Here is a 248,770-nt window from a genome sequence, read left to right as displayed (position 1 = left end):
TGAACTCCACCTGCCTCGGCCTCCCAGAGTGCTGGGATTACAAATATAAGCCACCGCACTTGGCCTTAAACCTCCACTTTTAAATGATATTTTTCACTGTCATGCCTAAAGATGTGTGGCTAGCCATCATCTTTCTCTAACTGTGTGTTCATATTGTATTTAGGAAGGAATCTGCGTTTTTCTTACACTTTATGGATTTTCACATATTGGGTGCATTTTACATGCTATTTACTTAAGTAGCATGTAAATTTACTTCCAAATAGCTGGCTGGGTCTGATCAAATGTGAAAGGAAAAATGTCCCCACACATCAAGCAAACCTATTTCCCATGCCTTGCCAGCCCACGTCAGTCCCTGAGACCCGCACCCCACTGTCCTCATCTCCCCCTTCCCATTGATGCCTGGTGTCCAGCAGCCTCCTCCTCCTACACCTTTTCCTGGCCCTGGGATGAAGAAATAACCGGTCATGGCTTGGCCAGGACAGATGGAGAACATCATCACTGTCCCCCATAGCCCAGTTTTCTGAGAACCTGCTGGCTGTGATCCAGAACAGGGGAGGAGAAATGAGGCCCCCACTTGGGTAGTGGGGTTGGGTTTTTTTTTTTTCCTAATTTCAATTGAAATGTTTAGCTCTGAGTAATGCTTCCCTTGTGCCAGGGAAGGAGGCACCTGTGAATACTGATGAAGCTGAGACGGCCAGAGGCTGGGTGTCAGGAGCAGCTCTGAGTAGCCGGGATGTGAAAAGGAATCATCCAACTCCTGGAAGAAGCGAGTCCAAGTCGCATCAAGCAACCAGCCAGGGTCAACCCCAGAAGGCTCCGACCAGATACAACGAGAGCCCGTGGCTCTACCAGGAGTTGCTGCTGCAATCGATTTCCAAGAACTGATTCCCAAAGAGAAGCCAGGCAGAGCTCCCAGCCCTTGTGCTGGGAACGCACAGCCTGGGAGTGCTGGACTCATTGGGCATCACAGCTTCATGGAGGGGCCTGTCCCTGTTAGTTCATTGCACTCGAACGTTTGGGCTTTTTACATTAGGCAGAATGAAAACGTGTGGGATCTCATTATGGGGCTTCCTAAGACTTCTCCTGGCACGGTCAAGTTGTAGAGTTGACTCTTCCCTGTGCGGACAAAACCCGGCTGTCACCCAAGTCAGAGCACAGAGAGGATTATGAGTAGTGAAGGGCCAGGGTGGCACAGGAGAGGGGCCAAAGGCCACCCTGGAGTCAGTGGGCAGTATTCTTGCCCTCACTGTGAGTGGGGGATGGGGGGAGAGACTGTCCACACGTAATACCATCTGTGTGTCTCATTCTCCTCAAGGAGCAGCCGCTGCCCAGTTGAGGGGCCATAGCCGTGCTTTGCCCAATGCTCTTGGCTGCTTTGGGCCAAGCACTGCTAAGTGCACTCAGAGTGCACTGATTCCTTCCTCCGGTGCTTGTGAGATGCCTCCCTGTGACCCAGCCCACCCTGCAGTCTCTTTGGACCAGGCCAGGAAGTGTTCAGATCGCCCATGCTGGACCTGGTTCACATCGATCTCGTGAGAGTCTACAAGGGAAGAACCAGGGCAGACAGGATCTGGGGAGAAGACAAGCCTTAAACAAGTAATGTCTTTCATTACACAGTGAGACGCGTCCCATGGGACGAGGATGGGCGTGAGGAGAGCTGATGACAGCCGTGAACCATGCTGTTGGGGCAGAGTGTGGGCATGCTCGCTCTGTGGACAGCCACGAGGGAGGGAAGAAGAGCCACCTCCCCACCCCCGAAGCCACATCCTGACGAACCCACGCAGCAGCCTGAGTAGTCGCCCAGCAGCCTGGAGACCCTCCCCCTTCCCACTGAGCAGACAGGTCTGGGAGGCTTGAGGTGTCCCTGCCTAAAAGAGACACAAGATCCTTAAGCCATCCTAAGATGTTTGTCCAAGCACCCTGATCACTAAGTAAATTCTAGCATTTTCCTAGATGTAGAGGGTGAATAGTGGTCCCCCAGAAGATGTCCATGTCCCAACCTCTGGTACCTGCAAATATGACCTTCTTCAGAATAGGGACTTTTCCAGTATAATTAAGAAGGTCAGGGAGAAACCTTTGAGATTTAGGGTGGGCCCTAAATAGAATGTCTGTGTCCTTATAAGAAAAGGAGTGGATGCAGAGACACACAGGGCAAAGGCCACGTGAAGACTCAGCAGGAACTGGAGCAATGTGGTCATAAGCCAGGGGACGCCAGGGATTGCTGGCAAGCACTGGAAGCTGGAGAGAGGCCTGGAACAGACTCTGCCTCGGTACCTGCAGAGAAGCGCACCTGGCGGACGCCTTGATCTCAGACTTCCAGCACCCAGAACAGCGAGAGCATAAATTTCTGTTGCTTAAGCCACCCAGTCTGTGGTCACTTGTCATGGCAACCCCAGGAAGCCAGCGCACTCTAATAGACATGCATACGTGTGTGTTTGCACGTTGAGCACGGGCACTCCACCCGTGTGTCATCCACACCATGAAACAATAAAGCAAGAGGAGCATAGGGCAAGGGAAGGACACGAGCAAAACTCAGAGCCCCGGGTGCCTGTGGGCGGCTGGCAGGGAAGTGGTCGGTCAGGAGAAACAGGAGAGATGGTTGGTCCTGGTATGTTCTATTTCCTAAGCGGGTGATGGTGTGTGGGTGTCCATTTTACATGATCATCATTTTCACCTTGCAAAACATCACCTCTATTCCTTTGGGTGAAAGGAATATTTCCTAATAAGAGGGTTTTTTAAAGGGCACAGGATTTGGGGTCAGGCACTGAGTTTGTCTTCTGCATGAGCCGGGAAGAGGGTCTCCAAAACTCTCTTAGCCTCGGTATCCCCCCTGGTCAAATGGGAGCCATGAGGGAGCACTGGAGGGGCGCTGGGTGGGGAAAGGGGGGCTGGGTGGGGGGTACACCCCATTAGGCCTGAGTATCCAGACATGTGGCTGGTCCCTACAGCAGCCCCGTTCCTTCCAATAAGAGAGAAAAAGAATGACCCCTTTGGCATATAATCACAAACCCTCTACAACATGCCTTATACCTTCGTGTAAATAACCCAAACCCAGAAAGGGCTAGAACGCTCCTGTGCACTGTGTCCACCCCAGGGAGGCTGCCAGACAGGTTCTCTTTGCCCCTGCCCTATTTCTCACCATCTGACTGGAAGGGGAGGGTGGTCTGCCACCCCCAGACACTGGACACTCCCCTGGCTGTGCCTGCTGGGAATATTTCCAAATGAGAGCCAGCACATGCAGGATGGTGCAAGTGGTGGAGGAGGCTGTGACTTGCGTCTCTCGGCCTCAGTTCATTAAGCCATCCTGGCATCCAGACCACTTCCCCACTGCAACACTGGCTTAGGTTGTTTTCTTCCCTAGCTTCTGACACACTTGAATAAAACCTGTAACTCACTCAGCTGTGTTCACACTGGCCTTGTGGCCCTCCAACCTGCCAGGCTAGTTCCTGCCCCAGGACCTTTGCACATGTTGCTCTTCCTGCCCAGAACACTCTCACCCAGCCCTTCGTATCACTGACATCTTCCAGTCACTGAGTTCTCAGGCCAAAGGTCACTTCTTCCAGGAAGTTGCCCTGCCAAGAAGCCCCCTTCATCTGGTTTGTCTCTATTTTTTTTTTTCAGACAGATAAAGTGTCACTGTGGGTAGAGTGCAGTGGCATCAGCCTAGCTGACAGCAAACTCAAACTCTTGGGCTCAAATGATTCTCTTACCTCAGCCTCCCAAGTAGCTAGGAGTATAAGTGCCCACCACAATGCCCAGCTAATTTTTCTATTTTCTGTTTTTAGAAGAAATGGGGTCTTACTCTTGTTTAGGCTGGTCTCGAACTCCTAGCTGAAGCAGTCCACCTGCCCTGGCCTCCCAGAGCGCTAGGATTACAGGCGTGAGCCCCCGCACCCGGCCTGGTTTGTCTCTTTTCCCACTGCCTATGCCCTTTGCTTACTCCTGGCTGCCTTTGGTTCTGTGGGGAAGGGAGAAGCCAGGACCTCAGGCAGTGAGCTGGGAAGAGAAAGAGCAAAAGGGAACCAGGCCAACTTCCGTTCAATTCCTGTTTCAAGCCTGTGATGTTCTGAGAGGCCAGATGCTGAGGACACAGGTGGGCACAAAGACACAGCTTCACCCTTGAGGAAGGGGTTAGGGTATTCTAGAAACATGGGGGATGGAAGGAGGCGCCACCTCAGGCCTGGGGGAACAGGGAGGTCTTCTGGAAAAGGCGACTTTGAAGGTGAGACAGGAGTAATGGGTAAGGGTCAGCACATGGGCAGAGGAGGGCAGAGCGTTCCAGGCCGAGGGACAAAATGGCACAAAGCTCGAGGGAAGGTGTCCACTGAGGCCTGACAACCCCCTTCCCTTCTTCCCAAAGATGGTGTGGGTGCTCAGATTTACTCTGCCTCGGGGACAAGAAGTTTTGCAAGAGGGAAGAAGGAAGTTCCTTCTCCTCACCTTCTCCTTGGGAGCAGCCTGGGGCCTCTGCGACACCAGAAGAATAGTAAGGAAGAGCCCCCGGGCTGGGCTGGCCCAGCCTGGCAGTGACTCCCTCAGCATGGATAATTGAGGTGCCCCTCCTCCCTCTTTCCCACGGCCACAGCTTGCATTAGCTCAGGCTCCAGGGGTGTGTGGGAGAAAAAGCTGCAGGCCCCCACCCACTAGCCAGGCAGGAACTGGCCAAGGGCTAACAGGCTGCAGTCATCCGTGAGAAAGACAACGAGGACCTCTAATAACAACTAAAAGGAAATAAATCAGAAGACCTCACCGCTATGGGGCAGGAGAGCGGGGAAGGGCCAGGCACGGCCTCGCCAGGCCTTTGGCCGAGTGAAGGGGGCCTGAGACTCAGAAGGTGGACAGCGGCTCACATGCAGGCCAAGGTCCCGAGTCTGGCAGCAACTCTCCAGGGAGGTCAGTGTCTTCTCAACACACCAACAGTCCCTGCCACACTGAGGTTCGAAGCAAGCCCCCAGCTTCAGTTCTGCACCTGCTGGGCTGACTCACGGTGCTCAGGCGCTGCATTCTCTCTAGGTCTCAACAAGCAAAGAACAGAGAGTAAAGCCAGGGCCCAGGTGAGGCCAGACCCGGGAAAGCTGCAGCGAGCTTCAGGCCTGGCCTTGAATTCCACTGATGACACTGGAGTCTATTTGGTGACAAGTGTCAGTGGTCATTCTGGAGCCGGGCACACCGCAGGGCACTGAGGTTTCTGGGGCCCGATCTCTGAGTCTGAAGCCTGGCTCATCTGCTTCCGGTGCTATTTGACTTCCCTGTGCCTTGGTTTCCTCGTCTGCTGTTGTGTCGTAATGATGGCACACTGCAGTGCTATCCACGCCGCAGTACCCTAGTACTCTGAGGGGCTGCTGTAGGATTCCATGTGTGAGTCCATACACGTGCAGGGAAGCATCTATCACCAAGGACGGGGTTGACTGGTGCCAACTGAAATCAGCACCTTCCCACCCTATAAGGGACCCTGGCACCACACAGTGGAGGCCATCCTGGGATAGGATGTGCCAAGGCTGTTTGGATTGTGACTGCAGATGTTCTTGGGAGGCCTGATGGCCCAAGAGTCATGGGGTGCACAGTGGGCCCCTGGTCTGGAGGGACTTGCAGTGTGATGGGAAGAACTGACAATGGGCAGCAAAAGTCATATGTAAGAAGAGCCACTTGTTCCCTGTGCTGTTCAGAGGTCTATAAAGCCAGTGGAATGTGGAAACAAAATTCTACACAGTCTGGGTTTTTCCCAGAGTCCCCTGACACCACTCTCACTGGAGTTCCCCACCAACTTGCCCTGGAATCCAGAGGGTGCAGCTCAGCCATGTCCTCCTGGAACTCCCACACCACTTGATCCTGTCGACCAGCCCTGACAAGTTCTCTGGTTCCTTTGTAGGGCCCCGAGTCTCCTGGTGACCCTTCCAACACTGGGGTTGCTTGAGGATCTGTCCTGCGCCAGCCCTTCTCTCCCTGGGCCATTGCATCCTCTCCTGAAGTTTCAGTCCCTTTTTAGATGCTGATGACATCTGTTGGGTTGAATAGTGCATCTACCCTTTCCTCAAATTTGAGGTCCGCCAGGAACATCACCATGTGAGCTTGTCTGGAAATAGGGCCTTTGCTGACGTAAGTAGTTAAATGAATATGAGGTCACACTGCAGCAGGTTGCGCCCTAAATCCAATGACTGTGTCCTTAGAATGTGAATGCACTCAGGGAAGACCAGTGCATGCAGCATCCAGGCAGACATCCCGGGTTACGGCTGTAAGCCAAGGATGCCAAGAGCTGCCGAAACCCACTAGCAGCTGAAGGAGACAAGGAAGAACTCCCCTCTTCCCGAGCCTTTGGAGAAGGCTGATTTTGGACTTCCAGCTAGGAGACTCCCATGCAGTACATTTCTGTTGTTTTAAGCCACCCTGCCTGTGGTCATTTGTTATGGCGGCCCCAGGAAGCTAAATGCAACCCTCACTCTGTGTCTCACCATGGTCCCTGGAGCTCCCCACCTGAGTCTCCCGCACAGCTCTTCCAAACAGACTCTCTCCCCTGAAACTGTTCCCTGTCCAGAATTCCTCATCTGGGGGATTGCACCACTGGCTGCCCAAACCAGATCCTTCTTGCCCTCCACCTCAGACAGAGATTAGTGACTCATCAACCCTTCACATTCTACTCCTGAATCTCTCCTGAAGACTAAAGTGACATAACCAAGTGGAATGCTAGAACGCTTGATGATACCCTGGCTTTCAAAACTAACAACCCAACCATAAAAGGCAGTCTTGGGACGACTGGGAAAATCTGAACGCAGACTGGATAGTAGGTGCTGCTCTTGATTTTCCTAGGGGCGATACTGTGGCTAAGGAGGAAACTATTGGCAGAGGCTCACATCTATAATCCTAGTGCTTTGGGAGGCTGAGGCAGGAGGATCACCTGAGCTCAGTTCAAGACCAGCCTGAGAAGACCTTGTCTCTATCAAAAATAGAAAAAATTAGCCGGGCATTGTGGCAGACACTTGTAGTCCCAGCTACTTGGGAGGCTGAAGCAGGAGGATCACTTGAGCCCAGGAGTGTGAATTTGCTGTGAGCTATGATGCCATAGCACTTCAACCTGGGTGACAGAGCAAGAAAAAAGAAGAAGAAGAAGAAAATAATGTCCTCCTCAGGAGATGCAGCTGAGACGCTCAGGAGTCAAGTGTCATCCTGTCAGCGACTGACTTCCCAGTGGTTCAGAAAAAGAAAATCCCCCATCTTGCTATCTCTTGAGAGATAGCAATCAGTTAATGATTATTTGGTCTAAGTGGAGAAAGGGTGTTGGGGCACTGCTCTTTCAACTTTTCATTAGGATGAGGATTTTTATAGTAAAGAGGGGGAAATCTTTTGATCGCCATTCTCTGCCCTTCGCTGCCTGCACTCTGCTGCAGACGCTCCCCAACCTCACCTGGCTTGTCTCTGCTCCAGCTTGCCAGCTGGGTCCCATGTGCCATCACTGCCAAGGTCCAGCCCAGAGTTTTTTCTCCCAAAACACAGCTTCATCATGTCCCCGCCACCCTCCCTTGAAGCTGAAGCCTGCGAATGGGACTAAAGTCAGCTGCCTTGGTGACCTGTGACGTCCTTGGTTACCTTTGCAGCCCCTCACTCCTCTCAGCATCAGACCCAATGTTCCAGCTGCTCCCATCTGCTTTACTCACCTGCCTGTGCCCTGCCCTGTGCGTGGAATGTGCTGTCCTCTACTTCACCTGCCCATTCCAGCTTCAGGGCTCAGCTCAGAGGCCCCTTTTCTGCAAGGAGCACGTGTGCTCTGTATATGACCTGTCAAAGCTTGTACATATGTGGCAAATGCCTCTGTAGGGGGCAACTTTCCCCTGATTCTCACGAGGGAAGGATTGGAACTATTTTACCACCATCTCCCACTCACCTGGGAGAGGATTTGGTACCTTGCAGGCACGTGCTCTGGTTTAAATGGGTGTTTCCCCCAAAGTTCACGTGTTGGCAACTTGATTCCTAAGGGGCAGTGTTGGGAGGAGGGTCCTGGGGCCGTCACCTTGCTGAGTAGACTAATGCCATTATTGGGGAGTGTGTTCCTTATAAAAGGACGAGTTTGGCTCCTCTTGTCCCCTCCCCTGGCCCCCATGTGCCCTCTGCCATGGGATGATGCAGCAGAAAAGTCCTCTCCAGACGCGGCCCCTTGATCTTAGACTTCCCAGCCTCCAGAACTGTGTCAATAAATTTGTGCTCATTATCAATCACAGCACAAAATGGCCCAAGGCAGAATGCACAAGTCTGTGACTCGGCACGGCGGTGGATAGGTGGGTAGATGGGCAGTTAAATGGGCAGATGGAGGCTGAGTTGGTGGACAGGTGCATGGGGGGAGGGGTGGAACGGTATAAACAGAGGTGCTGTAACTCTCCAGAAGAGGTGAGGGTCAGGTTTAACTGCAGGTGGCTTGTTAGAGGAGCTGAGCGGGTAGCATTTTAATGACAGCTACAATTAAATGAGCACTTCCTCCTTGCGGGGCCTCAGACCCAGCGCTTCACTGCGTGACCTCCCTTCGTCCTCATGGAAACCCCGGAGAGAGATATTTTCCCTCTTCCTAAGTCTCATTTCGTTGGCAAACATTATTTTAATGGCGTTTAACATTAAGTTCCACGTGCTTATGGTGCAGCATATATTAGGTACAAAAGGATAATAGTAAAAAACAACCTATCTCCACTGCTGAGGCCCCAAACTGTTGTGGACTCAGAAGGAACTCAGTAAAAATGGGATGAAGCAAATGGCACTGTACGGGGTGGAAGCTGAAGCCTAGAGAGGCTCAGGAAGTTGCTCAATGCCCCATGGCTTGATAAGTCAGCAAGGTTAGGGGTTGCAATTTGGTTCCTCTGATCCCAAACTTATGCAGTTAGCTTGGTAGGAGAAATGTGGTGAGGAGGGCAGTCATGGTGGGGTGAGAGTCACAGACTCAGGAAAGTCCCAGCATGTTCTGTGGGCAGAGTGGAGGGTTTGCATCAGGAAATTGGGATGAAGCTGAAGTTGGCATTGAGACTTGGAGTGCTGACCATAGGGGCAGGCACTGAGTGGCTGCAAAGAGCAGGGCTGAAAACTGTGGCCTGAATCTTCTCGCAGCTGGGAAGGTGGGCAGCCTGGGCGAGACCCTGGGGAGCTGATGCTTCAGAGTGGAATGGAGATCACACACTGCAGAGAAGCGAGTTGAACATGCTCTTGCAGCCTCGGCTGGGACTTTTGGACCTTTTTCTACCTCCTCGTCCTCACCAAGTGTTCATGAATCACCTCCTGGCTCCTGGAAGGAGCATCCATCCGGCCCATGTAGGTGGCCCAGTGGGTCCCGGCTATCCCAGGGTTACCACCCACCCTCTGAGTGCTGACTCTAATTGTCCAGGTGCAGGGTCCAGCTGCTGCAGGGGCAGTGGGTGTCTCGGCCCCTCCATCCTTCACCTTGAAGGCAGGGCGGGGGTAGGGACTCAGCACTAGGAGTCCCACCTCCTGGCTCTGTTTTTGCTGCTAAGTAGGTCTGTGACCCAGAGCAAAGATCCTTGCTGCTCTGAGCCTCAGTCTTTACCTCTAAAAGTGGGTTGATGCCTTCTCTTTTCAGGATGCTGAGGGTAGTAAAGATGCACTGTGTGGCACGCCTAGAAGGCATGCAGTGAGCGCTAGTCCAGTCTCTCCTTCTCTCCCTTAGCTTGATTATTTTTATATCTTTGAAATGAGGGTGATTGCTAAGGATAGTGGCAAATTGTGGGAAACTCCCAGCTAAGCCAAAGCTGAGTTTGGGCATAGGGCTGGTGGCTGTCCTTGGCAGCTTTTGCACCTGTGACTTGGAAGACAGCCTTGCTTTCTACTGTACCAACACAACACTTGAGATTTGCTTGTAAGGGGGAATCTTTCTGGAGTGCCGGGGGCCTACGACCTGGCGAGGGAAATGAGGAACAAAGAGCCCGGGCTCCTTAGGACACAAACTTCATCTGGAATAGTGGTTTTCAAGGTGGTTTGAGGGGCACCTGCCAGTAGGGGAGCATGTTAGAAACACAGGATGGTGGCATGCTTGTCCTGGTGATCACGAGTTCTACTGGACGTTTAATGGCAGTGGGGAGGGCAGGATGTGAGACCACTGTAGACATCTCATTTCGGGAGAGTGGAGAGGGCTGTAAAAGATGTGTGCTATACTGTACAAGTGGGACATCAGAACTGTGACACACACCCATGGATGAACCTGGAGGACATTATGCTCAGCGAAATACACCAGACACAATCAGACAAATACTGCTGTTCCTCAGTGTGGGTGGAGGGTTGGTTCTAGGACCTGCTTCCCTCCCCACTCCCCGAGGATATCAAAATCCTCAATGCTCAAGTCCCTAATATAAAAGGTTGTGCTATTTGCATACAACCCAAGCACATGCTCTGGACACTTCAAATCATCCCTAGATGACTCACAATACCTATACAATGCCTATATGTCACCTCATTTGTGTTCATTTTACAGAGTACTTGGCCCTTGGAAAATTCAAGTTTTGCTTTTTGGAACAAGTGGAACGTTTTCCCCGAATTATCTTCCAGCCTTGTTGAGTCCAGGGATGCAGAGCCCATGGATTTGGAGGGCTGGCAGTACTGCATGAGTCAACCTGTTTGAGGTCTCTAGGGAGTCAAATTCACAGAGACAGGAGGTAGAATGGAGGGTGCCGGGGGTTTTGGAGAAGGGGGTTAGGACGGAGTTTCCATTTCATAACATGAAAAGTGTTCTGGAGATGCATGGTGGGGTTGGGTGCACAGAAATGTGGGTGGAGTTAGTGCCCATGAAAGATGCACTTGAAAATGGTTAAAAGAGTTAATTTCATGCGTATTTTACCACAATTTTAAATAGAGGTGGATAGGGCATCAGGTTCAGAACTGCTGGTCCCAGTCCGAAAGGTAGGGGGGCATAGGCAAGGCCTGCGGAACATCTGGTGAAACCAGGGCCCGCTCCCTCCAGATGGCTGACGGAGGGAGGAGGCAGAGGCCTGGGGGTCGGGCCCACTTTCCCTCTGCCCCCACTCAGGGAAAGAGGTATTTTCATGATTTTTTTTTTTTTTTTGAGAAAGAGTCTCACTCTGTCACCCTGGATAGAGTGCAATGGCGTCATAGCTCACAGCAACCTCAAACTCGTGGGTGTAAGATATCCTCTTGCCTCAGCCTCTTAAGTAGCTGGGACTACAAGTGCCCATCACAATGCTTGGCTAGTTTTTCTATTTTTAGTAGAGACAGGGGTCTCACTGTTGCCCAGGCTGGTCTCAAACTCCTGAGCTCAGACGATCCACCCGCCTGGGCCTCCCAGAGTGCTGGGATTACCACCACCTTGCCTTTTCCATGACTCTTATTTCCTGAGAAGTGACAGCAGACCAGGCGCCCTGGGGTGCAGGAGGAAGTCCATGCAGGTAGTGAGTCCATCTCAGCATCTGTCCTGCAAAGGCCCCACTTTGTAGACCAAGGAAACCACGGATTTCTGGTTCTCATGTTACTGAAGAAGAGGACTGGCTGGATGTGACAGCTTGTGCGTGTCATCAGGAGACTAAGGCAGGAGCCCTGGGAGGAAACCGGTGCTTGTTCTGGGAGAGAGACAGCCAGGGCCTGGGCCAGGCAGGAGGCGGGGTGAGGTGGGGTCAGGGGCACGTTCCTTCTCAGAGGACACAGTGGAAAGCTCACTGGCCTCAGAGGGGCGTGATGAGGGGCCCTGCTTGCTGCCTCTGTTGGCTTTGGACGTCGGAGCCAAGGCCACAGGCTGGGCTCTTGGGTCTGCAGGGGGTTTCACAAGAACGAGGAGGGTTTGTAGCATGATGGTGGGGGTATGAAAGGAGGGATGTCAGGAGTCAGAGGCTCTGGGGAGGAGCCCACACTGTCTGCTAGGCTAAGCCCACAGCTGAGACCATACAAGTAAGTGGCAGATAATGACTGATTAGGGTGACAATTGGCTGAGGGCTCAGCACAATCATTCTGTTCCCACTTTATTGAGGGAAAGTGGTTCCCTGAGCTCTCACATCATGTCAACAGCACACTTGAGCAGAGCAGAGGCCGCCTGCCCTGATGCCAGGAACAGCCTGGCACAGGCAGGGAGATCAGGCACACCTGCCGGCGAATGAATGAGTGAATGGGAGGGCCACCTCCTGCTGTGCCCAAACGGTCTCCAGCCAAAGTCCCAAGGCAAGCCAGGGCTGGGGAAGAGTTTGATTTTCCTGAAATGAAAGGGTGTGGAGGGTGGCGCCTGTGGCTCAGTCGGTAGGGCACCGGCCCCATATACCAAGGGTGGCGGGTTCAAACCCGGCCCCGGCCAAACTGCAACCAAAAGATAGCCAGGCGTTGTGGAGGGTGCCTGTAGTCCCAGCTACTCGGGAGGCTGAGGCAAGAGAATCGCTTAAGCCCAGGAGTTGGAGGTTGCTGTGAGCTATGTGAGGCCACAGCACTCTACAGAGGGCCATAAAGTCTGTCTCTACAAAAAAAAAAAGAAAGGGTGTGGAGACCTCAAGTGTGGCTCTCTGGTCCCACCCTGTCTCCCCTGGGCAGGAAACCAGCAGTCAGGTTTATTTTCAGCGTCAACTGATGCTTTCAGTGGAGTATTTCTGGAGTGTACACAAGCCTCATTTTAGCTCTCTAGGTTGCTCCTGTGCTGTGTGAAGTCACCTGGTCACTCCCGGGCTCCCCGGGCAGTGCCTGCTGAGATGAGGATGGTGATGGGCAACCTTCCCAGGGAGTATGGACTGGGATGTGCCAGTTTCCAGGCCTGTCGCACCTGTCTGGGATCTAGAAGTCTGTGCAGGCTGGATCCATCCATCTGGCAGAATGTCCAGATGATCTGGACCTATACCCCCCACTCCTTCACTTCCTACGGGGACCACGCTGCTAATCACAGACCCCCACATTTCCTTATCTGTCGGATGGGACAAACTCCATAATTATAGTTTAAGGTTTCTATGAGACTAAAACAAGATGCTAGCCCTCAGTGAACTCTGGGGGCAAATCAAACCAAACCAAAGCTACTCTACAGCCTGATCTAACACAGCTGTTAGTGTTACCTAGGTGGTAATATGAATTATTATGCCCTACCCCCCAGGCAAACGCAAGCAGAAAACTGAAATACTACTCTAAGGAGTCTAGTCGTTTTCTTGTTTTCTAACACACACACACTGGGTCTCTAATTCAGTGGGGCACACATTTAATCATGCTGTTGTCCAGCTTAAAATGTTTTGCTGACTCCTTTTTGTCTAGAAGACAAAATCCAAAACAGTCTCCTTAATTTGCCTGGAACCAGCCTCACTCAACCACTTGTCGCCTCCTGAATGTGCCCTCCAACGCCATGCCTCCTGGCTCAACTGCTTGCCACTGAGGTCTCCCGCTTACCCCATAAAACCAACGTGAACAGCCCCTTCCTGGGGATTATACAGTCTTTGGCATCAGGAGCCTCGGGTTGAAGTCCTAGCTCTGCTTTCTGACGAGGCAAATCATTTCAGTTCTCACTAGGGGGAATCATGCCAGTTTGTTTGCAAATGGGATGGCAGAGCCTGTCAGATTAAAGACAAAACCAAAAAGCCAAATCCACCACTTGACTCCCACTGACATCATCACTGGCCTGAAGCAGGACAGGTTTTCAGTCTGGAGCTCAGCATTCCTGGGCACTCCATCCATGATCCACACACCTCCGCAGAAACATACCTGTAAGCCCTCTGGGCTACAGCTCTCCAGGGTGGGAGCTGTCATCTGGGAGCCCAACAGTCACTAAGCGTCTCTGCTGGAGTCCAGACCACCCCTTCTGGCCCTGGGCTGTAGAACCTGCTTGTCACCAGCGCTGACTCGTTCTGAGATCAAAGTTGGGTGCCTAAGCAATTTGGTTGCGCAGGTGAGATGGATAGAGCAGATAGATGGGGTAGAGGACAATTAGGAGCACTTACAGCTGATGACTAAATTGTTCTTCGGGGCTGTCCTGGAGTTGGTGCCAGTTGTACCCAGCCCTGAAACTCAGGAGGAGGGACCTGGGCATCTGCAGTCTGGACACTTTTCCAGGAGGCATCAGCGAGAAGGGGGGGGCGCGAAGTGGGCAGCCCTTGGCTAAGAATCTATGGGGGAATGGACGAACAAGTGAGTGAAGTGTACAGTTCAGAGTGCTGGGAGCCCAGCGGTGGGGTATACAGGGGCATCGGCCCTGCCTGGGTGGCCTGTGGTGATTGGGAGTCTGGGACCGCATGGACGGCACCAAGGGGTGCACGGGTTGTGGGTGGGGAGCAGTGGACCCAGGGGCACACCTGGTCCCCTGTGAGGACAGGACATCTCTGGCTCTGCCCAAGTGCACGCCAGCCCAGCCCTTTCATGCCCTTGACCTCCTCACCCATAAGGGAATGTGAAACCCGTGGGCATAGGAATCATTTACTCTTCCTGCCTGCAGGGAGCTTGGGCCTCTGTGGGACTTGTGAGCCTTTTATCATTTATTTATTCACTCACTCAGCAAGCAAACAAGCCTCTACCTGGAAGCCACTGGACAGCTCTAAGGGCGCCAAGCAGGGTGTGGGCAGGACCAGGTACAGGCGGCCTGCTGCTGGAGTGGGCGGGTGAGGGAGTGAGGCTATCTGCTGGGCTGGGGGGAGAGCCCTGCTGTGGTGGGAACAGGGGCTCAATGTGCATCCTGTTCTGGGACCTATGCTGGAACCAGGATTTCATCCTGAGGGGCATGGGCACTTGATAGCTGGATTTCTTCAGCCAGAAACCTCTTTGGAAGGAGTAACATTGTCCCAGACTTCCAGGGATAACTAGATTTGAATTTTTTTTTTTTGTAGAGACAGAGTCTCACTTTATGGCCCTCGGTAGAGTGCCATGGCCTCACACAGCTCACAGCAACCTCCAACTCCTGGGCTTAAGCGATTCTCTTGCCTCAGCCTCCCGAGTAGCTGGGACTACAGGCGCCTGCCACAACGCCCGGCTATTTTTTGGTTGCAGTTTGGCAGGGGCCGGGTTTGAACCCGCCACCCTCGGTATATGGGGCCGGCGCCTTACTGACTGAGCCACAGGCGCCGCCCCTAGATTTGAATTTTTAATAATGTAACTTTAGGCGGTGCCCGTAGCAGTGGTTACAGCGCTAGACGCATACACCGAGGCTGGCAGGTTCGAACCTGGCCTGGGGTCAGCTAAACAACTGCAACAAAAAATAGCTGGGCATTGTGGTGGGTCCCTATAGTCCCAGCTAATTGTGAGGCTGAGGCAAGAGAATCACTTAAGCCCAAGAGTTAGAGGTTGTTGTGAGTTGTGACACCAGGGCACTCTACCCAGGGTGACATAGTGAGACTGTCTCAAAAAAAAAAAATTAAACACATTACAGATAATGTGGAAAATACAGAAAGAGCTTGTTACCCAGAAAATCACCACCCACTCTCAAATACTTGTCAAAGTTATCTTTCCACTTTTAGTGATTATAAAGGCATTTAGGCTTTTTCCATACACTTGCGCACGTATTATTTACTTTTCCCCTTGTTTTATGAAGTTGGGAAAATTCTGTTTCCTGAGGACAGAATCTTGTTCCGTTGTAGCCACAGCCTCTGGCACAGTGCCCAGCAATGATGGCTGCTTCATGAACCAATTGATGGACAGGTTGAACAAAGGGACGTCTGTTTGTGGAGTCCCATCTTCCCTGGGGCAGTCTCCTGTGCTTGACAACACTGACTTTATGGGGCAAATTTGCCACATATCACATGTTCTATGGCTTTGCTGCCGGAGGCTGCCACCTCCTATGTGGGGCTTGACCAGGCTGGGAGCAGGGCCCAGGTTTGCTCTGAAGCAGCTCCTTCTCCTCCCCACTCAGTATAGGGAGATCCTGGGATTGCCTGCTGTGAGCAGCTACAGGAGTTAAGCCAGCCTTAGACTGGGGACCAAAGCCCTGCCCAGTGTTTTTGCTTCCAGAAATGGAAAATTTGAGGTGCACTTACTTCACACCCCCCAGCTCCTATCAGAACACCTGGTGTGATGGAGGATCAGGATTCCTGTTGGGGTGAGAAGCATGCAGAGAGACGTAGGCCATTTCCATGTTATATGTACAGCAGTTTATGCCATAAACTTTTATGGGAATGCAGAACCTGTAATATCTGCCTCTGCTCAAGAACATGGATACTTTTTCCCATCCGGAAAACTTATTCCCCAAAGCCAAGCTGCTCACATTCAGAGTCCATGACAAGATTGTTTTTCTCTGCAGAACTAGCCCTGAGCTGAAGCTTCAAGAGGTAGGCAGGTGTTGCTGGGGTGGGTGGGGTGTACAGGGCTAACAGTGTCAGTCCACACCTGACAGCTTAGCTTCCTGGCAGCACCCACTCTAGTGATGAACTTGTGCTCCTGGTCAGGCTTTCAGGGCCAGCAGGGCAGGGCCACTTGTCTCATTCACTGCCATGGCTCTGACTCCCAGCATGGTGGCTAGTATCCAGAATTACCTGGGAAGGTGTGGAGGGGTCAAAGGCTAAGGTTCACAGTTTAGTGCAGTGTTCCCAGGACTGTGGCTAAGATTTCAGCAGGCAGTTGAGATGGCACAGTATGGCATGACATTTACCCAAGGTCACAGCTGCAGAGTTGAAACAAAGAATGATCACTTGACTTTGATTTTGATGCCAGCAAAATCAGGGGCAAGCAGATCCCTGAAGCGACAAAATCCACCACCAGCAGGCCACCGCTTGCTCAGGGAAGGCACTGTGCTCACTCGGAGTTAGTGAGCTGTCGGATGATCCAGCTGCCCTGTTCCAGAGCATGCCCAGGACAAGGCACAAAGGACACTCAATCAGTTTTTGGGACTCTCTAGTGTATCAAAAGGATTGAAAAATTCTTTGTAATATGGAGACTTCCATCGTAGAAGCATTTGCTTTAATAGGATTACCTCGGAACCAAGAGGATTAAAAGATCCTACCTCCTTGCCAATTTTGCTATCAGAAAGATAGTGATTTTGATACAAAATAGGAACAAACTGCAGAATCACAGGAGTTATAATCCGTATAAGACCCCACGTGAGTACTGAGTGCTACAGACATCTCAGCTCATCCCTGTGGTGCCACATCCCCACTCTTCAGCCTCGGGAGACTTGGGTCCTTCAGGGGCTGAGCACTGGGCTCAACCAGGTCCCCAGACTCCTGACCAGGACGAGCCAGTCCTTCACACCACCCGACCCTCATGTCCAGGTCTACCCTGACAGCCCCCAAGGAAACGGGATCGAATATTCCTTTTGCCAACTGAGGGGGCAGCAAAATGACAGCGGCTAAAGGCCTCTGGGAGCAGACGGTGTGGGTTCGGACCCCAGCTGTCCTGCTGCTGTGTGTGGACTCTGCTCCAGTTCCTCACCCTGAGGTCACCTGCTCACCTGCAGAGTAACAGCAGTTAATTTATACAGATTCCTTCTACATGCCACACACTTCCAACTTTCTCCTGCAGGAACTTGTTTAATCAAGATGACAGGCTCTCACTCTGGGAGTGATGGAGATGAATAAATGGAAATATCTGTGCAGTGGGCAGGCACAAAGCACAGCCTGAACTCAGAAGCAGCCAGTGTATGTAAGAGCGGGACTCGCTCAGCCTGGCTCCCTGCTGTGTCTTCATGGCACTGGGCAATAGCTGGGCACCAGCTACCCCTGTGGAGAAGACCAAAGTCCAGCCTGTGCAGATGCCTGTGCTCCACGGGGGCAGAGCAGCATCCAGTCAGGGGACTTCGGAGGCAGAGGTCTCTGAGTCCCATGGTATTGGGGACACAGCCCCACCTCCATTCTGGAGACTCCGGGCCTGCTGGTCCTCCTCCACTAGGTCGGCCACCAGGTTCATGCGGCAGGCTCTGAGCGCCTCCACCAGGCAGGCCACCGTCGCCGCCTCCTTCTCTGCATTCTTCCAGACTCTCAGGGACTCCCTCACCCGTTCCATTAGGTTGCGGGGATATCTCTCCTCAATGCCATCCATCTTGGTGTCGGAGACTTTAAGCTGACGAGCCAGCCTTTTCCAGTCCTTCCCTACATTGTCACATATGATGTCAAATGCTGCACGCAGGTCTGGGGTTGGGAAAGAAAGAAAAAAACAGCTTACTGGAAGTTTGGGGAGCTCTTTAGATGAAAAGAAACCCCAGAACCCCTTACAGACTTTTCAGTGCTGACTTGAGTATTGGTAGATGGAAGTGCCCCATGAGGTCCCCTGCAAAGGCTAGTCAGCCACCAGCAAAGGGAATGTCACAGAGTGGCCTCCAATCCTGCCCCAGCCAGGCCTTCAATTCAAGAAGTGTAGCCCACTTAAGACTCTATTGAGGGGTGGCTCGGCACCTGTACCTCAAGTGGCTAAGGCACCAGCCACATACACCAGAGCTGGTGGGTTTGAATCTGGCCCTGGCCTGCCAAACAACTACAACCAAGAACTGGCTGGACATTGTGGCGGGCACCTGTAGTCCCAGTTACTTGGGAGGCTGAGGCAAGAGAATCGCTTAAGCCCAGGAGTTGGAGGTTGCTATGAACTATAATGTCAACACACTCTACCCAGGGCGACTGCTTCAGGCTGTCTCAAAAAAACAAACAAACAAAAAAGCTATTGAGGGGAACCTGTGGGATGGGCCAGTTGTTGTCAAAAGAAGGAAATGGGGTCACTCCCACATCTCACCCCCCTACTGAAAGATGGTCCCCTCCCCTGCAAGATCCATTCACATCAATTTTGGAAAAAGGGTCTTTACAGATGTTAATCAAGTTACAGATCTTGAGAGGAGCTCCTGGACCACCTGGGTGTCTTTATGAAGACAAGAGGCCCAAGTCCAGGAATGCCTGGAGCCACCACAAACTGGAAAACCAACTGGCACTCTGCTTTTCCAGATTCCTGGTTTCTAGACTGTGAGAGTAACTTTCCGTTGGTTTAAGCCACCAAATCTATAGTAACTTGTTATGGCAGCCACAGAAAACTAGTACACACCCCAATTTTTGCTTTTAAAGCTGCCCTGACCACCAGTCTTTGATTCCTGACTAACTCACTTACTGAAGTCACTGCTGAGATCAGGTAGCTAGGCACCAGAGACCATAATAGGCTGTTTCTGGAATGTGGGAGTGGAAAGGAAAGAGGCATGATCACATGCTGTCTGGAGGGCCCAGCGGTTCTGAGACACTACAGCCTGCATGTACTAATTCCTGCAACCCTGGGAACTGGGCATTGGTGTTACTATGACCATTTGTATCGATGAGGAAACAAAGGCACAGGGAAGTCAAATGACTTTCCCAAGGCCATTCAGCTAGGCAATGGCAGAGCCGTGATCTGAAACCTGAAGTATGGTGCCAGAGTCCATCTGTACTAAACTGCCTTCATAAAAATACACCATCAGCCTTTACCGACCTACCCTTATTTGCCATTAACCCTTTGGTGCACTTTTCTCCAACATACAGCAAATATTTACCTCTTTTGGTCACTAAATATACTTGAAAGCCCAATTTTTCTTTTACTTTTTGAGAGTATAGTGAAGTGATCATAGCTTACAGCAGCCTTCCACTCTGGGGCTCAAAGTGATCCTTCTACCTCAGCTCCTCAAGAAGCTGGGACTACAGGTGTGTGCCACTGTTCCATGAAGGGCTGATATTTTTTAATTTTAACTTTTTGTGGAGACAGGAGGATCTCACAATGTTGTTCAGGCTGGTCATGAATTGCCTCAGCTTCAGAAAGTGCTGGGATTACAAGTATGAGCCACTGAGTCCAGCCCCAGTTTTCCTATGTTGTTTGTTCAGTGCTATTTATGTATTTTTAAAATCTAGACTTAAATGCTTTCAAGCAGAGCTGAATAGCTGATTTGGTTAGAACTCTGCCCGGCCAAACTGCAACAACCAAAAAAAAAAAAATAAATAGCCCGGAGGCAAGAGAATCGCCTAAGCCCAGGAGTTGGAGGTTGCTGTGCGCTGTGAAGCCAGGGCACTCTACCCAGGGTGATAAAGTAAAACTCTGTCTCTAATAGAGTTACTGAACTGATATTATTCTTCAGACAGTGGTGGAAGGTGTATTTGGTGAAAGGCATATTGGAGACAGAAGAGAGATGGCACAGCAAGCTCTCGAGGCAGGTTCACCTAACTTCTGACTCAACTTCTCTGACTCTGCTCCACTGAAAGTTAGCAACACCCCCCCCCTTTTTTTTTTTCTGTCGCCCAGGCTACCGTGCCGTGGTGTTAGCTCACACCAACCTCAAGCTCAAGCGATCCTCCCGCCTCGGCCTCCCAGAGTGCTAGGATTACAGGCGTGAGCCACCACGCCCAGCCTGCAACACTCTTCTTCAGTAATCTTTGTAACTGCCTGGAAACAATGGCGTGGTGGAGAAAATCCGGAGGTTTGGGGTTAGGTGTCCAGGCTCTGCAACCTTGGGTAAGTCAATTTTTCTAAATTTTGGTTCTCCCATCCGTAAAGTGGACATATCACGCGTGTCCCCTCAGGGCTGATGGGGAAAACTCATGCAAATCAAACCTGGCAAAGGTTAGACGCCCAGCAGGCTCGCAACAAACTGTTAATGGGCCAACGGCTCCCACCTCCTCGGCCCTGGTCCCGGCCCCCGCCCGACTCCGACGCCCACCTTCCTCCCTGGGCGCGGCCCCGCCCGCGGCCCCGGCTTCGAAGTCGTCCAGGCGCCGCAACAGGTCATGGCGGCGCAGGGAGGCCAGCAGCTCGCGCAGCAGCTCGGTGCGATCGGGTTCCAGGTCGTTCTGTTCCAAAAGCACCGAGAAGAGGTCGAGGCCGCTCTGCACGCGCTCCAGCTTCTTCTTGCCCACACGTCTGGAGCATAGAAACTTGAGCTCGGTTAGCTCGCCGCTCGACAGGCTGGCCGACACCGAGTGCAGCAGCACCAGGAACGGGTCCATGGCGGTGACCGCGGCCTGCGGGCCCCCAACCTGGTGCTCTTCGCGCGCCCGCCACTCTCGGCTCGCCGCCACCAGTCGGGTCTTGCCACTAGGTCCCCGGCCGCAGTCCAGCGGTCCCCAAGTCTTGTCGCTTCCGTCCCGTATCGGAGGTCCTACTGCCGGAAGTCCCCTAACGAATTTTCTCGTTCTTAATCGCGCGACAGCTCCGGGATCTGCGCATGCGTCCAGAGCGCACTCGTAGCCATTTCCCCCCCGGGCTGGCGGCGCTGCTCGGGGGCCGCCTCTGCGCCTGCGCCTGCTCTTCTGTTAGGTGGGATCGTGGTAGTCTTGGGGGTCCTGAGAACCCGGCGACGGTTCTCTGCAGCTAGGGCGGGCCCCGCCTCTACCGAGCTTGCTCTCCTGCAAAGCGCGGTGCTGCCCTGCTGTGTGCAGGGTCAGTGCAGGGCTGGGAGGGCAGCGGCGGCGCCTGCAGTTCCCAGATCCCATTAAATCGCATATGCTAATAGCGGGTGTTATTTATACATTAATATTTACCAAAAAACACGTGTTCCTTAGTGCCCCCTTTGTGCAGAAAACAGGTTTATTTTGGGTTTAAAGTATATTTTAAACCCAACCGTCGTATGTTCAAGAAACGTTTATTGACCGGCTACAGTGTGCCAGGTCTTAGATGCTGGGGACGATTAGTGAAACTGACCCGCAGTTTACATGCTAAGTGTGTAAGGTCACCTGCTGCAAACAGGAAAAGCGCGTGGTATGCTGGAAGTTCAGAGAGCCAGGGATAAGTACCACCCAGGTCGGGGAGCAAAGGGTGGAGCCAGAAACTGCAGCGGTGCCAGGTGTGAGGGGGAGGTGTGTGGGTAAGAATCTGCCGGGCAGAGGGGACAGAGAGCGCAGGCGGGGCTGGGGGGGTGGAGGTTGAGGCTCCAGGAGCAGTGAGACCGGTGGTGGGGGGTCGGGAGGGGGTCAGAGGGTGCAGACAAGGAGGACCTCGCAGGCAGCAAAGGATCCGGGTTTACTGCAGTGTGGGGTGACGCCAGCTAAGTTACTTTAAAATTTTTAAAAATTGTTGTATAGTCCACATATCATACAGCTTATCCTTTTAAGGTGTACAATTCAGTGGTTTTTAGAATAGTCACAAAGTCTTGCAACCTTCACCACTATATAATTTTAGAACATTTTCATTAATCCAAGAATTTGCTCCCATCCCCTACTAATCTGCTTTCTGTCTCTATGGATTTGCCTCTTCTGGGCACTTCCTATTAATGGAAGTGCACCCTATTTGTCCTTTTGTGTCTGGCTTCTTTCATTCAGCCAAATGTTTCAGCTGTCCATCCATGTAGTAACATATTTAAGTATTTCATTACTTTTCCTGATGGAGTAACATTCCATTGTATGGATAGGCCACAATTTGCCTATCCATTCTTCAGCGGAGGGACATTTCCTTTGCTTCCTCTTTTCGGTTATTATGAATAACCACCTACTGTTATGAACACTAAGTTAGACTTTTAAGGCATCACTCTGGCTGCTAGTTAGACTCCAGGAGATTGCAAGGGGAGCATTCGGACCACAGGGCAGGCAGTGTGGGAGAAGGGTGAAGCCTTCTTTAGATTTGGAGCTGTGCATAAATGAGGGAATTGAGGATGCTTTGTAAGGTTTGAAGGGTGGAGTGTCTATTGACTGAGCCAGGGGAGGTGTGGGTGGGTGTGTTTGGGGGAGAGGGAGGGGCCTAGTGGGGATGTGTTGAGTGTGAGATGCTTGTTAGATGCATGGGGTGAGGGACTAGGTCAGAAGATGTGAATTTGAGCGTGACCTGTGGGTAGCTGGTGTTTAAATCACCCATAGAATGAGGTCACCTATGGAGGAGACAGAAAAGATGACAAATGGGTGAGCTTGGGGGTGTCCAAATTTAAGGGGCTGGGGAGATGTGGAAGAGCCTCCAGGAAGTGGGAGATGAATCAAGGAGCATTAACCGACACTCTCCATCCACCTTACCTCACTGAAGGTTTTCTCTTTTGTCACTTGCACATGACACCTGAGGTGCAGTGTGTCATTCTCCTATATTACTTGGTTTTTTGTCTGTGTTTCTTGCCAGAAGGTAAGTTCTTTGAGGGCAGGAGCTCCAAGCACCCTGAACAGTGGCTTGCACTTAACAGGTGCTCAAAAATAATCTTGAATGAATTTTATGCAAGGGATGATTAATTTACATCTGTTACCGCAGTTATACCTATGTCTAACCCACTACCTCTGAGTCTGTCACTTGTATTTTCATCCTTTTTTTTTTTTTTTTAAGCCTGTAATCCCAGCACTCTGGGAGTCCAAGGTGGGTGGATTGCCTGAGCTCAGGAGTTCGAGACCATCCTGAGTCAGAGCAAGACCTTGTTTCAAGTTGGGTGTTGTGGTGGGCGCCTGTAGTCCCAGCTCCTTGGGAAGCTGAGGCAAGAGAATTGAGCCCAAGCATTTGAAGTGGCTGTGAGTGTGACTCCACGGCACTCTACCAAGGGTGAAAAAGTGAGACTCTGTCTCAAAAAACAAGTAAATAAAGAAAGAAACAGGGTCTCAGGCTGGAGTACAGTGGCACAATTATAGCTCACTATAGTCTCAGCCTTGAACTTCTGGGCTCTAATGATCCTCCCACTTCAGCCTCCTGAGTATCTGGGACTATAGGTGCCATACCATCATGCCTAATTTTTTTTTTTTTTAGAGACAGAGTCTCACTTTGTCACCCTGGGCAGAGTGCCGTGGCGTCACAGCTCACAGCTCATAGCAACCTTCAGCTCTTGGGCTTCGGTGATTCTCTTGCCTCAGCCTCCCAAGTAGCTGGGACTACAGGTGCCCTCCACAACGCCCGGCTATTTTTTGTTGCAGTTTGTCCAGGGCCGGGTTTGAACCATCACCCTGGGTATATGGGGTCAGCGCCCTACTCATTGAGCCACAGGCGCTGCCCCCTGGCTAATTTTTTTATGCCCAGTGTTCACAGGGTCTATTCATGATGACAGGGTGGCCAGTCAGGTTCTTGTGTCCCTGCACTGGTTCCCTGAGTGACCCTCTGTGGGAGCATAGGATTCTAGTCAGGCCCTCCCCAAGGGCCTCTTGGTGGGGGTAGATATGGAATAGGGTGTGAGAAAGTGGCTCCAGCCCTCACATGACACCTCACTGGTGCAGGACACTGGAAGCTGAGCCCAGCTGTGGCCTCACAGCTGCTGAGGAAGCCTGGAGTCCCCTCACGCCCCTTCTCATCCCATCAGAGCCCCCATCTCCCACCTCCTGGAGCACACAGGGACCAAATCTCTATCTTGTGTTGAGTCACAGCAGAAGTCCTTTTCTCCCTGGTACTAAATGGATAAAAAGTCACCTCAGCTTCCTCTTCACTCTTGATGGCCCTGAGGTCCCTGTCTCTGGAGTGGCAGAGTTGAGTGGTGAGTTCCTACCTCATTGTGAAGCCCAAGGGCTGAGGCCCCTCCTCAACTGGGCCAGACCTCCACCATGGCTCTTTGGACTCTCCCCTGTTATGGGGAGAAACCTCCATCTTGCATCTTCTGGAAGATTCTTCTTGAGACAAGATGGTGTCTGGGCTCAGAGGTTACAGCCTTGAGTAGCGCTACGGCTTTGATTCTTGGGAGCCCTCATCCCCCCAGGGCAGCCTGCTGAGTGCTGGGTAGGAGTCAAGCCCAGCCACCTTCACTTGGAAGCTGTGACCACCCTAGTGCAGGCCAGGAGAGGGGCTGGGCTGCTGAGGTGTGTGGACCCTGCATCCGGCCCGGTGTGTTGGCTGAGCCCCAGGAAAGAGGGCGTGGGAGTGATGATAAGGGTCATCTGGTCCCCGAGTTAACCTACCTGGACTTTGATAGTTCATTTTTTTTTTTTTTAATTGTGGCAAAATGCCATAACATTCACCATTTTCATTGTTTTAAGTGAACGGTTTAGTACCACTGAGTACTTTCACGTTGTTTTACAACCATTACCACTGTCTGTCTCCAAACCCTTTTCATCTTGCAAAATGGAATCTCTACCCAAGAACTTTCAGTCCCCTCTCCCCTTCCCCACCCCTGGCAACCACCATTCTGTGCCTCTGAACCTCACAAGGCTGGGGACCTCACTTAAGTGGGATCATGCTGCCAGTGGCTGTTCACTATCCCATCCTCCTCGCCACTTGTCCAGGCCCAGGACTGGCCAGGTCTCCGCCCTGGAGCGGATGCTGTGCTATCTTGCTCGGGATCAATTACCCTTAGGTGCCTAAGGGCTATTCATGTTAGCAGAAGGGAGAGAGGAAGACAGTCTTGGAGGGAGAGAACCAGTCTTAATAGGATAGTAAATCTCAGCAGCTTCTTGGAGAGATGGTGGACAGATGTCCTGCAGGCAGGAGAAGTGAAAGAGTCAGAGTGAGTGAATCTGTGAAAGAATAGCATGAATATTCCCACTGACCCCTCCTGCAGTTTCTTATAGACGTGATCCTGGCGTGAGTGTTCCCACTGACCCTACCGCAGCTTCTTATAGACGTGATCCTGGCGTGAGTGTTCCCGCTCACTGACCCTCCTGCAGCTTCTTATAGACGTGATCCTGGCGTGAGTGTTCCCACTGACCCTACCGCAGCTTCTTATAGACGTGATCCTGGCGTGAGTGTTCCCACTGACCCCTCCCGCAGCTTCTTATAGACGTGATCCTGGCGTGAGTGTTCCCACTGACCCTACCGCAGCTTCTTATAGACGTGATCCTGGCGTGAGTGTTCCCACTGACCCCTCACGCAGCTTCTTATAGACGTGATCCTGGCGTGAGTGTTCCCACTGACCCTACCGCAGCTTCTTATAGACGTGATCCTGGCGTGAGTGTTCCCGCTCACTGACCCTCCTGCAGCTTCTTATAGACGTGATCCTGGCGTGAGTGTTCCCACTGACCCTACCGCAGCTTCTTATAGACGTGATCCTGGCGTGAGTGTTCCCACTGACCCCTCCTGCAGCTTCTTATAGACGTGATCCTGGCGTGAGTGTTCCCACTGACCCCTCCTGCAGCTTCTTATAGACGTGATCCTGGCGTGAGTGTTCCCACTGACCCTACCGCAGCTTCTTATAGACGTGATCCTGGCGTGAGTGTTCCCGCTCACTGACCCTCCTGCAGCTTCTTATAGACGTGATCCTGGCGTGAATGTTCCCACTGACCCCTCCCGCAGCTTCTTACAGATGTGATCCTGGTGTGAGTGTTCCCACTGACCCTCCCGCAGCTTCTTACAGACGTGATCCCGTGGTTGTTTGCACCAGAGGTGTAGAGACTGCCAAGCACTGATGTTCTCGTCTTGCGGGCTCTTGTGTTAAGGAGAGCAGAATCCCTTCCCCATGCCGTCCAAAGTGTTATATTACGGAGATGTTACCAGTGTTTCTTATCATTACAGAGTGTTCTGAGCTTAACTCTCACTTCTCCTTCCCATGAGCTATATGGTCTGCTACATCATGCAGTATTTGACCTTGTGTGACTGGCTTATTTACTCAGCTTAATGTCCTCAAATGTTCATCCATATTGTGGCAAATGTCAGAGTTTCCTGCCTTCTAAAGGGTGAATTATATTCCATGGTATGACTGGGTCAGATTGTGTTTATCTGTTTGTCTGGTGGTGGGCACTTGGTTGCTTCCATTTTTAGCTAAATGTAAATGATGTTGCTGTGAACATGAGTGTACAAATATTTGAATTCCCACTTTCACCTCTCTTAGGTATATCCCCAGAAGTGCAATTGCTGGATCATGTGGTCATTCTGTGTTTAAGTTTGAGAAACCGCCAAACTATTTCCACAGTGGCTGCACCATTTTCCATGCTGACCGGCAGTGCACAGGGTTCCATTTTCCCACATCCTGCCAACTCTTACCACTTTATGTTTTTTTTAAATAGTAGCCATTCAAATGGGTGTGAGCTGATGTGTCCTCGTGGTTCTGAATTGCATTTCCCTCGAGACTAATTACGTGGAGCCTCTTTATATGTGCTTATCAGCCATTCATACCTTTTCTCTGGAGAAGTGTCTATTCAAGCCCTTGGCCCATTTTTTTTTTTTTTACAAATCACATAAGGAAGCACTTAGTTGAGGTTTAATGTGAAATCATACAAATAAAACGTATAGAAACACAAGTCCACACTGAGATATAACACAGACGGTAAAAACACAGGAAATGAACTGGCAGCCATAGATGGTTGGACACAGCCATGTCCTGTACACTGGAAAGTCTTTTACAAAATAACCATCTTAGATCAACAGAAGACCAATCCTTGCTGTCCTCCTGCAAGATGGGTTCTGTTAGCATTCCCTGCACAGGACGGCGTTTTCTGGTGTATGCCTTGCGCGCGGCTCACAACGTGTGACCCCCAGAGATGGATGTGGTCGGGGTGACCCATGGTGAGCACAGGAAGTTCACATGGTCAGGATGAACTTCGTGGGTGGCAATGAAGTTCCCGCTGTTGTCTCCAGGGTCCCCTTTAGCATGGCTGGTCATTGTTTTGGTGATTGCCACCCCCGGAGATGCCATAGAGCTCTGTTGACCACTGCAGCCTACACATCCCTGTCCAGATCCACAGTTCCCAGTTATACCCAGTATAATCACACCCACCATAACCCCTGTAGTTTTGATCACCACCCTAGGGACTATTGTAATTTCCATATCCTTGGGTCATAATAGTTATTAAATCCTTGGTTCCTGTTTTGGCCCTGACCGTGGCCTCCACCCCTAACTCCCCCTCGTCCCCTGGCTGCAGAACCTCTTCCTCCTTCCTGTCCTTGCTGCCGCCAACTGTGTACTTCTTTGGGCCGTGCTTTTGATGTCACACTTCCCAGAACTAATTTGATGATATCTGCTTTCCAACAATTTCTTTACTGGCTCTTTATCTGTGTCTGTGATACAACAAAATCCTTTTCTTTCATATGTTTTTGTATCCATAGGAAGTTCAATATTTTCAGTCCTCCAAAGGCTCCAAAATATTCTTTAATTTGTTCTTCAGAAGTATCTGGACTCAATCCTCCCACAAAAACCATTTTAGGGGCTCTTTCCCTTTTAAAGCTTTGGCTCTTTTGTGGTCTGTCAATTTGCCATCCAGTTTGTGTTCTTTCAGAACCTTATCTATACTAGCAGCATCTTTGAAAAGCGCAAATCCAAATCCTCTGGATCTTCCAGTGACTGGATCAGTTTTACTTGTGCAGGCCGTCATCCTGCTGTTGAACTTGGACCCCTCCGGGAATGCTCTACGTTGCTGTACTGTTCATGTTCTCCCTGGTGGGGGAGCTGCCGACTGGGGGTTGCTGGTGCGCAGTCCAGGTCACGGCAGCTGGGTGGCCCCTTTGCCCATTTATGCTCTTTTGTTGGTGTGTTGTAGGAATTTTTATGTGTTCTGTATAGTAATATCCCATCAGATACATAATTTGTAAATATTGTCTCCTGTTTTTTTTTTTTTTGAGCTGCCCTTTTCACTCTGTTAACGGTATGCTGTGATAGCCAAAATTTCTAAATTTTGACAAAGTCTAGTTTATGTATTTTTATTTCATTTAGCATTGTGCCTTAAAAAAAGAAAAAATATCTTGTACAGGTTTGATGGAAGTAAACTCATGTTTTATTTGTGAGGACGATGATCAGAATTCCTTTGTTTTCCTTTTTCTCCTGTAGTTTCTTAGTGTCATCCACCTTTTTCTCTTTTTCTGCTTGTTTTGGTCTTTTTCATTAATATCAAAGTCTTTACTCAATTATGTGAGGATCCTTGGCTTTCTTTGGGGATAGTTTTTCCCAAAGAGAGAGACTCCTTCCTGAGAGGCAGGGGTATTTACTAGACAGATCAACATCCCCCAAGATGGCCAGGTCCTAATCCTCAGACCTGTGACCATGTTCATTTACAAGGTAGAAGAGTGGGCAGAGGTGGTGAAGAATAGCTACCCTCAGATGGAGAGATTATCTTGGTTTATCTCGGCAGACCCCATCTAGTCATGAGTCCTCATAATCAGAAGACAAGAGAGATGGCCCAGAAAGGGACCCAGCAGCCACTTGGAAGAAGGGCCTAGGAAGGTGATGAATAGATTCTTCCCTGGAGTTTCCAGAAGGACTCAGCTTCACCGACACCTTACTTTTAGCTTGTGTCAGCTCTCTGACCGGTAGAACCATGAGGTAGTAGATTTGTGTGGATTTAAGCCACTGAATTTGTGGTCCTTTGCCACACCAGGTGTAGGCCCAAGTGCGGCTCCCAGAGGACAGCCAGCAGGGGGCAGAAGCCACCAACAAGCCAACCCTGGGGGACCGAGTTCTACGCAGAAGTCAGGGTGTTGGTTTGGGGTGGCCCCCTGGGATAGCAGGACTCTTTTAAGGTACAGGTGGTAAGTGTTCCTGAGTCTTGGATTTAGGGGTGTATAGTTTTTGTTGAAGTTGTCTGTGTGCTTATGATAGGTGCAATTTTTCGTATGTTAGATGTTAATAAAAATGTGTGTGGGCTTGGCGCCTGTGGTTTAAGCGGCTAGGGCGCCAGCCACATACACCTGAGCTGGCAGGTTCGAATCCAGCCTGGACCCGCCAAACAATGACGGCTGCAACCAAAAAATAGCCAGGCGTGTGGTGGGTGCCTGTGGTCCCAGCTACTTGGGAGGCCGAGGCAGGAGAATCACATCAGCCCAGAAGTTGGAGGTTGCTGTGAGCTGTGATGCCATGGCACTCTACCCAGGGTGACAGCCTGAGGCTCTGTTTAAAAAAAAAAAAGTGTGTGTGTGTCTGTATATAAGGGGAGGAGGAGTGGGGGGAGGGAGGAGAGAAAGGGGGAAGGAGAATGGGATAACAAAGCTGAGCAAACCAGCCCTCAATCTCTGCAAGGTTACAGAGCCTTGCCCCGTGGCTATGTCCCAGCAGGCCCCGGGCAGGGGCAGCACACACCATGCCAGGCAGAGAAGCCCAGGCTGGTTCCAAGTCAGTATTTCCAGGAATAAGCTGCATGTTTGCTAGGAGCCAGAAGACCATGTGAGCGAGCTGGGTACGCAGCTGTACCTTCCATGACCTCCTGACCGCTCATTAACACCCCTGCTGGGCCAACCTGAGGTCCACTCAGCTCACAGACAGAAACGCCCAGCTGTCAGTCCATCCATCCACCCACTCATCTGAATATCCTGCTAGCCACCCATCCATGTATCCATCCAAACATCCACTTTCATCCCCCTGTCACCCATTTCTCCCTTGCTAATTCATTTACTCAGCACTCTCAGGCCTCCTCTGTGCCTGGCTCTGTGCCCTGTACTCCTGACCAGCCTGTTTACTGGTGCTGTGTAAGTGCTTTTCTGTAGCCTTTAAAAACTTGACAGATAAGTGAGCGTCACCTGATGTGTGATGACACATATCACCTGTGGTAGGGGGTAGGGGGACATTTTAGGGGGCACAAGAGTGGGGACCTGTAGATGAATGTATGTGGGTGTTGAGGATGTGGGTGCCCTGGAGCAGGGGTGCTGAGCCCAGCCTTAGGGTGGGGACAACCCTGTCCCAAGTGTGTACCATGGCCAAGCTCTGTCCCAGGGAATCTCATAGTTGGACCTCGGTCTGAGTACAGGAACCTTGGCCTGAGGCTTGTCTTGCAATGCCAGTGACTGCAGGGCCCTGGGCTCAGCTGCCCCACAGCCAGTGGGTGGCTGTTTGGGAGGCTGGGGCTGGGTTGTGTGTGTGGGGACATGTGCGCCAGAGAGCACAACAGCTGCCACCTGGCTCCAGCTGATGGGAAGGTGGGATTCAGCCAAATGGCTGTGCATTGGATGTTGGGATTTCGTAAGACAATGTGCAAACTCAGACTTTTAGATGTGGACATATCTGGTTTTTAATAAACACTGAAGCTAGCAGAGGTGGTCTTGGGCTGCATGCTAACTGTGCCACCACAGTCAGAGAACAGCAGAGTCCCACGGCTGGCTGCCAGAATTGACTGCAGGTCTCAGTGGTGCAGCTGGCGTGAGTGCTCACAGCTCAGGGCCACCTGTGTGCGGTGGTCTGTGCTCAGAGGCCCCCTTTCCCTTCCACATTACACTGGAGGCCAGAAACCTTCCAGCCCAGAGGCCACGGGCTGAGGGCTGGTGAATGGCCATGATGGCATCCTGAGCCTTCCTGAGCCTCCCATGCCCATCTGTGAAATAGCAGCACTCTGGGGTCAGGTCTTTGTGACAATACGAGTTTTTCTCCACCCACCACTAACACCTTCAGACAAAGGCGCTTGTCTGAGCTCCACTATCATGTGCCTGGATTTCTGCAGCATCCTCTTCTCTGATGTCCCATTCTGCTTCAATCCCCCCTTCCTCAGGCACACACATCTGCTGGGACTTCCAATGTAAGTCAGATCCCATCACTGGCGTGGCTGGCACCGTCCAGGCCGTCCATGATGCTGCCCACCAAGTTTAGTCTCCATGTAGCTCTGCAACCTCTGTCCTGCTGTCTCTTCAGCCTCCACTGCTAGCCCCACCCAGCACAACACATCCATCTCTTGGGTCTCAAGGGCCGCCCTGACCAAGGTGGCCACTCCCAGCTAGTCATACCCCTTGTTCCCTCTGAGGTCATCTGATTTTGGAGTGCATTTTCTGGTTCAGCATTTGACTTCCTTTGCAAGAACATCATCCCTGCGGAAAGGGGCTGTGTCTGTTTTGTTCACCGCTGTCTTCCTGGTGCCTGATGTGTAGTAGTTCAACAAATGCTTCTTGAATGTTCTGTGAATAAGTATGTCTGAGGTCTGGGTTCCAGACTCAGCTTAGGTGCTAAAGAGCACTGTGATCTTGGTTAAGAGCCTGTTCCTCGCCTGTCAATGTGAATGAAGATCCCCACTTTGTGCTCTCCTGGGCTCTGCAAGGGCCCATGGAGACAGGAGGGCAGAAGGGAGGGAGTTCAGAGGTGCAGACGGGGTGCTGGCCCCGGCTCCGCCCTCGCCGGCCCTCCTTACAGGGCGTCGCTGCCGAGCGGCAGCACGAGGGGGCGTCCGAGGCCTGCCGCTGGTCGGGCGAGCGCCCCGGTCGTGGAGGTGTAAGGAAGTGACAGTCCCTCTTAAAGGGCTAGAACGGCTTACTGCTTTGCTGACGTTTTGGTATTAAAAATATCCTTTCTTTTACACTGTGGATAGTGATTATAAGTGGTGTTTTTTTTTTAATTTTAATGATCCTACTTGCTCAAATGAAAACACTGGCAACCCAATGTTGGTCCTTAAAAGGTTCTGAGAAATTTTAGGTCCTTGACATCCCCAATACTAGTCTGTTGGGTTGGGGACCGGGGGTCAGGACTTGGGGGTTGTGGAAGATGCTGAGTAGAAAGTGTGAGCATGACCCCCCATCCCAACACACCTCAGAGTACATAGCACACAGGTGCGTGTACACACACACGTGAAGGCAAACACGCTGTGTGAACATAGACCATGCAAACACTGAAACCCGTGCCCACACAGGCACACACCATGTGCACACGTGCACACTCAGGCATGTACAAACATATGCACCTGCACATAAGCAAATGCAAACACATGCGTGTACACAGGTGTGCTGTACACAGACACATGTAAGACACGTGTGCACACAGCAAATGTAATACACACAATGCAAAGTACACAAACACACAAATGTGAACGCACAAACGCACGCGTGTGTGTGCGTGTTCTTGCACACACTCACAGAAAGATGAAGTCCCATAAACATCTAGAATAGTTCACACGTCTAGCACCAAAGAAATGGATGCCTGTCAGTCACTCTTGAATTTGCAGTGTCAACCGTGGGACTTTGGGGTCAGCTTCTGAGTTCCTTAAGGCAAAGGTCACACAGGCAGCATTCAATTGAGAAAAGCGTCATGTATTCAAATTTATTTAGATGAATGTTCAACCACAGTCCCCTGTGGATTTGTGCACATTCCCTTCTTAAAAAATGTTTCCATAAAAGGATTTTTGGTAATCACCTAATTTTAATACAATATTTATATACAAAACCCCATTTCAAACTACTTCCTATACAAGAGAAAATAGAAGCATCAGCTTGTATGATTTTAGCAGATAATGGAAACCTATGACTCTTACGGACTCGGAGCATAGCCGATTATGGGAATGTCAACATCACACCCAGGATATGTTCAAGACAAAAATATTTGTTTTTTCTTCCCACCTTTGATGAAACATTTCTCTTTATGTTTCTCTTGGTGCTTGAGAAATTTCAGATAATTGGTTAGTATAATTGCTGCAAATTTAGATTGCTCATATCATTTATGAGACTTGTTTTTACAAGCTTTTGGAATGATAATTGTCCAACAGTGACATTCCTGTGAGTAAAAATATAGAGAAGTATTATCAAAATAGAAGCTTTTATTCATAAAAATCTTTGGTAGTAACAGTATTTTAAATTCGTCTCAATAATATTTGGTTAACTAATAAACCCCTTCCACCTTTGAGCTACAGAAAAAAAGGTCCTCAAATCTACCAAATAATTGATTAAACAAAAACCCAATAAATATTCTAAAGCTTTGAATGACCCCCCCCCGCCCCAAGCCTTAAGACATCTTAAAACCCTTCAGCCATCTTTAGAGATGTTTCCGAGGTAACCTCTCCCTGCCCATTTTTCCGTTGACCTGCTTTTATCACACAACAAAGATGAACAACTCTGAGGTCAGCTCGGTGTGGCAGGGGAGCAGGTGTGTGGCTAACAGTAGGGCCTGCAAGGGACACATGCCAAGGGTGCTGTTACATATGGGATCAGAGACATCTGCACCCATCTAGTACTCCAAGAATAAACCGGACACCCCCACATACCTCATGTGGACAGGGATGGGGTACCTCTCTCTGACCAAGGTGTCTCAGCTTCTGAAATTACCAAGGAAAAGATGATTCAAAGTCATCCAGCTTTTCTGACATACAGGCAGATGACCCCTTTGGGAATCGATGTCAACACTGTTATTCCTCCTCAATTTCTCCATTCTTCCTGAAAAATCACCCTAGCTTTTGCCCATTGCCATGGCATACCACTTTGCACCTATCTTAAGGCATCAGAAGAACTAAAAAAGATGATTTCTGGGGCCCCTGTTCACCTTCTACTGTGAAGGAGACTCATGGTTTCCAAGAATTGTTTCTGCAAAGCACCTGCCTTTACTAAATGTAATTATTGCCCAATCACCAGCCATAATTTTGATTCATCTTGAATACTAAAGATAAAAAAAAAATTCCCTGCATACTGGTTTTGTGCAAAAACAAAGGGAAAAAAAAAACAGAACGAAGGAAGAAAAATATTTTCCTATCAGAAAGTGGTCCTCCATGTTTGCAGAAAACATAGGCGCCACCGGGCTCTGGTGGGGTCAAGAAGCTGCCTGCCCAGGGAGAGGGTGCCTGTTGGTCGGATGCCCGCTGGCCTGCCCAGCCCTACCAGTGGCAGCTACAGGACGCTGCCGTGGTGTGCATGGTCAGGGGCCAGGCCGCCGCCGCCCAGGCTGTCAGGGCAGGCTCTGGGGCTGTGGTTGTTGCATGGCTCATCCTTTTTGCGCTCCTTGTCCATCCAGGTGTCCAGCAGCTGCAGCTTGCCCTGCTCCTCCCGCATAAACAGCTCCACCATAAGCACCTTCTCCTTGTGGATTTGCTGGCTGATGTCCTTGGGGATGTCAGGGATGACCCAGTCCACGAAGTCGCTCATGAACATGACCAGGTTCTGGAAGAAGAGTCAGGAGATGGGGTGGGAAGGAGGACGCTGGCACGGATGGTCCTGACGTCCCCGCCTGTCCTGCGCCCTGGGGAGCCCGACCCAGACACTTTCCCGGCCCTGTGCGCTCAGTGATGCCCTGTGACCTCCCTGAGTTGCGATTTCCCAGAAGGGATAAACAAGGCACTGAGCCATCCTGGCAGGTCCTTGGAAAGTGTCTGCCGACTTTCTTGAACAAATGTGAAGTTGGTCATTAGAAAAATTATCTGATTAATTCTGAATTCCTTGGCCAGGAGGCTTCAGAAATGATCCAATGAGTGACATGTCACCAAATACAACAAGAAGGATTGAGACTTCGAGGAAAAGAATTAAACTGGAAATAGCACCAATATGGACCAAACATCAACTGTTCCTGCACTCGGCAGACCCCTTCTGCCATCAGCAAAGCCTCCCAGGGCCACTCCGAACATCTTCCACCTCAGTGGAGACATTTCTGGTGGATAGGATGCAAGAGAAGTCAGTTTTTATGGAAAAATAAAAATCTTATTGTGTGTTGTTAAACTTCTGTCCAGTGAGCGTGGGTGAGTACCCCTGTCTGGGTCAGTGGCCTCCCTCCCATTGTGGATGACACTGGTGTCCACCCAGACGGATCTCTCCCGGCCCCAAGCTGTGGTGGCAGTTGGCCATTCATGTTCACAGCTGTGGAATTTCTTCCCCCTCCGTTCCCTCTTCCTGTCTTGGGAAGTCCCTGGCTAATGACTGACGGATCTAGGCAGACAAAAGGGGCTGTGCGGTCTCCAGGGGGCCCAAGGCTGGGGTGCCATTCATGGTTCAGGACGAGGTTGAAGCTCTCTCTGACCAAGACCCTTCTAGGCTCTGCTTCTGGGGAACCCAGCACGCCAGGCTGAGTGAGGCAGCCGAGCTCAGTGAAGTAGAAGGATTTGCCCGATGCCACGTGATATAAGGGGCAGAGCTGGGACTTGAAGCCACTCCTGGGGTTCCAGATTCTGAGCTCTTGGCCTGCTGCCTTCCTTGCAGGTATTTAACTTGGTGCCAGAGGACACACGTGGGTGGAACTTCTGCAGTGCCCACGTGGCTCTGGGTGCTTCCTCTCCCTGGGACCTTAGCTGCTGCTGCACCAGCCGGCTCCCTGGTCTGGGGCCTGCCCCCTGGAGTCCCTCTGGCTTCCCCAGTGACTGGCCAGGTGGAGCAGGTCTCTGGAGGCATCCGAGAGCCCACCACCCCACTGTCGGGACCCACCTGCTGCACAGAAAGCCTAAGACATTGAGACCAGGACTGAGGCAGGTCTCTCCTTCCTCCACGTCCCTTTCAATCCAGACACTTCTATTGAATTAAACCCACCCTCCCCAAGAATGCAAACCCTTCCGCCTGTGCGCACTGGGCCTGGCCTTTGCCTTCCTTTGTTCATGAGGCTCTCCTGGGTCCCGTCATGGCACAGGGCCTCTGGGGGGCAGTCTGCCTTCCTGACTGTGGGCACAGGGGCTCCCCTTGTGCCCCATTTCTCAAACCTTCTGGAAACTAGAGGGACCCACTGCACCTGGAAGACGATGACAAACGCCAGCCGGGCTGCCAGGACGGCCCAGAAGTCCTTGGAGATGTCGTACTTGTGTTCGGACCAAGGGGGTTCTCGGTAATCTTTGTACCTGCAGAAGATGGCCTGGGAGTCAAGGGCAGGTCTATGGTAAAACCCAAGGTTCTGGCCAGTGCCAGGCAGCTCCAGAGAAGCAGTGGAGAACCCCAGCCTGGCTCCGAGGCTGCCTCCGGGGAAGCCCCTGGCTCGGCCTGCTCACATAGCCCAGTCCAGGGGAGTGTTTGGGCCACACCACAGGCTGTGTGGGCCTGAGGGGGTTTACATAAAATACAGACACCGGGGAGGGGTCCATAGGCCTGACTGTAAGCTCACAGAATTGAGCGCTTGGGACCTTCTGGTCTACGAGGGCTTAACTTTTATTATTATTATTTATTTAGTTTTTTTTTTAGACAGAGTTTCACTCAGGTAGAGTACAGTGATGACATAGCTCACAGCAATCTCAAACTACTCTTGGGCTCAAGAGATGCTCTTGCCTCAGCCTGCCCAGTAGCTTGGACTATAGGCGCCACAATACCAGCTACTTTTTCTATTTTTAGTAGAGATGGGGGTCTCACTTTGCTCAGGCTGGTCTAAAACTCCTGAGCTCAGATGATATACCTAGCCTTCCAGAATACTAGGATTACAGGCATGAGCCACCTTGCCTGGCCAAGGAGGTCCCAAACTTTTTTTTTTTTTTTTTTCAGTTTTTGGCTGGGGCTGGGTTTGAACCTACCGCCTCCAGCATATGGGGCAGGTGCCCTACTCCTTTGAGCCACAGGCACCGCCCAGGTCCCAAACTTTAAAAGCAGTGGAACCTTTTTCCCAAAAAGAAATCTCACCTGAAATTCTCATGGGTCCCAGAGAGAGCAGGCCCAGTTGAAGTGGGATTGGGGGGGCTCTCTGAGCCGGAACCTGCCTGATCTCAACCCAACCCCCAGTCTCCACAGAATCCCAGGATGGGTTCCACAGAACACAGTCTGAAACCACTGCTCCAGTCCCTTTTGGGGGAAAATTATTAAAGGAAAAAAAAACTACACATCTCGTCAAAGAAGGAAAAAAAAAAGCCCTAAATATTTGATCAAAGCAAGTAAACAATCTATGAAAGATTTACCAAAGTACGTGGCTGAATATAGTTGGTGTAGGTGTGAGCCTGCCTGGCAGCCACCTGCCCGCTGACCCTTCCAGCTGCCTGCCTTATCTTGGTGTCACCTTACCTCTAAATAACATGAATTACCTTTAGTTCTTAAGTTATCAATTTTAGACGTGGCCTATTGATGTGGTGCTGAGAGAGACAAGTGCACTCACACCCCTCTTGAAGGGGACTCACCTGTCCACATGGTGATCCCTGTACCCACCAAGCCAGCAGGAGTGACAGGCACCTGCCTGTGCTTTAGTTGTCCCTGACTTCTTCCTCTTTTGACAGAGATGTAGAGATGCCCAGGTCTGTGGGGCAGGGCGAGATCTCCACCTAGGCCCTCTACCCACACTGCTCCCTGAATCAGGGCAAGGCCACATATCCACTGGGGCGTGGCTTTAATGGAGATGACACCCCACCCAACATTGGAAAAACTTCCCAAAGCCGGTCAGAAAAATCTCATGCCAGGGACAGGGTTTCCAGGGGCAGGATTTCCAGGTGCTAAGCTGCAGGTGGACGCCTGCTGGGCACCAGAAGCTGAGTCCACTGACCTGGCTCTGTAGGCACAGCTCAGCCTGGGCTGGACCCACAACCCTGGTACTCAGCCCACATGACCACCACCCTGCTGGGTACCCCCTGGGCAATCACTTGGCCTCTCTGGGTCATAGTCTGGGCAATCCCTCATTTCCTCACGTTGCAGGCATTTGGTGAGCAGCTACTACATGCCAGACCCCATTCCAGGGGTAAAGATTCAGGAGGTGACACAACATATAGGGCCCCTCATTTGTGGAGCTTTATTTCTACAGGGAGCTGGATGGGAATCTGAGTCAGGATGGGAACACAGGCTCTGGTGCCAGCTGCTGTGCCAAAGGTTGCATAACCCGCTTTCTGACGGGAACAAGCAGCCCCTGTTCTCTTAGTGTCAGAAGCTGCACGCCACCTGTTCTTCCTTTTCCCTTATTCTATACTCAAGGCCAATGGCACTGGGATGCTGGGAAATATGTTTGGGTCACCTGGAAAACTCATATGCATCCCTCAAAGCCCACTGGCACTGTGTCCAGACACCCCTGCCCAGTGCCTATACTAACTTCTATCAGAGATGATCTTTCCTTTTTTTCTTGATGAGCTTTGGCACACAGCTTCCCTCGGGAGGAACAGGATGCCCTCTCTAGGGGTGAACGTGAAGGTTAAGTGTGACAATGCTTGCTTCAGCACAGGAATAAAGGCAGCCAGCTGTGATCACAGCTCTTTGCTCTGTTAATGCCACCACTCCCACCCTGGGCTGGGCTGGGCTGGGCTGGGAGCTGTTCCTCTGGGAGGTGGCTTAACATGGGTGTGACTGGCAGAGGTGGGGAGCCCACAAGCACAAGGTCACAGCCAGCGGTTGGTGGTGGAGGCTAAAGCCTGGAGCAGGGAGTGAAGCGATGAGACCCCCGGCCTTCTGCCTCCGTGGGGATCAAAGTGACAAGAGGCTTAAAAGCACGGTCTCTGCCCTGTGCTCCTGGTCTCCTCTCTGTGTGGGCAGGACCCCCTGACATGCACTTCCTTAAGCCTCGCCTGGGGCCTCACCCGCAGCCTTCCTGGCAACCAAGGCCAATCTTCACCCTATACTTGGCAATATTCAAAGTTTTGAGGCAACTTTTAGTAAAATGAGCCATATATTTATCTATTTTTTTTTTTTAAAGACAAGGTCTAACTCTATTGCCTGGGCTGGAGTGCAGTGGCATCATCAGAGCTCACTGCAGCCTCAAACTCCAGGACCCAAATGATCCTCCTGCCTCAGCCTCTTGGGTAGCTGGGACACAGGCATGTGTTATCATGCCCAGCTAATTTCACTTTTTTGTAGAGATAGGTCTCACTCTGTCACCAAGGCTAGAGTACAGTGGCATCACTGTATCTCACCACAACCTCAAACTCGCAGGCTCAGGCGATCCTCCCATGTTGGCCTCCCAAAGTGTGAGGATTATAGGGGAGCACCACATCTGGCCTGCCTTCTTTTTGTCTCAATTATTCTTCATCTAAAATTCATTCTTCATCAAACATGTAAAGCTTCCGTGTGTTCTTCATGTGGAAAGTTTAGAAACCGCCAAAGGAGGCGTTGTGCTGTTGACAGGGGAACAGCCGGACCGGAAGCTCAGGAGGTCAGATTTTGCAGCCCCGCACCTGGAAGCGGGTGTGCGGCTCCTCTCCGAGGTGACCAGGTACAGGGCTGGAGGGAGTCATCCGCCAGTGAGCAGTTTTTAAAGCTGTAAACAGTCTTGTGCTGTGTGCCTTGTGTTGCCATTTGCCCTTGTGGTTGGGGAACCTGGCTTCAAGGTGTCCTTCTCTGTCCCCACTGTCCCCACCTTGACACATGACACTGCACTCTTCCTCTGGCCATTGCAGACACCTGCCCAGCATCTGTCACCCCTTCTTTGAGTCATAGTCCCCCAATTTTCCTCAGGGTCCCCCACTCTGACCATGACCTCACACCCCCGCTCACGACTCAGGATGAGCCAGTGAGAGTCCTCCACCTTTTGGCAACAGCAACGGGCATTGGGATATGACTGGGATACCCAGTCCTGGGATTTTTGTCAGCTATTGGCAAAGAGAAGGTTTCTATCCACAGGGGCTGCAGGGCAGAGAGGATGTGAGGCAGGGCTTTCTGGGGATCCTTTCTTTCTGCCAGAAAAAGGTGTTTGACATGGAGGAAAACAGAATTGAGAAGCAGTGCCAAAGTGGAGCCTGATGGCAAACTAGCTCCTGGATCCAGCCATGCCTGAAGCTATCCTGGATTTCTTAGTTACAGGAACTAGCAAATCTGGGGGAGATGCCTTCCCCCAGGCATCTTAAAAAAGAAATCTTTTTTTTTTTGAGACAGAGTCTCACTATGTCACCTCAGTAGAGTGCGGTGGCATCACAGCTCACAGCAACCTCAAACTCTTGGGCTTAAGCAATTCTCTTGCCTCAGCCTCCCAAGTAGCTGGGACTACAGACACCCACCACAATGCCTGGCTATTTTGTGGTTCTAGTTCTCTTTGTTGTTTGGCAGGCCCAGGCTGGATTTGAACCCACCAGCTCGGGTGTATGTGGTTGGCGCCCTAGCCACTGAGCTACAGGCGCCAAGCCAAGAAATCTTTTTTTAAGCAAGTTTGAGTTGTTCTCTGACTTGCCCCTGACTTGAGCCCAGCTCAAACCCAGGATTCCCAGGAAACCCAACCAATGTGGCTCTCCAGAGAGACGAGCGGAGAGTGGTACCTGCAGATCTGCACCTCGTAGCCCAGGTCCAGGGGGTCGTTGGGGGCTGTGCCATTCTGGAAGTCGCTGACGTTGAAGGAGGACAGGGTGTGGTTGACGAAGCCGTGCATGGTCCCGTCCTGGCTGTACATGTACAGGTACACCAGACGCGGGATGAAGTCGGACGTGAAGGAGATCACGAAGGCCTGGCGGGGGACAGTAGGGTGAGCGTGGACCCCAGGCTGGGAGGGGGAGAGTCTGGCCATGACAGGAGTGACCCATCCTCAGCCCCTGCACACTGAGTGAATGAATGAAAGTCCAGGTGCTCTGGCCAGCCCCTTTGGCAGCCTGAGGGGAGGGCCTGGGGCCAGGAACAGCATGCTTCTAGCTGTGTGGCCTTGGGCAAACCATCTAACCTCTCTGTGCAGCTGTTTCCTTCTTGTCAGACAGCGCTAACGACACATGCCCCATGTACAGGCTGTATCTTGTGGGCTTGTTGAAGAAGAGAACAAGGCAGGCAGAGGAAGTATCTTGTAAACCGTAAAGTACCCCCCAGCTCATTCTATTATGGAGCTGGCTCTGGGGCAGCATGGTCGGCATCCCTGCAGGAGCAGGGACCTGAAGCCATGGCCGCCTCGCACATGGCTGTGTGGCCTTAGGCAAGTCGACTGGCCTCTCTGTGCCTCGGGTGTCTCCCTGGTAAGATGGGGCTATAGTAGTCCTCACCTCCAAGGGCTGTGTGCAGACTAGTGGGCTGGCATGTGGAAAGAGCTTAGAAGGGCCTAGAAAGTTCTAGATTACTGTGGTTGTTGCTGTTTTTGTCCTCAGGAGACATCCAGTGTATCATAGCAGCCCCTTGCTCCAGACAGGCTATACACCCATGTTCCCAGGGCCCCCAGCTCAGGGCCTGTGCTCACCCCCTCAGTGTGCACACTGCCCTCAGTCTCCCTGTAGTCTATGGGGGGGTGCTGGCAGAAGGCGCTGTCAGCCGTGAAATGGAGTGTCCCAAGGCTTTGAGGGGCCTCTTCTCCTGGGCTGAGATAGGAGAGGCTAGGGTTGGGGGTGCACATTGTGGGGCATGGAGGTGAGGTCCACCCACTGGGGAGCAGGCTTGGGGGCCGGAAACACCAGCCCCCAGCAGAGCTATGGGGGTTGCGGGGCTGGGGAGGCTTCTCCTCTTTCCACCATGTTTCAATGTTTCCCCGACCTTCTCTAAAGAGCAGGTATGAATTTCATCTAAAGGTGAAAAACTGGGTGGCGCCTGTGGCTCAAAGGAGTAGGGTGCCGGCCTCATATGTCGGAGGTGGAGGGTTCAAACCCAACCCTGGCCAAAAACTGCAAATAAATAAATAAATAAATAAGTAAATAAAGGTGACAAATTGTCTTTTTTTTTTTTTAGACAGAGTCTCACTCTGTGCCCTAGGTAGAGTGCTGTGGCATTATACCTCACAGCCACCCCAGACTCCTGGGCTCAAGAGAACCTCCTGCCTCAGCCTTCCAAGTAGCTGGGACTACAGGTGCCTGCTACACGTCTGGCTATTTTTCTATTTTCAGTAGAGATGGAGTCTCATTCTTGTTCAGGCTAGTCTCGAACTCCTGAGCTCAGGCAATCCACCTCGACTTCCCAGAGTTCTGGGATTACAGGTGTGAGCCGCCACCTGGCTAACGGTGAAAAATCATCTTAAAAAAGAGAGCAGAAAGATCGCCCATGAGGAATCTCTGTCTGTCTCTCCCTGTCTCTGTCTTCTGTTTATTCTCAGGACTCCGGGGAGGGTGTGTCCAACATAGGCATGTTGATGTTTGCTCAAAGCTTCAACAAAAAGAATGGTTATCCCTACCCAGGGTTCACCCTCCCCACCTCACAGACTCATGGGACACTTGTGAACAGCAGTCCCACCAGCCCCAGCCACACCGTGCTTGGAGGTGGAAGACCCAGGCTCAGTTCCCTCAGAAGGGGCAGCCAGCTGCCCAGAAGCTCAGCCAGGACCTCCATTTGCCCAGGTCCCTGACATCACTTACGTTGATAATGACAGCAAGCTTCCCAACGCCTCTGAGAATATTGTACCAGATTCCTGGGGGAAGAAGAAGCCACAGTTTTAAAGATCCCTCTCCGAGTAGACTCAGCAATTCTAGCAACCAGGCAGCAGCCTGAGCCAGTGCCTGCCCTGCCGGGGCAGGTTTGTTCTTTTCCACAGTAGTCAGGGACTCATGGCAATGAGCAGCTATCTGTGGGGGGTCCGGGGGAGCCAGGAGAATGCCAGGGTGCTGGCTTATACCAGCTCATCAGCTGTTTGTGAACAAATTGGAGCTTCAAAAGAGGTGCTTTAAAGCAGCTGATCCCTAAGTGGTTCTGAACAATCCCGTGAACCTGTTAATACTACTAATTGGCTTAGATCAAGCTGTTTTTCTAGAGAGACAAAGATTTACTCTAGCACTGCAAACCTGTGCTCGGGGCAGGCCGGACATGGCAGTGCAGGGGAAGGGGGGCGGCCAGAAGCGCACCCTAGGCGTGTTTCTGTGTATCACTGTGTAAAACATTCCCCCTATGGATAACTTCTTGCTTCCCGTACCCCGAGGAACATCACAGATGAACAAGAGGATCTTGACACAGCGCTCCAGGCTGCGTGGGCAATTTGTTGGGTTTGCCTACGACTTAATAAGCGTGTACTGATGTTTAATAACCAGGATGATGTATTTTAGAAATCTTGACTCAATGCTTCAACAAGATCCTCAGCTCTGATCCATGATGAGCTCGTCTCCATGGCAACAGCGGCTGTGGCTGATGGTGGCATCCTCTGAGGAGGGGCTGCTCTGTCCTCTGAACTCAGGGACTCCCTGCTGTCTCCCATCACTGGCCACTGCGCCTGTCCTGCTGGCTCAGGCCTTTGTTTGAAGAGTAGAGACAAGCTCATCCAAACCCAGATCCCTGCTAAAGTGTGGGACAAAAAATTCAGAGAGGGCTGAAGGGTTCAAGAAACAAGGGGACAGGCACGCTGCCCATGGGAGGGGAGCATGCTGCTGGGGCTTCCTGTCCTTACGTTTGTGCAGCCCACCTGGCCTTTTGGGCTCCACATTTGAGACCTCTGACTTGAGGTGCTGGGGGTGTAGGTGAGCCCTGGGTGGGTGTGAAGTCTCCGGACATCGGTGTTCTGAGGGAGGGGTGCCTGGACTCAGCCCCATGGAAGGGCAGGACTCAGCAGGCCAGATGGACCATTGGGGAGGGCCTTCACCTGCTTCTGCAGCCCTGAGGCAGCTGTGCTGACAGGTCCTGCCGCACCTCCACATCCGGGCAGGTGGTGGGATGGGTTTAAGAAGACGGAGCTCTAATAAAATGGGATGACATTCTTTCAGAAAACTCTTTGGGCTCCTTTTATGAAAATCCCTTAATAGGGAAACTGCCTCCTTTTTTTTTGTTTTTTCACTTGGCTGCTTCTTCAAGGCATTCTTCTCATTCTAGGGGACTCTAATCCCCATTTCCAAGAACACAACAGGGAGGTATTTGGAAAAAGGCAGGTGCTGGGAGCCAGCCACAGGCTCTGAGGAGGGAGGGAGGGAGCAGGAAGTGGGGCTCAGGGCTGGGGGGCTGGGTCCAAGCTGTGACTCGATGCACCTCCCTTGGTGGCCACGGCAGGGGGACCAAGGCCCCTGTGCTCTGTGGCACAGCTGCAGGCAGCCACCCAGGGCGCAGGTCCTAGGGGCCACTGGGGCACACTGTCGCCTCGGGCATTCGCCGGAGGCCCTGCACGGATCACAGGAGGAAGACAAAGGCCTCTTCAAGGAAAGGTTACACGGTTAAGGAGCCCATAAACTCATGTGTGAAAGGAGGCCGATTATGCCCCCCCACCGTGCAGGAACCAGGAAGTGAGCAGCTGATCCGTGAGAACGGAGTGAAAAACAAGGGACAAAACGTGCAGTGTGAGCCCCGCTGTGCTGGGAAGCCTGCACGGCAGTGGGGCTGTGGGAAGCTGGGCTGCCATGCCGCTCTTTCACCACGGTGGGTTTGCAAACTTTTGGATGTCACCATCTGGGGACCTCCAGAGCTTCTCCAAGCCAAGGATGACAAAGCAAGCACTAGCCTCCTGGGACACTGTGGGATTAGGGGGGTAGGTGTGTGTGGGGGAGGGGGCTGTATGAGGAAGGCACCGCAGGGCCTCGCTCCTCTCTTCCTGCCACTGGGTAGACAGCCCCAGAGTGTTCAAGGAATGTCCAGGAAGCCCCTGGCAAGCTGTCCCAGCCCTGCCAGGGCCTTTGGTGTGAAATGTGAGGTTTTCCCATCTGTGTAGGGGCCCAGTGGGTCTGGCTCGGCTCTTGGCTCTCTTAACCACCTGGAAAGTGGAACTGAAAATTTGCCCCAGCTTCCTCCTGAGGTTCCTTGGAGGACCCAACAGGCTGATGTCCAGGAAAAGTGATGGCCCTCTGGGGTTGGTCTTCAAAGCAGCCATATTTCTGTGAGTGGCTGGGTGCCATCTCCCCTTCCTCTTGGGAGATTTGCGAATATGGCCTGAGGTCCAAGTTCAGTCCATAGCCTGCTTTCTTCCTGGCTTGCCAGCTGAAAATGAGTTTTTATGTTTTATGTGGGAAGTGAAAAATATGTGAAAGATTTAGCCTTTTGATGAGACACAATGCCTGAGCCTTGAGGGCATCACCTATTGGTCCACAAAGCCTAAAACGTTTACTCTTGGGCCCCGTACAGAACATGTGTGCTGCCCTCTGACCTAGGGTACCAGCAAATCCATGCTATAGGTTGCCATTTGCGAAGCCAGTCCCAACCTGTGGCCACTGGCCCTCCCAGTGTGAGGAGTAAGGGGCTCACCCGTGGCTGTGGGTGCCCTGGACACTGGTAGTTTGGAGGGATTTTGGAGGGTCAGTTACTTCAGGAGCTCTTGAAACTTTCTATATTTGTAACCAAAATCTTACAAGACCATTGAATAAAAAGAATGTCTGTTGAGTCTTCTGGGTCACCTAATAAGAGGTGACACAGGGAGGCAGAAGTGTCCAAACACAGGGTGACGATCTCTATTATATACTTTCCTGGCTGGGACAGCCCTGCTGTCCTATGGAGCACTCACATTCCAGGCCCCGCCACACCACAAACGTGAGGCTGCCAGGATAGCCACATGGAACTGCAGATATTTGATGATGTTTGACCTGTGAACATGGCCAGAGTTCAAGTTATCTCAGACTTGGACAGCGGAGAATTGGCAGATCTGGTCACCAGTGGTGGCTGGCGGCCTTGCCAAGGAGCTTCTAACCAAGGCAGAGCCACTAACAACGTACAGACAGAACACGGATGGTCTGAGGGGTGTTTCTAATAGAAATACCCAAACAGCTGGGACTAGAGAAGCCCTTGGGAGGACACTGAAGCTTCCACGTCTTTTGCAAGATTATGTTTGGCCTGCAAAAGCCCAACCCAAAGAGACCCTAGCTTGCCAGTATGTAATCATCATTTCATCAAAACGACAGCTGATAATCCCTAACACATAATTCAATCTTGTTGTGTTCCAATAATTAGCACAAAGGTGCTATTCTAACTAAAATCGAGTTAAATATAAGATAAAGAAAATGTATTTTTGCAATTTTATTTTCTCCCTGAAAATTGGATCTTGCTTGGTCTTGTCCTTGGTGGTGAGGGCTGGGCCCTGGAGCTCTGCCAACTGGGTATCTCCACCTCTTACTCCTCCCAGAGGGACAGTCACCCTGTCTCTGCTTAAATGCCCCTGGTGACAGGGAGCTCTCTACCCCTCAGGCACATCTACTCCATTTCGGACACTTCGGACTATTACAAAGTTATTCTTTACACTGGCCACAATGGTGCCCTCCCTTCACATGGATGAGGTGCGCCTTGGGCTTGGGGCTAAAAAGCATGAGTTGAGGTTCACCCTGTCCTTGACTCCAGGGGCAAGTCATGCCATGACTCAGACAGGAGGACGCTCTTTCCTCTTTTTCTTGTCCTTTACCGTATGTGACGTAGGAAGGGTGCTTGCCTTACTATTACTTTCCCGATGGTCTAGCACTGTGCACACAGAGCCACACAGCGAGGGGTTGCGCTGTTGGGCGCCATCAGAGAGGAAATGTGTCTCCTGGGCCTCCTAAAGCCACAGATTGACATTCAGATACGCCAGACTCACTCTTCCCAACTGTTCTCTGTGGGGTGGGATGAGCAAGCCGGAGGTCTGGCATCACCCACCCTGGGCTTCATCCAGAAAGGGAACACTTGTCCGGCCCTGGCTCTAGCTTCTGGAGTGTAGCAACCTGCACCCCAAACCCTTCATGAACTCAGAACCTGGTCCCACTGGCCTCCTGGGGTCAGGTCACTCACCAATGTCTTTGGCTCTGACGGCCACTGGCCTCCGGAGCTCAGTGACGAACTTTTTGGCATCCAGGCGGATCTCAATGATGTTGTTTAGCAGTGCAAAGAGTGGTGCCAGTGGGAAGGATGCGACGAACAAGGTGACAAAGCCAAACTGGATGACTGTGGAGAGAGCCCGGGTGCTGGTCAGCACTGCCTGGGATCCTCAGACCATTAGGCCGGGGGCCCCCACTGCCCTGGACACCAAGCTCAATGCAACATCCTGTGGGTCTGCTGCTCTGCCATCATCAAGCCCACCCGCGTGGACGCCTGCAGGTGCCTAAGAGGGGTCTGGGGGTGGACCCACTGCAACCCAGGTGACCTGGAGGCCAGGAGGAAGCATAATGGAGAAGTCTAGATTTTGTGCTGAATCTTCAGTGTTTGACTCTAAATAATGGGAATGTTCACTTATCATATGTCTAATCCTAAGAAAAATCATCACTAACAGGAATAAAGGCCCTTGAGAGCTGGATGGCCCAGCCTGTGGTCATCCCCATGCCTGGGCTAGGAAGGGACATGGGTGTGGCCCTATTATGTCCCTGGCCAGAGTTTTCTGGGGCCTGGGGGCCTCCCTGCATCTCTGCATCATCAAGCGCCCCAAATCTCCCCTTCCACCAGGCCTCTGGGTGGGAACCCCTGAGCAGGATGCCTCGTACCTCTGCCTCAGGCCCTCACTCTTGTAGCCCACTCTGGACTCGGGGCTTCTTTGGCCTCAACTAGCCCAGGGCTGGGCTCCGAGAAGGTCAGGAAAAGGTTGTTGAATGGAACTGAGTTGGGGAAGCTGGTTTAGGAATTGCACACAAGACCCAGTCCAAGGGTGCTCTGTGCCAGGTGGTAAACAAGGAAGCGGGCAGAATGTCACCCTGTGCCTGGCAGCTGAGTGTGGCCATTGTTAGCCCATGGGGAGGGTGGGCGGCTGGGGCATGCCCTTCTAGCTCTCCTCCAGGCCCTGTGTCTCGGGGGGCCTCTCCCTTGCCTGGCCTGTGGGCTGGGCAGGAGGCCTCTGGGCACTGGCCCTGTTTGAAGTCTGCAGGCCTCACAGAAGCCGGGCCATGTGGGCCGAGCCTTGGGCCTGGGCTCCCGAGGTCCTAGGCCAGAGGTCACTTGCGGGGTGGGTTTCCCCACTTCCAAGTGTCATTGCCTCTGGCACTAATGGGATAAGGGGGGAGCAGAGGGGAAATTAGAAAAGCCACAGGGGCTGGGGGTGACACATTCCCAGCTGGGCCTTTTCTTTCAATCTGTCCACATCTGTGTGCTCCAAGTGGCCAGCCTGGGCCTTCCCTCAAGGAGGAGATGTGCAGCCCTGGAAGGGGAGAAAGTCACGGCGAAGAGTGTGCCTTGGATGGTGGGGGTCATGCTGGAGCACCGGGTCGCTCCCCGTGTGTGTGGCGGGAGGAGTCTTTTCTGGGAATCCCCTTTCTCCAAACCCACAAGGAACACAGAATGACCTCCAGCTGCTAGGAAAATAAATCTGGGGAAGGGACCTTCAGGCTCTTGGCAGTCCCAGACTGTGCTATTTTCCTGGTATTTCTCCCTGCATTCTCCCATGAAAGGCATGACGTACAGGTAGGGGAGTCCCCGCCCAGACCCTGTCCTGCTGACTGCTTCCCATGCTGGGTCTACCAGCTGAGAAGGAGCTGCCCACCGGACAGGACAGCTGCACCTGCCTCTGTTCCAGCTTAGATTTGAGTCCAGGAAAAAGCAGAGACACTCAGGAGTGCCCTGCCTCTGAGTCAGCCACACCGATGGAGTGAATGCCTCCTGCACAGTCAGCTGGGCAGCGGGAGTGACTTTTTGGACAGATTAGGCCAACTGAAAGCACTGCTTGTGGTGTAATTAAACAGAACCGCTCACCACTCCTGAGGCGAGCCATGCAGTGCAACCCTCAGCTGCGCTCACTTCCAGGCATTTATTAAAAATGCAGAGTGCCAGGCCTCACCCAGCACAGACAGGGACGGGCCCAGGAACCAACATTCTGAGAAGCTGCCTAGGATGGCCAGGGTGCTGCACTCCGGGGTGCCCCTCTGCGTGCCTTCACTCACCCACTCAGTCAGCAGGCACACATTGAGCACCACTGTCTACCCAGACTTGCTGCAGGGGTGGGATCTGGGACAGAAGAGCAAGGAGGAAAGTGCCCACCTTCACAGACTTGGATCCTAACAGGGAAGGACAGGCAGACAGGCTGCCCCAGGACAGAGGGTGGCAGCTGGTGATCTGAGACTCCAGGTGGGGGGCAGAGGGGGGGCAGGGCTGTGTAGGGAAGGGGCTTCCTCTGTTGGGGGGCATTCTGAGTAGAGCCCAAGGGGGAGACAGTGCAGGTCTTTAGGGGAGAGCATGCCAGCAGGGCCCCGGGGGCAGACCTGCACTCTCGAGTTTAGGGAGCAGCAAGGAGGCCAGCGTGACCAGAGCGGAGGGAGGCAGGAGGGAGAGGTAGGAAGTGGGTAGGGTCGGGGAGACTCCGGGTGGCAGCACATGCCCCAACTCTCCTTTGCCCCAGCCCTGAGAGGCATGTGTAAGCTGGCAGCATCCTCTAGTCCAGAAACACGACGGGGGGGGGGGGGGGAGGGGCACAGCCTTAGGCCTGGGTGTCTGCGGAGAACCTGCTCTGTGCTGGTGGCTACACCAGCCCACATGGGAGTAAGCCCTGGCTTCTGACACTCTGCAGCTACTGCAGGAAGGTGAGATGAGCCTTGGGCTCAAGGAGGGTTCCTGATGGGTTCTAGGGTTCAGAGGGGCACCCTGGATTGCTAGGGTCCCAGAGCAAGGCAGGGTCTTGCAGCTCAGAAGGGCCAGCCCTCTGGCTTGCTGGTGGGAGGATGCTGAGGGAGAAAGAAGAGCTGCTTGGCCTGGGCTGTGTCCAGCCGGGCTGACCGGGATGTGCCTGGGGAACATGGACGCTTGGCCTGGGCCCTTCAGAGGACATGCACAGCCCTGGGGAGCACCTCTCTCTGTTCCTGCCCGCCACTGGGCACTGCTTGCTCAGGGTGTCCCTCCCACCCATGGTGCACTGGCCCTTTCTCTTCTGAAGCTTCCGCCTGCCCAGCTGCGCCTGCCCCGCCAGGGGGCGCACTCACTCATCTCCATGTACTCGGGCGTGAGGCCGGCGAAGGGCTCCAGGTTGTAGTCCACCTCGTGCCGCTGCCGCCTCTTCACGTGCTCCTCGTGCTCTGGCGGGCTCTTCCGCTTCAGCTTCATGTGACGGATGAACTTCTTCATTTTCCTGGGGACACGCCATCACTCAGGTGTGCGGGAGGTGGGTCTGGGGCCGTGCCTGCCATCTCTAAGTTGCATCTCTGACTTGTCTGCAATTGTTTCTCTATCACTCGCTTCCTCTGCCCTTTACCCAAAGTCAGGGCCCAGCAACAAGCCTTTGTCTGCTATATAAGGAAGGGCGAAGGCCGCTAAAGACCGCAGGAGGGCCTGCAGCCATCAGGGACATGAACGTGGGGGCTGGCCTTGCCCCAGCGGGGCCTTGGTGGAGGGACACAGATCAAGGTGCCTGATTCCTGAGAGCCGGTTGCCTCTGGGGAGGAGAGAATGGGGCAGGAATTTCCAAAGAGCACAAGGTGAGGGAACCACACCCCTGGCTGTTCATCTGTCAACTCTAGGGAGCCAGCAGGTGGGTTGGTACGCGACATCCTTAGACAGCTTGGAGAGTAGGGAGTCAGCCCAGCATCACTCCCTATCCAATGGAGTGATGCCCTGTCTCCCTTCTGTGCTCACCTGCTTCCTGAGTGGGGTCCTGCATCACCCGCCCTGTCCCGGCCACTACTCACGGGATGCCGATTTCAAATAGGTTGTTCTGGATCAGCTGCTTCCCCAGCATGATGATGCTGAGCTGGATGCAGAGCTCCATCAGGCAGCCCCCCGGGGCACACTGCAGGACGGAGAGCGGGTGTCAGCTCCGGGGTCCAGGGAGTAGACACTGCGCCCTGCAGGGCGGGAGGTCCACCCTCACATTGTGGGCCCACTGTCCTAATCTTGGGGATCTGTGAATGTGACCTTATTTGGAAAAAGGGTCTTTGTGGATGTAACCAATTCTGGGCGAGGCCACAATGGAGCAGGGTCAGGGCTTTAACCCAAAGACTAGTGTCCTCACAGTAAGACGAAACACACGACATGGGAGGAGGAAGCCATGTGGAGACTGGAGAGACACCTGCAGGAATGGCAAGGAGCCGGGAGAGGCAGGAAGGGTCCGAGGGGACAGCCCTGCTGACACCTTGGTTTTGGACTCTGACCTCCAGCACTGTGAGATAATGAGTTCCAGTTGTTTTGAGGTAGGAAGTCCATGGGGTTTACACACGCAGCCCCCCAACAGGCTGTTGGGCTGGAACTGAACATGGTGGAGGGGAGCATGCCAAGAGCAGATCTCGGGGCTCCCCTTCCTCCCCCAGGGCCAGTGCCCTGTCCCACACTGTGGCTGCCCGTGCACAGGCCCTGCAGGCAGCAAGCCACATGGGAGGCAGCTGTCACCCTTCTGCAGCCTAATGCCCGTGCCCCCAGCAGGCTCGCGCCACCTTAGGCCCGGGACTGAGCAGGCAGGTGATGGTCAGACACCTGCATGGGCAAGAAGCTTAACTTGTCCAAGCAAAGGAAACACGAGGGGTGCTCAGTGACCCCCGGGGCACAGTGAACCTCCCGAACAAAACTTTATAGACAGTTACTAAACAATTTGTCTTGGAGAGTCCTCTTTTCATGAAAAGCAATTATGTCCTTTTCTTTTTTCTATTCTACGAATGCATCTCCCCAACTTCTCTAACCATGGACAAGTTTGACAAGGTATCATCTCCATCGTGTGAAAAGTGAAGGAAGGGTACTTCATGGGCTTTCTGGAAACCCCACGACTGTGGGCGAGGCCTGTGTCTCGGGACCGCTGATGGCTGCCTTTGGGTGGGTGAACCCTTCAGCTGCCCTCCAGGTGGCTAGATCATCCTGGGACTGATATCCACTCCAACCCCCTCCACCTTGTTTCCTAAGGAGTCCAGGACTGCTGCCCTTATCATATTTTCTGATATGGTAAGTGGTGTTACTCTGTGAGTTGGAAATGCTAACTGGTTCCTCAGAGACTCTGACCAGTGACAGGCACTGAAGTTCCAGCATGGTCTCATAGAGCCACTGTTCATGGGACAAACACAGGGGAGGGAGTCCATAGGCCATGACTCAGCCACTGGGCCAGAACCTGGAGGTAGAAGTCAAACGTTACCAGCCTTGTGTTTGCGGGTAGAGGGGTGAGCATTTCAATAAAAATACATAGCTAAGTTCTGTCCTGTCCTCCTTCATTTATCTTAACCAGAGTAAGAAATATTCAAAGTCTCACCAAGAAAAAAAAAAAAAAAAAAAAAGGAAGAAGAAAAAAGAAAAGAAAGAAAACTGGGTGTGATTTTTTTCCTTTCAATAACTCTGAAGCGATTTTATCCTTTAAGGGTGAACACAGCAAATGAGTTCACAGTCCTATCACCCCAGGCGGAGAACAGGAAAGGTTCCAAGAAGAAGGAAAGAAACTGTTTGCTACTTGCTTAACAAATATGCATCGCCTGTGTCTATCAGGGTCACTGTGGAGACAGACCGGGAATGCAGAGCCAGAGGCTGTGGGAAGTGCACAGAGGCCCACCTACCTCCTCCATCCGGAAAGAATGGAAAATGTACACATAGTCGCCTGGGCGTCCCACAAACCTGCAGTGATTGAACGAGGATGTTAGGAGACGAGTCCCTGCTGGGCTTGGGGAGGGCCCCCCTGGCAGCTGGGTGAGTGGGCTTCACTGTGATTCCTGAAGCCTGAGCCCAAGGGTGTTCTAGGCTTTTCTCGAAGCAGGACTTTGTAGAAAACCACCATGTTGGTTTTCCATTGCTGGAAGGTCCGTCTGATCCTCAGACCCTCAGCGGGAAATGTGCAGCTGAGAGGAGAGGGAAGGCGACCTGGGAGGGAACTAGGGGAGGGCCACCTGGGCCTGGAAACGTGGGCTTCACTGGCTGCCAGCAATGTAGTATGTGCCACCCGCCACGGCCAGGTCAGGAGATGGCCAGCATAGGGTCACTCTGGGACCTGGGCAGACTGGGGCAGGTGGGGATCAAAGGCCACCCTGGGTGAGGACAGGTAGTGTCACAGCTTCTGGTGTGTGTGTTGGGGTGGGGGTGGGCTGGTGCACAGTGGGGGGCCTCTGAGAGTCTGCTCTATCCTGGGCCCTTGCTTGGGGCCCTTGGACCTGGGCTGGGTGTGCGAGGCCCTTGTTATCCACATGATGCTGAGGAAGGGGCCTGTGGGAGAGGTTCTGAGATCACACCTGCCAGTCCTTGGCTGAACAGGTGGGGTAGGGTGTCATAGTGGGTGGCCACAGACCCCTCCACACCCTGGGATGGTCCAGGTGTGGGGTTCACCCCAGCAGGAGTCTAAGACATGGCCGGCTGGCCAGTGGCTGCATTTCTTGTGCCTTTCTGGTCCCGTCTCTGTTGACTCATCCCTACCTGTTGTGTTGCTCACCGCTCGGGGTCCTGACTGCCTAGGATTCCCACTGCTCTGAACCTCAGCAGGAGCCGGGGCTTTTAGGGGACCTCGTCAGCTGCAGGAACTGCAGTGATGGCTCTACTCTGGACCTCCAGGTGTCCCCCACCCACACGGAGGGGACAGGCTTGTTCTTCCCTGGAGTGGGAGGAACAAGTTGGGGCCAGACTGAAGAAGTTCCTACCGGCCTTTGAAGAAAGCCACGTAAAAGATGGGGGTGTAGGAGTTCACAAACTTCAGCAGGAAAGCCTTGAAGATCAGCCTCTCCTCGAAGCTCTTCTCTGTCTTCGGGACCTCTAGAGGGAAGGGGAGGGGGTTGCTGAGGCTGTGGCTGAGACATCTCCACAGCCAGGTCCAGTCCCCAGTTGACCACTGGCACCATCAGGTGACCTGGTTTTCATGGGAGTGCTGGTCCAGCACTTAGGGTCCCCATTCACGGATAGGGCACCGGGCCCCAAAGAAGTTAAGCAACAAGCTTAAGGTTGCACAGCAAAAGGGAGGCGACTGGGCTGCCTTACACTAGGACTCAGCGCTGGATCACCAGTGAGGCTGTGTGGGGCACAGTCACCAAAATGTGGGCACTCACCGATTTTGGTGAGCCACCTGGCTATGCAGCCATAGACCTCATCCAGGAGGATGATCACCACCAGGTTGATGACGACTGCCGTGGCTGTGACCGTGACCCGGATGTTGGAGCGTACAGAGGGGGAGGAGTTCATGGCTAAGGCAGCAGCTGTGGAGATTCTGTATATGATGACGCCAAGGACGATGGCAAAGGTCACTGCAATCTGCAAAGGGGGAGGGGACATTCTTGGCTGGGGAACCCACCGCCCTCCCTGGACCTTCCCCATTTGTTTCCCCAGCCCAGTCCAGTTCTCCCCCCTTGAGCTCTTCTGCTTCAAAACAAAGATTAACATTTCATGGGCCCCCCTCCAACAGACAGAAAATGAGGGGCTAGTTTCTATCTCATGGACGAGGACAGAGGTTCAGAGAGGTTATGTAGACAGGCTGGTCACCCAGCTCTGGAGCCAGGATTTACCAGGTGGGTCCACCCAAGCCTGTAGTCCAGGAGGTCTTTCCAATACTGTCTGCTGTGGGCCCCGGCGCCATTCCCAAGCAGTGTGCAGGACACAGCACAGCCACAGCTACAGTGGCTGGGTCCTAGGACAGGCTGACCACTGGGTGGGGGCTTCTGTCCCCAACCTGGGGTGACCCTGAGCTTCTAGAAGCAGTGACATCCTCACATGGTGTGCTGAGCTCCCAGCCACCTTCCAGAGACCCTACACTGTTAAAGGAGAAGGGTGGGGCCCAGGGTGGGGCAGGTGACAGGTCTGGCTGGGAGATGGATCAGGTCCCTTCTCCCCGCCTACTCAGGAGCAGCAACACCCTTCTGGCTTATTCATGAGGGCGAGCCCCTCCTCTTGCCAAACCCACCGTGGGACAGAACATTCCATAAAACACGGGTTGGCGGTTGCCGGAGAGACGGGGTGGAGCTGGCCGCAATGACAATTTTGTTCCACACACAGCTGTCTGTCCGTCTGTCTGCCTGCCTGCCTGGGTTCCTTTTCCTTTTCCTTACAGGCCTAGCTCAACCAGGAAGACCCAGTCCTTGCCCCGTCCTGCCCAGGGGTGTGGACGCCCAATCCTCAGTGCTCACTGGGGCTGGACAGATGGATGGAGGGGTGGACAAGCTGGCATTTCAAATGTATGAGCCCACCTATCATCTGAGGCTCTGTCATGTCCTCCATGTCCCAGGACACTGCATGCCCACGGAGTACAGAGCTGTCCCTGATAGCACAGTCACACGTGGTACCCAGGACAGGCCCGGGAGGCCTGAGCTGTGCTATGTGTCTCCCAGCTACTGCTTGGGTGTTTGTTCACTCAGCATGCAGAAATCTCCCCCCCAAACCCTTACTTTACATCTTGGGCCATTAACTCTTGGCATGTGCCACGAACTCTGGCTTCTGCAGACTTTTGCTAGGGACTGTACCCTGCCCAGGGAAGCACCTGCTCACAGCACACCCAGACAGGGGGCAGCCCTGCTGCAGGGTGTGGGGACCATGCCCTGGGTAGCTCCAGGAACCAGGGCTTTCCATGGAAAACCCCTGCAGCCTGCCAAGAGGCCCCTCCCTGGGGAAGGCGTCACCTGCCTTGAAGGCATCTCTGTGCCAGTCTGCTGAGGTGCAAATGGGGCCAGGCCTGTGGAGACTCAGCAGAGGGGCCTCCACCCCAGCAGACATCCCCCACACCAGGCCTCCACAGCAGCCTTCCTTCCAGAGGCAATCTCCCCTCTGGACCACAAGTGCCTGAGGGCCTGGGTTTGCAGCTTGCTTACTTGCCCAGTTGCAAGGACCAGGGGTCTGGGGACACATCCCAGGTGCTCAATAACTGTTGTTCACTGCCCGAAGATCCTGAGTCAGGGACAAAGCCGTGTTCTCATCAACACCTTGAGTGCAATCTAGTTGTGACAGCAGTTTACCAGGCATTGAGGGCTGGGAGAGGAGAGCCAGCTAGCCCCCTGCCTAATACCCTCTGCCCTTCCTCTGTCATCAGCCTTGCTGAGAAGATAGCGGTCATCTCTCAGCCTTGCTGCACAGTGGGGAGGCTGTGAAAAACCGCCCTGACCAGTGCGATGCAAGCAGAGGTGCAGACAGGTCTTCCAGGAAAGCGCCTTTAAGGAGGGGTGGCTTCAGGGCCCATCTCCTCCCCCGGCCCTTCCCCTTCTTCCTGCCTGGAGAGCAGAGGTGATGTTGGAGGTGAAGCAGCTACATTGTGACCAAGAGCAACCCATGCAGAGGATGGGTGAAGGGAAGGTCACAGAAGCCAGTGGCTCTGATGGCACTGCAGAGCCACCAGACCAGCCCTGGACGGCCAGACCACCTCTGCTCCAGCCCTCACTGGCCCTTCTGTGAGGCTGCTTTTTCTTCGCCAGGAACAGCAGCATGTGGGGAGCCTCCTGTTCCTGAGCCGCATCTCCCACGCGGGGTGAGGGCTGGGGATGTTCTGAGGCAGGGATGGACCATGTCCTGCTCCAGTTATCCCCCAGCACACAGCCTGGTGCCTGACCAGAGGGGACACATCACCCTCAAAACAAGGCTGAGCCCACTCTCACCCAGAGTCTCCTGGAGAGCACAGCAGCTCTCCACTGCCACTGCATGGCCGCACTTCTCCAGGGTAAATTGGGATGGTCTTGGGGTCTCTGCCCTTGAGGCCCTCCTCTGGATTTGTCAGTTGAGATCCCTATCTCTGTGCCTGAGAGCATGAGGGGAAACTGAGTCCTCACACCACTTTCTATTACTCAGCTAGGGGGTCCTTGGCCCACCCCCCACTGAGCCAAGAAAACCAAGATGGCCCCTGCCTGCCTCCAAGTTTGCCCAGAACGCAGGGATCCTGGAGCAGCCCATCCGACTGGCCTCGTTCCATGGTCCCGTGCTGTTCAGGCGCTGTCTTAGAGCTCCTGGGCTGGCTGAGGGCACTGTCACTTCTGATGTGACCAGGTGGCCCTGACCACATGGGGCATGATGGGAGGACCACCAGTATGGGGCAAGGCAAAGTCAATTTGGGGTTGAAGTCCCCTGACAGCCACATGGTGTTTGTCCCCCGACCCAAGGCATAGCCCCACAGGTCCCCGAACGGCACCACCATGATTCCTCTCCAGTCTCTGTGCTATGGATTTAATGGATTTTCTTAAAAATGTCTGGGTTTTGTCTTAAGTAATAGCTGTGAAATCCTAGGTTTGCAATACTAGTTGCTTAAATAAATATGTCCTCAAAACGAAAGCCATGCGTCAGGGCCACCTGAAGTCATCTCAAATAGTCAGGATTGTGGGGAGCCCCTTGGGAGTCACTCTGGAACCCTGGCCCCTTCCTGTGTTAGGAATGTCCCCCACCCATGCGCTGCCCCAAAGAGACAGGACGCCCATGCCCTGGCTGACTGACTCCCCGGCATCCAAGGCTGAACGCAGTCCCACGGGCACAGACCACCAGCTCCTCTGGGTTTCCCTGATTTCCCCCACTTCAGCCTTCCACCAACTTACCATGAAGATGATGGACACCAAGTTAGTGAAGTAGGCTGGAAACCGGTCTCTCCAGGTCAGCTTCACTTTGTCTGTCTGTAACACAAACAATGCAGGTCGCTTGCTGGAACTATCACAGGGAACATGAGCCTGTGTGTGTGCGTGTGCGCACAAGTGCGTGTGTGTGTGCGTGTGCATGTGTGAGTGTATTCTGGACAACAGAAATACTCAGAAAACCTTAAAAATTGCCTGTGGGTGATGTGTCCATGTGAACGTGTACTGTTCAAGGAAGCACTGGGACCTTATCACCTATGAAACGTTACCCAATAATAGGAGTAACAGCTGTTTAAAGACGTGACCCCTTGGGGTCCGGGTATAATACTGTCGGATGCCTTTCTAAAGACTATTAGACCCTCATCTGGGAGAAGCCTGGAGTCCATTCCTTATGGCAATAGTGTCACTTTTAGGGCTGGAGGATCAAAGATGTTTTGCCATTTGCCACCCAGACCATAATAGTTATTTTTTCATTTGTGGAACAAGTCGAAACAAGCAACCGGCATTACAGGTTAAAATGCTGTTTGCTGCATGGCAACGGCGGTCTGCAGCGACACCGGCCCATGGGCTCTCAGGGCCCGAGCTCGGCTTGGTCTGGAGGAGCCTCAGGCAGAAGCTCATCCCTAACCTGGGCTCCCTCAGACAGGGGTGGGTTTTAAATAGGAAAATGCACGTATCACAATGTCACAGGAAGCTGACACAGACATCACACCGGAGGCCACTCATTCCAGGGGTGGGTCGCATGCGTGTTAACCACTTGCAGGCAAGTGCGACAAGCACATTTCACGAGCTCCGAGTACAGCCAGCGCCGCCCCGCACACGGACCCACCATAGCCATGCAGTGCCATCTCAGCACACGCCGGGGCTCACTGGGTGCGGAAGGAAGGCAAAGAAACACGGACGTGAATGTTAAAAATAAAATACAACAGTCAGAGTTTGCTGAGGAAAAACACGATCGACTTGGATTGTCTGCAAACAGTCAAGACTCGCGTTGCCCCCAAAATAGAAAAGTACCAATTTCACCCCCGCCATGGCCGTCTTAACCCTCTGCTTCCATTTGTTTGTTGACTCCTCTGGAATATGCCGGCGCTTCTGAGGGCGGGTGGGGGGGAGAGAGAGCACCGTGGGGTGAAGCATGAGGAGGTACAGACCCCCGGTCCTGGGGCCTGAGGCCCCCTTGGCAGCAGGCCTCCCCCTCCATGTGTGCTGGCCAGCTTGCTGCCAAGGCTGATTTGGGCTCTGGGTGTTTTAAACAAATAAGAGACGGCAGAGAACCACTGTCTAAAAGAAAGGCTGCAGCAGAAGTCACAGACACAGAAGATGCAGGTTTTCAAAATGGAGACTCCGTGTGAGCTGCTCACTGGGCTCCGTCGCGGCCCACCGCACGAGACGGCTGCTGAGATCTCAACAGGGCGCAGCGTGCAAAGACGCGGGTCACCATGAGCATTTTATGCCGGCAAGGAGGAAGCCACACCCAGAAGCCCAAAGTTAACAGGCCAATGAAGTGGTGGATTTTTGTTTCATAAACAAATATTTAGTGGCATAGCTGGTGGGGGGCGGGGAATCAAAACCAAAAAGCAGCCACTGGAACAAAATGAAATGAAGGAGAAAATAAAGGGTGTGGCCCAACAGAAGCAGACAGGGCCCGGGGCCACCACAAGAGCTCAGCAAAAATAACCCCACACCTTTGTTGTTCTGACGTTGATGGAAGAGGTGGGGTCAAAACCAAGCCACGCACGGGCCACAGAATCAGAGGGACCTGTGCCCAGAGGTGGTTTCCAGCACCCATTGTCCAGGTCCGTCGTTTCGGCTTGGCTAAGTCCCTGGGCATAGATGGGCATGGTGTGTGTCACACCTCCTTTTTTTCTCCTTAAGAATACATGAAATACCCAGCCATGCTTCCTCCAAGAGGTGCGACCCCAGAGGCACAGGGTGCAATCTCGGGGGCCCTACGCTGACTCCCGAGACACCCTGACCCCAGCCTAGAGCCAGGGATGCTGCCCTGAAAAACCAGGGAGGCTTGCAGGCCTCAGAAATGGTGGCGTCCAGGCCTTGTGCTTTCCCAGGAGGCAGTGAGGTCCGGAGGGGCTGAGGGCCAGTTCAAAGGCTCCAGGCAGCTGCTCAGAAAGCCACGTGTAGGAGATGCACTCGGGCTTGTTTGTTCCCTTGGTCAGATGGCTTCTTCACGTTCTGCTTTTGTGGGTGAATTTTTCATACCCTCCAATCCTGCCCAGACTCTAAGGGGTGTTTAGGAAGGAACTGAGCTGGGGGTTGGGAGCTTCCTGGAGTACCCATTTTGCCCTCCAGAGTGGCCTATGGTAATTGTGACCCCCTAGCCACTTTGAGCCACCGGGTTCTGTCCCCTGGAACATGTGACAAGGTGAGAGAAACTTAAGTGTTTGTCCTGATCAGTCCCAAAGTCTGAAAGTAAAAAGGTGACAGCAAAGTCTGGGAACCTGAAGGAGCATCCTTTCTAATCCCTTCAGAAGCCAGTGCCAACTTCTCCTGCCTCAGAGTCTGGCAGGGCTCAGGGGGCTCCCTGCTCGCCTAACCCCAGTCACATGAAAAGCACCATTAAAACAGTGGCTGAGCACCTGGAGAGGTCTGACAGCACTCAGGCTGCAAACACGATTGTCAATTGGTTTGTTTGTTTTTTTCTTTTTCTTTTTTTGAGACAGAGTCTTACTATGTCACCCTCGGTAGACTGCAGTGGCGTCACAGCTCACAGCAACCTCAAACCTGGGGCTTAAGTGATTCTTTGGTCTCAGCCTCCCAAGTAGCTGGGTCTACAGGCACCCACTACAACGCCTGGCTTTTTGGTTTCAGTTGTCATTGTTGTTTGGCAGGCCCAGGCTGGGTTTGAACCCACCAACTCCAGTGTATGTGGCTGGCACCCTAGCTGCTGAGCTACAGGTGCTGAGCCATGTCTGCCAATTTGAATGAGAGGTTTAAGGAAAAAGAAAGCATTTATTAGAACATGAGAGGGCCTCAAGAACATCACAAAAGCAACATTTCTCTCCCTCCTTCTCACAGTCTGTGAGTGAAACAAGGAATTGGCCCTTTGCTTAGGGACCCTGGCCTTGCAAACATTTCCATTTCATGGTTTAACACAGAGCACAGCAGGCCGGACAGGACCAAGGGTATGTGTGCCTCAAAAAATTTCAAAGCAAAATGTTTGCTGAAGTCTGAGATCATCGTCAGGACATGTCAAGGAGGTAGACTACAGCAGGTTTGATAAACCACAGCCTTCCCACCAAACCCGGCCCCCTGCCTGTTTTTGTAAATAAAGTTTTATCGCCACATAGACATGCCCATTTGTTCACCTATCTTCTCTGACTACTTCAAAGCAGCAATGGCAGGGGTGAGTAGCTGCAGCACAGACTTATAGAGACTAAAATATTTATTATTCCAGCTGACTCTGGTCTACAGAGCGTCACTGCAGGGAGAGACACTGGCAATAGCCATCATACCTCTTTGTTTTTGGACTCTTTCCTCAAAGACTTCTCCAAGACTCTGGCTTCGTACTCAGCGCGGGGGTGATCCTGTGGAAGAGACCAAGTCCAAATGGAGGCCCAGCTGACTGTGAGTCAGAGATCCTCGCCGTGAGAACACAAGGCTAATCAGGCTGCATATTTGCTGAGGGCACCTCTGGGGCCAGTTCATGGTTGGCTGCTAATAATCTTCACAATTTAAAATTCCCCATGTCTGGTCTAGATGGTGGGCACCCCAGCGCACTGGGAAGGAAATGGAATCGGGCCCCTGTGTCTTGGCTGCAGGGGACACCCGGCCGTGAACTGGCCCCTAAGATGTTCTGTTCAGAAGCCGTGGGGGTCAGAAGAGACGCAGTTAAGTGTCAGCAAGCAGGCCCAGAGCAGAGGTGCCAGGCCTCGGGGGAGCCCACAGCAGGTCAGCGCAGGGCACTGGAATGGAAGAACAGGTTAAGAGAGACCCAGGAGTGGGAGAGAAAGCAGAGACCCCGCCTGCGGTGGAAGAGCCGCGCGGAAAACAGACGGAGTAGGTGAGTGAGAAGGTCCCTCTCCCAGGGAGACAGGCTATGACAAGATAGAGGAGCAACAAAAATTTCCAAACCTTGACAGCCTCCTTCAGGGAACCAGAAGAGTAAAAACAAAGTAAAACAAAAAACACAAAGATTTCATTACTTATGTTGTTTTTAAAGAAATAGGACCCATCTGCTAAAGACGATTTTCTTAAGAACCAGGATGAAGGTAAAATGGAGGCAGGTGGACCAGGATGGGCCTGGGAGTGGGATGACAGACTCTCGGGTGACTGTCTGGGCTGTTAGTTTGGGAGCTGCTGTGTTTTTGGAAATTCCCAAGCCACTGCCAGACTGAAGTGTCTTGAACTTGGCTGAGGAGAACACAGGCTGAATGACTGGACACGAGCATCCTTCTGCGTTGAGTGCCCAAACCTGGGGTTTAGACCACATGGAAGGGCAGCCACTTCCACCAGAGGTTGCTATCCCAATGAGGTCCTGGGGACATGAGGGTGACTCACTTTGGGGAACTCACTCAGGCATCTTGGGCCTCATGCCAAGTGGTTTCTGTCACCTACTCCCCAAATCAAGCTCCCGAGAAGTCAGGATCAGATTATGGGATGGGTCCCCACGGAGTTGAACACAGGGGACTGGCCCCCAACTTCCCCCAGCCACAGGGACACTGTGGCAAGGACAGAAATCGACTTCTAAAATAAGGTGATGACTGTTTTTTGTTCTATATGGTCCTTTCTAATTGAAACAGAGAGACAGACAGCTGTCCCAAACTCTGCCCTGGGGACAAAGCCCTGGGTTCCATCCCTGGCTCTGCCCCTGAAAACTGTGTGCTGATTGACATTCTTGGTCTGGTCATTCGTGAAACAGAATAAAGAGCCTTGCCGTGGAAGAGGACTGAGGTTGTCACTGGGCAGGCACAGGTGTGGCCTAGTCGTGGCTGGCTGGGCAACCATCTACGGGTGCTTACTACACATAGGACCCTGTTCTCAGTGCCTTCTGTCTATCAACCCATACAGACTATCCAGTGAAGACGCTTTCTCAGTGCCAATTTGAGCGGTGAGGACGTGGAGGCACAGAGATGTTAAGCAACTGGCCTCAGGTCACATAGCGAGGGAGCTACCAAATCAGGATGGAACTTGGGTGGGTGTGCCCCAGAGAAAATGATGGAAGATATTTCCACTTTGCAATGACACTACATTAGAGGTTTCTCTTTTAAAAAGTGAGCATGTTTTATAAAATTAAATAGTGGTCAGCATGGCCACACCTTCCAGCAAGTATACGAGGTCACCTCTGCTCTGTGCCAAGGCTCATTGTAGGGACTGCTGTTCCTTTTCATGCCCACACAGCCCATAGGGAATTCCTGCAGGAATTGGCACTCAATCTTGGGGAGAGGGGTTCACCTAGCACTGCAGTGGCCACTGGACCTGGACTGTCCCCCTCTGTGGTGGATACTGGTCTTCCCTCTATGTGAGCAAGGGCTCATTCCCACTCCGCAGCCCTGCCTGGCTGCAGGCAGAGCCGGCTCTGAGGAGTGAGGATTCGGCACCCGAGCAGGCATAATGCTCACAGCTACCTTTGGGGACCTGTGGGCAGCGTTCATTCCCTCCCCACACCCACAGGGCTGCTGCACCACAGTCTGGGCAGCCCCCAGACACGATGAGGTCAGCGTGGTGAGCCTTGGCATGCGTCTGAGACCGCGGTGATGGGTGGTGTGTCCCTGTGAGCATGGAGATCAAAGACACTTTAGCAGACATAAAACTGTCGCCCTGGCAACTGAGGGTGTTTGTAATGTCAGGGATACAACTGAGAAGCAAGAGGGGAGTGACCTCACTCGCCTAGGCTCGGGCCAAGACCCTCACGTCTCCAAGCGCATGTGGGCAGGGGACAGGGCATGTGGGGAGGGAACAGCACGCACGGTACCAAACCCACTGACCTCCTCCTCCTCGAAGCCTGTGAGGTCCCAGAGGTAATTAAGCCGCATCTGTTTCCGCTTCCAGTGTTCCATGAAGGTGGCAGCTGTGGGCAGGGAGCGAAACTAGACAGTCAGGGGCTGAGAAGTTCTCCGTGACATAAAAGCATTCTGTCTTCAGCACCATTTGGTGAGCAACGACCACACTTGGGGCCAAGAACTGTACATGACTTAAGCTGTTTGGCCTTCCACCAACCTTGTCAGCCAGGGGCTGCTGTTCTTCCATTTTACGGATGAGGAAACAGAGGCATGGGGCCATCAAGTCCAGTCCCATGAGGGGCGAGCAGGCTAGCCCCAGAGCCAGACCCTTGACCATCCTGTGCCACTGCTCACAGATGGGGGTCTGGAGGTCAGAGAGGATAAGGGATGGACCGAGGCTGCTACCGCTACCTCCTGCTTCCTCTTCCCAACATACAGATTGCAGTTCAAATGCCACCTGATTGTGTCCCTCAGCGTGAGGAAGAAAACCAAGAAGGCTTGGGGCCCCTCCCACTGGTACTGCCCCCTTCTATCATGATCCCCGCACCATGATTTTTGATCCTTGTAGGGTAGGGGGCGGCCTTGTTCATCTGTGTCTCAGCAGCTGGCTGGAGCTCAGCTAAAGTGCTCACAGAATGAATGGAGGACTCTTATGAGCACACAGCCCGCAAACAAGATGCACCACTTTCCTCACAAAGGAAAAGCAGCCAAGGCGGATGGGGAGTAATGATAAGGATGAGAGTGAATCAGAGCTTGGATTCCTGAGCTGGTGGGTGCCAAGCACTTCTGAGAGCCACCACGCAGAGCAGCACTTCTATTCAAACTGCACAGTATTGTGGAGGGAGGGTAATCGGTGGGACCTCACCTACTGTGTATATTGCAAGCGTACAAGTCAAATATATTAACAGTAGAGTACACAAATGTCTAAACACAACAATTGCATAGTGTGGTGAATGATATGTTGACCAGTTTGATGTGAACGTTCTAGATGGTATATAGTTAGCACATTGTACCCTGCAAATGCAGTAATATACACAGTTATGATATAATAAAAAATTAAGAAAAACCCCAAAATTCAAAAAAATGCACAGTGATCACTGGAGGTAGATGCTTTTTACCCCTCCTCCCATTTCACAGAGGAAGAAACTGAGGCTCAGTGGGATCAAATGGCTTATCTGGTAAGCGACGGCACTGAGATGAAAATAACATGAGGTGTGCAACTGCGAATCTTCAGAGTTGATTTAAGAAAGCGGTCCTTAGCCGAAGGCTACATGTGGCAAGTTGTGGGTCTGAACCTCCTGGGGATTTACAGGGTCTTCCTCCACGCAGAACACTCCCCTTTCCATCAAGGTGAGCTGAAAACGGACCCAGGGTTGGCACGCGTTTGTGGAGGATGCTCCCACTTGGAGCATTAACTGCTGTATCAGTCAGGCCCAGCCGGGAAACAGGTATCCAGGTCTCCAAACTGGGGCAATTTATTGCCCGTTGATTTTTCTGCCACCCGCATACTCCCCAGCTCTTATTTATTTTGGGCAGGAAAGAGGTTGGTGGATTACTTCTAATTATCCTGCAGTTTAATAAGAGAGAAACATACATAAGAACTGGCCCGATGATTTTATTATCTATTTTAGGTTACATAAAATAATTAAAGTGTTTTTGTTCATTTTTGTTTGTAATTGATTTTGAGTGTGATACCCCCTGACGCCATGTCCAGGGTGAAGCCCAGGCTGCCTCTTTCCTGCATGTTTCACAGTAGAACGTGGTTTCTCTCCTTCCACCGTCCTCATTTCTTCTGCTGCAAACCCCGCGATCCTTTGCTGATGTTGTTCATTGCGTATTATAACACGCATCTTCCTCAGCGTCCGAAGATGATGGTCTTCCCTCTTTCTTGCATTTCTGTTCCTCGTGTTGCTCACAAGCTGAGAGATGAGATTTCTTCTGTAAGAATGTGCATCTGCACTTTTTCTCCACTCCCCTTATCTACTGAGTAAAGCATGTAGCTGTTCACAACTACGACTTCCATCAGCCAGAAGAATGAGATTTTCACCATCTGTAGGACCTCCTTGTAAATCTGTAACACCCATAGGATGGAGGAGCTCTGTCCACTCTTCCTGTAAATGTGGTGAATTCTAAAATAACAGTTGGTTTTTCAAATTGAACAGGCTGTTTCTTGCTGTAACTAGTGATCAACTGTGTTGGAGGACCAAAGAATATACTCAGCATTGTCGCGGACCTCTTGTCACGGAATGAAAGGCACGCCAGCAAACACAACTACAACAGAAAGTGCCAGATGTTCCAACATCAAAGAGGAACAGGAAAATTGCTGTGTTGGATGTTCAGAAAACGTCCTGGGAATTGGCCACACAGGCAACGGAAGAGCAGGGGAGCCAAGCAGGGGATGGTGAGACCACCCAGATTACCAGTGGCGGGAGGCTGGTATTGACGTAGGGATGGCGGGAGACGGGGAGGCACACAGAGCCCACACCAGAGCCAGTGGCAGCAGCTGCCCACTGGGATCACGGGGTGGGGGCTTCCAGCAGGAGTCAGCAGTCATGGAGAAGACACGGCCATTGACAAGGATGCCCCAGGCAGAGGAGGGGTATAAGGAGAAATACCCTGGCATCACCCTTCTTCCTACCTTCTGATTTCTACGGGGCTTCTCTCTGGATGAACCAGGAAGAGGGCAAGCCGGGGAGCCTAGGAAATGCAGTTTCCTGGCCACCGCTGAGCAGGGAAAGGAGCGAATGCTGCCTACAGCCTTGCCTGAAACCCAGGTGGTCAGCAGGTGCTTGGCAGGTGCACGGCAGGTACATGCTAAGCCCCCTGGCTGTGGCAGGTGAGGAGGGGCCGGCCCCTGACTCTGCGGTGGGCACTGCTTCTCCAGGAGGAAGATTCCGGGGGTCTCTGCTTCTTTCCAGATGTCCTTTGGCCACTGCAGCTGCTCTGGAGCAGTGGGAAAGGTTGGCCCGTTCTCACACTGTCACCTGCTCCTCTGTGGTGCGTTGACAGATGCCTGTCCCTGTCCCCCTCTGTCTCCCTTCCAGACCTCAGGCCCTGTGAGAGCAGAGGCTGAGCACCGTCCGTCCAGGAGCCTGTTCCACACACACCTGTGGACCCGGCCTGTTCCCCTTCCCTGTCCCAGCCTCCCTGGCTCCTCCTCTTTCTCGGAGGCAACCGGATGCCACACAGAAGGTCCCTCCATTGCCACACCCAGTCCACTGCCACCGGCCAGCTCAGATCTCCTCTCCCAGCTTGGGTCATGGCGGTGACAGGTACCCCTCACTGAGAACTTGGCTGGGGCTGCACACTACACTGATGTTTTACTGACATCTGTTAGCCTCCTCATGACTCTAGGCTGAAAAGATTATTTCTACTAGTAAACTTATGAACCAAGATGCTAAGGCCCAAAGGGTGAAGTGTAATGCCTAAAGTCATGGGCAGGCGAACAGCCATTGTTCACCTAATTCTGTTGACTCCAGAGTCATCACTGAACCATTTTGCTGGACTGACTTTGTGTAGATATTTGATTTTCCTCAAGGAAATAACAGTCACAATCACAGTAAGTCTGATTATTAGAGCATACCATTTTATGAATGAGGAGACAGGCACAGAGAAGTTAAGTAACTTGCCCACAGCTAGGTGGCTGGTATTGAACCCAGGTCATTTTGCTCCAGACTTTGTACTGTTACATGTCTTAAGATAGATACAAGGGCCCTGTCCCAGAGGTAACTGTAGGTTGACCAGGACCAAGCCTGGAGCCTAGAGCATAACCTGGTGGCTGGAGAGGGGGGCAGAGGGAGGCGGAGATGATGCTTAGACATGGCTCCTTTGGCTTGGGCATATTTAAAAAATAAAGATGTTTTTGTAAAGTTATGAAGTTCTTGCTTCTCCTTTAAAACCCAGAAGCACTGGCAGAGGAGGCTAGAGCTGAGCAGTGATCATCCCTTCGTCAAATCTGGGCATGCCTTCTCCACTTGGCCACAGACCGCAGCATGTCCTATCGCCTGGACTCTGTGATACCGAGCTTGTCATGCCTGCTTTGAGCCAAGGTGGTGGAGTTGTGGACTGCAGGCTTGGCCAACAGGAAGGGAGAAGTGAAGGCTCACACAGAGCCTGGGGGACAACCTTCAAAGCCAGACGTCACAGGCAGTGAGAAAGACCGCTCTACCAGGCTGAGCACACTGAACACCGTCCTGCTTGGGACACAGCCGGCCCGCCCTCCAGCGGCTGCATGGGGGGCGGTGAGCCCTGCAGGGTTTCAATCCCAGCCTCGCGGTTACCCAGTCATGGTTCTCTACGCTAATGTGCCGACCACATCGCACATGTTATACAACATCGAGCTGCCATCAGGGCTGGACTTGGTGCTTTCCCACACCTGATCCCCCTTGATCCTTCCCCGAACACATAGATAATTTGCTCCATTTTACAGATGCATAAACTGAGGTTCTGAGGAGTCAAGTGACTCACTAATACAGGGCAGAAACCTGGACCTGAGCCTTCTGATGATGAGATCAGCTGGGATGGAGGGTAGTGGCTTCCTACCCACACGAGGACAAGCTGTTCTATGAAGAAATGGCCTTGAGCTCAGTAGTTCTATAAGGTGACCAAAGAGACAAGACCTCTCCCCTGAAATCTGGAGCCCAGAAGACAGTGAAGCACAAAACACAGACAGCAGGAGAGAGAATCCAGGCAGGAGTGAAACAGGTGGTTGAGACATAAGCCTTCTTTTCAACATTCATTTTAGGACACACCATTATTCAAACACCCTCTTATAGAGGTGCCCAGAGGCAGCAGGTGAGTGAAGGACTCTGGACCTACAAGGAATAAAATCCAGGGCGAGTTTGGGCACCTGACCACACCTCTGAGAGCCTCAGTCTCCCCATCTGTCAAATGGGCTTTGTTTTTTGAACCAGTCTCAAGCTGTTGGCCTGGGTAGAGTCCCATGGTGTCATAGCTCACAGCAACCTCCAACTCTTGGGCTCAGGCCATCCTCTTGCCTCAGTTTTTCTATTTTTAGTAGAGATGGAGTCTCACTTTTGGTTATGCTGGTCTTGAACTCGCGAGCTCAAGCAATCCACCCGCCTCCGCCTCTCAGAATACTGGGATTACAGGGGTGAGCCACCGCACCTCAAATGGGCTTGTTAACAATGCCTGCCCGAGAGGCCCTCGGTGGGGTCTCCATGAGTTACTTCACAGGCAGCAATTAGAGCAGGGCCTGTGTGCTGGTAAGGGCAGGACAGAGGACTTTCTTAGACCTGGCTCCCTCACAAGGGTCTCCACCGTGTCTGCTTCAGAGGGTAATCACAAAAGGCCTCATTTTGCATAGCTCTCTTTATAGGACAATATTTCAGAATATTTCTAGGTAAATTCACAGAGTCAGAGGGTGGATAGGCGGCTGTCAGGACTGGGGTTTAGAGCTAACTGTTTAATAGGTATGGGGTTTCCTTCTGGGGTTGATGAAAATGTTTTGGAACCAGACAGAGGCAGTGAATATACTAAATACCACTGAACTTCCACATTAAATGGTTAATTTTATGTCTGTGAATCCCAGCACAATGTCAACAAAAGCTAATCACCGAGCCGTGGGCATAGACCGCCACGTGTTAATGTATACGTGCCAGATCTTGGAGGACGGGCAGGCACAACGGGTCAGAAGGACCCGCGTGTAGGGTCACCTATGAGGGGTGGGGCAGGCTGTGAGTGTGAGCCAGGGAATCTGGGTGTATCAGAATTCCCCAAGGGAGCCTGTTAAAAATGCAGATTTCTGGGCACCTTGCCGGACCTAAAGAGAAGGCCCTGGGGCCCTGGAACCTGGATTCTGAATAAGCCCTGCAGGTGTCCTTGTGCCCATCCTGCCCTCCGTCCTGTGTCCGTCCCTCCATCTGTCGGCTAAGGGGCTGTCTTAGGGCCTCTTCCTGCTCTTGTCCCAGGCTGTAGCCCACCGTGCCTACCTGACCTGACTTTACCTCTCAGGCCTAATTCTAAATCCCCAATTCTAGGATATCACCTTGGCTGGCTGCTGAAAGCCTTCCCGAGCTTTCTCCTGAAATGCTGTTGCCGAAACCATGGCTCAACCTTGGGTAGTTCATTAGATGCTCTTTTGGTTCAGTCTTCTATCTCATAAACAACTTGCAACATGCTTTGCCGCCTGCCGGAGAATGGTCTGTCTCCAGTGAGGTCCATGCCCCTCCCCATTTGGTGGGGGTCTTATCTTCACGCTGCTGCAACCCACTCCTGGCCCACTGGCCCTGGGATGCAAACACGGCTCAGTCACGTGTGCACAGAGCCATGGGCACGTCTTGCCTTGGACTGTGGGTACAGGGTCTCTAGCCATTCCCTTCCTTAAATTGTGACCTGCAGCTATAGACTGAATTGTGTCCCACCCAAAATTCACGTTAAAGCTCTAGCCCCAGTGGGATGGTATTTGGAGGTGAGGTCTTTGGGAGGTGATTAGGGTTAGATGAGGTCATAAGGGTGGTACCCCCGTGATGGCATTAGCGCCCTTGTAAGAAGAGACACCAATCAGCTGGCTCTGTCTGGCTCTCCTTGCCATGTGAAGACATAGCAAAAAGGTGGTGCCATGAAAGCTGAATCAGCTGGCACTTTGATGTTGGACCTCTCAGGATCCAGAACTATAAGAAACAAATATCTGTTGTTTAACCACCCAATCTGTGGTACTTTTTATAGTACTGTGAGCTAAGACAATGTGTAATGCTACATATTGTATTTAATTACCTTAGGCATTAGTTTCTTGTTGTTGCTTGTTAATAGATTGCACATTCATGTGCCCCTAAAATTAGTATGTTGAAATACTAACCCCAAAGCAATGGTATTAGGAGGCGGGGCTCTGGGAAGATGATTAGGTCATGGGGGCAGAGCCTTCATGAAAGGGATTAGTGACCTTCTAAAAGGGACCCCATGGAGAGCTCCCTCATCCCCTTCACCATGCAATGACACAGTGAGAAGAGACTGTCTATTAACCAGGACCTGGGCTTTCACCAGACACTGGATCACTGGATCTTGGACTTCCCAGCCTTGAGAACTATAAGAAATACACGTCTGTTGCTGCAGCCACCCAGACTGTGGCGTTTGGTTATGGCATCCCAGGCTGACTAAGACACCCCCTAAGAATAGAGGCCAGCCTGCACTTGCCCCTGGGTCCCAACACAGGGCACACTCCCTTTTCAAGACCTGGAGACCAGAGGTGGGTCTCTTGGGGAGTGGCAGGGGTGGGAGAAGAATTCTCATCCCACACATGAGTGTGCAGTGGACACAGGTGGGGGCGCAAAGGCCTCAGCCCTTCATTTGAGCCCTCTCTGAGTCACCAGGTACTTTATGTATTTTCCCCTAAACAAGTTTAATTCCATCAGACAATCATGGCATCTCGTGTCTACCTCCCCACCTAGCTGGGAGTGGCTCAGCTGGGTGATTGTCCATTCCATTCACAATCTCAGGCATAGCCCAGAGAGGGGTTCTAGCCACAGTACCGACATTTCATTACAGCTGGGACCATCCCCTTCTCTAGCTTTTTGTAACTGGGCTCATATCAGATAAACTCCTTTGTTCCATGTCGCACTGACAAGTGGTTAAAACCCCATTATTATGCTATAGTTTCAGAAAATTGATCCCAGTGAATAGCTAAAAAGGGCTCAAAGTTGCTTAGTGTGACATCTTATTTGAGGCTTTCAAATGTCATGAATCCCAGGCAGCAAGCAAACTGAAGTCTCTGGAACCAGCACTTGTGTTCAGGAGAGTGGGACTGCAGCGGACTAGAAGCAAAGATTAAAACAGCAAGCTGCAGGTGATTCATCTAGGGAGAATATGATTTCCTGAGCCCCTGCTGGCAAGTGTGGGGGTGAGGCGGGGTGGGTGGTGGGGCTGAGTGGTGACAACCAGGCTCCGGCTGCCAGGCAGTCACAGGTTTGAGCTGCTCTGCAAGTACAGGAGCAGAAATGTGAACAGCTGGAGGTGGAAACAGAAAGGACCCAAGGGGAGAAGAAACGCCAGAGAGAAAATAATCCCTTTGAGAGTAAAGAACAAATAATTGAATAAGGGATTAAAGAAAAAAAAAAACAACAAGTGATTTCTGCTAATTGCCCTTGACAGCTAGTGTGGGGCGGGGAATAGGGGCTTTGTCTTCTCACCTCCACTACCCTCCCCTCCCACCGTCCCCCGTGGAGGGGGAGACTCCAGGCCCAGCACCTTCTTTCCAGTTGTTTCTGCCTTAATTTGTAATAAACTCCTTCTCCGTAAAGTAAGTGCGTCAGGGGAGTGGTTTGGCTTTTTCAGGAACTGTCCCCTCCCCCACAAATGGGAGTGTGTAGACACAACTTGCACTTGATTCTGTGTTTTAGACAGAGTCTCCCTCTGTGCCCTGGGTAGGGTGCTATGGCATCACAGCTCACAGCCACCTCAGACTCCAGGGTTCAAGCGATCCTCCTGCCTCAGCCTCCTAAGTAGCTGGGACTTGATTCTCTATTCCAAAGTCAGGTGCACTTGTGTCTCCCACGTGGAAGCTGATGGAGAGTGAGACTAACAGCAGAAATGTCCTGCTGGGTCTCAAGGCCCAGATCTGCCCCTTTCCCAGCAGTGTCTGTCTGGGAGAACACAGCCACCTGGGGGGAAGGGCTGCCAGCTCCTCGGAGGGTGCAGAGTAGTAAATGCTCAAGAAAGAACCGCTAAGTGAGCAAGCTGGTTTTGTGGTAAGGGTGCAGGCAACCTAACAGATTTCATCACAGCCCTGTGGGGACAGGCTAACGCAGCAGCCTGCCACCCCTGTGTACCTCACTATTGGCTCATGGTAACTGCTGCCCCCTCCAGAGGGCACATACCAGGGGCTGAGGGTACAGAGTGTCAGGATGGGTAAGTACGACCGGGGCACTCGACTGGACTTTATTGGCAGGGCGTGGGGTCGTGCCATCTCAGGTCTCTTAGCTGCGTGACCTTGGGCAAGTCACTTAACCTCTCTATGCTTCAGCACCCTCATTAGAGAAACACACGACCTCCCTGTAGGGTTGCTGTGGGTAACTGAACAAGCCTATGCAGGGTGCCTAGCCCAGGGCCTAGAAAAGAGTCGGTCCTCAGGGCAGGGAAGGAGGGGAAGGAGGCCCATTTTTTTGGAGAGAGACAGGGAAAAAATAAATGTGAGGAAATCCCCTTAGGTGTAAGCAAGGCATGTGTTGAACTCCCGGGTTAGCCAGAGACAGTAACACAGGCAGGGAAGCAGAGCCCGGCACCAGTGTTTGGGGCTCAGGAACCAGCATGCTGAGGCTCTAGCCCTGCCTCGGCTTCTGATTAGCTGCTGTAAGCTTGGGTTAGTAGCCTTGATTTGCTCATCTGCCAAATGGGCGGAAGAGCTATCCACCTCCATTGTGGGGGGTTCATGAGTCACTCACTGCACACAGATGCTCACAGTAGCGCCTGGCATACAGTGGAGCTCTGAAGGGGATGAAGTCACTTAACTGACCAAGGTCCCTTGAGCACAAGATGGTAAGCTTCATTCTCCTAAGGCTTGAGCTGTGTTTTCAAATTCTCAAAAAGCAGGCTCTCACTCATAATAGCCCCTTCCACATAACAATAGGCCTAAGGCCAGGGCCGGCCATAGCCCCGATACCATCCCATGGAGATTCTCTCTACATTCCTTGCTCCCTTGTAGGGCAGGTACTGTTTACCACAGGGGCTGGCAGGTAACAGAGTAAGGATTTCAACCTAAGCCGGAAGCCGGCACAGTTACCCCTCACCTGTATCTAACCATCTTGCCACAGGGCCAATCCCACTGAGTTATCCAACTGGACCAAACTGCCAAGCCAACAGCCTGTGTCAGCTGACCCAGCTTGCGGGGAGGACCTTCCCAGCTCAGGGCAGGGAAATGGGTGTCCAGCCAGGTGTGTTCTAGCCTCAGAGCCTCCGGGCCAAGATCAGATGGAGGAAACTGGGAGGAGTCCAATTTGTGCTGAGGTCTCCAGGAGGCTGAGACTAAGGGTGGATGGGAGAGGGTGTCGGGGAGATGGCTCCCGATGGATGTGGGTGTCTGAGACACAGGGATGGGCAGGTCATGGAGGGAGCACAAGCCCAGGGAGACGTGGGTTCAGCTCTTGGCCTTGGCAGTAGAGCCTCACTTTCCTCATCTGTAAAATGGAAACAACTTCCCAGGTGTGGGGATGCCGTGGGCTAAAGGAAGGTGTGTCGGGCCACACACTTCAGCTCAGTGACTAACAGCTACTGACTCTAAATTTATAATACAACTGATCCCCAAATTAATAACCAGAACTGGAGTGTGGAGCTGGGAATCTGCCTATCAGAGTGACCTCAGACCACGCACAGACATCAGCTCTCAAAGCTCTTTGGTAGCCCCAGGAAGAACCCTCCAACCTCAGTTTGAATGCTTGTGGGCATGGGGCGATCACCCTCCTTGGCCAGCTCGGCCCAGCACAGAGCTTGCTGTAGGAAATCACTGCCTTATCTGAGTAAGGGCCTGCACTGCTCGCCCTCAGCCTTGTCAGGAAAGCAGAGTAAGAAATGACTGCGTTTCTCATGAGGCCAGAATCCCTGGGATGCAAGACCCACCTCCCTCACCCTGCTGTGTCCAGATCCTCCCACAGGTCCCTGACCAGTCGTCCTGGCAGGTCTGAGTGCAGTGTCTATGCAAGTGCCAGTGCGTGGTTAGTGTCACCTTGCTGCCTGCCAGGACCTCCCTCCTTTCTCTCTCCGGGGTCCTCACTTGTTAAGAATGCTGTGGGCTCAGACCTCAGCAGAGGGAACTCCTGTTTTCCTCCAAGGAATCCTGCACAGAAGCCCCAAATGTAAAATCAGTAAAGAACTGATGTCCCTTTAAATTAAGGCTGGGACCAGGGTGAGGCCACGGCGGCCTCCGTGCTGTAAGATTTCACAGCAGCTACTCTCAGGGTTGGTGAGTGTGCGTGGGTGTCAGAGCAGACGCCAACACCATGCTGTGCTCAGGCACCTCTCTCCCCTCCACCCCTGTCCTGGCTTAAACCTCTTATCTGACAGGGAACCCAGCAGAGGCCTGTGGGACCCAGTTTGAGAATCACAGGGCAACCACTGGGTCTTAAACTCTCAGGTTTAGAACCACTGCTTAGACAAGGGGGACTGACAGCCCAGAGGTGCTGCCACTGGGGGAGCAGGACCAGGCCCAGAGGCTCCAGTGGGAGGGCAGGGGTGTGGGCAGCCCAGTGCTGGGTGCTCTCCATTATCCAAGGGTTTGCAGGCCTGGGGGACTTGGGGCTGCTGCCAAACCCAGTGTGTGAGGGGCCAGATCCTCCCAGTCACTCCCCACACCACCAGGGTGCTGACTAACCTCACTTGGGACAGCCTGCATCTATCTGGGGGTGAGGGGTGACCCCACAGGAAGGAACTCCGAGAAGGCCTGGGCCAGGCTCTTGCAGTGACCAGACTGCAGTGGGGCTTTTTAGGCTCGCAAAGCAAGAGCCACAATGCCGACGACAAAGACCTCTCGTCATCAGGCATGATAATCACAGCCTGGGAGGTTTTATTTCTTCATCCAGGCCCGGGTGGCCTCTCTGACCCCTTCCCCTGGATCAAGCTGCCATGGGGCAGCTGGTGCTTCTAACAGGAGACAACAAAATTCCAGGTGCTTCTCTGCAGAGGAGCGAAGCCCAGCTCTGCGCACCTGAGAATTATCGCACAGCATTTGGGAGTCCTGGGACACTTTTGGAGGCTTGCCCTGGAGGAGGACGTTGGCCAGGACCCTTGGATGACCATGTCCTTCCAATCCTGAGAATGCCAAGGACGGGTAGACCTCGGGTAGGGGCCAGACTTAAAGGCTGGCTTCTCCAGGGCCCTTTAAAACCTGTTGTTCATGGTGGGGGTAGTAATTTCTACCCCTGTGTTTCAGATGAAACCTGCTCAGCCAAGCCCAACGGCATCTCCTTAACTCTATGGTGACAGCTAACGCAACATGCTGGAGTCCTTTGGAATTATCAAACACCTGTCCTTTGGAGGCTCTTTATTCGGAGAAGCACCAGCTGAGAGTTTAGGGCTGCATTCCTCCCAGAGATTTAAGCAGGGAGAGAAAGAATTGCTGGGTGCAAATGGGGACTCTCAGGGCCAAGGAAGCGGGGCATAATGGGGCTCCTGATGGCTTCTCTCTCGCTTTCTGATGGGCCCCCCTCCCAGAGTTCTGCCACTGCTGATGCTGACTCAACTCTACAACTATAGGTGTGGCAAAAAGCCACTTTATTTCCGAATCTTCAGAATGCAGCGCAAAGGCCTCACACCTCTTCCAGAAAGCCCCTCCTGATTTCCCTCCTGTGCCATCTCTGATGGGAGCCCCTGGAAGCAGCCCTGGGCTTGGGTGCCCAGCGTGACACTTGGGACAGCTCAGCACGTGGTTGCCCACAACATGAATCCCAAATCCTCAGCTACCAAAGGCTGTCACATGGGGCCACAGGGTACTGTTTGCTTGCCCAAAAATGTCTACAGAAATGCATTCAACCATCACTCACAGGAGTCGGGTCTGAGGTGGGCCGAGATCAGGGAGTCCTTCCTGGAGAAGGAGGTGTCTGCCTTAGGCTTGGGTGGCAGTGGAGCCCAGTAGCTAATGGCATGGGTTTTGGAATCGTAGGTTTAATTTCTGACATGGCTGCTCAGGAGCTGAGTGGCCCCAGGCAACAACTGTCGACTCCCTCCGGGCCATAGCTCTGCACCTGGATTTTGTAGAGCTGCGGAGAGGCTTTACCCGGCTCAGGGCCTGCCCAGCTCAGCTGTCCCCACAGGGCACAGTGTCAGGGAAGGTAGCCCAGCCTGCCGGCTTCCACCCATCCTAGATCAGCTGCCCTTCCTGGGCCAACGCCCTGGGCCCAGGATTTCTTGGGGAGAGCTTCCCTCCCAGGTTTTCCAGAAGGGTTCTTGGTTGGGTCAGAACCCCTCTGCATCTCTTGATCCTACACAGACCCTGGTCGCCTGACCACAAAAGGTGGGGTCATTTCCACTAGCCCCTGCCACCAACTTAGTTCCTGGCAAACCCTGCCTGCAGAGGATGTCACAAGGACAGACGGAGGAAGCACAGGAGCCTCTCAGAGTCACCGCTGCCCGCGGACCTGGTGCGCTGGAGGCTCTCCTTACCCCAGAGGGCCATGAAGACGGAAAAGAAGACAGTGGCTGGGTTGTCGAAGAGGTGGCTGGCGCGGGCTGTGGCGCAGGCTGAGCTCATCTTCCAGTAGCTGCAGGTCTTGTCGCAGAGCGGGCACATAGTGATGTTACGTCTCTGGTCGCACATCTCCATGCTGGAAGAGGGAGGGCAGGTTGGGAGTCTGGGGCCGCCGGGCCAGAGGAAGTGCTAAGCCTGAGGTGGGGGCTGGGAAGGACCTGTACGCCCTTGCTATGGTGGCTGTGGCAGGGCACATGGGGCAGCTTAAGCCATGCCCTGTCCCTCCTTGCTACTGGGGCCAGCTTCACAGGTGTGACTTGTGCTGTCACAGTGGGCTGAGCTCAGAAGGGCCCTGCACTTGGTTTAATGTGTTGCTGTCTTAAAACATGTAATAATTTCTTTTTTTAATTGCCCTGGGTAGAGTGCTGTGGCATCACAGCTCACAGAAACCTCAAACTCTTGGGCTTAAGTGATTCTCTTGCCTCAGCCTCCCAAGTAGCTGGGACTACAGGCGCCCGCCACAATGCCTGGCTATTTTTAGAGATGGGGGGGGGTCTCACTCTTGCTCAGGTTGGTCTTGAACCTGGGAGTTCAGGCAATCCACCTGCCTCGGCCTCCCAGAGTGCTAGGATTACAACCACTGCGCCCTACCTGAGTAATGATTTTTGAACAAGGGTCTTGCATTCTCATTTTGCATGGGGTCCTTTAACCTCTGTGGCTAGCTCTGGATGGACCCATCTGGGCTTGCTTTGTGGCAGGAGAGGGGCCTGAGAGTGTTTACCTCTGGGCATGACACCCAGGCAGCAACACCCCCAGCCTGTCCTCAAGCCGCCTCTAGGAGAAGCTGAGGCCCTGGCCGCCCCTCCCATAATGTCTAGTGAGTCCTGCTCAGTGGGTAGACAGGCAAGGCTGGGAACAGAGCCCAACGGCTGCAGAAGAGATGGGGGAGCTCCATGTGTGACAGCTCCCACACCTGTCTCCACTAATTCTAAAACACAATAATGTCAAGGTCACTACTGGCAGAAGAAGCTGCCTCATACTGGCCTGCATGGATCTCCCTTCTGGCCTGCACTGGCTCTGGGAACCGTGAAATCTCATCTTCACAGATGTGGACATGAGTCCAGAGAGGGACAGTAACTTCCTCAGAGCCACACAGCAGAGTGGGAATTGAACCCTGGTCTCTGTATCAAAGCTCATGCACAGAATGGCTCTCATCTGCTGCCCAGAGGCCATGGCTGGCCTGGACAGGGTCTTTGCTCGCCACTCCTCCTCTCTGTGACCCTGGCCCTGTCCTTTAAAAGCCTTTCTGGAAAATGAGGAGAGGGGTCAGAAGAAGGTCCTTCCAGCTCTGTCCTATCCTGAACTTTCTTCCTGCTTCCTAGGAAGGGGCTCATCTGAGGGCTCTCTTCTGAGGGCTCATCCCCAGAGCTTACACGGTTATCTGGGAGAGAGCTGAAGTGGATGTTTGTTTGTTGTTGTTTGTTTTATTTTTTAAATTTCTGTTTACACATGAACTTAGGCACAGAATCATGCCTGGCTCACGGCAGTCGGTGTTTGATAAATACCTGCTACAAGCCACTCCGGGGCCCTCCTCTGCCCAGCGCAGTGGGCATTCTGGTGCAATTCCATTCTTTCAGTATCAGTCACTAAACATTTACTTAAAAATTGTGTATGTTCTGTACATACCAGACACTGTGGGGGCATCAGAGCTGGAAAGATGGAGACTGATCACAGCTAAGGCCACCGCATCAGGGGAAGAGTGTGCTTGTGTGTGTATGTGTGAGTGTGAGCTGGAGAGGCGAGAGGCACTCACAGGCTGCAGGGGAGCATATGCTCTGTGGGTTTGAATCTCAGCTCTAGCATCTATGATCTGCGTGGCCCTGGGCAAGTTACTCAAACTCCTTGTGCCTTAGTTTTCTCATCTGTAGAATGGGGGTAAGATGATTAGGGGTAGGAGGATTAAAGAGACCAACGTGTGTGGAGCCCTCAGAACAGTGCTTGGCACACTTTACACATGCACGTGGTCACTGCTGTAATTATTATGTGAGGAATAACCAAGTGCCTGGTGACAGCAGTGCATTTTAAACAGAAGCCCAGGAGCCAGACTTGTGGGATCTGCCCCTCGCTACGTCTTGTCTCTCCTGAGGGCCTCTCTAGGGAGACAGACGGGGACGGGAGGTATGGACGAGGAAGTCCCCAGCTGGATGTGACCTGCAGCCCTCTCTCAGGGAACCTGCAGGTGGAGTGCCACCATTGCCATGGTCAGCATGTGATCCAGGGCCACAGTGATCACCTGACCTGCAAGGACTGGGGACAGGGAGGGTCCAGGCATACTCCTGCCTGTGTGCCCCTGAGCCCCGTGACCCCTGAGCCCTGTGGCCCCTGGTCCTGGCTCCCTGTCAGTCTCAGCTTCCAGAGCAAACACCATCAGCCAGCCACAAGCTTTTTTCTGCCAGTTTGAAATCCTTCGCCTCTCACTTCATGACCTTCAGCCACAGTAACGATAAGGGCAGGAAGGTCTGTTCCTTGGAAGACCAGAGGGGTGATGCGGGTGGCACCACGCTGGGCACTGGTCTCCCTGCAGCCTTGGTGGGGGGACGGACTCCGCATGGAGCACACTCTGGGCAGAGGCCAGGACGCTGGCCTTGTCTGTGCCCTACAGTGGCTGAATCCTGAGTGACTACTGTTGGCATGTCCAACCAGGTGGCCAAAGGCCGGTGGGCATGACCAAGGGAATCTTGTGCTCGCCCTTAGGGGGTCCACATTTAGGGCTGGCAGAGCCTTCCCAAGGCAGCCCTCCACTAGATGAAAAAAGGAAGGAAGCTGGAGACTCCCCAGGCCTCCCCCAGGGGACAGGGGATGCCCTACCTTTCACTGCCATTTCCCTCTTGCTTTGAGCTCTTTTAGCCAAAGCCAGTCTCAAAGTCCCCACAATCAAGTGGGGTCTGGGCTACTCTGATCTTTCCCACAATCAAGCCCAAGTGCGTGACATCATGTCATGCTGGCAAACAAAGGGACGAGCTTTCTTCTGCAAGGACCAAAACACAGAAGGAGGGGCGGGTAAGCCAGATTCCTTTAAAGCTTTGGTTCCAGGTGGGTGGAATACTTTAGCTGTTATTCATGTATGAAAACATCATTTCAACAAAAATCGACTGGGTATGATTTTTCCGTGCTGAGAGCCAGTTCCCTGCCTGGTGGAGACTGGTGGCTCTGCACTCCCAGGCACTGTGGGCAGATCTCCCAAACTCCAGCTCAGCTTTAGAGACTCCTGGCAGAGTCATCAGGGAAATGACTAACTGATGCACCAGGGCTTTTCAGGGCCAGCTGGAATTCACTTTTAGGGTCTCAATTCCCTGATGGAGCAATTTGCACACCGAGAACAGCATGGCATCCCTGACCGAGGTTGTGGGCCTGGAGTCTTGGGTTGGCATTAGGAAATTGAGCAAACACCTCCTGAAGGACAGGAGATGCTACGTACTCTGAGGATGAAGACCTCAAAACCTGTGCCCTCAATGCTTGCTCTGGCTGCCATTTGGGGAGAACTGTCCCAGGTCTTAGCCTTCTTCCATGAGCTCCCCTACAAGTGATGTGACATGTGGTGACCAGCAGAAGGCACACCAGATCCATACTCAGAGACCTGGGTCTGTCGCGTGATGCTGTCCTTTTTTATGCCCTCTTCCTGCAACATGTCCCCCAGCCATGAGGATGACAGGAGCAGGCCCCACTGAGAAGATGGGGCAGGTGGAGTTGCCACATGGCTCCAGAGTGCCAGCCCGCACAGGGACCAGAAACAGCTCACTTCCTGACTACACCATGAAGTCATGAATTTTATGGTCACATAACGACCAAAAATGAAAAGGAACAAGCAAACCCAAAAAACCTTCTAAAGAGCTGGGCGTGGTGGTTCATGCCTGTAATCCCAGCACTCTGGGAGGCAAAAGTGCAAGGATCATTTGAGCTCAGGAGTTCGAGACCAGCCTGAGCAAGAGCAAGGCCCTGTCTCTACTAAAAATAGAAAAATTAGCCAGGATTCATGGCTGATGGCTGTAATCTCAGCTACTTGGGAGGCTGAGGCAGGTAGATTGCTTGAGCCCAGGGATTTGAGGTTGCTATGAGCTACCCAGGGCGACAGAGGGAGATTCTGTCTTAAAAAAACCTTCTAAAGAATGAAAATGGGTTGGATGTTTTCTTCTTGAAATAAAACATATCCTATGGTGATCATGCCCCAAAAGAACACCATACATTTAGATGGTGAGTTCACTGTGCCTTTTGTCCTGACAGCCTGGGGCTTGGCATGAGATTTCTAGGCGTAGGGGGCTGAGTGTGTGTATAGGAGTTACTGCGAGAGGCTAGAGTTTCTAGATCTCTGCAGCTGGGGCTGCAGGACAGGGACACCGTCCCAGGAAGGGAGCTTGTGCAATGGGGGTGTGAGGGAATTTGCCTACCTGGGGATGTTCTCATCGACGGTGGCACATCCGTAAAGGAAAACTATGATTCCCACGACAGAGGCGGGGATGAGCATTTGGGTGTACACGCCCAGCCAGGCAAAGTATAGGCCAATCTTCTCCCCAAAGTATTTCCTGCATGACAGGGGCAGAGCCAAACAGAGACCAGTTAACTGTCACCCACTACCACATCAGGTCCCCTCCCTAGCAAGACACAGTTCAAACTGGAGTCATCATTGGTTTTCTTATCCAGGTAGCAGAGAGGCTCGGGGCCACTTTGTCAGTTCTGGGGTGCCCTCTGCTTTTCCTATGCTTGCCCCCTTCTCCTTTGGGGAGAGGTGGGTGGGTTTCTGATTTGCAGGTGGATACAAGTGTTTTCTCCAGGGCTGCCGGCTCCATTCTGAGTCCTGTTCAGCGTAAGGACTGGAAGGAAGCTCCGTGTGGAGGCACCAAGAAAACCAGTCATTTCTCATACTAAGCGTTGCTGGCACCTCGATGGCTTAAATGAATTTCCACGGGCTAAACTAGAGGCTCCCAGTCCCTGCAAGTCCCCACAGGACACATTGCCCAACCTGGTTGCCCCTCCTTTCTGCCCAGTGGGGACGGAGTTCCTCTCCGGAGAGGCCAAATTCTTATAAATGTTGAGGCAGCTCTTTTCCTCCCCTCAACACTGTAAAGCAGGAACCCCACCACCACCACTGCCACCTGCCGGCTGGGCCAGCCAGGTGGGAGTTTAGGAGGAGCCATGAATGTGAGGGGAAAGAGCCAGGGAATTTGAACAAACTGCTTCACTAAGGCTGGCCCAGGCTGCCATTCTGGTCCTGCGAGGAGGCCTTGGTTCTCCCAACACAAGCTCTTCAAGTTCAACAGGTTCCCAGGTACTAAATATTCAGAGGAGTTGAAAAGCACTGGGACCTTTATCAGATTGATGTTGAACTAGGGCCTGGATGCCATAAACTGACAACCGATGCCCAGTGACTTTGGCTGAGGAGCCTGCCTGCCTGGGCCCCTCTTACCTGATCAGGTCGATGGGCTGGTACTTATAGAAGACGCCATATCTTGCCCATTCTTCGTACAGGAGCTGGGGGAGAGGCAGTAGTGAGAGCGAGGTGACATGGCAAGGGGGCTTCCCTCTACATGGAGCTTGCAGGGACTTAGCCCATAACTACAGCATTCATTCATTCGGCAAACCCTTGTCAAGAATTGGCTGTGTGCCAGCAGGAGGAAGCCTGCTGTTTTTTAGGTGAAGGCAAGGATGAAAAAGAAGCTTCTGGTAGATTATTGAATCCTGACTCTTCATGACTTGATTTGGAATCAATCTAAAGCAGCCAGACAGTACAACTTTTCCATTTAGGTTTTTTGATCATCCTAGTTGGACACTAAACCAATCTAAAGGGCACAAACCCACCAGGGTTTTCAGCAAGGAGATAACAATGGCAAAATTAAAAAAGAAGAAAACTCCCTCACGGGATATGAAGATGGTGCTAGGTCTGTCTCCTGAGATAGGCTATCTGATTAGCAGCGCTCCATGAAATAAATGGAATTGACACGCATCCTGCTACCCCCAGGCTTCGGGCAGCCATAGTAATGATTTTGATGGATTGGAAGCCTTGTATGAACATGCAGGAGTGTCCCGAGGAAGCTGCTGGTTATAAAAAAAAAAAAAAATCCCATGCACAAGTAGTTAATGGTCTAGTAACCTCACTCAAGGCCCGAGGTCACCAGCACATCCCAACCCCAGCCCACGGCAGGACAACCCAGACGGACTGGAGCAGCTACTCATCAGGAGCCAGAGGCCAGGCTGGCTGCCTGTCCCCTCAGCTCAGAGCCTGTTCCCTGCCAAACTGGAGTCCAAGGTCATGGCAATGGACAGCCGGGGCTGTGAATGCCTTAGGTTATCCAGCTGGTTGGAGGGGAGCCAGGTCCCTGGGAAACCTCTGTGGCACCTGCTGGATTTGCCCCTAGAAATGAATGATAGGGCCCTGATCCAGAGGTTGAGTGTTCTTCTAAGAGGAGGAAAAAACCAGAGTTCACTCTCTGCCCCCATATGAGGGTACAGCAAGAAGGCAGCCGTCTGCAAGCCAGGAGGAGAGCCCTCACCAGGAACAGAGTGGCCAGTACCTTGGACCTCTGGCTTCCAGAACTGTGAGAAAATAAATTTATGTTGATGAAGCTGCCTGGTCTGTGGTATTTTGTTATGGCAGCCTGTGAGCTGCCTGGGACTCTCCCTCACTGACGGCAATGGGATAGCTCCCTACATAAAGATGCTTTCCCAAGCAAGTCTTTGAAAATTAAGAGGTTCACTGGCAGAGCTCAGCCTCCACAACCAGGCAGTCAGGGGCCCCTGGAGATTATCCTCTAGAGAATTTCTCCATTTCCTTGGGGCTCCAGAGAATGGAAGTGCTATATTTCATCAAAAGTCACTGCCCATTCCTCTAAAAAAAGGGGGGGAAATAACTCAAGCAAAATGCACTCTATATAAGTTAGAAGTGAACCTTGCTATCAAAACCCTGGGTTTCACCTGCTCTGATCAAAGGGTGGCTTTCTTTTGTTTTAAAGTTTTTCTGTAAGTAGCACAAACAGGATATTCCGTAGGATTCAGGTTTGAAAGAATACCCACAAGGCTAGCCGCTGGTGGGGGAGGTTTTGCAGCTTCTAGGTGAGGAACTGGAATGATCAGCACCCTCCCCCCCAATCCAGTCAACTGTCTCAGGTGGCAGGTGTCTAGGAATTAGAGTTCTGGGGTGGTCCTGGGCAGACCCTCTCCTCTCTGAGCCCCAAGTGGATGGTCCTAGGCAGGCTGCTCCCCCACCCACCTAGGTGGGCTCTTGTGGGTTAGAGATTTGCAAAAAATAGAATCCTTGTCATGTACCAGTGTACCTGGCTGAGCTGGTAATACTGAAAAGGCTACAGTTGTATGGGGTAAATAGGGAGGCTTCAGCCAGCAAACCTCAGTGCAGTTGAACCGCACCTTTGGAAAAGCAAAGCTGCAGTGCTGAGCTGGGCCACTTCCTCCCTGACCCTGGAATCAAGTCACCACAGACAGGTCGGGAGATGTGGGACTGAGAATGTGGAAGGGGTCAGGGAGACAGAGTGACAGAGAGAGAGGGAGGGAAAGGTGGAGAGGAAGAGGAGAGTCGGGGCTGGGAAGAGGAACAGAGACACAAACAGAGGAAGGAAGAGAGAGAAGGAGAGAGAGAGAGAGAGAAGGGAGAGAGAGAAGGAGGGAGAGACAGAGACAGATGATAGGGGGAGCCAGAGAGAGAGAGGAGGAGGGGGGAAAGAGAGAAAGGACAAAGGCTGACCCCAGGGGAGGGATGGGCCCTTGGCAAGCTCACCACCATCCTCTGACAGGTGTGGTGGATGGAGCCGCCCCCCCATCTTGGAGGACTTTTTTTCCTGCCAGGAGGAGAGCATCAGTCACCCTGCACTGTCAGGGCAGAGAATCAAGCTTCAGATGCCACTGTTACTGTTGGGAGAAGTCCAAGGGCACACCCTAGCCTCAGTGAGCATGGGGGAGTCATCGGGGTATCAGGTGGGTGGGCTTAACAGTGAGGCCAGTCAGGTGGCCCCAATCACAGAGACGGGGAGCCTTCCAGCACCTGGACCTCGGAGGGATCCCAACTCGACTTACAGGCTTCTATCCTGCTGGGACCTCCCACCAGGGCCCACGTGGCCAGGTCAGCCCCTGATGGCACTGGTAACAATCCTTCATTTGTGTGGGTACTGGCCCCGTGCCATCCTCTTAGAACAGAGGCACTGGGAAGACCAGTTTCGTCCTCTGTGCCTCGAATAGGGGCTGGGGCAGGTTACAGGGTTTCAGTAATTGTTGAATGAATGACAGGTCGGGCCCGGTGGGTCCCAGTCCAGCACAGTGATGGGGCAGACCTAAACCCAAACATGGGGTAAGTCCCCCTCTCAAGGGGTCTTGGCTGTCCCCTGCCCCATGGGGCCAAGTTGGCCACCTCATGCAGAGCCCTGGCAGGGGGAACCAGCAACCACCCTGCCCACCAGACTACCTCCCGGCATGTCCAAAGACAGTCCCAGGTGGGTCCCTTGCTCACCCAGGGTTTAGTTCTGTGTAGATCTGAAACCACCCTCAGCCCAGAGGGAAGCAGCACCTGCCCTGGCGGCCCCAGGCATTTGTGTCCCCCATTCAGGTGATGGTTCTGGCAGTGATTGCTGTGCTCAGCCTCAGCCCAGATCTGCCTCCTCCTTACATACACGTCCCTCAGGGCCCATGTCCGGACCCCATGCTCAGCACAGGGAAATGTCTTTGGCTGCACTTTCCCTACTGTCCTGTGAGGTGCCCAGAGGCAGGCGCTTGCCACTGACGGGAGCAATAATGAAACAGCTATGGGCTGTGTCACCTGAAAGGTAAGCCTTCAGTGCCGGGCCACTAGTATGGAGCCACCATGGGAGAAGACGTTTTCCAAAGTGCTGAGTTAGAACCCTATCTGACCCTCCTCTCTTCCCTTCCTTACATCTACTACCACTTATTACCCTGCTCACCCATTCATCTCACCCGTCATTCATTCATTCATCCACCATCTATCCACTCATCCATCCACCCATCCAGTCATTCATCTACCCATCCATTCATCCATCCATCCATCTACCCTCCAACCCATCCATTCATACACTCATCCATCCATCCATCTACCCACCCAACAACTACCCACCCACCCATCCATCCATACAGCCATCCATCTACCCATCCACCCATCCATCTATATAACACCTATCCATCCATGCCTCCATCACCCACACACTCACCCACTCATCCACCTAACACCTATCCATCCATTCATCCATCCATCCCTCCATCACACACCCACCCACCCATCCATCTATCTAACACCTATCTATCCATTCATCTATCCATCTCTCCATCACCCACTCATCCATTTAACACCTATCCATCCATTCATCCATCCATCCCTCCATCACCCACACACCCACCCACTCATCCACTTAACACCTATCCATCCATTCATCCATCCATCCCTCCATCACACACCCACCCACTCATCCATCTATCTAACACCTATCCATCCATTCATCCATCCATCCCTCCATCACCCACACACCCACTCATCCATCTAACACCTATCCATCCACTCATCCATCTAACACCTATCCATCCATTCATCCCTCCATCACCCACACACCCACTCATCCATCTAACACCTATCCATCCATTTATCCATCCACCCCTCCATCACCCACACATGTACCTATCCATCTAACACCTACCCATCCATTCATCCATCCATCCCTCCATCACCCACACATGCACCAATCCATCTAACACCTACCCATCCATTCATCCATCCGTCCCTCCATCAATCCACCACCCTCTATCTACTCATCCATATATCACTCATCCATCGTCCATTCCTTTATCACCCACCTACCCATCCACTATCCACCCATTCTTTCTTCACCCACCTATCCACAATCCATCCACCCACCCATCCATTCATCCATCCATCATCCAGCCATTCTCCATCACTCCGCCATCCATCTGTCATTACTCCCTGATTCCCTTCCATGGGCCAGGCCTTGTACCCATTGCTAGGGCATAAAATTAAAAGGGAAGGGGCAGAAATACAGATAGAAGAAATAGCTGGGCCTGAACAGACCTGGAGCTGTGTTTGCTGGGCCAGGCACACAGCATGCCCAGGACATATTTCTTGTATAAGTTACTGATGAGATAGTCCTGGCACTAATGTGGCATCAGCCAAACGGTCTTGAGGTCAGAAAGGCAGCCATTGTGGCTGGAGCATGATGGGGGTTTTAGGGCAGACTCGGAGAATCAACTTTAGCCACAAGGGGTTTGCTAGTGTCCATGGAAGAAGTATTTTCGGAGTGAGGAAGGGCATCAACCGAGGGGCACAGAGGGATGGGGAACACAGGGGACTGGACTGTGAGGTCAGGGCTGGTCAGGGCAGGCCCATGGAGGGGATGGTGCTTGTCCAACAAGATGGGATGGGGGAGTTCTGTAAGTCACAGGGTCTCAGATGAATGCCAGATGTTACACTAAAAATAACCAAATATGTAATTTTTGTGCTGAATCAGATAGCATCTTCAGCTGGATTCCCAGCAGCGGGCAAGTTGAATCAAGTACCAAAGACTTAAAAACATGTACAAGGGGCCGCAGGGAGGCTGAAATGAGGAACATTCCATGCACAGAGGTCCTGGCCCCTGGGATTGGAGACAAGGCCATCATTGTGAGGCTGTCAGGAGGTGACTCCACCTACCACCTGCAGAAGGGTGGGCAGTTGGGGCCATAGGCAGGATAGGGAGAGAGGCCCCCCCTCCAGCCGCTAATGTGGGAGCTGTAGGGGAGGAAGGCTGCTTACGGGTGTGGGCGTGTGGGGGAGGGAGAGCATGGTTTGGGGAGATGCTCAGGTGGGGCATGGAGGAGCGGCAAAGCTTCCTGGTGAGGCTGCTGGAAGGAAACCAGAGTCTCTCCCTGGAGCGAGGTGCGGTGGGTGGGGACTGAGGGTTTACAGAGTGTGGGGGAGCTAGCAACAGCTGCCAAAGGAGAACACTTATTGTTTCCCAAAGTGTGCTCACTGGCACATCAGCTCAAGAACATCTCCAGTAAGAAGGGTTCCATGTCAACTGAGTTTGAGAATCATTTCACTGCCCACCATCACCTAGGCTTCCCTAATGTGCTGCTCGGGGGCTGTGGGTCACTGTGCACCTGGCCACAGTGGCTCCCGTGTTTATTTGCCCGGGAGCTGTGTGGGATTCAGCCAAAGGCCAGTGAAGACTGCTGGAGGCACAGGGGTGGCCTGGGTTTCAGGCCAGGAAGGACAGCAAGGAAGGGGGCAGCTCCAGGCCTGACGTCCCTTCCTATCTCACGCTCAGAGCTAACTGCAGGGATGCTTCCGAGAATCAGAAAAAGGAAAACCAGCACCCAGAGTTTAATGACTTTTCTCCTAAAAACACAGAGGGACATGGTGCCAACCTAAACCCCCAGCACTCGGCCAGCCCTGAAGGTGAGTGAGCCTGAGGTGCCCCTGCACGACCACCTTCCCCAGGGCCCCTGCAGGCCCCAGCAGAGCCGCCTTCCACTCCTGTCTGAATCAACTTACTTTTCTGTCATTGAACTCGACGTTTTCACCTTCGTAGTCTCCCTGTTTAAAAAAGAGAAAAGGAAAATTTATATTGTCTAATGCGCCTGGGAGCAGCTCAAATGTGTAACGTTTCAAAAGATGAACTCCATCATCTCCCGTTGACACAAATTATGATAATTCTGGGACAAATTTTCACGCAGAGCACGAAAGTCCACCAGGCGTCCCTCCTCCTCTGATGAAAAGTGCTATGCACACCTCACTGGCCCTCTACCACCTGTCACCCATCCCTGGGGTGGCCTGAGCCACCTTCCCCTTGAGCACACAGGGCAGCTCCAGGAAAAGGCCCATGGTCAGGTCCTTGGAATTGGAAATAAATGAGAGGGAGCATTGGGGGGACCGAAAGAATTGTGTCTGTAAATTGTGAACAAACGTCCCCTCTGCCAGATGGTCCCAGTGTTGTACCCCCATTTCACTCTGGAGTACCCCAAGAGGGACAATGAGTTACATGGTCACTGTACATTGAGTTGGTGAGTCCAATGCTCCCACTTTGCAGGTGGAAACACTGAGGCTTAGAGAAACACCCTGACTTTCCTGAGGACATGCAGCTAAGTTTGGTCAGACCTGGGACCTGATGTAGACTTCCAAACCCAAAGGAAGAGAAGAAGGCTCTAAAAGTTGAAAGTTAGCTCAAAATATCAATGGTTTTGAGGAGTAGCAAGAGAGGGGCTCTGCCGAGGCCTGGGGTGTGGGGTCTTGGGACTCACCAGGCAGACAAAGCTCTGGGTCTCCTTGAGGTCTGCCTGGTGCCCTCTCCACTCCCTGTGGCTTCCAGGACCCTTTGCCAGCCCCTGGCTCCCCTGCCAGGCAGCCAATGCCTGGCCACCTCTGATAAATGTCCTCCAGTCTTCATCAGCCTGACTCCTTTCAGTAACTCTGCTGTTTCTTTCTACACAGTTCCAGCACCATCTCTTCAGAGAGTTCCATTTGCTGGCCATCTCAGGTGGGCACGTGTCAACCAAGAAAGAGGCCAAAAAGCCAAGAGCCAAGCAGCCAACATAAATGTCAAAGTCCTTTCTGCAGAGCCGCTGTGCCCTCATCACAGGAGGCTTCCTCGGGGTCCACCCGGAGCTTTCAGCTCTCACTCTGGGCATGATCCCATCAGGCTGCGCCCAGCACGTGGTCTGCCAGATATTCCTAATAGGAACCACGGGATGGGAAGGGGCTGGGGAGGCTAGGGCCACACACGGAAGGCGCCACAGTGACAAGACAACAGTGAGAAAGACGGATGGAGGAAGCACAAGGCCGCACACAGGCACGACCCAGTTTAGAACGCTGTCTCCCCAAATGTTTACACATCAACTTTGGTGCTTCACAGGGCGGGTGCCCTCCAGTTACATATTATGGATATAAAATTCCATGTTCCCTAAAGTCTGTCCTAAGCCCCAAGCGAGAGGCTCTGGGCTCCACACCTTCTTGGCTGGGTGCCCCTGTGCTAGTTGCCTGAGTACCTCAAGCCTCAGTTTCTCTAACCTTGAAAGTGGGGGCAGATCCCGCCAGTGCCACAGGCTTCCCTCTGGCTGTGTAAGGCACAAGGATGATCACAAATGGGGATTTTTCTGGGCAGACCTGGGACATGCAATGGATCAGGGAGTCTTGTACCAGTTTAAACTGTTGACAGAATCCACTCCCAAAACAAAGGTGGCTGTTTGAGGGACACATTTGGGCTCTGGGAGAGGAAGAGGCTCAGAGCAAGGGGCCAGAGCAGCAGAGTGTCAACCAGGGACGGGTTTGGCTCCAGCTCTGATCGCAGGCAAGTGCCTAAACCTCTCTGAGTCTCCAAGTCTATACTGGATTAAACAAGGCAAAATTCCTACTGAATACAGTGCACACAGAAGGTGCTCAGATATGTTGATTCCTTCCCTTTCCCTTTTGAGACCTGAGGGCTGACTCAAAACAGGCAGGGAGGCCTTGAAACATTTTGGCTTCTATGGTCCAACCCTTCTTGGCAGGGAGGGCCTGCTCAAGGCCAAGTGGGAGCTGGGATGTGGCCCCAGGCTGCCCCCCGAGGGTGCGGGGCAAGGGCACGGGCAGGGCTGAATTCCCAGCACCTAGCTGGGGCCAGTGCACAGTGTGGCTGAACGATGAGACCAGCCAGAACCACTACGGCCCTGTTTTTCAACCTTTTTTTATCTCATGACATACACGAACCACTAGTTAAACTTCTGCGGCACACTTAAATTATGTTGATAAAAAAAAAAAAAATTGAGAAAGAGTTAAAAAAAGAAGAACATACTTAACTGTGCTTTGCACTTCTTTTGAAAATAATTTAATAAAAATTTTCACGACACACTGGTTGAAAATCACTGGACTAGCAGAAAACCCAAGGGAGTGGACAAGTGAGGCCATGAGCGATGGCCAGGACCCGATGGCCTGAGCCCTGCTGTCCAAACGTTCCCCAAGAATAGGTCACTGGCCAAAGCAATCTTGACTAAATCCAAGCCAAATCTGCACCATGTTTACTAAGCACCTACTAAGCGCTCAGTGCCAGGGCTTCCAGGACACGACACACACAACAAAAGGTGGCCGGACGGTGGCGTCCTTGTAGGACAGAGGGCAGCAGGAGCCCAGAGGAGGAAGGAAGAAACCAACTGCACCCAGGGTGCAGGAAACAGGGAGGCTTGGTGTGGACGCTTCTGCCTGCCTGTGTGGAGGGGCAGTGAGGGAAGAGCATGGCGGGGAAGGAAGGGCAGGAGCGGAGGTGCCAAGTGAGACTGGGGTGGGTTGGCCCCAAGTCCGTGGCCCTACCAGGAGGAGGCTCTGCAGGGGAGGTGCGGGCATTGACGAGCGAGCATCATTCCTCTAGTGTCCTGGTTTGGAGGAGACACCCCGGACTATCCTCTGGCTGGGCCACCCCGTGCTACTTGGGTACCCTATGCTTGTCTAATCCAGCATCTCTTCCGCAAGGCCCTTCCTACCTACATTCCTTCTCACACACCTGCTAGCCTGGCAATTAGACAGGGCCACTGATTATTCCTGACCTACACATGGGCACACTGAGGCTCAGCAAGAAGACTGCCCAAGGCCAGCAAGAGAGAGTGGCCAGGACTGGAATGTGAGTGTCTGGACTCCCAGGCCCTTCCCTTCTCTCTCTTCTGCGTCTTGGCTCCTAGTCTTTGCAGTAATGCACATTTGGAAAGTTCTAGACATCCTCTGCCCAGGGTTCCCACACTGCTCAGGCCCCATGGCCCACTCTTGGTGCCCTGTTGAACTTGGGCCTCTGTTTCCATAGAGACAATCCAAAGACAATCATCTCTCCTCTGCCCCGAGCCAACACACAGCCACAGCCTCAGGCTATGTTTGTCAGGGAGATACCAGAGGGATTTGGAGATTCCGCTCAGGAAGCGGGCCACTCACTCACTCTGCAGAAATAGATGCATACAGAGGGCTGTCACCCCGCCAGGGCCTGGGGCGGCCGGGGGCAGGGAGCCCGAGCCAGGGAAAACATTCTGTGGACCAGCTGGCTGTGAGGTTCAGATAAAGCCAGAGCAGAGCGCCTGCCACAGATGCCCCGTCTTGGTGAGATTGTTCTGCAAGAAGAGATGGCCCTGTGTGAGATTCTCTGGCCCCATGAGAGGGAACAGGGAAGGCCTGTGTATGGTTGACATTTACAGTGAGAGCCAAGCAGGAAGCCGTGACCACAGGATAATTAGTGCTCCCTGGGATTTGGGGAACCAAATGACATGGAGATAAACTGTGTGTCAAGGTTACTTACATCGTGCAGCGGGTAAGCAGCAGAGTACACACCATTGGCCAGCAGGCTCGTGATGCCTTAAAAAACAGAGGCAGAGAGAGAGTTAGGGACCAGGAGGGTCTCCTGTCTCACCTCTTGAAGTCCGAGTGGTTTCAGCCACCAAGAGCTTCTCAGAGCCAAACGAACCTGGCTGCACGGAGCCCGGCCGCCTTTCTGGACTACCTCCCCAGGCGGGATGCAGCTGGGTTATTTATCTATGGACTAGGAGATGATAAAAACATGCTCGATTGGCAGAATTAGGAAGATACAGAGGAAACCCCAAGAGGAAGTTTCATCTCAGAGGAGGGAGGCGCAAGTGGCCTGTGATGTCACTCTGTCGTCACCCCCAAACCTCCGACTCTCCAGCTACCCCCACCTGCTCGAGGGCAAGCCTGCAGACCAGAAAGGTGGATTTTAAGTGGTTAGAAAAGCTGAATCATGAGAAAACATATGGATGGAAAAATTGATGGTGTCAGAGAACACACATACAATTTGGAATTAGATTTTAGGTTGATTGGGAGAGCCGAGGGAGGCCCACACTCACCGTACTGCCCACACTTCCGCCTTTTACTTAGAAGGGCGGAGTCCTTCTTCCTTCCCTCGCCTTGCCCTGTTTATACATCGGCTATTAGTTACCTGGAAGGGCCTGAAAGGATCAAAGCTACGTCGGGGGAGAAAGTGCTGTGGGCAGTGGGAGGCTCACAGCCGTCCAGCGCTCCTGGGGCAGGGGGATGATGGTGGCCCCTTTTCTGCTGGCCCCAGGGCCTGCACTGGGCACACGATAAATATGCCACATGTGCACCTCCTCACAGGTGCAAACGTGGGCACCCAGCCCCAGGAGGCTGCAAGAGAGGAAGGGAGGGCCGGGGCCGTGTATGGGGAAGGGGGCTCCTAAGATCTGATCTGGCTCCAAGCACATCCTGGGGACCCAGCACTGCTGCAGAAGTTCCATGAAACCCTCTGCTGCTCACGCAACATCCTGCCTGGCTAAAGAGGCTTCTAGCTGGTGAGGGGAACCGAGTTTTCAATGGCTGGGGTGGCCTACCTTCTGAGATCCCATTGACCCTCATGGGAAAATGACCTTCTAAAATCTCCTGAAAATGGACCATCAGTGATCTGGAGTGGTCAGGAGACCTGAGGGATGCTTAGACATCAAAGCCAGAGGAAATTGGGGTTGTGTGGCTGAAGCTACACACACAGAGGAAAAGTTCACATATGAGGGAAAGGTTGGCCTGTAATGCAAAATGGACTTGGAGGTGGATCCGGGCTGGCTGGCCTCCTGGCTGCTCCTGTAACATTCCCAACAGGGCTGCCACAGGGCCTTTGCTCAGGCGGCTGCATCTGTGAGGCTCCCCTCACTGTCTTCAAGTCTCTGCTCAGATGTCACCTCATCAGAAAGGCCTTCCCTCATTACGGTTCCTGAACCTCCAGCCTGCCCCTCCACTGTCATCCAGCATGGCTGGGTTTTGATTTATGTGTTTACTTATTATTTCTTCCCTTCCCCTAGAATATAAATCCCTGAGGGCAGGGAGCTCCAGGATGGGGACAGAGCCTACTTGCTGAGAGCTGAAGGAATGAATCTGGGTCAGGAGAGCTCTCAGATGAGGGGCCCGTGAGAGGTGGGGAGCAGGACCCCTGTCTGTCAGCTCCATCGCCAGATGCTGTGACCCAGCCTGGCCAGAAACTGGGGGAACACAGAGACCTCCCATCTCAAGGGGTGACCTGGAGCAGGAACTCGGCTCAGGCCAAACATCCCCCAGACCCTGGGCTCTGCGAACCCTCATGGCAACCACACAGGTTTCTACAGAAACTGTAGAAACTATTTCTGCCACAGGAACCCAGTGGGGAAACTGAGGCCTGGCACCCAGCCTGGGACTAGAACCCCGCTTCCTGTCTACGTCTAATGACCTTGTTGGGCTTTGCCCTGGCAACAGTGACCTAAAGAAGTACTTTCAAAACCCCAAACTCCTGACAACGACGACGATGTTACCTATTTTCCTGCCCAACCTCATTACAGTTATTCCGACTAGGGAGTGGCACTTCAGAAGTTCTCGGTCTGCTGGGGGCTGGGCAGGTTGGTGGGGGTGGCTGGCCTGTACTCCTCTTGACCCCTGGGTGGGGCCTCCCCCCAATGCTCCCTCTGATTTCGGATGTGGGCTTACAGACTTCAGGTGTCCCTGTGGCTGACCGTGAGCCATCCTGGTTAGGGGCCCAGTGGTCTGCCTTGTCTTTCTGCACCCTGGGCCTGTCCCCAGGAAATCAGGTGCTGGGCCCTGCTCTCTGCATTACTTCTCCTGGAGACACAGATTCCAGCTCTCACCCGGCCCCCGGCCCCCAGGACCACAGCCTGGTCATTGTAGAGGAACCTGCAGTGTGGCTGAGTGAGCAGTCCTCAGCAGGGCACGATGGCTCCAGAGGAAGGGGGGAGAACAGCGTTTTTTTCATGCCGCAGTGTTTTGACTTCAACAAACTCAGCCTGCAGTTGTGGGCAAGGGACCCAGTGGGGGTTGACTCCCACCTATACGAGTTAATCGGGAAAAGTTTGTATCTGTGGTGTAAGGTGTTGTGGGAGATGGTCCCCAAGGAGCCCTGTTGGGTGGTTTTGTGAGTCAGGCCATCAGTGCACTATGGTGCCTGGGCAGAGGCATGACATTCAGCAAGCCCTGGTTGGAGGAGGGGGTCCTGTATCTGCCACCAGGCACAGTGGCTCCTGTCTGTAATCCTAGCCCTCTGGGAGGATGAGACAGGAGGATCCCTTGAGCTCAGAGGTTCGAGACTAGCCTGAGCAAGAGTGAGACCCCATGTCTACTAAAAATAGAAAAAAAAAAATCAGGTGGGCACCGTGGCCGGCACGTGTAGTCCCAGCTACACTGGAGGCTGAGGCAGGAAGGTCACTTGAGCTCAGGAATTTGCGGTTGCTGTGAGCTAGGCTGATGTCACAGCACTCTAGCCTGGGGCAACAGAGTGAGTCTCTGCCTCAAAAAAAACAAAAAAAGCCCTGAGGAGGGCTGCATCGGCCCCTGGGTGGGGGGCCCCTTCCCCTCCAGCTGTGGGCACCTAGCCAGGGACAGCTGCTACTGAAGGTCTACAATAGCTGCTGCATGGGTATGCCCCTAGGACCCCTGGCTGCTTCCTGCTAGACTGTGAGGGTTGGGGATCCATTCCATCCTGGGCTTACCCACCGCCCCCCTGCCCCAGCAGCAGAAGCCCCTCTGGATGCTTGCAGACACCTCAAGGCAAAGTGAACGATACCTTTGTGTTCAAAGTGCTGGCCCATAAAACTGCCTGGTGCCCAGACCAGCCCTCCCCACAGCTCCCCACCCCTCCCGTCTGAAACTATTACACAGCCTTAAATCAAAGCCCTCTTAAAAGCCCCAAACTGGCCGCCCACCTCCCACAGAGACGATTTGGAGGCGAGATTCCCACTTGGAAACCAGTGCTGATCTCAAGCCCCAAAAATGTCCTTACCCATGCTGTACTTGGCTTTGGTACATGTCGTTCTTTTCAGAATTTCATAGACCTACGGCAGAGAGACAGGAAGGAGGGGTGAGCAGTCACTTTCGGCACCTCCTGCAAGCAGAGGATGCCTTGTGCCTGCCGGGAAGGAACTGGCCAAACGTTAGCAACGGCTACCTCCTTGGAACTGTTTTCCAAGGAAAGACAGTGAACTTTACTAGGTGTCAGCCAATTGTACCCAGGATTCTCAACCATGCCAGAGGACTGAGGTTCTGGGGGACAAATAAGTGTAACCTAGAGAGTTCCCATCATTTGCCCCCCGAAGCGGGAGTGATGATGGTCAGCCTTGGCAAAGCAAGGATGTGCCCCCAGGATCTGTGTTGGTGTTCAGAATAACAGTTGTCTCGTGTACTCTCACAGTGGATTTACTGTCCCTTTTTGCTGAGGGATAAGCTGGAACAGGACCACTCCTGGAAACCTCAGGAAGGGGTTGGGAGGCAGGTCTTGGGGTTCCATTTTGCACTGAGTCAGTCTGGTGCTAGGCTCTGCTTGCATAGTACTGGGACAGAGCCATCCTGAAGGGACCCCACCTCTGTCCTATGTTCCCTCAAGTAATGAAACATTTTGTTTGGTGGCTCCAGGAGCTCTGGCTCGAGAGTCTGGATCTGAGTGTTAGCTCTCCCATTTGTAGCTGCATGATTTTGAGCAAATTACCTCACTATCCGTGCCTCAGTTGCCTCATCTATAAACTGGGATGAGTTAACAAAGACATGCACCTCAGAACACACTGACTGCTCCCACTCTTTCCAGTAAGACTAGTATCATTCCGAGGACCCATGGTCCTGCCACTGTCTGATCTCATGCCTCTATCTCCACCTGACCCAGCTGTCCTCCAAAGTCCAGCCTCCTGGCTACTCATCTCACCTTCCAAACCAGCTCCTGCAGCCTCAGAGCCTCTGCCCTGGCTGTTCCCTCATTGGGAAGCAATTGTCCCCTTCACCTATGAACAGCTCCAGGGTCACCTTAACAAAGAGGCCCATGCTGCCGTGTTGCCCTGTCTCCTAACCCCGCTGGCTTCTCACTACCTGCCATGTTATAAAATGTGCTCCATGCCTTTCCTCTCCTGCCAGTCTCAGGCACACCAGGTGCCCAGTGAATGCACCACCCACTCTGCTGCTCTCGACAGGTCCCTCCCTGTCATCCCTCAAATGTAATAAGTCCTGACCTCACCCTGACCTTGATAATTCTGCTGCAACCATCTCTCCCTCTCCACAAGGGCAGTTTGCCCCCCATTCACAAGCACCCCTATGACCTCACATCCTTCATCTGGTCTCTGCCAACTCACCAGCAGTGATGGTTCCAGAACAGATCTGGCCATCCTAAACCTTGCTCCACAACCTTCTATGGCTCCCAAGTGCCTACATATTGAAGGCCTAAGACCCCAAATCAACACATTGGACCCTTTCCCAGGGGGATACTTCTGGTCTCCCCTCCTATCACTTACAGAATGTCCACCCCAATGCCAGGAGCAGAGTGGCTGGTGTGGAGGGGAGGTTAGGGAGGGGCTGTCCCTCCTCCACACTTTTGCCTACAAAGACCTAACCCAACCTTGAATGCTGTTGGGTTTGGAAGACCATTAGATCTGACTCACCAACAAAGCGTTTCTCTGGAGCTCATAAAACTGGCCTCCCAAGTCTCTGGAAGAGTGTCCCTCCCCCTCCCCAGAGGTAAATGGAGTCATGGGCCATTCAATTAACACTGACTGGCTGGGGTAGAATGTTTTCTGTGACTAGGTGGTATTGTAGCCATTACCCCAGGGATCAGAGACTACACTCAGTTTCATAGCAGCACTTTCATGAGAACATCATGAGAATTAGCACTTTCTACCTCAGCTGTGAGTCACCCTGTACCTGGGCTTCTGGGAGGATGTTGGCAGCCCCAGAGAGTGTAAAAAGTCAGGGTGCACATGAATCCTGAAACATGAGCCCGTGACTCAGTTTACCCATCTGGCCATTCCAGTTTTCCTCTATGCCATAATGCCGTAGAAAAAGGGGAACCGCTCAGGTTAATGCTGTGTCGGTTTCCCCAGCAGCCATCATCTGAGAACAAGGAGACGCCTCGTATGGACACACCTTGGCCCTGAGCTCCCCACTGGGGGACTGACATTTCTCCTGGGTTGGTTCCTCATTATTTCTTACCTAATTGTTATCTAATTGCTAAAGTTAGTCAGTAACACCACGGACAACAGTGCCCAGCACCACGCTGGATGGAAGCTCATGGCTGCCCTCAGGCTCTGTGACTTTGCGGAGGGACAGAGGCAGATGGGACCTGGATCTGCCTGGCCCAGCAGCAGCTCGAAACCCCCTGTGTCAATGTGACCTATACCACTGGCCCACGGCTGGCTGCCTGCCCATCCCGGTTTGGTGGCACTGGGGCAGTTCTCTGAACAAAGCTGAGGCTGCTTTGCCTCGGCCCTGCATCTCTACCCGCCAGGCTGGGCTTTCTGGGCAGAGAAGAGGGAACAACAGCAATGACTTGGCTGCAAGGTTAACTTCTTGTTTAGATAGAAATTGGGTCCTGAGCTGTGCACAGCCGTCTTGGCTGCCTGACAAGTTGGCGGCTGATAGATAAACACTAAGCCAATACCTTGAATAGGGCAGGGCGGCCTGGTCAGTTTTCAAACCTCGGTCTGCTGCCTGGCAAAGGCATGGAAATCTATCCTGTCCCACGAGCCTTCCCCTCCACCACTGTGTGCCCCCGTCCCTGTCTGCCTGCTCAGAAACCCCCAGCCTGGGCTCTGACAGTTGGGCCGGCATAAACCACCACCAACAAGTGGCAAGGAGGCTCCAAGACGTGTTGGGGTGCAGGAATCCATGTGTTCGTTAAGAACTCCCTGCCCCCCTTCCCACAGCTCTCTCTCATTCTCCGCCTCTGAGCCGGGGGGGGGGGGCGGCATGGCCACCCTTTGGGCCCCTGGCTGTCCTCTCCTGTCATTACTATAATTATTTTGGTCACAGACAATTAGAGCCTGCTTCCACTCACAGGAGTTGCTCTGAAATGAAATTATCATCTGCTTCCCCAGGGCCACCATGCTGGAGAGCCGTCCCCATGTGTGAGAGATACTTACAATTGTGCTCCGGGTTTTGCTGTCGAAAAAGGAATCCTTATCAGACAGGTCAAATCTGTTGAAATATTGGGAAGGAAATGAGACACGGTTCAGTGGAGCAGTCCTCTGGGTTTCAAGGCCCTGGGAAACCACGCTGTCCCCATTAGTGGCGACCGGGAAATGGACAGGACCCCTCTGCACACTGGGCATGACCTGCCACCCCTGAGCACTTGGAACACGGTGCTTCTTTGCCCCTCCTCACAGGTTGAGGCTCTGAGGCCCACACAGGTGGGGAGTGACCCCAGGGGCTAGTGTGGGCCCTCCCTGAAGACCTCTGCTTCTTTTGTGTGACATTGTCTGCAGAGTTCCTGAAGCTTCACCATCACTGGGGAAAGGGATAGTGTCATTCCACCACTGCTGGGGAAAGGGACAGTGTCATTCCACCATCACTGGAATCTTGCAAACAATCTCCCTGTAACTTCCAAATGGTTCGGGTCCTGATGTCTTGGGCTGCATGGGGATTGCCTATGGCTCCTTGCAGAGGGGTACGTGGGGAATTCACCTGCTACTTCTCAGGGAGCTGAGGGACAGAGGTGGCCCAGGGAACAGGTGGGGGAGGCCTCCTGGGGTTCTGGAAAGAGGGCGTCTCCCTCTCACACCCAAGCCCCTGTTCTGGAGCCAGAAGAAGAGGTTGGGTTAGGGCCCAGTTCTTTGCTCTGAGTGGCATGTCAGCCTGGTGCCCCGGTTAGGAATGGGTAATAGATGAAGCTTGTGGTTTCTCTCAGTGACTGCCACATCCACAGGACAGAAAGCCCAGCTCTGAGCCCCAGCACCTTCTCCCATCTCCACCCCCACCCTGTGAAGCTGGTGGTGTCCAGGACCCTCCACCCCCGGCTCTCCACCCAAAGTCCGTCTGGGCTCCCAGCACCCAAGCTTCTATCTCCACCTCTGTCCATGCTCCAGCTCTGCCCAGAGAGGTCCTTATAGATGCCACTGTACCAGGTGGCTACGCCCCACTGCCCCCCCAGGAGCAGAGGAGGAGGGAAGGTTCCAGAACAGGCTTGGCCCTGCCAGGCAAGCCTGCTGGCTGGGAGTCTCTGGGGCCTCAGAACTCCCGCCTAGGGCTGCTTTTCTGTTTCTGCCTTTGGGAATGAGGTTCCCTAGGGCTGAAGCCTACTCGGGCTGCAGGAGGTGTGGCCAGCCAGGCCCTTGAGAGAATGGGGCAGAAAGGAGGGATGCCAAGTAGGACAAAATATGAGCCCCCAACCCCACCGATTTCCCACTTAACAGTGACCTCAGAAATCACTTCTGTGGCCCCTTCTGGGCTCCATAGCTGCAAAGCTACAAAGCTCTTAAAAGAGAATAGATCTTGGGATCTATTCAGACTGTTGGAGAATGATCCTGCCCACCTGGAGGCACATCCTGGGAACAGTGGGCCCAGGTGGGTTCAGAATGCCCCTCCACGCTCAGTTTCTGGGTCGAGCCTGAAAGCTCTCTTTGCGGGGCTTTGCGGGGCAGAGTCAACCTGTGTTTCTCACACTAGAGGGCAAACTCTCCACAGAGCAGGACCCTTTGGTGAGAGGGGTCCCCACTTACAGGTGCTGTTTCTCCCGGGAGAAAGGGTAGAAGAGTCTCTTCATGGTCTGGGGTCTGTGCTCGGCCACTTTGGGCTGGATGGGGTCTGTGATTTTCTGGAGCACAGAGTTGATTTTTTTCAGGATGCCACGGGTTTCATTAATGTGATACATCTGCAGAAAAGACCAAGATCGGGGGATCCACGTCACCCTGCCGAGCCGTGACTCTTGGGATCTATTCTTGGACTGTCCAAGAACGATCCTGCCCCACTGGGATGGCACATCCTGGGAACAGTTAGCCTGGAGGGAGGGGGATACCCCCTTCCCGTTCATTTTCTGGATTAAGCCTGAATGTTCAGAGTTTTAGGATAGCCCAGCCAAAAGTACAATTTAGTACATTTCAGGGAATTTTCCTCCAAACTTTGCTTTTGTTTACAAAGAGGTGAGAAGCCGAGAGCTCAGCTCTGTCCCATAAACATGCAGAAGCGAAGCCAGCGTCTCACTAAGCTTCAGGGGACATGCTGGCAAACTGCATTTTAGCCGTGACATTTTCAGAGATTAAAAAGAAAAATCCCAGCAAGCTCGGAAATAGCATTAAAATGAATCTAATAAATTAACCGAGATACCACAAGCATAAAAGAACCCGTGCCCGAAGTTCAACTGTATTTGTATTTGAGCTAAACTCCTGCAGCTGAGAGGTGGGCTCTTCCGCTCGCAACCATCTCTTGGTGGGCTTTGTCTGGGTCTCTACAGACCACCCAGGCTGGGTCATATTCTCCACAGTCAGGACACTGGAGCCCAGAGGGCTTGTCGCATCTGAGCCATACTGCCCTCGAGGGATGGGACTGAAGCCCACTCAGCTTCCCTTAATGCACAGAGCCTGGCAGTGATACCATTTTACTGCTGGCATCTGTGTGACCCCAGGCTTGGCGCTCTGTCTCCACGTGGAACCATCACCACCCACCTTCTTTGTCGGCATCTTCAGCTTCAGAAACTCAGCCTCCCTGCACAGCACATTCCAGGGGGCATGGATCTTCACAAACCCAAGTCCATGGATTTTAGTCTAGAAAGAGAAGCGAAGTTTCCTGTCAGGGTGGGCGGATGCTTGCAGAAGATCACTTCACCTTTGGAGGCGCTGTGGTCTATCCTGCCGTCTGCACATGGCTGTGTTGACCGGCAGCCCTACTCCACACTGGTGGCACAAGGCCAGGTCACACAGGGATGTTTATGAGCCACAAGGGCCTAGAGAGAGGAACCAGCAGGTGCAGACTCCAAAACACATAGGAAGTTTTCAGAGGGTCCCTAAAGCAGCCTGGGTCACAAAAGAGGACCAGACCCCTTGGCTTCAATCTGGGAGCACTTGGGGCCTTCTGGGTCTCTAAGCAGGAGCAAGGACATGATGATGGAAGATGTTCCCCTCTGGGCATCTTCCTCTATGGCACTGGGCCACCCCTTTGCCTGTCCCTGGCCTATGCCCCAGATTCCCTGCATCCACACCACCTTTATCATAACATGAGTGGGCAGGTCCCGCTGAGAGCTTAGACAAGTCCCTCCTTAATGATCACATGTGAATGATCACACGAAACAGCCAGGGTCACTGAGTGCTGGCTGGCAAGGAGGTGGCATGAGCTGAGAAAACAGACTCCACCAGCCTTCAGAAGCAGCTCCATGAGATAGGCATCACTACTAGCCCCCTTTACAGCTGGGAACACTGAGGGTCAGAGAGAGCGAGTCACTGCAGCCTATACAGCCTTGCAGCCAGCAGGGCGGCGCCATGTTCCAACACAGATGGTGCCTCCCAGGTCCCACGCATACAGGGATGAGACCTGGATGCCCCTAAAATCTCTAGCTTTCTCTAATCCCGCTCAGATTTCAAGTTGAAGAGTGTCTTTTATCAAGCCAGTAGTATCTACACAGTCACAACCCATTTCCCCATCTAGCCGCGCACGACATCAATCCACCTCCCATCACCTGAGACAACTCAGCTGACTGACGTGTCGACGTGATCACAACAAAAAGCAAAGAAAACCAACACTCCTTTGAGCCAGAGGTGACTTATGGGGAGTGGGATCCTCGGTCCCCAGGGGCTTGGAGGCTTCCAGACTGGCCCCATCAACCTCTTCTTTCCACAGTTCTGAGATTTAAAGGAACTGATTGGTTACCAGGTTACCAGGAGGAAGAGGGCCAACTGGGATCAGGTCCAGCTGCGCAGGGTTCAGAGTAACCCGGCTCAGACTCAGGGCCTGACCTCATGCTGACAGCAGGCTGAGAGTGTGACAGACGTGCCTAGGTTCATGGTAGGTTGTAGAAGAAAAAGCTGGGGAGCCAACATCACTAAGGGATATACTTTAAGGAAACAAAGCCAGAAGTGGGTCAAATAAATGTCCCCAGCAAGGACCTTGCTGAAGCCCAGCCCAGGTGGGTGGGCAGAGCTCCCAAGCCTGGCAGAAAGAGTTAAGGCTGCATCGGCTGCCTTCAGGTGACCCACCACTTGTCCTGCCTAAGGAAGGGGCACCCACCTGATACCTCATTCCACATCCTGCTTCTTGGGGGGTGAATCCCATCTCAGCCCTTTTCCTGAGGTCACTTATGTGAACACAATAGTGAGGCTCGTGGTCGGGGTGCTACACACATTATTAGATGAATGAATGAAGGGCAGTGTGCAGTAATAATAATAGTAACATTGACAGAGACTAATAACTGCCGAGCACTTATTAATTAATATATGCAAAGCCTGCTTTGTACGTTTTATGAATTATAGTTCATTTAATTGTCATAACAAAACAAGACTGTGAGGTGGGTCCTACTAACAAAGACCACACACAACAGAGTTGTTCTCCAAAATCAAAGTGTCAGCAGGGCCGAGCTCCCTCCACGGCCCTAGGGGAGGGTCCTCCTCTGTCTCCTCCAGTTCCTGGGGCCCCAGGCGTTCCTGGACCTGATCTGCCTGTGAGCCCACGCGGCGGCCTCCTCCCTCCGTGTCTCAAATCTCCCTCTGCCTTTCTTCCCCATTGGATTTATGGCCCACCCTAAATCCAGGATGATCTCATCCAGAAATGTTTAACTTAATTCTGTCTGCAAAGACCCTTCTTCCAAACAAGGTCACGTTCGCGTGCTGTAGGTTGACATGGGTTTGGGGGCACCCTTCTGCCTGCTGCTCTCATCCTGGAGGGGCCTGTGGGGCTTTGTGCAGGGGCCAGGCTGGGAGCTGCTTCCAGGAGACAGCAGTACCAAGCAGCTCCAGATGGGCCAAGACTCAGGGCTGTGCCCAGCGAGGGGCATCCCCCGTGAGGAGCCAGGCCCGGGGCTACAGGTCGTAGCTACAGGGGCTACAGGGGTCCATCTGTGAACCATCACATCCCAGCCTGGGCTAGAGGAAGCAACCCCAGCGACTTGGTTGAGAAGAGTCCAGATCCTTCTGTGGCCCTTGGGGTGCAGGTTGCATGGGTGCTGGGGGAGGCCATGTGTTTAAGGCCTGGGCCTGGGAGCCTGGGCTGGAATCCTGCCCTGCCCCTGTGTGGTTTCCGGCAAGTGACTCAACCTCTCTGGGCCCCCTTTCCTCATCTGCAGATGGGGCAATAAGAGACCCCTGGTGCTCTCGGCAGCCCTGGTCTAGCCCCTCATTGGCAGAGAGGTCAGGACAACGGGGTGCCCTTGCTCCCCCTCGGGATCACTCCTTCCGGACACAAGGCCACTGAGACCTGCTTCAGAACACAGGCTCCTTTAGCCAAGAATCTTCAAGACACCTCTCTAGCCCCCAGGGAGCTACAAAGGGCACCAAGACCCAAAAAGTGGCATCCCCCTGGCGACTCACAGGTGCTGGTGGACACCATAGGGCACTCCTGAACCAGTTGCTGGCCCACATGCAGAAGAGCCTGTCTTTTCCTGTTATAGACCCAGATTTACTTCTGGGCTCGGCTCACCCGCACGCAAAGACCCAAAATATATTCCTCTAAGTCCATGGAGATTTCTCTTGCTGGTGGTCAGGGAGCTGGAGCACGCTGCCGGCCTCCCTGGGAAGCACACGCTTCTGTTTACGTGAGCAATGGGACTTCTCCCAGGGACACAGCTGGCGACATTTGGGAAAGGGGCCGTGGGACCTGCTTGGCAAAAATACATTTGGGCTATTAAACATGGTGCCGGCCTGACCACAGCCTGCCCAAGGCAGGGAGAAAGTGTGAGAGGAGGCTGGGTCCCTTTTATCTCAGCCAGATGCCTGGTAGGCTCCTAATGCTGGGGTGTTTGAAGGTCACATCCACGGCTGTGGCCCCCCGACCTGGCCAGGGCTCTGTAGGGGCAGGGCCAGACCCCTAAATAGCTCCCCCAGAGGGGGTGGGCAGGCCAGAGATTGCACACAGCACGAACCAGGTACATCTGAGTCTCCCTTTTGAGCTCAACTCCAAAGAACTCTGACATCACCAGAATTGTTTCTGGCATTTTATTTTCAGAAGGAAAAAGAAAACCCCAATTAATCAAAAATATTCCCTATGGGGGTGGGGTTCATGGAGGTGACAAGGATGCCAAGGGGATGTGCACCACCACCCAAGGGCCTGGATTTTCCGTCACGGTGGGTCCTGGGGCCTCCACTAGCCAGTCATGGCCACCAGGGGTGACTCCCTGCAGCTCAAATGTGGGCTTAGAAATTGCTGGAAGGTTTGCACTTATGGGGATCAGACTTGGCGGCTTTCTAGTTGCAGGGTGAGCTTCCTTCCTCCTCCACCCTGGTTCTCACAAATCGCTCCATGCCCCAGAGGGCAGCATCCACTCCTGAGGCCTGGTCCTCCAGTCACAGGGCAGGATTGGGAAAGCAGGAGCCACTAAGAGGGGCCTCCCAAGGCAGCACCGCCTGTGTGAGTGGCCCTGCCCTACTTCAGTGTCACCAGGACCACGGGGTGTGCACTGTGCACACACAGGGGACACGGGGACCTTTCTGGGCACCTGGTATGGGGCACCCAGGAGCCTCATCTGTGCTGGGGTTTGGCCCTGAGCCCTCGATTTCCACAGCGTTGGGTAGATCCCTGTCTCTGTTCCTGGCTTCCCCAATTCCCACAGGAGAACACCTGCCTGCCCCTGCAGGGCGTCGTGAGGCCCAGCCAGGGACTCAGGCTCCTCCTCACCCTGCCCATTGATGAGGACATGTGGCAGCGGCCCTCTGGCTGGGAGGGTTCATATTCTCTGCCACAGAGAGGCACATGACGGTGCCAGTCAGTCCCTCATGACCAGGAAAGTTCTTGGCAGCACTGGGACCTGCTTGCCCACCCGATGGCACTTGCTTCTGGCACAAACATGAGCTGGAACACTGGCTTTTAGGCAGGACTTGCCTGCTCAGTTGGCCAATGTGTCCCTAGGACGGAGAACAGCACCAAGCCCAGAGTAGGTGCTCGATAGCATTTGTGAGGGATATAGGAGGGGGGAAAGGGCCCATTTATTATTGCCTACTGTGTGCCGGCCCAGGACAGCCCTGGCGTTCAGACCCTTATCTGATCTTTTCCTGAACCTTCCAGTAGCTATCGGTGTGTCCACTGCAGTAAATATGGATAAGGGGCAGGAAGGCCCAGAGCCACTTGTCCTAGGCCCCTGAGCAGTGGACATGGGTGGGAGCTCAGCCTGGGCTGACGCTGCAACCTACACTTCCACCTTCCACCCATGGGCTCCCAGAGGGCCTGACTCCAGGCCGCAGGTGCAGGTCCTCGTGGGGGCGTCATTGTCCCCAGCAGGCGTTTCCCAGGCTGCGGTTACTGCAGACCGTGTCAAATCGCACTGCACGGGAACAAAGCCATGCTGGCGCAGAAGGTACTTTTCTCAGGCACAAAAACACATTCCGCATCATCTTGACGCTGTTCCCAGCATTCAAGTCTCAGGGGAGCTGGGGACTCACTGGATGCAATCTTAGTGGGGAGATAAGTGTGATTGCTTTTTTCTAAGAAGGTGGCAGGGGCTGGCCATGGACATCCATATCCCCAGCCCTTGGCATGGGGTCCAAGACCTGCTCAGAGATGGCTTGTTGAAGAAATAAATAAGTCAGCAGAAAATTCAGATTCATATTCCTGCTTCTGACAAAGGTGGGTAGATTCCTCGGATCATCCCTCCCATGGAAAAGAGTAAGAAGTGCTTGCTGGACAAAGAAAGAAATGTAACGAATGGCCTTAAAGATGCTGAAGAACTAAGGACGGAGAAGAGAGTAGGAAGCTGCCAGGTGATGATGTAGAGGAAAACCCAGATTCGGAGGAGTGACAAAGACGATGTCCTCCCTGGCAGCATCTACCAACGTGGCCATAGCAGGGGTCCTCAAACTTTTTAAACATGGGGCCAGTTCACTGTCCCTCAGACCGTTGGAGGTCTGGACTATAGTTAAAAAAAAAAAACAAAAACTATGAACAAATTCCTATGCACGCTGCACATATCTTATTTTGAAGTAAAAAAACAAAATGGGAACAAATACAATCACACCGCCTCCCGTGGCCCGTGGGCCGTAGTTTGAGGACCCCTGCCATATGGGCTGGCTTTAGTGGCCCGAGGAGGAAGGAGTCACGGATTTCAGCGGCAGGCTCCTCCCAGGTGAGGAATCCAGCATGAGATGCTCCCACCAGGAGCTGGCACCCCATGAGAAGACACCTTCAGGTGACCCCAAAAGGAACGGCTTTCTTCCTCTCACCCAGGGCATTGCAAGAAGGTAGTCCTGGTGTCCAGCAGGGCAGGAGAAGAGAAAGGGGAGGAAAAGGAGGAATAGAAGCCGCCCGGAGAAGTTCTGGCCCCTACAGGCCATGGCCACCCGGTAGGTGTGGGGGTCTTGACTTGGGTTCCAGGCAGTGCTCATCTGTAACGCACCAAGCCTTTCCAGACAGGGCTCCTTCATCCCAGGCCTCAGGACGCTCTATGAGTTACACCAGGTCAATGACCAGCAGGCAGAAGAGCCAGACCCACCAAGACAAGAGACAGTCGTGGGAGGAGAAGCAGCAGAAGTGACCAAGACAGAAACCGGCCCACTCAGTGGAGATTATGAGAGTATGAAACGGACAATAAATCAGATGGGCTCACCTCATGGAAGGAAATTACCCTCAAGACAGAAAAGATCTGCAAAGGACAGGAAACTATTAAAACACAAGACAAGCTGACTTGGAAAAGAACCAAACAAAACTTCTAGAAATAAAAAAGGGTCATAGCAAGAATTAAAAACTCAATGGAAATACTCAGCCCTTCCCAAGACAGGGAAGGAGGAAGGAAGACCCGATCATAGCATTTGCCAATTCCTATGGTGAAAATACCCCTCACCAAAGCCTATTTAAAGTTATCAGTGGGTTATCAGGACTGGCCAGCAGAATTCCTGGTGAGATGGAAAGGCCTGACTCTAGCACACCGTGGTTCCAGACACCAATGAAGGTCTCAGAACTGAAGCCAGAATAGCCAAGATTTCACCCCAACTGCCTCGGCCCCACCAGCACAGCTGTGCAGTAGTCTCACTGGCACTTTAAAGACATAGTCTTTAAAAAAAACCTCCAGAATTCACTTTTTTTTTTTTTTTTAGATAAGAGTTTCATTTCATCACCCTTAGTAGAGTGCCATGGTCTCATAGTTCACAGCAACCTCAAACTCTTGGGCTCAGGTGATCCTCTCGCCTCAGCCTCCAGAGTAGCTGGGACTACAGGTGCTTGCCACAATGCCCAGCTAGTTTTAGAGATGAGGTCTCAGTCTAGATCAGGCCGGTCTTGAACTCCTGAGCTCAAGCAATCCACCCAGCACGGCCTCCCAGAGTGCTGGGATTACAGGTGTGAGCCACCATGCCCAGCTCCACAATTCACTTTGAAAGAAGTGAAATCAGGCAATGATATGTCACGCAATGTACTTTGGGCCTCAGCAGAGGACTCAAGAGACGTAAAATACTCAGAGGCCAAAGAAAATGAATCTGCAATGGTGAAATTATAGGCAGAGAAGTGTCTGCAGGGCAAGACTAGAGGTCCCCAACAACCCACCAAGAGGTCTGCTCCAACCTTTGGCCTGTGGGTGGGTGGAGGCTGGGCGCTGCAAGTTTTGGGGCACAGAGCTTGCGATTAGGAGTTAGGAGCCAGGTGTGAAGGCTGGTCCTGCAGCAGTCGGGCCCAGGGGTCTTGGTCTGCAGGCTCCACTCATCAGAGCCTCAGCTCGGGGCCTAATTCCTGCCGCCTTCTTGTGGCTCAGATAGGAGACTCACCTGGGTGGGGGTGATTTGCTAACAGTCCCATGAGCATGTTTACTGCTCTCGTGTGTCCTGGACAGCTTGATCAGACCTGAGACTCCCCAGCATCCTGGGCTGTGAGTAGGGCTCCTCCTTGAACCCCAAGTGCCAGGCTGTACTGAGGCTGAGGTCTGGACAACCATTAGCCAAGCCCCATAGCTGGCTCTGATATCTGCCCACACCTAAACGGCCTCTGTTTGAAATGGCAAAAAATGGTTGTCCCTTTCCCTCTCCTATGGCCATGACAACACCAGTGCCACCCTCTCTGTCACCTGGTGAAGGGCAGGGGTGGGGCGTCGCCACATGCAGGGAGACCCTTCTCTTCCCAGATTTGACTGATGCCCAGGCCCCTCTGCGGCCAGGTTCTGAGCAGCAGTCTGTGTCCAGGGCTGCGGGCGAGGGGGTGTTTGCAGCCTATGTCGGCTGTTCTTTCCCTGTGCCAGGTCTGAGCATTAACTCTTTTAACTCTCACCCACCTCTCTTTGAGGAAGGTCGGGTCATCACCTCCATTCAACAGATGGGGACACAGGGCCAGAGAGGCAAAGCCACTTGCCCAAGGTTGCTCAGCCAGGAAATAGCTGAGTTGAGTCTATATCCACACACTCGGCTCTCAGAGGGGCTGAGTGTGTTCTGGACCTGCACCCAGAGCTCCAAGCCTGTGTCTTCACAGCCCCTCACCGCCCCCAGCCCTGGGCTCTGTCTGAGAGCAGTACCGACCTTCCGCAGAGGCCACCCTCACTTGCTTTTTGAAAGTAACCTCCAGGGATGTGGTGGACAGATGCAGATAAACACCAGCCTCAGCAGCCATATGGAAGAGAGCTGACAAAGAACGGCTGGCCCTCCGGGTGCATAGGTGAGCTCCAAGCAGCGGTACAAAAGCAAACGGACTTTCATAGGGTCCCAGTGTCCAGGGCCTTCACAGAAACTGCCAAAGCCGGGTCAAGTTCAACATCGGGGCATTGTGGGCCTTGGCTCCCCTGCCCCCCAGCACACACAGCCAGGATTTTGGTGTGTGGCGCTCTCAGAAATGACCCCATGGACATAAATAATGTCCAGCAGGCTTTGAGGCTGGACGTCAAAAATGCTAATGGGTTTAGCTGCAAGAAAACATGTTGGCCACAAATTTCTCTTATCCCTTTAATGTGAATCCTGGAAGCTGACCCTGTGGCTGCCAAAGGGAAGAGAGAGGGGGAGGGAGAGGGGGTAGGGAGACCAGAAGAGGATAAAGAAAGAGACAGAGAGAAAGAGAGGGAAAGGGAAGGGGGAGAGGGTTAGACAGAGGGAGGAGGAAGGAAGGCAGAGAGGGGCTTCTGTTTCAAGGCCCTCCCTTCTTCCTGCCTTTCTTGTCTTACAGTGTCATCCTAGGGGTCTCTGAGCCCTGATGTGAAATGACCTTGAAGGCATCTTGTGGATCAAAAGGTCAAAGCCTTTTTTGACCCCACAGATCTCTCTTCAAGGCATCTAGAAGGCATCTTGGGGACCTATTGCTCTGTCCTCCCCTAGGCTCACAGTAGCCAGTACTGGAGTCTCTATCTGGGGCGTGGACAGTGACCCAGGGGCTTGTGTGAACACTAGAGACCTTTCCCTAGGGGTGCTTCTGCTGGCTTATGGGGTCTAGGAGCACCCTGGGTGCTGCGTCCCCACCAGCCCTGCCAAGTCAGAGCCTGCATTTTGATGAGCCCCCACAGGGGTTCCTGTGCACACGCTTGGCCCTGCAGTGAGGGAGGCCAGGCCATGGTCAGTGCTCATCATTCCCCTGACCTTCTACCCCACCTCCCAGCTACGACCCCCAACCTCATGCTGGTACCTCCAGGCTCTGGCCTGCCCCATCCAAGCCACCCCACTCCAGGAGACTCCAGGGTGGCATCCCAGATTGCAGTGAGTTGAAATGTGTCCCCTAAAAAGATATGTTCAAGTCCTAACCCCTGGTACCTATGCACGTGACAAGTTCTCTGCAGGTGTAAGTTCTAGTGGATTGGGGTGGCCCTGAACAGAAGGACTGGTGTCCTTATAAAAGAGAATACACACAGAGACGCAGAGTGCAGGTGGCGTGAGGATGGGAGAAGAGCCCGGAGTGATGTGGCCACAAGCTAAGGAAAGGCTGGCGCCCCCAGGAGCTGGAAGAGGCAGGCAGGAAGGGATTTGGTCCTAATGACACCTTGATATTGGAGTTCTGGCTTCCAGAACTGTGAGAATAAATTTATGTTGTTTTGACCAGGTGCAGCAATTCACACCTAACACTCTGGGAGGCCAAGGCAGGAAGATTGTTTGAGGTCAGGAGTTCAAGACCAGCCTGGTCAACAAAGGAGACCCTGCCTTTACAAAAAATTTTAAAGTTAGCAGGGCATGGTGGCGTGCACCTGTAGTCCCAGCTACCAGGGAGACTGAGGCAGGAGGATTGCTTGAACCCAGGAGTTGGAGGTTTCAGTGGGCTCTGATGAGGCATTCCAGCCTGGGCTACAGAGCAAGACCCCATCTCTTAAAACATTAGATAAATAAATACATTTGTATTGTTTTGAGCCACTTAGTGTGTGGCCTTTTGTTACAACAGTCAAGGGGTCCCTAAGAACGGGCCCCCACTATGCACTCAGTCAAGTATGTCCTCCAGGGTACCATCTGCCAGGCACACATCACCATGGGGTGTCTTGAGATGATAAACACCCCCCCCAACATAGTCAGCGATTAAGGCCAGTAGAGGGGCTGGTGCCTGGGAGAGGGTGTCAGCCCACTTTGCCCATGACCAGCACAGTGTAACGCACCCACTGGTGCCTTGTGGGGAACGGAGGCTGGTGACCTCTGCAAGGCTGCCTGAGCCCCACAGGAAGCTGAGCTTACAGGCAGTCCAGGAGGTGTTTGGCCCCACCAGGACAGCTTTTGTCACCTCCTCCCTCTCTCTCCAGATCATCCTTCCTCCTCCCTCCACCCCCAGCCTTTAGAGCAGGGATCTCAACTGGGCGCAGTTTTGGCCCCCTAAGGACATTTGGAAACCTGGGGACATTTTTGGTTTTCATGACTTGGAGGAGTGCTATCGCCAGGTGGGGCCCAGGAATGCTGCTAAGTCTCACACGCCCACAGTGGCAAGATTGAGAAACTCTGCTTTAAAGCAGTGAGTCCCAATTTGGGGGGTGGTCCTTGAGTGTCTGAGCATCTGATAGAGTTTGTGGATTTTTTTCTCCCCAGGAAAGCACACGTCAGCCCTGAATTTTGCTTCAAATTGGGTAAGATTGTGCTGCTGGGCTCTCTCAGAGTTAGAGGCTATCTTATTTTCAAAATGCCAAACTCTTTGCTCCTCGTAACCTGAGCACACGCCTGAGGAAAGAGTTATTAACAAAAGCATCGCCTCCCCCTGAAATAAACTGCAGCGGCTCCGCCCGTTAATCGCACACCTCGGACGCCACCCGCCACATGTGCCAGACAGCCTTTTAATAGACTCTGGCCCTGCCCATCTCTGGGAGCTGCCCAACGAGGGCTCCTTCCAACAACCTTGGGGGCCAGTTCATCTCAGATGAGAGCTCAGGGTGCCAGGAGGCCCTCGTAAAACACAGTTTATGATTTAAGAGACTCCGGCGGGGACGTGGAAACATCTCAACTTCAGCCACTTTGAAAACTTGAACCAATGCCTCTACACTGCAGTCATGTTCTCGTTTTTAAAATGGCCAAATTAACAGCTGAAAAGCCTCTTTTAGCTCTCAAGCTGAATTATCAGTGAAATTTTGAGGTCATTTCAGTGAAATTATCAGTGAATTATCAGTGAAATTTTGAGGTCATTTCACAGGGAAAACTTGGCCTTTTTTGGTGACAGTAACAAATGTCCTCATGTTTGCTTTTTATTTCAAAGTCATACTAGAGAATATACATTTTTTTTTATAAAGAGATTCGTGACAGTGTGAAATTTGACTCGGAAAGGTCCTTTTCTCCTTCCTGGGCACTGCTGTCCCTACTTCAGTGTGAACAATCATATACGGTAGAACATCAGCCAAAGAGAATTTGCCACATGTCACACTCTGAATGAAGCGCTTTGCAGGGTTGACTCAGGATAACCCCGTGATATAGATATTATTACTTTCTCCATTTTACAGAATGGGAAAACTGAGGCCTGGCATTTCCGTAAGGACATGTAGGCGTGGGATCCGGCCTGAGTCAGCTGGAATTACCAGACCTCAGAGACTCCTGTCAAGTTTGAGATCTGAAAGTTGTAGTAAGGAGAGAATGACACGGATAGTGTGCAAATCTCCTGGGGCACAGACAAGGCACACCATGCCCGAAACTCAAAATCGCAGCTCTCCGGGCCACTGCTCCCAGCTCTGAGGCCTCCACCACAGAGCTCCCCCAGCCTCTCCTGCCTCTGACAGAGCTGATCCTTTCCTCCATTATAAAATGACACGCTGAAATAAACTCTCCACAGTAGCAGTATTGTTCAAAAAGCCATGGGGCTGGCCAGCGAGAATCAAGGGCTTGTCTCTTGCCAGTGGCACCTGCTGAGGTCTAAGACCAAGTGAGACAGCAAATACCTGTTTTCTAGCTACTTCCCTCAAAATCAGGAGAAACTCTTGGAATCCTTATTAGAATTGAACCTTTGCTTCCAGATTCTCAAAACAACACTCTGGAAATGCCAACGAGAGCCAACCCTGCTGGGTGGGGCTCACAACCTCCACCAGGGAGCCCAACCTCCAGAAGGTAAACAGACACCCAGAGAGATGCATCCTGTTGAACAAGAAAGAGGCTCTATGGGTGTTCTTGATTGTTTCCAGGGGATGTAATATCACAAAACAGACTTTACAACCTGAGTTCCCTAATTAACTCGCTCCTTGGTCTGAGTATTCAGAAGGCATTCTAACCACTGACCAAAAGCACTCATCATTTAAGGACACAGTGGGCCCTGTGAACGAAACAGCAAACCAACGCCAACCTTTATTTTAAACACTCAAAGTTGACTTGGTGGTTTCCTAAGTTAACCTCCTGACTACTTTTTCTGCTCTTCATGTGTTTTTGAGACTTTTGCTGATTCTTGACTAATCTACACAGTGAGAGCTCTCTAGGCTAGGGGGATTTTCATCAATATTCAGGAACGGCACTCTCGTGCACAGAGAGGTTAAGATGTGGTCGGGGAGTACACAGCAGTCAGCTCAAGCACTGCTACATCTGGGTGCTAAAGCCCTTCTCTGCATACTGCCACACCCTCAGCCACTAACTATGGCAGCCAGGCATATGAGGTGTGTCAACCCTCTATCCTCGTCAGAAATCTTTCTTTTGGCCGGGCACGGTGGCTCAGTCCTGTAACCCTAGCACTTTGGGAGGCCGAGGCAGGTGGATTGCTTGAGCTCAGAAGTTTAAGACCAGTCTGAGCATGAGCAAGACCCCATCTCTACTAAAAATAGAAAAACTGAGGCAAAAGGATGACTTGAACCCAAGAGTTTGAGGTTGCTGTGAGCTATGATGATGCCAAGGCACTCTACCCAGGGTGACAAAGTGAGGGAAGGGGAGGGGAGGGGGAAGGAAGGAAGGAAGGAAGGAAGGAAGGAAGGAAGGAAGGAAGGAAGGAAGGAAGGAAGGAAGGAAGGAAGGAAGGAAGGAAGGAAGGAAGGAAGGAAGGAAGGAAGGAAGGAAGGAAGGAAGGAAGGAAGGAAGGAAGGAAGGAAGGAAGGAAGGAAGGAAGGAAGGAAGGAAGGAAGGAAGGAAGGAAGGAAGGAAGGAAGGAAGGAAGGAAGGAAGGAAGGAAGGAAGGAAGGAAGGAAGGAAGGAAGGAAGGAAGGAAGGAAGGAAGGAAGGAAGGAAGGAAGGAAGGAAGGAAGGAAGGAAGGAAGGAAGGAAGGAAGGAAGGAAGGAAGGAAGGAAGGAAGGAAGGAAGGAAGGAAGGAAGGAAGGAAGGAAGGAAGGAAGGAAGGAAGGAAGGAAGGAAGGAAGGAAGGAAGGAAGGAAGGAAGGAAGGAAGGAAGGAAGGAAGGAAGGAAGGAAGGAAGGAAGGAAGGAAGGAAGGAAGGAGAAAGAAAGAAATCTTTCTCTTAGCAATCTTTCTCCTAGGCTTTGCTAGGGTAGAAAAGCTCCAGAAAACAGGGTTACAGAGGACTAGATTTCAGAGCATCAGGAACCCCCAGGGTCAGCCAGACCTATCTGCTTACTTTACAGATTGAGAAACCGAGGCCCAGAAAGGGGTCAAGGCCAGCTAGGAAGACCCCCAGGAAGCTTAGTCCTTCCTCTGCCTGGGCAAATCTTCCCAGGAGAGGAAGTGACCAAAAGCAGGAAGTGCCCTGACCTGTAGGTGACTGCTGTGAAGGCCAGCCCCTCTCCCAGAGCACATGTGACCCCAAGGGGTGGTCTGGAGCCCTCCAAAGCTGTTCGAAAATGATTTCTGCCCCACCTTCATGACAAGGGAGGCACTCTCATCTTGCCCTCTGTCTGAGAACAGTTTAAAGCTAGGACGAGACCACTGCCCCCTGCCCCCAGAGCTCTAGCCATCACTGCCCGCCCCGACAAGCCCGGGATAGTTACGTCCTCGTCCCGCTCCAGCTCCAGGCCAGCCTCCAGGAGGTTGCCCTCATACTCGTCCCTGCGAAACTGCTTGTCATCCTCGTGGTAGTCGGCCGGGGGCTCAGGCGAGCCTGCTTCCAACGGGCCTGCTTTTCCAGGCAGAGGCTGGTCTTGCTTGGCGCCACGTGCCCCCAGGGCAGTGTCGTTGTGCTGGACCCTCCTGGCCAGCGTCTTGCTGCCCGAGGCCCTCTTGTGATGGTATACCAGGATGTAGTCCACCTTGCGCTTGCCATCCCTGAAGTACAGCCCGTACTTGCATTCGGCATCCGGGTCCACAGACAGGGAGGTCAGCAGCTGAGTGTGGAGGAAAAGAGATCCCTTCACTACGGGGCTGTGAGTGCCCGGCCCTCAGAGGGAGCCTGTGTCAGCGTTCACTTCATTCACTAGCTCACTCATCCAGCTGATACTCATTGACGCCTGCCCTGTGCTGGGCACTGTCCTGGGGCTGAGACTCAGCCGGAAGCACACCACACAGGGCCTGCCCTGGGGGAGCTGACACTCCAAAAGGACATATTCACAGCCAATCTCCCACACTGTCACCACGAGGGACGGTGAGCTGGGTGTGAGCGACCTCCCTGGCTGCTTGAAAGAGCTATTGCAAAAGCTGCAAGTGACAGCCCTCTAGGAAGGCCTCGGGCAGGCCAGACCCACACGTGGGTTCTGCAGGTACAAACATCAAACTCTGGTGGTCAGTGTCTAAGGCAGCATCATGTCAAGGTGCTGCAGGGCCACTAACTAGCTGTGTGGCCAGCAGAGAGGCTTTCACTGTCTTCATCTGGATTCTCCCAAAATCAGACCCCAAGGGAAGGGCTGGGTTTCAGTATTTTACTTGGGAGTTGGACTGGAGGTGCCAGGACAGGCGCAAGGGAGGGAGGCCGATAGATGGGGGTTAACCAGCAGTCACTGCCATGGGCAGCTGGGCTCTATCCTGCTGGGACCCTTGGAGTGACCTCAAGGAGCACACCCCACGCAGAGGGTGAACAAGCTGGGTGGTTAGGCATGGCTCCAGCCCCTCAGTGGCTGGCGGATGTGGTGCCTATGTGGGGGCCGCTTTGGGTATAGAGGAGAAGGAGCCACTGGCATGGATGGGGGGGTGCTCCAGGGTGACCTGGTGGTGGGTAGGGCTCTGACAGGGTCTGTCCCGCCTTGGTTTCATTTGTCATAAGGACTCCAGAAGGCCCAATGAGATAAAAGTACAGAATGGCTGGTTATGGAGAACAGACAGGTCAAACAGTAAGCCAGCCTCCAGAAATCAGAAAAAGAGATAAAACCTTGCTGGGATGGAGACTAATGAATAGCTCAGAGCAGTAACAGTCCTCAAGGCTGAGCCTCTGCCCTGGGCCTGGCCACCTGGTCTCCATCTCAGGTCCCTACAGCTGTGGACAGATGCTCCCTGCACCACCCTGAGCACCAGGGGCACCCTGAGAACAAGGGCCCCCTGATGACATGTGAGACCGGCATACAGCTTCCAGGCAGGGCCCCAAACACCTGTGGATGGTGAAGAGAGGTGTGCCTGGGTCTCACTGGCCTGGAAGGTCTGTCTATATGGTCACTGGAACTGCAGTATGATGGTGGTGGGCTGTGGACAGCCGAAAGTACATGGAGGAAACTGGAGGGTTAAAGACCTTTCCAAACACTCAGCATTAAGTGGGGAGGATGGGGAGGCTCCAACTGCAACAATTCAGGGGCCAGCCATGCTGGCGACTCCAGAAGAGCCTCACGCCACCCAGGTTGCTGCCACTACTTAAGTCTGCAGGGCGCTTTCAGGCCAGGACCACATCTGTAGGGGGCGGGCATCCTTGGAAGGGCTTGGCAGCACGGTCGCACATCCAGCCTGGTAAACGACAGGACAGGGAAGACTCCAGCATCCTACATCTGGAGCCAACACCGTGCTTCTGCATGAAAGAGCCATTCTTCTCAATTTGCCAAGTGGGGGAAACTGAGGCTCATTCTGGTGAGCTGCCCAATTTGTGGTCTTGGGAGCCCAATTCCCACAGAATGACCCTAGGGCAGGGCTCTGGCTCAGGTGCTGGAGGATCAGGGAGAGTATAGCCTCAGCTCTGTTCCTGCTGCTCCGGGGCCAGCCTGGAGTGGGGGTTAAGCAGGGCAGCAGGTTCCCGCAGATGGGTAAGTTTGGGCAATGCAAGGCCACAGGCCTGTCATGGACAGACAGGCAGCAGGTAGGGCTGCTACAGTGTGAGGCAGTGGCTTCCCGGCAGGCCCTGCAGTTGGCCAGACCTGGCTCTGCCTCTGGGCTTGGCCTTGCTCCAGCTCTGAGGGCCAGGAGAGGTCCCCGACCCTCTGAGCCTCAAGGTCTGCCTCTGTCAAATGGGGAGGGTAACACAGGTGCCTCCCAGTGGCCAGGAGGATTACTGAGCTGATGATTGTCTCTGCTGAGCTCAGCAGAAGCCTGCCTGGAACATACCAGGAGGAACTCTCTGGATTCCAGGGCCAGTTGCCTGGGGACCATCCCTGTCACCCTGACCTCCACCAGTGCAGACGCTTGTTCTGCTCAGTATCTCGGGAGAACTGCAGGGGCCCAGGGATATGGCAGCTAAAGTGCTTTTCTCTCCTCACAACAGAGTGAGCAAAAGAGCTGGGCCTGAAGGCTGCCCTTGGATGACCCTGGCCCATGCTGGGGGAATGAACTGGCACAGACAGGAGACGGTCACACTGAGGTAGGCAGGTGTCTTGAGTGGGCAGAGGCACACCTGCCAGCATCTTGGGCATGCCAGACATTCACCTTCTCTACCAGGGGCTCATCCCTGTTCTCCACGTGGGGAACTGTGTCCTGTGAGGCTGAGTGGAGGCCTGTGGACGGGGTCCCTCATACCCTGCTGTATCACCTCCAGCTTCCTCTGCCCTCACCCAGGGCCTACGCAGCAGTCAGGCCATCCTCCCTGACAGGACACCCAGGTCCCTGGGCCTACGCGGCAGTCAGGCCATCCTCCCTGACAGGACATCCAGGTCCCTGGGCCTACGCGGCAGTCAGGCCATCCTCCCTGACAGGACACCCAGGTCCCTGGGCCTATGCGGCAGTCAGGCCATCCTCCCTGACAGGACACCCAGGTCCCTGCCTTGCACACGAGGAGCCCCTCCCTGCATGCATCCCCTCCCTGTTCTTCTTAGCCCTTCACCTGGTTTTCAGGCCATGGGGCAAATCGCCCACCCTCCCAGATCGAAAGGTGACTGACCACTCTGGGCCATGCACGTCTCCATGAGCTAGGACCGTCTCAAACCATCTACCTCTGCATTCTTAACACAGTGGTCCCAAAACCAGATGGCAGGACCCCCGAGGCCTGGCCTGGGACTTTCCCCTACATACCTCCAACTAGAACCTGGGAGAACTCAGCAACTGGGGGGCGGCCACAAACACCCCTAGGGGCAGGGATAAGGCTAATATTGGTGGGAAAACAAACTCGTAGAGAAAGGGAAGGAAATTCAACATGGTCCCACAAGCCAGAGATCAAGATTACCCTAGGGAGTGGCCAAGAATTCTCCACCTAGGTGAGAAAGGAAAGGTCACCAGGTTCAAGATGAACAACAGCATAGATGTATCCACTGGGGCCCTATCAAGGAATACACCTACTCTCAGAGGTCTAACAGTCTTCGGGAAAACAGAAATATCACCTAACTTCCCACACAAAGCAGAGGGAGAGGCACCATAGAACTTACCAGGAGTGGACACCCTCTCTGACCACCAGCTGCCACTCACCAGCCGAGTTACCCAGGCACAGAGCTGAGTCTCTTTGCCCCCTGATATCCCCTAAGACCTCCCTCATAGGGTTGCTGGAAGAATTAGACGTGTCAGTCTTTGTTGTAAAGAGTTTTCATCAGGACCTGGCATATACTTGTACACAGTGAGTCCGCGACAAGAGTTGCTCTACTTGAGAATGGAGATACATTCACAGGTAAAGAACTAGGGGAGGGACCATCTATAATCCCATGGTCAGAGTGGACCACAAGTGAAAGATGATGGCAGTGCCAAATACAGACTCTAAACACTCACAAAAGGAGCTGGGTGTGATGCTGGGACCAGCAGCAGGCAGCATAGGAGAGGGTTCCAGGGCCTGGCTCCACCATGGATTTCTTGTGAAACTGAGGTAAGTTGTGTGATCTGTACCGGCCTTACTTTTATAAAATGGGCACGAGCCTACCTGAGTAAGTGTAAGTGGTCAGCAACCTTTCAACAGAAAGTGTGGGCTCTCTTCTAACTCCACATGGTCTGGGAGGGTCCCACGGTCTGGAGAGCAGCACTGAGCTGGGCTTGGGGATAGCCAGACAGGTGGATGTGTAGTAAGGACAATGGAGGTCCCACTCCCACAGAGTGACTGCTTTTCTTGTTTAGAATAGGACAAAAAGGCCAAGATTTAAATTGCCGTGGGAGAGATGTGGGTTCAACCTTGTGCAGAACTTCCCAAGGCAAAGGCTCTGGAGAACTTCAGAATGTTCTCGCTTCTGTATTGGTAAGAAAAGAGAGGCGACCCCTTGTGCAACTTTGTTGAGGGTGAGGGATTTCTTTCTCTCTCTCTTTCTTTTTTTGAGACAGAGTCTCAATATGTCACCCTAGGTAGAGCTCACAGCAACCTTAAACTCTTGGGCTTAAGCGATTCTCTTGCATCAGCCTCCCAAGTAACTGGGACTACAGGTGCCCGCCACAATGCCTGGCTATTTTGTTGTTGTTGTTGCAGTTGTTATTGCTGTTTAGCTGGCCCAGGCCGGGTTCGAACCTGCCAGCCTGGGTGTATGTGCCTGGTGTCCTATCCCCTGAACTATGGGCGCTGCCTGATGAGGGATTTCTTATTCATCTGACGGTTGGCACCAAGTGTGTGCTTGTGGAAGGAAGGCATGCATGGATGAGTGACAGGGGCTTGGTCTTACATAATGTCACTGGTAGTGGCCATCAGATCCAGGGACACAGAAGCTGAGGCTCAGCCAGCCCAGCAACTTAAACATACCCCACCTCTCATACTCTGATCCTCAGTCTTCTCAGCTGTGAGAGGTCGACAAATCTTGATGTAGGTCACAGGATTCTGGTGGGCATAGAATGTGGGATGGAAGATCGGAAGTATTTGGAGTATTACACCCTGCCTATCTATGTATGTGGGAGAGGAAATGGTCCCGGAAGATAGGAAAATGGTAGGAGAGAAATGACTTCCTGAGGTCACACAGGAAAATGTCAGGGACAAAGGCCCTTCACAGCAGCCCTGTCCCAGGCACCACAAGCAGTGGGAGAGCAGCCTTCATCCGGTCCATACCTGCCTCTATCAGTGCCCACCCCAAACTCCTGGGAAAGGGCAGAAGAGTAGGAAGGAGCCCCGTGTCTATGGCTTGGATGCTGTCCTGGGACCTCTTATCTGGAGCTGAAGCACCTGGAACTGAATTCACACTTCTGAAGGAAATACCACAGAATTCCCTAGTGGTAGGGAATCCACTACCTTCACTTTCTCTGAAAATGGGGCAATGGAATCAGTGACCTGCAAAATTTCTTTCGGTTTTGGGACTCTTCAAATTATAGAACATCCGTTTTAAACTTTACTTTTATCTCCCCAATTTTTAAAATTAGGTTATTATAAATCAATTTGTGATTATTGGGCACACTCCACCATCTATGAGCAGATCATCTCCAAATGCAGATAAACAGGGAAGTGCTCTTATCTCCGCAGGTAGGCAGAGGTTAGAGAAGCAGGTATCTCTGCGATGTCTGAGCTTGTCTGGGACACACAGATCCCAGGCCACGGACACCCGCCAATTTGAAGGAAGGAAGTAGAAACACTCAAAGATTAACACAAATAGACTTAATGAAATAAATTGCATCCAACCTGGCCTCTGGCTTTTAGGTCATTTCTTCTTATACCTCATTGTAAAGAACAATGAAGTGATTTTCACCCTTCTACGTGGGGAGTGGTAGAGAGAGGAGAGGCCTGGCAGCCTGGGGGGACAGGCTTATTCTGTGGCTGATTTATGCTCCTATGTGGTCTGGGAACAGAGCAGGAACTTTTTGAATTGCAGCCCACACCCTCTGGCCTTCACAAGTACAGAGCCTTCTTGGGTGACTCAGGGCAATGACTGAGCAACAATTGCTGGCTGGAGCCCCGCGGGGATGCCCTGGGAGTGCTCCTGCCGTGCTGCCTGCCCGGCACTGACACAGCCAAGTTCTTTGCTGCTTGCACCCATCTGTGGCCATGTCACCAGCAGCATGCTTCTTTCTGTAGTCACAGTCCTCCATGCCCACAAGACAAAGTGCAAAGTAAAGAGTCCATGGCCTCTTCTGGACCAACGTTCCTCTTAATAAACTTTGCAGTCCCCTCCTGGGTTTGTGGGGGGCCAATGATTTCTGAGTCTGGATAAGCAATGGGTCTCTGAACTAAACTCCAAAGCTATTCATCAAGGCTCTCTTTGTTATTGTACATCTGATTCACTGCCATGTCTTACCCAGTCGACTTCCATTTCTGTGTCACATCGGCCACCACCATTATCTTGTGCCTCCTAACTGGTGTCCCATGTTCCCACTTTGGGCTTTCATATATGTGACTTCTTTGAAGACCTCATCCTTACCCCTTATGGGTATAACTAGCTCCCTCCCTAGAACGTCCATTCTTCCAGAAGCTTCCTGTTGCTAGCTAGCCTGTGTCTCAGACCCTTCCTCGCTGTCCTGGCAACTGGTGGGTAACTTGGAGCAGGTCATCTGTCCCTCCTGGCCTCCGTCTATTTACCCATAATAACAGCACCCACCCCATGTGTTGTGAGAGTTAACTGAGCTAAGACATAGCATTGGTCCAGCACTATGGGAATGTGTCTGTCACTGCTGGGAATGGGGGAACAGTCCACCCCAACTCTTTAAGTAAGCTCCAGACAGGCAGAGGCTTCCCTATCTCATTCTCTGTGGGTGACCAGGGACCAGCATAGTCTAGCTTATAGCTTTGTTGAAATCATGAGCCCTGAGCGTCTGGAGCCAATCCTATCTGTCCCAGCCATATCCCCTCCATCTCTGCCCCCCTAATTCTTTGCAAGCTCTGCTCCCTAGGAGCCCCTCACCGCCACCCAGAGCCCCCCACTGTGACCCAAGGAGTAGAAGGCCTGACCAAAGCCTAAGTCTCTGCCTTGCTTGGAACACTGGGCCCCAAAGTATGAACTTTGCCCCTGCTCCCTCCCACTTGTCTCTGGGCATACCCCCTCCAGGGCCCTCTGGCCAAGATGGTTAAGGCCATCCCTAAGGGGCTGAAGCTGGCCCGGTGCCTAGGGAGGAGCCTTGGGGGGTCAGTAGGGGAAGGAGGAAGGGAGGAGATTCTGTTCTTAGGTCCTAGAGAGCACTGCCTCCCTGACCCCCCCAAGAATGAGTGAGTTCACAGCACTATCTTCTTCAGACAAATTCTGTCCTTCAAACCAAACCCCTCCTGAGTGAATTCTACTCTCCCAACCTGGGGATCCCTATGACCGCTGGGTATGGTCCCAAGGAAAGTGGTGGGGTACCAGGGACCTTGGGATTGGGGATCCCAATCATGTGACTGGCTCCCTATCAGTGTCCCCACCCTGGCCACAACCTGAACCAGGCCTAGGTGCCCAGCAGAGGCAGGGGTCAGTGCAGAAAGCAATCTCGACTGCCAGGCGCCTGCCAGCTGCCCCAGGCATTGAGAGTTCCGGGCTGGGCCCAGCGCCCTGGGCACAACTCCTGCCCCTGGCAAGCGGTCCCCCATCCCAGAGGGTGCTGCCCAGTGATGCCCGGTGGGGCCTGGTGGCTACCACTTTCCTGGGGTGGCAACCAACTTGGCCTTAGCCCAAGATCCCCACCCTTCATTCCAGCCACCCCAACCGGCAGGCAGGTAAGCCTGGCCATGGGCCATTCCACCCACAGCCTCAGCCAGGCGCTGTCGCTCAGGCTCTGGACCCAGAGTGAAGCGGCTGGGAGCAGGGACGCCAACCTTGCCAGACCCGGACACTGCGTTTGTCAGGGTGGGTGACGCGCCCCGGACGCGCAGAGTGCCGGCTGAGCGCACACACTTGGCCCGCGCCAGCGCGCCCTTCCCGCGGCACACGTGCGCGGGTGGGCGCCTCCAACATCGCGCGGAGGGCGCGGCCCGCGCCCGGGAGTCCCGGGAGGCCCCGCCGCCGCCCAGCTCCCTCCCTCCCGGCGCGGCGCAGCGCAGGTGCGCGGCCCTCCCGCCCCGGTTGCGGGCGCCCGCACTCACCGTGCCCTCGGACGGCAGGTAGCCGATGTCCTCGATGGCGCAGATATTGACGATGTGGACGCTGCGGTCCTCGGCCGGGAGCGTCGAGTACTTCTCGTTGACCCTCATCGTGGCCGCCTGTGCGTGGGGACCGCCGGGCGGCGCGCCCTCCCCATCCACGGCCCCAGCGGCCTCTGCAAGCGGAGACGGCAGCGTTCGCGGCGCGCTCGCAGGGGGCCGGGCCTGTCCGCGCCGGGGCCCAGGGACGTGGCCGCCTCCCGCTCTCCCCGCCGCTCTCCGCCCGCCCGGCCCGCCTGGTGCGTGGTGAGGGGTGCGCCGGGTGCGCCCACCCTTACCGGGGCCGACTGCGCCGCTGGCGGCTGCTAGTCCCGCGGGCAGCTCCCGCGCCGGGCTGGGAACTTGGACGCTGCCTGACTTTCTTCTCCTTAAAGATATAAGCGCTCTCCGCCCGCTTATGGCAGGGGAGGCGGCCACGCGGGTCAGATTTTCCGTAGAAATTTAAACACAGGAAGAAAGGATTCCATTCCTGCGGGGCCCCCTCCAAGTTTTATTTTTAACCGGGGGAAAGTGCCCCTTTGGATTTATGAGGGTGGAAAGGGTTTTCATACGGGGAAGCGGGGGGAGGGGACTTCGAATAGCTTCTACCTTAAATAAAAGTCTCCAAGTGGCCACAATTCTGTTGTGGGTCACCTCTGCAGGGGAGAGAAACTTCAGAGACTGAAGTCAGGACGTTCTCCCTCCCCCTTGCCCCTCCACCCTGGCAAACTGCTGTCACTCCCTCTGTCCTCACCTCCTCCAGGCGGCCGTGCTGGCTCCTGCAGACCCGCCCCTCCAGCTGCCCTCCCTCCTGCAGGAGTATACCCCTGGGGAATCCTCTCTCTGGAGCCCACTGACGTTACCCTGGCGCCCGGTCGTGGAGCTCTCAGCCTTCTGTGACCACGTGCAGGTCCCCGACACACCATGTAAGGGTGTATCATCCTCTCATCTAAATCCACACCTGCCAGGGCAGGATGCCAGTTGTCACTCTGCAGAGGGAGACCTAGGCTTAGGAAGGCCAAGGAACAGTCCCTGTTTTCTGAGGCCAGCAAGGTTCCCACAGAGTTGCCTCCCCTGATTGCAGGGGGCTCTGCTGCCTCCCTGAGGGAGGGACCTGGCCTTTGAACTCATTCCAGGACCCTGCAGTCTCCTCCCCACCCCTACACATGGTAGGTCTTTAAGCCTCCATCTCTTCTGGAGGAGGAGGAGGCAGGCCCCCAGGGGACAGCCACACTCAGGTTTAGCCCCAGGGGCCATGCTGGCAGCCCTCCCCACATCCTGTCATCCTGATAGTTCTTCACGTGTGCAGGAGATGCTACCTCCTGCGGTGTGTCATCCTGAATTCTACCTCTCTGCCCAAAGAACCTTCCAGAACCTCTACTGCAGCACTTCCTCAACTCCATTCCATTTTACACTGCGTTGTCTGCCAGATTCATACAGGTGGCTCTCAATAATTGCTTGTCATGGCTCGGCGCCTGTAGCTCAGCAGCTAGGGCACCAGCCACATACACCGGAGCTGGCGGGTTCGAATCCAGCAGGGGCCTGCCAAACAGCAATGACAACTACAACCAAAAATAGCCAGGCATTGTGGCGGGCGCCTATAGTCTCAGCTGCTTGGGAGGCTGAGGCAAGAGAATTACTTGAGCCCAGGAGTTTGAAGTTGCTGTGAGCTAATGACACCACGGCACTCTACCGAGGGCGACGTAGTGAGAATCTGTCTCAAAATAATAATAATAATAATAATAATAGTAATTGCTCGTCAAATGGCCACTTAGGAACATTTAGGGTCTATAGAAGCAATCATGAAGTAATGGAAGTTGCCTTTCAAAGTCATGAGGTCATAGGCACACTGTGGTTCTGAGAATGTGTCTGGAGTCAAGAGGGGATGGGTAGGCAGACATGGGGGCGTCTGGTTCCAGTGCTGGCACTCTGTAGCCCTGCGGCTTCCTCAGCCTCAGAGCCTCCGTTAGGCTCAGCAATGGTGACTGCTGTTGTTAACACTGGCATCTGGTCACTGTCACCGTCTCCCCTTTCCTGGTGCCTTGTGAGACTCCCCCATTTAGGTACAAGCTTGTGAATTCCTTGAACTTGGAGAGGTGTAAGACGGTTACTCAGTCCTCAGGCTGGTGGTGCCAATGGTGCTGAGTGATCTTAAAGGACCTTTTGTCTGCACCTTGGACAGCATGAGTGGGTATGGAGAAGTGCCCAAGGCTGGCCCAATCCTCACTGCAAATAGTCGTTCATGGCCTTTGCCCCTAAAAGTTCAAGTTTTCAGGGCTGGAGAAGAATTCCATAGGCAGAAAGATCATGTAACTTTATCTTCTTATCCTTGTTGGTAAACAACTAGCATTGTGTTATCCTAATGCACTATCTTTATAAATTTATGTTCAAGTGGCAAGAAGACAGGGGTAACAACAGCAGCACAAGCATCTTTCAGAACTCGACAAGGTATAATTTGTGAAAAAATAGAGTAAAAAATGTAATTAGTCAATTCTGGATACACTGGTGTTCCCAAACATTGAGTTGACGCTTCTGACCTCCGAGGGCTCTAGGGCTGGGCTAGCACTTATGGCTTAGTGCTCAAATCCCTCTGGGGGCTGTCCAGTGTGTGTGTGTGTGGGGGGGGGCAACAATCTCTCAGGCACCCTACCTTCTCCTGGACGGACAGCACCCCCTGTAGCTTTACTGAAGAAAAATGGTATCTAACCTCTTGTTTCCGCAATTTATGCCTTAGCCAGGTTCAAGACATTTGGTTGCCTGTAAAATGCTAATGCTGCCTCTCCAGTAGATTCCCTTTTTTTTGGCTCCTGTCCCCGAATTCTGTTTCCTCTCACCTGCCCCTTTCCCCAAGTCTTTCTAGTGAACAGTGTAGAAATTCTTGGCTGGGGGGAGGGTCTTAGATCTTAGGATTTCAGGGATCAACAAAAAGTAAAAGCAATAGCCTCCCCAAAATAGAGAGGGAGAAGAGAATGTCTCTAAGTGAAGGTATCTCCTAAATCAAGACCAGTTTTTGGGGTCCCCTTTTGTTCTGCAGATGGTTCAGTCTGCCTGCTCACCTGTTCTCGGCCCCGCTGGGCTCCTGCAGGTCATTTTATTGGAATTCTTTCTCTCCATTCTGAGTCACTAATTGCATATATAGAGGCCCTCTCCATAAATGGTTAAACATTAATTTTTCATCTTCTACTTTTTGACTCAGTGAGTTTCATCATTAAAAATCCTAAAGGACAGATTTTTGTCAGCAGGATTAATTCCCCACTCATGAGATAGTTAAAAAAAAAAGTCTAATTATCCTAAATGGTATATTTTATTATAGGAAGTTCCGTGCTTCACAGCTCACCTGTTGCACCATGGAGATGCCCTTTACATTGTTTTGGGGCATGCACTGATGGACACCTGTGTCTTTGCTGACATTTTAACAGTCAGTGGGGGTGCATGCCTCGAGTGACAGAGTGTGCAGCAGCAGTGCTTTTGGGGAGGAACTTCCTTGTAAGAGGCTGAACAGGGAAGCCCTTTCCAACAGCATTGGGTGTTCATCCCTGTGCCCACTGCCTGGCCTCAGGGCACATGTCTGAGCATTCACCTGGCCATCTGGGCTTTACAAACCAAGCTTTACAAAGCAAGACAGAACAGGGTGCCCTGAATGGTAGGGATGCAGGGCCTGGTGATCAAGACTATGGACCCAAGCCAGGCACGGTGGCTCTCACCTGTAATCCTAGCACTCTGGGAACCTGAGGCAGATGGATTGCTTGAACTCAGGAGTTCCAGACCAGTAGGAGCAAAAGTGAGAGCCTATCTCTCCTAAAAATAGAAAAACTAGCCAGGCATTATGGCAGGAGCTTATAGTCCCAGCTACTCAGGAGGCTGAGGCAGAAGGATTGCTTAAGCCCAAGAGTTTGAGGTTGCCATGGACTATGATGATACCATGGCACTCTACCCAGGGGGACTGAGTGAGACTCTGTTTCAAAAAGAATAAAAAAAGACCATGCACCCAAACAGAACCCAGCTCCACTGGATGGACCCAGTGTGCCTCAGTTTCCCCTTTCATAAAATGAGATGATGAAGTGCCTTCCCTCCAGGCAGGAGTGAGGACTGTGGTGAGACTGGGTTAGAGGGTATTGTGGCAATGGCCTCTTTTCATATGGAGCTCTAAGCTGGGGTTCTCAATCTTAGGACCACCGACATTTGGGGCTGTGTCACTCCTGGGGGTCGAGGGCTGTCTTGGAGGATGTTTCACAACCCCCCTGGTGACCGCTACCCACAGGATGCCAGCAGCACCCTCTTATCCCACTTCAGTGCAATAACCAAAAATGTCTCCAGACATTGTGAAATGTCCTCTGAGGGGCAAAGTCCCCCCCACTTGAGAACCACTGCTCTCAGACTTGCCAAGAGTCTTCACCTGCACTCACAACAATGTAGGAGGCTGATCTATCACCCCACGTTTCACAGGTGAGCACTTCTGGAGAGGTGATGTACTTGGCTTAGGGTCAGGCAAGAGGGCAAACATGGCTTTTAGTTGAGGTCTCCTGACCACCCCAAACCAGGGCTCACTCCGTGAGTTCAACACAGGCACATATATATGTACACACTTGCACACTACACATTCAGGATTGGAGAGGTAGGAAGGAGGAAGGAGGTTTGGTTTGCCTTTACAAAATGAAAATACAGAGGTGCCCCAGGCTGTCACCGGTTGGTGGAGGTGTCACCGAGCCTGCTCCGCCCTCAGACTGGCTGTCCTTACACAGAGCAGCTTGCCGTGTAGAGATCTCTGCATTCAGAGGAGCCTAATAAGTGCTGTTGACTCACCACAGCCCTGGGAGAGGGAAGGAGCCTGGAAGAAGTGAGCAGCCATGACTCAGGGCCACTGCGAGTGCCAACGGCCACTGGTGCCTGCTCCCACAAAGGCTGCACCCCGTGGGCGGCCCGGGTGGGACAGAGAGGACACACAGGCATAGGAAATAGCCTGCTAGACTCAACTCGGGCTGTGATTATCACTAGGGAAGACGCGCCTGGGGAATTTATAACTGAGATACAGTGGGCGCAAGACTGGGCCCCGTCATTTCCTTCCTTCACATGAGGTCAGCGCCGCCGAGCAAGGGCTCGCCAGCTGCAGCGTGGCGGGAGACTCCAGGCACAGAAACAGCCAGCCCGAGCTCCTGAAGCTCAGCCAAAGCATGAAGTTCTGTCTGGGGGATTTTTTCCCCTCTAACAGAATCATGGATATTCCGTTTCCATAGGAGGGTTTTCAGATTCTTCATGTGTTTTATGAATCCAAGGACTGCCCCCTGAGAATTCCCAAGAACTTGACAAGCACGCCTGGGGCAGGTCACAGCCCAGCCAGGTCGCCTCCTCCCAGAAGTCTTTCTCGTCCAGCTCAGGTGGCTTAGCTCACCTCAGTTCTGCCCCCACGGACCCAGACGCTCAGGGCCCCTCTGTCCTGCCGCCCGCCTTTTCCAGCTTTATTTCTGCACCGTCCTTTTTTTGTTTTTTTTTTGGCCGGGGCTGGGTTTGAACCCGCCACCTCCAGCATATGGGACCGGCGCCCTACTCCTTGAGCCACAGGTGCGGCCCTGCACCGTCCTTTTCATCTTTGGCACATCGTAGGTTTTCCCCATGTATGTTTATGGAATGAGCAGTTGTATAGCGCTTACCAGGAGCTAAGCTCTTTCCAAACATGAACCCATGTCTGCCAGTGGGTTCACACATATGCCCCCAAGTGGGTCCTTTCTTTGGAGTGTGGCAAGAAGTACAGACCACAGCCCCAAACTGTTCCCTCCTCCCTGTGACTCTGTGGGAGTCACAGCATGAATTCTCAGGATGGTGAATGCCTTGGCATCAGAAGCCCCTCAGGCAGGACCCCACCTGGCCTCCCTGTCCAGGCAGACAGTGGAAACTCCGTGTCACAGCCAGGCTGACCCCCCTCCTCTCAAACAGAGAGCCACCCTGCACCACGGGCTTCACTCTTCTTTCTAGGGCTTGATCAAAGAAAAGAGCTTCAGACTGCCAGGCGAGTCCCCTTCACCAGTGCCCTCCTAGAGGATAAAGGACTTCCACCTGGTGCCTGCAGACCGCCTTTATCTGACCTTACAGTGCTCTGGAGAGATCTGTGATACCTGGACAATTCTGAGCTCCTCCTGTCCCCAGCTGTGTATTAGACCCTAGATCGGATGCAGCTTCTGATAGAGAAAGAGAAGTCATGGGCTCCTGCCCTGTGGTCTGAGGGGCTAAAGGTAACTCGAGGCCTCAAGACCACAGAACTGGCATGGAACTGGGTGGCCTGGCACCGTGGAGAGGGTGTACACTTCACCAGGACTGCTCCCCTCAAACCGCCTCCCTCCGTCTTCCCTCAGGCATGGGGGGACCCGAGTGCCGCAAACCTACCTCGCTCCCCAGGGCCGATGACCAGCGGAGCCCCTTAGTTTCCCTGAAGACCCATCTTTGGGGCCAGGTGATGGTCCCAACACCCCAGGCCCAGGCTCCCATGGCTCTCACTCTGCATAGTGTGATCTCAGAGGTCCTGGCTCCCCGCGGCTCTCACTTTTCACCGTGTGACGTCACAGGTCCTGGCTGCCCACTGCTCTCACTCTGCACTGTGTGACGTCACAGCCCTGGCTGCCCGCGGCTCTCACTCTGCACTGTGTGAATTCACAGCCCTGGCTGCCCGCGGCTCTCACTCTGCACTGTGTGACCTGACAGACCTGGCTCCCCGCGGCTCTCACTTATCACTGTGTGACCTCACAGGTCCTGGCTGCCCACGGCTCTCACTCTGCACTGTGTGACCTCACAGGTCCTGGCTGCCCACTGCTCTCACTCTGCACTGTGTGACCTCACAGCCCTGGCTGCCCGCGGCTCTGTCACTCTGCACTGTGTGACCTCACAGGTCCTGGCTGCCCGCGGCTCTCACTCTGCACTGTGTGACCTCACAGCCCTGGCTGCCCATGACTCTCACTCTGCACTGTGTGACCTCACAGACCTGGCTGCCTGCGGCTCTCACTCTGCACTGTGTGACCTCACAGACCTGGATGCCCGCGGCTCTCACTCTGCACTGTGTGACCTCACAGACCTGGCTGCCCGCGGCTCTCACTCTGCACTGTGTGACCTCACAGCCCTGGCTGCCCGCGGCTCTCACTCTGCACTGTGTGACCTCACAGACCTGGCTGCCCGCGGCTCTCACTCTGCACTGTGTGACGACACAGCCTTGGCTGCCCACGGCTCTCACTCTGCACTGTGTGACCTCACACCTGGCTGCCCACTGCTCTCACTCTGCACTGTGTGATCTCACAGGTCCTGGCTGCCCACGGCTCTCACTCTGCACTGTGTGACCTCACAGGTCCTGTTTGCCCGCGGCTCTCACTCTGCACTGTGTGACCTCACAGGTCCTGTTTGCCCGCGGCTCTCACTCTGCACTGTGTGACCTCACAGGTCTTGTTTGCCCGCGGCTCTCACTCTGCACTGTGTGATCTAACAGGTCCTGTTTGCCCGCGGCTCTGTCACTCTGCACTGTGTGACCTCACAGGTCCTGTTTGCCTGTGGCTCTCACTCTGCACTGTGTGACCTCACAGGTCCTGTTTGCCCGCGGCTCTGTCACTCTGCACTGTGTGACCTCACAGGTCCTGTTTGCCCGCGGCTCTCACTCGGCACTGTGTGACCTCACAGGTCCTGTTTGCCCGCGGCTCTCACTCTGCACTGTGTGACCTCACAGGTCCTGGCTGCCCGCGGCTCTGTCACTCTTCACTGTGTGATCTCACAGGTCCTGTTTGCCTGTGGCTCTCACTCTGCACTGTGTGACCTCACAGGTCCTGACTGCCCGTGGCTCTCACTCTGCACTGTGTGATCTCACAGGTCCTGTTTGCCTGTGGCTCTCACTCTGCACTGTGTGACCTCACAGGTCCTGTTTGCCCGCGGCTCTCACTCTGCACTGTGTGACCTCACAGGTCCTGTTTGCCCGCGGCTCTCACTCTGCACTGTGTGACCTCACAGGTCCTGATTGCCCGTGGCTCTCACTCTGCACTGTGTGACCTCACAGGTCCTGTTTGCCTGCGGCTCTCACTCTGCACTGTGTGATCTCACAGGTCCTGTTTGCCCGCGGCTCTCACTCTGCACTGTGTGACCTCACAGGTCCTGTTTGCCTGCGGCTCTGTCACTCTGCACTGTGTGATCTCACAGGTCCTGTTTGCCTGTGGCTCTCACTCTGCACCGTGTGACCTCACAGGTCCTGACTGCCCGCGGCTCTCACTCTGCACTGTGTGATCTCACAGTTCCTGTTTGCCTGCGGCTCTGTCACTCTGCACTGTGTGACCTCACAGGTCCTGTTTGTCCGCGGCTCTGTCACTCTGCACTGTGTGACCTCACAGGTCCTGTTTGCCCGCGGCTCTGTCACTCTGCACTGTGTGATCTCACAGGTCCTGTTTGCCTGTGGCTCTCACTCTGCACTGTGTGACCTCACAGGTCCTGTTTGCCCGCGGCTCTCTCACTCTGCACTGTGTGACCTCACAGGTCCTGACTGCCCGCGGCTCTCACTCTCCATTGTGAGATCTCACAGCCTCTTCTGAAGATCAAGGAAGCCAGAGCTCCCTGGACACACTTTGAGGCTTAGTCATCTTCACGGGGGATCCCAAGCTTTCCTGTGAGACCCAATGACTATAGTAACAGACATTCCAGAGTTTTGTTTGGCTGCCCGTGGCCTTTCCCTTGAAAGTCCACGGTGTGTCCATGCCCATGCGTGTATCTCAGTGCCAAGCTGCTGGTTGTCCTTGGGGCCTCTGCCGTGGCCTGGGGTCTCCTGCAGCCCAGTCACCGGGCTACAAGCATCTCCCAGGGGGATGGCTGCTATCTTCCCCCAAACTCCATGATTGTGGGAGAAATGAACAATGGAACAAGCCAGGAAGCTCACCACCTTGTCCACATATCTTCCTGATCCCACACTGGGCAGTCAGAACCTTAAAACCCCTCTGGGTGCCCAAAACCTCCCCTCCTGCTGGAACACTTGTGTATGCCAAAAGAGTAAGTTATTGGGCCCCATCGAACATCACCGCCCAACGGGAGCACAATCCCAGTCACATGTATCGTTCAGATATTCTAGTGGTGACATGAAAAAGGGTGACAATAAGTGAAATTAATAATGCATTATTTTATATAAGCTATTATGTAGAAATGTCACTTCAACATGTTCTCAATATAAAAATTACTAAGGACGCATTTTACAGTCTCTTTTTTTCCTACTAAGTTTTTGAAATCTAGTGTGTTTTTGATCCTGGTGGCAAGTTCCAATTCAGACTGGCCACCATGTCTCTAGGTCACAATGCCAGATGTGGGCCTAACAACTGTCCTGGACAGCTTAGCAAGAGAGCCTTTTATTATTATTTAAGGAAAACTATTTGGGTGGCTTTTATTTTCTGCTTTATAGTTTTCTGTGTTTTCTAAAATTGCAATAATGAACATGAAATAGGGAGATCTCGAGGTTAAGAATGACTGCTATTTAAGGCATTTCTGTTATTTAAGGAAAAATGGCCAGTTGATCAGATTTTTAGCTGTACGGCACAAACTTAGAGAAAGTCAATTTTCCTAAAGGCCAGCTGGAGGCCTGTTCCTGAACTATTTTGATGGGGTAGTCTTTAATTACAAGACATATCTGATTACACAGCTGCTCACACAGGTATTGAAATGTGGGTGGTAAGAGAGAGCTCCTATTTTATACCCAACAGAAACATGCCTGGACACTTGAGGCCATCCTCCAAGGGACCGTGCTGTGCTCATAGTACATGGACCGTCTCCTACACGACAGTGGGCCTGACACTCGCTGGGTAAGTGATCTGAGACAAAGCAGGGTGGGGGCGGTGGTCTAACCAAGCTGCCTTCCCTGGGAAGATGAGGGTCTGGGCCACACCTCAGCTGGTGTCCCCGGGCTCCTTACCCTGGCTTATCTGATAGATAGTCTCACTCACTTGCTCTTGCTATTGTTGGCTCGCCCATCTGTCCACTCTCACATTTTACTCAGCTGCTCATTCACCTGCTCACAACCTGTCGTTGCCCCTGCCGCCTTAGACCTCCCTGACTTTGCCTTTCCCTTGGAGTTCACTGCCTTCTCTGTCCTGCATAAATCACTTCATTGCCTTGTTTTCTGTCTGTTTCTCCTGCTCTGCCTCTGCTACAATGTCAGACACAAGTTATTTTGTCCTGATTTGATGGCTCCAGATTTTCAGGCCTGACAGTGATTTTAGCCACAGGGACTTACAGAAGAGGCACAAGATTGATCAGTTATTTGACAAGTTTGGGCCCCAGTGCATTTGCTCTTCGAAAGTGGAGTGTTTGGAAGAGGTGGGGGGAGCAGGAGAGAGCATGGCCTCTGTGACCCAGGGTGGTCTCCTGTCTTTGTGGAATGCATTAGTGACCAACAGTGAATTAACTCAGCCCCTCAGTCACCTCACTTATGTAGATAACCCCCCGCGGTCGTGTCCATTGGTTGAGTTAGCAGCTGCATGCCTGCACACTCATGTGAACACATGCACACATGTGTACACCCCCCCCACCCAGCTCATCCCTAAAGGTTACAAATGGATCCAAAGTATGTGACTTGCTCCCGCAGTTCCACAACCCAGCTGGAATCATGCTCTAATCACAAGTATTTGAGATTTCTCAGCTTATCACCCAAGATCTGTGGTCACATAGACCCCCAGAGGGTGCAGAGGGCCCCACTCTGTCCTCCATGGTATGTGCCAAGCCTGCCTCTAACAAAGACATTACTTTCCAAAAGCTAAGCCTGAGATGTGGCTTCTCTGTTCTTGAACATGAAGTATGACATCTGACATCAGATTCTCTGAAAACCAAAATACGTCCCTCCCCCCTTTTCCTGCATTTTTCTGCACCCCAAGAGGCAAAACAATCTCTCAGTGGAAGTTTACTTAGGTATTTGCATCCTACAGTTTGATCTTCGGCTCACACATCTTGAGATTTTTCTCGTCATTAGCTCCTTGTCCGTCTCCTTCCCACTGGGTGGGACCTCCGAGCTGCCCTCCAGGGCGAGCCCCAGAGTCCTGCTGTGTCTCTCAGCAGAATGCCTCCCCTCTTCACGCCTTCTCTTTCGGAAGAGAAGGCTGATCCTAAGCTTGGTCAGGGAGGACGCTGGTGGCCCCAATTCTTTCCAAAAGGAAAATAGGGGACAAAGAGAAACTCGGATCGTGCTTGGAGATGGATCTGGCCCTGTGTGACCAAGTCGTGTGGACCATTTCAAGAGGGAAAGTCTGTTGCGGGGGCCATGCTGCCTCAGGACAGTTCTGAGACTCAGAGCAGGACCTGAGAGGGCCCAGCCTGGCCTGTGTAATCACTAAGCAGAGCACGGGACGGTGCTCTCAGCTCGGACGCGGGCACACGGCCCCCGGGGCCTCAGAGCCAGAAGGCTGCCTGCAGACAGTGATGCATGGGGCTGGCTTGCAAGGTGGGAGCCTCGTAGCAGCCTGTGCTCCCTTCTGCTACCTGTCACAGCCTTGGTTGACTTGGGAACCAAATAAAGGGAGACTGTTTTTCCTTAAATGGCCAGTGCGACACCTTGTATCCCACACTCTGCTGCTCCAGACCAGTTGCAGAGCCCACATCTCCTAACAGACTCCCCTTCATAGGAGTTAATTTTATTTTCTTTGTCTGGACTTTAAGCTCCCCACCCTGGTCTTGTCTCTGGGGCTTCTGTTCAAATATCCCCTTTCTGGAGTCTTCTCTGGCTCTGCTCTCAGCCCTCGCTCTGGCTTCTCGGTACCATTACTGTTTATTCTCTCTCTGCACCAGGGAAGTGGGGACTTGGGTCTGTCTCTGCAGCTGTGTTTTCAGACCTAGCAGAGCCCGGCACACAGTAGGTGAGCACAATGCTTGTGGAACAAATGAACAAATGAACAACACCCATCGGTGTTTGGGAGTAGAGCACCACGTGCAATTTTGTCCGACTCTGGCAGCCCTCACTGCCACCTGCCTCCTGGTGGGAAGCTGTGGAATCTCCACAAACAGCTTCTTCCCTGGGGCCAGGACGAGATGTCGTCTTGACATTTTCAAGCTGGAGGGGCTGCCTGGGATAGCGCTCCAGCTGCTGGAGGAGCCCCTTGACCAGCCAGGCCTTGTCTACCCCAAGGGCCCTGGTCTGCAGGGAGTGTGCCCTTCACAGGGGCAGGCGGAGTGCTCACTGAGGTCCTACCCTGTGCTGAGCTGTGAGCCAAGGTCACAGACCCCCCCCACCACTACCCTACCGCGTGGAGACGGCGGTCAGCCAGGAAGTCAGGAAACCAAAGGGGCTGCAGAGAAGGGTAATGGGCCAGGGAGGAAGGTCGCGCAAGTTCCACAAGGCTGTCCAGAGGGAGCAGCTTCCTAACTGAGCCCTCAAGGATCACTGGGAACCCGGAAGATCAAGAGGAGGGGACAATGGCTCCCTGCTGGAGGAATGCCTGGAGGAGGCCAGTGTGGGCCGAGCTGAGCCGAGGGCTAGGGAGGGATGCAGGCTCGGGGCAGCCTTTGTACCCATCAAGTGTTTGCTAAGTGTCTTCTGCACAATCCCAGGCACTGAGGAAATAGTGGTGAGCAGGTACACACGCCCCTGCCCCTGCAGAGATGACGACAGGTGAGTGGCCGACGACCGTCAACAAACGTGACGCACACCTTACTCGCCTCGTGGGCCATCACGTCAGAATGGGAGAAGCTCCCGGGGGGAGGAGGGGCAGAAGTGCCCAGAACATAGGGATGGCAATTTCCCATGGTGGCCAGGGTGGGCCTCCCCCTGCAAAGGGGACATTCACAGCTGCTCAGAATAGGGGAACCTCAGGCAGACTTAGCCAACCAGACCCTGTTTTTGTGCAAATAGGAGGGGTTTTAGTGCTTTCTTTTTAATGGCAAGGGGGCATCTGTGAAGCAACATACTTGCAGACATATGACCAAAAACAGCCCCAAAGGTCCATACTTGTCATTACCCTGGACCCCAGGGGCCCAACAGCCTGCCTTGCTGTCACTCGCCACTCTGTGTCTGTTTGCCCTTCACTGTGGCTACTGAGAGTGGGCAGGCAGGTCCTCGGCTGAACTAAAAGCACTCACAGGCCCCACTGGCTGCGTCCAGCCTGGGGGCAGAGTGGCCCTGTCAGGCTGACCACCTGGTGACACCTTCTCCTGTCTGATCATGGCGAGGCTGGCATGTGACAGTGATGAGGCTGGTGGCATCCCTGCCCCAGAAAGTGCTTTAATCACCACTGGAAAGCAGAGATCATCACTGTGATATACTAAGGGGATGCCAAAGTCAAGGCTACCTCTGCTCCCTCTCCTCCACACTGAATCACCAGGGAGAGGAGGACGTGATGTGCCCTTGACACACAGTAGGTACTCAGCAAATGTGTGTGGAAGGCTGTCCCAGAGGACTGTTAGGCATTGCTAACTTATCTATCAGAACTTTCCACAGACCCAAGGATTACGAGCCAGGCACGGGTTTCTTCCCTCTGCACCCATACAACCTTGCAGATGACTTTGGACAAGACACATAGGCTCTGGGATCCCCCCATTTCTAGCTCCATCCTAGTAATGGGGTAGGCTGTTGCGATATTTGGAGTGGGCTCAAAACATCGAGCTCAGGCCCTCACAGAAGGCAAGCTCCACGCTGAGACCGCCGGCCACCACCTAATAGCGTGAGAGCAGCTCAGTGTCTGGCCACCTGCCTGTAAGTGTTCAGTTTGGCGGGGGCCAGGTTTGAATCTGCCACCCTTGGTATATGGGGCCGGTGCCCTACTCACTGAGCCACAGGCACTTTCTGTAACTGTTCATTGCAATCACAGATCCATTGGTCTAGGGACTCCTAAACTGGGCCTCCTAGTCCCCCGTTCGTTCATACAATAGATCAGTGGTTCTCAACCTTCCTAATGCTGCGACCCTTTAATACATTTCCTCATGTTGTGGTGACGCCCAACCATAAAATTATTTCTGTTGCTACTAGCAATGGTTGGGGGGCACCACAACATGAGGAACTGTACTAAAGGGTTGCAGCATTAGGAAGGTTGAACACCACTGCTATAGACAGTTGTTCATTCACCAAATACTTCCACGTGCCACACAGAGCAGGAGCCAGGGTCACGGAGTGAACCCACAGACACCTCCCTGCTCCCATGGGGCTAACACTCCAAGGAGGAGGCGGAGCCAAGGAGGAGAAGCCACAGAGGTATACAGACGCCTGGACGGGAGTATCGGACCGTGACGACCCCCTCGGAACAAGGAATATGGGACGGCGGTCAGCAACCGTGCTGGGGGGCAATGTGACATGGCCAGCCATGCAAAGCCCCCGTGGAGAGGTGACATCTGAGCAGCAGAGGACAAAATGATGGGAGGACCAGCCCTGAGAAGAGCCAGGGGGCACAGCTGTGTGAGGCCCAGAGGAGGGAAGAGTTTTGCGTTATGGGGACGGGACAAGAACTGAGGCCAGGAGGCTGGAACACAGACAGCAGGGGACAAGGGCTGTGGGGGTGGGGACAAGGCTGCAGGGGCTTTTGGCCAAGGAAGAAACTCAACTCATTCTCTGGGGACCAGAGGAGCTCCCAGGGGACTCCAGCAGAGGACCGATGCAGCTGGGGCCAGATTGTCAGAATGATGGCTGGGGGAGGGGCTCGCCCCCAAGGATCTGACCTGGCACAACCCTGGCAGTGTGCAAAGCCTCCTCTGATGATGGCTGAACCCAGGAGACCCCACCACCTCCGGAGGCAGCTGATTACTTCTGGGACAGCTCTGCCTGATTCAAAGGAAATCTGCTCCACAAAGCCAGCCTTGCATTTTTACATTTGGAGTCACATAGAATTGCTCCTTCACAACAAAACAAAACAAAACAAAGCTATTGAGTCACCTGTCTTAGAAAGCTCTCTGCATCTTCTTGTCCAGCCAAGCAGCCCCAGTTCTCTCTACTCCCTGCTTTTGGGTGTGTTCCAAATCACTCTTAGCCATGTATTTTTAAGATCCTATGTCCTGCAGCATAAACAATGTACAAACTAATCAAGGCCTTGGGATTAGCAGCTTACTTGGTGTGACTGCTTGGAGTTAGAGAGTGCCTTGAAGATCAGCCCTCCCCCAACATGTCTCACTCCCATTTCCCTAAAATTGCCCTCAAATGTCTATAATGCAGTCCTAAGCTTTATGTTTGCCAGTAAGACTTAAAGAGCAAATATCCTGAGAAAAGGCAAACCATTGATCTAATTCATACTAAGGTATAAATGACTCCCCCATACCTCTGATAGGTGAACAGGGCAATCAGCATCAGACACCTAGGGATGCGGGTAGTAGAGAGAGGGAAGAACTATCTACAAGCAAAGGGAAAGGGAAGAAGGAAAAGTTTTGGGGAAAGAGAGAGATAAGAAAAACTTTTATTTCCTGCTGGTCTGGCCTGAACTAACTTAGTTCTTCCCTGAATGCTTCCCTGACTATTGAGACCAGCACAGTCAGGGAAGGGACTACTATCTGTCTGGTCTGGGGTCAGTTTTAAAGTTCACCTCCTTCCAGGGCATCCACCTAAATGACCTCTCCAGAGCAGAAATAGGACAAAGAACAAAGAAAAGGTTAAGACCAAGAAGGGGCCACATGGGGACTAAGAAACCTGTTTTGTAGATAAGCATCTGGCCTTTGGAGAAGTTTCCTTCTCATCTGTGTTGCTGTGGCTAGAGACCAGCCCTGTGCAGATGGGTGAGGGTGCAGGGCTGGCTGGGAGGCCAGCGGCTCAGACACCCGTCAACATGAGCCCTGATGGGGGCAGGAGGAACTCTGTCCAGAGTCCCATGGGCTTCCTTCCCTCCATCAGCCATAAATCCCAGTAAGCAAGGGGATGGTCTCAGCTGTACGCAGTCAACAGAACCACCTCTGCACCTGTGGCAAAAATGACGCTGGCAGATAGCACCCCCACCTGTACGCCCTGACCCACTCTCGCGTATAAAGGCTTTTTTCCCAGCTAAAGAAGAAAGAGGAGCCAAAGAAAAGAAGGCGGGAGGGAGAGAAAGTAAAAAAGAAAGAAAAGTGAGAAGAAGGGAAAGAGAGAGCAAGATTCAGAGGCAGCAGAAACCTGGGGGAAGCAGGGTAAAAATATCCCCCATGGGGCCAGTGCAGGGCCCCCAGTGGCATATTTTGATGCTGGTGGTGATCTGATTTTGACTCATCAAAAAGTGATCAAAAGAAGAGAAAATAAAAGACTCGAGATGATGAGGTCTTATTTCTCTAGAACAAATGGGATTCTGAGGAGCTGGGCAGGTGGGATTGAGAACCTTTATTCTCCAGAGTAGCACAATGGTACTCTTAGGAAAGTGGCATTTTTGATACCATGCCAAGACAATAGAAGATGAGACACTTGGGGCCAGCTCGGCTTCCTTGCCAAGTGTGGCAAGACTGGCATTAACATAAATTTAACTTTATGTCTAAGAAAGGCAAAATTCCTCCGCTAAAATGCTCACTCCTGCTGCAAAGCATGGGTCTTCAGAAGAAGGTGGGGCTGGAGTTGTCCTGATAGGTCTGGGTAGGAGGAGAGGGAATCACAGCTTCCCCACCCCGCTGCCTTCATTCAATAAACATCCTTGTCGTACTCTGGTTGATGGCAGTTTCCCACCCATGGGAAATCCAGTGTCTTGTCCAGTGTTTACAAAATCCTTGTCTAGATAGCCACTTCTAACCCTGAGGAGCTATAAAAAGTACAGATTCTGGAGGTTCCCATTTGGAGGTGTTTGATGGTCCTCAGGGGGCTCAGAGAGCAGGCAGGTTTGGGAACGTGCCTGGTCTCATGGAGAACAGGTATGCACAGAGGTGGCTGTGATGCTGTGGACCAGCGACCCTTACTGAGACAGGCAGGGAGCCCACAGAAGTAAGGGAAGGGAGAGCAGTTCCTGAGCTCTCCTCCCCAACTCATCCTAGTGTGGTGTTTCCAGAATATGCACCACCAGTGCACATGGGCTTTTGGTCATTCTGCTTTCTTTGTAAGTGGGGGGTGCAGGACCTTCACACAGCAAGTAGCTCTTGTCCTGAATTCATCCCTACATTCGAAGTCCACTGCATTTTCTTTTATGAGTTTTCTCATTGCATTTTCATTATAAACAATCATTTCTCTATTTCCAAAGTATCCTTGGCTGCAGACCCTATTGCTTATCCTCCCACAAAGTCTATAAAGTGCATGACACAAGTATTATTAGACCCATTTTGCAGATGAAGAAACTGAGGCCCTGACAGGTCCTGTGGTTTACTTAAGGTGTTGCAGTTGAAAGCCACAGAGGAGGGTCCCTCCGCTCATTGTACAACCCCAGGAGCAGACTTTTCCTCTGTGGTTGGTCTGAAGTTCCAACTATCACAGTGACTCTTCTCTGTGTACAACAAAGGCATGTTCTCCAGGAGGGAGCTGTTCAGATGCACGATGGGGAGCTCTGCTTCCAGCCACAACAGAGTAGCTGCTGTGTCAAGAGCAACTATATAAGCTGGGTTGAAAAACAAACAAATCAACAACAGCAACAACCCAGAGACACCCAGCTGCTAGAAGGACCTGGAGAACCACCAAGGCCTAGGACTCAAAGACTAAGAGAAGGTAACTGCAGAGAAATGAGCCCCACATTTGCTCGGCTGTTGACTCCTGGTGGGTCAGACACAGGCTGAGCAGCTGAGCAAGAAAGTAGAGAGCAAGGGTTAAGAGAAGAAAAGGCGGTGGGAGACCTCTGCAGTCTCACAATGCTGGGGAGACAAAAATTGGTGTTCAGAACCCAGCAAGGAGGTGGTGGTCCCAGAAAACTCTCCAAGCTTTCAATCAAGAATCCAGAAAGAGAGTGGCGTCTGTGGCTCAGTGGGTAGGGCACCGGCCCCATATACCGAGGGTGGCAGGTTTGAACACGGCCCCGGCCAAACTGCAACAAAAAAATAGCCGGGCGTTGTAGCAGGTGCCTGTGGTCCCAGCTACTCGGGAGGTTGAGGCAAGAGAATCACCTAAACCCAAGAGCTGGAGGTTGCTGTGAGCTGTGATGCCACAGCACTCTACCAAGGGCAACAAAGTGAGACTCTGCCTCAAAAAAAAAAAAAGAATCCAGAAAGAGAGCGGTCTTCCATAAATCCTCAAGTCTAACTTCAAATCATCTCCCACCTTTACAGAAACAAGGTGTTCTGTCTGCCAAGAAGACCCATGTCCTCTCTGGAAGAAGAAAACATCTTCCAGAGCATCTACATCTTTCACACAATATCTAAGGGTCAATAAAAACTACCATACATACCAGGAAGCAGAGTCAAATAATTAAGAATCAAGAAAAAAGGAAAGAAAATATGGTATGAATATACCATGAAATGCTCCCAAGCCATAAAAAAGGAAGACATCTTTTGCAGTAATGTCGATGGAACTCAGGGCCATAATCCTAAGAGCTAACTCAGAAAGTCAGGTGCCACGGGTTCTCATTTACACGTGGGAGCTAAACGATGAGAGCACATCATGGACACACCAAGTAAAGGAAGGGACACTGCAGACTCCAAATTCGGAGCTGGGTGCTCTGAGTGAGGAATGAGCAGTCACCTCCTGAGTACAGTGTACACCATCCAGGTGAGGGGTACAGTCCACACCACCAGTGCACAATCGACCCTTCTAACAAAGCTGCACATGTATCCCTAAATCTCTGAAACTAAAAGGTGAAAGCAATGAGATATTATAAACAACGTTACTTTATATAAGTGAATATATTTGGGAGAATAGAAAGCTTTTGCTACATCACAACCTTTAGCATCTGCTAAAATTATAAGTAAAAATTGAACGAGGAATATGTGATCCTCATTGTCTTAAAGTATCTCCCCCCAAATTAATATTAATTACAAAGGACACAGGACAACTTTCCTGTGGAGAAACCTGGTGGAGGCTGCGTTTGCCAAGCTATCAAAGAGTCACCAGTAAGAAACCACGAGGACAGTGTCACTCGAGTGCGGTGCCACCCACAAACACATAGCCCGCACCTAATCACCTAATCACCATTTCTTCCTCTGCAGAGCCCCTTCTTCTCCATCTTCCCACAGGCATCTCCACGAATCATCACTAGCTGTGACCAACACCTGTGAGAAAAGGCACCCTGAGGGTCTCCATCCGTACTCCTGCTTTAAACAGGATTCATCCAAACAGGATTCCGTGACCTTGGGGAACGTGGAGATGGACAAAGATCACTGAAGTGCAGACAGAGGCAGTACCTTGGACAGAAGCCATTAACTCTGACCCTCAGCGTTAAAGCCAGAATGGGATGGTCATTCCTGGATGGCGCATTGGGAAATATCTCTAACACAGAACTCAGAAATGGTTTTCTGAAAAGGAGAAGCCAGGACCCTTATCTGAGACTGCTGCAGAAACTGACATGCTGGGAAATAGCTGTTTGCTTCCTCTGAGTTTCAATGTTGAGAAAGGGACGGAGGGTGATGTGTGCATGTCCACCCACAGCACCCTCTTACTCAGGGGACCTTGGGGCTCTTTACTGTCCACCCTGCATGCAGGGGGCAGGGAGGAAAGTCATCCTGCCTCTGAACTCACCCCCCAGCTCCGCTTAACTCCTTGCTGAAGACAGCAAGTCACGTGCTTATTGAGATCGTTTGGTACATTTAGAATAAGCCCTCAATGTCATGGTTCTAACTTTTTCTAACTAGTCTTCTCATGGGTATGTTCTTAGTTTATCATGTACTAATAGTTATTTATAAATTAAACATCAACAACAAGTTAAGGAAGAAGTAATTTTAGCACTAGAAATGCGTCTTCCTCATTAGTCTCCTCATGGGTATGTTGTCTATTTCTTATTTATTAATGAATATTTTTAAATTAAGCATTGGTGACAAATTACTTAGTAATGAGTTATTTTCCTACAAATTTTCTGCCCCTAAAGAAATCTCATCACTGATGAACTATTAATTTATTATTATAAACATTGAGGATCAGTTTTTAAAAAAAGGAATCAAGAGAAACAAAACAAATAAACAGGACAAAAATCAAAGAATGATAGAAACAGACCAATAGCAAATCCAGATACATAGATTAGACATGTTCATTAACGTGACAAAGAAAGTGAATGAAAAGGTGGAGAATTTTACTAGAGAACTGGTATCTACAAACACAATCAAGTGAAAATTCTAAAGGAGATGGGTATAATAGCAGATTTAGATAGAGTGGAGAAGATTAGTAAACTGAAAGATAGGTGAAATAGAAAATATGACAATTAAAGCACAGGAAAAAAGATGTAAAAACATGCAAAACACAGAAAGATCATAAAAGATATGAGTACACAAGTCTCAGTGAGCAGGCCTACCTTCTGTGCAGCTGGGGCACTGGAAAAACAAAAAAAATCAAAGAAGGATGAAGCAACAATATTTAAAGGGCCTGGCCAAGAATTCTTCAAAACTGATGAATGACATCAGGTTCTGTTTATGTGTGGCTATGACAAGCTCTGTGAACCCCATGCAGGATACATACAAACAGACCCCCATGGAGGAACATCATAGCAAAACTGATGATAACGAAAGACCAGGAAAAAAAATTGTAAAAAGCAGCCAGACAAAAAAGGTATCTACTTGCGAAAGATCAATACTAAGAGAAATGGCTGACATTTCAACAGAAACAATGGAAGTCAAAGACAATGGACTGGCATATTCAAATTGATGAAAGGAAAGAACTGCCGATGTGTGGGAGGCGAGTAGGCTGAATTCCTCATGGGCCTTCCAACTCAGGGAAAGTGCCCAGTCAGGGGCATGTCTGCGTGGGGGATTCAGCAGTGTAGGTGGGCTAAGACCTTTAGGTTCCTAATCAGTAGTTTAAATTAGGGAAGTTGAGATAGCTCGTCTTGTTTTCCCCTTCTCTTCTGCCTGTATAGGTCATCTGGTGATGTCGGATGTTCCATTATCCTATGTCCCTGTTTAACCAACTGCTGCCCTTCACTCAACCTTCCTGGGGGCCTTGAGCTCCTCTTTTTTTTTTATCTTTAACTGCTGTACATTCTTGCACATTTACTCTGCTGCTGCATTCAATAAAAGACCCCTGAGAAGCAGGACCAGGGCTGTACTGCCTTGAGCTGCCATCATGCATGAAAAACTGTGTATGCCTCTCCAGGCTCTCAGGTTTTTATGCACTACATTTGTGTGAAAGTCCCGTATTTTCTCTGGGGTCATCTCCCCTGTCTGCCACCATCTTAGGTTGGGGTCCATAAGAACCCCAACACCAATTTAGGGTTCTACATCTAGAGAAAATATCTTTCAAAAATAAAAGTGAAATAAAGATGTTTTCAGGTGAACAAAAACTAAGTGAATGCATTGCCAGTAGACCTGCATTAAAAGAAATACTAAAAAAAAAAAAAAGAAAGAAATACTAAAGGAGTGTTTAGAGAGGGGAAAAATAATCCCACGTGGAAGTACATTGAGGAAGGAAAGATAGAAATGGAAATATGTGGGTAAATCTAAATGAATGTTGATTATTTAAAATAGCAGTAATAATATTTGTGAGAATTAAAATGCAAGTTCAAATTTAGAAGTCTCAAACTCCGTAAGAGTTATACCATCTGTTCCCCACTCTTACTATAGGTGAAAGAACTACCTTTTCAAAAAATGGTGTGGAATCAATAAATGTGTGGATACCCACAGGGAAAAATATGAACCTTGACCTCTGACCTTACACCACACACAAAGCCAACTTCAACACTAAAGCTTCTAGAAGGTACCAAAGGAGACCATGTCTATGACCTTAGATGGACAAACATTTCTTAAACAGGGCACAGAAAACATCACCACAAAGGAAAAGACTGACAAATCTCCATTAAGATCAAGAGACATTACTGTTGATCAAGAGACATTACTAAGTGAAAAGGTGTGTCACAGAGTGGCACAAGATATTTAAAATACATGTAAACCTCAAAGGACTTGTAGTCAGTGTTTATAAGTCACTCATACAAAGAAATAGAAAAAGACAAATAACCCAATTTTAAAAAGACTTCTACAAGCATTTCCCCAAAAGAGGTTCTTCAAATGGCCCATACGCATGTGAAATGGTGACACCACCTTGAAAGCACCAAGAGCTCCTATACCACATTGTTTATCAGAAAGCTCAAAGCAAAGCAAAACCAAACTCCAATGCCACGTGTCAGGGAGGGTGTGGGGTTCTCAGACATCTCACACACTGCCGACATGGGTTTCAATTGGTACAACCACTTTGGAAAATTGTTGGTAATACCTACTGATTCAAAACATACACATGTCCTATGACTCCACAATCCTATGCCTAGGTAGGGGTCTAACAGAAGGGCTGGTGTCTGTTCCCTAAGAGACCAGTTCAAGAGGGTTCCCCAGAGTATTATTTATCTTAGCCCCAAACAAGTGCCCATCAACAGAACTGTGGTGTGTCTGTACAACGGAATACTCTGGAGCAGTGATTTTCAACCCATGTGTTGTGAGAGGATCTCGGGTGTGCTGTGAAAAGTTTTTAAAGATCATTAATTAAGTGATTTTCAAAAGAAGTTCAAAGCACAGTAAGTACAGTCTTTTTTCTACCCCTTTCTTTGGATCAACATAATTTAAGTCTGCCACTGATGTAACTGTAGGTTCAAGTAGGCTGTGAGATGAACAGGGTTGGAAACACTGGTCTAGAGCCACAAGAGTGGGTGATTGGCATGTGCTACCACCTGGAAGAATCTCACAGACACAAAAGCCAGACTCCCCTGAATCCAACGGCAGGCAAACTGAACCCGCAGTTCAATGGGAGGCAGCTACTAGGGGTGGATCAGGAAGAGGGTTCCGGGGTGCTGGGATGCTCTCTAGATTGACCTGGGCGGTAATCATCAAATAAATACACTCACTTTGTAAAGGTCATCAAACTAGAAAATTATGACCTGCGTGCTTTTACTAATGTGGGCTTCACTTCAGTATAAACACTCCCCCCACAATAAAAATGCACGCATGACAATGGTAGGTCTTTGAAACACGAACAAGGCCAGGTAGTTGCTTGCACTGATCACGAGCCATGCATCACTTTGGCTCCACCCTCATAGGAACTTCCAAGCACATCCTGTCTCTTAATTAGTGTCTGCATTTTACAGATGAGGAAACAGGTCAGAGATGTGAGAACTTTCCTGAGATCACACAGCTAGTGGACAGCACAGCAGGATTTGAACCCACATCACCCACCTTCAAATACCACATTCTTTCTTCTTTTCAGTGTAACTATGCACCGGAGGAGACAGAACCACGAACCTCAAGCAGGAGTGAGTTGGAGCATTGAGCACCATGAGGAAACCGCTCTCCAGGCTAGACAGGACTGGAGCTGCTCCAGGGCAGCCCAGGGGAGAAGGTCCAGGCCCACAGCATGGGTGGCAGTTCCCCTGGGGGTGGGGCTAGGGCATCAGAGAGAGGAAAGAACACCAGGGAAGAGGGTGTCAGGGGAGGCTCCAGGGAAAAGGAGCCACAGTCCTGGCTGGGGAGCTGAGGAGGGGATAGGGTGGCACTTGAGTGAGAGACGGGCAGGAGCCATGGCCTGATACTGAGGAGAGGGTGGGCTGCAGCAGCATTTGTGGGGAGGAGATTGGGGCCCTCCAGTCCCTGTGGCCTGAGCTTCCTAGCACTTCTATGTCAACAGCCATCACAATTCCAGCTTCACCTGAAACAGGTATAGAAGATTTGAGATTTGGCTATAGATTTGAGGATTTGGCTAGTTTTGTCATTATGTAACCTGCATCTCCAGTAGGATATGGAGTTTCCAGGTGAAGGGACTAAGCCAGGAGGAAAAGCTCCAGGTGACATTCAATTGCTTTTCCCTGGGATGGGGGGAGTCATTCCAAAAAGCACCCAGGGAGTCATCCCTGTCGCTTAAAACATACAGCATGTCAATTCTTGAAAGATGAGGTGGGCCTATTGCTTGTTCATTCATTCTTTGTGGAGTGGCTGTCCCCACCATGATCTTTAGCATTTATCTAGCGAGGTAACTCTGAGACTAATATTTTAAAAATCCATCCCCAGTAGGTACCCAAAGTGTGACTCACTGAGTGAATGAGGCAGCTGTCACTCGCCTGCCTGCAACTAAATGGCAGGCATTGTGCTGCACATTGGCTGTTTGGCCATCTTCAAGATGACCTTTGAGGCAGGAACTATTCTTATCCCTACTTTGATGGATGAGGAAATTGAGGCATGGAGAGGTGAAGTCATCTGGCTCTGAGCAGCCAACTCAGGATCTGAAACCTGGTCAACTGCAAAGCCAGAGACCTTGGCCATGACACCACAAGACCTCTTGCTGCTGCCACTGGGTGATGTGGGTCAGTGGTGAGATGCTGGCAGTGAAGGGTAAGACTCCGCATCCTGCTTTATGCCTGGTTAGGGCTCATCCTGCCCAGCTGGGCTTTTGGCAGCTTTATGGACCTTAGATCTCCACTTCCGCGGTGTCACAGCCAAATCCACATATAAGTCATCGGAAATCAATCAGAGGCTGTCATCAGTGGCGACTGCTGTGGAAAGCAGTTGTGGGTCAGGAAGAAAACACATCCTGCTTGCCCGGGAAGCACATGCCCAGGTGTTCACAGGACACACACACAAACCCAAAGAAACCAGGCATAGCCCTTGACATTCAAGAAGAACCTGTTTCTGCTGGCAAACAAGCTCCCGGGATCCCGTCTGTCCACTTTCTGGCGTGGCAATGAGGCCCCCAGGTGTGTAATTTCCTGATGAGCAGGAGCCAACTGCCAACCTGGAGAGGCCTCCGGCCTACACCACACCGCGCCTAGTGGCCGGAAAGGTAACTGCACATCGGTACCCAGCTCCAGGGAGAGGACCAGGAGGACGGGGAATAGCAGGGGGTCACAGAGAGAGACAGAGAGGAGAGAAAGCATCCAGGACAAAGTTTATTTGGATTTTCTGACCTTCAGCCTTGCATCTGATCAATAAGCCACACCCCGCTTATTGCCTAACCTCTAAAATTCGATTAAACACAAGCAGAAATGACTTCTCTGTCCATTTTTGAACCAAGATGAGGAAGAAAGGAATATAAATTGATCCTTAAAAAAAATTCTGCTTAAACTTTATCCAACCTTAAATGAAGCTAAAACATCTGATAAATTGAGATAGTTTATAAAAACCAGATAGATTGTTAAATAGGGAAATGTTTACTATGTTTCAAAAAATTCAAATCCACCAGTTCATCCATTTGGTAAATGTTTATCTGAAAGTTCAGAGGAAAAGTTAAACAGTTGAAATGAAATTGAATTAAGCCTTAATATTTTGTTTTACTTTGAATACAGATGGAAGACAAAAATAATATCTCATAAAACGGAAAGTTTCTATTTTCACCAAAATATTTGGAAAAGTTATTTTATTTTTAATTTGGATACCTAGATTCAATGTAACTTTTGCAAGGGAGGCTTCAGCAGAATCCTGGGAGCTAAAGACCATTTGGAAACTGGCTTTGGTTATTATTTAAAACATTCTTGTGCCACAGAGATACAATTTGTTTCAAAAAGTGTCATACCAGCCAAAGACTTCTTGTAAATGCAGTGCTTGTAAACCTCAGTGGTCCAGAGGAAATCCCACTTTCCCTTTCTTTCATCTGACTATGTCACACCAGCAGTCATGTTCTAGCTGATGTGATTTCCTTCATTTCTGCGATTTTTATGGTTTTTTTTTTTTTTTTTTTGCAGGGGAGGATGATGATGATTGTATTATGCAACCATCAAAATTATTTTAAAGCATGTCCAGGGAATGCGGAATGACAAAAGAAGTCATACTTCCAACAATTATACAGAAAAATTTGTCTTTGTTTTCAGTTGAGAATAGTCTTCATGTAATACAAACCAGAACGATTAGGTACAGAGTCCTTCTTTGGTCTTTTTCCCCTTTCTATCCCCAGTATAGGGAAAGACTTCTTTGGTTGTGCTTCTTCCTACTCTATAAAGTCAGCAAGTGCTCCCTGGTCTTGAATTCCTGAGCTCAAGCAATCCTCCCACCTCAGCGTCCCAGCATGCTAGGATTACAGGATGAGCCACTGCACCAGCAGACAGCATTAATCTTTTTGATGCTCAAATTGCATCATCTCTGGCACATAGGAGCCTCTCCCTAGACCCCCCTGTGTCTTTCTGACCTAGCCCATCAAGCTTTGAGGGATTCCCCACCACCTGACACAGGATGCTCAGGCTCATTTTGGTCCTTTGTTGCCCTGTGACCTGGAATCAGCCGTGTTTTGCAGTATCCTGGGTAGCCTCATTCGCCTTAAATTCCCATATTCCTGGGAATTGTAATATCCTTAGCCCTTCTTGTGTCCTTTTGCCCAGGTATGTTCTGCTAAGCTCTCTCCTCTGCTGAGGGAACACAGAGGTCCCCGTGCCGCACTCCCAGTTAAAGGGCCCCCCAGAGGTGAGGTCTTAGACCAAGGTCAGGTGACAACCAGCTCTGGTAGGCACCATCCTTGCACTGGCACAGTGAGGCTTGAATAAGTAAAAAGAAAACTGTAAACTGTTCTGCAGGGAACCACATGTACTTTCATTGAAAAGAACAGATAATTGGCACAGTGCCGGAGACCCACACTGGGACGCAATGAGCCCCACATCTTTTCACGGCTAGTCATGCATTCTCTCTCGCATCCCAAGTCTCTGCGGGGCCAGGTTCACTTGCATCACAGCCACACTCACCGAAGACAGAGGCCCAGTGACATGGAGACTCAAGTCCCGCCTCCTCCCTCTTGCTTCATTTCTGCAGAGTCATCTAGGTCAACCTGACTTAGAGGGCTTCAGAGCAAGAACAGACTGAGCAAGGAGGCCAGGGGCATTCCTTCTCTCTGGTCCCCAACTTAAAACCCCGCCCCACCTTACATTGGCATCACCCAGACTCTCTGACACAAGGGCCTTTGGTACCACCCGACACAGGAGTCTTCCCTTCAGTTTGAAGCCAGTTGGGTTCTGGCTCTGGTGGGCAAGTTTGTCTCAGGAGCCCTTGGAAAGATCTTCCTGTAAAAACCCTTCTCATGTTTTTACACGACAAAACAAGATGTTTTTAAAAAAAAAAAGATGAATTGTATTAATCACGTCCCACCTCAGCTCTGGGCTGATCAAAGTCTCCATCGACTGGAGCGTTTGCCCTGGTGGCCTTGCCTACAATGTCTCCTGACCCTCTTGCTGGTGTTCTTCAAAGTTGCCAGTCATGAAATTTCAGGGCTGTGTGAAGGATTATGGATGATCTTTTGCTCTGAAAGAGCTTTATTTGTCCGATTTGCTCTTGTCCTACATAAACGGTGACTCTTCACATCCAGGCAGTTCCAGCAGAGCTCATTTGAGTTGGCTCTCCCCCAGCCAAGGAAGAGTAAGTCCCCTAGTACTAGATTTTTAAAAATGCACTTGCCATGTCCTTTTGGGTAGCTTTTTTCATTGATATAATTTCAAGCGTATAAAAAATTGCAAAGATTGTACAAGGAATATATGTAAACCTTTCACCTGTAGTTTCTAGCTGTTTATGCCTTGCCCCAATTTCTTTATCATTTTCTATCTTATTGATCTTCCTATAACCCCCCGTAGTTTTGTATACATCAACACATTATTTTTTCCCTGAACCACGTAAGTTAGAGACCAAGGAAACTTATGTGTGTGGATATATATTTTGAAACAGGGCCCTGCTCTGTCACCCAGACGGGAGTGCAGTGGTGCTATCATAACTATCAAACATTGAATCCTTGGGCTTGAGCATTCTTCCTGACTCAGCCTCCTGATCGGCTAGGACTATGGATGTATGTCACCATGCCCAGATAAATTTTTAAAAATGTGCTTTGTACAGATGGGGCCTATGTTGCCCAGGCTAGTCTTGAACTCCTCCCTTCTTGGCCTTCCAAAGCACTGGGATTACAGGTGTGAGCTGCTAGGCCTGGACTTCACTCTATACTTCTTTATGCTAAAAGACATTTTCTTTTATAAAATTGTCAAAAATCAGGAAATTTATGTTAATGTTGTACTATCATCTAATCTATAATCTATATTCAAATTTTATGGGCGGCGCCTGTGGCTCAAGGAGTAGGGTGCCGGTCCCATATGCCGGAGGTGGCAGGTTCAAACCCAGCCCTGGCCAAAAAAAAAAAACAAACAAATTTTATCTGCTGCTCCAGTAATGTTCTTCATAGCTTTATTTTTCCAGATCCAAGATTCAATCTCAATGTAAGAAAAAACAAGACATTGAGTTGTTATGTTCTTTTTTTTTTTTTTTAAGAGATGGGGGTCTCACTATGTTGCCCAGGCTGGTCTCAAGCTCTGGGCCTCAAGTGATCCTCCTTCCTTGGCCTCCCAGAGTGCTGGAATGTGAGCCGCTGTGCTTGGCGCAGGTTTCCAGGCCTTCTTAGTTTCCACAGATCTGGAACCGGTTCAGCTTTATGTTTCTGTCAGTGCTGTAAAGATGCAGCTCCACTGGCTGCTGACTGACGCTGACTTTGATGCCCAGCGGGCCAGACTCCTAATGCTGTTCCTCTTTACAGAATGTACCCTTTTTCTCTAACTGCTTTGTAAGATTTTTTTCTTTCATATATGTTTTCAGCAGTTTGATCGTGATGTACTTTGGGGTGTTTTCTTCCTGTTTCTTCTGATTGAAACTTGTTAAGCTCTTTAGGTCTGTGGGCTTATTGTTCTCATTGACAAAAAAGAAAAATATCCTGGTCTCTTTTTCTCAAACCTGTTTCTGCGTCTCACTCCTGCTTCCTGGTACGCGTGTGTTGGACTGGTTACTGGTGTTCGGTGCACTCTTCCTGGGGGCTTCTCTGCTTTATTTTGAAGAGTCTCCATCACAAGGCCTTCCCCATCGCTGCAGCTGTCTTCTGCAGGCCTCTATTTGTTATTAATCCCATTCTGTGCATGTCCCAGCTGTAGGAGCTCCATCTGGATTGTTTTTATAACTTCCATTTTTTTCCTCATTTGTTCATGTTTCTCTCCACTTTCTTGAATATACAGAGCACACTTTTAATCTTTTAAAACATTTTTTTCTTCTAATTCTATCATTTATCTTATTTCTGGGTCTGTTTATTATATATATATAATTTTTTTTTTTTTTGAGACACAGAATCTCACTCTGAGCGTCTCAGCTCACAGCAACCTCAAACTCTTGGGCTCAAGCGATCCTCTTGCCTCAGCCCTCCGAGTAGCAGAGACTATAGGCACCCACCACGATGCCTGGCTATTTTTACAGACAAGTGTCTCGTTCTTGCTCAGGCTGGTCTCAAACTCCTGAGCTGAAGCAATCCCCCTGCTGCGGCCTCCCAGAGTGCTGGGATTATAGATGTGAGCCACCACATCCAGCTCTGGCTCTGTTTCTATGGATTGCATTTTCTCCTTGTTAGGGGTCACATTTTCCCACCTTTTTGTTTGTCTGCTAAATTTTGATTGGATGCCGGACATTGTGATTTTAGGCTGTTGGGTGCTGTATTTTCATATTTATTCCTTAATTAGTGTCAGAATTTGTTCTGGTGTGTAGTTAAGCTAATTAGAATTAGTTGAACCTTTTCAAGGATACAACTACTTATCAAGGTGTTGCTACACTTTGACAATGCAAAGGTCCAGAGAAGCCTTGAATCCAGATGCAGCCTTGAATCAAATTACTAATTTACCTGCTGTGTGATGCTCCCTGTGTGGCAGAACCTTTTCACCTTGACACAAGCTGTTCCCAGCCCTCTGGGAGCCCTCATGGTGTTGGCTCTACTGTTTTCTGGCAGTTCTTTTCCCAGCTTTGGGTAGTTTCCTCTCATGCCTGTGTAGATCAGCGCTTGGCCAAAGACTCAGAACGCCCGTCTCCAGATCTCTGGTGCTCTGTGGCAGCAAAAGTGACCCCACCTTGGACGCTCATTTGCCATGTTGACTTTGGATTAACCCCAGTCTTGAGAACACCTCCTGATTTGTGTCTTTAATGGGAGAGCACGTCCTCACTAGAAATCTTGCATTTAGATCAAAGCAACCTTGACGTTATCACACTCATATAGGCTATGATGCACTGAGCATACTTGCCTGTGCTGGAGGACGGCCGTTCAGCTCCCTGGAGAGCACGCAGCCTGGGTCTGGGGAGCAATGGTGTGGAGATCTATTTGCCTCACTAACACCACAATTATGCTGCCATCTGTAAGTTTCCCAGTAAACCCCCCTTTATGACAAACTGGACTTGTCTGGCCCAATCTTCGGGTTCTCAGCTCCATCCCGACTTGGGGACCACTAGGCGCATGTGGCCTGGAACAAGCTCGCTCACTCTCTGTGCGCAGCAGCCCCCTCTCAGGCATGTGCTTCGCAAATTGTACCTGCCCGCACCTCCTTGAACTCTGATGTTTTTATCTTCGGCATAGCGAGGCTGCTGTGCCGTCTGGGCTGTGGCCTGAAAACCACCTCTGGGGAGAAGGACTGGGCCATTCTCAAGCATTCAGCCTGTTTGCTTCACTTTTCTCAGCAGCCACCGTCCTGAGCTTCCTGCTGTCCAGTGTTTGCAGACACTGCCTCGTATATTTTACCTGGCTTTCTAGTTCAAGGCGGAGGAAAGGGCAGGCACATATGATCCCTGTTTCTCTGTCGTGGTCAGAATTGTGAGCCTTGCCCATGCCCTTCTGCTGTGTTCTCCTCTCCTGTGTGCTCGCCCGCGCTTTCAGGTGCAACAGGACGCTCCGGCCTCGGTCTGCTGCATTCCTGCCTGAGACCCAGGATCCCCGTTCAATGCTCTGGCCTCAGTCTGCCATCTTCCTGCCTGAGACCCAGGATCCCCGTTTCTTGGAGAGGTCCTAGCTCTTTTTAGTGGAGAATGACACCTAGAAACCCAGCTGCAGGTAACTCGGTGTGCTCATTGCTACTGGTGTGTTGACAAATTTTTAACCATCAAAATTAAAAACCTATGTATTTAACCTTCAGTGGGGGAAATACCAGGAACTCAAGGAGAGGTTCCCTATTCTTTTTCTTGAAAGGAAAACACTGTGGAGGACAGAAACGTTCCTCCAGAATCTTCCTTGGAGGGACAAGGAAGAACAGGGGGATTTCTGTCCTTTCAACCCATTTTCATGAGAGCCTCTTGCTCGCCAGAGTCTGTTCTAGGTGACAGGGCCATAGCAGCTGGCAGAACAGACGAGAACCCACTCCCAGCGCAGCTGACACGGACGCCCACTGCAGTTACTTTGCTGGTTTCATTGTTCCTGAGTCCAACTTTCTTTCCACCATAATCAACGTGGCCCTTTCTACACAGTTCCCACCTCCAGATGAAATGCAGAAGTTTAACAATCACTGAAATGTGCATGTGAGTCTAGAGGTCCGGTTTCTCCTGGCTGAAATAGCTGGGTGTGTGTGAATTTAAATTTCAACTCTAAATATCACATGTGTAAATGCCCCACTGAAGAAATCAATTGAGCAAACCCAGATGGTAAATATTGAGTGGAAGAAGTAAATACTGGCGTGAGGAGTGAACCCTTGCTTTGTTACGGAGGGGCCAAGGTTCACATAAGGCGCTAATTTACTTGCACTTGCTCTGGCCACTGCGAAATAGCACTCAAGGAATCCATATTTTTTGCAGACAAACTGAGATGTGATGGGAATACAAGCTGCTTGTGATCTAAGGGGTGTGTGAGCCTGGCATCTCCTCCCCACACCGCTGTACATGGAGTGGGTGGGTTGAGGTGCACCGAAGTGTCCCAGCTTCTCAGGGCTGGAAGGGAGCTGAGAGCCCCCCACTTAGTTCATCCAATGCCTGAGTCCTGGCCACCAAGTTCTCCACCACGCTCCTGGGCCCCCTCCACTGACAGGGCCCCACAACTGTGACATCTAGAGCGCTCTTCCTCTTTTCTATTTGGTATTTGCTGCTGGCTTCTTTACATTTCACACCCTCCCTGCCTAGTTCCATTTTCTGAGGCCGTGTGTGCAGCTGCTCACCACAGCCTTTGGATGGCTTCGGAGTTCTCCTTTCAAGACAGCTTGTTTCGCTCCATCACTAGTCCTCACAGAACCTGCCTCTGAGATCCACGTCCTCCAGCCAAACTCCGAGCTGCCTCACCCCACAGCCACATTTTAATCCTTATCCTCACCACTCATCTCTTCTTTTGCAGCGGGAGAAATAGTTCACAGCATTGTTCCCAGGTTGGAATTCAAGATTCTGTCATGGAACAAGGCAGGTGACCATAGATAAGTTTCTTATTCGCCTGAGTTTCCCCATTTGCAACTGGCAGTAGTTTCACTCATCCCAGGCACCAATGTGAAAGTCAAATTATTGTGTAGGGAAGGACTTCTAGTAAGCAGTCACTGAACGTCAGCCTTACAGTGCCTTCTGGCACCTGTTTTACTAGATGTCCTGGGTATAGTATTTCAGGTCTTCACACAACCTTTTGAGAAGTTAGAACTGAGGTTCAGGGAGCTTTTACTCACTTCTTCCAGAGAGTTCTTTCTGTGTTCAATTTGGCATTTGCTGATGGCTTCTTTGCAACTTTCCCAAGGGCCTCACCACCAACACGTGCAGAGGCAGGTTCACACCCTTGCTTGTTCGACCCTAAAGGATTTGCCTGTCCCACCAGGTCCCCTAGGTCCTTCCTCAGCTTCTGAGACCTGCTGTCACTCTCAGGTCCCATCCACCTCCCTGACAGTTTCCTTTTTGCTTTTCTCCTGCTTGCTTTTGAAAGTGGGTGTTCCTGGGGAGGTGAGCTCGGCCCTCTCACCCTCTGTCTGTATTTTCTTCCTGGGTAATCACGCCTCACCCACTGTTCCCCACCCCTATGCATTAATTATCCTCAAGTCCAAATTCTTCCCTTGCTCCGTCTACTTCCAAATGCCTCCTCCGCGGCTCCACCTGAGTGTCTGCAGGTCTCTCTCAGACTGTCCTCCCCTGTCCTGTGAATCTCAGTCAGGGTGTCAGACAGGCACAGACACCCGAGCCAGCTGTGAAGAGGAGCTCTGAGAGCCAGCTCCCCCTCCGTGTGCCTCTGCAGTGTCATGGATGATGTGTGGCCCAGAGAGCTGTGTGCTGAGAAGAGGAAGGAATCTGCTCACTGCACATGTGTTTACTGAGTGGCAGCCAAGTTCATCTCTGCCTGAGACACTCAGCACGCTGAATTGTCCGAGATGTGGCTCCCGGCCTCAGGAGAGAAAGGCAGGCAGGTGGTTGTCAGGCCTGATACAGAAGGTGGGAGGGTCCTCGGCCCTTTTAGTCTAAGAGGAAGAGTCACTGACTGGGCCGTGCTCACAAGTGGGCTCAGTGGTGGTCCCCCAAAAGTTGTGTCCATGTCCTCATCCCTGGAACCTGTGAATGTGAACTGACTTGGAATGAGGGTCCTTGAAGATGTTATTAAGGATTTTGAGACGAGATCATCCAAGTAGGTTCTAAATCCCTTGACAATTGTCCTCATAAGTAACACGCAGAAGAGAGACACAGGGAGAAGAGAAGAAGGCCAGGGGTGGAGATGGGGGTGACGTGGCCACAAGGCAAGGACTGCCCAGAGTCGAGAGAAGCTGGACGGCGCAAGGAAGGATTCTGCCCTGCACCCTCAGAGGGGGCATAGCTGACACTTGGGTTTTGGTCATCTGACCTCCTAACTATCAAAGAATAAGTTTTTGTTGTTAAAGCCACCCAGTGTGTGGTCATTATGACAGGCTCAGGAAAGTCCTCCTGCCCCCCAGAAACTCCTCCGGCTAGGTCATGTATGAAAGTTGGTAAGCACAGGACTGTGTCCTTTCTCATTTCTTGACACTCTCAGCCATCGGGTACTCTCGCGGGCCATCACCTGCTGACAAATCCTGAATGGGTGGACGCAGCCTCTCAGAGACCCAGACCCAAGACGCTTGCCATTGCCCTGCTGCTGGTGGCTCTGCGGTCACAGCCCTCAGCTGGCTGTAAAGCAGTGCTGGGCTTCCCCTGCTGCTGTCCTCTGGGAATTCCTGGGGAGAGAAAAGGAAGCTCAGCCAGGAGGTGTTCCTGCCTTGGTGGGACCCTGGTCGCCAGAGCGTCTAATGGCACTCGGGCCCACAGCGGCTGCCTGGCTGCAGAGAGGAAGGCGTGTCCCAGTAGATCCGGTTGCTCCGGCCCTTCCTGGTATGGATGGCAGGAACAGTGCATCGGCCGCTTCGGCAAACATTCACTGAGCAGTCTCCCTGCGGGCCCACCCTCTGCCCTGCCCGCACCCGCATCTTCACGCGGTCTCCCTGCGGGCCCACCCTCTGCCCCGCCCGCACCCGCACCCGCATCTTCACGCGGTCTCCCTGCGGGCCCACCCACTGCCCCGCCCGCACCCGCATCTTCACGCGGTCTCCCTGCGGGCCCACCCACTGCTCTGCCCGCACCCGCATCTTCACGCGGTCTCCCTGCGGGTCCACCCTCTGCCCCGCCCGCACCCGCGTCTTCACGTGGTCTCGCTGCGGGCCCACCCTCTGCCCCGCCCGCACCCGCGTCTTCACGCGGTCTCCCTGAGGGCCCACCCTCTGCCCCGCCCGCACCCGCGTCTTCACGTGGTCTCGCTGCGGGCCCACCCTCTGCCCCGCCCGCACCCGCATCTTCACGCGGTCTCCCTGAGGGCCCACCCACTGCCCCGCCCGCACCCGCGTCTTCACGTGGTCTCCCTGCGGGCCCACCCTCTGCCCCGCCCGCACCCGCATCTTCACGCGGTCTCCCTGCGGGCCCACCCTCTGCCCCGCCCGCACCCGCGTCTTCACGCGGTCTCCCTGCGGGCCCACCCACTGCCCCGCCCGCACCCGCATCTTCACGCGGTCTCCCTGCGGGCCCACCCACTGCTCTGCCCGCACCCGCATCTTCACATTTTCATTTTTGCCTCTGTGTTTTGCATAGATGCAAAAGCTCCAATCTTTCACAATTACTTGTGCAGACACTTGAGCTTCTTTCTGTGTAGGGTTTGGGAAGAATGTCTCGGCTCTCTGCTCATCCACTCAGGGTTTCTCTCCTTCTGAGGTGTAACCTTTGTCTGTAGCCGTGAGCAGGGCCTCAGCCTCCCTCTCCTGCAGTGGAGACCATCAGCTTGTAGCTGTGACAGCAAAATAAATGCCAAGGCAGGTGGACAGAAATAAATGCATTATTGCTCCTTTTCTCTTCCACGATGAATAATTTATGTCGGTTTTTGACAGACTTTGCATTGATCAGGGAAGAAGAATTGGCTCTTCCTCCCGGTGTGGTGGTGTCTGAGCTGCCCTCCTGGCCTGTGCACTCTGCCTTCCCCATCTGACCTCCGGACACTGCCAGGAGCCAGGGAAGCTTCCTGAGGGATTGCTCTGTCCTTGGAGCTCCTGACACCCTGAGGAGCCCCTCCCAGGCAGCACCTGACACTTTTTTACCTTGCAGTTGTCATGAGTCAGGTGCTTGCTTTATTCTCCACACCAGGCATCGGCTGACTTTTTCTTTAAAGGACAAATAGTAAATGTTTTAGGCTTTGTGGGTCAGACGGATGGGATCCACTACAGAACTGATGGAGCTCAGTGGAAAATGAAAATCAGGGTCATTTGTTAAACAGTCAATAAGACTCTGAAGATGGTGATGTGGAGCCCCAGATGACACTACAGGTCACACACCCAAGAAGGAAACCCACGCACAGTCTCTGCAGCCATGCCTCAGCTGTACTGCCAAAGCCACCATAGACAGTGTGTCAATAAATGAGTGTGGCAGTGTTTTAATAAAACTTTATTTATAAAAATAAGCCTACAGATGGGAGTTTGCCAGCCTCTGCTCTGTATATCTGGGAGTTCCTTGAAGGCATCCACACACTCATGTATCCATGCATCCAACAAAGCATTGCTGACCAGGAATTATGTCGTCTCTGCACCATCTGAGGATTTGCAACCTGGCTAAATTCTGGATCCTACTGTATTATGTAAATTTTCACAACCACCTAAACTAAGGCAGCTGCCTCTGCGTCGTTCACACAGACCCACCCACCCGGGCTGAGGGACACACGCACATGCCTGTAATCTCAGCTCAGGATCAGAGAAAGATGGTGGGCAGAGAACAGAGGGGCTGGACCTACCCGCAAAATAAGCACAAATACCCCAGGCACCATCGGCTGATTATGAGAAGGTAGCAGGGCCAACAAGGGCTGACTGTCCAGAAAGACACTTCATCTCACACTCAACAGATTTTAGAACCTGTCAGCCACCCTTGGGTGAACAGGGTTGTTGTTTATTCTGATATATTTCTCCAGAGGGACGTGGACAGTACCTTCATTTTTAATGAAATAATCTATTTTTAGGATAATGAAAAGAAAATGCTTTTTAAAAAAATCCACGGTATTTAACTTCATTATTTTAAATATGAATGAAAAGCAGAGTTTCAAAACCCAGATGACGGGAGGCGCCTGTGTCTCAAAGGACTAGAGCGCTGGCCCCATATGCCAGAGGTGGTGGGTTCAAACCCAGCCCTGGCCAGAAACTGCAAAAAAAAAACAAAAACCCAGATGACTTGACACAAATACCAAAATGACAGCACACTGACGGGGGTCTTCACAATATGCTTGACCCTGAGCTTCCAGCAACCACAGGAGTTTGGCCACTTTGGCCACAGGGGAGAATCATCCCCCGCTTCCCCACTGGCGAGAGGGGCGTTTCCAGGGACAAGCAGCTCACCTGTGTCCCAAGCCTCCCTGGGCCCACCTCTCCCCTGTAAAGCACAGCACATCCTGCCGTCCTTGCCTGTCGTTACATCCAGGTTACAAAATGGCAACGGTTATTGACTCAGCTGCAGGCTGTAGGCCTACTACGTGCTGGGGAAAAGAGTCCCCACCTCCATGCTGCTCACGAGTTAGTGGGGAGACAAAGGATAAACCACTCATCACAGACGGTTCCCAGGAGTTCAACTTACAAGTTTTCAATTGCACAACGGTGCAAAAGTAATACTCGTTCAGTAGAAGCTGCACTTCAAGGATTCATACAGCCCTTCTGGTTTTCACTTTCAGGACAGTAACCAACCAAATACCTGAGATATTCAGCACTTTATTATGAAACAGGCTTGGTGTTGCATGGTTTGCCCAACTGCAGGCTAAAGTGTGTACTCAAGCACCTGGAAGGTGGGCTAGGCTGAGCTGGGATGTTTGGTAGGTGTATTAAAGACATTTTTTACTTACAATATTTTCAACTTATAAAATGGGCTTATGAGACTGTGGGGAAGATGAGTGACACTGGGCTTTCTCCCCTGAAGCCCACCGGGAGCCAGACTGTTTTGAATCACTAGGATGAAGCCAGCAGGGCCCTGTGTTTCTAAGTAATCATCATTAATGTTTATTTTGGAGCCACCTTTCTTCTGGCTACTCTGTAAGGCCCCGAGGCTGGCTGCCTGTAGGGAATAGGAAGTTTCCTGTGCTAGCTCCTGGGCCGTGAGCTGGTGTGGGGCCGGTGTCCCCATGCCTGCCCACTGGCCACCGTGAAAGTAGCACATGTCACAGCTACTTTCAGCTGCTCAAGTCCTTTTTCAGTTTGTCTGAATCCAACTCTAACCTTTTTGGCCCCAACCATTGGCACTAAAGGTCTGTCACCCCATCATAAGTCAAGGGGCATCTAATATGGTTTGTCCGGGAGTCGTGAGCACTCTGAAGAAAAACAACACAGGAACAGCATGTACAGAGTGTCTGACGGTGCCATGAGGGGTGCTGCTGTCACACTTAGAGTCAGGCGACCTCACTGAGGGGACATTTAAGCAGAAGCCTGAAGGAGGGGAGGGTGGTCCATGTGGAGACTGGAGGAGCAGTGTTCTAGGCAGAGGAACGGCCAGTGCAAACATCCTGAGATGGAAATGCCCAGCCTGGCCAGTCAGGGGACTAGGGTGATATTAGTCACCGCAGTTGCCACCATCATCACCACCATGATCATTGTCACCACCATCTCCTTACTGCCATTCTCATTTTATCTTTGTCATTATTATCATCATCTAACATTGTCGTCACCTCCAGCGTCACCACCACCATGATCACCATTATGGCAGTTCCCAAGTCCTCCCAACATGAGATTTTGAATGCTGCTGCTTAATCCTCACAACCACCTTATAGGTTGGATATTCTGTCACACGTCCTTGTTTGGATGAAGAGCCTTAGGCTCAGAGAGGGGAGGTCGCTTGCTCAGGGTCACACAGCTGGTAAGGAGCAGGGCTGAGCATGGAACTCGGCTCTGAGGCCTACACTGGGCTCTGCAGGATGACTCCAGCCCATCTGTTGTCCTGAATGGCCGTGGACGGGCCTTTATTTGTCCATCTTTCCCCCCTCCAGATGTTCAGATGTTGCTGGAGCCCAGCATTCAGCACTGAGTCCAGGCAGCTCTCTGTCCCCTGCCTTGCTTGGCCAAGCTTCCCTGCTGTTCTCAGAGTGTGCCTGCATGGGTCATTGGGGCCCGCAGTGGTCCCTTCCTCATAAGCTCACAGTCAAAAGGAAAAGCAGAGGCGTATGCCCATGTGTGATCAGCGGAGGCAGCTCTGGCCCTGGGGCCCACCTGCCTCTGTCTAGCTGACAGCTGAGCCTGGGTGTCTGTGCACAGAGATTGCCCAGGACAGATGCATCTCAGACCAGATGCCGGGAGTGGGGTGGTAAAGAACGTGGATGTGTCAGAATGGATGTCTCTGAGCCTGAGTTTCCTCATCTGTGAACTGGGAAAAGGGCCACAAAGCTCATCCTCCTGGTCATTGCACAGATGAAAGTGGACAGTGCCTAGGAGCTCTCGGCACACCACAAGCCCATCACCAGGCACGGGGAAGCTTAGCTGCTGCTGTTCTTCGGGCCACTGTCTGAGCAACCCCCAGAGGAGGAGCTATTCTCTGTGGAGCAGGGCTGGTCCCAAGGGTGAACGTCCTCTGCCCAGCTTCACTCCCTGCCTCCTGCTGTTAGTGCCTGGGTTTTCCCTGAAGAAACCCCACTGCCCCTCCCAGCCCATGTGGTTTAGGGGCTGTGAACCCCCCTGGCTCCAGGAGTGGCCACGTGGTCTGCTTCTGCCTAGTCACAGCTTAGCAGCCCCCAGGCCACAGTAACTCATTTAGGGATGGTCAAAGCCATCTTCAGGTGGTTGGAGTCAGCCCTGCTGTACTGCTCAAGGCCAAGTGCTCTCTGCCCACTGGAGCTGCCCAAGGTGGAGACCGGGAGCTGTCCTGCCATTTGGCCACTAAGAGAGAGTCTTCCTGAGGGTGAATCCAACACAGAGAACAACAAAGCTAAGAGATGGACCTTTGGAGACATCAGGCCCCTGGATTCAGCTATGCCTGAAGCTGGTCTTGGGTTTCTGTCCTTTACAACCCAACATTCCTGAAGAGTATCAGTGGGCTGCACCAAACTACCTGATTCCCTTGCTGAGCGTGTGTCTGCTGAAACCCACCTTCCCCAAATGTAAAGCACAAAGTAACTCCGGCCCATCCTCTTCTTCGTTTTCCTCTCAGTGTGCGTTCCCACAGGCGGCCTGGGATAAAGACACACTCTCTTATGCAGATTCTGGGAAGGAATGTTCCACATGAATTCATTAACGGAAGCTTTATTATTTTAAGCCATCTAGTGATGGTTTAAATATTTGGCATCTCCTAAAATAAACTGAGATCTTCCCAATGAGTAGTGTCACAGTCTGAGTGCAAGGTTATGACTCCAAACCCAGAACAGCATGTAAGCCAACCTCACTAGTCCCTGACATTGGCAGGGACTGGGCCATCTCAGGACTCGGTCCAGACCCCACACCAGTAGGAAAGGAAAGTGCCACCACCCCCAGCCTCAGGGCCCCGTGGTTGCCTGTGTTTGGGGAGGCCTCACTCTGCACCTTCCTGCTCAGCATTCGTCACCTCTGTTGGCATCTGAGAAGCCTCTGAGGAGACCCGCTGAGAAGAATCCACTCTGCGTGGTTTCCTGCAGGCTCCCCTGCCCTAGTGAGCTCCCGAGGGCAGGGACTGAGTCTGAGTTACAGACGGCCATGCTCCTCAGACACAGAGTCGGAGCTGTGGGATGCTGGGTCCTCAGTGAGCACCGGCTCAACGCTGCTGAACCATGCGCCCGGGCACACCAGTCCCACTTTCTATGGCTTTGTAGCAAACCACCAGAAACTTGGCAACTTAGAACAAACTTATCTTAAAATTCCAGAACCACAGAATGGGTCTCACTTGACAAGTCAGGGTCAGCTGGCCTGGGTTCCTATTGGAGACTCTCGGGATAACCCTTTTTTTTTTCTACTTCACCTTCCACAGGCCACTTGCGTCCCTTGGCTTGTGGCCCCTTCCTCCTATTCCAACCTCCACCCTTCCTTCACAGCTTCTCTGCTGCTCCCCTCCCACCCTCTCTCCCACAACTAAGCACCATTGTGACTCCATTGGGCCCACCTGCTCACTGGAAGCCTTAATTCCATCTGTAACCTTAACTTGCCCTGATCTAAGATTCATAGGTTCCAGAAATTAGGACACCTACTAAGTGTGAGCACATTCAAACCTGGAGAAAAGATCCTGGAGCAGAGGGTCTTGGGGCCATTCATTCCTTCACTCACTCTGACTGATGCATACCTACTGTGCGCCAGGCCCTGGCATGTGTACAGAGACACACATCAGCAGAGGCCACACCAAGTCCCTACCCTCAGGGGTTTTCCAGTTAGCATATGGAGCCTGAAGGAGGCAATGAACCCAATGTGAACAGGGCTTGGGAGGCACGCTGGTGTCTGCCCACCTCTGAGGGACAGGAGAGAGGAGGGAAGAGGAGGGAAGGGGCCTTTTCCTGAGGAAAAGTGGTGCATTCTAGGTTTGGGTTTGATGAGAACAAGCAGCCGCACACCTCACCTGCTCTATTTTGTGACATTTCAGTCTTTGTGGTGAACAAGCTCTGGTGTGATGATGGTTCAGTTTTAAAATACCCCAGCCACATGTGGGATTTCGTTCACATGCTCTTGATGTTTCAGTGTCAACACGGTGGGAACCCAAGGGGCTCCTGGCCCCACGGAGGGATGGCCTGATGGGCTCTTATCATTCTCTGGAGCCTTCCTGGGCAGCAGCCTGGCTTCCAAGGCCTTGCCAGGCCCTGGGCCGGTGTTTAATAAATGTCACTGCTGGGAGTTCTCAGACGATTAACATGGGAAAACCGAAGAGAGGGCTGGGGAAATGGATGCGTTAAAAATAATGAGGCCATTTTAAACGGACCCAGGTTCCGGGGGAATGTGAACCAAGTCGTTGGTTTATTTAAAAATACACTTTATTTTCCGTTCTGTCTCTGTTTAATCTCTTCTAATAGAGCTAAAAAAAGAAAGAAAGAAAGAACCCCCTTATTCTAAAACACTGAAATTAATCTAGAGCTTTAAAAAAGACAAAGAAGTGGGGGCTAAAATATAGGCCCAAATAGCCCCCTGCAATGGGGCCATGGCACCTTGCAAACAGTGAGGTCTAAGCTGCTCACGGCATCAATGGGCACATTTTACTTGGAATTTTCAAGGAAGCCAAGAATGATGACAACGAAAGTTCCATCCTTATTCTTGATGTTTTTGCAGACTGATAACTTTTCTGCCTTACGTAATTCTATGGGAACATGAGGATTGTGAACCCTCATTTGAGAGTCAGAAGATGACAATTCAAATCCCTGCTTTCTCTTTGTAGCTGAGTGAGTTTGGGTAAGCTCTTTTATTCCTCTGAAAAGTAAATACTAATTCCCACAGCACAGAGGAAGCCCCAGGACTCTGCCTGGAGCAAAGTACCTGTGGGTACTACCAGTGTTCACATCAACAATGATTACCCAGTGAGAGGACTGATAGTAATCTAGCCTGGGTTTTAAAAAGGTTGGCTCTTGGCTCTTTTAACGTTCACATCTTTAGATGCAGGAAGCATGATAATCTGTTTCGAGCTGATTTCGGAATTTAGGTCTCAGATATATCCGACAAGCTTGCTCTGACCCCTCCCCACATCTCTCATGTGGCACCCTCAGGCCCAGCGCTCTGTCCCCTGGAAAGCCACAATAACAACTGGCTGTCAAGATGGACTTGGTGGGCGGGCATGGTAGCTCACACCTGGAATCCCAGCACTCTGGAAGGCCAAGGCAGGTGGATTGCCTGAGCTCAGGAGTTGGAGACCAGCCTGAGCAAAAGTGAGACACTGTCTCTAAAAATAGCTGGGTATTGTGGCGGGTGCCTGTAGTCCCTACTATTTGGGAGGCTGAGGAAAGAGAATCGATTGAGCCCAGGAGTTTGAGGTTGCTGTGAGCTATGATGCCTTGGCACTCTACCAAGGTTGATAGAGTGAGACTCACAGAGCAGCAGCAAAGTGGAAGACTGGGCCCTCTCCACAGTCAAGGAGGTCAGGACCAACACCGCCTGGGACCCTTAGCAGACATGAGAAGGGAGAGAAGACTTCCGGAGAGAAAAATGTTAGAGTGAGGTGGTGCCTGGTTTTCCTCTCCAGGCTGGGAGAAGCTCAAGGAGACCCCGGTGGGGCCAGTCTAGGCAGCTCTGGGGAGAGGCTGGCTAGAGTAGCCAGGCAGTGGGGTGGGGGCTGTGCTGAGTGGGAACCGACTCCACTGGGGCAGAGGTGGTGGGACCAGAGTGCTGAGAGTCTCCTGAGGATCAGAAATGTACCCTTAGGAAGGACTTGGCCAGGAGTACAAGGACCCCTATCTCTTCCTGCCAGCTGCAGGCATTCAGGGGGTCCATGTGGGGTGTTTTTATTGCATCAGGGTCTAAAAGCCCACAAAGTACCTTCAAAAGAGTCAGCTTCTAGCATCTGCCCCGGCTAAGGGATAAGCCAAGCCAGGCCATCGTGTCCCTCTCACTGTCCCCCAGCCCTAGAGGTGGAGGGAAGTTTGGAGACCAGGGTGGAGAGATTGGGGTGAAGCTCAGTGGGGAAATACAGACCAAGCCCTCTACACCAAGCCCTCCACCTGGGGCTCGCCTGGGGCTGGCTTGGTTGGTGGAGAGGAGAAAATAAGGCTTTTTTTTAGTGAAGTCTTGCGTGGGACTGGACATTTTAATTATCCACATGAAACTATGCTTTTGTGATTAAAAGTGGCTGGGAAAGCTTTTATTCTGAGATGATCAGAAAGTCATGAGGCCTGCCCTAGAGTTACCCACGAGGCTAGGAAGAACCAGCCCCAGAGGGTGGTGGGTGGCTAAATTGGCTGTGGAAACAAAACAAATCAAATCTGATTTATGGTGTTTGCCAATTGCCACAGTGTAAATATTCCCACCATGGCCTATTTCAAGCTACCAGTGTGATGTCACTGAATGTGGAGTTGGAAGGATACACACTATTTGCTCCTACAAGCCAGTGTGAGCCAGTGTGGGTGAGTGTGGGCCAGTGTGGGTGAGTGTGGGCCCGTGTGGGTGAGTGTGAGCTGGTGTGGGTGAGTGTGAACCAGTGTAGGTGAGTGTGGGCCAGTGTGAGTGAGTATGAGCTGGTGTGGGCTGGTGTGGGTGAGTGTGAGCCAGTGTGGGCCACTGTGAATGAGTGTGAGCTGGTGTGGGCTGGTGTGGGTGAGTGTGAGCCGGTGTGAGTGAGTGTTAACTGGTCTGAGCGAGTGTGTGCCAGTGTGGACCAGTGTGGGTAAGTGTGAGCCAGTGTGGGACCGTGCAGGCCGGCTGCTGCACACCCAGAGAGTAGGTGTGAAGGGGCAGTGGGGAAAGAGCGGGGCGGTCTCCTGCTGTAGCCCCAGAGTCCTGTTCCTTCAGTGTAAAGACGTCCCTGCTCCATTGCCCTTCAGAACCTTCCCTCCCCGCCTTACATTCTTATAACATGCCTGGCTTGTGTGTACCACAGGGCCCAGTCTGAGGATAGACAGAGTGAATGTGTGAGTGTGTTGGGGTGGGGGGGTCTTTATTCTCTCCCCTGCCACCAGGTGCATGAGAATAGCCACACTCCTTTGATTGCTGCAAAATCCTTCCTACAGAGGCCTGCCTAGGTCTGGCTGAGGACAGGGTTCAACATTTGCCGAATGGATGAGTGAACAAACAAACAGGATACCTCCTCAGAGAAGCCCTCCTCACCCCAGGCAAGGACAGGCTCACCACCTCCCACATCCCTGCAGTGCTACGGACTTGGCACTTTGCAGCACGTATTGCAACTCTGTAACAGTTCCACAGCCCCTGTGCTCAGCCTGCCTGGGAAAAGCTCCTTGGCAGCCGTGACCGGAGCTGCTTATTTACAGCCACATCGTGGTGCTGAGATCCATGCCCACCACTTAGCAGGCCCTCAATAAATATCCCCAGACTGAGGAACAGATACATAGTTAATGTGTGGTCTCTTGTGGGCTGGAGCGTCTGAGTCCCCTGATCTAATCCTCAGTCTTTTAATCACCCCGGGGTGTCCATCAGACAGGCCAGGTCCTGCCACGGTAACAACCAAGCCCCTGCTCCCCAGGTCAGGGGGCTTCCAACAGCACCTTATATCTTGTTTATGACCGAAGTCCAGGCCAGGCTGGCCAGGGGCTCTGCTCAGAGTAGTCTGGCAGGGGGAGCAGACGCCATCTCAAATATCAGTCCTGCTGGGTGCTGTGCCAGAGGACAGAGAACGTGGTGCAGCGTCTATAAGTGGCAAAGAAATGCTACAGCCCAGAAGTGACCCACGTCATCTCCACTCATTGCTGGAGAGCCCACAGCCCAGCCAACCACGATCCACAGCACCGTCCCTCCACGATCTCAAAAGGGTATGGAAATGCTACATAATTTTAGCCTGCATTTTCATTTCAGGACAGGCCCCACAAGTTCTGTATCTAATCCTGAGTGGCTGGAGTGGTTGTAAGAGCTGATCTTTCACAAGGGGACGAAGGCAAGCACTTCACCAACATCTGGGAAAGGGGCCGGAGCTGGGGCAGGTGGAATCAGGCACCACAGCTCTGCCCTTGAGCCACCAAGTGCAGGCACAGGTTTTATGTGGGAATGGCTTTGTTAAAATTGGGGGGCACCCTCAGGACTTAAAAACAATCTCATTTGCCTCCCAAAGAGTTTGTTTTTATAAGACGCAGGAGTCACTGTGTGGAAGTTGTGCAGTTTTGTGGGGGTAGGGGAGAAAGGAACTGAAGAACTGTTCTGCTTAAGTTTCCAAGAAAAGCATCAGGGCATTTGGCCTTTGTCCAGCCGGCTGGTTAAACCCCATCCTCCCCCGGATCGGGGGGGAGACACATCTGGGTTCGTGTGGGCGTCCGTGCCGCAGGCGGCATCTAAGGACCAAGCAGTGAACAGTACAGACGGAACTCCTGCCCCGTACCTTGCCTTCCAGAGGGGAGGAAAGACCAGAAAAGACAACAATGGAGTAAGTAAGAAGTGCGGAAGGAAACAGAGTGACCATGCAGGAGAGAGAAGTCCAGCAGGGCCGGGCTGGTCCGGGGACGGGGAGGCTGCAGTTGGGGAAGGACGGCCAGGACGTGGCTGGTTTAGTACTGAGCACAGCAGAAGCACCACAGGCTCCCTTCTCCTTGGCCAGCAAGGTCCAGGGTGCAGCCAGATTGGGGTGAGCCTCACAGCCCTGTGGGAGCCTGGCCTGGGCTCTGGGCCCCTTCAGCTTTCCTGCCACGCACAAGTCACCACCATGCAGGAACATGGAGGGAGGCTGCGGCCACACAGGCCCTGCCCTCCCAGGCGCTCCCAGGGCCCTCGTGGCCTCCTACATTTTGCTCTCGGTGGGGTTTCCTATCCTCTGCCTCCCAGGCCTGTGGGGCAGTCAACTGCATGACTGAGGAGGGCAGAGGGTCAGGCTTGGCCACCTCATCCTGGGGCCTGGGCACGACCACGCTGCCGTGATACCCTGTTGCTTATTCTCACTCCCACAGCACCCTCTAAAGCTTCCTTTTACCTTTGCCAAGATGCAAGTTGAAAAAGCACTCTGCGTCCGCCAGCACCATGGTCACCGTGAGGTCTGCCCAAGTAGACAGGTTTTCAGAAAACAATCCCAGCAACAGAAACTCCGCAGCAACAGCTCCAAGAGCAGCATGATGAAGACAGAAGCAGAGACGGCAGTGGCGCCTTCTCTGAAATAAGGCGCAGGGAGCCCTGGGCACGGTGCTTGGAAATCGTCATCAGTCCACATGCCTGGATCCCCTAGACTACCATCGTGGACCTGGCCACCGCCTCTCTGCCCTGGGCTCCCAGAAGCTCCCTTGTCTGGCCCCCACTGCTGCCCACCAGTCTCTGTGCTGCAGCCAAAGTGATCTTTTTTTTTTTTTTTTGCAGTTTTTGGCTGGAGCTCGGTTTGAACCTGCCACCTCTGGCATATGGGGCTGGCGCCCTACTCCTTTGAGCCATAGGCACTGCCCCAAAGTGATCTTTTAAACGGGCAAATAGGGCTCAGCACCCATAGCACAGTGGTTACTGCGCCAGCCAATGCACTGAGGCTAGTGGGTTCGAGCTCAGCCCAGGCCTGGTAAAGAACAATGACAACATCAACAACAAAATAACCAGGTGTTGTGGCAGGCGCCTGTAGTCCCAGCTACTTGGGAGAATTGCTTAAGCCCAAGAGTTAGAGGTTGCTGTGAGCTGTAACACCACAGCACTCTACTGAGGGTGACATAGGGAGACTCCATCTCAAAAAAAAAGGGCATATAGGCCCTCAGTTTGCAGTGCACCCAAATTCCTCATGGTGCCGTGGGAGGGCCCACCGGAACAGCTGTTCTGGAAAAGATTGAGGTATCACCTACTAGGGCTGAAACTGTGTGCATTTATGACCCAGCCATTCTGCTCCTCGCATTCCCTCCACAGAGGGTTTCCAATATTCACCAAAAGACCTGCCTGAGGACAGCCAGAGTAGCACTGTCCCTGAAAGCCTCAAATACCTGATAGCCACATCTGCAGTAGAAGAAAGGGCCTTGGAGGGGGCAAGTAGGTTAATGAGGTCGTGAGGGTGGGACCCTGATCCGCTAGGACTGGTGTTCTCATAAGAAGAGGAAGGACATGGAGATCTCTCTCCGCACACATGTAGAGAAGAGACCACGGGAGATGCAGGAACAAGGTGGACATCCAGAGGCCAGGCAGGGGACCTCAGCAGAAACCAACCCTAGTGGCACCCTGATCTCAGACTTCCAGCCTCCAGAACTGTGGCTCAATGAATGCGCGTGGTGTAGGCCCCGTGGTCTGTGGTGCCCCAGCTGACCAGCACCAGCACGTTCAGGACACAGTGCTTTTCTCTCCTATGCAGTGAAAACTTCCTCAAGAAAAGCAAGTCCAGAGTGACCCTGTTGTTTGCAATTCTTCTCTGGCTTCCTGTCTGCTTTTGAGCTCAAGTCTCAGTTCCTAATGTGATCTTGGAGACCATGTAGCCTTGGAGACCCGGCGTGGTCAGCCTCTGCTGGCCTCTATGGCCGTGGATCACTCCACTATAGCTCCTCTGACCTTGTTTCAATTACTTGAACACAACAAGCGTTTTCCTGCCACAGGGCCTTTGCACTTGCTGGCTGCACTTCCTAAAACACTTTCTCCATGTTTTTCCCTGGCAATCTCTTACTTGTTCTTCAGGTCCCAGCATAAACACGTTCTGTCAGTAGGAAAGTTTTTTTGATCCCAAACTTGGTCAGATCCTTCTCTCAAAACACCAGCCCTTTTCCTTCATTGCAACTGTTCCAGTTAGAAATAAATGAAATGTTGTTACCTACTAATGTTTTCCCTATTAAACTGTGAACTCCTTGAGAACAAGGTTGGTCTCATTCTCTGGCGGGACCACTGTGCTCGCTGTGAATAAAAAGATAGATGGATAGATGGACAGGCAGACAAATGGAGGACGGATGGATGGACAGACATGGATGGATGATATAGCGAATGGATTGGTGAATGAATAGATGGGTGGATGGATAGACGGATAAGAAGAATGGATGAATGGGTGGACGGGTATTTGGTTAGAGAAATGGACAGAGAAATGAATTTATGAACAAAAGTGGATGGATAAGTGGATATCAATTTCTAGTAAACAAATAACAATTCCTTCAACAAGTAACAATTTTGTGTACAACGGTGCTATTATAACCACCTACTGAGCCTTTGGGGTGCACAAACGTTGCAAGAATGAGTCAGCACCCCGTGCTCAGCTGATTTTTAAGGAATGATCCAAGAATACACTTCTGAGGTTTTCATCGACGAGGCAGATGGTGGACTTCTTTAAATATTTATGCTGCGGGAAAATACTCCTATTATGCATTGTCTTAGAATGCCTATGTGAAGCCTGGCTATACAGAAAGGGAGAAAAAAAGAATTTATTGAAAATGGATGAAGGACATGACCCCAGCACCAGAGTGGGTGATGTGAAAAAGATTCCGGTTTGTGTTCCCTGGGTGTGTGGGCAGCTGGCACCTGCCAGGGCAGTGGCTGTTATGGGTACCAAAGCCCAAGGGTTATAGAACTATATTTTCTATAAATTCAAGGTCAGGCCAGCAGAGGCAGGGGTGGGTCCTAACCTCTTCACCCAGCATTCAAGGCAGTGGTTGCCCCAGCACCTGCCTTGCTCTTGAGGGGTGCTTCCCACCACCCTCCCCTGCTACACTCAGCTCAGCTCCCAGTCTGTCAGATCTCTGCACAGTCAGAAGTGGACGCAGCCAGAGGCCTCCCCAGACACAGACGCCCAGTCTTGAGATTCCCAGCCACCATGTAATGTCAAGATCGCATTAGAAACTGCTCCTTGCCCCGCCCCAAGGCTTTTGCATATGCTGTTCCCTCGGCTTTGAACACCCTTCCTGCCTCTTTCTCCCTAACTCTGCTCGCCCTGTGTATGGTCAGGCCACCCTGACCCCATGGCAGCCGACACTTCCTCCATACACTCAATCTGCATTTACAGAGTGCCTGCTGTGCGCAGGTGCCTGGGAGTGGCGGTGCCGTAGTGACAGACAGTCCCTGTGAGCTTCTGTCCCGGAGAGGAAACAACAACAGTCACTGTAGTGAGTCTGTGACTGATGAATGGAGGGAGGAGGGAGGAGTGGGAGGTTGGGGAAGGTATCTGTGAGGCTGTGCAGTGCGGGGTGGGCTGTGCCACTCTCCAGAGGAGCACCTCCCAGGCAGAGGGACAGCAAGGACCAGGACCCCCACGGCCCACCTGATTCTATTGCTGCTTGGGAACACTGTCTGTCTGTCTCATGACAGGGCTGTGACCACCCAGGCCTCTCCACAGCCCCTGCCCTTGGCATAGCTTCCTGCATGTGGTAGACTCTTGGCCACGTGCAGGTGGAGTCCTCCAGCCCTCCCCATGGATGATGGAAGCCCTCAACCGGGCCTTGCTATGGGTTGGAATAAAGACATTTGTCCCTCTAAACCTCAGTTGAAATTCCATTCCTGATATTGGAGGTGGGGCCTCATGGAAGCTGTTTTGGTCTTGGGGGCAGGTTAGAATAGATTAATGTCCTGGGTTAGTGAGTGAGTGTTCATTCTCCCAGAACTGGTTGTTGAAAAGACCCCAGCACCTCCCCACCCTCTTGCCTCCTCTCTTGTGAGGTGATCTCTGCACACACCGGCCCCTTCACCTTCTGACAGAAGGATGCAGCCAGAGGCCTCCCCACACACAGATGCCCAGTCTTGAGCTTCCCAGCCATCAGAACCATGAGCCAAATCATTAACAAATTACCCAGCTTCAGGTATTCCTTTATAGCAGCACGAAACAGCCTTTTCAAAGAGTGTCTCCTATTTTCTTTCCTCCACTGGCTGTTGAGGCAGTTGACTCCATGTGGGGATGGAGAATCTCAGGCCCAAGGAAAGAAGCCACTGGCTACAGTCAGACAATTAGAGCAGCATCTGTTGGAGGACCCAGGGATGTCGGGAAAGCCTCAGTTTCCCTGGTACGGTCCCCAAGTCCTCTGAGAGTTCCCAGTCACTAGTCTGTCCGGGCTGTTTCTCTCTCTCTCTCTCTTTTTCTCTCTATACAGACGTGTGACCTCACCACTCAGGAATGCTCCAAAAAGCTCCAGAGAACATAGACCCTCCCTGATGTGCCAGCTCCCAGCGTGTCGTGACTGTGACACAGGGAGCTGCTCCACTGTGCCCTCTCGTCCTGCGGTTTCCCTGTTGCCATGAATCCTGCTGGGTGTCAAGAGAAGGAAGTAAGATAAAACCTGCCAAGAGTGCACCGTCATTTCCAGGCGACCAGGGACGTGTGTGGGAAATGCTGTGGCATCTGTTCCCAAGAGGACTGTCTGGGCCCAACACTAACCTCGTGTGGAACATGCCTGCCCTAGCAGGAGACTCTGTGGCTGGCGACACTAATCCCTCCTTTCCTCAACATTCACCCACGTTGACATGCAGGACACAGGACCAGGAATGCTGCGTCCATGTGGGATCCTCTGCTCCCAGAGAGGCAAGAAGACCCCTCACTCCCCAGGAGGGAGGGGAGAACCTCCCCTTCACCACGGACAGGGCCCTGGGCGGCACGCTGGCTGGCACAATCTCCCTTTGTAAAGTCTCTGTGGCCATGACGTGCCACCAAATCTGAAAGGCACTTGCTTCCTCCAAAGTTTGGGGAAAAGTTAAAGCTGGTTAAGGTGCATGTTGCCAAAGATAAAGGCAAATGCCACATCCTCTTAAAAAGAATCGAAGCATCAATATGGTTGGCACTGGTATAAAGGCAGACACAGGCCGCTGGGTCGGAGGCCCAGACGGACCCTTGCGTGCACAGGCGGATGATGTCTGACAAGGGCGTCAAGGTCACACAACAGGAAAAGGACCATCTCCTTGACAAACAGCACTAGGAAACTTGGCCACCCACGTGCAGAAGAATGAAGCTGGACCCCTACCTTAAACCACATATAAACACTGACTCAGAATGGATAAAAGGCCTAAATGTAAGACCTGAAACTATAAAACTCCTAGAAGAAAACATAGGACAAAGGGCTGTGTCATTGGATTTGGCCGTGATTTCTCAGCTCTGACATCAATAGCAGGAGCAACGGCAGCAAAACTAGACACCTGGGATGACATGGCGCTCAGAAGCTTCTGTGCAGCTGGAGAGACGTCCACAGAGTGAAAAGGCAACTTGCAGAATGGAAGAAGTGTTTGCAAGCCACGTGTGTGATAAGGGGCTGACATAAAGAACTAAAGAACTCCTACAAGTCAATGAAACAATCACAAATCCAATAGTCTGATTTAAAAATTGGCAACAGAATTGGATAGCTCTCTCAAGCAGATATACAAATGGCCCATAAACATAAGATGATCAATGTCACCAATCATCAGAGAAACGCATATCAAAACCACTCTGAGATACCACCTCACACCCACCAGGATGGTCACCAATTAAAAAAAGAAGCATAGGCGGCACCTGTGGCTCAGTGAGTAGGGCGCCGGCCCCATATGCCGAGGGTGGCGGGTTCAAGCCCAGCCCCGGCCAAACTGCAACAAAAAAATAGCCCGGCGTTCTGGTGGGTGCCTGTTGTCCCAGCTACTCGGGAGGCTGAGGCAAGAGAATCGCTTAAGCCCAGGAGTTGAAGGTTGCTGTGAGCTGTGACGCCACGGCACTCTACCGAGGGCCATAAAGTGAGACTCTGTCTCTACAAAAAAAAAAAAAAAACAAAGAAGCATAAAACAAGTGTTGGCAGGAGCTGGAGAAATTGAAGCTGGAGAAATTGCACTGTTGGTGGGGGAAGAAAAACAATGCAACCCCTGTGGAAAACAGTACTGAGGGTCCTCTAAAAATTAGAAAGAAAATTAACCATATGACACAGCAATCCCACTGCTGGGTGTGCACCCCAAATAATTGACAGCAGGATCCGGAAGAGATATTTGCACACCCATGTTCATTGCAGCGTTGTGTGTGATAACCAAGAGGTAGAAGCGACCCAAGTGTCCATGGACAGATAAAGGAGTAAGAACAGTGTGATATACAAGGTCAGACAATTAAACCCGGAACTCATCCTAGAAAGAGTGCTCCGTACCTCATGGCTGAACATCATGAGGGTCACCTTTGAAGTACCCGCCTTGGGAAGCTGTGCACCAAGGCCAGTGCCTAGTCCACCCTTCCAAGCAGTTTTGGAACTCTTTTTTCCGAAATGGCCATGAGAGCTGTCATGATACAAGGCCTGACAATTCAGTTTGGGGACTCATCCTAGAAAAAGTGCTACATACCTCGTTGAAGTACTCCCCTGGCCATCTGGTGACCCCAGTAAGGTACAGAACACTTTTTCTAGGATGGGTTTGCAAACTTAATTGTCTGACCTCGTAGGTAAGAACTGAAAATGTCTCTTCCCATGAATACAACTGTTGGTGGCCTCACTGGTCACACTGCTGGCCCAGAGCTCGCATATCTTGGTGGTGGTGGTGTGGGGGGGGAGTGTTGGCACCTCAGAATCCCAGGTTGGGACAGACTCTTATAGGCTGACAAGGGAAGATGGATTCATCACTTGGACTGAAATTGTCTTCAATTCAGAAAGTGATTGCTGTCAGTTTAAAGGAAAACAGTCTCTGATTAGTAGCTCCTGTACACAACTGTCACTAAACATGATCACGATCTGGAAAGGTTGGACGCTTGCTCTCGACAAGGAGTCCAGAGCGGAGGGACACTAGTCAGCAGACTGTCCCTTCTCAGTCACTCACAGAAACTTTCCATGCTGAATTCTTTGGAGCTGGCAAACTCATCTGATTGGTCCACTCATTTGTGAATCATGCACAGGAAATAAAATGAGAGGGGGAAAAAGCCGTGGCTTTATTTATAGAAACCTCATTTTGCTATTCATCAAAAAAATAAACACAACCCACCTCACACTAAAAATATGCATCTGAAGATCAACAATGAGGCCATGTTTGGCTGACTCCATAGAGAAGTGGAGGTTTCAAACCATAAGAATTTCTCACGGATGTGTCCTGGAATAATTCAGGACAGTGTGCCAATAAGTGATTTAAAAAAAAATTGACATTTTAAGCAACATGTCACCTTCTCTCTGATTCTGAAGCTGGCCAAGAGAAGCCTTAAGCTCTGATCTATCAGTAGAAGCTGTGTGACCTTTGCCACATTACTTAACTTCTCTGACCACGGTTTCTTTACCTATAAAATGAGGATAATAACACCTACCTTTGAGAGAAGCTGTGGGGAGTAAGGGAGATGACAGACCCAGGATAAGTCCTACACATTAAAGGGTGCTCAGTATCCAGCAGCGGTGTTCGTAATGCACCCACAACAAGAAATTTTCTGTCACCAGCTCCAGTTCTGTGCGTTGAGGGCTGTTCACAGACCTGCTGGTGTAAATCAACTCCCTTGGACCCACCAAGTTAAGCCTCCCCAGCAACACAGAGAGATTACTTGCTAAGTCTGAAAGAAAGGGGGGGCAGTCACAAAAAGGACACTTGTACTGCCCCAGGGTATTTTTTAAGGGTAGAACAATGAAGAAGCTCTAAGAACCAGAGGATGCCCAGGAATGTCTCCACATGTTCTATTCTCATCGTATCCACCCAAGTGGCTGGGAGTGGGGCAAAGCCAGTGGTCCTACTGCACAGATTTGAACTTGGCCCATCATTTCATGACCTGTGACCTTCAATGCTTCCTCATCTGTAGGATGGGGAGGTGGCAGCACCTCCCTCTGGGAGTTCAATGACAAGTGATGAGAAGGCCACGTAAAAGTGCAGACAAAAGCACCTGGCACATGGTCACACACGCGAACAGGAGCCATTACGATTGTTAATAAAGGTAATTATAGTCATTAATCACGATAGCATTTTATGACCTGCCCGCTTTACAACACTCTCTTCCTCTCTCATTTAGCCATATCTGGACCACGTCTGTTTTACTCACTACCATAAGCTCCACACTTAGCACAAACCAGACGCTCAATAAACTTATAGCCAGCAAGGTAGAAACATGACCTGCCCACGTGGGGCTAAAGTCTGGGGGGCACAGGGAGGTGAGACCGCCCTGTGATGAGTATCCCACTGGAGCACCTGGGGCTGCAGGGGCCACTGAGGCGCCTCTGATCCCTAGGGTGTGGGGAAGGTGTTAGGAGGGAGGAGCTTGTGGGTGGTCTGGAGAGGGGAGTGTGCCTGGCTCCTTCCAGAACTGGGAAGAGCTGTGTTGGCACATGGAGGCTGGGAGAAAGTGGCAGGAGCTGAGGGCCAGGATACAACGGGCTCCAGTATTCCTTTTGGGGTGTATGTAGGGAGTCACTCTGCACCCCCAGGGGACACTTGGGTTGCTCTCACCTTTGCCATCTTTAATATGAAATATTCAATGCCTACCTGCTTAATCCATTTCTTAAGATACATTTCTAGAATTGGAGTGATTAGATCCAGTGGTAAATATCCGTTTTATTCATTCCATTTCCATTCTTTCATCCATGTACCCATCTACTCATCTATCCATCCATCCACCCATCTGACCATCCACCCTCCCACCCATCCACCTATTCAACTATTCACCTATCCATCCACCCTCCCACCCATCCACCTATTCAACTATTCACCCATCCATCCACCCTCCCACCCATCCACCTATCCAACTATTCATCCATCCATCCATCCATCTGACCATCCACCCACCCACCCATCCACTCATCAACCCATCTACACACCCAGTTATGCACTAAACCATCCATTGATCCATATACCCACCTGCCCGTCCATCTACCCACCAACAATTATTAAGCTCGGGCCATCTGCTGAGCACTGGAGACAGAGGGTAAGAGGGCTTAGCTGACCACTGCCCTCCCAGCACAAGTAAGTTCCGAATAGCCTGGGGTGGTATATGGAAGGGAAGGCTTTTCATACAAGAGTGCCTTGCTGATAGCAGGCTCACAATAAATCTGTGGGGAATTAATGGTCACCCACCACCAAGTTGTCCCAAGATCAGTGGGACCACATTAGAGTTAAGAGTTGTTTGTGAAAGAATTTTTTTCTCACTGGCTCACTCAGCCCTTGGGAAATTGATCAGTTTTGCCATTTTGATGGGCAAAATGGACATCTCAGGTGCTGTTATTTGCATTTCTCTGATTACTAGTAAAGCAATCTTCCTAGATATTTAGCCTTTTGGGTGTAAGTTGCCTATTTGGTCCTATGCCAATTTTCCCATTGGTGGAAAATGTTTAGGTTTTTAATTGATCTGTAAATAGGTCTATTTTACAGTGACAAAAATAACTCTTTATTGGATACCCACCAAATAATTACCCTGTTCCCAGCTTGTTATTTTTTCTTTTCTTTTCTTTTTTTTCTCTTTCTTTCTTTTTCTTTTTTTTTTGAAACAGTGTTTTGCTCTATTGCCCTGGGTAGAGTGCAGTGGCATAACATAGCTCACTTTAGTCTCAAATTCCTGGGCTCAAGCAATCCTCCTGTCTCAGCCTCCCACGTAGCTGTACTACAGGCCCATGTCAGGACACCTGGCTTATATGTTCTGCGACTCCTGAGCTTAAGCAATCCACCCACCTTGGCCTCCCTATTCTTCTTTATATTTTGTTTATGGTAGTTTTTTTTCTAATATGCAAAAGTTAAATTCTTTTCCCTTTATAATTTTTGGGTTTAATATTGTGTCTAGAAAATCTTTCCCTAAGAGAACATAAATATTCATCTTATTTTATTCTAGAATATTTATGATTTTATTTTTTACCTTTAAAGCCTTAATTCATATGGAATTCACTTTGTCGTATTTGGGGCAACAGTGCCAGTGCTCCCCCACCGTTGGGGGGGAAAGTATACCTTTCCCCCCAACGGTGGCTGGCTCCTCCTGCTGAAGTGCTCCGCCCACCCAGAGTTTCTTAACAGCTCTGTCCTAATCTGTAGCTTCCATTTGAATTGAAGACAGTTTAAACACCCTCTCCAAAAAGAACTTTTTTTTTTGTTCCCTCTGTAGAACTGCAGTTTTCTTCATCCTGGTTTTCTACTTCTCCAGGGTTGATTCCTAGGGTATTTCTACTTTCCCCCTGTTCTTCTGAATTAGTCCTTTTATTCATTATGATTTCCAGCTAGTTACACCTGTCCGGGCAGCTCTGGGGAGCTGTTCAGCATCTGGCCTCATTTTGAGCACTCCTTTTAGTTCTGAGCGTGTTTCAGCCAGTCCCTTGGCTTTTTCAGGTGGGCCATCATGTCATCGTCCCCTGGGGATCGTTTTATTTCCCTCTTAATAGAAATTATGATTGAATTTTCCTGCCGAGTCGCACAGTCTCGATCCTTCAGATCACTGATGAATAACAGGGCCGGTCAGGCACCCCGAGTTGTTCAGGATTTTGCTGAGCCCACTTTTATGTGTCACCATTAAAAGTAGTGAGGTTGGCTACTGGTTTGAACCAGGTATCTTTAATCTCATTACAAGGGCATCCTTTTTCATTTTTTAAAGAGTTGTGAGTGGGCAGAAGTATTCTAGCAAATATCTCTTCTAGAATCAAGTCAAAATCACAAGCATAGCAAATTGCAAAAAGGGTTGCAATTCCTCCACGTCTTCTCTCTCTACACACTTCACATGTGGCTCTTCCCTTCAGGAGACAGAGTCGTCTGTCCCCAGAGTCTGGGTTGGCTTTGAAACTTGGTTTGGCCAACAGAAGAGGGCAAAGGAGCAGGTCTCAAGAGATCATGCTTGCTGCTTCTCTGCCTCTTAGACCCTGCAACTGCCGTGTTAATGAGCCTGGGCCAGCCTGCTGGAGGGTGAGAGACACATCACCCAAAACCCAGCCGACACCAGCCCACCGACCACTGAGCCACCCCCAGCTGGCTCCCAGGCACATAAGCGTGCCCAGCCAAGGGCAGCCAAGCCTGGCCCAGGTCAGCTTGGCTGACCCATGGCCCGATGAACTACAAAGAGTGGTTGTTTGAAGCCACTAAGTTCCAAGGTGGTGTGTTGTGTGCCAAAGGATAACTGGTACAGTGTGGCTTTTCCCTTTTGACCTGTTTAACATGGACCAGTTTCCTACACAAGTGTTCCAGCAATCATGGGATCAGTCTGCATTTGTGAGTGTGCTCAACCCTTCCAGCAACCTGATGAGTTGTGTAAGCCTTAGCAAGTTTGGTGAAAATTGGCATTTATAAATGTGTTATTGCCTCAAAAACTTATTCTACGTTACAGCCTATGGGAGAGGATGCACGTGGCATACCATGGGATGGCTAGAGGGGGTGACGTGAATGCCCTGAGACAGGCCGTGATGGCCAGCACCCAGGAGGTCCTCGGGCTCTGCAGGAATAGGTCACCTGATGGCTTTGATGGTATGACTGGATCAGGCCCAGGGACAGTTGGTTCCATCTTACAGTTGGCCACAGACTGTGAGCCAAATGAAGCACCCAGTACTGGCTGTCCCTGGAACTCTTTGTAGTGGTTTCAAAATATGCTCCTAAGTTCTCCGAGGCTCCTCCATTCCAAAGACAGAACCAAGTTCCCCTACCTTTGAGTGGAGACTAGACTTAATGACTCACTTCTAAAAAGCAGAATAGGGGAGAAGGGATGGTGTTGGTTGAAACTAGGTCACAAAGTCATTTCGGCCTCACCCTGGCTTTCTCATGGAGGATCAACACTGGGGCAGGGGGGCACCATGTTTTGAGGACACTCACGTAGCTCCATGGCAGGGCTTATATGAGGTGAGGGACTGAGGCCTCCTGCCTACAGCCACATGAGTACAGCCCCACTCGAGTCTTAAGATGAGACTGCAGCCCTGGCCAACATCTTGACTGGAAACCTCATGACAGACCTGGGGCCAGAATCAGCCAATTAGGCCACTCCTAAATTTCTAACCCACAGAAAGAAACTGAGATAATAAATATGTATTGCTTTAAGCCACTAGGTCTGGAAGTCATTTGTTACACAGCAAAAGCTAACGAATATACTTATTATGGTGGCTCTGAGTGGTGAGAGCTCATTCTTGCCAATTGGTTCTCTCTCATGAACATAAAGCTCTGACACAGTGTCCTCATTTCCACCTGGCCATCAGTATGTAGGCCTCTCTGTTTACTGACAACACATGCCAGCCAGCTGCTCCACTGGGGTAAGCCCGTGTCCCACTGCTGTACTTGAGGAGCAAGTAGCTTCTACCCATGGCTCATCCACAGACCCCCAGAGGGACAGCCGCTAAAAGAATCCAACATTTGCTCCAATTTCCCTTATGATGGCCTTTTGTTCTTGTATAGGGATCAGAGGGCAGCCAAGCTCCACCAGTGGTTTGGAGTACCCAGCACAGACAGGGGCCACCTCGCAATTCCCTGGTGGGAGTCAATTTCCTAATAGGGCTGCTTAAATTGGGGGTTGTGGCGCTGCCTTCTCCTTACTTGTTAAAACCATCTCATGGAGGTATCACACATGTACACATGGTACGTGTGCACCTTTTCGTAACTAAACACATACACACACACACACACACACACACATCCAGCACCTTGCCTCCAGCATGCAGCCTGACCCGGCTCTGCTCTACTCCCACATCCATTTTGCCTGCTTTTGCCTGTGTTTAATAAACGAAGTCACAGAGCACGTGCCCCTTTGTCCAACACGAGCTGAGACTCTCCCATTGTTGGGAGCAGGTGTCCTCCTGGGTGCCCCACGGCGCGGCCACAGGTATTCCTCCATCGGGCCTCACAGGAGCTTCCAATCCAGGGATGTCTTCAACACTGCCGCTGCCTTTGGACAAACATGTGGTGCGTTTCTGTCGAGCATCTGTGCAGGAGGGCTTTGCTGGGCCCCAGAGCATGCCAGCAGTAAGCTTGCCTATCCGCTTTCCAGGGAGTGTCGATTTACACTCTCACGAGCGCGTGTGAAGGTTCCAGTGGCCCCATTTTCTTTTCAGAGCTTGGTATCGCCTCTGTTTTGCATTCTGGCCGCTCTGGTGGGGCTATGGTGATATCACAGGAGGTTTCACTTTGCATTTCCTGATGACTAATAGACTCAAGAGTCTTTTCAAATGCTTATTAGGCCCCTTCTTTGTAAAATGCTTTCTAATGGCCTGGTGAGACTTTTGGATTGATGGGGATCATGCCTCTCCCTCTTGGGAACTCGCTGACAAAATTTCCCCTATGAAGCAGGTGACACATTCCATTTTCCTTTATGAGTAACACAGACGAAACATCTAGCTAATTGTTGGCAGAAAGAAAACCTATTAATCCTTTTTTTCCAAGGGCCTGTTTTGGGTAGCTATAGCCCCACTTTAATATCTCCATACAACAAGTGATCTCACTTGGTTACAATTACAGAAGTTGTCTCCTGGAAAGTCCCCTGGGAGTCCTCTGTAAATTCCTTCTTAAGACTTTTATCTTGGCAGAGGAAAGCATCTGGTTACACCTGCCTCAGAATCTTTTCAGAATAAAACAGCGTGGGCCATGCTCTCTTGGGGACACTGGAGGGCCTGCCTACCCTTTTGTCCCAGTGCCAGGAAACCCCCGGAATTGTTATCAGACTCTCCGGGGCATCCCAAGGGGACACGTGATAGCCCTCCCTCCTGCTCTCTCTGTTTCTACTTTCACAAAAAGACAGGGACTGCGGTCTGCATGATCTCCAGCGAGGCCTGTGGGTCCTTGGCCATCTGCCCTAGAGAAAGGCTGCGGTACAGAGACCCCAGTCATTGAGCAAACGTCAGTGGTGCACCCCCTACACGCCAGGAGCCACTGAGACGAGACTCAGTGATGAACAAAAGAGACAGGGTCCTTGCCCACCCGACATTTCTGTTGGTGAGAGCAGGGTCAGGCAGTGACAGGGCGATACATTAAAAGTCAGTTACGAGGCTCAGACGCAGGGAACATGGCAAAGGGCTCCAGCAAATTGTTACCCTGTTTCCCCGAAAATAAGACATCCTCTGAAAATAAGACCTACTTACAGGAAAGATAAGACATCCCCTGAAAATAAGACCTAGCGCATCTTTGGGAGCACACCTTAAAATAAGACACTGTCTTATTTTCGGGGAAACAGGGTAGCGGTTTCTGAAGTTGTTAAACGAACGCGCTTTTATCCTATGACCTGGCAATTCCAATTGTAGGTATTTATCAGAGACATGGAAACACCTGTCCTTAGAAAGCTTTGCCCCCAGCAGCTTCCTTTGTAGCAACTCCAAACTGAAAACAACCTCAGCATCTTTTGAGGAGAGAGATGCTGGACTGACACGTAGCAATAAACAGGAACACCCTACCGGTGGGTGCCTCGATACCGGACATAAGAAGCTGGGACACAGGAAAATCCATAGTATGTGCTTTCATTTATCTGAAGTTCTAGAATAGGCACAATTAGGCCAGGGTGATGAAGTTGGGGGCTTGGTGGGGAAAGGGCATGAGGCTGTCTTCTGGACTGATGGAAATATTCTATATCTTGATGGAGCGTAGGATACACAGATGTATGCATTTGTGTTCAAATTGATTGAATCATTTGCTTGGCATCTGGACATTTGACTACATGTAAATTGCACCTCCATTTGAAATGTCTGATTACACAGTGTGGTCAGTGTGACAAAGGAGAGGAACATGTGTTAGGACAGTGGCTAAGGGACACTCCTAGCTAGAAGGAGTGAGCCTGGAGGGTCTCTCTGTTCAGGAGACAAGAGGATGAGGAGACATAGAGGAAAAGGTGAGCCAGGGCAGGAGGACACCTGTGCAAAGGCCCTGTGGCCACCATGGGGAATGGCTGGAGGTGAGGCTTTCCTGAACCATGGCTTGATTTTCATTTCCTGGCTCTGTGGCCCAGAGGACCAGCAGGTAAGTGCTGCCTGCTGTGGGCCTGGGGCTCATTCCTGGGCCCTCTAGCTCCATCCCTGACATCTTCCAGTTTTTCTTCCCTCTTGATGTTAATTTATATTCTTATATTTTACCCATATGTATAAACTGACTGTAGTCCTTGATTGGAGTAGAGGTGGGAGGGCAGAAAGGCAAGATAATTTTTAAAAAGACCGAGTTAATTAAAATGTGACCCAGCCCGGGGTGTGCTTTGGGCGCCGTCTGTATTCCTCTTGTGAGTGCAGTGAATGTATTTGGATCTGACTAAAATGGTTGCTTTCTCCTGAAAGAGCAATGATAAAAGCAAAACTTTGAACACTGCAGGTGGTTCCACCCACCACACACCCCCCAGGGAGCAGATGCCCCACAGGGTGCTGAGTTGAGGGAGGTGAACCCACTGTTCCTCATTAAGGTCTCATGTCCTGGTGCCTCTGGGCCTGGGGACCTCAGCCCACACCTTGGCATCTCTGTGCATTTCACACACACTGCCCTCTCTAAGCCCAAGCTTGGAAGTTCACCTGGCATTCAGCTGCAGAGCTGGGCACCGCTGCTAATCTCACTTGAGGTGCCAATCTCTTTTAAATGTTCCTCTCCAATATGGCCTTCCTATGGGATTTTCAAGCATAATCATCCTTAAACTGTAACCTCCCCAGTCAATTTGGGAGTAGAGGAGAGAGAAGGCTAGACTCAGAATCAGCACACCTATTCCTGCCACCAAACTGCTGTGTGACCTTAGGAATATCACTCAAACTCTCTGAATCAATACCGGGAGGAGAATGGGCCTGGTTAACTCAGGGGTCTCTGGAGGGGATCCAGGCCACTTACTAGCCTCTTTAAAAGGAGAAAAGCACCTGCTCTGGTAACTATTAAAATCAGTAACACGATTATCTATTTGTCCCTTGGAAATGACACCTCCGTGGGTATGTGAGGTAGTCACTTAAGGTCAAGACTCAACTTATCGCTCAGCTGCAAACTCTGCCACCCACAGAGCTTTGGCCAAGGGAGAGTTTTAAATAGTTTTTCTCCTAGTCATATACTATTTACTTTATAACTACCATGAACTATCGGTGTCATAAGGGAAATACCAGTCAAGAGGGAATGAAGTATGAGAATGGCTCAGCGATGTCAGCTCAAAATGGTTCTAAAACCTTCCAGAATCTGCTAGGAAACTTCTAGAACTCCAAACAGCAATGTTACAAAGAGAAAGAAGCAGCCTGACGAGTGACCATGTCACTCAGCCAGGTGACCCCGTCAACACCAGCTCTGGTGGCAGGTGCCCTGGATACCGTGTGATGACAATGGCTTTTACTGCTGTGGCCTTCCTCCCCCAAACTGAGAACCCCGGTCAAATCATGGGGCTTTGGAAGAAAGCTCCAGCTGAGGCACAGTCTGTGAAGTACCGGGGTAGCCCTCCACGACTGCCAAGGGTGACAAACAGCAGGGAAGTGTGAGCCCCTGAGGCAAACAGGAGGAGCCCAGAGAGACAGGGCCACGCATGCCGTGTGGTGTTCTGGATGGACTCCTGGGACAGAAAAGGGTGTCAGGAAAAGCCAAGGACATCTTCACAAACTGTGGACTTTAGTCAATACAAATGTGCCAATGTTGGTTCATTAGTTGTTACTAACCACACTAATGTAAAATGTCACGTGGAGGGGAAACAGGTGTGGGGGACACAGGAATTTTATGTACATTTTCACAATAATTCTATAAACCTAAACTCATTCTGAAAGAAAAAGGTTATTTAAACAAAGATAGAGAAATGATGGTGAAGATTATTATCTGATTGGAGTGTGTGCTGGCTGAGCAGGTGAGCCCTAATCACACCTGCTGTTTGATCCCAGTGGCCAGGAGCCTGGGAAAAGCCTGGGAACCCCCTCTCCTACGTCACAGAAAATACAAAACCAACCGGCTGACTTGGAAGATGTAACATGCAAAGAAGGCCGATTGGGGGCTATTTTTGCTGTGATAACCCCAAGCCAGGCCTCGTATGAGTTTTCTTGCTGGCATTGGACAAATCATGCAAGCAAGGAATTTACCAAGCATTAAAGGGCATTAGGACCAGGCTTTGGTTGCTAAATGGGCGAAAATAAGCAATTGTTACCATAAATATATCTCTATATTGGTATCTATAGAAGTTATATTAAAATATGTAGAGGCATCTCTCTCTCCCTCCCACCTTCCATCTCTCCATCCATCCACCCATCCATCCAAGGAGAAGAGATTGCACACATGAATATGCATCTTTTAATAACAGGACACTCTCTGGATTGAGACAATTATCCCTTCAAATTGCTTTATCATACAGCATGACAATGGGGCACAGTGGTGTGTTCATTTCCCAGGGGTCTTCAGAAACCTGAGCTCGGAGCTGGCCTGTGCACTGCCCAGATCTCCTGCAGGTCTGGTTGTGGGGGCATAAGGACACATTGGGGGTATAAAATCAAACTGGCAAAAACAAGCCTGAGCTGCCTTTTGGAACTTGATCCAGTGCAGGGGAGAGCAACACTGACCCAATACTCATGAAAATAAATGTGGGGGCGGCTGTGTCAGGGCCCACGTTCGAGGAGCCAGGTGCTGAGGACACTGGCCACAGGTCGTCAGGGAGGGCCTGAGGAGGTGGCAGACGGTGGAGAGGACGATGGAGCTCTGGCTGAGGGGCTGCACAAGAGGGCGAGACCAGGGCAGGAAGAGAGGGTCAGGGTTCTAGGTAGGGCAGCGAGGCTGCACAGAGAGGGTGAGAAGTGGATGTGGAGAGGCAAGTGCACTGCCCAGCAGGGCTGGGCTGGGGGAAGGGCTGGGGGAGGCCATGAAGGAAGACAGAAGGGATAAAATCAGCTCATTTGTCCGGTGACATGGAGAGCAGTGGACAGATTTGAGAAATGCTTGTGAAGGGCCCCACCTGTACCAGGCAGATGGCTGATGGTGGGGGCACAAGCTAGAGGGGTGAGGTGCCACCCATAGTTTTGTGACTTAAATAAGAGATGTGGGCTGGAGAGGTCTGCGGATGGAGCTGGGATTAGGAAGCAAGCTGTACTTAGGGGCCCAGACCCAGCAGAGAGGCAAAAGTTTGACAAAGTTTGCAAGCAGGAGCCAGAACACAGCCCAGGGGTCTCTCCCCATGCCCCTGTCACCCTGGACTCCCAATCTGCTCTAATCCCTGGCTGTTTACTTTCCAGGAAACTCAACGCAATAAAAATTATGCCCCTCGGTGCTGCCTTTCTAATAGCTCACATCGATAGCTCTGTTTTCACCACGCTAAGAATTCTGTGTCAAAGAGCCATGTAAATGCATTAAGAAATCATTATACACCAGAGGCCATATGTGGGCAGAAATAATCCTAATTGAGTGTAAAAGGGAAAGGATTAAATCTTGAGTGTCAAGGGCAATGTTTGCATACCACACCCAGAGGAAAACAGGCGTGGCTGGAGATAGGGACCGTTTTCTGGAGGTGGCAGTTGGCCCCGTAAGGGTGGGGTTGGTATTTCTTTTGGGGTTCGGCTGCATGTGGGGCCCCAGGTCCAGCTGAATCATGACAAAATGCCCCGAGGGGAGCAAAATGTCCCTATGGGCTGCCACGAGAAAGGAAGTGGAAATTACCAGGAAGGCCTCCACTGGGCATGTCAGTCCCCTTCAGGGGCTAAATACACGAAACCAGCAATTTGTCTACCTAATGGCCATGTGACTATTGTCAAATGGATCTGTAAAGGTTGAGAAGGCTTTTAATACTTCATTACACAGCATGACAACCCTGGCACATGTGCCCGGTGCTGAAGGCGGAGTGGTGAACAACGCTGCAGAGGCCGGCGTGGGGAGTGTGAAGATCTCAGGAAACACACCAGGCTCTCTAGTGCGGCTGCCAGCAGCAGCAGCCATCAAAGGGGTCTGTCTTCTTCCCAGGGAAGTGAGGCAGCCCCAGGCCTGGAGCCAGAGAGCAGACCCATTTCTCCTCCTATCATCTCCAGCCCTGGCAGGCCTTGTCTCTCAGTGTCTGGGAGTTTCAGGGTCCTCTCCTATCTGCCAGGGCTTGGCAGACCCATCCTGATTGATGCACAGAACACCCTTGGCTGTGTGAGCTTGGGCGTAGCCCTTGCTCTTTTTTTCTCGAGACAGAGTCTCATTACATCGCCCTCAGTAAAGTGCTGTGGCATCACAGCTCACAGCAACCTCAAACTCTTGGGCTTAAGTGATTCTCTTGCCTCAGCCTCCAGAGTAGCTGGGACTACAGGCACCTGCCACAATTATTGGCTATTTTGTTGTTGTTGTTGTTGCAGTTGTCATTGTTTAGCTGGGCCGGGCCAAGTTCGAACCTGCCAGCCTCGGTGCATGTGGCTGGCACCACAACCACTGTGCTACGGGCGCAGAGCCTCCTTGCTCTTTCTGTGCCAGTTTTCTAGTCTGTCTAAAGAGGCTCCGCAATACCAGGTAACAAGTGAGTATTACAGGAGGATACACGAGTAAAGGGCTTGTGATAGTGCCTGGGACAGAATGAGTTTAGCATAACTGACAGCTACCACCTCCCATCAATCTATCTATCCATCCACCATCCATCGATCTACCAACCATCCATCCATCCATCATCCACCCATCCATCCATCCATCATTGATCCGTACACCCATCCTTCCCCCATTCATCCATCATCCTTGCATTCATCCAGCCATCAGCCACCCATCTGACTTTCACCAGGCTTGCCATGGCCAGGCCCTGCGCTAGGGTAGAGGAATGAATGAGACAGTTCTTGCCACTGAGTGGACCAAGTCCATTAGGGAGGCAGACGAGGTGGGTGCAGTTAACTAAGATCCAACCTGCTACATGATGGGAGGGTGGTGGAAGCTGAGCCCCCACAGCTGCAGCACAGAGGTGAGGGGGACTGGGCCACTGGGGTGGGCCCATGCTAAGCACACTGAGCTTATTTAGCCAGAATTAGAAACGCTCCACGACACAAATCATAATGTAAATCCACACAGGCTACACCAAGAGCAGAGATGGTAGCTAAGCTGCACCCTCACATCCTGTCCTGTGGTTAGGATGTGTCTCAGCTCCTGGCACAGTGTTACTCTGTATTACAGTGTCTGACACTGTAATACATTGGGGCACCGTGCCACACTGTATCACAGTGTCTGACACTGTGTTCATTGGGGCACCGTGCTACACTGTATTACAGTGTCTGACACTGCTCATTCCGTGCTACTCTGTATCACAGAGTCTGACTCTTGCTACACTGTATCACAGCGGCTGACTCTGCTCATTGGGGCACCATGCTACACTGTATCACAGCGGCTGACTCTGCTCATTGGGGCACCATGCTACACTGTATCATAGCATCTGACTCTGCTCATTGGGGCACCGTGCTACACTGTATCACAGCGGCTGACTCTGCTCATTCAGGTCACCATGCTACACTGTATCACAGCGGCTGACTCTGCTCATTGGGGCACCGTGCTGCACTGTATCACAGCGGCTGACTCTGCTCAATGGGGCACCGTGCTACACTGTATCACAGCATCTGACTCTGCTCATTGGGGCACCGTGCTACACTGTATCACAGCGGCTGACTCTGCTCATTGGGGCACTGTGCTACACTGTATCACAACGGCTGACTCTGCTCATTGGGGCACTGTGCTACACTGTATCACAGCGGCTGACTCTGCTCATTGGGGCACTGTGCTACACTGTATCATAGCATCTGACTCTGCTCATTGCGGCACCGTGCTACACTGTATCATAGCATCTGACTCTGCTCATTGGGGCACCGTGCTACACTGTATCATAGCATCCGACTCTGCTCATTGGGGTACTGTGCTACACTGTATCACAGCATCTGACTCTGCTCATTGGGGCACCGTGCTACACTGTATCACAGCATCCGACTCTGCTCATTGGGGTACTGTGCTACACTGTATCACAGCATCTGACTCTGCTCATTGGGGCACCGTGCTACACTGTATCATAGCATCTGACTCTGCTCATTGGGGCACCGTGCTACACTGTATCACAGCATCTGACTCTGCTCATTGGGGCACTGTGCTACACTGTATCACAGCATCTGACTCTGCTCATTGGGGCACCGTGCTACACTGTATCACAGCGGCTGACTCTGCTCATTGGGGCACCGTGCTACACTGTATCATAGCATCTGACTCTGCTCATTGGGGCACCGTGCTACACTGTATCACAGCATCTGACTCTGCTCATTGGGGCACCGTGCTACACTGTATCATAGCATCTGACTCTGCTCATTGGGGCACCGTGCTGCACTGTATCACAGCATCCGACTCTGCTCATTGGGGCACCGTGCTGCACTGTATCATAGCATCTGACTCTGCTCATTGGGGCACCGTGCTGCACTGTATCACAGCGGCTGACTCTGCTCATTGGGGCACCGTGCTACACTGTATCACAGCGGCTGACTCTGCTCATTGCGGCACCATGCTACACTCTATCACAGCATCTGACTCTGCTCATTGGGGCACCGTGCTACACTGTATCACAGCGGCTGACTCTGCTCATTGGGGCACTGTGCTACACTGTATCATAGCATTTGACTCTGCTCATTGGGGCACTGTGCTACACTGTATCATAGCATTTGACTCTGCTCATTGGGGCACCGTGCTGCACTGTATCATAGCATTTGACTCTGCTCATTGGGGCACCGTGCTGCACTGTATCACAGCATCCGACTCTGCTCATTGGGGCACCGTGCTGCACTGTATCATAGCATCTGACTCTGCTCATTGGGGCACCGTGCTGCACTGTATCACAGCGGCTGACTCTGCTCATTGGGGCACCGTGCTACACTCTATCACAGCATCTGACTCTGCTCATTGGGGCACCGTGCTACACTGTATCACAGCGGCTGACTCTGCTCATTGGGGCACCGTGCTACACTGTATCACAGCGGCTGACTCTGCTCATTGGGGCACCGTGCTACACTGTATCACAGCGGCTGACTCTGCTCATTGGGGAACCGTGCTACACTGTATCACAGCGGCTGACTCTGCTCATTTGTATCCCATCTTCTGGTACAGTGACTACATTGTATCCCCAGCACCTGGTGCTGTAACTGTCCTAAAGGAGATGCATCCCTATCTCCTGAATTAGAATTGAATTATGCATTTGACTGCAGAGATAGAAGATAGTTTCCTTTATTATTTACATTCCAGTAAAGAAGAGAAACTCACTGCATGACCATTTCCACAGAGCATCAGGCACTGTCTACAACTGAGACTTCCCCATAATTGCAGGTGGCATGGGGGTCTCCGGGGCAAGGCCTCCATCCAGACTCTTTATTTAGTGACAGAGGCCAGGGACATGCTCCCCCCCGCACCAGATGGGTCATTCCTACCCCTGCCATCAATAGGGGAATCAGCATCTGGCCTTCAAGTCAGCACTAAGTATCCTGTGAGTGTCCACAGCACAGCTCGTATACACCAGGTGCTCTGAATGATAGCTGGTATGCAGGATCAGTCTAAGCATCAACTTTTATGGTTGCTGTAATTTACATGTTCAAATGCAACCCCCAGTGTAGTTCAACAACTACTGCTGAGGCAACCAGATATTCACATGAAAAAGACTGAAGGAGGACCCCTATCATACTCCATACACCAGAATTAACTCGCAGTGGATTAGTGACCTAAATATAAAAATTAAAACCAGAGGCTTGGCACCTGTAGCTCAGTGGTGAGGGTGCTGGCCATATGCACTGGGGATGCATGGTAGTGTTCTGGTGGGTTCGAACCCAGTCTAGGCCTGCTAAATATCAATGACAACTGCAACAAAAAAATAGCCAGGTTTGTGGCAGACACCTGTAATCCCAGGGGCGAACGAGGGAAGTGGAGGTGCTGTTTAATGGATGCAGAGTTTCTATCTGGGGTGATGACAAAATTTTGGAAATAGTGGTGATGGTTGCACAACAATGTGAATATAGTTAATGCCACTGAAATGTACACTTACAATGATTAAAATGTTAAGGTGTATACTTTACCATAATTTAAAAAACCCCAGAAAACAAGCCACCCTCCCCACCTGTCCTCACCTAAACCTGCTCTGACCTTTCCTTCTTCCAGCTGCTCAATCCAAATCCTTGGAGCCATCCTTGCTGCTTTCCCTATTCTCAGCCCCTGAATCTGATGTGCCCACAGTTTCTGTGGGTTCTACTTTCCAAACAGCCTCAGGACATAGCCTTCCCTGCTCCCCTCACCCAGGTCACAGCATCTCACAGCTGCATCTGCAAGGCCTCTGCCCTGTTCCTTCCATCTGTTCTCCGTAGGGCAGCCAGAGAGATCCTGTCCAAATGTATGTCTGGCCCTTCCTATGATTCTTCTTAGGGAGGGAGTCTCCCAGCCCAAGGGATGATAGTGGCCACAGACTCTGGGACCCTCTGCTCCCTCCCTGCACTCTCCCTGCCTGTCTCCTGGCTGGTCCCTGAACCCACCAGGCACACTCTGAAATCTCTGGATGCTGGGCTTTTGCACCAGCTGTTCCCTCTGCCTGAAATGCTCTTCCCTCACCTCCTTCAGCTGTGTTCCCATGACACCTCTCCAGGGGCTTCCCCAGCGGCCCTACTTACAATGGTCACAACCCCCTTAGATGCCACAGCCTGCTTCCCTGCCCTGCGAAGGGCTAGTGCTTCATCCTCCCTCTGTCCCTCCCTCTCTCCCTTCCTGCCCTCTCCTTCTCTCTTCCTTCCTTCCTTCTTTCCTCCCTTCCTTCCCTCTTCCCTTCTCTCCCTTCCTTCCTTCTTCCCTCTCTTCTTTCCTTCTTCCCTTCTCTCCCTTCCTTCCTTCTTCCCTTCTCCTCCTTTCTTTTCTCCCTCCCTCCCTATGAGCCATACAGGGGGCTGGTTTGCAAGAGGAAGGGATGTCTCAGCCCGGTTTTTGAGGGGTGAGCAGAAGTGAGTTGGGAAGACATGCCCAGAGGAGGATGCTGCAGGCCTCACCCCTCACTCCACCTGCCCTTGTGAGAAGTGCAGACCAGGAGCTACGGGTAAACAGCTTTTTAAAAAGTAACTATGGAACTGTTGGAAGGCATTGGTAACAACCGAGTGCTCCCTGGGACTATGGGCTTAGTGAGAACAAGAAGGACTTAGAGTAAGCTGTAGGACACCTGCAGGATGCTGGGTTTGGCTTCACAACTGGGTTGTATGGACTGAAGTGCATAGTGAGGATGTGAATGATGATAACAGGGGGACAGTGGCCATTCATGCACAGAACAGAGCCAGCTCCTCGGCTATTGACTCATGTCATCCTCTTGACAACCCTCTAGGCTTTACAGAGGGCACAGAGCAGTTAGGTAAGTTGGCCACGGCCACAGGGCTGGGACTCAGACCTGGAAGGTCAGCTCTGGAATCCTGGCTCTCCAGGGCGGCACTGCCCTGCAAACCTTCCCCTCTCAGGGCCGTGGAGCCAGCGTCAGAACAAAAGAGAGACCTCAGAACTCTTTCTGTCCTCCAACTCTATGGCTTTTTTGTTTCCTATTTACTGGCAAATGCCATGGCAACCTCTGGATCTGAATGACATTAAAAGAGCTAAAGAGTGGCATGATGCTCTGGGGCAGAGATTTCCAGCCAGTGTGCCGTGGGAAGATCATAGGTGTGCCACAAAAAATTTTAAAGATCATTAATTAAATTATTTTCGAAAGACATTAAAAGCACAGTAATTATATTCTGATCAACATAATTTAAGGGTGCCACAGAAGTTTAACTATATGTTCAAGTTTGCCAAGAGATGAAAAGGTTGAAAAACACTGCCCCAGAGATTTGGCAAGCCATCTTTGGCATGCCTTGATGTACCTGGTGGCAAACACAGGAATTGAGCCTGGGGCCAGTCGTAGGGTCTCACTTCTGACCTCTCTGATATCCAGAGCAAGACACTACCTACCATGCAGCCCAGAAGCAGGTAAAGGGCCCAGAAGGGCCTGCACTCCAGCAGCGAGGGCTGGGGTGGTCATCTGTCTGTGATGACGGCTCAGATCCCCCATTAAAGAAGGCTCCAGATGCTCACATCTGAGACACAGCCTATGCCCCAGCTTAAAGACCCCATGGACACAAAGTACGGGCCTCCATGGGACACTCTTGTCCACAGGAAACAGTTTCCTTGATTTCAGCTATGTCATTGGGTTACTCTCCCTGAGGGTGCAGGGTAAGAGAAGGGCTGCAGCCTCTGGAGCTGGGCTGAGACATCCCCAGTTCCAGACTTGGTCCCTCCAGTTACCCACAGTGTGGCCTCAGTCTCTTTGTACAGTGGGGCTGATCGTGTCCCCTCCTCAGAGGGTTACAACGAGGCTAAGTGTGTAAAGCACGGCAAACATTGCCCAGAGCTTGGCCGAAGGTTTGTGAACGGTGAGTTTGAGCTCTTGTTCCCAGCTGGTTATTGGGCTGTTTCTACGTGTTTGGTTAAGGAAGCCATCCTGGCCACCGCGCCTGGCCACCGCGCCAGGCCGTGACAGCTGCCCTCTCCACTCGCTGGTTGGCAGGGCCCCCTCTCTCTTTCCCTGAACCTTGACTTTGATGAGGTGCACAACATTGCTTCTAGAAAAAAGCCAAATCTGGCTGCTCAAAAGGCACATGTCAGACTAAGTTCCTCCATGGGAACCCAAAAAGAAAAAAGGGGAGGAAGGGAGGGAGCGCGAACAAGAAGGAGGCTTCCCATGCTATAGTTAGCAGCCCCGGGTTGGCGGTGGCGTCCTGATTGCAGGGCGCGGAATCCCAACCAGGGCGCTTCACCAGGGCGAGAGCTGAGTAATTAAAGGAAACCAGCCGCGTGTTGTTGCCCCGTCGCTACCCCACGCTGAGGCTCATTTAATAACCTGTGAACTGGGAGAGGAAAAATCATCCAAGAAACATTGCCTGGGTCATTTATTTTAAAATTATTAGTATAAAAATATCCCAGACGGTGATTTATGCGCAGGGAGCGGCCGAGGAACTCGGGGACTCTCCTCCCCGTCTCTCGTCCAAGCCTCATTTGTCTCCGGGCTGTATAAGTTCCTCAGCAGTATTTCCATTATGATTTCAAGTCATAGTAGTTACTTTATATCGCAAATAAATCTCCAGAATAGCACGGAAATATTATGCGTATTAATAGCGCCTGTAAAAACATCCGAAACCCTCGCATCCGCTGGGTCACGCTCCCCCGGGATCGGAGCAGCCCCGCGGGCCCAGCGGCCGCCCCCAGCCCCTGCCCGGCCTGGCGCTGTGTCTGTCATCTGCTGGTGCCCCGTCGACCTGCCACCGACAAAGGCCCTCCCCTCTCGTCTTCCCCCGGGAGCCGCGCGGACAGTCCCCGCCACCAGACGGGGGTCCCTGCTTCCTCGTCCTCAAGCGTCCCTCAGTCCCCGGTGCGCCGTGGTCCCCCGGCGTCCCAGATGCAGCTGCAGCGGCGCTTACTGTCCTACGCCCCCTTGCCGTCATTGATACTCACGGGCTGCGGGGTCTTCCTCCGGGGACAGCCCCTCCAGGCCGATGTCGCCCTTCTGCATGTCGCAGCGCGGTTCCCTGCCTGGGTCTGGTGCGTCCTGGGCGCTCGGGGTCCCGGAGCGGGAACAACGAAGTCACCTCTCGAGGTCTGCGGCGGCTCTCCCAGGGCCAGGGTCCGAGCCCAGCTCGGCAGGGGACAGTCCCCCTCCTCCCCAGAGGCAGGACGCGAAGCCGCGCGCCAAAGCCAAAGTTGGCTGCCCTCGCGCACCGCCGCGCACTCCTCCCCCTCGGCTTTTGGGTCCGGGGGTCCCGGCGGCCTCCCCGCCCTCCTGAAGGTTACCTGCGGACACCGCCCTTGACCCGCCCCGCGCGCCTCCCCCGTGGCCACCGGGTCACGGAGCTAGCGAGTGAGCGAGCGGGACGCTGGGGACTAGGAGCAGCCCCGAGCTGGGCCCGCGGTCCCGGCCCGCCCCCGGCCTCCCGCTGCGCGGGGCGCGTCTCCACCGGCTCCGCCGGACCGTCTTATCAGTCCGAGGGGGCAGTGGGGCCCTGAGCGGCTCGCGAGGTGCCCTTGGCCAGGGCCCCAGGGAAAGGCATTGACTAAGGGGGGCCGTGGACGCAGCCAGGCGCGGCTTTGGACACAAGTGGTCCCACATCTGTAGAGTGCCCTGGCCCCCTCCCTCAGGCGGCAGGACCCTAATCAATTACTGTCAGTTTGTCAGACGAGAGGGCTGTAGCCAGAGGTGGAAAGGAGCTGGAGGTTACAGTGCAGTGCAGGGCCTGACCTTGAACGGAGAGATCTTCGCCCCACCCCCATCCCCAGCCTATGCGGAATTTAGGAATCTACCCAAAGAGCGAACTGCCCCGAAGTAGAAATAAAATCCTGTTATTTGATGATTAACCAAGCTAAGAGAGTTTGGTCAGGGGACACCCAGGGGTCCAGGCAGGGGCTCTCACTCACATCCCTGGCCCTCATTCCTTTCCACCTCAGGGCCCTCCCCGCAGCCGGGCTCAGGGCAGGGAGCCAGCAGGGACCACTCTTCAGCCCTGCCATGTTTAGAAACCAAGGTCTGGCAATTCAGCATCCTCCAGACAGCAGAGGTGTGGGCACCCGGGGAGGGCGTGGAGAACGGTGGTGATGGCGCCTCTCTGTGTATCTACAAACCTCACTCCTGTGACATCTCCAGATAAATACAATAAATTCAGAGGTGGATCATCATAAACAAAACATTGAGCTGCTCCCTGCCCACAGGAGGGGCTGTGGTGGACCCAGCCAGAGGCCTGAACTTTTGTAAGGTCATCTGACAATTTCTGCACGTCAAAGGAGTGGCCTGGGGCCCATGGATCACCTGCTAAGGCAGCACCACAAGGAGTCCAGCTTCGGCTGGACCCTGGGGAAGACAGACCCAGCCACCCCTTGGGGGACAGACCATGTGCACACGGATGTGGAAGGGATGAGGGTGGAGTGTGAACAGCCCTCCCTGGTCCCTGCCGGCCTGCTGGGATTGGTACCCAATGACACTGCCCTGGGTGGAAAATGGTGAGAGCAGCAAAACCACAAAGAAATGTTTCCTGCTGGGTTCCCCTTCCCTGCCCCTTGCAAGCACTGTACACGGTGTAAAAAGGGAAGGAGATTCAAGGCAGGAGCCTCAAGGAGGCAGTAGTATCATCTCATTCAGTCTGGACTGAGAATCTGGGGGACGCTGCACCTGGTGGGACTTCTTATTGTGGACAGAAGGCACCCAGTGGAGAGCTTGCCAAGAGGCCCCAAGACACACGTGCTACGTACCCCACACGCCTGCCCCAGGAGGGCACCATCATCGTCACAGAGCTTCTCCCTCTCACCAGTGCTGTGCATGAGTCCAGATAAAAACTCATTTTTCTTGGAAGACTCTGATAGCCAATATGATACATAGCAATTGCTCAGTTATGTAAATACAGAGAAAATTTTAGAATTCTTACCCCTGGAATGATGAACTGTAAGCCAAAAGGCTCGGGGTGGGGGGGGAGTAAATACCTACTGAGACTATTTTTAACTGCCATTGTTTACCTTTTGGGGACTATTGTATATTTAGCCAGCTTTAAAATGCACATTATTTAATGCATTATTATTAGCAGAAATATGTTAAACAGCCATTAATAGATGTTGATTCATTCCTATTGAAGCCACTTTTTCTTTTTTTCATTTTCTTGGCTCCAATTAAGTTGGGTGCAGATAAAACCCTTCAGCTGTGCCCAACATACCCAAAAATGCCAGTCCACAGACCCAGACGTTTAACAAGATATTTTAGTAAATACCTGAACCAACTCATTTTTAAGAAGATTGGTCTCAGCTGCTATTTTGGTAAATGTTGTCACAAGAGAGTGATGCCAGGCTGGACTGCCCATGTGGCCCACATAGGGATGGGGTGGCCTGGAAGAGAAATATCCAGAGCCCCCCAGTTCAGTTCCAGGGAGCACTATGCTGCAGCCCCTCTGAAACTAAAGACCAGGGAGATATTTATGTCCCACAGAGCGGGCAAGTGGCCTGCCTTGGGGAGGTGGCACTCCTGTCATTACAACACACAGCCATCATTACAGACTACAGTAATCACGGCACACAATGCTTATAATTACAGAAAATGGTTTCCCTTTTCGGCAAGGCTGTGAGGCAGAGAAGGCTGCTTTTGGTGAGGCTGGGGCCAGTGCTCATCCTGAGGGCTCGGCCCCAGTCTAAAATAGGCCTTGCTGGGTGAGGCCCTGGCCCCACTGGGACAAGCTCAAGTCCCTGAGCTTGCAGCTGACTCACCAAAGCCACCAGCAGCAGCAGCGGCAGCACCAAGGTCTTCCCTGCTCCCAAATGCTGCTCAGCCTCAAGAGATGTCAGAGACCAGAGCTGATAGGTGACAGTCACACCACCTGTGGCCACATACCTCTCAGTGCATCACCTACTCAGGTGACACGCACATTGTCACACACACCCCACCTCTACTGCCACTTGTCATCAGAACACATACAAGTCATGGGTCACTTAAATGCTGATTTCTCACAGGCTGGGGAGGCTGTTTCCAGTTCCATTTGGCTTTGAGGACCTATGATGGGGAGGACCCTTACTCAGGTTGGTGGGGGAATGGGAGGCACTTACCGAGGAGGTAAGCAAGGGGAGGGGGAAGTGAGTGGAGCCCAGGGCCTCAGCAGTTGAACAGAGAGGGGCCCCAATCATGTCTTGGACAAGTTACTTCTCAGCACCTTGGTTTGTGCACCTGTAAAATGGGCCTCGGTAATACCCTGTTTCCCCGAAAATAAGACATCCTCTGAAAATAAGACCTACTTACAGGAACGATAAGACATCCCCTGAAAATAAGACCTAGCGCATCTTTGGGAGCACACCTTAAAATAAGACACTGTCTTATTTTCGGGGAAACAGGGTAGCTGTTGTGGAACTGGGACAAGAATCCAACTCCCAGCCCAGAACCTGGTGCATCGTAGGGATTATAGGGCACCATTGCCTGGGTCATCCTTAGCTCAGTCAGACAGGGTGACATGGTGGAAGGCTGATGTGCCAGCCAGCTCCTAAGGAGCAGATTAGAGCCGGTAGTGTCCCCTGACTTGGGGCCAGTGGGGTAGATTTTCCAGGTGGAGGGTAACTTTAGGGGGTTCTGGCAGAGTCTGGGTGGAGACCCAGAGATGGGGGAGCACCAGGGCAGGGACGGGAACAGGTGAGCCTGGGGAGTGGGCTGGCTAGTTAGGGGGGCCCTGGTGGCCGCTCTGGGCAGGGCTAGTAGGGACGTCTTTTTAATTAAAAAAAAATGATTGAGGTGACATTTCCGTAACATAAAATTAACCATTTAAAAATGCTCAATTTAGAGGCATTTGTACCTTCACGATGTTGAGCAACACATTTCTGTCTAGTTCCAGAATATTCTATCACTCCAGAGTAAAAGTAGAAACTCCTGCCCTGCCCCAGCCTCTGACAATCCCCGGGACCCTGGGTTCATCTGGTGTGGGTATTTCACATAAACGGAGTCATCTGTCATATGGTCTTTTGTGTCTGGCTTCCGTCAGCATTTTGAGGCTCCTCCACACCACAGCAGGCATCTGAACTTCGTTTCTCTTCCTGGCTGAATAGTACCCACGGTACGGCTGAACTACAACCTATTTATCCGTTTGCTCATTGACAGACATTTGGCCTGTTTCCGATGGGTCCTTAGAAGGGATTAGAGGTGGGCACAGGGCGGGGTGGGACTGGCAGAGGGCTCAGTGGCTGTGCCCGCCTGAGAGCAGGAGGCCCGAGTCGGCTTCAGCTGGGGAACTTCCCCCACCCGGCCTCTCGGCAGCTGCTCACTGCTGATATGGGGGCTCCCCACATATCAGCACCGGGGGACGAGTGACACCGGGGTCGTATAGCTGAAGCCATTTCCCTCCCTCAGCTTGGCTTGCAGAGGGGCCCTCAGACAGACAAGCTGTCCGCCTGTGCTTCTCTTAGGAAAGTCTGTTTATTTAACAAACACTTAGAGAGCACTTACTGTGTGCCAGGCCCCGTTCCAAACGCTTTATAAATATCAGCTCATCGGATCTGTGTGGCAGCTCTCTATGGCACATGCGACTATCATTCCTACTTTACAGAGGAGGAGTCTGAGGCTCAGAGAGGTAAAGTTCCTTGCCTGAGGTCACACAGTAGTAACTGGGAGAGCTGGGACTGAAATCTGGACATCCTGGCCCCAGAGTCCGCTCTCACTGCTGTGCTGTGAAGTAGAAACCGGCGTTTCCCCAGCATTGGCCAGGCCAGCTCCACATCCCTAATTTGAACTGGATTCTCAATCTTCCTGTGTCATGATTTATTTTACATATTTCTTTAATCCAGCTCCTGATTTCAAATGTTTTATTTTTTTAGTTGTGGAAAAATATACATAGCATAGATTTTTTTATCATTTTGACCACTAAATGTGTAGCTCAGCGGCACGAGCACATTCGCGGGGCTGTGCAGTCGTCGTGGCCACCATCCACCACCAGATCTCTTCATCTCGTAAAACTGAAAACAGCTCCCACTTAACACCAGGGACCCCCCACCCCATCCCTGGCACCCACCATTCTATCTTCTGTCCCCACGCATTTGACTCCTCCAGGGACCCAAGTGGAACCGTGAAGTATCAGTCTGTTTTGTGTGTAGCTTATTTAACTCAGCATAATGTCCTCAAGGTTCATCCGTGTGTTAGCACGTACCAGAATTTTCTTCCGTTTTTAGGGCTTGTCAAAATTCATTTTTAAAGAACCCAGTATCATTACTGGAAGTGGAAAATAAGAATCATTCACCATAAACAGACCGTAGTTGAGTAAAGCCCAATAGAAATACCATAATGTTGGCTGGGCGTGGGGGCTCCCGTCTGCAATCCCACCACTCTGGGAGGCCCAGCTGGGTGGATCTCATGAGCTCAGGCCAGACCCTGTCTCTACTAAAAATGGAAAAATTAGCTGGGCTTCATGGTGGGTGCCTGTAGTCCCAGCTACTCCCTGAGCCCAGGAGTCTGAGGTTGCTGTGAGCTAGGCTGCCATCACAGCACTCTAGCCTGGGCAACAGAATGAGACTCCGGTCTAAAGAAACCAAACCAAACAAACAAACAAGACCCCACTAATGTGCGTTTCTACCTAGAAACACTGGGAAGCCCTGAGTCCCATCCTGCACTATGTCTGGGTAAGTGCAGTGGTGCAGAGGGCCACGCACAGGACCTGCCCAGCCCCAAAAAGACTCCAAGAGAAGTCAAAGTCTAGTGCTGCAACTCCCTGATTGGCAGGTCTCTCTGAGGCACCTCAAATCAGTTCCCTGTGCACCTGAAAGAGTTTTGCAGAATGCTAGCAGCTGGGCTGCTGCCTTTGGTGGGGGAAAAGGCAATAGCTTCTGTGTTACACAGGTTCTGTGAGCTGACACTGTGAGCCCCCCATTTGTTACCTGGCTGTTAAGAGGCTGGGAGGTGGCCCTAGGCTCAGAGATGTTGGCCTTGCAAGACAGCCAGAAGGACATACTTTTGTTATTTTTATCTGTCTTCCCTAAAGCACACAGGTGTGGATTATTCTTTCCATTTACGGCTGAAGAAACTGACCCAGAGAGGGAGAATGACTTGCCCAAGTCCACACAGCAGAATTTGGATTCAAACTTAGGCCAAACTGATTCTAGAAATTTCTAGAACTCTTTCTGCAGTACCATATTGATCTTCCATTTATCTCTCTGGAATTTGGAATTAGCATGGATGGACACAATGTACCAGTTGCAACACATTATTACCAGGAATAATAAGAAAGATATAGAAATAATAGGAAAACATCCCATATTCAGTCCCCGTAATTTACCACATTCAAAATCTGGGCTCTGGGTTCCTTGACCGCTCCTCCACCTTCCATTTCTTTGTTTGTTTGCAGCACTGAGGCCAGTGAAAGGCCTCTGGATGGACTCAGCAAGGAAACTTCCAGGTCTGACTAACATTTAGTGGCCTGTTTACCCCTGGAGGCTGCCTGAGGTGCTCAAGGTTTTGGAATTAAATGGACTCTAATTAATGGCACAAATATTTATGCTTAATATTCAATCAAAGAAAACACAGCCTTAATAACAGTGTTATTTACTCTGTAAATAACACTGATGCCAAGGCTCCTGGCATAAAGCAGAGGCGAGATTACGAACTATAAATATGTTTCTAAGTTATTCGAAGATGGTAGATTCATAAAGTCCCTTCTATAATTGAATGCACGTGGCTTGTCTCCTGGAAAGGTCACAGGAATATTCAATCAGTCCGGAATAGAGCTATCGGGCTTTCATTCAGGAGTCGATGGGAAGATGCCTCTTAAGAGAAGCGAAACTCCACACCCAGTGTAGTTTAAAAATAGGGCAATCAAGGAGGGCTGCAATCACCTGGTGAGTCTGCGTCTCAGGCTGGAGACTTCTGAGGTGCTTTGCCAACAAAAACATTCATCATTTTCTTCTGAGCAGAGGTGGCAGCCTGGTAAAATGACCCATAGGGTGGCCGGGAATGTCACCACTTCCAAGAACCAGGGGGCAAAGCCCAAAGTCACTCAGGCTCCTTTGCATAAGGGAGCAGAGTTTTCCCCAAGTGCCTCTCCTTCTTCTTTAACATGGGCTTCAGAGATGTCAGTTTTCAGGTCAAGCTGCCCCATGGGCCAGGCCTCTTTTCCAGAGGGCCCTCAGCAACCCTGAGTGATCCTTTGGGAAGCTTTCCTTGGCCCTTATCAGCCACAGCATACAAATGATAACAGCTCTCAGAGAGAACTGCTCATAAACCCTCCTTGGAGAGGGGAGATAACACTTTCCCAGACACTTGGAGGGAATCTGAGAAGGAAAGGCAAACCCAGACCTCAGATGTCTCCAAAGGGCTCAGCCCATTGAGACTTTCCGCCCACGATGCTCTGGGACGTGGGTCTCGGGTGCACAGAACCATGGCGCTGCCTTGTCTCAGGGGACAGCCCTGGTTCCTTTGTCCTTGAAAACAGGGAGGGTAAATCCGTGTCCCCAGGCCACCTGATGACACATTTAATTTACAAATCACACTCTCAGAGACTCAACCATAGCCTAGCCCTCAGAACAGGTCTGCCGGCCATATTCCCAGCAGCAGGCTGCCCTGTCACTCCTTGTCAGCTGCACAGGCAGTGGGCTGGGGGTAGTCTCCCTGACCCCAACCCACTTGCTGGTCGATCTGTTAGATCACTGCCAGCTGGAGCACAGCAGGCCTCTCTCTCAGTTAGCAGCACGCCTGGGTTCACAGGCCAGCACTGTGGGCAGGGAGCACAAGGCCTGGGCAGGACTTTTCATGGTTTGGAACCTGACTGTTTGCAGCATGTAGACCATTTCCATGGTCTTTGAATGTGGCAGTGGGAACTGGCACCCCCCAGCTGGGACTGCACACACAGAACATGAGTCTTGTGTTGTCACCTGCACCAGAGTTGGTTTGACAAGTTGAGTGATGCTGATGGGCTACATCTGGCCCCTCTTTTAACTTCAGTCTAAAAGATTCCCATCATCTCTGGTGAGCAGGGTGGCTGCCTTCCACGAACAGGGAATCATCTCCTGCTCTGAAGAAGCCCCTGTGGTTCTTAGTGAGCCCTGGGAGGGTATTCCCTGCACTCCTAGGGAGGGTGTGGTGAGCACTGATCTTGTTGGGGAAGGGACCCAGCACCTCACTCCCCTTTCCACTGGGGAATCCCCCCACTGGGTGTCTTATTGGTGGGGATAGAGCCCACTCTATGGATGGATGTGAAGTCTGCAGCTCCATCTCCCTGCAACTGGGCTGTAGTCATGTGACCCAACCTTGGCCAATCAGATGCTCTTGTGAGTGGCTCAGCTTCTGGACACGTGAGGGTGAGCCCTGATCCTCTGGGTGCTATCCAGCCGCTGTGGCAGCCACGTGTATTGCCAGGGCTGTCTTGCAGCAGTGTGTATGTGAGGGGTGGACACTTGTGCTTCCCACTCACTGCCGTCCCAGGCTGCCCTTGTTCTGCCTCTCACAGAGCCTTCCATCCCATTCTTTTTCAGATAGGAACCAGACTCCATTTTTGTTGCTTGGAGTCAGGAACCCCGATCTATAGTGCAGAGCTGGTAGTTCTGCCCAGAGGCTGTTGGTCACAGACATCTTCCTTCTGAGTGATGGGCATGGCCTGTTTGCATGGACACTGTAATTGTAATGGCTTGGGCCTCCCTCCTAGAACTAAGAGGCTCAGAGATGCCTTGAAGAGGTGCTCTGAGCGAATGCTTAGGGCACCATGCCACCCACAGGTGGGCCCCACGTGCCTGGATCCTGGTGTCAGGGATAAGGACATGTAGTTCTGCTGGGTAAGAGACTAGTGATTCACACCCACCTGCCTCAACCAGCTCAGCCGTCTTGGGCAAACGCCCTTTTCCTTTCTGTGTCTCAGTCTCCTTATCTGTAAGGTGCACATCCATTCTGGGGCCTACCCTAATGTTCGCCATGGATAGAAAGTGACCAAAAACAGGGGAACAGTCTGCCTTGCCCACAGTAACCATCTATAACTGCTGAATATTATTATTATTATTATTATTCTTGAGACAGAGTCTCACTCATTCACCCTTGGCAGAGTGCCGCAGCATCACAGCTCACAGCAACCCCAAACTATTGGGCTCAAGGGATCCTCTTACCTCAGCCTCCTGAGTAGCTGGGACTATAGGCACCTGCCACAATGCCCGGCTATTTGTAGAGACCAGGTCTTGCTCTGGCTCAGTCTGGTCTCGAACCCATAAGCTCAGGCAATCCACCTGCCTTGGCCTCCCAGAGTGCTGGAATTACAGGTGCCAGCCACCACTCCCAGATCCCAAATATTATTTTATTTTATTTTTTTTGTAGAGACAGAGTCTCACTGTACCACCCTGGGTAGAGTGCCGTGGCGTCACACAGCTCACAGCAACCTCTAACTCTTGGGCTTACGCAATTCTCTTGCCTCAGCCTCCCAAGCAGCTGGGGCTACAGGCGCCCGCCACAACGCCCGGCTATTTTTTTTTTTTTCTGTTGCAGATTGGCCGGGGCTGGGTTTGAATCCACCACCCTCAGCATATGGGGCCGGTGCCCTACTCACTGAGCCACAGGCGCCGCCCCCAAATATTATTTTTAATATCTCACTTTCCAAACCTTATTTTTCCTGCCCTGACTTCTTCATTATGAACTTCTGAATTATTTTATTTTTTGAGGCATTCTTAATCCTTTGGTAAGCTACCTCACAATCCTTTTAGAACAAGATGGAATGTAGACGCATGTGATAAAATAGGCTATGGCTTCCCATCCTGCCTCGGAAGAATAATTCCCTCAACTTGCTAGACGGGGGGATTAAATGGATTACTCATCTTGAATAGAGTCTTTCAGGGCCAGTAGAAAATATTTAGAAAAGTTGAAGACGTCAGTCAACGAGCATTAATTGAGCGTTCAGAAAGGCCTACGTGCTGAGGATACAGTGATTTTTTAAATAAAAATTCTGCTATTGTAGAAATTGTTTATGGGGGAGAAAGAGAATAAACGAATGCATCGTGCTGGATGGCCAGGAGGGCTCACGGGCAAATGAAGGAAGGTGAAGAGACAGAGAGTGGTCAGATGCCGGGGGGCGGGGGAGGGATAGCCACGCAAGGGCCCGACAGGTGGCCTGTCGCTCACACACCACGCTCAGCTCTCTCAGCAGCGCTGGTGGAGGCTGCAGGTGCAGGGCTGTTTTATGACCTGTGTCGTCAGGCACAAGCCCAGTATATGAGGATACAGTGTATTTACACATGAAGTACAGACTGAAAGCAGCAAAGACGATCCGATAGGTCCAGGAATCGTTTTACAGCTCCAGGAAGATGATACACAGGAGGTTAATTATAGCACTCGACCGTTTCCAAAGGGGAAACACACACAGCAGTGTGTGCGTGCTCACACTCACCCAGGAAATGAGCAGTTCCATTGTGAGGCGCTTGCTGCAGGGCTGAGTCAGTGTCCCTGCCTGTGCATTTGCAGCAGCCCTTGCAATCAGCCAAAGGACTGTGTGTTCACTTAAAAAACAGCGTGGGCACACACAGCTAATTCTGCACACGCAGACTGAGATGCTGCTGGTGTTTCCAAGCATGGCCTGTGGGGCGAGCACCCCGGCATGCTAGGCCAGTTTCTCTGAACTTGCCTTTGCTTTTTTATTTGATGGGAGTCATCCTCCCAAAGTAGTCGTGTCTGGTTCTCTGCACGGTAGGTAAGGATGGCTCAGTGGGGTGAAAGTCACCTCTTTGAGATCTGAGACAGGAGGGGGTCACAGGCACACAGGGGGGAGCAAAGCTAACTCTGCGTTAATCGGCAGCCCCCTACTGGGGCTCTGCAAATGCAGTCCCCTCCTGCAACCCAAACTATGGTCTGGGAAGCAGTCAGGGAAGCAGCCAGTGGGGAAAGGCTGGGTATCTGAAAAAGGAAAAAGGAGAAGAAAGAAGGGGAGGAGAAAGCAAAAGAAAAGACAAAAAGGAAAAGATATTTTCTTTTCCTTTTCTTCTTCTTTTTTTTTTTTTTTTGATGTCATCTTAGCTCACAGCAACCTCAACCCTTGCCTCAAGCAATCCTCCCGCCTCAGCCTCCTGAGTAGCTGAGACTAAAGGCACCTGCCACAATGTCCGGCAAGTTGTTCTATTTTTATTAGAGAGGCGGTCTTACTCTTGCTCAGGCTAGTCTCAAACTCCTGAACTCAAGCAATCCTCCTGCTATGGCTTCCCAGAATGCTAGGATTACAGGTGTGAGCCCATGTGCCCGACCTTCTTTGTCTTTTTCTTAATAAGAAATTTCCCTAGTTTTTTAGTCGACATGTGACTACCTAGAACCCAAACTGCATGTCCTGGCCTCTCTTGCAGCTAGGTGTGGCCATGGGACTAAATTTAAACCAGTAGAAATGAGTGAAAATATATTGGCAACCTTCAGGAAGAGAGAGTACACTTCTTTGCCCTTTCTCTTTCCTGCTGGGTGGAATATAGATCTGATGGTTTGAGCTTGAGCAGCCATCTTGGGCCATGAGGTAGATGCCTGGGTGGAGCATGGTAGAGCAGCCTGGGAGAAGAGCCCTGGACTTCTGATGACTACATGAAACCCCTGCCAGCCCTGGAATCCTGGAATGCCCACCTCTCAACTTCTTTCATATGAGAGATAATGACTTCCACCTTTTTAAAGGTAGCATGTCTGCTTCTTGCTGCTGAATCCACAGAGGCCTTCCCTTGGTTCCCTCTCCCTGCCAGGTGACCGTTGAACTCCTCCCTCATCATAACAGAGATGAGCAAACAGCCCCAGAGACAAGGAGTGACCTTCCGAGATCACAGAGTTCCTCTTATATAACACTTCACTTTGGACCTTTATGAAATAATTGCTAAAGCAAATAACCCCTGTGTCCAGAGTGCCAGCCAAGGCCTTGGCCTCTTGAATGTTTCCTGATAGGATATTCACATGAAGACTGATCGATGAGGCTGGTGACCCTCTGAAGGTCTTCACCCCCATGGTGTGTACCAACCAAGCTCTGTCCTTACTTCCCGGTGGCTGAGATGCAGACCCCAGGGCTGTGGGTCCCCCAGCCCTGAACTGGGCAGCTGGGTGTGCTGGTTCTGTAAAGCTCTGGTTAGGCTTTGCATGCATAGCATCACCATCTTGGGGTGTCCTCAGGAGAAAGGACTTCAGGCTTTCTTCCTTTCCTCCCTCCTTCCCTGCCTATCTTCCTATTTGTTTGCATTTCCTGTTAACAGAGATTTTCTTGGAAATCCTGAGAATACCACACCCCCTTCTGAAGGTAGTAATTCCCCTCCCTCCCTCAGAGACCCTTCTCTGACTGGTGAGGGGCGACCTGATTCATCCTGGCCATTCTCCTGCCATCTGGGTGAGGATGGCAAGAGAATGGCCGGGATGAAGCTCCCAAGCTGCCTCTTTCTCCTTCCCTAAGAACCCAGAGGAGGATTTCACAACTTGTCCTCTCGGGGAAAAAAGAGACACGATTTCCCAGCAGAGTCAGATACTGAGGTTCTCCATCTAAAGAGGAAATGGAGGCTGTAGCCAGAGGGAGGCCTTTCCCATCTCTGGCATCAGACAGTCAGAGGGAGGCCTTTCCCATCTCTGGCATCAGACAGTGGATGTCACCAGGAACAATGCTGCCATGTGTAACCCTTCCTCACAGGCGTCTCATACCCATGTTCCAGATGAGGCAGCTGAGAGCTGAAGGATAGAGCCGTGTCTCAGATCAGGTCCTATGATCTTCTGACCATACTTCTCAGCCTCCACCCTGTCCCTACCCATGGCCTTGAAAGAGAAATCTGGGGCCTTTGGTGGCAGCTGGAGAAGGGGCATGGCTCATCTCTGGCAGCTGTGTTCTCTAGCCCTTGTCAGGGACCCTTCCTATGGCTCCCACACCCCTTGCCATGGCTGTCCAACATCCTGGAGTGGAGCCCACTTCCATTCAGGCAGCAGGCACCAGGAAAGACCACGGCTAACCTCATTTATACTAGAGTGTGACTGACTAATTAATGCACATCTAAGTACCTTATCAAAGGCTCTGAGAGTCTAGAGCTTGGTGACAAGGGAATGAAGATCTAAGAATGCAGTATCTAATGACATGACAAGGAGCCCTCCCAAGACTCCCTCAAGTTACAGCCCCTGTGCTACCAGTATGTGATCAAGGCCAGGTCTAAAGTCCACGGGCTGTGCAGTTGGCATAGGAGTATCACTCACCACAGCTCTTAGACAGAATGCTGCCCAAGAAGGCTCCGGGAGAAGTGAAGACTGGCATCTGAGCCCCCACGTCCCTGGAGGTTCAGACTTTGTGTAAAGGGCTCAAACAGCCTAGGGAGGGACTTTGTCAGAGGAATGAGTGATGCCACCATGTCTCCCTCTTCCATATTTTGGTGTGGCTGTCTGAGGGCCACTGAAGAGGAAATGGGTCCTTGGACAATCTCAGTTCAGGGATCTCAAAAATTTGGCACTAATTTGGAGTCATTTGAGGCTCCTTTGTAAACATTTCGTTGCTCAATTCACATTCCTTCTCCCGCTGTCTCAGCTCTCTGACACTTTGAGAACAAACCAAAAATAAAAATTAGTCCTTTTTCAGCTACTTTATTCAGTTTTGCAAATCCTTGCTTTGTCCCCCTCTACCCTTCAAACTTCCTTCCAGTGGAGGCCAGAGAGGCCAGAGATGGAGGTCATTCCTGGGGGATGGTCCAGCTTTGGCACAAAGTAACCCCTGGGGAGGCAGCTCCCCCGGGGCTCCGACCTTCCTCAGGGGAGCACAGAGCAGGAGCCACTAAGCAAGGCCTTCTCCCTTGTTGCATGGGAGGGGACATCCCAGCTGAATTCCTGGCGTTCAAGGGGGCGGGCGCCATGGGAAATTGGTCAGCCTCCTCCTCGTCCACCCATTCATTCACTCATAAATGGAGTGAAGTCACTCGCTCACTCAGCACCCGCAGAGGAGGTGGCCCCAAGTGTCCCCCAGCTGGTCTCTGATGCCAGGAAGGCCCTCAGGGAGCCCCATACACTGAGCAGGAGCCCCTCTCTAAGACAAGATTGACGAGATACAGCCTGTCACTTGGCCACCTGACGAGCGGTGTTTATAATAGAATCTGCTCATGTACCAGGGACCCGAGCCCCAGAGAGGGACGTGAGCTCCACACATGGGGAGGAGGGCAGGGCTGCAGCTGGGACCTGGGCTGCTGCATCCTCCGCCTCCTCCGCCTCCTCTGCCTCCTCCTCTTCCTGCACTGGAGGCTCTGGAGCGAGACATCTAGGGTCACTCACAGCCCTCACCCACCCAGCTGTGTGACCCTCAGGCAAACGGCTTAATTTCTCTGGGCCTCAGTTTTACTCTTGGGTAAAATGGGGTCATTAAAACATTTAGTAGGTGCCAGGCCCTGTGCTTAGAGCCCCAGCCATGTCCTTACCCAAAGTCCTCTGGGTAGATGCTACGTATTATTAGCCCCTCTCACTGATGACATTTCAGAGAGGTGTGGCAGCCTGTCGTAGGTAGTCCGGCTGGCAAATGAGAGGTCTGAGATGGAACACAGAGGATGTGGCCCCAAAGCCTTCAGTCATCACCAGAACCAACCTTGTAGGACCCCGGGGAGCTCAGATGTGTCATGGGCCAAAGACTCTGCTCAGAGCTGGTACACGGGAAATGTAAGACACGCACAGTGTAACCACAACAGAGGGAGGAGGGCTGCACCCTCAGGGGACACTGGGCACCACGTGGAAACATTTGGGGGTTGTTACAACAGGGTGTGGGGGCATCACTGACGCTGCTAACTGTTCCGCAATACACAGGACAGCCTCCCACGACAAAGAATTATCCAGCCCCTGATGTCAACAGTGCCAAGGCTGTGAAACCCTGCAGTTGGTGGTTACTGCTCTTAGGAAGCCACCTGCATTGGCCAGCCCAGTGCCAGGGCCTGCCTGCCCTGGGGCACCTCTCCTGCCCTCTCCCAGCTGGGCTGGGCTGGACACTGCGTGGAAGTTGGCTCCCTGGGTCCACCATACCCTCTGCAGAAAAAAAGAGGGACAGAGTGGGTGTCACGCCCAGGTGGGCAGGCTGTGAGTGACAGCTCCCTTGCCCCTGCTCCCCAAACCCAAGCCCCCATCCTTACTGGCCAGCAGGGGGTCCAGCGCTGTCTCCTCCATCACAGTCCTCCCCCACGTGCCGGCTTCAGGCTTCCCAGGGGCAGGTGTGAATGCCAGGACACCCCACCCCGGCTGCTGGAATCTCAGGCAAGGTGGCAGCAGCCGCTCCCAAGGGAGCAGAATTTGCAAAATGAGTCAGCTGGCAGGAAGGTTCAAAGCCAAGTGCTGCATGTGGGTTAATCATTACGCCCAAGACACTTCCCTGGGATCCCAATGGACCCCAAGGGCAGGGCCTTTTCAGCCTTTCCCAGGGTCATGGGTGACCTCTGGTCAGCTTAACTGGCCACTGACAGCAAGGGTCAGCATCCAAGAACCCTCTGTCCCTCCATCCATGTGGCTTCAGTTCTGGAAAGCTTGGGGCATTGAAGGAGAGTAGCATATTTCACAGCCCTCACTGACTCCTGACCTGTCACTCTGCCACCCTTCCCCCCGAGCACGTCCTCTGTTCCTCCCGCTATGCCAGGCACTTGACATCACCTCCTGGGATATTCTCACCAACCCTGCAAACAAGAGTTGCATTTCTTCATTGCCTGGGGAGGTGGCAAGGCTCTGGGAGGAGACCTCCAGCCACCAAAGAACAGAGAGTCAGAGCGAGCTCATTCTTTCCTTGGGGGCTCTGTATCTTCAGAGGATACGCACAGTTCACCACTGCAGCTGCTCTACAGGGCTGTCGTGAGCATTAAATGAGGTAACGCAGGTGGAGTGCTGAGGATGAGTCCCAGCACACAGCAGGTGCTCATTGAGCGCAGGCTGTTGGTCATGTCCCTGGGTGGTCTCAGAAGGGCAGGGACGCCTGCCTGCCATGTCAGTGCCTGGCTGGGGCCAGGGAGGCGCTGCTGGATGAGCGATTATGCCAAGTGACTTGGACACAGTCATGGAGACATCTTGGCTCCACCCAGGTGGCTCTGACCCCCAACGCAGGTTCCCTTACAAAGTCCCTGAGGTAGTAGTTATCTGGGAAAGGGAATTATACATTTTTCAAGTGAGTGGTGTGGTTGGCAGGAGTACCTGGGGGTGGCTGAAGGGGTCCAACCCACATCACCCCCTGGGCCACCTGCCCTATATCTGTGCCGACGCGGGGGTGGCAGAGCCCCAGCAGTGGTGACATCGTGGCTACCTGGCACACGTACCTCCCCCATGGGAGAAAGGGAGGGTGTGGGGGCAGAGCCTGCCGAGGGGATTTGGGAGAACTCCTTCACGGGGGTGGAGGAAGCTCTGGAGGGCAGGGCGGCCATCAGGGGGCAGCCAGGCGGGACAGCTGGGGCCTGACTGGCTGCTGGTTTCCCACTACAAATCCTCTCTCCGCAGCCTCTGAGGGATGTAAATTGGAGACTGCCATCAGCAAGCGCTATAATGATGCCTTCCATTCACTCGTTCATCCATCTCCCCTTTCAGAGAGCATATCCAGAGCACCTGTAAGGTTTGGAGGGGAAGCTTTGGAGCGACGAGCAGAGATCTATGCTGCAGTCTTTGTTGGCTGAGTCCCTGACACCAGGCAGGAGCAGAGAAGTCATGGGGTCTCGTGGAGGAAGACAGGTTTGAAAATCCTATTTTGAAGGCAAGATTGATGCTGCATGGTTTCCCCTATTGTGTGGGTCTGTGCCCTCCTCCTGGCCCTGTACATGTGCTCCACGTGGGCTGTACTAGTCGTGCGGAAGCTTCTAGAGTTCCCCTTGGAGCTAAGATGTTCTTAGATGTAGGTTGGGGTAGTCCCCATCCAGGGTGCAAACGCAGGCACACTGGAGCTTTGTTTAGCATTTAAAGCCTCCTAATGGGTTTTAAACATTTACACTTGTCCTATTATTAATACCAATTACTGAAAGTCCACCGGCCAACCGTGTCTTTCCTTTTATAAATACTGTCGGGACAGGAAGGATGCCCGAGGCTCTTAGCAGCATCAGGAGCAGTAACAAGTCTCATTTGCAAAAGAAAATTTGCAATAAATCCCCAAGGAAGAAGAGGAACCTTGCCATGGGAGCTCGGAAGTTTGCCATTTAAGAAATGCTCCTGTTTTCTCTCAAGCCCCGGGATAAATTTTTAGGGACTCTCCCCAGCTTTAAGTCATGGCTGTGTGGAAGTTCAAAGCCGGGTTCTGCCACTCAAGGGAACCAACCTGACTGAGACTGGGTCATCTCTCGGGTTTGTTAGTGTGTGTTTAAAAAGTGACAAATGGTTGTTTCTGTAAGGAAATTATAACCAGCTTTGGAAGGAGTTACTGGGTGCTGGGGAGGAAGGCCCAGGGCAGACTGTGTTTCTGCCAGTGCCCTCGGCCGCCCGGTCTCACAGGCCTGCTATAAACAGTGAAATGTAATATTGCCTTATTTGGTCACAGAGCCAACTTATCACTTGCAGAGGCCTCTTTGGCTTTGAATCTGTGAGAAACAATTAATTCCACAACCTTGTCTGGCAGGCAGGGGGATGTAGGTGCTGCCTCCCTCACGCCTGCCCAGGCTTCAGGACCCCCGTTAGGACAGAGTCCCCTGCAGTTTGTCCTGCTGGGCTTGCTGTGCAGTTTTCCTGCACGGAGCCTGGGATGCTGCTGCCCCCATGCAGCTGAGCTCCTGGAGTCCAGGGTCCCCGGTGGACTTTGCAGGACCAGAGGGGGTGTCGGAAGAACATGGTACGTTTCTTCACAGTGCACTTGGGGCTCACCCAGACTTGAGGAAGCAAAGCTGGTTGTTTCAGGGTGGAGCAGGTGTCCCTGGATTTCGGCGGTGTCCAGGGAATACACCAAACCCAGGCAGGCCAAGCAATAGGGAGACTTTCAGGCTTCGGGCTTGGCCCTTGCCTGTGTCCTGCAATGAGCTTCTGGTTATAGGGTGGGACAGTGGGCTTCTCTTGGAGGAGCTGCCATGCCCGGAGCCTGGTGACACCAAGCAGAAGACTCTCCTTCCTTCCCAGGAGTGGCCAGCTCCCAGAGAGGCTGTCCAGAGAGGGAATCATGAAAGTTTTCATGGCGACAGCTGCCTGGTCCCCTTGGTCCTGGTGTCTCTTATGAGGGGCCAGCCCCATGGGAGAGGTGTCCATCTCCTGGTGGTCACCTTTTGGGGAGGAAGGCCTGTTGTTCAGGGTATTTTTCCCCAGTGCTGTTTGGAGGTGTCATGGGAGGTTACCTCATGCTCAGTTGCCTTCCTCTGAGGGACAATCCTCTCCATCCTCTGAGGGACAATATGGGGTGGACCAGACAATGTGAATCACAGGAAGTGCAGAGGGAATGCAGAGCGGCTGTGACTCACAGGCCAACCCACACCCAGAGGAAGCGAGGTGCATGGCACAGCGGGAGGGGCACAGAGTCAGGGTCTGCATACATCTCAGGTTCCAGTCTGGCCACCTCCTCCCACATGGGGCCACAGGAAAGCCGGTTCTCTCTGAATCTCATCTGTTCTCGTCTGTAAAATAGGCCAGCTGTGAGAAACACCTAAGATAAATTCACATGTGTGGAGAGGCCATCGGTGCCCGACACACAGTATGTGCTACACTGGTGGTGGGATTAGTTACTATTTAAAATGAGAAAATGTCACCTAAATTTTCCAAAATACTCTGGTAACTACTTCTCCGACAGTTCATCATGATGGTACTTGAGGGTGTACCTTCCAGGAAGTATACTAAAGAGGGGCCAAGATAGAGCTGTGAAGGCCGGAGCAAGAGCAGCCACTTTAGGCCATGAAGCAGCTTCAGAGTGGCAGCAAACTGTGAGAAGCCTGGGTCTCTGAGGCCAGGGAGCGTGGTCCTCATCCATGTACCCTGGCATTTTTTTTTTTTTTTTTTTGGCCGGGGCTGGGTGTGAACCCGCCACCTCCGGCATATGGGACCGGCGCCCTACCCGCTGAGCCACAGGTGCCGCCCTGTACCCTGGCATTTTGACGTGGAAAGCAAACTTCCGTTTGCTTAAAGTAGTGCATAAAGGTACTTTGGGGACTATAATGAGCCCCATAAAATTGAGACAATGACCCCAGATCTGATTTCCAGGGTGTGGCCTCTGTTTTTCACCTTTAAGAGGGGTCCAGCTTTAGTATTATTCAGCATCCTTCTCTGCCCCCTTCCCCACAACGATCCCTCTGAGCCTATTGTTTAGAGTCCTCACTCTGCCCTTCCCAGGTGCTCAGTCCTCCTGCCCCCATCTTCTGCCCTTCCCCCAAGCCAAGTGACCTCCTGTTTTCAGCATTCCGAGCAGGCCTCTTGCATAATCCTGGGATTTGAAGGAGTTTAGGTGGCATGGACTACAGCTCTGCCCTGTGCAGGCTGTGCTCCACAACACCCCAGCATCTGCTGAAACACCTTCAGGGATGGGGTGCACACCCCTCCGGCACAGCCCGGTCACTGCAGGCCAGCCCCCCACACTGCATTTCCCAGAGCTGAGCACCAACTGTATACCACGACACTTCTCTTTTTCTTTCTTTCTTTCTTTTTATTTTTTTTGAGACGGAGTCCCTTGGTAGAGTGCAGTGATATCATAGCTCACAGCAACGTCAAACTCTTGGGCTAAAGTGATTCTCTTGCCTCAATCTCCCAACTAGCTGCAACTACAGACTCTCACCACCATGCCTGGCTATGTTTTAGAGACGAGGTCTTGCTCTTGCTCAGGCTGGTCTCCTGAGCTCAGGCAATCCACCCACCTTGGCCTCCCAGAGTGCTGGGATTACGGGCCTGAGCCATCGCGCCCAGCTCATGGCACCTCTCTATCCAACCTGGATCTGCCTGCACCTGGGGCTCACGTAGACCTGGTTTCATTCATTCACTCCACAAAGCCTCCTTGGGCACCCAGGCGCTGCAGTGCTGTGTGGTGGGGACCGGCAAGGGGCTTGCTGTCAGGTGGGGGGACACTATGACATGCGTAATTATGAAAGCAGTTAGCAAATTAATTGTAATTGTAGCCAGGGCTGCAACAAAGCCCATGGAAGTTGGGTATATGAAGTAAGGACCGATGTGACCTTGGTGTCCAGAACGGCCAGGGTAACCCACTGTTCTGCTTTGCTTGGAATTGTCCTGGTTTCAGCACTGAAAGTCTCACACCTCAGGGAATCCCTCCGTCCTCAGTCAACCAGGATGGTGGGGGCACGGCGGGGCAGGCCTTGGGCACATTCATTTCCTCTGGCTGCCATAACAAATAGCAAAAACCAGGCAGCTTAACACAACAGACCCTGCTTTTCTCATAGTGCTGGGGAACAGAAGCAAAAGGGCTGGCGGGGTCGTCCCTTCTAGAAGCTCTGAAGGGAAATCTGTCCCACACCTCCCTCCTGGCTTCTCCAGCAACCCCTAGAAGGTGCCTCTCTCTGGTCTCCACCTCCATCATCACCTGCCCCCCACCCCCCGTGCACCCCCGTGTTTCTCCTTTTCTGTCTCTTGTTAGGTTGCTCATTATTGAATTTGGGACCCACTTTAATCCATGATGATGTCACTTTGTGAGCCTTAACCACATCTGCAAAGGCCTTATTTCCAAGTAAGGTCACATTCACAGGCACAGGGCTGGTACTTGAAAATCTCTTTGGGGGGCCCCATTCTACCTGCTGCACCAGGGAATGAGGTTGCTCTGGAACTGAAAGAACAAAAGTGACTTTACTAGGTGAAGAGGTGGTGAGAAATTCCAGGCAGAGAAATAGCAGGTGCAAAGCTCCTGAGGCTGATTGGAGGCTGATAGGGAAAGAAGCCTGGCTGTGAGCACAGTGGGACGAGAGAAGGCTGGTGCAGGAGCTGGGAGGTAGCCCGGCAACCTTGGGTCTAGGCCAATACCAAGCTCCCAGAGCCGCCTTGGCTTAGCCCAGCACACCTGCAGCTGAGCTTCCCCCTCTACATCAGTCAAATGAGAGAGGCGGCCTTGACAATGATGGAGATGGTAGACGGGGATGTTTCCAGCGGCTTTGCAATGTGCCTGGCCCTTTTGCAAACATCACTTTCTTTTTTGATATTTAAGCCCATTTAAACCCTCTTAGCTGGTAAGAAAACTGACACCTGAAAAGATTAAGCAATTTGGTTAAAGTCACCTCATGGCTAAGAGGTGGCACTGGGCCATAGAACTTTGGTTTCCCAGTTCCTCTCTGAGCATTGAGATCCTTTAGGGGTGTCGAGCCGGGGGGTGGGGGTGAGACCCAGCCACCCCAAATACCTGACACGCCTGCCTTGCTGATGGGGATGGGCTCATTCTTGGTTGATGCGAGGATGTTGGGTTTCCAGAAACATCTCTTCGGAAACTTAAAAAAAAAAAAAAAAAGGTTATTAAATGATTAAGTGAAGGGGCATGCATGGTGCGAGAGTCTGTTCTAAGAGTTGTTACTTTTCCAAAAATCCTTCCAACAACTAAGAATAGTGGATTTAACCCTGCCCATTAAACTCGAGTCCTGCTTATCATTTTCTTACATGTTCTGTGGTTGTTTTGAATTGTTGGCAGGAATGCCTGGAGCTGCAGGGTCTGGCAAGAGTCCCGTTAGACACTTTTATTTGGGCCTAGAGATACGATCATAGTTGTCTTATACCAAGAGACCCGAGAAAAATTGAAGAGCAGTGTTTTTTCCCTTCTAAGATACATTCTGAATTCTGCCTTTTGGGCCAGGTTCCTGGGGAAATGCATAGAAGACCTTATTTGGGATTATTGAGGTCTTTGGATTTTATGGGCGTTAAACGCTCCAATCACCACAACTGAGCTCTGGGTTTCTGCAGATGGCTCAGGAGGCTAAGTGTGGAACGGAAGGAGCTAGCCAACCGGGGCTGCTGTGTGGCCCAGGCTGCACAACCTCTCTGAACCAGCCCCTCCTTTGTAAGGTGGTGGCGCTGATTGCAAGTTTCAGAGTGAGAGAGAGAGAGAGAGAGGCCTTGGTGCTGAGCGTGCCTGAGAATAGAGAGCTGAGGCTTGTCTAACACTTACATTTAGCTTTTACAACAGCCCTGTTCGACAGAAGAGCAAAGCAAGGCTCAGAGAGGTTAAGTAACTTGCTGGGGGGCACCCGGTAGCGAGTGGTGGAGCTGGAGCTTCAGCCTCGAAGGGAGACTGCCCAGCGTGTCCTAACCCCCTGCCTGCCACACCCCGCTGCCTACTGGCCACCTACGACACAGGGGTTCCTGTTGCTCACGGTCTTCCCGGCAACTGTTCAAGTGAGCTCTTCAAATATCTCCTTTGGGGAATGTGAAATGGAGCAATCCCTATGGAAGATGGTTTGCCGGTTCCTCAGTAAGTTAATGCAGAGCCGCCTATGACCCGGCAATTCTCCTGCTAGCTTTATACCCCTAAGGAGTGAAAACGTTTGCTCCCACGAGACCTTGTCGTGAGTAGTCACTGCAGCACTGCTCACCCTGGGCAGAAGGTGGGAACAACCCAGGTGCCATCCAGAGTGGAACGGACATGCAAAACGAGATCTGCCCATGCAGGGGAATATTATTCAGCCATGAAAAGGGACAGGGCACTGATGCGTGCTACTGTGCGGGGGAACATTGAAGACATGATGCTCAGTCACAGAGGCCAGTCACAAAAGGCCATAAATTGTGTAATGTCACGTATACGAACAGTGCAGGACAGATGAACCCATGGAGACAGGAAGTGGGTTAGCAGTTGTCAGAGGCGGGGGAAGGGAATGGGAAGGCACTGCTAGAGGGGATGGGGTTTGGGGGGATGAAATGTTCTGGAAAGGGTTGGGGAGCTGGTTGCACAATAATGTGAATGCCTTAAATGCTGCTGACTTGCATTTTTAAATGGGAAGCATGCTGAATTTAATGTTATGTGAATTTTACCACAGATTTATTTGACCACAAATTTAAAATCCCTGTTCGATTTGAGGTGGTTAAGGCCTCACCCACAACCAGCAGCAATTAAGAGGAAGGGAGGGAAGGGTTAGCGAAGAGGATGCCCAGGTCAGCTGTGGAAAAAAAGGCAGAAAAGAGGGAACTATGTGTCTCTTTGAAATCAGCAGGAATTGCAAGGCTGCTCTTAGGTTTGTGATGTAAACAGCCCCATGAGTCTGAGAAATTGTAGCAAAAGGTTTTGATGTGAGTGGGTCTTCATCGTGAAGGGTGGAATGTGCTCGAGGTCAGGGCAGACGAGGAAGGAAAGCAGAGGGGCTATCTGGGGGCTGTGGGGACTCTGGCCAGGGCCACGCCCATCACTGTGGCTCTTGCTTCTGGGGCAGGTGTGGCCCAGGTAGAGCATCCATGAAGGTTGTGAGGGGCTGCATGACCCCCTGTCATGGGCGCTGGGGGCACAAATGCATCCTGGGCCCCACCCCAAATCCTCCCGTATCTGCAGCAGGCAGCAGAGGGCGAGCTCAGGCCTTGGGGTGGGTGTTCTGTCTTAGCTTCCTGCCCCCCACCTTCCCACCATGAGGCCCCCAGATGGGCTGGCCTCTCATTCCAGCTGCAGGGCAAGCTCATGACCCAGGCTTGGCCCCCAGCCCTGGAAGTCATGGGCCACTGTGATAGGTCCAGGGTGGTTGCATAACTCAGGGCCCCGTGAGAGTTGGCCCTGAGCATTTTGCTGGACTCTGGGGAGACATGGTCTGGACTGCTGGTGGTGTCCCTGCCACAGTGTGTGGATGGTGCAGGGGTGGCCATGCCGAGCCCTGAAGGGAGGCAGATTCCCAGCCTGGGTTCAGCCAGCCTGAGTCAGCAGTCCCCATGAACTGAAGCAATGTGACCTAATGGTTCCCTTTTCTAAGTTTTAGCTGGGATTCTGTCACCTGCAGCCAGAAGCACCCCAAGAAACGCAGGTATTTTGGAAATCTCAGCTGCCTGCAGGCTGGGGTGGGGGCCATTTGAACCAGCAGCCACTCAACAGCAGGGCACCTCCTGTGCTGCTGTGCTTGGTGGGATTTGGAAAGGAAGGTGAGCTTGGGCCTGCCTTGCTGGGTGAAAGCACAGGGGGACACGCAGTCACCCCTTCCTCTGTGTGGCCCTGGGGGCCATGCCTCCTACGCTGCCCAGCTTAGGAGAAAGAATTCTGGCTTTGGGGTTGGACACTTGACAGCTGTGTGACCTTGGGTCAGATGCTGGGGCCTCAGTAACCAAGATGCCCAACTCCAAGAGGCTGCAGCCCTGGAGGCCTGAACCTAGCAGGCTGTCTCACCTCTGGGCTCTCCTCACCATGACCCCTCCTGCCTTGGTTTCCCTGTCTATAGAATGGGATAACAAGGGTGTCTCCTTCCTAAGGCTGCTGTGCAGTGGCAATGACTATGTGAGTACCAGTGCTTAAAAAGGTGGCTGGCTGGGTGTTTCTGAGTGGATGTCAGCTGTCCCCAGTCCCTCGTAGGGTCATGGTAAAGACAAAGGAGACAGTCAGCCACGCTGGGCACAGAGGTGCATTCTGCATTTGGCCTCACCCCCATGCCCTACCTCCTCCCAGGACCATTCCAGGAGTCAGGGGTGGCCAGGACCTATTTGTCACCTGGTAACGGCTGTGCCTGCAACCCTCACCCGGCCCTCAGCCATGATGCCAGTGTCCAGGAATGCATCATCACACAGCCCTCCATCTCCTCTCAGGGACCTCACGCGTTAAGGCCCAAAGGATAAATAAACACCCTAAGCCGCGCTCCCTGGGCTGCTGCCCTGCTGCCACAGGCATCTGCGAACACCAGGCCCCGGAGCTGAGCTGCACACTGGTGCCGGGCAACAGATTTGACTTCTCCCTGTTAAAAATGGGGTGTGAGGAGGCCCGGCGGGGTGCCTGGCATCTCCTTCATTTGTCCTGGTGGCACCAGCACAGGCCTCACCCAGCCTGAGCCCGGCCTGAGTGTGGCTGGCTTCTGCAGACCCTCCCCTGCATCCTCCTCAGGACCTCCTGCCCTGCACGGCCCTTGCTCTTGCCCAGGGCTTGTCTCTGCCAAGCAAGTACCTTACCGTGACTCTGTTCCCTTTCTCTCTCTTTCTCCTCCTCTCTCTCTCCCCCCATCTCTACCCACCCCCCACCAGGGCTTGCTAGAGGTAGGAGCCAGCTCTTCTGCTAGTCTTTGGGGATTCACATAAAAGCAGGTTGAAATTAAAATAAGAACAGACGAGGTCTAGAAACCTTAATGTTAAAAAGAAAAGAAAGATGTTAAATGAAATTTATGCCCCTAATTTTACCCCAGTGGGAAGTGACTGTGCTCATTAATCAGGGAACCTAGCATTTATAGGATTTTTGACCTAGATAGGATCCAATGGCACTCGGATCTCAGGTAAGCGCCGGCGCTGGCACCGCGAGCAGACCAGAGGGCCCAAGCCGGAGCAAGGAGAGCGCCTGATGTCAGAGACAGCCGTTCTGCGTCCCTGTGGTCACGCTGAGCCCCACACCAGGCCCTGTGCTTGGTTTAACATGTTCTTAGAATTCTTTAGTATTGTGCTGCTGACCTTGTGTTTTGTTTTTTTTTAAATAGCTGCTTTTTTATTTTTTATTTATTTATTTATTTATTTATTTTTTGGCCGGGGCTGGGTTTGAACCCACCACCTCTGGCATATGGGACCGGCGCCCTACTCCTTGAGCCACAGGCGCCACCCTGACCTGTGTTTTTGACTGAGATCTGATGGCGCATGCACCTGCACAGAGGATACCGTGCCCGGAGATGTTCACCCATCGCTGCCACCCATTTGCAGACGGCACTCACCATGCGGATATGAACAGGCACCAAGTTTCGAGGAACCCCTCCATACCCTGGGTGTTAGTAATGCTTGAAGCGGGGACAGGGTCAGTGTGTGACAACTAACCAAGCGAGTGGCTCCCAACAGCTCCCAGGGGTCACACCTTGAGTTCAAGCCAGAATTTGCTCTAATCACAGAAGACAGGGGCATTCTAACAAACACCAAAAGCCAAGAAAGTTACCCTGTGTTCCTTACCATGCTGGCTGGCCGCCAACGCTGCAAATGATGACGTCGAGGGAATGGGAAAGAAGTGAAATAAAAAGCGGTTAAGATAGTTTTGTGCCGGCGGCGCCTGTGGCTCAGTGAGTAGGGCGCCGGCCCCATATGCCGAGGGTGGCGGGTTCAAGCCCAGCCCCAGCCAAACTGCAACCAAAAAATAGCCGGGCGTTGTGGCGGGCGCCTGTAGTCCCAGCTACTCGGGAGGCTGAGGCAAGAGAATCGCGTAAGCCCAGGAGTTGGAGGTTGCTGTGAGCCGTGTGAGGCCACGGCACTCTACCAAGGGCCATAAAGTGAGACTCTGTCTCTACAAAAAAAAAAGAAGATAGTTTTGTGCCGAGTTTCCACCACTCTGTTAAAAACAGAAACACGCAGGTATGCGGCAGGGATGAACTACACATCTGCAGTCAGCGGCTCTGCAGGCTTGTTGAGCGCCCTGACTTCTGTGTCTTGCGGGGAAAGAGGAGAGCTGAGAGTCAGCTGCTACATTCAAGTTGTAACTTTGCTTTGCAACAACAGTGAAGGCAAATAAAAAACACCATGACAACCGAGAAGGGTACTGCAGAAGAAAGGAAAGTTTAGTTTAGTACCTCGAGTGGAAGATTTCCCCCTCATTTGAACAAGGGGCCCCACGTCCTCATTCTGTGCCAGCCCTCCTTAATGTTCCTTTGTGTTTCTTTTGGAAGCTTTCTTTGCATATGGGCATCTCTCCAGTGAATATGTACATTCATTCCTGCCATAACTCAGGAGGCCACATTGCTACCTGAATGCCCTTTTGGGAGGCAGGCCACCGAGGTGTCTGCTGGATCCCACTTCGCCCATACCCTGGAGAGTGGAGTAGTCGTTTATCCACCAAGAATTATTTCTTTTGATGTGGGACAGGGGTGGAACCCACCAATTAGTGAATAATTAAGCTCTGAAACCACCTTTTAAAGAAATTGCTCATAGCTATCAGCCACTCTCACTTTAGTATGAACTATTTGTGCAGTGTGCTTTCCGACTAATAGTCAAATGAAGATGAGCTGCTCTGAGAGGGGAAGATCTCTTGGGAGTGCATCTAGGATCCCAGGACACTGAGGAAAGTGGGGGATGCCCTGTAAGCTTTGACCAAGGGGGTGTTGGATATATAAAACTGCCAAAAGGAGGAAGGAGGACAAGTCCCACTTCCTCTGTTTCAAAATTTTCCTAATACTTTGGTCCAGAGTTGAGGAAAGGAGAATCTGTCCTCCCTCCTTTTTCTCCCCCCTCCCCACCCCTGTTCCTTTTCCTATCTGGCTCCCCCACTCCTCCACCTGAAATGCAGGGTCCCATGCTCAGGACCTGGGATTCATGTGGCTACTGTCAGCACCAGAGTCCAGCTCCACCTGACAGGGTGTCAGACAGTGTGAAATGTCATCTTTTTTATTGTTGTGAAGGCTGGAAAGGTGCCAGCCTTGCTTTTCTGACTATGCATGTGATAAGAGAGGCAGTGTGGAGCAAGGCTTAGACTGCCTTTGGAGGGAATAGATAATACAACCTTCTGTGCCTCAACGCTCTTTCTCTCCATCCCCCATATGAGCTGGTTGCTGAGGAGGACGAGGCCAGATGTGTCCAGAGAGCAAGGAGCCTCCCAAGAGACAGGGAATAGGAGCCTTGATCCCCTTGGGGGAGTCTATGATGGGTTGGAATGGCTCCAACTGAGGTTCGTGGACAAAAGATAGCCCCCTGGACCCACAAATGCTCAAGGGGATCCCAACCCCAGGATTCCCAGCTGAGCCTAAGGTTGCAGGGAGCTGGTCCTGCCAAACTCAACTACGGGAGCTTCTGATGGAGAGCAGTGACAAGCCTTTGAATCCACAAACCCTTTGGAGCCAGGCATGGGACACCACAAGGGCCTGAGCAGGTGTTACCACCAGGGCAGGGAGCAGGGTTGCCCCAGCCCAGTGTCCACATCAACAGGAACAACCTTGGTCAAACATGGAGCCCTCTGGGGTTGGATGGCAGGTGGTGTGGTCCCCTCTAGCTTCTGCCTGGAAATAAGACTGATCCTCAAATCCTTGAAGTTTTCAGACAATTTATATTTAGTGGGTGAGGTTTTAAGAAGAAGATTCTAGACTTAAAGCTAAGATAGGCAATAATTGGTACAATGAGTTGGAAATCTGAAAAGAAAGGAACTGCCCCTCTATCCAGGTGGTCCTAGTGATGCTGGTCACACCCTCCTGGCTGTATGTGGGGGCACCTCATTTTCCCACTGAAGAAACAGCTGTCTCCTTATGACCTGTGGATCCCGGTCAACCTCATCCAGTTTTCTGACCTTCCACAATGTCTGACAAGGTTCCTCAGTCTCTCTCGGGGTTTCCCACTCCCCGGGGTAAACTCTGGGCCCTTCTGCCGGCATCTCTGCCTCCATCTGGCTCTCCCCCAGGGGTGAAGTCCAGGTGGTGGCTCCACCTTGCACTTGGAAGGGAAACTCATTCATTCTCCAGCATGCAGACCCAGTTATCTCATTATTCCTGCCGAGTTTAGTCATCAAAGTCCTGCCTTCCTGCTCCAGGACAGGGCTGGGCTGTATGAATCACTTGGAAGTCCCCAGTGGGGTCCTGACACTGAGGTAACTGTCACTGAACGGGTCCAGCCTGACTGACAAGCCCCGCTGGCCGGCTCCACAGGTGTGTGCTCGCCCATGACTTTGGCTACATTGACAGGCTTTGGCAAATGTGCAGGCTGGCTGGGCAGCCTGGTCCCACCCGAGGCGGGACTTAGCTTGTCCCCAGTTGTTCCCATCAGCAGACTTGACAAGCCATGAGAGCAAGGCCACTCCCTGCCCTGTGTCCCTCAGAGTCCCCTTTTCCTCCCCAACCCTGTGCTCTGGGGTGCTGACCAGTACGGTGGTGCCCGGTCCCCTGGCCCTCCTTGCCCTGTGGCATCCAGTTAGGCCTGGCCGGTAGGAGAGTGGTGGGCAGGGAGGAAGAGACAGAAGAATCTGTTCCTGGCTCCGGTGCCGTGACCTTGTTCTTCCACCAAAGGGGCAGCTCCTCTGGGTGGTCTCTCCTACGGCCGGCATCATCCTGCTCTGCCCTCCTTGGGTCTCAGGGCTCCTCCTGCTGCTGCCAGTGCTGGAGGTCCTGGGGTCCCTGCCTTGATTTCCCTTTCCTCTGTTCACACCTTTTAAAACATCCCCCGTCATTAATGGCTCCCGAATATCCCGCCTCTGTGCAAGTTGCCCACGTGTCTCTTCATTGGTGAACTTCCAGGGACAGGAGCTCACCCCGGGGGAGGCTGGGCAGTGAAGGCTGCCCCATGGTCCTTTCTCTAATTGTTTAAAATCTGTCCCATTAGACCAGGCACAGTGAGAGGCTCACGTCTAGCACTCTGGGAGGCTGAGGTAGGAGGACCCTTGAGCTCAGGAGTTTGAGACCAGCCTGAGCAAGAGTAAGACTCCTGTCTCTACTAAAAAATTAGCTGGGTGTTGTGGCAGGCACCTATAGTCCCAGCTGCTTGGGAGGCTGAGGCAGGAGGATCTCTTGAGCCCAGGAGTTTGAGCTGTGATGTCTGGTGTTCTATCTTGGGCCACAGAGTGAGACTGTCTCAAAAAATATATGTTTCTTCACATGGCTGCTCCTTATACTGAGGAACAGCCAGCCCACAGCTCCCTGTACCATGAGTCAGCCCCAGATGTGTAAACTCTCGGAAGTCTGGGTTGTCGTGTCCCACCCCTCCCAGCAGGGTCTTTGTTCTCTGGACACGCCCTGATGACTCAGGGGAACTTGAGGAAACTGGCCCAGGTGTGGACTGGTGCCCCCCTCTGGTGGCAGGCAATGAAGGGGCTCAGATCTCCAGGGAAGCCCCTGGGGAAGGAGGCCAGGTGAGGCCAGGGACGCCACTTCTCTCTCCTGAGGTTGTTTATTGACTCTGAATTCTCCACCCATCATGCAGCACAGCTTCTGGGACACCAAGTCTGTGCCCTCCCCCAACCCTGTGCTCTGGGGTGCTGACCAGTAGGGTAGTGCCCAGTCTGTCCTGGCAGCCAAGAGGAGCTGCTGCCTGCCTGGCTGTGGTTGGAGAATACCAGAAAGCTTAAAGGTGCTGATGCCCAGGGCCCTCCTCGGAACCAGTCTCACAGGCTCGGCACCCATAGCTCAGTGGTTAGGGTGCTAGTCACATACACCCCAGTTGGCGGGTTCAAACCTGGCCAGGGCCAGCAATGATAACAACAGCAACAACAAAAATAGCCGGGCATTGTGGCGGGCACCTGTAGTCCCAGCTACATGGGAGGCTGAGGCAAGAGAATTGCTTAAGCCCAAGAAGTTTGAGGTTGCTGTGAGCTGTGATGGCAGAGCACTCTACTGAGGGCAACATAGTGAGACTCTGTCTCAAAAAAAAAAAAAGAAAGAAAGAAAGAAAAGAAAATTCCTGAGGGATTCTAAAGCACAGGAGGACTGGGTCTCATGGCCTGGCCAAAAGGGGGGCTGGAAGAGAGGTAAGGCAGGTTCCCCTGTGTCAGGGAGGAGCTCAGGGGCTCTCTGGAACCAGGGTGCTTGGAGTATCCAGGCCTGGGGCTTCTGGGATAGTTCTGAATGTTCAATGTGCCATCATCTCTCTCTTTTAATAGTGTAGAACATCTGGAAAGGAAAAGATGGAAACTGGACCCATGGGTTTCCCCTCCCCCAGGCTGCTGACTTCTGTCTTGAGCCCCAGCAAAAGGCAACCTCTGGCACTGTGGGCCTCTTGCACTTTATGCAAATCAGATGGAGGTGCTCCTTCCTCAAAAACAGACACTTCCACCTGGCAGGAAACTGCTGAGATTTGGGTCTGTGGGATCTGCACTAGGAGTGGTGCTTCTGTGTGATGGACAAAGTAGAGATTGACATGGAGGTGTGCCTTCCATGGAAATCCAGATGGAGACTCTGAAATTGGATTTATTTTTAGGTTATATCAATAATTCCACAAGGGAACAGAGAAGAGATGTTGCCGTGGACTGAACTTTTGTGTCCCCACCTAAATTCATATGTTGAAACCCTTGCCCCCAATTTGATGGTATTAGGTGACGGGGCCTTTGGGAGATAATTAGGGTTAGATGAGATCATGAGGGTGGGGCCCCTCCATGGGATTAGTGCCCTTATAAAAAGAGCATAAGAGATGCACTGGGTCTGCCTCCCCACCAGATGAGCACACAGTGAGGAAGTGGCCATCTGCAAACCAGGAGGTGAGCTCTCACCCAGTGCTGGACCTGCCAACACCTTCATTTTGGACTTGCAACCTCCAGAAACGAGCATGTTTACAGGCATTGTGTCATGGCAGCCCAAGCTAACAAAACAGGCATATGTCCCATGCACCTAGGTGAACAGCCTCAGATGTCCCCAGAGATACCCTCATGTGTCTTTCTCCTGTTTCCCTCCTGGGGCTGTCTGAGCTCCTCCTCCTCAGCTCACCTCTGCCCAGAGCCTCTTCTCTGCGCCCTCAGCTCACCCACAAAATGGCCAAGTATCCCTCCGCAAGCAGAGCCTGCTTCCCTGCAAGGCCTTTATTTCTCCTGACGGGGAGGTGGGGCTGTGGGACTGATACTCAAGTGTGTGTGGAGGGGTCTTGTCCATCCTGCCTGAGCCCCAGTGGCTCATCAACTTTGCTAAAAAGTTGCTAAAGCAACTTTCCTCTTAGCTGTATACTCACTGGAAGGAGTTCTGGTAAGTAGCGTTTTTACCACTTATTACATACAACAGATCACAAAGAGGAAAATTAAAACCATAGGCAATCTTGCTGCCTACAGGCAACTTGTATTAGTCTTTTGTTCACCATTACTGTGAACAATCTTTCTACAGTACTGAGGTTCCCCTCTATGGAGTATTCCTGAGGCATAGACCCCACTCCTTCAACTACCCAGCCATTCACCTACTCATCTAACCAAATATCCATCTCACCATGCATTCATCCATCAGTCTGCTCACACATCCATCCATTCATACAATATCCATCCATCCATCCATCCATCCACATACTTACCCTCCCTCCTTCCCTCTCATCCACACATCCAGTAAACAGCTGCTGAGCACTGTGTAGGAAATCTCCAGGCTTGCTTCCTACTGTGAAGTTCTGGAGGACAGTAACCCAGCATCACTGAAAGCTCCAGCTATCTGAGTCATGGTTAGTCAACGTTTAATTTGTTCATGGCTTCCAACAAGTGGTAGAAACTGCACAGCAGGTGAGGGCAGTGGCGGCATACCCGATCACGGATGGAAGTAGAGTCTGGCCTGGAGGAAGGCAGGGAAGGGCGGACACCTCCCACTGGTGCAGCCATTTGGCTCCAGGGAGTCCTGCCATCTGGCCAAAGATTAGGAAGCCTCCCAGGCAGCAGGCCTTAGAGTGTATCCTCCCTGGTCTGGGGATGCAGTCTTCTCCTAGCCCCAGGCCCTTCTGGCCAGAGGAAGCTAGTCACTCCAGAACCAGCATGTGCTGGAGTGGCTGGTGCTGCCTGGGTCGGTGCACTGGGAACCTTGGCCTCTCCAGCCCTAGAGAACTCAGTACCTTTCATTAACTTTCATTAACTCCCCTGTGGGTGCTCATTTGGATCATGGAGACTCTGCCCCTACTTAGTGTTCCAGTCCCCTACTCAGGGTGGGAGCCTTCCCCTGGACTTTGCCTGGCTTAGAGTTTGGGGTCTAGGGTCCCTGCTCTCCAGCCAGCCTTTTCCTCTCCCCAGATATGAAGCATGTGGCAGCACCTGGGTCAGCATGTCACCCTCCCACTCTGTGCACACAGCCCGAGTCCCTGGGCAGACACAGTTCCAGAGTGAACGACAAGGAGGGACACTGCTGTTGCCTACAGTGCTGATGTCTTTATCCACCGCGAGTCCGTGTTTCTGGGGAGATGTTTGTTTGTCAGGAGACTCGAGGCTGAAGCATTTGAAGGGATCACACATCACAGAGCAATGTTGGACTCCTTTCCTCTAGGACGAATTTTAATCCCACCTGTTCATGCAAGAACACTACATTTCTACGCCACCACCCAGCCTAGGGCTGACGCTGGATGGGCTGGCAGATGGCTTCATCTGGTCCCACCTTCAGTCACCCTGTCCAGTGGGGAATGAAGGTCTCAAGTCTTTTAATTCCAGGCCCAAAGGGGTGAAATGGGACAGGGCTTTTCTGAGAGCGGGACGTGGAGAGGAGCCACATTGCAGGGACCAGCCAGGAGGCCCTGTCTCTCCTCTCAGCGGGGAGTCTCCCCTGCTGTTCTCACAGGCCCAGTCCTCAGAGACCCTGCACTGGCTTCCGGGTTTTGCCTGGGTCAGTCCCTGTAATAGCCTCCCTCCTGGGACCTGGCATGTCTGTGCAGCTGAGGGGGAGGCGTGGGAAATGGGGGCAGGGTGAGGAGGCCGCTGAGTCGCTGGGATGTGACCACCTCGCCCAGGTCTCAGGCCCGCTGAGGTGGGGGCACCTTGCCCAGGTCAAGTTCTGTAGGAAGGTGTAAGGGGTCCCGGGCAGGCGACCATTCCTGCTATCTTCGTGTCTTCCATGTACAGTGGGAATGTGCTCTCCCTCGGCTGTTACCCATTGCACATGGGCCACCCAGAGGTTCCCGAGGCCTCTGGCTCAGTAGGAATCCCATCCTCCGAGTTCTGCTCTCAGGACCCCTCTGTAGACTCTGCTTCCTACCTGCAAGACCAGCTTCACCCAAGCTTCACCAGGACTCAGCCCTGGACTGAGTTTGTGGGGCCTCCCCTCCTCTGAGGCAAATCTGGGGGAGCCCAGCTCAGCCTTAGCACCCAACTTTCCCTCCCTAAGTCTCATTTCATAATCTAGAGGAGAAGCTGCTTGGGACACCAGGTGCTGGGCTGGACAGTGCCCTGGAGAGCCAGCTGTAGCCTGGAACCCGCCCTCTGCGCCACGTGGAGAGGCTGCCCTGCCCACACCAATTTCATCCGCTCATTCACCTCCAGGTTGCCATCGAGTCCTGCCTGTCCCACGGTTACTGGTGGGTGAGGGAGATGGATGTGCTTACAAAGCACAGCCCTTCCCACCCTCCTGGAAGTTCAATCCAGAGAGGAGATGGATATTGATTAAAATATCATGAAAACGGATGAAAAACCACATTTGAGGTGGGGAGGGCCCTGGAGCCTCAAGAGTGTGCCACATGGGTGTGAGCTTGTCCTTGCTGGTAGGGCAGGTCACACTTGGGCTGAGGTCTGAAGGCTGCCGGGGGGACGGGAAGAGGGCCTTGGGGGGGATGGCAGGGTGGGCTTTTTAGGTGGGGCACACATTGGAGGGTAGCAGTGGAGGTGGGGAGGGCAGTTAGGGAGCCAGGGCAGTTGTCAGGGGGAAGTGATGACACCCAAGGGCACATGTACCATCTTTGCAGATCACTTTCCCTCCCTAAGTTCCCACAGGGTCTGGTCCTGGTCTCTGGCATAAATACAGCCTGAGCTTGCTGTGGCTCCTAACCCCTGGTTGCCCCTGGCGTTTGCTCTGCTGGTTTTTCTAAGGTGAGAGCACCAACTCACTGTTTTTCCATCTTTAATAAAAATTTGCTGTGGGCACTGGGCTGGGGACAGAGCCAAGTTCAAGGATAGTTTCAGCCCAGGGTGGTCCCTGCTCTCGTAGGATAAATGAGGGCTGCTTCCCTCCTTGGGTGGAGCTGGATCTGCCTGGTGGATGTGGCTTTGGGAGGGCAGGGGAATCCAGGCCAAAGGGCACAGCTTGTGCAAAGGCCCTGAGGAAACTCCTACAGAGAGAGAGGTTTGCCCTGGGGCCCTGGGATCAGGCTGAAGGGAAAGTGACTGCTCTATTGGGCACCCTTGTCACTCCCCAGGCACCCAGGGTTCCCAGCTCACATTTATCGGCCTTTTTACTTCACTATCTCTGAGGGAAGAATGCTGACAGCAGCCAGATTCTCAACATGAACTTAAAACATAAGAAAGAACAGATCCTGAGGTCACTGCCCCAGCAACACACAGAAGGGACATGAAAGAGGACAGTCCCCATTCCTGCACTGTGGCCGGAAATACTCCTGGGATGGCTGTGCTAACAAGCCTTGGAGTCTGCCCAGTGCCCTGGCCCCAGCTACCCTCCCCTCTCTCCTAGGACTATGACCCATTCTCACAGCACTCAGTGTGGGGAGGGGGCCTGTCCCCAGGGCCACGGCCAGGTCTGACCCTGGGTATAGGGAAGCCACACCCTGCCCCATCCTGTGGTCATCCAGAGGGCCTAGAGAGGCTGGGAGGCCTGGCTGGAAGGGCGGGGCACCCTGCAGACACATCCCCTTGCTGTGTCTCCTCCAACTTGGTGGATAAACTTCCCACGGAGATAATATCCTAGCAACCTCTCCAGCGGCTTGAGTGCAGTGTTGTTTACACTGACTTGTCCAGCTTGTGACAACCAGGCTGTCTCAAACCTGGGAAGATAGTTACTCGGAACTTCCACAGTTGAGCCCGGGCAGGGGGGCCTAGGATACACTGACCTAGGAAGATGGAGCCTGACTTTTCAACACACCCTGGGTGTCTGCAGGCTGCTGCCTCTGGAAATTAGAATTGCTCTGCAGAGTCTCTAAAATTCTCCGAGGGTGTGTGGACATGGACTCCTGGGCTCTGCTGTCCCTCACTGGGACACGTATGTGCATATTGAGGGGGCCTGAGGTCAGATCAGAAACAGGAGCCAAGGTGGCTGGAAATTCACGTGCTGCTTCTAAAGCCATGTCTGGCAGGTGGTAGGTGCTTGATATTCGTTGAAGGGAACATCAGTAAGTGTACTTTTAATAATGGTGACAATCACAAGTATGATAGGGTTGTTTTTGTAATTCTACTGTCATTAATATTTTAAAAGGATCTAGGGAAATGCCAAACAAACAAACAAAAAAAGTAGCAGAAATTCTCAAACCATCAGTCAATGCAGAGTCCTGTCTACACTTCAAGTTCAAAAAAGGAGGCAAGACCAGCACCCCCAGGAACACTGTGGCATTATGAAATCTCTTGCCCCACTGCACAGGCAATTCTTTTATTTATTTATTTTTTTAAATTTTTATTTTTTTGTAGAGACAGAGTCTCACTTTATCACCCTTGGTAGAGTGCCATGGCATCACACAGCTCACAGCAGCCTCCAACTCCTGGGCTTAGGCGATTCTCTTGCCTCAGCCTCCTGAGTAGCTGGGACTACAGGCACCCACCACAATACCCGGCTATTTTTCTGTTGCAGTTTGGCAGGGGCTGGATTTGAACCCACCAGCCTCGGTATATGGGGCCGGCACCCTACTCACTGAGCCACAGGCACCGCCCCGCACAGGCAATTCTTGTGTCTGATTCCATCTCTGATGCTTTCAATGTTTTGTTTTAGATTTTTTTCTTTTTTTTTTTTTGAGACAGAGTCTCACTATGCCACCCTCAGTAGAGTGCCGCAGCGTCACAGCTCACAGCAACCTCCAACTCTTGGGCTTAAGTGATTCTCTTGCCTCAGCCTCCCAAGCAGCTGGGATTACAGGTGCCTGCCACAACACCCAGCCATTTTTTTGCTGTAGTTGTCATTGTTGTTTGGCAGGCCCGGGGCTGGGTTCGAACCGGCCAGCCTCGGTGTATGTGGCTGGAGCCCTAGCCACGGAGCTATGGGCACGGAGCCTAGATTTGCTTTTGAATAGGTGATGTCTATGCCTAAAGTTCAAAAGATACATAGAAGCTAGTTAATGGAAAAGGGGCATGGAAGAAGTTGGTCAGGCATCTCGGAGAAAGGGAAACCCAGCCAATAAGTGTGAAAGTGCTCCTTAGTAATCAGGAGAGGACAATCCAAGCTACAAGGGAATTCCATTTTGTACCAAAAAGGCAGCTAAGTGTTAACAAGTCTGCCTTTATCAACACTTGACAGTATTGCTGTGAAGTGCTTGGAAGCTTCCATAGGTGGGGCAGGGGGAGGAAGGGGCGTCATGAACATTGGAATAACTCTTTGGAAGACACATTGGTATCATCTGGTCATAAATGGCCACAGAGCCCGGGACCCCAGACTCCCTAGAGCACGCTGTCACCTGGGGCTGTTTAAACATAAACACTTGTGACGATGGAGCAGGGAAGAGTGGGCATACAGATGGGTCCTGCTGCTGGTGTGCTATGCCGCAAGGCAGCAAAGTCCTTTGTGAAGTACTGATGCTGCAACAACTTGAACAAATGCTGGGAACAGGAGTTTGGGTACAAACAAACAAATAGCAGAAGAAAACATATGGTATATTTCCATTTCTAACAATTCAAGAGTTTGCAATTAAACTCTACTGCCTGGGGAACTGTGTCCTCAGACACACATGAGGATGCCTTGAAGGTGTTGCTACCAGGTTGAATGCATAATTTGAGACCCTCAGAACTCTCTCTTTTTTCTGCCTGGCAACTTTTGAGAGGGTCCCCGAGGAACTGCTGAGCAGAGAATATCCACAGACCCAAGGTGGACACGTACAGAGAGCTAGAAGGAAGCCACTGTAGTAGGCTGGGCGCGGGGGCTCATGCCTGTAATCCCAACACGCTGGGAGGCCAGCGTGGGAGGATTGCTTGAGCTCAGAAGTTCAACATTGGCCTGAAAAAATGTGAGATCCTATCTCTACTAAAAGAGAAAAACTAGCTGGGCATTGTGGTGGACGCTTGTAGTCCCAGCTACTCCTTGAGTCTAGGAGTTTGAAATTGCTGTGAGCTGGGTTGATACCATGGCATTCTAGCCTGGGCAATAGAATGGGATTGTGTCTCAAAAAAAAAAAAAAAAAAAAAAGATGAAAGAGATGGGAAGGGAAGGGAAAAGAAGGGAAGACCATTGTAGTTTTGAAAAGATAAATATTTGAAGTGATGGATATCCCTGTTACCCCAATTTGCTCATTATATATTGTATGCATGTATCAAAATCATAACTACCCCCCCCAAATACACAACTATAATATAGCAATAAAAAAATACACAAAAAGGCCAGGCAGGGTGGCTATTTTCAAATACATAATAGATAGTTATACTATTTTTCCAAATTGGAAGCCTTTTATTCGTTTTCCTTGCCTAATTGCCCTGGCTAGAACCTCCAATATAATTTTGTTTTGTTTTTTTGAGACAGAGTCTCACTCTGTCACCCTGGGTTGAGTGACTTGGCATCATAGCTCACAGCAACCTCAAACTCTTGGGCTCAAGAGATCCTCTTGCCTCAGTCTCCCAAGTAGCTAGGAATACAGTGCCTGCCACAATGCCCAGCCAGGTTTTTCTATTTTTAGTAGAGGGCCTGGTTTTTGCTCGGGCTGGTCTCATACTCCGTAGCTCAGGTGAGCCACCTGCCTTGGCCTCCCAGAGAGCTGCAATTACACTTGTGAGCCACCGCCTGGCCTCCAGTCTAATTTTGAATGGAGTGGTGAGCAGACATCCTTGTCTTGTTCCTCATCTTAGGAGGAAGGCATTCTGCCTGCTCCATTAAGCCTGGTATCAGGTGTGAGTTTTTTATAGATGCCCTTTGTTATATTGAGGAAGCAAGCCTAGGAAACTAAGTATATTGAGTGTTTTTAATCTTTTCTCTCCTCCCCTCTCTCTCCTTCCCCCCTCTCTCTCCTTCCCCCCCTCCTCCCCCTCTCTCTCCTTCCCCCCTCTCTCTCCTTCCCCCCTCTCTCTCCTTCCCCCCCTCCTCCCCCTCTCTCCTTCCCCCCTCTCTCTCCTTCCCCCTCTCTCCTTCCCCCCTCTCTCTCCTCCCCCCTCTCTCTCCTTCCCCCCTCTCTCTCCTCCCCCCTCTCTCCTCCCCCCTCTCTCCTCCCCCCTCTCTCCTCCCCCCTCTCTCTCCTTCCCCCCTCTCTCTCCTCCCCTCTCTCTCCTTCCCCCCTCTCTCTCCTTCTCCCCTCTCTCTCCTTCTCCCCTCTCTCTCTTTCCCCCCTCTCTCTCCTTCCCCCCCTCTCTCCTTCCGCCCTCTCTCTCCTTCCCCTCTCTCTCCTTCCCCCCTCTCTCTCCTTCCCCCCTCTCTCTCCCCCCTCTCTCTCCTTCCCCCCTCTCTCTCCTTCCCCCCTCTCTCTCCCCCCTCTCTCTCCTTCCCCCCTCTCTCTCCCCCCTCTCTCCTTCCCCCCTCTCTCTCCTTCCCCCCTCTCTCTCCTTCCCCCCTCTCTCCTCCCCCCCTCTCTCCTTCCCCCTCTCTCTCCTCCCCTCTCTCTCCTTCCCCCCCTCTTTCCCCCCTCTCTCCCCCCTCTCTCCTTCCCCCCTCTCTCTCCTTCCCCCCTCTCTCTCCTCCCCTCTCTCTCCTTCCCCCCTCTCTCTCCTCCCCTCTCTCTCCTTCCCCCCTCTCTCTCCCCATGTGTCCGGCCTGCACTGCAGGCTGAAGGCTCTCAGACTTTCTCTTCTTGCATCCGTCCTGAAAAATCCCTTCTACACCAAATCCTGTCTTGGTCAGTACCTGCTCTTGGCAGACCCAAGCAGGCCAGTAGGGGTGGGCTGGGGGTGGGGAGCACCTGCTGGCCTGCTTGGGTCTGCCAAGAGCAGGGTCTGACAAATACAGGATTTGGTGTAGAAGGGATTTTTCTGAGCTGCCTGGGAGGCAGGAGAGGGGGGAGGGGGGGATGTGCCGGCAGGAGTGGGTTTAAGCTCTTTAGGATCAGCAGGACTTTGGGATCAAATTGCATGGCTTGCATTTGTCCATTTATTGCCTTAAACATTCCTCCCCAGAATCACAGGGATGAGGCAAAGCTGTGAGACTGAAGACAGAGCTGAAATGTTTATTCACAATCTTTCACCTCTGCCTTAAAATCCCTGCCAGATCTCAACAAGATTTTGTACAAGAAAGAAAGAATCAGGGCTTTCTAAAGGCCAGAGCATGTTATTGAACCAGACTGGAAGGGCTAGAGCCCCAGCTGGCCCTGCCCCTGGAGGCTGGAGGCAGTGGTCAGCTGCTGGGAAAACCACTGGGGGGGGTCTGGCCAGCTCCAGTGTGGCCTAGACGAGGTGCCCAGACCCAGGGAAGATGTCTGCCCAGCAGCCCACCTTCCCCCACTAATGCTAAGAGAAGGAAAAACCCAGAAAGAGCAATTATTTGGATGTCTGTCTGGTTTTTTGGTCGTCCTGAGCATTGTCTCTTTTAGGAAGTGGGATAGAATGAAAGCAGAGGGGATCTCAGAGGTCACCTCAGTCTTCAAGATGCTTAGCAGAGGTGGCACACGGAGGGGCCCTGTGGGGGTCTCCCAGTTTAACTGAGTCGCCCCTTGGACTCCCCTCCCCAACAGGGCTTGAACCAAGAGCTCTGCATCCTGCCAATAGGGTCACAGTGTGTGGCCTGAGATCCCACAGCAAGCCCAGGGCTGAGCTGGGAACCCAGGCATCCTGCCTCCTTGTCCTGGGGATAAGGATTATAGTTTAAATTGACAAATGGAGGTAGAGCTCGCTGCATGCTGAGTAGCTGCTCAGCGCTGGGAGCTGGGGCAGGGGAGATAGATACTCCTCCTGGAGGGAGCACCTCTGCCCTGGGGGCCCGTCCCAGGTGTCCCCCGACCAGACCTTTATGTCCTCCTCCACGCTGTCCTGTGTTTTATCTTTCCTGTGCTCCATCTGCACCTAGCACATGTCAGGCCTGAGCTGGCTGCAGGACGTCTGGATGAAGGGCACTCACGGTGTACGGCCGGCCAGTGAGCTTAGGAGGCCCAGTATAAATGGGAGCAGTGAGCTGCCCGGAAGCCCACAAGGGTCGGGGAGAGGGAATTAGCTCACACCGGGTAGTCACCTCCTGGCTTTCCAGGTGCTAGGCTTACAACTGCAGTGGGATGATGCCCAGCGGGGAGGGGCCCCTTGGTCATAGGCTTTCTCCGGTCTGCCAGCAGAGCAGTTTCTCACCCCCTCCACTTCCTGTCAGATGCCCCACCCTGGCCATTTATCAGGTGTGGAGTTTTCATGATGCAAATACAATTAACTTCAAATCTTCTCACTGGCCAGTCCCCTTCCAAAGCCCTGGGAGCAGCTGAGGTCACTTGTTTGTGTAAAATTTACAAAAATAAACTATCTTCATGAGATGGGCACACTGTAGGACAATCCCACGCCCAGCCCCTCTGAGGGTCACACCTTTGAGCACGGTCACTTTCTGTGACCTTCTAACCAATGCAAGGTGACCAAAGTTACAGGCAATCACTCCCATGATGGTGGTAAGTGACAGGAAAAAGGTGAAGAGGTTTTGCAGCTGTAATTAAAATCTCTAATTGACTTTGAGTTCATCAATAGAGTGAGTCTGGGTGGGCCTGCCTAACCAGGCGAGGTTTGGAAGTAGCCCGCCCAGGGTGCTCTGAATTCTCCAGCTGCAAGGAAATCAATTCTGCGAACAACCTGCAGGAGCCTGAGGCTGATTCTTCCCCAGCTGAGTCTGCAAATGGGAATGTGGCCAGTTGATACCTTGACCTCAGCTTAAGGTCTCTCTTAAGCTGAGACCTTAAGCAGAGGACCCAGCTAAGCGGTGCCCCGACCCCTGACAGAGAAACTGAGATAACAAACTGGCTTTAAGCTGCTAAATGGGCAGTGATCTGTTATGGAGTAATACAAAACTCATGCCGTGTAGATTCTTTTCCTGAAGTGTCTTTCCCCCTAGTTGTACAAGCTTCACACCCCACAAAATCCTTGATGCTGTTATAGACAGATGCCTTTCAGCCATAGGCATGACCTCAGCTTACCCACAGTGACTTCCTTTCAGAGAGTAATAGGTCTGATTGTATCTGTGTAAAAAGTCTGGTCTCACAGCAAGCTCAGATCTTCTCTCCCAAACTCAGGCTGGCTTGGGCTGTGCTGCCCCCTCTGCCCACATTGCCCCCCACCTGTTTAAAGGGTGGGCTAGCATAGGGGGATAGGGGCAGCAGACAGAATTTTGAATCAGTAAGTAAAAAGCTCTGCGTGAGTTTCCTGGGGCTGTGGCAACAAATAACAATCCGAATTTACTCTCTCACTGTTCTGGAGGCCAGAAGTCTGAAGGCCAGGCATTGGCAGGAGCCTGCACCCCCTGAGGCTGGTTCCTGATGTCCCCTGGATGGTGGTCACGTCACTACAATCTCTGTCCTCACGTCAGCTTCTTGTCTGTGTCTCCGTCTCTCCTTTCTCTTATTAGGACACCAGCCTCGGGATTAAGGGCCCATGAAGATAATCCAGGATGCTCTGATCTGATCTCAGGATCCTCATGCACGTCCACAAAGACCCTTTCTCCTCATACAGTCACATTCACAGGTTTGGGAATTAGGATGTGGACACATAACTGGGGGGCCACTGTTCAGCCCACCACAGCTCTATTCAGAAATCTTTCCACAAAGAAGCCGGGATCTGGAGGAGAGGAAGGAGTTTGCCTCTGTGGAGTGACTTGAGCTAGTGGGAGCCCACCCTTTGGACAGATGGGGGGCAATGTGGGCAGAGGGGGCAGCACAGCCCAAGCCAGCCTTGAGGGGAAGAAGGGGGGAAGCAGGTGGAGGCTGGAAGGCCATTGGGGCAATTGGGGGCGTCTCCCAGAGGATGTGACAGTGACTAAAGATGCTGGGCCACAGGGAAAGGTGATTCAGAGGATGACTTCCCACTCTGCCTCAGTTGGCTCATGTCCTGGGACCCTGGAAACACTGTCTCCCCTGGGCACCGCTGAGCCTCTTCTTTGCTGGGTGCCGGGACTGCAGGAGGTAAGGGGTGGGGCTGGAGAGCCTCACACAGCAGCGTCTGTGCCCGACAGCTGCACCACACTGAGGCAAGCAGAAAACAGCGTGTGATGCCAGGCAGGTTTACGAGGCATTTGATGAGGGCACAGGCCAGGATAAGCCACCCTCAGAGGCTCAGTTCCTGGGCTGTGTGACCTGTGACAGCCCAGCAGGGATTCTGTGGAGTTGCAGGCCACAGCCAGGGAGGAGGTACTCCATCTTTGAGTGTCCCCTCCTCCCGGCCCACAGCCTCACTTCTCTGCCCACCCTAACCACTGGGCAATCCTGCCAGATGAGGCCTGGAGTCTGCTGTGTGCCTGGCATGCTCAGAGCCCTGCCTGGCCCCACAGAACAGGAAGGTGACAAGGGGAGTGAGATGGTGGCAGACAGTGGATGATGATCACCTGCTCCTCTGAGCTGGGACAGGGGCTTTGGCACATTGGGGCTTCAGATACAAAAGTCCCTGCCTTGGCAGGGCTCCCACATGGCAGGAGCAGAGTGGGATGGGGTGAGGCAGGCAGATAATATGCCAGCGGGCCACGAGGGAGGAAGTGAAGGGGACATGGGGAAGGGTCTCTGTCCAGGGGCTTCTGGAGGTGGGATTTTGGAGCCAGGGGTCTTCTGGGGTAAGTCAGGGCAAAGCAGGCAGAGGGGCCGTGAGCCAGGGATGGGTGTGTATACAGCTGCCACCGTGGAGGGATATGGGAGAAGCAGGGGCTGCAGGTCAAGGACACTCCCGCCTGAGGCCTGGTTTCTCTCCCCCGCCCCCCAAGGTGCCCCTTTCACCTAAGCTGGCTCCAGTCGGTGTCTGAGAAAGGCTGTCTGGGACAGGGGCCATGATCCTGGGGAGTTTGGAGCATGAGCTCTGCACTGGGTCTGGCAGGATCACCTGGCATGGGGGGCTGGCTGGACTCAGGCTGTGGGCTATAGGTCACCACCCTGGAGCCAGGAGGCTGCCTAGCAGGGCCTGATGGTGGAGAGGGACCTGGCTGTCTGGGGCACACTGAGGCCTCCATGCAGGCTCACGCTGCTCCTCCCAGCTCCCTCCTCTGCAGATCAGAAAGCAGCTGAGCCAGAAGTTCAAATCCCACAGAATTACCAGCTGGTAACCTGGGGCCTGTTCCTCTAACCTTTCTGAGACTCACTTTTTCTTCTCTATAATAGGAGAAACCAAGGAGAGAAAATAGGGCTCTGGGGAGAGCTGACCTAGGACCAGCCTCAGGACTGTCACATCCTGGCCAGGTGACCTTGGGCCATTTACAAGCCCCACCCCTGGGGCCTTGTTTTCTCTCTGGAGTGTTAAGTTGTGTCAATACACAGAGAGTGCTTAGGGCCAGTCTGGCTCATCATCAGGGCTTGAGTGATTGTGCTGGCACCACCAGCTCATGGGGCTGAGGCAGCCACTATGATTAATGACAGCACAGAAGGGATTATTTCTCACTCCTGTCAAAATCCAGCAGAGGCAGGTGGAGTGGAGGGGGCTCTGCTCCACTGAGTCATGCAGGGATCCAGGCTCCTCCAGCTTGTGGCTCTCTCAGGACTTCAGAATCCTTCCTGGAGCCTTTGTAGACAAGGGAAGAGATGGGATGGAGGGCTGCAGGGGGCTTCCTGTGGGTCAGACATGGACTGCTACCACCCACACACTGTGGCCACGCTAAATTTCATGGTGGCTGGTACACACAGGCCTGCCTTCCAAGAGGGAAAAGGCAGGGTTTGTGGAATGACCAGCCAGACCCTGTCTTAGCTGCTATTGTTCTTACTGTCTCCTACAGCAGCAGAGACACCAGGGAGGAGCACAGGTATGAAAGGTGCGGGAGGACCTGGAGGAGGGAGCTATTGTCCCGCAGATCCCCGAAGGGCTCCTCCTGTTGGCTGCTCTCATGAGGAAGAGAAGACTTCTTGGGCACTGTGTGTATGCCACCATCACCTCCTGTAAATTCCTTAAACTTGGGCAACACCTGAGGCTCATTGAGTAGGGCACCAGCCCCATATACTGAGGGTGGCAGGTTCAAATCCAGCCCCAGCCAAAGTGCAACAAAAAAATAACCAAGCATTGTGGGTGCCTGTAGTCCCAGCTACTCGGGAGGCTGAGACAAGAGAATCACCTAAGCCCAGGATTTGGAGGTTGCTGTGACACCAATGGCACTCTACCAAGGGCGACAAAGTGAGACTCTGTCTCTAAACAAACAAACAAACAAACAAACAAAAAAATCCCTTAAGCTTTTTGTTCCTTTGTGGGAAGGCTCCAAACATTCATTTTCTATTAAAAAAAAAAAAGTGGACGAGTTTCTTAAATAGCAATAGAAAATTTGCTGGTGGGATGAAGTGTAGGGTCCTGGTAAGTGCTAAAGGAGTGATAACAGTCGGCAAAATATCCTTGAGGCCTAGCCTTTGCTGTGGCCAGCCCAGCAGACAGTGTACACAGACAAAGATTAATCATGCCAGGACCTCAACCTCCTCCTCACTCCCCACTGCAGAGCTGGAGGGAGCCAGGCTGTTGCCTTCAGATCACTAGAGGAGATTGTTGGGAGGCCGATCTCCAGGCTGCACCCTGGCTGCGCTGCTGCTGAGTGCCTGGTGGGGGAGCCAGGGAGTCAGAATGTTTAGCAGGTGCCCCCACCAGAGGCTGCCACAGCCTGTCTGTGGCCTGGCATTTGGGAAGGTTGGCCACGGGGGACAGCAGGGTGAGGACAACACACCCCTGTCTCTGGGAAATCAGCAGTGTGGCAGCAGGGAGAGACGTGGACCCAAATCAGAAACATGGTGGGAATAAGGCACCAGTCTGAGTCCTGGCTATTGCTGCTTCCTCCTGGATTTGCCTATTCTGGAAATTTCATACAAAGAGAATCCTACAGTCTGTGGCCTTTTGGGTGTGGCTCTTTCACTCTGCACACCTTTTCAAGGGGCATCCTTTAGGTGGCTTTCTGCATACACCCTGTCCCCGCCTCACTGCAGGGAGCTGCATGGTGTGGGGTGGGTGTGGGGAAGGGGAGGGTAGCAGCTCTCAGCAGGGACTGAGGGCTCAGCAGGCCCGAGGGATAGCTGTCTCAGTGAAGGGAGCATGGCTTTCCTTGGGGCCTCAGCTTCTCTCCTGTGTCCTGCTCACTCTCAGGTGAGCCCTGGGCACAGGAAACCACAAATGCTTTTCGGATGCTGAGGACAGATTGAGGCTGCAAATAGGCCACTGTAAGCCGCAAGCTGGGGCTCCATCTCCTTCCTCCCCTCCGGCGCCGGGAGTACTGCAGATGCCAGTAATTTAGCCTTTTATAAATAACTTCATGTGGACTTTGTTTGAAGTACCAAGGGGGCCACCGTTCCAGGCTCCAGTTATCCCTCAGACCCATTTCCTCCTGAAATGGCCCTGGGCCGGGCCAGGCAGAGATGCCTGTCTCATGGGGATCTCCCTAAAGATCTCCCCAAAGCCAGTCTGCATTCCTCCGGGGAGCTGGAAGCCTCCAGGACCAGGCTGGATCCCAGCTCCCGGGATGAGCTGACACCATGCTCCCCACAGCCTCCTGCTCTCTCCTGCCAGCAGCTCTTTCCTTCCCGTGTCCAGCTTGTGGCGGGCCAGGCAGAGTGTCATAGCTGTGGGCCTTATGCCGCTGTGTCTTCCTGTATTTTGAGAGTCGTGGGGGAGATAAGGAGAATTCTGGTGCGGGGCACAGGCGGGATTATAGGAATGCTGATGCAGGAGTCTCCCGCATCAGCATTCCCACACAATCCCGCCTGTCCCCCGCACCAGAATTCTCCTTATCTCAGTCCAGGCCCCCCACGACTGATGCAGGCCCTTCCCAGGCCTTTGATGGGACTCAGGTTCCGGGCGACCCTCTCTGCTGAGGGCAGGAGGAAGCCATTTATCATCGCAGAGCTCTGGCTACGGGCGTGTTTATCTGGAGGAAGGAAATGAACTCTTTTCATCTCCTACAAGCAGAGTTTGGCCCGCTCAGCTGTCCGACCTGTCAGCCGGGGGAATTTTAAATAATGGGTCCCACATTTGCCAGTACCTGTTTTGTGTTTCTCTGAGCTCTTGGTTCATCACTCCCTGGGTGTCACTGCTTTATTGCTGCTTCCTCTTTTAGATAAACTCTGTCATAAGTTTATTTCTTGTTGGAGCCAAGGTTAGAAATCTGTCCCAGTAACATGGGTTGGCCAAGCGAGGTTCTCTCCCCAGGCTGATGTGTCCAGAGCGGGCTGCCCAGGCCACCCAGGGCATTGGGGGTGCTATCTGGGATCCCTGCTGTGGTCTGGGGATGCTTTTCTGAAGATTCCTGGATGACACACTTTTCAAGATTTCCAAGTCAGGAAAAAGTAGTGAGAAATCCCACATTGTCCAACTGGCACGGAAATGTTGGAGTGTGATTGCACAACCCTGTAGCCTGCGTCAGTCTGGGTATTGTGGCCAAGAGGATCATTTGGCCGAGACTGCCTCCTGAATTATCATGGTGATAGTGTCTCCAGACTCCTACAGATGAGGTGACTGGGAATAACCTTCATCCATTCACCTACCCATCAGTTCATCCATCCTCCTACTCAGCTATCTACCCATCCATCAATCTGTCTGACTGTCCATCCTCCTACCCATCTATCTACCCATTCACCCAATTATCCATCCTTCCCTCCACCAATCAACCCCCTTATCTATACACCCCTCATCTATACACCCATCCATCTTTCCTTCCATCCATCCATCCACTCATGCATCCACCCACCCATCCATCCATCCATCCATCCATCCATCCATCCATCTACCCATCCACCCATCCATTCATCATCCATCCACACACCCACCCATTCTCCAACCCATCCATCCATCCATCCATCCATCCATCATATCTATACATCTGTCCACCCATCCATCCATCCATCCAACCCCCCCACCCATCCTCCAACCCATCCATCCATCTGTCAATCCATTCATCCATCATTTACCCACTCATCCACCCATGCCTGCATATATCCACCCACCCATCCTCCTATTCATTCATGCACCCATGGACCCATCATCCATAATCCATCCATTTGTACATATCCATCCATCTATCCATCCACCCACCCATCCATCCACCCTCCCATCTATTCATCTATCCATCCATTCATCCATCCATCTGCCCTCTCATCTATCCACCCACCCATCTATCCATCCATCCATCCATCCATCTATCCATCCATCCACCCACCCACCTATTTAACCACTCACCCATCCATCCCCTCATCCACTCATTTATTCTTCTTCTCATCCACACCCCCATCCATCCATCTACTCATACCCCCACCCATCCATCCATCCACCCATCCATCTATCCATCCATCCATCCATCCATCCATTCGTCTCTCCATCCATGCATGCATTAATTCATTTATTGCACACTTGATTTGTGACAGATTCTGAGAGGACACTAAGGACCCAGTGATGAGAAGGCAGACTCTACCCACAATGGGGCTAACAGAATGGGAGGGGGGCAATGAGTGTTGTGGGTGTGGTACATGGAGTAGGAGGAACAGTGGGAGCATGCATGTGAAACGGAATTGGGGGACCCTCCCTGAGAGTGAAGGATGGGGCAATGTTGGCAAAGCCAGGAGCAGGTGGGATAGGGGGTCTTGGGCAGGGGAAGCACGTTTCTGAGTCTGGAGGAGAGAGAGCATGAAACCTGGGAGGAGCTGAGGGGTGAGCCAGGTGACAGAAGCAGAGCTCTGAAACTCTAGTGCTACAGTGGGGGCTGGGAAGGCCAACAGGTGCTGGTGGAGGGTCTTATGGGCTGTGCTGAGGGCAGGAGCTGGACAGATTTGCATCCCTCTCACTGAGTCCTCTCCCCTGTCACCCCTACACCAGGGGAGGCCCTGCGGATATGGGTGTGGCTGCCGTCAGCGATAGGACCCAGGAGAGAAGGGCACTTCCCTCTCACAGGTAACTCCCTTTTTCCTTTCTCCCCATCCCCTGCTGAGTCTCAGCCCATCTCTCCTGCTGCTGCCCTGCTGCCCAGAGAATCCTCCAGCCCAGGGTGTCCAGAGCTAGCACGGCCTGTCCCACAGCCTGCCCACTGCCCACACCAGGCTGGCATTGCAACTTCGACCTAGAGGCCAGGGGATGGCCTATGGGGGCTGGTCGGTCCTGGGTTTTTGTTTTTGTTTTAGAGACAGAGACTTTGTCACCCTCGGTAGGGTGTTGTGGTGTCACAGCTCACAGCAACCTCCAGCTCTTGGACTTAGGTGATTCTCCTGCCTCAGCCTCCTGAGTAGCTGCAACTACAGGCGCCCACCACAACACCTGGCTATTTTTTTGTTGCAGTTTGGCTGGGGCTGGGTTCGAACCCACCACCCTCGGTATATGGGGCCGGCACCCTACCCACTGAGCCACAGGTGCTGCCCAGTCCTGGGTCCTTTTGCAAATGTAGCCAACAGCCAGTGTTCAGTGACACACAGGGGGACGAGAAGCAAGGATGAGTCTCTGTCAGAGCTGGAGGGCAATTCCCACGGAGATGGTAATGGGGTGATTCAGGATGCCTCTGGGGCATCTAGGGGGAGCTGCCCAGTGGGCACTGATGGGCCAAGCAGGGCACCAGTGGGTGGCAACATCAGTTTTGGAAATTGTGAATGCCTCACTGTATTCAAGCCGCGGGGATGGTGAGTCCATCCAGAGAGGGTGTTAGGGACAAGAGGAGAAAGCCAGGCCTGGGCCAATTGGCAAGGAAGGGAGCCCAGGAAAGCATCCCAGTTTCAGGCCCATATGGTTGGGGAGTCAGAGCCTGGTCAGGTGGGTGCCCACACCCTGACTCTGAGTTCAAATCCTCCCCCTCTTTAGCTCCAGCCCACCCATCACCTGGCATGTGGGCCCTTCACAGTGGGGCTGCCACTGTCCCCTTGAGCCATCTCACGCCCCTGCCTGGCTGCCCTACACATTCCATCCAGCTGCCTGGAACCCCTCACAGTAACTCAAACATGCATGGCCAGAACCCCCCCACCCCGCCCCCAGGCCCTACTCTGCTTCATGGCCCCAGGCTCTTCCCACTACACACCACGTCCTCCCTGCATCCTCTCTCCCCTACCACACTCTCCTATGCACCCCTTGAGACCTCTTGTGCGTAGGCCTCTGGTTCTCAGGCAGTATAGCCAAGTGTGAAGGGTGCATGATCTGGAGCGCGATTATCAGGCTTGGATTTGGATCCTGCTGGTCATTGTGTGGCTGGGCCTTAGTTTCCTCTTCTGTAAAACAACCATGAGCAGAGTTCCTACATCTTCGTGTGCTGGGACAATTCAGCCAGTAACAGTTGCAGAGCCAGTGCCGGGGACTCAGCCAGGATTCAGTCCAAACTGGCTACAAGGCCTTCTCTGGGGGCCCAGGACCCCCTGGTCCAGTGTGAGGCCCCATAGTATGGACTCATACTATGTGGACACAGTCCCAGGGGGCCAGGAGGCTCTTGGGGCAGAGGCTGCCTTTGATGCGCCAGAGATACAGACAGACTCGACACAGGTCTGCCTGGCAGGAGACCCTGGGCTGCAGGCATTTGTGGTCAGAGTAGGAAGTCAGGCTATACCAGACAAAACTTTATGGAGTAAAAGACTTCAGGGAAGAATTGCTGCTCCCTAGGAAGCAACTGCTTTCCCTGGAGGCTGACCAGAAGGCAGCCCATAGCAAGGTCAAGGCTTAGGGCGGAGGAAGCAGGCCAGCCTGGGGGCGGGTCAACTGTACCCACCAAGGCACCATCACTTGGGACGGACTGGGGCTGGACACCTCACAGGCTAGAGAGAATGATGCCCTAGGGAAGCCCACCTGGGGATACCCCCCCCTAGAATCCTCAGGTTGAGCTGTGAGCAGGGCCGCGCTCCCTCCGAGGGCCTCAGAGATGGTCTGCCCCAGGCCTCTGTTCTGGCTCCTGTGGTTCCTGGCCCTGCCGCAGCAGAACCCCAGTCTTCACAGGGCACCCTCCCTGTGTGTTTCTGTCTCCCCTTCTATAAGGACCCCTGCCCGGTTGGATTGGGGCCCACCTGCTTCCATTGCTCTCGTCTTAACTAAGCACATCTGCAATGACCCTTCCAGACAGGGCCACGTTCTGAGGCACTGTGGTATAGGCCCATAGCACACAAAGGGGGCTGGGGCACAATTCAGCCATGACACCTGCTGGGCTAAAGTCCCTCCCAGCTGGGGGAGCCTGGTGGCACCCGGGGGGGCCCCTCCCTGCATCTGCCTGCTCTCAGGGCCAGAGGGGCCCAGGGGACCCAGAACACAGTAGCACCCAGCTCTGCCTTCCACTGGCCACCCCAGGCCATTCCCAGCAACCTCAGTCCCCTGGGCTTCCTGGTGTCCTGATTCCCAGAACCGGCCCAAGGATGCTGTTCCGGGAACTGGCTTCCTGGGACACTCTGCCCATTCTCTCTGCCCCTGCTCGATGCTGCCTGGAGGCCACGTGAGTTCAGATCCTCTGAGGGGTGAGGAGCCCACATGGAGGTGTTGTGCCCTGAGCCACCAGCTGGCTGGAGACCACTCAGCTACTTAAAGGGACTGTAGGGACTGGGGGTGGATAATAGCATGTGGGAGGCTGAGTTCTGGCCAGGGGCCGAGGATGGCCTCTTGGTGAGCCACTTTCATGTTTTCTGCAAGGGACACTGGTAGGTGTGGAGATGTGACACTTACTTCCTCTCACCTGCTCCCCTCCCAGGGCATAGCCAGAACTTTCCAGCCTCCAGGGCCTTGTCTAGGCTGTGCCCTGCACTCCCCAGAAATGTGCTGCCCATGCCCTGGGCTGACATCCAACCATCAGGAAGCCCTCAGGGGTCCTCATGCTATTGGCCTTGGCCTGGGTCCCCCTTTGTCTCCTCTCCTGACTGGACTGTGGCTGGGCCTGCCTCCTGCCCAGCCTCCCTCAACAGCATCCTGGCTCTGTCCCATCAGCTGCATGACCCAGGCCCACAGCACCACAGGCTGGACTCACTAGGGTTAGAGGGACATAGAATATCTCAGGATTAGAGGGACATAGAATATCTCACCAGCAGGTGGTGAAGGGCCCTCCTGGCCTCAAAGTGAAGACCACTGCCCACTGACTGCAGACCCACAGGGCCAGGGGTTGTGGCCTCTGGGCCCACATCCCCAAAAATCCACCCATTCCCAATCCTGCTGCGTCCTGGTACCACTCCCAGCCTAAACGCTCTTCTCCCTGTGGGGTACCCCCTCTCCCAGGCTGTTGGTCACTCAGCTTTATTTCTTGAAGAGCAAGTAGATAATTTTATTTTTGATGGAAGGAGAGTGGTGTACCTGGGGCCCCCGAAAACCAGGAGACTGTGAGGATAATGCAAGGGCCAGCACCTGCACCCCCATCCAGGGTGGGAGAGGTCAGTGTTTCGCTAATTATCAGACCTGACCCTCTCTTCATTTATTAGAGGTGACTATGAGCAGGGACTTCAGAAGCAGCCCCCATATCCTCAGGACACCCTCAGGGGGTCTGTCTAGCCCTGTCACAGGGCAAGAAGGCTGCAGACGCCTGGGGTCTGCTGTGTCCTGCCAACAAGCCTGTGTCCTGAGCCAGGACACAACTCCAAGCAGGCCCCCCACAGCAGTGCCCCAGCCTCTCGGGACTGCTGACCAATTGGCTCTCAACAAGCAGAAGCGGCAAACACAATGGCAGCCCAGCCCCTTAGGCAGCCCCTGTGTGTGTTTGTGGGGGGGGGCTGCGGGGGCCGCTGCTCCTGGGGCAGCGTGCAGACCCTTCCTGATGGACATCTTACCTTAGGTTGGGCTGAGAAGCTCAGTGGCAAGCTCTTTGCTGGCCACACAGTGCTCTGGAGCATGGGGGCTGGTCTGAGTACGGATCCTCTGGGAGGTGGGATCGGGCAGTACCCTTGCCCACACAGGTGTTGTTTTCCTTGCTGGCCCAGCAGCTGAGCAAAAGGTTGAAGAGGAGGGAAAGGGCCAAACCTGGTCTGCAGTGGGGCCTCATCCACCCCAGCTGGGAGCACTGCAGGGCTCCATGGGAGCCAGCTGGGGGAGGAGATGGACCAATGGAGGACCCTGCACCCCAGGAGGGAGGATCACCCAGGAGGAGGACTAACCTTGAGGAGGGAGGATCACCCAGGAGGAGGACTAACCTTGAGGAGGGAGGATCACCCAGGAGGAGGACTAACCTTGAGGAGGGAGGATCACCCAGGAGGAGGACTAACCTTGAGGAGGGAGGACTCGCCCTGGGAGAGATGGTCGCCCCAGGAGAAGAACTCACTAGAAGCTAGGCGGCCCTGGAGACAGACGCAGCTTTGGCGAACCCTGTGGGAGCGTGCACCTGTGTGAGTTTATGTGCGAGGCTGAGTGTGTGAGTGTGAACTGGTGTGGAAGAGGGAATGCATCGTTTGTGTGAGCATGTTTGCACACTTGTGCCTAAGAGTAGGAGTGCGTGTGCTCACACGTGCAGGTGTGTGCTGCTGTATGTGTGTGTGTGTGTGTGTGTGAGCTCCAGGCAGACGTGCCCATGGATGAGTGTGGGCCATGAGGCTAAGCGTGGCAGTGGGACTTGTTCACCCTTGGCGGCCCAGTGGACCGGGGGTGGGGTCTTGCAGCCCCTCTGTGGGCAAGGAGCAGCCTCATGAACCTGTGGGGCAGGAGAGGAGCAGTGGGTGGTGGGGGAGTGCGGACAGGAGGTCAGGCGGGGGGCTCTGGAAGGCGGCCCCAGGTGCAGGGCTGTAGCTCACTCTGAGGTTTCACTGCAGACACATGTCAGACATCCTGAGCATGACCCCGGGGGATGGGGAGGATGGTCCCCCGTGGCTGCAATTTCATGGGATTGGTTGAGCGGAGGAGTCCACTCCTAGGGTTTGTGAGAAGAGGAAGTGTTGCCTGGGACGGACGGTCCTCCAGGGCGCCGTGTCCGCCGCGAGCCCAGTGCACTCTGTCCTCTGCCGAGCCGAGCTGGGTGCGCTCAAGCCGGCTGCGGAGCGTGGGGCGATGCTGCCTTCTGGTGGCCAAAAGAGCCCCGGCCCGCTCTGTTTTGCTGAATGGAGGAGTTGGCCAGTCCCGCTCCCCGGGTCCCTTAAATTTTCTTTGGTTTGGGGCTAAAACAGGAGGGATGTTATCTGGGTGGCTGAAAGACCCAGTGGCCTCATGTTTGGCGGGGCTCTCCACAATGCTGGGGACATTGTTGTCTTTCATGCCCCACGGCCTCTGCGGCAGGACGCTGAATTCCCCAGTCTGTCCTGGTCACTCGGCCAGTGGGTGCCAGGATCCAGCTGTGAACCCCAATCCCCACCTGACCCCACAGCCTGAGTCACATCTTTGAAGAGGGGCGGCCTACCAGTGGGGTGACCAGCCCAAAGGCCCAGCATGAAGGGGTGCCCTGATCCTGAATGATATACGCTAGCTGTCCAAGGCCCTGGGCATCTGGAGACTGGACAGATGTCCTTGTGGGATGGGGGTAGGTGTAAGCTGCAGGCACCTGACCTCACAGCCTGAGCCCCCCTACCCGTGGGGCAGCCACCCCAAATGCCCAGCATGAGGGGGTGCCCTGACCCTGAACAATACCCTACCTGTCCAAGGCCCTGGGCATCTGGACACTGGACAGATGTCCTTGTGGGATGGGGGTGGGAGTAGGCTGCAGGCACCCAGGAAAGATCTAGCCCTGGGAATCTGGGGTGAGT

General features: G+C 52.3%; 2 protein-coding genes and 1 pseudogene across 12 annotated transcripts; all 3 read right to left on the bottom strand.

Moving 5' to 3' along the window:
* Positions 1-15,014: 15,014 nt before the first annotated feature.
* On the bottom strand, positions 15,015-21,040 carry FADD (Fas associated via death domain). The gene is made up of 2 exons (XM_053562536.1): positions 20,525-21,040; positions 15,015-17,996 (listed from the first exon to the last, which is right to left on the bottom strand). Exons 1-2 carry the CDS (start codon positions 20,808-20,810, stop codon positions 17,656-17,658), a joined length of 627 nt encoding a protein of 208 aa, XP_053418511.1. The 5' UTR covers positions 20,811-21,040; the 3' UTR covers positions 15,015-17,655.
* A 6,223-nt stretch (positions 21,041-27,263) lies between these two features.
* Positions 27,264-27,989, bottom strand: LOC128564271 (heterogeneous nuclear ribonucleoprotein D-like; annotated as a pseudogene).
* Positions 27,990-32,608: 4,619 nt separating this feature from the next.
* On the bottom strand, positions 32,609-209,884 carry ANO1 (anoctamin 1). Of its 11 annotated transcripts, XM_053560132.1 has the most exons (29): positions 209,728-209,791; positions 123,664-123,789; positions 122,765-122,937; positions 114,537-114,869; positions 100,800-100,898; positions 99,858-100,009; positions 98,283-98,337; positions 95,168-95,219; positions 92,244-92,309; positions 91,682-91,737; positions 87,928-87,969; positions 81,838-81,902; positions 80,822-80,956; positions 76,352-76,512; positions 63,233-63,315; positions 61,380-61,391; positions 60,761-60,832; positions 58,305-58,382; positions 57,258-57,332; positions 53,808-54,009; positions 53,406-53,517; positions 52,338-52,395; positions 50,499-50,599; positions 49,797-49,942; positions 46,693-46,845; positions 42,393-42,445; positions 40,395-40,579; positions 35,990-36,095; positions 32,609-34,440 (listed from the first exon to the last, which is right to left on the bottom strand). In XM_053560132.1, exons 3-29 carry the CDS (start codon positions 122,870-122,872, stop codon positions 34,171-34,173), a joined length of 3,030 nt encoding a protein of 1,009 aa, XP_053416107.1. In that variant the 5' UTR covers positions 122,873-122,937; positions 123,664-123,789; positions 209,728-209,791; the 3' UTR covers positions 32,609-34,170. The 11 variants fall into 11 exon arrangements, with proteins under 11 accessions (XP_053416107.1, XP_053416103.1, XP_053416102.1 ...); XM_053560128.1 differs by lacking the exon at positions 123,664-123,789 and having other exon boundaries at positions 209,728-209,884; XM_053560127.1 differs by lacking the exons at positions 123,664-123,789; positions 209,728-209,791 and adding an exon at positions 194,632-195,095.
* Positions 209,885-248,770: the final 38,886 nt, after the last annotated feature.

Source organism: Nycticebus coucang, chromosome 14 (genome assembly GCF_027406575.1).
Source record: "Nycticebus coucang isolate mNycCou1 chromosome 14, mNycCou1.pri, whole genome shotgun sequence".
NCBI classification, from domain to species: domain Eukaryota; kingdom Metazoa; phylum Chordata; class Mammalia; order Primates; family Lorisidae; genus Nycticebus; species Nycticebus coucang.
The sequence above is the reverse complement of the archived record's forward strand: the minus strand, read 5'-3'. Positions and strand labels throughout refer to the sequence as shown.

Bases quoted from the DNA above. Each gene is read 5' to 3' on its own strand.
- FADD (XM_053562536.1), bottom strand. From the start codon at position 20,810: ATGGACCCGTTCCTGGTGCTGCTGCACTCGGTGTCGGCCAGCCTGTCG. The intron at 17,997-20,524 runs GTGGGCGTCGGA...TCCCAACCCCAG, and splicing joins GGCCGCGCCCAGGGAGGAAG to ACCTGCGTGCAGCATTTGAC.
- ANO1 (XM_053560127.1), bottom strand. From the start codon at position 194,689: ATGCAGAAGGGCGACATCGGCCTGGAGGGGCTGTCCCCGGAGGAAGAC. The intron at 63,316-76,351 runs GTAAGGAGAGCC...CCCTGCCCACAG, and splicing joins CGTCTTCATGGCCCTCTGGG to CTGCCACCTTCATGGAACAC. The intron at 36,096-40,394 runs GTACCACTCTCC...CATCTTCTGCAG, and splicing joins TACGAGGTGCAGATCTGCAG to GTACAAAGATTACCGAGAAC.